Here is a 229,429-nt window from a genome sequence, read left to right as displayed (position 1 = left end):
AGTCAGCAAAGAATGTTTCCTTCTCCAAGCTACTCCAAGGTAGTAAAGATCAGCAGCAAAATAGATTAAAGACAGTTTAAAAGAGACTAAACACAAAGATGATGTTATTTTCATTACATTAGATATCAGTGTCTGCCATAGCAGCTTATTTTGTATGTTAACAAAAATAGAATACAAATCAACAACTCCAGTTCCTCAAGAAAGTAACATGGAGTGTACAGTTTATGTAATGTTTTTCTTACTGCCTGTTCTGGTTTAGAAAACAAGTGATAAAATTCTTCTGATATTAGAGCAGCCATTGCAACATTAGTCACAAAACCAAACTTCCCTCTACCAGTTTTTGCAGAGCAACACTGGCATCCAGTGGTCAATGAGTAAATGTAGCCTCAGTGACTATATTCTGGAGAGAAGGCTTGTTTTTAGACATAAGATAAGCTGAATCTACAACCTCAAAGTACATACAATGGAAACATTCCATTTCTCATAGCCACCTATCAATTCCATTGTTTGGTTACCAGAACTAGTTTTCAGCAGACTTTCAGGAAATCATTACATCGAATCACACATTTTGTATCTGTTGTACATTTACAAGAGGAATATATTCAGGCTTTTAAACATCAAGGAGGATAGCTTGCGCCTTTGGACTTCTTTTGGTTTTACTCCTTCACCTCTGGTACTTTCAACAGCTCGGTGCTTTCCCCATGTCCATCATTATCCCACTCCCAGCTGAAACAACATTAAGATGTATTCAAACAGTGTTGTATTGTATGGCTCCCACACCACTTCCATTTATATTAGCAATCATGAGACTTTGAAAGCAGTGTAAGAATGTTCTAGTTGTATGATTTAAATACTCAGAAAATTGCAAACCACAAGTTACCCAGGCAGCATTTGTTTCCTGAAGGACCAAAGAGGAAAAAGAAGCCCAACAGCCAGATGTGCCATGCCCATCCCTTACTTTGTAAACTGTCAGCTCAAGCTGGTGATCTGCAAACCAAGCTGAGCACCAACAGGCTCATCAGCTCAATAGCAAGAACAGCTGTGAGCAACTACCCATCTCCAAAGGCAGCTCATAACTAATTTCAGCAGCAGAAGCAACACAATTGGTTTCAGTAGCAAAGATCCCACTGGACCTGAGGAGGATTTCTTATATGAGAACTTTAGCCTCCCTCTAGCACTTCCCTGCCATGAGAGAAAAAAGGAGTGCATCAGGATGATCCCAGCAGACTGAAACCTTAGCCAAAGCAGAAACCAGGCAAGTGAACTCATCCCATCTCAGAGCTCTGGAAGCACTCATCAGATTGAGCGTGGCTCAATATCAGCAGCAACACCAGCCTTTCTAGCTAACGCTGCATTCACACTGTGAACCAATCCAACATACCATGAGTACGACAACAAAAAGAAGACAATGACTGTGCCTTCAAATGGGATACTGGCACTATGGAGTAACAGCAGGTAATAAAGAAGGAAAATTGTCTCACCCTTTCCAACAAGCAGTAGCAGCTCAAGAGGAGAGAAATAGCTATCCCAGACTGATGCTATTCCCTCAGCTGCCAATCCTTAAATGAGGGTGAGGAGGGGTGGATCCTGACTCTACCCTTTCTGGTCATTTAGGTACACTGCTTGCACCTGAGTTCCCTGGGTTAGCCATGTCTTCTCACCTGATGCTCAACCACTCGTTCAGGCTGTGATCTGGTGATTTCATTACACCAAGGATGAAGAAGCAGCAACCTTCAGCTTGTTCAGCAGAGTTCAGAAGAAATACAGAGAGGTCTATCAGCTCCATGCCCATTTCTGTGCTGGATGCCACAGCATCTGTATTACCTGGAGTATTCCCTTACCAGAAAATGTTTAAGCCCCACATGACTGTCAGCAATGAAGAGTCAATTATTAAATAAATAAATAAATAAAAAAGAAAAAGAAAAAAGAAAAAAAAAGCTTGTCAATAAGATGTGAAAGCAATGCCAAATCAAGAGAACAGAGATGAGCTAAATTTTACATGGCTGTAATGGGAGTCAGAGGAAAGAATCCCTGCCAACTCTGAGCTCACTGAACACAAATTTTTGAATTTAATGAAGATGACAGGAATTCCCAATGGCTGTAGAGGTGGTGAGACATCTCCAGCACAGGGAGAACCACCACTGACAGCTCCCACGTCATCTCACCAGAACATAACACAACAGTTTTTGAAACAAAGGCTAAAAAGCCTGAACAAATAAGTAGTTATACATTTATCCGTTTTCTAATGCTTACAGAATTTTCACACTTCTCCTCCACGTTCCACCAAAATTCAAAGATGGAAACCCAACACCAAATAAGTTCCAAAATTTACTAAGAAATTAGATATCTTTAAGGTCTTTTCTAATCCAAGCCATTCTAAGATCTTTGAAGTCTGTTTTTTTTCTCCACATACAGCGCTTTCTCACATGCTATTGCTATGTAAAGCACGGTGCATTTAAGGATTGATCTACTTATCTGACTCAGAAGTCAGACTTATGCTGTTATACAGAGGACAGAAATATACATAGAGAAGAACAAAAATACTGGTGACAAAAAAAAAAATATCGCTGGTGAATTCGGTATTGATTCTCTCAAGTCTCTCCAATTCAGACACACCCTGGATTCTCAGTCTCCTTAATGTCCATCTTATTTGATGATACCAGTGCAAGTCAGTATGATTTATCGTGAGTACTGTTTTCTCAAACACAAGTCTCAGCCATCAAAGTTAAGCAGTTTCTCAAAGAGTACAGCACATTTATGTTGCAGGAGAAAAACAACACAACAACACCTGATCTACCTAAATGGAAAAAAAAAAAAAAAATACTATATCTTCAATGTTAGTTTCACTCATGGAAGAAACAGGTCCTTAGGAAGACAAATGAAAACATCAGAAATCTGTGTTATGCTGAATAGTTGGACAAATTGCTTCTCACTACTAGAGGCTTGGACACCTCCTCTTGTTTTGAGTTGACAGTTCAATACAGCTCTGTTTGTTACTTCTATTGAATGCCTTCCCCACAACGTCTGCTGTTAATTAAGCCTAGGAAATACAACACCAGAAGAACAATAAACAGAAGCAGATGATTATATGCGTGAAAGAGGAAAGAGACACAGACTCAGGGAGATTTTCTACTGACAGTGAGAAGTACCATGCTAGACCACACCACAAGCATGCAGCCAAGTGGCTCCATTCAAGATAAGTATATCCCCTTCCTTTTTGTCCCAGACTTGAAGAGAATATGAGCACATCATTACACACACAATACTTTCAGAGAGCTTTCCTAGCATGTACACTGGTAGCAGTTTTGTCCGCTCAAAGCTTTGCTTCTTTATAAATTTTACTTCCAGTGCAGAACCCCTATATGCCATGCTGCAATCTTGTAAGTGCCTTGGCTAATTGTTTGCCAATGAACCACACACAGCTCCTGCTGGTTTGAGTTTGCAAGCAGACTGACTTCACATTTTCAGTTCATTATAATGTCATGGTATATTGATTGTTTGCTCCACGGCACACACCTTATTCACAGATTGAAGAGATGGACTGGATCACTTGGTGCAGATCAGGGCAGAAATACATCCCGTGCTCACAAAATGGTTTGTGTATTTTTAATTAAAACAAACAAAAACCTTTTACACTTATCGGCAAAGTACCTATAAGCTTGCCATTTTTCCTAAATCAATGCATCTTCATAACATAGTCTGACATATACCAACAGAATGATCAGCTAGTGATCGTTTAGCCACTTCATTTCTAAGGAAGGACTTCAGTAAACTGTAATGACAGCCAACAGTAACAAGATGTAGGTGTTCTTCTTGAAGCATTGAATTCCCTGCATTTTTCTGATACCTCTGAGAAGCAAATCCATTTGGAAGCCTTTCCAATTCTCAAGTTCTAATGAACAGACAATATATATTGCCTCTAGAAAAGCCAATTAGAATAACATACGATTAGCCATCAACTAAAACAACAGTTCATAGATGACTGTGACCTCTCTTCAAGCATCATTTCCAAAATAATAGCTTTATACCTTGACATTACAACTACAGAGCCTGTCTCTTTGTACCTTGTCTGGATCCATAGGAAGAGATACATACAACTAGTACATGCTATTGAAATTTTACAGAATATTAAGCTGCATCAGTAACCCTTCTGAACCAAATCATGTCAAGTCAGTGAACCTCAAGCACTTTGGGACCAGTTGAAATTCTCCCTACATATTGTTATTCCAGATGATAGGCCAGTGAATGATTTCCCCAATGACTGTTCTTCAAAAATCATCAAGAATATCTCAGCTTTGAGCCTTACTGCAAAAATACAGCGCTGACTTACTTGAACTGGTGGTGTTGTCCAAGCTGTGCAGTTGCAGAACATGAAAACAAACAAAATGGTTGGACTTGAACAAGGCTTCTTCCATCTACATTGTAATTCAGCTTCCAAGGAAGGAGACCTAGAAGAAAAGAGAGGCAAAGATTATTAGCCTACAGACAAGGTCAGATTCAATCTCTACTTGCTTTCATTGTTAGAGGAGGAATTTGCCAGCACTGCACAAAAGCATCTCAAAGCAGTCTACAAGTTGTATCACTCCAGCAAATGGCATTTTGCTTTTCTGTTTCAGAAATGCAGTAATGGGAAAGGAGCTAATATCCAACACCCATATAACTGAGCTGAAAGATTTCCAATATGCCACCAAGATGCACAGCAGCAAAAGTAATCAGACTGCTTGCTTTTGGAGAGTAGTGCCACCAGCTCCCATAACAGAACTTTAATTTTACCTCTAGAGTATGGTTTTCTTTTAAGAATAAAATAATGTTTAGCATAAAAGTAAATATCACATTACAAGTCCAGCTATGTAAAGCATACTCAGTCATATAAATTATGAAGCACCATAGCGCTGTTTCCCTTTAAATAAATGACCTCAACTCGTGACTGGGACTGTAATTAATTTTTTTTCTTCCAACAGTTTGAAAAATATATCCAGTGCTGGGCTCCCCCTGTGTAGTCTCAAACACAATTAGTAGAACTCTTACTTTAATTAAAGTCTTTCCTTCTTTACTTTTATTAGTACTTACCACACCCTGCCAGCTATTTGAATGTTGTGAAAGCCAGTTTTATGTAGACTGGCAGGGTCTCCTCCTTCAGCCCATCAGAAGAAAGAAAAAAGGTTTTTCAACGCAAGACTTGCAATTTTTTCCATACGCTGACTTCAGAAAACAGCTTGCAAATAGTTCAGTAGACTTATTAGGGGCATATTTTTGATCCAAGAAGGCTGAGGCACAAGATCTGCTAGCTAGGTGATACTGCACACTGCCACATTTACATTGTGACCTGTACCCAAGTGCTGTCCCTTCAGCAGGTAGATTATATTTTTGTTTAAAGATACTGTAATTTCCCAGTTTTACTTTTGATAGCATGCCCCATCAGTTCTTCCACACAAATAGAGAGAGGTATTTCTCCACACAGAATATACTGGTTGCCAGCTCTCCTCTTTACACATGTACAGTCCTGCTGGATGCATGTTTGTCGGTAAACCACACAAATGGGAAAGTATTATAGCTAGAAGTTGTGAGAACAGAGGAAGCTTGTAGTTCCAAGTGGTTTCAGTGTTTTATGATATAAATTAATACATTGGCTTTTTCACTACTTTTTTCAAAGAAGGGAAGGCATAAAAGTAACATTTTTCTTAGTGGTTATATGATCAAAATAAAGGTATAGTAATAAAAAGCTGTCAAGAAGTCAAAAGCTTACATTTTTATTTTAAAAACTACATGGAAAAACATGTAGTTTCCTGTTCATTGGTTCCTGCCACAGGCTACAGAAAGCTCAGTTCTGCTAATCAGCACCCATGAAGAATCTCCCATAGCCACCTCAGGGACTAAGAATCATAGAACCATTAAGGTTGGAAAAGATCTCTAAGATCACCTAGTCCCACCATCAACCCATCGTCACCACGCTCATTAAACCATGTCAACAGGTGCCACATCTACATGTTCCTTGAACACCTCCAAGCATGACGACTCCATCACTTCCCTGGTCAGCCTTTAATGTATTAATCTCCTTTTCTATCCATCCACGCTACTGATAGTTATAATTCCATTACAGGCAAATTATACTCACCACTTTGGAGATCGTGATATTACAGACCTCTGCTCTGTAGCAAGCCAATGAAGCAGACTTAAGAAAATAATTGGACACTCCAAGGTAGAACACAGACTCACCTTGTACTGGCATAACAAAAGGAGCTTGCACAAAGGGAGGGTCGGTGTGATTTCCTATTGGATAGAGTGTAGATAGAGTTATTAAGGAGTATTTCTACTGTACATTTGTATTTGCCAGAATGCACTAGCAGCAGTTGAGAAGAAGGAATTCTGGTTCTATCTTCTTTACCTAAATAAAAAGTTAACATTAAATAGAACCTGAAGCTAGCAACAGAATTTGTTATATGCCCTGAAAATTAGCAAATTGAAGTTATTTCGGAAAAATACAGTATCACAGAAAACCTGGCCTCCATCTTTCCAAATTTGAATTTGAGCAGTCAAGTGAGTATTCTGAACTGCTACCATGAGTGAGAATAACTCATATAACCTCTAGAATACAGTTCTCTTGTTGCAAAGACATACTTGTTAATTTAATTCTAAGAATGACAATTAAGGAAAATCTTCAGGAACTCCCTCCAGAACTCCAAAGAACTAAAGTAGTTTAGGAGTGGGACTCAAAGGAACTACCTAATTCAACAAAGTTTAGAGTTGAAACGACAACGCAAAACCACTAAGAATTATCCTGTTCCAAGGAACACTGAAGATCAATAACTTCCTTACCTGACTCATCTGTTATCTCATCATGGGTGTCAGGCTGTTAAAGCTTAACATGTGAATTCTAAGTTCTAGTCATAGTAGCTGATAAACAATTGCTAAATACTCCTAAGATGTGTATATCTTGCTTGCAGAGTTTTTGTTTGTTTGGGTTTTGTTTGTTCTTGTGTATGGTAAAGAGTTTCTTGAACAAAATAACCAGAGGGAGCGTTTCAGCTGTAACTCCAGCATGTATTTCCAAAATGGAGCTACTTCTCAGAAATAGGAAATAAAAGCCTTGTCCAGAGATGCATCCTCCCAGACATCATCAACAGAAGTTCCTCCTGGAGCCATCCAAGACCTCTAGAAATAGGCTCCATTAAAGGAAATTAAAAGTAGGAAAGTACCCCATTTTCTGTGTAAATTTTTCCTGTGGTTAAACTTTTAAGCCTAATTTAAACCTTGGTAAAAACAAGTGGGTTACCACTTCCTTCAGCCCTCCCACCACTTAGACTTATGTTGCAGGACTAAGAACTTCGTTCACAGTAATATTGGCTAATTCCTATTTTAATACATTTTTGTTATTACTATCTTCAAGAATATTTTATCTACACAAAGCTCTGTTTACCACTCCAGATCCCATACTTGGAAATACTCTGGAGCCTACAAAGTTTCGCTTTCCACCTGGAAAGCTCAGAGGCTGATTACAGAGAAGACAGAAAAACGGGTTTCACTGGAGCTGTCTGCATTGTCTCACTCTGCCAATTTGACTGTTACAAATGGTCACACTGGCTCAGGTGCAAAGGTATGATGTTGATCATAGCATAGACTGAGCTTCAGTATGTCAGTCCCACTTGCCTTCAAATTGCTACTGCTGGAAGCTGGGTGGAGTGAGCAACCACAGAGAAAGCTAAAGTTGTAAGCAACCAATATCATCAAGCCTTACAAATCATTATATCTAAGATTAGTAATCTTTTCCATATTATGGCCTTAAAAATGGCCAACTGTTCCACAGATCATTTTTTACTTGCTAAAACAGGTGTCATTACTTGGTGCTGGAACTGTTACAGCAGGTTGGGTGGCCTACTTGGTATTGCAAATCAGCAAATTGGAACTTTTTTTATTTTATTAATGCACACGTCATTTGGTTGCTGAGCAAGAAACAACCTTTTCTCCATTCTTCCAATTCAAATTTATGTCAGTGACATAAAGAAGCCACTGACCTCAAAGCTATCTTGCGAAGCACTCAGTGTGCTAAAAAGTTACTTCTGAAATTCAAATAAGATGTGAACATTTGTCCTGATAGCAGAAGTCCAGAGCATCTAAAACTCTACTGCAGGCAGTTTGTTTCTTTGAAGACTTTCTCTCTTCAAACACAAGATTTAAAGAGATGCTTAAGGTGACAGCTCTAAGACTAAATACAGCAAAATTTGTAAGACTAAATATAGCAAAGTTTGTAAAAATGGAGAATGCCACCCTCTTAAGAGCTGCAAGTGTGGTAGGATACATTGAAAGACCAAAGAAAACTGAGTTCTGAATCACATCAGCCTTCCCAACAGGAGGATTTGAAATGCTGACACATTATACAGGAACATAGTAAGTATAATATGCCTACAAGGAACACTTTAATAATATGAAAGTAGCTTATTACCAGGTAAACAAAGAAGCAAACGAGGGAGAAAATTCTATTTAAAAAGAGGAAAGCCACATTTCAGAGAAACGTAGGCAGTGCCTTTTGGGACTTCTCAAACACTCACAGAATGCTTTCATTAAAGGCATATAATTAGTTTCTTTCAAATTACTGTAGTTTTAAAAAGTGGAGGAATGACTACTGGAGGAGACAAAAATTATAGACCATTCTTTTCTTAAGTCTGAGATTTCTATTGTAAGTTTCATTCAGCTCAGTCATTAAGCATAAATCTTTACAACAGACAAAGATAATAGTCTGAATTGATTTATGCCTACCCAAGACACTTATTATGGTATTAATCCCAGTCATGTGCTCATTAATCAGATGTTCTAAGTAAACAGCTCTGATCAGATACAGTATTTGGATCACCTACACTCAGCCTTCCTCAGGAAACACAGTCACAAAAAAAAAATACAAGCAGAACAAAATGGATGAAAAGCAAAGAGCTGAACATGACAGTAAAGTCTTGTGAAACTGATATATAGTTTATGCTACTGTAGCAGAACTACCACTAATGCAAAGCAGGGGGAAAAAAAAATACATTTTTACATGGCAGGAGAGCACTTGTCTATCATCAAATTGAGCAAAAGAAAGCTCATCAGTCAGTTTCAGTTGTTAATAATATTTAAAAAGAACAACAACAACCTGTGTGGTCTAACTCCAAACTCCACAAATACAGAATGAATAAATCCCTTTAGAGGACTAGACCTTTTTTTTCTTTTTTCCCCCCCAACAAAAGAAAAATTACCTCTTCCCAAAAGACTAGAGCTAGAGCTCTTCTTCCTCAGTGGCCTTCACTGCTAGAAATCAGATCATATATGTAGAAATAAAGTAAATATTTGAATAACTCCAAAAATCATGTCACTGAGGAAGTCCTTTTACCAGCCTTTAAGGGATGAAATTATTAGGGCAATTAATTACATGATGCTCCTGAGAGCAAAGGGGTAAGACCTTGATCTGCTAACCCATGAGCAGTCTGACACACCCTTCCTGCAATATAATTCCACAGTCAAAATTATTTTGGAACAATTAATTGCATGATACAGGAGATGGTTCTTAACCTTAACAAGAATCAGTTCCTTCAAGGAGTTTATCTCTAAAAATATTTTCTCAAGAAAATATTATTATTATTTTAAAGAAGGGCTAGATCCTTGGACACCAGTAGTCTTTAATAACTGGCAGGAAAAAAAATTGTTAACAAGGTTTGGAGGTATGCATCTGCAGAATAAAACAAACTAAGAATTGTGGCCAGGAACTCTTGGCAACAGAACTGCTGAGACTATTAATTATAACTTTTGTTTTTATTGGCAGAAGCTGCTAAAATGTTAAAATGTATGTGCACTTTGATATCATGGGGAGCAAAGGGAATGATGCCAACTTCAACTCTGTCCAGTCTAAAATTATGTTTCAGAAGAAAGAAAAGCACTTATCCACAGATAGTGCAGGAACTGCATTCAGTTTAAGACTGATCATTGAAAAGAAATCACTAGTATTGCAAATTCAGCTATTCTAACTGGCAGGTTAGTATTGGTTTCCGCCACCTCTCCTTTCAAGTTCTAATATTTTTCAATGTTAAACAACTTCTAGATTTTCAGCCAAAAGTATCAAAACCCAGTGGTTTCAAGAGGACTGCTTCTACTTTTCCACTGCATAGTTTTTGAGAAATAGTGGAGAGTACTTAAGATAACCACTGTCATTTGTACATAATAAACATCCTTTTTTCTTTTGTTTAATAAAACATCTCAATCATTCCACCCTTTGTTATTATGACAGGGATGCCAGTTGGAATAGAGCAAGGCTGAATATACAATCTTTGGAATGCTCATGACATTACCCCTACCTTCAGTTACCTTCTGTAAGAAGTGCTTATGTGCAGTACAGGATAAACTAGCTATTGGATAAATGCCAGTAAAATTAAGAAGAGCCATGTGTGAGTTGGAAGACTGGGATGGAAATGGAAAAGAAGGTGAGATCTCAGATGGAGACAAAGAAACTGTCTCATCAGCTGTGAGAACCAACTGTTAACTCCTCACAGATTATCTTCCAGAGACAGCTTGTTTTTAATCACTGGCATCATTAGAACATTTCTTTTACCATTCAAGTTTCTTTTCTTTTTATACCATTTTTACCAGCAATTTTACTAGAGATTCTTTTTAAAAAAGATGATATCCTGACCCAACCCTGAAGACTGAGGTCTTTTTCCTCAACAAAAACATGACAAGGAAGCATGGGTTTCTATAATTTGCCTCCAGTTATGTTTGAAGCCAACAAATATAGAATCTGTTATAGAAAAAAAAATACACCTTTCCAAATTTTACTTTTGGAATGTCAAACATCACTTCAAAACTCAATCGGTGTCATAAATTTTGGAAGCAGCAGGCCAACTTTCTCCATCAGCACTGAGCTTAGGAGCCATAAGCAATATTAACAGAATCAAAAGCAGAACTGAAGCTGATGTACTGAGCAGACACTTTTCCTGAGGCACTAGCATTCATACATTACAACCAGAAAGGGCTGGTCCATTAAACAAAGTATGGGACATAGACTTTCTCTAGAAAATCAGAAAAGACCCATCTTTCAGACAGGCATCCACACTTGAACGGACAGTTCTGTCAGCACAGAAGCCACTACAAACCTTTCACAATCTCTTCCAACAGTTCATTTCTTCTACTACTAAATAAAACCCTTTCAATCTGCAATAGCATGGCTTCTGTTTTCAGCTGCTGCATCCTTACATGTATTTTCATATTATGAAACATCAATTACGAAATACCTTTCCATTATGTATTTGTTTCTTAGCTAGGATGTCACCTTTAACTCTTTTCAGGAGCATATGACACTGAAGACTTCCAAGACTTCCACTGCATTGTGATGTGTGTTTTGCTTGCTGTCAGCAGAGCAGGTCAATGCATCCCATCAGTCACTGTGCAGGAGCCAGCCAGAACACCACGCAACCTCCTGCTCTCTGTGGGCTTTTGTCAGATACTCAGCACTCACCAGCTGATAATTATTAGGATCTAATCCATCAAAAACAAACAACACAAACCTCTCTTCTTTCCCTCTTATAACAAACCAATCTACTAACTACTGGAAGTGATGATTACCTATCTCTCCAGGAAGGGCTGGCAGTGACTGCAGATTAATCACTGCAGTGCAGTGATTTAGCACTAAGATGTGTATGATTATTAGGACTGTTATAGAAATTCTGTAGCTTCAATGCTGCCACCAGTCAGAAAACAGTCCTTAAGCTGCATTTACACTGAGCCAAGTCAGAAATAAACCCCTGAATGGATTTGAACGCAATTGATTTTCTGTCATTTGATTCCTTTAGGAAACATAATACTACGTCAAGCCAATAAATGTGAAAAATGCACTACTTTAAAATAAATACATTTTATCAATTTACCAGGATTTACCTTCATGTTCCTACCAGCCTCCATTCTATTGATATTTTTAATTCTCATTAAATGCTGCTGTTCTAGTATTAAAAATACTAGCCTTTTAAAATACCTTTTAAAAGTATAACCTATTATAAATACCTATTAAACCTATTATTTATATTTATAACCTAGTATAAATACCTATTAAAAATACTAGCCTTTTAATACCTTTTAAAATTCACTGTCAGTCCCTTCACTCCTCTGAACACAGCTGACTATAGGCTCATAATTTCCTCTGCTCAGGACGATTCAAAAGGTTGAAAGGCTATTTTCTAAATCCAAGAGCTTCAAATGAAAATTTGTATGATGCAACTGAGTGAGCTTGGGTGAGGAAAGTTTCTAGACTGCTACAGAATGTGGTAACGAGGAGAAAGGAAGAAGAAGGTGGGAATTCATAGACAAACCACCTCTAAGAGACTTCCATGAACTTGGAGAGGATTACATGAAGCTTGATGTAGCTCAGAAAACCACATCACTTCAGTCCCAAAGCAACAAAAAGATACCTAAGAGGAAAGTTATGCTGACAGCACTGTCTCATCATTCTAAAGCACTGTCTCTCATCTATTCTCATTTGGTTTTTAAAACAACACCAAAAAAAAAAAAAAAAACCACTAGGGCAAAATACTCAGTGCCAGCTTGCACCAGCAAGCTGTCTGCACCAGCCAAGTGAGTGTGCTGTATTTTCAGTTTCAAGAGAAAAGGAGGAACTTTCCCATTAGAATATCCCTCTGTTCTCTTCCCAAATGCAAAGTCTAAAGTCACAGTTGAGTGCTCCTGCTGGTTCTGCTGTGTTGGCTGTCCTACTGCTTTTACCACTGGTGGTTTCTTCAATTTAGATCAGTCAGAATATTGCTTTTGCATGGAGCCAATAACTGTGCACTTCTATGCTTTCCTCAGCTTTTCTACGGTTTCTGTCTTGGGAGGAACCAGATTCCCTTTACTATAACATATGGACCTTAATTTTGAGGCAAGAAAAATTCTTTGTTCAGATACCTGTTAAGAATCTCAGCATAGTGCCCATTATTGCCTTCCTCCCATTCCTATAAAGTTATTCCCACAGTGCACTGGAGCATAGCTGAAAAGCAATGGGACAGCAGGCTTTGTAAGTGGCATCACTCAAACCTAGCTGCAAACACAACTTTTACTACTGTTGTCTTCCTACTGTTTACAGGTCGTTTCAGCCCGGTTCCGTGACTTCACTTAGGCTCATGCCTTCTCTTCTGGTCTGGTGGCTGAAAGCGGTTGCACGGGAATGGATCACACGTGCAATACATTAAGATAAGAGACAGAGCTACCTAAAGTCGCTCCGAGCTGCTTATTTTCAGTATGACCACTAAGGGAAGGAGCACATAGGGATTTCTTTTCATACCAAAAGCAAAGTAAAACAAAGAAAAGCCATGCATTTGACAGTCTCCAACATGTCCTCTACGGATTATACCATGTCATCACCCTGATGCGATGCTAATTACCCATTTCTTCATCATCTAAAATACTAGAAAGGTAACAAAGCAACTTAGATACTGGCATCACGACAGTAGCAGGCTTTAGACCTAACAAAGGACATCAGGAATGGAAACTGTTCCAATGAGGTGGACATGTGGAACTGGAGATGTTAATCAACTAAGCTGCAGGTCACTTCAAAGTGATGACCATTCAAAGACCATCATGCATACATGCAAAAAACTGAATAGACCTGTAGACATTTCTTTTGCTTTCTCACATTCACACATCTCTGTGGAAGAAGCTTTTATGAATCATACAGTACTGCCAGGCCTAAGAAGGGTCCTATCTTATCAAAACTTAATTTTGCAAACATTCAAGTAAGATAGATTCACAATGGGGAACACTATCATTTTTATTTGCCAGTTGAGAAATTCCACGCTCTATAGGACATCAAACTTTTTTTTTCTATGATTGCTAAGAAAAACAGAACAAAACAAAGACATAACCCTAACCTAAAGACCAAAACAAGACACTGTTATTATTAGCAAGACAGCATAAACACAGAATATTTGCCCCCCTTCTCCTTGTACAAAACTTCAGACGCCATTATTTACATCTCAGTGAAAATAAGCTCTTCTAGTTGAGTAACTCACAATAGCAGTGATATAAAAGAAGACAAGAAAGTTGTCAGAAAGCAGTTAAGACTGGGGCTGCTCCACAAGGGAGGACGAGCAGGATGTGACCACAGCAGAGACAGGAGGGTGCTTTTGTCTGTCTGCCTGTTAGGGCACAGTCCTTCAGCATGTGACCTAGGAGAGCTGGGGCTGATAGCAAGGTCTGCTTAAAATCCCAGGTGCACTGAGTTGATGACCAGATTTAAAGATTAGCAGGTAGCCAATCAGAAGTAGAATCACAGAAGTAGAATCACAGTTGGAAGGGACTCAAGTATCTTTGAATTTAACTCCTGGTTACACACAAGACCACTCAAAAATCAAACCATATTTCTTAAAGCATTGTCCAAATGCTTCCTGAAGTCCAGCAAGCCATGGCATCATGAACATCTCCACTTACTTAGTATGGATTTGAGACCGGCATTCAAGTCATCAAACATTAAGTATTTTTAACATTAAAGAGAACTGTCCCTAAAACGGAGCACTGTAGAACTCCATTAAAGACTAGCCACCAGTCTGATGTAACCTCATTTACCACAACCCTTTGAGCCTGACCCACCAGCAATTGTTCCCCCATCATGTTATGTTTTTGTCTATCTGTGCTGGACATTTTGTCTGGGAGAATACTGTGAGAAACAGAATTGAAAGCTTTGCTGAAATCCAAAACTATTTCCTCAACTCCTTTATCTTAGTCAACTAGATGAGGAACCTTCTCATAAAAGAGTGTAAATTTCACCAAACAGGACTTTCCCCTTGTGAATCTGTGTTGGCTGTGATCAGTGACTGCATTGACTTTCAGGAGTTCTTCTTGAAATTCCCAGAATAGTCTTTCTAATTTTATCAGTCACTGAAGTGAGACTGACAGCCCTGTTATAACCAGGATCTTCTTTCTCACCCTTCCTGAAAACTAGGACAATGTTTGCCAGATGAAGTAGAAAATCCTGCACCAGTTTGGGGTTGGCTGTGAGTTTATTATTAGTGTGAACATAGTCCTCTAGCTTGGGTCACTTGTGGTATCACAGCTTGTGTTAAAGATTGCAGTGAAGAAGTCATTAAATGTTTTGCTTTGTCTATGTTCCTATCAGTGAAGAGACTGTTCTCATCAACTAATGGATAAATGTTATTTCTGGTCCTCCTGTTGCTGTTAATATATTTTAATTTAAAAGTTCTTTTTGTTGTCCCTCACAGTAATTGCCAGCTTCAACTCTAATGAAGCTACATGAATCTTCTCCCTGCATTGGCAAACAGCATCTCTGTACTCCTCCTGTGTTACTCAACCTCCCTTCCAGTGGCCATATACTTTCTTTTACTGCCAGAGCTCTACAATAAGATTCCATACCTACCTTCTGCCTGCTTGTGTGACTTCCAACATTTTGGAATTGCCTATTGCTGTGTTCTTAAGAGATCTGCTTAAAAAGTGATCAGTACTAATGGCCCAACATCTTCAGAAGCAGTTTCTATAGGAATCTTTCTAAGTAGTTTTCTGAGAATCATGCAGTCTTCTCTCCCCATATTTAGTGTTTCAGTTTTGGTAGCAGCTTTCCTCCCATTACCAAAGATTTTAAGCCCAAGTACTTCATAGTCACTATGGCCAAGACAGTCACCAATTGCCACTTCCAATTAGGAAGAGATAGGGTCTGAGACAAGGCTACAATGTAGGTCCAGATATGGGCTTAAGGACAGGCTATGCTATGAACTTACAGAATAGAGCTGAAAATGAATGCCTGGGCCTGACCTTAAAAATAGATTTCCTAGACCCACAGGCAATGTGTGCTCAGGGCTATGACAATAATGACTTGCTTGTCACTGCAAGACATTCCCTGTCCTCTAAGAGTTATCTCCTGGGTAGGAATGCCGCATTTATGTTGCAGAGACAGCAGACATTCAGAAGTTCTCCTTATCCTTGTAACATATACAAAACAAAAAGGTTCACTGATAGTTTCGTCTTCATTCTACCTCACTGACATTAGCCATGTATAACCCTCTGATTCCAGTATCTGCTGACAAACAACATGCATGCAGATACATGACACTGAACAATCTGAGATTAACCAATTATTCCTTAAAAGAGAAAATAATTGAGTTAATTACAAAGCGTTCATCAGTTTGAGCAAGAATGTACTACACACTTGTAGTAAGAGTTGAAAAGGTGTTTGCCCAAGGCAATCTTTCACACATTTTTTGTTCTGACTTAAAATTTTGACACCGGAGTTTTAAAAAGAAGCCCTGACAAAGAAACCATGCAGCGAAACTGGCCTAAGCAGGGATTTATATAGTGATGAGACCACACTTGCTGGGTTTTCTAGAGTATTTGACAATAATTCTCCTCCTTTTCTGGGTCTGGCACTCATAGGGACCCTGTGGTGGGTCCAAAGAAATGGTCTCACACTGAGACCTCTGGTAGTTTACAATGAAAAAATGTCTTCAGCCTGGAGAGTGTCCAAAGATAACTGCATAGCCAGTAATATTTTATTTCCTTTATGCGCTCTTGGAACTTCTGCATTAGACTTTGGCAAGGTAACATCACACTTAATTTTGCATCATGCAGTCAAAAACTGCACCATTAAAAAAAATTATGAACAGTTTACAGGTTATGACTATTGTGCCCTACAGTCATCAAAATTTTTTGAAGTTTTACCCCAGCACTGAAAGCCAAGGCAGATTACATACAAACACTTAGACTGAGGAAAGAAAAAAGGGGTATTTAATTCAAAACTGAAGTCTAGTCACATTTGTGAAATATATACTGAACTGGATAAATAGAGTGGTTTGGTTTTTCATTTATTAAGCACATGCTTCATATTATGCTCTTATAAGGTACAGTTATTTCTGTAGAAGGGGTATTAAGTGAACCTGAAGTCATCATAGTACTACCTGACACGATGTACTAGATCAAAATCAGTAAAACATCATTTCTAGTTATTTAAAATTTAATTGAGGTAATAATAGATCTGAGCCTAACACATCCTGTCTTTGCCAAGGACAAAGGGCATCTCCATCAGCTTTTCCCTTTGCACAAGGCTGACAGCTGAAGTCAGCTCCTGTCTCATTAAGCACAGAAATCATATTGCCATCATGTGGTAGTCTAGAGACAGTACAAAACTGGGCAGCTCTCCACTGCTCAATTTCAAAATAGTCATTTCAGTGACAATAAACTATTATTTTATTTCAAGGAGATAGTGAGGCAGCCCTCCAATGGGTATACCTTAAGTATTCCCAAATATCAGAAATTTTGATTTTACTGAATGTAGGAGGAGACAGCTGAAAAGCATCTTAAATCTATTTTCATGAAGTTTGCTTTCTCTCTAGCTAGTTAAATGGGATGCAAAACCAGGAAAGCTAGTACGCCTGAGTCCACCTTAGTTGTTTCTGTTATTCACCTTTATTGTGACTCATTATTTAAGTCTGTGTCCTTGTAAGCAACAGCCTGAATTTCCTCTGTCTGTCCCTTCCTGGCACATTTGTGCAGCCGGGCCATCCTTCTCAGGGGAGAAGCTTTACGGTTGGACTAGATGATCTTGTAAGTCCTTTCCAATCTTGTGATTCTATAATTCTATGATTCTTAAGCTGCAGCATTAATTCATTTCCCAATCTGTACGACAAAAATAATTGTCCCTGCCATGACTCTTCACCACTCCCAGGAAGGATCTATTGGTCTTATCAGATTATCATAATTACAAAGACAAAAAAAAAATTAACTATTTGGATTCCTAAGTCCCTCAGTGTCTGAGTAAGCAGTTTTGTAACAAGTTTGCCTCTAAACAAGCATTCATGAGAACAGGTTGAAAGATAGGATCACATTATGGGGCGGTCTGCACTATAAACTATGCTCACATTTAGTGATACATATGCTTGCAATTACCATCGTACAGATGAAAACAGCTATGCGTTTCATTACCAATATTTATGTCCTGTAAAATAGAAGGTAAGCTCCAGTTGTGATATAATGGAAGTTATATAAATATGTGATATATAATGCAAATTACAGAGTTGCCAAGTATGAATACAATCAATGGTGAAGACTTGTTTATAGCTCACAACGTTCTGTTTAAGATAAATTGTGGATGGCAGTTATATGGCAACAATTTCAGCCTTCAATTTTTAAAATCACTTTATCATTACCCTAAGGAAACAGTCGTCATTTTTACAATGCTATTACCTCTTCACTGTAGGGTATTAAAACTTTTTAGCAGTTTTTTCCTCACATCTTTTGTGAAAGAACTTTCTTACAATATATTTGGAAGAATATTTGTGCCTCTTAAGAAATACTTAAAGAGGTCTGTGACTTATAGACAAACAAAATAATGGTTTTGCTCTTATATTAAAATGTTTTAGAAAAGCAGTTCTTCCGCTGTTAAAAATATTTCTGGGAAAGCCATAGGACAAAAAAACCTGAGTTTTTTTGTTTGCTGTTTTCTTAAGACTTTCCTAAAGTCTTTCCTAAATTTCCTTGTCATTTTTTTTCCTTGACCGGTAGCTTTTTCACCATAGTAACACAAGTATTAAGACAACCACTTCAGTTCCAGCGTGTGCAAAGTTGCAAATAAAACCATCCTTACAACTCTCGGATATCAGTATCCAACTGCAGTTCTCACTACATTAGGAATAATATACAAGAAAGGAGAAAAATCACTGTTTTGGATATTTAATATATATATATATATATATACACACACACTTAATTAGCACACTAAGCTCCTATTAATGAACTAGACTTCCAAGTCTTCATTCACTAAAATAATTCAGGCTAATTCCTTTCATTTAGGAAAGAGATTCAGAATATCTTTTACTACTACAAGGTACTTAGCAGGATAAAAAAAATCTGAGTACAGCTCTGAAGTTAAATAAGCATAAAATGATTGGAAGTATATAACAGCATGTCAACAAACATCTTCAAAATCTTACCCATGGTATCCCAAGAGAGCAACTTAATGTAAAATAATAATATAGCTTTTTTTGTTGGTGGTGTTGGAGATAATTTTTTGAATAGAAAATTCTGCAAAAGTGAGAACAACATACAAAGCAATCTGTAAAAGCAGAAAAGCTTATAGCTAAATTGCACAGCAGAAGTTGATGCTTTTGTCACATATTTACTGTTTATAAAGTATACTGATTTTCCATCTAGGTAAAAGTGCAAGTAAATAAACATATTATTCAGAGGTGTATTAAACTCAATGTTTTTTGGCAGAACTTTGGTTTTTTTTAATTTCATTGGAAATTCTTCAGCATCCCATGTCAGAATACTCTCCTAGATTTTTCCCAGAAGAATGTATTAAACTGCTTTATTTTTTCTACCTATATTACTAAGCTGAGGTCCTTTAAAAGTAAGTGAGGTTGAGTAGAACTAAATAGTAGGTCCAATTTCTACAACAAACCTCAGCCTTGAGAGACATGAAAATTACATCTTGTATAAGGCATTCTCATTCCAGTTGTCAGAGATTTGAGCAAGTGTTAAGCAAACTGAAATATGTATTTATTAGTATTAGATATTTTCTTTGCATTTTTACTTTTTGATTTGATGTCTGCACCTGCTAGACACTTTTGTTTTAATATTCCAGAAAGGAAGGTGTAGACACTACAAAACATTCTGCAAAGATCCCCTTTGCTTGGAAATCTCTATTTTCTAGAGAGGGAAGAAGAAAACAAATGCAGAGCAAGATGGCTGTTTGGCATTACGAATTTTATTCATTAAGAGCCAGATGTACTTACCAACACCAACTCACAGACCAGGTTCACCTACACTAATTCTGTAGTAATAAAAAGAGAGGAAGCAACTGAGAGATTTCCTATCCCATTTCACCTCATTCATTGCATTGGCAAGAGGACTTTGTTGGTCTCTCTCTTATTGAACAGAACATGTCTTAAGGTACACCCCTGAGGAACTCTACTTGTAATTTATGATTTCACTTGTTACCTTTGCCAGTGGCATTGTAGTATGTGTGCCCACTTACCTCCATCACCACAACATCAGTAAATCCTGCATCACAACAAATACAAATGCTTCTGTATAAGAAAATAGAAAGTTTCTTCGGAACAGTGTCTGAGAACATGACTTTTCTCTGCATCACAAAGCGATTTCTTGCTCCTTAAAGAAAGAAGAAAACTTTTTCACAAGACAAAAACAATATAGAAAACTTAGAAAACATATAACAATAAAATCTGGATTTAAGACCTCATCTATACTGTGCCAAAACTCCAAACTGGATGTTCCAAGTTCATATCTTGATAGTTGTAGACTTGATCCCATTTCATGTTTCAGAACCTGCAAATTGTGTCATCGTAAGTGTAAGGTCATTAAAGCATTACCATTTTGGTAGAGAGGTCAAATAACTGGATACATTTCCTCCTCCTCTATAGACGGGTCACTAACTGAAAAGATGTCAATCTAACAAAAATTAGATCCTTTTGCTGGATGACTACTGGTTTAGCATTAATCCAGTTTCAACCACTTTACCAGTATAAGAAGCAGTAGCCTGTACCTGGCACCACAATAATGAGAAAAAAAAAGCATCACAGATATGAAAAGAACTGCCTGCATGCTTAGACAAAAAAAAAAAAAAAAAAAAAAACTACAAGAAAGGATATATTTTTACATACATATGTATGAAGACCGTTCATATATCCTGGGTTGTTTTGTTTTGACCCTTTTCCTCAATAGGTGATTGACATCAGGATAATTTTCTTTTTGTTCCTATAAGGTAGTCTGTATCTGGTTTAAAGCATACCAGAAAGACATTAAGAACTTAATCAGCAAAAGCATTTTTGCCAAGATGATGGCTTGTACACAGACTTATTTAGAGTTTTGAATCTCACAATTTGCTCATGAGAGGCTCCCTCCCTATTCTGTCCACCTCTTTAGCATCTGCTAATACTTAACAGAGTATTTAATTTCACTTCTAGTCTCAAAAATTGCAGCAGCCAACATTTCCATGTTTAAGACACAAATCAAAAAACAGTCAGCATTGTTAACTTCCCATTTAGTCAGGAGTACCTCCCAAAAAAATCTCAGTAATTACTCTTGACAGGTAGAATTTTGAGTGCTCAACGAATTGGGGTTGCTTGTGCTTGACACTGCACCAGCAGAGCCAGGACTCCTGTAGTGTTCCTGCTTCCCAGAACCCAACGTTTAAATCTGCATGTCAGGCCAACGGTGCAGAAGTAAACAGAGCAGATGATGTGAATACTAACTTAATTGCTAAGCTGTCCCAGAGATGTAAGCAGCTTACAGAGGATAATCAGTTCTGAACACCGTAACGTTTGAAAGGATGCTTCAATCAGATATTATAGTTTATGCCCTAAAAAAATTGAAGAGCTAGAAGTAAAACAACGGCGGATACTGAGGCAAAAAGCAGTGAGATAATTAGGGACAGCAACAGGCAGTTGTATACATTTCTCTCATTTCTTGCCAAGCCACATTGCTATATAGCCCTTGTTTCCTTTCAGGAATATGATCACCCCTGGAAGTGGTAACAAAGTCATTCTCCAATTGCTCTTCTCTATCTAGTATCTAATTTCTAAACCAGATACCTCCTCCTGTCCATATAGGAACTGTAAGCTCTCCTCCAAACCACATTTTCAATGAGAAGACTCTCGAGCCAAATACTTCTGTCTAGAACCACAGAAATTCTCCCATTTAATTGAATTCCAACTCAGGAGATTCCAGTAGGATGTCTAGACAACTACCAGCAATTTAACTAAACAGCTTTCTCATAATTACATTAGAAAAAATGCATGGCTTTCTGAGATGGCTTAATTATGTGTTAAAAGAGCTGTAAAATAAACTTTCCTAAAGAAAATACTTGGCATGGTTTAGTTTCAACTACTGGTCTGGTGGCACACCATCCTTTTGCTAGAAGTACCACAACAGAATGCACAGCTCCCCACATTAACTGCATTCAGGGTGCAGATCTCTGTCTAGATGGTTTATATAGGGCATAGTAGCTTGAAACAATAACATGAAATAGGGTGTTCAGGAGGAAAAAAAAAAACCAAAAAAAAACAAAAAAAACCCAGCTGTGATTCACAAATAAATGGAACATTCCAAAGAAGTTTCAAGTGTCAGGCAGCAGCAAATACTAAAAGAAAAGTTTTTTAAGAGATATTTTCTTTTCTCCTTCAACCTACACTGCTTCTAAGAGATGTATCTTAAGGTAGGTCAGAAAAGAAATGTTTCTCAGTTTTTTTGGAAGAAATTTTAATTAAAAATAACATTTTAGCTAGTTTCTCTTCTTATTCACAGTATTTTTTGTGGCAAGTGTGCAATAAACTTATTTTATCAACTGAAATATAGAGTGTTTTCTAGTTAAATAATAAATATTTAATTAAAAAAAACAACTTACAGATCCTCCACCACAGACGTGCCAGTCACCAATAACAAAGGAGAGAAGCCAACTTATGGCCTAAGATCTTGGTTCTGCTGGAAAATTTTCTGCAAGTTAGATGCAGGTTTTTCCATCTGCATCAGAAAATCTCACCTGTAATCAAGCTGCCTCGAAATGCACACCTTGATTTCACATGTGAAGGAAGTGTAGACAAATGCATACGCCATCTACAGAGGTTTACTCTGATCTAGGATGTTTCAGAAAGACTGCCAAGGCTTGTGTAGCGCTCAGAGCTATTACCCCCTGCTATTCTACCAACTAGGCACCAAGGATGCTGCCGGGGGTGACCACAGAAGCAGCAGACATGACTAGAGGCTCTGGCAGTGATAGACAGCCACTCAGCATTCGGATGATGCTTTTGATTCTTTGGGTGAAAGGCCTGAAATGCATTACAAAGGCTTCCTTCAGAGAACTAAAAGAACCATTTGTAGGCCTTGATCCTCATGGGGGAATTTTATCACCCTGAAACATACTAAAGGGACCACACATCAGTCCCCAGGAAGATCATGCAGCAAATAAACCTGAAAGCCATTTTAAACATGTGAAGGAAAGGATGGATAAATAGACAAACAGGAAATTTGCAGTATGAACTACAAAGTCCTCCATCAGGGTAGGAATTATTCTATACACCAGTACAGGATGGGGGTCAACCAACAAGAAAGCAGCTTTGCAAAGAAGGCCCTGGGGGTCCTGGTGGACACGAAGCTGACCATGACCAAGCAATACACACCTGTGACAAAGAAGGCCAACAGTACCTTGGACTATGTTAGGACAAATGTTCCCAGTAGGTCTGGGAGACAGGTACTTCCCTTCTGCTCAGCATTGGTTTAAGGATGAATCTGGAGCATTGGACCCAGGTCTGGGTTCCTCACTGCAAGAAGTGAAGGTGCACATCCAATGAAGGGTTACAGAGATTAAGGGACTGGAGCATCTGACATATGAAAACAAAGGAGCTGGCACTGTTTAGCCTGAATAAGAAAATGCTTAAAGGAATCTTACCGATGTATGTCAAGTCAAGCATGTGGCAGTCAAGCAGCAGAACAGTGTTCACTCTTGGTGATTTTAAAGCTGCAATTAGACAATATCCTGAGCATCCTCATCTTATTGGCCTACTTTGAGTAGAAGGGTTGAACTAGATGGTTTCCAGAGATCACTCCAACCTCAACTATTCTTTCATTAAATTATGGGAGGTGTTAATGTCTAAGCTAGTAACTAACTTATAGCAGCTTTGTTTTTAAAATATTTTTACCTTATCTTGAAGATTAAATAAGGTTGAGTATAACACAAATGCCAACAGTATCATAGAATCATAGAATGACCAGGGTTGAAAAGGACCACAATGATCATCTAGTTTCAACCCCCTGCTATGTGCAGGGTCGCCAACCAGCAGACCAGGCTGCCCAGAGCCACATCCAACCTGGCCTTGAATGCCTCCAGGGATGGGGCATCCACAGCCTCCTTGGGCAACCTGTTCTGGCCTGTCACCAATCTCAGTGCAGAACTTCCTCCTAATATGTAACCTAAACTTCCCCTGTCTCAGTTTAAAACCATTCCCCCTTGTCCTATCACTATCCACCCTCTTAAACAGCTGTTCCCCCTCCAGTTTTTATGCTCCCTTCAAGTACTGGAAGGCCACGATGAGGTCTCCCCAGAGCCTTCTCTTCTCCAAGCTAAACAAGCCCAGTTCCCTCAACCTTTCTTCACAGGAGAGGTGCTCCAGCCCTCTGATCATCTTAGTGGCCCTCTTCTGGACCCATTCCAAGACTGCATCTTTCTTGTGCTGTGGGCCCCATGCCTGGATGCAGTACTCCAGATGGAGTATATACAACATATCCACAAGACTTCTTCAAGAACCATTCTTTTCACTGAACAGCTGACAAGTAAAATTGAGATTCAAGCCTGTACCTTCTGTTGTGCGCAATACTGCAATTTTTTTTCCTCAAAAAATGTTATATTTACATATATCTTAATGCCAGGAGCTTTTCTTATTCCAAAATATCCCCAGGATAGCCTTATTTCCTTCATGCACAAAAGCTCCCTTTCACTAACACAAGCATACATATTTACGAATATATAGAATATATTTTCATCACCTCTTTAAATTCTTAATCCTGCAGAGAATATTCATGTTCAACATTCATTAGTGTATCATATAAACAAGAAGGATGTCAATTCAGCTGCAATTAGCTTTTTAACTTTATCTCCTTAGGACTGTCCTTTCAGAAAGTCAACTAGCTGCAATCAGCTTAACGAACCATACACAGAAACAGCCTGTGCATGTCTCTTTTCCAAACATCTGCTTTGAGCCTGGCAGATAAAGTATTTGCACATACGGAAAATTTCAGACATGGGGTTACCATGTAGGCCAAGATCATGAACTTTTGTCTCTTGTTTCATAGATATAAATTACTGTATGATTCTATTTGCCACATTCTGGTGAACCTTAGCCAGGAGATATTTCGAAGCAGTGTACTTCACAGTCCCATTGTTTCCAATGTGCATGTCAATAATTACATTTAAAAAAAAAACCAACAACTTTCCAATCACTCTCATCATTTATTCCACTTCTTAATCAGACATCAGAATTTTACTGTCAGGAGCGTATCTAATACTACAGGCTTTCTTAGATTTCTTTCATTATCACCTGCAACGTCACAAGGTTTCCAAACTTGGGATCTCACTAAAAGGGTTTCCCTTGTGATCTCTTTTGCCTTTATTGCAAGTGAAAATAATTTATTACCTCCTCAACAGTATCCCAAAACAGCAGTGATGGTTAGCATATGAAAGGTGGTACAAAGGACCAAGGACATACCCATTTCAGCTTTCATTAGGAGCACCAACACATTGGTTATCTACTTGTTGTAACCAATGAGGTTGTGGATGCATTTTTTCTTTTTTTCCTCACCATCTGTTTCCACATTCATCAGAAAAAGCAGTAGTTTCACTTCAGTTCTACGATGCCGAGGGCTGAGTTTGGTACTACCTGGCGTCACAGAAGATGCTTCACTGTCACAAAGTAATCGCTCACAGCATCTGTCTCTGCAAAGTGACTACTACACCACCGCTGTCAGCAGGTTAAATCTGTGATTACTTTCAAAGTTAGTGATTCATCCCTTGCTTCAGCCTCCTTCCAATCTACTTCTTTATCTTAACTGAGAGTCAATCCTTTAAATCGTGAAGCAGAGTCATGAAATAGGTACAGGATTTTACATCAGCAGCAGGCTGCTCTCTCAAAGCAGCCAGGTTTCCCAGCACCACTGTCACATGTTCCCAAGCTTGCATACATGTTTTTGTATTCTTAGCCTGTGTAGTAGTTTCTCCCACAGGTCAGAACAGGCACAGAGTTCTTAGCTGTTCCCATCATCTTGCAGTATTTAAGCTCTTAGAAGTGGGGCTGGAAGAATATGAGATTCTTAAAAACACTAACACTTTGCAACCTGACCTAGCTGTAGATGATGCTGTTCACTGCAGGGGAGTTGGACTAGATTACCTTTAAAGGTCCCTTCCAATTCTAATGATTCTGTGATCCTATTAAAAAAAAACACAGCCTGACTGGCTGGTCAGTTCTGTCCAGGTTTTTTTTCCTTCACCCATCACCACCAGCTGCAGCATTACCTTACCTGCACCTCCCGTCTGAAGATAACTGTAATTCAGCACACCTTAAACAATTCTCAAACAAGCTATGGAAAATGACTCCCTGAAGTCAGCTTCCCCTTCTTTCAGGTGCTGAGGGAAGGCTTCCCCCTCTTCATGCCCAGAAGAAATCCTGTGGGGCTGCTCTACTTGTATGAAGACATCACCCACAGACTTTCCAATGGAAATCAGTGTCACCCTCTATTCTGCCAGAATCATCAGAATTTCCCAGGACTGTATGCAATCAGCTTTCCCAGAGCTGCTCCTGCAGTTTCTGTATTTGAAACACCACATGCAATCCTTACTGACGAAGCACAATTTGCAGAGGACAGTCCCACTTAGTGCTGAGTATGAGCAATGTTCTCTCAAGAAGTTTTTTTCTGTCCTCTCAGAACATATTTCAGACACAGTTAAAGTTATTGACTATTTCTTCTGGAGAGGAAATGCGGGATAAGGAGCTTATTAAGCATGTCAAGAGCACCTTAACTGGGGAGGATATTACCAATAATGTTGCTATTTCTGCATTTACTCATTTCTTATATCTGTTTCCAGGAGAGCTGGAACACTATGCAAAAAGCCCCAGTCCAAAAGTTGACTAATTAACCCTTCAAAAGAGAAAGAAATCCTTACATTAAGAAGACCAGCTGTAAAGTGACCCAGTGGACATATCCTTCTCTTAGTGACTGAATAAACTATTTTCTCCCTTGCTCTCAGGGAGTTCCTGCATCCACACATCCACTGAGGAGCCAGGAGGCAGAACACAGCTGCCTGCTGCAGGAAACACCAAACACGAGGAATGCAGACAGCAGTTTTATTAACATCCAAGTGACACTGAACTCATGAAAAGAAAAACCCTCTGCATTTCTGAAGTAGGTTATATTCCAAGTAACAACCTACAGCATGGCCCTTCCTGAATCCATAACCTGTTGAAAACAGGACGTGTTCTGGTGAAGTCTGTGTTCGCATGAGCCACAGCCCTTGGAGATCTCATTAATGTCACTTAAGCCTCAGTTTAACAACTGTTGCAGCACAGCTGTGTGCATGACAGTACAGCCTTCTCTCATGTCAGCACAAGATGTTCAGTTTTGTAAATCAGGCAGTAAAACAAGCACTCCAGATAAGCTCTTTCACTGTTTTGCTTGCCCTCTGTCAACTCAGCAACTCAGCCACTTGCCAGGAGCTAGATCTTGGGTACTTCAGTGCTTTCAAGATGGTTAAAAAGGGAACACATTCATAATCCTTACTATCAGAATAGTGACAAGTTTCACAGGAGACATCACATAGAAGACACGGAAATTACGGCTGAGTTTCTGAGAAAGCACAAGCCACTGATGCTTTGATAAGCATCTGTACTTCACTGTCTTCTTTCTCACTTTCATCTGAAAGTCTTTTAGCCATCTTCCACCACTGTTATTGTTACGCTGACTGTAATATCACAGACATAAACTTTAAAGCAGTCAGCTGCATGACATCAGCACAGCTGCACAGCCAGTCTGATTGCTCAGGGTGATGTCATCTGACAGTTCACAACCTGTCCTCCCAGACACTGTTTTCCCCTACAAGGTACCCCAGCCAGTAGTGAATTTATATCCAGGCTATAATGTGTTCCAGAGAAACCGTAAAGTCATTTCACTGAAAACATGCTTCAGGCTGTTGTTAAAGTCTGAAAAAGAAATAGGGCTTTTTTGCTTATTCACACCGATAGCTGTTTTTTGTGTGAGCCACATGATGAATCTTGACAAGAGCCAGGCACTGTGCCTACTGGACACAGACCACTGTGACTGCTTCCTACCTGTATAGCTCTTCTGCCTGATGCTTTCTTCCTACTCCCTCTGAAGTGCTTTCATCCAGCTTCTGTCTGCTTTCACAGCTAGCTAGTTAAAAAACTCACACTTTTGCCCAAGCAGTGCTTAAACTTTTGATAGCTCAATACTCAGTGTACTTACTGGGCTGCATTTCAGACAGTTTTTCAAAATAAATGAATAAATAAATAAGTAAACAGCCCAAATAAAAACCCAACTAAGAGATTTTCATAGCTGTAGAGAAAGAAGAGCTTATGATTTTTTACAGGAAGAAAAACACTACATAGCTATAATGTCCCATTTATTTAACACAATGTATCATTTATTCACAAAACTTCAAGTTTTTTAACCAACCTGGACTTCTGTAAAGCCTTCAACATGGTCTCTCATCACATCCTTCTCTCTAAATTGGAGATGCAAGGATTTGAAGGATGGACTGTTTGATGGATTAGGAATTGGTTGGCTGGACGCAGCCGAAGTGTTGTGATCAATGGTTCTGTGTCAGTGTAGAGGCTGGTCACAAGCGGTGTACCTCAGGAGTCGGTCTTGGGTCGGTGCTCTTCAGCATCTTCATCAATGACATAGATGATGGCATTGAGTTCACCCTCAGCAAGTTTGCAGATGACACCAAGCTGAGAGGTGTGGTCGATACACTGGAAGGACAAGAAGCCATCCAGAGGGACCCAGACAGGCTGGAGAAGTGGGTCAGTGAGAAACTAATGAGGTTCAAAAAGGCCAAATGCAAGGTGTTGTCCTTGGGCATTTCAACAAACTGAGGAAATAACTTGTTGAAAACAGCCCTGCAGAGAAGGACTTGGGAGTCCTGGTGAATGAGAAGCTGGACATGAGCCAGCAGTGTGTGCTTGCAGCCTGGAAGGCCAACTGTGTTCTGGGATGCATTAGAAGAGGAGTGGCCAGCAGGGAGCGAGAGGTGATTGTCCCCTCCACTCTGCTCTTGTGGAGCCCATCTGGAGTACTGTGTCCAGGCCTGGGGCCCCCAACAGAAGAAAGATGCAGAGATCTTGGAATGGGTCCAGAGGAGGGCTAATAAGACAATCTTTGAGGTCCTTTTCAACCCAGGCCATTCTATGATTTTAAGATTCCATGAAGTTTTTATTTGACACATTTATGCCAGGTTCAGTATTATCTAAAATTTAAAGCCTCATTATTTCAACACAATGTACTACTGAATAACAATAGGACTACATTTAGTAGTGTTGCAATTATTGATACTCTGTAACTAAGTATGCTTTAAGATCATTGTAATCTGCCACAGTTATCTCGTCATTTTTATGTTTAAATCAACAGCTTTGTTGGTATATCTTAAGACACTACACTGCTGTAGAACAAAACACAACCACAGAAGATTCAGGTGACTAAAATTATTAATAAAGACCAGAAATATTTTTTAGGTAGTCTGTGCTTCCACTTGCACTGTTCACCAAAGACTGCAGCACAACCATTTCTCAGACGAAGATGTCCAACAATAACAACAAAATGGCAAAAGAGAAAAAAAATCTTAGATTTTTGTTGGTGGTGGTGGTGGTTTTGTTGCTTGTTTGCTTTTTTGGTTTTTTTTTCCCCATCTTATATTGGACAATCTTTTTCTGCACAAGATATTCAGACAAATACTCTTGGCTGTCAACATATGAATGTTGGAATATAAACTGCTACCATTCACCATCGCTTCTCCCATCCAAGCTAAGCATTTTATAGGCATGTAGGGAGCAACACACTGAATGGACAGCTATAGGTCCTCAGAGAACTGTCAAGTAGCCAGGATGTCTCCAAAGAGTCTAGAACAACTTTTCAAACATGTTAGAACAGACTCTTATTTTCAGAAAAGGAACAAGAATTCAAATTCAGTTCACACAAGATTTCATAGTTATACAACTGCCTGCACTGTCAAATGCAAGCAGCACAGCACAAGATAGAGAAGCACAGCTAACAGTAATGACTACCAAAAACAAACAAACAAAAAAGTCTACATGGTAATTTCACCCTCTACACAATATTTCCTCTCGTCAATATGCCTGTCTCAAGAATAGAACACCAGCTCGAAGGGGAAGGACAGTACACAGTTAGAAGGAATGATAGCATTCCTCCCAAGAAAATGAACTGCTGGGAAAAACCCTCTTTCCTCCAAAAAGGCATCTGGATCTAATAGGCAGTAGTCAGGTAATTTTTATTAATACAAAACTTACACTGGTCCCTGCGTACACAAAGTTTACACTCTTTACACTTGCAATGAACCAAGATACTTTTTATGTTTGAATGTAAGCCAAGAGAACTTTGGCACCCATATTTGTATTCAGGAAGATGATTTCAGAAGCACAGGGACTGGAATTGAACTATAATGTCATACTTGAACAAGTAAAACCAAAAACAACCCATGAATAACCATTATCAGTGAAAGCAGCCCTACTGGACTATGCAGCCCGTCACTGTAAGAAAGCATTGCACAGACCAACTCTAAGGATTCTGTGATTTATGCAAAGTAGTACCTATTTCACTTGGAAAAAGAAAAGATGTTTTATCAGTTAGATACATTAAAAATAAGATTAAAATGTTGCTAAGTCCATCTCCACTGACAGATTTGATTACTCCTACAAACAACTCTAGTATTTATGTTCCCCCAACAACTGTGATGGAAGATTAAGCCAATACATAATCTGTGGGCCAACTATTTTTCTATCTCTGAAGCTTTCTTTAAGAGAGAGAAGACCCTTCGATTGTACCAGACTAAGAGGAAATAAAGCTATGATGGCCTACTTAATTTTAATTATTTTCATCATAAGACACAATCAAGTACTGAAGCAAGTGCTCAGCATTTACTTATGATTGTGTTAGAATCATTAACTTCTGTAAACCAAATACACATAATCATGCTCTGTAAACACTACAAACCATACTGTTGAAGTAGAACAGGTTGTCTTTCACGTCATTGTGTATTTTTAAAAAGGAAATTTTAAAGAAAGTCTTCCAGGCCTGGCACTACTTTCAGACATAATAAAGTTAACTATCTCTCCACTTCTCTCCACTGTATCTAAAAGATCTTTGCACAGCAGAGAGAAATCTGCTCAGCTGCTGAAGACCCAGGCTGTCCTCCAGAGCTACTGCTGAGTGCCCTGAGGTGACGCAGAGCCCTGCTGCGTCCTCACCAGCAGTCACTGAAGCAGCAATTGCTCAGGGACTGTCTAGACTGACTCACAGATTCCCATCAGCACACTCCGAAGAACACATTTGCTCTAGGGCACAAGTGTCTTTCTCATCCTATGGTCTTTTAAGCCAGTTTAACATCTACTTAAAGAAATCAAGTCCTGTTTTAATCATCATGAGTAGCACTACTAGCCCACAGATGGGACTCAGCATCACTGTTTAATACAGATCCTCACTCCCTTCCCCTCCCATCCCCAACAGAAAGAGGAGCTCAGAAGAACCACATATATCAATATTGCAATATAAAATCAGGTGAGAGAAGTGATACAAGGCGACTAATTTTGTTTTCTTTTTCTAAGTGGAGTTTGATTAAAGCCTACTGGGTGTCCGAACTTGATGCACCTGTCAGCTTCTACAGCTCCAGCTTGCATCAAACTGTCACTTAGGATCCCCACCCATTGATAAGAGAAAAAAATAAATAAATCTTCTAATTACATAGCATACACCATTCAACCTGCACCCAGGTAACAGAGAACTTAAGGTCAAAATACCCATCAATGAGTAATTACAGCTTGGTCAGCAATGCGTACCACAAGTCCCCTTGATAACATCCTGGCTATCATTTCAGGAATGGGGTGAAGGAAAAACGACATAGCCCTGAATGAGATGATGAGAGATCCTGAAAGTTCAGCATCTCTTAAACATTGGTTCATTAAAAATTAATTAAATAAATAAAAGGATACCTACTTTTATGCTAAGGCGCAATTTCAAGCTTATGAGTGAGCATGATTTCTTAAGGGAATACATGACTGCAAGTGGAAAAAGCACACCTGATACACACTTATTTGTGGTACACTACAAAACTTCACCCCTTTTCTGTTCTCAGCTGTGAGGACAGCCTAGTCTCAACACCCACTGAGTTAACTCATATCTTCTGATTTCTCTGCATGAAGGGCATTTCAGTATTTCATCTCTGTAAAAAGTTAGAAACACATTTACGCATCACATCCTCCATCTCCATGCAAAACGCAAAGGAAATCGCTCAGCCGCATGCTGAGCGGCTCTGGTTCAGGTGTCTCAGACTGAACCCGTCCTACAGAATGAAAGGGTTCATAACACCCCTGGTTTCCCAGACACAGGAAAAGTTTCAGTCAGCTTTGAAGTCAAAACAGCTGTCTAGTTTACCTTGGCTTGCCCTGCCACCAAAAAGCAGAAATTAACTCAGCCATACAGGAATCTCCTCACATGATTTTGCCGAGCATCTCAGCTGTTGCTATTAGAAGGAGTGTACTCAGGATCCTGTGCTCACCTGTATGGAACTGCAGGTATGGACCACAGAAGCTCAGTACAGTGCCTGGGCAATTTCTTACAGCAAGCACAGCACGCCTTTTGTTGTCCTCATGATCATTTCTGATTACATAACTGCGTCCAGGATATTATACAAAGAAAAGCAATGCAAACCAGTTACTTCCTCAGTCCGTCGTACAGCTGGTGCCCTCGATGTCCCTGCTGCTGCCACCGCAGCGGCCAGACCAGACCACGCGGCCCTGCGGCGCTTCTCCGCAGGCGCTCTCCTTCGAGTAAACACCAGAGGGCAACAGATGCCCTCTCAATAGGCAGAGGGAGCCTTAAAGGCTTAGTCCTTTCGCACCGCTAGGGAAAGCAAGTCTCTCTTTGGTTTCAGACTCCAATGTGACTCCTGTGCGAAGCACAGCCATGTAAAGCGAGCAGCAGGAGCAAGTGCCTGCTTCTTGCATGACAGCTGCTTTCCCTGTCCTTTATTCCTCCTGCCACTCCTCTGTCTCACTGAAGGGCCATACTTGTATTTTGAGGACATAAATGTAATCATAGAATCACAAAAACCAATACACCACACTAAGTTTATAATCTTTTCTCTACTAAATTACCAATCTATACCTGGAAACAATTGTTCTAGTAGAAGAGAGGATTAGGTATTAATGAGGTGCATTCTAACATTTTAACAACTGAGAGAGGAGAAAGAGGGACTTGGGCTAGCTTCCATGCAGCAGTCTTCCAATACTGGTGAATAACCTCACATATTCCCAATTTCTGAAAGACAAATTCATCCTGAGCCCTGATATGATCTTTTGAATTCTGCCCTGCAGCAGTCCCACAAGGAAGAAATGCAATGGTCTTCTGCTTATAAATGAACATACTGTTTTCCAAAAAGGTGGAAAAGAGAAGCTACTTGAGCTTATTAATTTGTACATAAAATTAGATAAAGAAGTAATATAATTAGACAAGTTATACACAACCTTTCCCTCTCAATGGTTAGGAAATTTGTACCAAGTTAATAAGGGGAATAGTTTTGCCATTTGAAATTTTTCATGCAAGTTGGAGAGGATAAATCCCATTCTGCTTGGGTGTTTGACAATTAAAGTTTAACAGGAGCACATTTCATTCATATTTTTAGGCACCATTACTGATTGCATGAAATAAGAATGAAGGAAAAGAGTTTGAAGTAGAATAAACTGTAGCCATGTTTTGAATGAACGGTTCATGTGAAACAACTGCCAGAGTTTAACAGGGAACAAAGGGGTGAGCACAGCCCCACACTGGATGGCATTGATTCAGATCAGAAGTACAACATCTGCTCCCTGAGACAAGTACAGGTATAATGACTTTCCATGAAGCAGATGCTGATGACTTTAAAACACACTGCTTGTATCAAACAAGACTGATACTATTCTGACCAAGTCCTTCCTAGCACTTTACTACAGGAAGCCCTCAAGCCTCCTACTTGCTACCGAGTACCTGCTGATAAAGTGACCCATGGAATCTTTCTCTGATCACAGAAGAGCTCTGTTACCATGTCAGCCACTTCATTCATTCAGCAATTATTTGCTTTTTGTAGGCACAGCAGTTTATGAAGTGATCTCAGATAACAGCATTACTATATGAGAGAGCTTGCCTCTCCCTTAAGAAAAGTTCATCAATAAATTCTATATACAGATATAGAGATATACAGATTCCAAAGATGTTTGCAAAACAAAACAAACAAAACAAACAAACAAACAAAAACAACTGGAAGTGCAATAAGAAAAGGGGAAAGATGAAATAAAACCATCATCTTTAATTACCCCATAGCATCATTTGTGCATCTTCTCTCTTCTCATCCAGAATATTCCTGTTTCAAAGCACAGAAGACTTGCCTTTGGTATGAATGAGAACAGCATAACTGAAGCAGGCTGCTTTATATAGGTTCCTTTACTTTTCTTATGAAGCAAGATGCTACAGGAGAAAGGCAATTAAAATAAAAGTCTGCCTGTCAGAGCAATTCAGCTCTGTGACACAAAACCAAACTTTCTGCTACTTGAGCTGCTGGTTAAATATGGCTGAGTAACAAGGCACACTTTTCAAAGCCAATAGCTAATTCAATATACCAGATTTTCTCAAGTGCCAGATATTGCCTGGATTAGAGTCATTAAAAAGTTGAAAGCCTACAGCTGATGAGAGATGAATGCTCAGTTTCTAATCATGGATATTTATAACACTTCATATTTCTTAAAAAAAAAAAATGAGGTCCTGTTTGAAATTAATTTTTCCTATCCTAAAATAAGTTGTAGGCACCTGTTCTGCCCACTTTCTTGGTCTCAATGCACAACTCCATTTCCCACACACCTTAACTAAACTCAGAAGTACCACAAGAAGAATTTATTTAAGGAACAGGAGAGACATGGACCTGTTGGAGCACATCCACAGGAGGACCACAGAAATTATCCAAGGAGTGGAACACATCCTTATAATGGACAGGCTGAGAGAGCTGAGCTGTTCAATCCGGAGAAGGCTCCAAGGTGACCTGATAGCGGCCTTTCAGTATCTAAAGGGAGGCTGTAAGAAAGAAGGGAACAGACTCTTTAGCAGGGTCTGTAGTTACAGGACAAGGGGAAATGGTTTCAAAATAAAAGAGGCAAGACTTAGGCTGGATATAAGGAAGAAGGTTTTACAGTAAAAGTGTGAGGCACTGAAACAGGTTGCCTAGAGAGGTATCTCCCATCACCTGAAGTTCTCTTTATAATTTTTTTCTTTCTCCTTCTCCTCTTAAGTAGGCTTGGGACGGAAAGCTGAAATGGTATCTTTGTAGTTCAGTTTCCTTCCTCTGGCTTCTCTAACCGCCATCATACTTGCTGATCTTGAACACAAAAGTTACTCGTAACCTGTGTGTCTATATTTCTTATGGCAAGACTATGGGGGCTCAGCTTCTAGAAGGACACATGTTATACATATTGTATGCATTCCAAATTATTTCTTATAATTAGCAAGTAACCATGTAGTTTATTTTGAAGACTTTGGTTTCAAGCACAAAGTATTGAAAATAAATATAACCTTACATTTTTCTTGCATAGGAGAGGAAGAAGCAGAAACAATGCTATACTTAAATGTAATTATAATTAATAATTACAGTAGTTAGCAATACATACTAGTGATAACTAGAAGTGATAAGTACTAACTAATAGATATTTATCTATTATTAATGTAACTAATACAATATAAATAATGTCTATATATGTACCTATCTCTATATAAACAGGGAGAGGTACATATAATTATATATTATTAATGTCTTACACACACCTTCATCCTGATCAGCCAGAGAGAACAGGATGAGGCCATTGGTACCATCTGTATGTTTGCCTGTGTTGATCCATGTGGCCAGGTGTGTGGTATATATATTCCCACTGGAAATACATGCTCAGCCTCCCTGCTGGGCGGCACATGGGGCACAGGGCTGCAGCAGTCTCCTTGTTATGTTACTGGATACAGCTGCCCCAACACACATGATATCACTGGAATTCATTATGTATTCTACATGTTCTTATAACCATCGATTCTGTAAATTACTAGTCACGATGACATCAAGAGGGCAGCCTAACCAACTTGGATGGCCACAATCAATGCAGTGATCAAGAAGGCTGACTTCAGTTGCCTTCAGTTTCAGCCAAATGACTGACTACTCCCTGCTTAACCGAGGGCAGTTTCTGCTACTCACATCATGCAAGAGGTTAAGACTCTCTAAAGGACTGTATTTCTTCCTGTGCCCTTTCCAAGAGTGTGAAGACAGACCTCAAAACTGTTTGACCAAAAGCAGAACAAAGTCTCATTAAGTTTTCAGACACACTTTCACACACTATGTTCATTCATTTTTTCTTCAACATCGGAGCAGAAATAGAATTTCCAATCTGCATGCCAGGAAAGTAATAAAACTCAGTTCTTTACCCATAGTTAGAGAAGGGTGAAAAACCATCGGTTATCCTAAGGATAGAGGGGAAATCTGACTAAGAAACATTTCAGCATATGAGAGAGGGAAGAAAATATTCCCTGCTGATATGTTTTCTTTCCAGGTAGCACATCATGATCATGACAAAATTCACCAGTGAGATTTTAGGGAATCAAATCCAGTTATTTTCCTTTCCCTTGATTTTGAAGAGATTAAAAAAATTTTTTGCTTATGCTTTCCTACTGCCACCTCTTCCCCAAGTGATGCAGCTGATATGGCACTTGCCAAGTCAGACACTACCATTCATGTACCAGGGCGCTGACAAGTTGAAATACTTCACAGCTTCTCAGAAATCCAACATCAAAATTAAGAAATGTGACTGACCATTTTTCACTTGTCCTCTGAAGATGATGTAAAGAAAACATACAAACTACATCCACCTAATGGGTGCCAGCGAGTCACCTGCATTTAATGGCTTCTCTTTCTTGAATGCAGACTCCCAAAGACAAACTCTGTGCTTACGGACTACAAACAGGACAAACTCACCAGTTGCCTTTTTAGGTAATAAATATTTATTCCCCTGGCTCTTTCATTTGCTGTCCAGATTTCTTCCTATCTTTCATCAGGAGCAAGAAACAGAGATTAGGGTAAACTTTCAGCAACTGTTAAAGGTTTTAAGGAGAACAATGGAATGGAAGATGCTGTCATAGGGGAAAAAAATCACCTTTAAACAGAAAAGAGAAAGTGGGATATTGTTTTTGTAGCAAAGAGATCTGATTCCAATGCAGACGCCATTAGCAACGTCTAGAGCTAGATTTCCTAGATACAGCTCCAAGTCTAAGAAAGAGGATGCTGTCCCAGCCCAACTGACCCTCCAGATCTGCAGAAAAAAAAGCATCAAGTGGCTGTTCTTGGTCTGTGTATTGTTTTACATGTTAAATAGCTGAGTTCTAAGTTTCTCTCTTCCCAGGAGTCAGGGAAAGCAGCTGCAGATTTACGTTGTAAGAAATGCCGTACAGGATGACAAACTTAAACATCACAATCTAAACTTGTAGGAAGCTTTCAGACAAATCGTGAACAATTTGCATGAAGGAATATACATTTCTTTAAGGAAATTTAAAAGATGGAAGCCACAGTGTAGACCAGACTGAGTAACAGTCATATGCCAAGGCAACACAATGCTTTGACATGAAGGGAAAAACAGAAAAAGCAGAAGACTGACATACCATGGAAGACACCAGTCAGCAGCATCTCAGACCAAGACAGACAAGGAGGTTGCAGGAAAATAATGAGAGAACAAAAATCATGTTGGGCTATAGAAATAACATCTCTTGACTCTGATTCAAGCTTCTCAGAGCTGAGCTCATGTAGACGAGTGACAGGTTCCTCCCCTCTTTGCTGTCTCAAAAAAAACCAGCACTATCCAGAATAAAAACTATTAAGACAGAATAAAGAGCTGAATTTGCTATAAAACTCAAGCCTTCAAATGTATAAAAAGAAAAATTACATTCTTATCCCCTGAAAGACGCATATACATATATATGTGTGTGTATACTAATATATTCAAGTCACACATACACACCTGCAACTACAAACAGACTCACAATTATTGTTTCGTTATTTTCATGCGTTACAGTGAATTTAAGAAGACAGGCAAAGAAGTGGGTTCACTTTAAAATGGAGACTGTTTCAAAAGTGCTCATTTAAGGCTGGGGACTTGCATGAGAGGCCACTAATACTCAGTCCAGAGCACATACTATAAAATTTTGAGCCATTGGAAGAACAGATTTTAGTTACAGGAAATAAGCCAGTAAAAAGATATGGCATCAAAGATTGCAAGAGGCATCAAAACATGACTGAAAAGCCCAATTTCCCAGAAGTCACAGAGTCTATTCTTATAAAAATCCAAAAGATCTAAGCAAATAATATTCAAATCTTCCACATCTGAAACAAACACTAAAGGAGTTTAACTACAGATGAGTGTAGAACAGGATGCTTAGCTTAAAATCTGTCCCTCGGGTTTCTTTCCAGAATGACTGCTTAGTGAAGATGCTGCCTGCTTCAACTTCTTACCTTCTTTCTCTCTCCCAGCTGAAAAGCACAACTACCCAGTCACAAGATCATTCCTGAATCCAGAGGGATCACTCTCCTACAAGTTCAAATGCAATGCGTCGGCATAGAGCAATATAGCCACACCTGCACAGGATCACTTGAGCACCACACAGTTGAGGTAGTTCAATTATTTTAGGTAGCTTTTCACCCCATGATACCTCAAATGTTACTGCTATGCCTCAGCAACGCCCGAGAAAATGGCACATGCATCTTTTGGCTAAATGAGAAATCAATTCATGCTAGTAGAATGTCTTCAAGGCCTAAAGAAACCAGATTAGTTGAATTTTATCACTGGGCTGCTACAAAAGTGAGGACACCTTCACAGAAGTGGAAGAAAAACAGTGTGAAGAGGAACCAAGAAGGACTAGCAGACACTTCATGCAGTTATCTTCATCCAGTTTCTGGCAGGTTCTCATAGCTGTAGAAAACCATGGCAGGAAGCACAGGCTGCATATAGTTCTGTGGAGAAGGATCCTTGTTCTGGTTGACTGTAGGGGCACAGCACTAAACTGAATGCATCCTAGAATTACCATAGAAAAACAGGCAGGCTTTGGGCACAAATTCTTGTATCTTTCTTGAACTGCTTAATGGTTACTCCAATAAAAACTCCCACAACAGCCTCTTGCAGCCCATTACTTCCAATGGCAAACAAAACGTCTGTAGGACTTGAGATTTCCCCAATGAGTTTAATTCTGAAGGAAAGGGCCTAAGCCCTTATGCTGCAGAGTCCTAGAGAGAGATCAGTCTGAAAAGGGACCCAACGCATGGCAAGAGCCCTTTAGGACATATACTGAAGCCAGCAAACATGCAGCAGTGGACAAGAACAACGCTTCTATAGGGCTCAAAGATACTGACTCCTAAGCTAATTTCAAAGGCTGGCACTCAGAGACATAAGACGCTAACTTCAAGCTTCCTTGCCATTCAAGTGAAGTATATATACTCAATAGACAAACAAATAAACAAACAAAAAACCCCAAACCCACAGATATTATTCCGGTGAGCAGCCATATCACTAATTTTCATCGCAAAAAAAAAGAAACTAAAAGGTTTTAACTTGCTTTTCACATGCTTCAAAAACACGTTATACAAAGTGCAAACAGCGCTTATTTTAAAATTCTGTATTTTAAAATTGTTGTTATGACGGTGAAACTTTTCACCACTAACTCTATCGTTCATTACGTGTAGTTACCACAATGGTAATTTCAGGGAGTTGTTTTTCAGGACAAGTAAGCAGGCATATTTATTGGCATTTCAGAAATAGCATATTTTTCACAATTATAACCAGAAGGAGCCCAAATGGAAGATGATCATCATCAGGTGGGAGGCTGACAGTACAGAATAGAAACATGAAAACTAGCATTAAATTTATCCTTCTTAACTACTAATATAAACTGTTTACAAGAAAACCTCATTGTCTTGCTGCATCTCACTGTCACTAAATGTTGACCTGTACATGCCCTCTTTATCTCCCTCTTATTCCAAGTTTTATTTCGAGCTATCCATGTGTACCAACCAGAAAAACATAGTACTAGGGGTATTTTTCCACAAGAAGGACACAAGCAGTATCCAGAATGTAGTGGCAGTTAAGATACAATGGAACAAGGTTGCTGATAGCCAGGCTTTACTTGGGCCTGAGGATGAAAGGCCCCCAAGAGACAGCAATGTATTCATGCTTAATTGATGCTAGTGTACCTCAAAACATACTTAACATCACAATTATTAACAGTCTTTACTAGACAGACATAAATCAGACTGAATTTCTGAGTCACCATAGTGACATACCACAGTGTAAGTTCTTCCAGAGCACTAGGTTCAAAACAGACTAAAAATGATGCCTTCAGTGTATGTATCTCCCTTATGGCAGACAAACCTCACATTTGCTCCCACACATGTATACAGGCTGGAAACTAAATATGCAATTATCTAGTTTGCAAGTGTGACACATGTGCACACATCTGAGGACACACCCTATCAAGTTCCACCTTGTATTTCCCCAACTTTAATTCATTTTCTTTCCTCCCACATATACTCATTCTGCTTGCCAAATAAAATTCTGGAAAAAAACAAGAAATGACTAGCATTGGTCACACTGGTTGTTTGCAAAGCAGAATGTTTTTTACTCAATTAGTGCTTTATGTAGGCTCATTAAAAAAAATGGCAACAGGATGAACAAAGTAAAAGTCAACCTTTTTTTCTGGAAGTCAATTACTCAAAGAAGGAAAAAATGGAAAACAGTATTTAAGAATAGGAAAAGTAATCCATGGAACTAGCCCATTCAATAGTGATATTTTACTATTACTGCTTATTTTAGATCATGACATTACTGCTGGAAAATAAAAAACTGAGGTGACTAAATTGTTTCATAAGTCATATTGGCGACACATGATAAAATATGAGGATGAAAATCACAAAAACAAAATTGAAGGGGGAGGGATGCTGCCTGCAGAGTAACATTAGAATAATATTACACACATGTACTATACCAGCATATTAGACATTTAGCTTTAAGCTACTCTAATCACTGCCAGAGTCAGTAACTGATATTCAACAGATTAATTTAAATGCTGAACTAATGCTAATTTGAAACAAGTTGTTTTCAACAAATTGGCAAAGTGGTTGGGCCAAAGAGAATTAAAAGAATGGAAGAAGGTAAATGCCAGTTAAGTTTCATGGAAGGGTTAGTACAACACAACAATAAAAACATCATAAGAACTTAAGCTTTTCTCCCCAAACAGTGATCATTACAAAGAGTAACAAAGAATTTTTCTTTCCAGTGCCTTGGCTAATCTTGAGAGTTCAGAGACTTCCACAATGCACTTCTGAGTAGCCATCGTATCTGAAAGCATGAACAAGGCCAAGCTATGAACATCCCAAACTGAGGTTACATTCTAACCCCTTAACCAAAGGGTTAACGTGGTTCTCTAAAAGAAGACTTCCCCCTGAAGTAGCTGTAAAATGCTCCTCACACTCATTTCAGTCATTCAGTAACTCGGCTAAACAAACCCCATCAAGTGAGTATTGTCGCACAAACTGCAAGGGGAAAAAGATGTGTCCTTCTCTTTTTACTCAGAAGTTGTAGCTCTGAGTCTTTAGAGGAGCAAGGGCATTAAACATCTTCACTTCAGTTCTAGATAGTGTCTGTTTTCAATATCTGCTTCACGGAACAAGATAACTGTCATATTTTTCCCCTGGATTTAAGTTCTTACAGAGTACTACCCAGCCTGACTTTGAATGTCTCCAGGACATCCGCCACCTCTCTGGGCAACCTGCACTACCCTTATTACAAAAAAAAATGTTTCTTATATCTGATCTAAATCTCCTCTCCTTTATTTTGAAACCATTTCCCCTTGTCCTCTCACAACAGACCCCACTAAAGAGTCTGTTCCCTTCTTCCTTACAGTCTCCCTTTAGATACAGAAAGACTGCTCTCAGGTCTCCCAAGAGCCTTCTCTTCTCCAGGCTGAACAGGCCCAGCTCTCTCAGCCTGTCCTCACAGAAGAGGTGTTCCATCCCTTAGATAATTTTTGTGGCCCTTCTCCAGATGCTCTCCAACATGTCTAAGATTCTCAAGGGCTCCTCATTTGGATGCAGTGCTCCAGGTGAGGCTTCATCAGTGCAGAGTAGAGAGCCAGGATCATCTTCCTTTGCCCTGCTGGCCATGCTTCTTTTGATGCAGGCTGGATTATTGTTGGCTTTCTGAGCTGTGATGGCACATTTCTGGTTCTGAGATTAGCATGGAAAGACTGGCACTATAGGCACTGGGATAAGTTGCTCAGGGAAGTAGCGGAGTCATCATCTGTGGAGGTAAGTAAAGAATAGATATAGAACTTAGGGACAAGGTTTAGTGGGCAGTATTGATGGTAGATAGACTGTTGAACTTGATGATCTTAGAGGTCTTTTCCAACCTTGATGATTGTATGATTCATGTTCAGCTTGCCATCCATAAGTACCCCCAAGTTCTTCTTTGGCAGTGCTGTCCTCTATCCTAATATCCTCCAGCTTGTACTAATAGTGGCAGTTGCCATGACCCAGGTACAAGAGAAGATGGAGAGAAGGATATTATAGGGGACCATGTCAAAGGCCTTACCGAAGTCCAGATAGATGACATCAGTGGCTTTTGCCTTGTCCACTGGTGCAGCTACACCATCATAAAAGGCCACAAGGTTGGTCGGGCAGGACCTGCCCTTGATGAAGCCATGCTGATTATCCCATGTCTCTTCCTTCTCTTCCATGTACCATAGCATGGCTTCCAGGAGTATTTGTTTTATACCTTCTCTGGTGCAGAGAAGGCTGAATCCACTATAAAACATGATGTCCAGTCACTTTTACTCAGAAACAAGAGAGAATGGATTGCTAGTTAGTGCTCTAGCAATTATAGCCATTGTCCATGACACTATTCCCTGCCTACCAGGCAAACTTGAATACTGCTTTTCAGATAGAGACTAGACTGCAGGTGCAATAGTAGGCTCTCCTTAGGGTCTCAAGAACTGGTATACCTTTACCAAATGATGGCAATGTAACACTAGATTCTGGTTTGCAGGGATTATTCCTGAAAGATGAGAAAAATAAACCTCAGGCTTCTTAAATTCCTAAATTCCAGGATGTCTGCCTTCTGAACAGAACTTTTGGACACCACCTCACAAAACCTGTGATCTTTACAGCTCAATGGTCCAGCACCTCTCACCAACAATCTAAAGAAGCTTAGAGCCTCAAATATCTATGAACTCCTTGGAGCTAACCATCTCTGGATTTTGCTTCTGTGAACTTTTCTATCTTAGTATACATACAACAAACACAGTGAGTCTAAGCTACTATTAACTTGCATTCTGTACATCAACTTTTTTTTTTTTTAATTTATTATACAGCTCATTATTTACTACACACATATCAACATGAGCAAAGGAATAATGTTAGCCATGCAGGATGTGAATTTTGACTCACTACCACCAAACATGTTTGCTATTGGAATGCTGGTAGTCTTCAACAAACATTTTCTTTGCTCACTTTTGAAGAAGTATTTTGAGGTGCTACAAGGCTGGCTGCTCAGGCCAGAGCAGTGGGCTCCCAAGGGCCATCCATTTATCCCAGTCAGGAAGCAGAGCAGGCTGGAGATAGCCCTAGCTCCAGGCACCAGGCACCTCTATAGGAACAGGCCAAAGCTAGGCAAGGACAGCAGTTCACTGGTCAGGATCAGTGGTCCCACAGCCAGGCACAGACACAACAGACTGATGCTGCTATGGAGTTTCTCAGGCAAGAAGTGAGGGCATAGGGCCAAGTTGCAGTGTGGCTCCTTGGCAATTGGCTGGAGGTTGCCCTGGGTGAGGCTGGCCTTTAGTGCCTTCAGGGCTCCAGCAAAAACTGTTCACGTGAACTAAATTCTTTTGGATAAGGGAACTATAGTCCTGCAGTGTGGGGCCTCTTTCAGAGGTCAAAGGCATTTTAAAGTAGTTGATATAAATGCCATTTTTCAAAGTTCCTTTTGAGTTTCTGAGAAGTTAGTAATACCCTTTTCTTCTCCCTCTTCCTGTGTTTTTATTTCAAGGTACTGAGGTTTATTACAAGGTACTTCTCTACTAAGCAAATAATGCTAAACTTATACAGCAATTTCTATAGGAGAAGGATTAATCTTTAGTTAAACATTACTCTGCCTACATTTCTAACACCTTAGTTTTCATTACATGGTATAAAGACTGTATGAACATCTGCTCTGCTTGCAGTGCTCACTAGTAACTCCTTTGCTCCTGAGAATTAATGCCTTTAGCCAAGATTCAGTGCTTTCCCATGAAGGTCTCAGAAACTTCACCCCAATTTTGGCAGTTCAAGTATATTTCATAGTTCCTTTTCATCACAATACTAAACCAAATCACTGGTTTTCCTTTTTGTCTATCAAATATATATTTAGGACCAGGGTTTTTTTTCAGCTAGGTTTGACTGGCCTATACTTATCTTTCCAAATAAAAGCCTCCTTCAGACAGTTCAAAATCTGGAAGTTTAGGATATGCCAGAGGAAGGCAGAAATCATAGCTTCTAAGTATTATGCCACAAGAGCAGTAAGAATCATTACAGATATCTCATACAGTCCAGCTGGAAAGGCAGCAGCCACAGTACTTTCTACCACATGGCTATTTCAAGACTGCAGATGCTTGGCTGTACCGGCCCCAAAAACCAGATGCAAAAAAGAGCACCTAGGAAAGCTTTTTCTTTTTTTCCTCCCAGTGATCAACCCTGCAACACAAAGGTTTAGGAGCATCCAGAAAGTTACCTGTGATGTCCTGTACAAACTTCAAGCAATTCTGGGTTTGTGATTATAGCAGAAATTGGATAGTACTACTTTTACAGTTTAGCATTTAAAAACAAACAAAGAAAAACACCTGACAGAGCAGATTTCCTGTAAGAAAAGATTAAAGAGCACCGCCGCAGCCGAAAGAGAGTGTGCTAAAAGGCCCAGGCGTGGTGATGAGTGCGGGCTATAAAAAGCTGCAAACAAGTGGCAGAGGGTAAAAGAAGGTTGTTTAAGAACTTAATTAGTTCTTTTCTGACTTCTGGAGAAGATCAAAGGAATTAGAGAAGTCTCCTCTGGATTATAAAAAACTACAATGTTGTTGCTTTAATATGCAGAAAACAAAGGTATGGAGATACTGGGAGAGAACAGAAAAACAACTATCTTTTTAAAAAAGAGGAGTTTGGTGGGTGGTGGAGGTATTTCTAAAGTTCTAGTGGGGTGGGAAAATTATAGAATGGCTTAGGTTGGAGGAGATCTTAATGATCATCAAGTCCCAACCCTGTGCCAAGGGCAGCTCTGCCACCCACCAGGTTAGGCTGCCCCGGGCCCCATCCAATCTGGCCTTTAGTGCCTCCAGGGATAGGACATCCACAACCTCTCTGGGAAGCTGTGCCAGGGCCTCACTGCTTTCTGAGTAAAGACATTTTTCCTGACACATAACCTAAGTTTTCTCTCATCTACTTGAAAGGCATTCTGCCTTGTCCTATCACTATCATACCATACAAAAAAATCAGTCCCCCTCCTGTTTATAAGTTCCCTTCAAGTACTGAAAAGCCTAAAGGAGGTTCCCTGGAGCCTTTTCCAGGCTGAACAAGCCCAACTGCCTCAGCCTTTCTTCATAGGAGAGGCGTTCCATCCACCTCTGATCATCCTCATGTCCTTCTTCTGGACTCATTCCAACAGCTCCTAGTCTTTCTTGTGCTTGTCCAGGCCCAGACACAGTACAAAATGAAGAAAATGAATGTAAAACTAAGGTCACAGTGAGTTTGTACTTAGAAGAGTCTGGAATGTGGGGAGGAGAGTAGGGCAGACAATTCTCTGGCATCTTGACTAGAAAAGAAATCTCCTAGTACACCTCTCTCCTTGAAGGACAGTACCATCACCCTAGTGGGGATGGCAGTCTTTTACTAAGACTAATGAAAAATATGCCTTTCAAAGCTTCAGCACTGCTTTTCACAGCTTATTACCTCAAAAATACAACCTGTACACGGATTATTTTTTTCACCAACAAAACTTGATCATTAAGGGCATTACTTTCTGGATTTGAAAATGGCAGTCCAGCAAGAAATCTAAGCCTAAAGAAAAGTGACCCATGGCTTTGTTTTGCCTGTGCTGGAATTTATTTTTGCATAGTAGCACAGAACTATCTTTTGTTAATTACAAACATTTTTCCATACTCAGGAACCATCAAAAATAACTTTTATTTTTATGACACAGAGTTTTTCCACTTGCTTCAAATTGCAAAGAAAAAATGAGTTAAACATATTTTTAAAGGTAAAAATCATAAAAACACTAACTTGATAGTTATGGTATTTAACTGGGGGATTCAAACTCATTCCACAGCAACTTATTAAGTATCTGCACTCACATTTACTTACTGTCCCCCCTCTGTGAGAAAACTGGCACATTTAACACCTCATCCTCTACTGTGGCCACGAAAGTCTTGGCAGAATGCATTTGTGAAATATCTACTTTACAGAAATGTCAGAGTTATTTTCATTCAGAGAAACACGTTAAGTTCCTTGACCATTTGATGAATACTGAGCCTTATTTTATGTGCATTGTTTTTATCTAATGCCAACCTAAAAAGATTAGTTTTCCCTATGTTGTTGAACCAGTGAGCTGTAGACTACATCTATTGCTGCATCCTCAGAGGAAGGTTGCTGCAGTAGTACACTTAGCTTTGAAGATAAATACTCTCTAGTCAGGAAACAGGTAGTCTGACATTTAAATTCAGAGTTGCTACTAAATATACCTAAATTCTTGGGAAAAGGAACAGATTTCACATATTCCTGTACAGCAGATTGCATAAATTTAACTTAGAACCTCACCAAACACGTTTATTTCTTGGTGAGATTGGCTACTCCAGTTAGACAAAGAGGCCGCAGTCAAAGATCTGAAGCTGTTTTCTTGACATACAGAAAAAAGTGAAGGTTTGGAAAGACTTCTTAATTAACACTGTGATTGGGTCCATTGGGCACTGGTGAAGAAAGCAATGCAACTTGCACATCTGCTAACTCAAGATATATGCTTATTGTTCATTTGTTCAATGGTTCAGTGCTGCCTGTTCTGGTCTCTTACCATTACTGAGCTGATAGTAACAAAGCTGACTATAACTACTTCCAAGGCTTATCCCTCAGAAGTGTAAGAAGATGCACAGTGTGGTGGGGATAAGATGGGAATTATTCCATTTACCCATCCCTTGAAATTGCTTTATACCTGCCTACATGGAATTTTAATAGTTTTTCAGTTCTGCAAGATTCTTTGGCAATTCTTCAGTCTCCTTTTCTTATTACACCCTGAACACGATCCTATGAGCAGCAAAACAATTAAAAATGTAGCTTTCCTGTAGAGCTGCTACTGGTCAATAGCCTGAGTATCAAACTACTTAATGTCAAGTATGCTCAAGCATTATTAAACAGCTGTGAACTCCTGACCACTTCTTAAGTATGTTGAAGGATAAGAAATACTGTGCTCTCTTCAGTTTGCCCTGGAAGTTGAATGTTTCTACATAAATAAAACAATAAAAAAGCTTTGACATAAGAGTTTAATTCCTGTTTCTTTCAGATAAAAAAAAAGGAAGACAGCATTTTAGAGGCTGATTTCTATTTTTCCTCTCTAATCAGAGCGCTCCTTTCTTGTATTTATCACCAAGGGATAAAGAAAGACATACAAAAAGATACCTCTAGTGCATATCTAGAGATGTTAATGAAATCTCCTCTATGTAATCTGTTGCAAGTAACTAACAATAGATGTTAGAACTGTGATGCTGGCTTTCAGTATATTGTTTAAAAGCATAATATAGCATCAAAGACATCTTCATGTGTACTCTGATGTAGTACTGGCAAAAGTGCAGTTGATATTGAAGGTAATAGTAAAACTGCAGAGTAAAAGTAAGCATAATTAATTGCAGTAGTCAGCGTTCACATTGCCATTGCATCACTTACTAGTTATTGTGCTGTGTTTTTCATTCCTTCGTTGTTTTTTTTTTTTCAATCTACTCTTGGGTTTGATTTTACTTCTCTGCATTGTTGAAAAAACAAGGGTCCAGCAGAGTTTCACACAGAAGATCTTGCAGAAAAAATAACTCTTCCTTGTATGCAGTAAGCATACAAGATACCCTAATAAAAACTATAATTAGAATTGAAGACAATAGTCTTTGACAATATGATTGCACGATTTTTTGAGTGGCAGTGTGGAAACCATTGTTTCTTGGATCCTAGCTATGCAGTCAGTCCAGATATGTTAAGATGTAGCAATATCTCAGCATCATTATTTTGGCCAACATAAGGAAAATCCTGCAACAGAAATACTGACTGAAGCAACTGCTGCACTGTACTGACTGCTGACCTCTGAAGAGAAATAAGCTCTGTCTTTCCAAGTAGAAGTGGTGGAGACAACATTTAGAATGTGATTCCACACTGCACTTTACTTGTAGCATGCAGGTCAAAGATAAGCTTGCCTAAAGAAATATGTTGAAGATACACACTCTCTACATTGCAACAGGACTAGCGCACATTACATGTCCTCCGAAAGACAGATAAGCCAAGCACTATCTTCCCCACAGCAGCTGTGATTTCATTGCTTGTGTCACAGTTACGCAGGCAGCTGCCTACAGTTCAGTCCATATGAGGAGATAGAGGAAAAGCACTGTTCCCTTATCTCCCTCAGACTCGACAACAAAGGGACTGCTGTAGAGAATTTATCAATTATTTATGCAGCTGCCATTTCCTCTCCCCCTCATTATTCCCCACATTCAAGCACCTCTCTCTGAACCTAACTCTGTCTTCAATTATTCATTGAATTGGCAGATTTTTTTCCTTGCTCACTTCGATTTTTTCGTTTGTTTGACTTGAACAACTGGAACAGAAGAGATCTGTAGATTAGATAATATGGAGTGCAGAAGTTAGTCAAGAGTTATTTATTGACCTGCAAGGTAAATCATCCAGACTTGGCAAGCAAGATGGAGCAAAGATTATTGCAATAACTGTGATAGGCTTTCAATCTGACGATAACTACAGTAGCCTAATCCATATGGATAGTGGCACTGGCAACCAGGAATGTTGCACAAAGGACTCGTGAAATCTGCAGATTTATAACTTACCTCTGAGTATCTGTTACAGCATATAAAATCCTGACTTCACAATCACAAAGTAAAATATGCAAATAAACATGCCAGTAAACTCCTTACGCTGAGACTCCAGGCAACACATTTAGAATAAACTCTTTATCTTGCTAAGAACTACAGTTAAAACAAAATTAGCTTTTTGAAAAGTAGCTCTACAATCACATCCCCTTTTCCAACCAGTTTTCAGCATACTCTAAATTACCACAGAAGTTAATTAGAAGGAGAGAGAGGTATTGTTCGTCCCCGTCAGCCCACAATACTCCACATCATCTCAGGAAGTCTCCCTGAAGTTACTGCATTTGGTGGTGAACCTCCCAGAACATTTGAGGAGTTCAGAACCCAGAAACAGCATTTGTCCCTCATTTTATAGGTTGTGCATGATGTCTTCAATGTAAAGGGTAAAATGGGTAAATTCAGAACTGAAAGTTCCGAAATAAGAAAAAAACACCAAGGAGCCGAATTACTGTTATTACACAAACAGTTGTAGTACAATGATTAACTACAGAAATAAGAATCATGACACTATGCCTAAGGTTGAATCAAGTATTCTGCTTCAAGTCTGTGGATTCCACATAGAATTCTCTAAGTACTTTAATATCTAATATATGTTTTAAAGGTGGAGAAGGATTGACAGTAAAGTTGAATCTGTGTGGGAACTCTCATCTTTCTCAGAAGTGTGTGTTTGTTGCTTTTTTTTTTTTAAATGGTAATTTTTTTCCTTTCCTATCACACAGGCAACAGCGTCCTATAATAATGTAAAGGAAGGTCTTAAAGTCTTCCTTATGATCATGAACTGTATCTCTAACTTTGAGACCCATGGCACCCTGTAAACATATTTTATAATTCTAAATACTCAGATTAGCCAGATATCACTTACTTAAGTAATACTTGGATGACACACAGCTCTTTGTTGACAGAGCATTACTGTTATACACAATGATTCAGTATGTGGAGAAGGCCAATTAAAAGATGATGGAAGGTTTGTTGAAATGAAATCTGAGCAAGGTAATACTTTAGTCACACTAGAGATCAGCCACATGATTTTAACAGACCATCTGCAGCTTCAGGCTGAAAGTTGGAGCAAATCATTCCTCCCTTCTGACTTTATGGCCATCTCTTGGGGAGAGGAATGAGGTAGTCAGGGAGGAAGAAATACTGTGTAGGAGATACATGTTTTGAAAAATCCAGCTCAAAATTCATGCCCACTTCTTTTCTTTGCCTCTTCTAAAAATCTGCATGCAATAAGGAAAAAGCCACCCACAGAGCAATCCACTGCATTTCTGCCCCCACAAGGTGGGAGGAAAAAATCACAACAGCTTTTTGGTGGCTTTATAGAAGAAGATGAACAGAACATAGAAACATGGGGAGTCTGCAATGGTGCAGAAAACGAGAGAACAAGGCAAGCTAATTGTAATGCTAAGTGATCCAAACTCAAATAAATCCATTATAATCATTACTCCTAAGACAAAGCAATGTAAGTCACTATAACTTGTATGTTTTCACTAAAGGACCTTAAAGCCCATGTTCATGCAACTAGTATCTTTTACCACTAAGCACTCCACTCAGCTACATATGTAAGCCTTTGGGAAAATACAATCAAATCTTATTTAATTACATGTCAAAAACTATGAGAGGGAAAAGACAGCAATAAGTACTGCAACTGAATGAAGTGCTTCTGTTTGGCCTCACTTCATTTGTGATTCTGCCCCTTTCGCTTTCACAGAAGAAGCAAGAGATCACAGAGTGATTACTTAGAGTCACTGAGCCCAAGGCAAGCAACAACAACAGCTCTGTGTGCTTGGTGTCTTGAGAACACCAGCCATACAATTTTGAGACCTCCTCCAGAAACAGCTCAAAATATGTTGTACAACTGGATCTGGGACTGTTAAGCCTGGAGAATCCTGAGAGGTGCTGTTATCAACACTTAAATGCATCTGAAGAGCAGATATCATGTGGATGGAATAAAGCTGTCTTCAGTGGTATCCAGCAACAGAAGGGGCAACAAGCACAAACAGGAACACAGGATGTTCCATACAAACACGAGGAAGAACTTTTTTACTGTGAAGGTGACAGAGCACTGGAACAGGCTGCCCAGATTGGTTGTGGAGTCTCCTTCCTTCTCTGGAGATATTCAAAACCCACCTGGATGCTTTCCTGTGCAACCTACTTTAGAAAACCTGCTTTCGCAGCGAATTGGCCCAGATGATCTCCAGAGGTCCCTTTCAACCTGTACAATTTGGTAACTTCACGCACTGTTGCCCATCTTCTGCTCACCTCCACACCACATTATCCCCTTCACTCCCCCGAAAAATAAAACTTTGAGCCAAATCAGTCCTATCAGAGCTCAGGAGCAAGTAATTATTTCAAGCCTGCTACTTATGACAACTTCACAACACCATTATGATGCAAATTAGGAAGAATATTCTCCCACACTTTCCCTATCTCATGTATTCTCCCCTTATAGAGAGTTGTGCCTCATGGAACTAACTTGCCTGTGAAATCTTATTGCAGGCATCATTTTAACTCCTGCATGTTTCAGAGATTATCAATGGGCCTTTGGCAACCCACACGGAACAGTCAGCACTATGTGTTAAATACACTGCCATCAATGAACCACTGCTATAACTTCAGTAGAATTATGCTCGGGACCTGTGAGGCCTTTCAGCATTGTGGCTTCAGCTGCCCATTAGAACAGCAGTCCTTTGGGAAACTCTCAAAAGACAGTCTCTTCCTCCACTTTTAATTTCATATCATAAATTTAATTCCAGGTATTACATGCATTAACAATAGCATTTCTGTCTTCTGTTTATAGAAAGTGACATCATTCCCTTTGGACAACACAGGAGGAAGAAATCTGGAAATAAATGCACTGTGGCAGGGGAGCACTTTGTAGCAGGGCTCATTCAGGGTGAGCAGCTGTACAGAGCTCACCGAGGGACCAAGTTCTTGCAACGGCAAACCACCAGCAGGAAGCAGGCTCTGTGTAAGGAAGTGATTAGGTATTTATATCCTTCCCTGTGGCCGGTAAACAGAATTAGTGTGACTTGGACCAAGTTTTAATTATACAGGAGCTTAATGAGCTAAGCTGTTGTGGGAGGAGAGTGTGGGGGAAGAGAATGAAGGGTCAACAAAGTGCATCTGTCTGTTTTCCCTCCTTCTCTCTCCCTTCAGAAATGGAGATTCACAGAGCTATTTTTACTGGGGTTTTTCAAGGTGGTTTTTTTTTTTTGTTTTTTTTTTTTTTTTTTTAGACTCCCTTTCATGCCTGGCTATTGCAGAACTGAAAAGTAAGGAGATGACGGGTAGCATTTCTGAGTACAACACTATAGTAGCATCTACAAAAGTAAGTTTAAAACACCAGAAACTTACTTTCTCAGAATACATCCCCAAAACTGCTAAGCAGGTGAGAAAGTTCTCTCTGAATGGCACTACCCACACTCCGTTAGCTGACAAAGTTGCTCTTCTGTCTTGATGAACTGATCAATGTGAGAGTCCTAGTGAAGATCCAGTACTGATGCTGTGGTACTGTAATTAAAAATCTCAGTGAAAGTGGGTGGATTCCTAACTATATGAAAAGAGACTAGCCTCCTGAATACTTCGCTTCAGGAACTGTAGTCAGATTTGCATTTCTCCTCATTTCTCCTACATCCTCCCAAGCTGGATTCCAACCTCAGAAAACTGCATTAAATATTCCTGCTTCATTCCAGCTATCAAAACAAGCCCTGGAAAACATACAGATTCAAACTGTTTTGAATATTTTGATCCTTCCTCATTTTCTTTTGGGGAGTTTGAGTACTCCTAAAAAATGTCCTGTTCTCAGCTTACCTGAAAATTCACCTGAGCCAACAAGCCCATTCTAGCTGAACACAGCTGTTGGAGCTAGCATGGCAAGGAAAGAACACAGGCCACAAGATTCACATTTCACATTTTTAACTGCACTTAAAGTCATAGTCAACATCTTGACTGGTGTTACAAGACAAACAGAGGTAGTAGTTTAGTATGGTCAGGTTCAGACCTTATCATAACCTACCTGCAAAGACTTCATTAGCTCTCACCATTAGCATTTAGGCTGAACATAGTTGTGGAAAAGCAATGTGCATAACTAATGTAAGTAAACTCAGAGACTTCTGTTTTTGTCACAAGTAACACTGATATTCTCCTTATTATTATTTTTTTTTTAATCTTTTAATTTTTTTAATTTTCTAGTGTTAATTCGTACACCAGCCTTCTAACATGATTCCAAATTGACAGCATATCTGTCCCAATCATAAACTGAAAGTAAGGCCATCACATGTGGCGTTCAATACTATTGTAACCTTCCAACAGGAAAATTTTTTAATTCTTATTGGAAATATTGGAAATGGAATCCAAAGAAAATAAAACTAAGTAGTTTAATACTGCTTTCAGAATGAATGATGAATGAATGAATAAATAAATAAATGAAGGACCCTTGGCCCCAGAGTTATGCTTCTTAGTAAATTGTCTCAAACCAACAACGCTCTCAGCTGGTGCCTGGGAGAAACCAATTTCATAATCACTAACATCAAGCCCATAACATTTGTTATGATGCTAACATTTGACAAAAAGTCAAAAACAAGATTCAGGCATATTCATGATCTCAGGGTCCCAAAAGCACTACCAGAGCTTCCTGACTCTACCTAGATTTCTCAGCAACAAGGGAAGCACAAGGCCTACAGCCAGGATTTGAAATAAGCCACAGGTAAGGGATGTGGTAGAGGCTAGTTATGACCATTAGTTTCTACTTGTGCCCACAGAAATCTGACACATAACACTTCCACGAAAATAGAAATGTTCTTATGCAAGTAGTTTACAATTCCCTGGAAAATTGGGAAACTTCAATCATCATCATTATCCCTTTAACAGTGCTTTTTTTACACCAGGGGTCAGTATTCAGATGATTCTAGACAGAAAAGAGTAGTACAAGGAATTGTGATTTACTGCCATGCCCTTCCTTTAGTAGAGTTCACCATTATTTTGATTAACAAGTCTCATGTCACCAAGGCTAAACCAATTGCTTTTCCAGCTCAATTACCACTCACCTTATCAGAGCACAATCCTGCACCAGGAGAAAGAAATTGAGTTAATGGGGTAGATGGGGATTTGGGTCCCATTGATTTGCCCCATTAACTCTCAATTAGATAAATTTCAATTCAAAGATTGACAACAGTATCCTGAAATATTCACCTGTGCCTGACACACTTTCCACTATTTGCAAGCAAATTAAGAGCACGGGTAATGTAGAAGAGGTATTGATGCATAGGTCATGTTAAGGCTACATAGATTTGATCAGCTGCAGATTGAACAAAGCAGCTGTTCAAGTAATGAAGTGCTCTTCAGCCTGTGCTGTGATTGCAGAACAGATCTCAAGATTCCTATACCACTATTTAAATCAATTTATAAAAGATTTGTTTTTCTTTTCAAAATAAGTGCTGTTTGTTTGTTTGTTTTCCCAGTTCAACCAGTGCTATCAGTCTATGTGGCTAAAGGAATTCCAATACTGAAGTCACCTTTTCTGGTGTAGAGGCTGATAAGCAGAAGGCAAAATAGACCAATAGTATCAAGTAGACAGTGATAAACAGATACTCCTGTGCTCTTGTCTGTGTGACAGTCAACTGTATTCCAGTACCAAGTAAAGAAAAACAAAGGTTACCACATTTGAAATCCCAGTCTGATACATCATCATCTGTGAATCAGCTATCATAGAATCCTGTGTCTTATTCAATGCGATAAAGTTTGGCTAAATAAAACCTGTTTCTCTGTGCTCAAAGATAAAAATATGAAATATCTCAAATGAATCAGAAAGACATTTATTCTACAGGAAGCTATTACATTGCACCAACCTTCTGCAATTTGTCATTCTGAGCTAGAAATCTATTGCAATTACATTGACTTTCCTTTAGGCTTCAGTGCTGATAAATGTAATTTGTGAATGTGCTAAGTACTGTTTCTGTAGATTCAAAATTTCTTCCCAAATAGCAACAGGAACTGAAGAAACCATCACATAGTCGAATAAATGCAATACAAATAAGTTATTCTTTAGTATCCCAAGGAAAAGAAATGTTTTTAAAAACACACAACTTACAGATTATCTCCTTTCATAAGAAGTAGAGATATACTTTCTCTAAAATTTTGTTTTATACATTTACACAGAAGCCCCAATACAGAAAAAAACATTGTTGATTCTCAATGTCAATTAAGTTGTCTTAACTGAAAAAAAAAAAAGATTTTCACCAAATCTTTGACTCGTTACTTGCATGTAAGCTAAGAGAAGAACACTTGCAGTCTTATACTTAGGGTTTATGCACTGCCTAACTCTACTATGCCTATCACATGCAACAAAGACTGCGTATTTAGAATTTTTATTCTTATAGGTAAAACAGCTCATTCTAATCTGGAGGGCAGTGTTTCAACACAAAGTAGTCAACAGTGTGTACATCTGGGATTTATTATACTTTATTTACCTTTAATGAATGACAACTTAAAAGGTTGCACTCGTATGGTAAACCATTATGATGACACAGCTAGAGTTCTACAAAATATATTGCTCTGTAAGATAGGAAGAGTTATTACAAAAAGAAAATCTAAAAGTGACTAATTTAACTTTTTAATAGTGAGTAGATGTTGACCAATATTTCCAGGACATAAATATGGAGTCAAGAGACAGGTTTTAAGATAAGATATTTGTAAAGTTCTATTCTTTCATTCAAATGTAAACAATGTGCATCTAATGTGTGTAAAACAAGAATACTTGTGTGTTCTGTGGCTTCTGGCTTGAATACTTCTACATGTATTTACTTCACAGTCCAGCAGCATGACTAGAATAAAGAAAGTTTTACTTATTTTAAAATCAATTTTTAAGAATCGTTAGAAGGAGTGGAGAAAGAGCTTATTGAGCAGAAAGCAGCATTGTAAGAAACTTTGTAACCATGAAAAGTTGTCCTAGAGGCTTAATAAAATAAGAGCTAAGTAGGAGGTTCACTCACCTCAGACTGTTGAATAAAGATGAAAAATCAAAGGCTATTTGAAGATTATTGCTGCCATTTCCCACTCCAGTCATAACATTTGCAATGAAGTGAAAAACTCTGTGGTACTTAATAAGATGGGAGAGTTTAAAAATGCAACTGTGCCTTTAGAATCATAATCAGAATAATCTTAGGCAGCATTTTCAAAACAAGAAATAGATATTAAAGTAGCTCAATGTAGAGATTACCAGTTGGGTAATCTTCGGATACCCTTGACTTCTCTCCTTTCCTGAAAATTCTCACTAAACTTAAATAGTCTGCTCCCCACTATAAAGAAGTTCCCTTCTCTCTATGCTAAGTTTGGATGGGTGCAGGACCAGGAATCCGGGAGACAGGGACAAAGGAACATGGCACAGGTTAAAGCGCAGATCAAAGAAAGAGGGTATCATGAGGAACAGGATATTACTAGAAGCAGAGCTGGGTCAGATAAACTAAAAATGACGATCAGTAAGACACAAGCTACCAAAAACTATGCACTGTCAATGCCAGTGCAAACTGCACAGCATTGTACAGCACTCAGAGGATCAAGAGGTGGCCCTGCACTTCAAGAGCTTTACAATGCAGGATTTTCCTTTAATTTTCCATTCAGTTGAGGGAGTTCTGGAAACAACTCAGGTCAAGTCAGAAGGATAGAAATCACCAGGAATGAGTACTATCCTTCTAGTGCTGGTCTGATGTCAATGGAACCATATTTTCCAGGAAAGAAGTTTCAGACAGTTAATCATGGGTGATGGTGCAGGATAATAGGCGAATTACAGCACTATTTCCGGACAGCAACTTTCCAGCTTCTCATATGATGCTATAATGAGACAGTTGGCATCATTTCTAAGGTTAACCAAAGTGACAGAAGCTGGCTGTTCTGTCCCCACAAGCACAGCTGCATGATATCATAGGAGCCTTGGTAACTGCAGTTAAGAACAGAATAGAGTGAATTTATTTTCAGAGGGTAAAAGGCAATCTTATAATATTTCTTAATGGCAATGACTGGCAATCTATGTTCTCAGCATGTATGCCTGCTTTTGACAATTATACTTCTGAGAATTTAACAATATAGGCAAGAAAAAACTGAAAGGTTGGAAAAACATTATAGGCTTTGCAACTCATTGCCAAGTCAGATACTTATCCAGCCGTAGAATCAACTGACAAAAAGTAAAAACCAGCAAAATTTTACAGCTAAAAAGATGAATCATTTCATTTTAACACTTACCAGCATGGAAATAGAGATAATTTGACTCCTGTTGTGTTAAAAAATTCAGCTATTTGTGTAAGTTCTTCATTAACTTCAAGCATGTAAATTCACAAAAGAAACGCTGTGAAGCATGTAGTTGAATCAGAAACCAAACCTTAACAAATTGCTAGGATGTGGTTCTCTCCCCCAGGAGCTACTCAGCATCCCTTGGAACTCTTCTTTTTGAACTCTGCACTGCACTTTTATCTTAGTTCTCCACCAACTGTTTGTTTGCATGTTTTCATCAGTTTTCAGTTTTTCAGTTTTTCAGTTTTCTTTACTGAAAACTGTTCCCAACTGTACAATATACTAAAGGTAGATTAGAAATTGGAGTGTATGTGTATCAGTCAAACAATAATGTAATTTTAAACTCATTGTACAGCTATTGAGACACAAAGATAAACAGGCCAGCAAGAGCAAGATAAGAAAATATCACAAGGCATCTCACATAAAGCTTCAAATTCAAGTACAGAAAATCCATGAAACTGCTTGGCCTACATCTGTTTTAAAAGTGCTTTGACCTGATTCATGGAAAGCATTTCTGCACCCTCATAAGCCCAGGTTTTTCTACTTCATCTGCTCATAACTCAAATTGATGTGTCTCATCAAGAGAAACAGGAGCTTCTCCCATTCCCTATGTGACATATTTCATCAGCAGCTCAAGTCCAGATTTGATGTCCTAGCTTAATAGAATAGAAAAGTCTCCTATTCAGTCTTCCCAGTATACCCTTAGATATGGAAGCCCAGTTATTTCTTTTCCTCCTTCCCTCTAGTTCACTGTAAAATGACAGCAATTCTGCTTTTATTTCTCCACACATACCTCCCTCATGAATTCTAAGAAGTCCTCATGACTTTTAAGAGGAAACAGGAATTATCCAAACTAAATGAAAAGTTTAGTGTTTACTTCACTGATGTCTGCAAACTGTAGAATTTGTCTTTCATAAGCTGTTTTCAATTCATAATGAAGCACCTTATCTGTGCCTTTTTTTTTTAATCTGCTACATTTAAGGAATAAAATAGCAGTACAGCAAAAGGAAGTTCTAATGAATACACATCAGAAACACAACAGAAACTATTAAAAATTTAGTACATTAAAATAAGAATATCTTATCTGCACTGTTTTCATATAGCATTGCTTCCAAGGACACCCAGGATAACAAAAGAATAATGCAAAGCATGCATCTTTCCTGCATACCAGGAATTACCTTCAAAATATTCTGGAGCAAGTTACAAAATAGTCTATGATGTCCCTAAGTGCACTAATGTGCCCTAATATCTGTGACCAGCCTAGCCTGAGGTTGCTTGCTCATCCTTGAGCCTAGGAGCTCTATTCAAGTTCAGCTCTGGGCTGTCACCAAGTTAAAAGACCTGGGCTATGATAAAGGAGTACTAGTTTCTTTGACCATATCCTGTCAAAGCAGTAAGTCATGCCAAGCAACAGAGCCCTTTAGCTCAGGCTCTGGGCTGCAGACTGACTTCCTGTCCTGACCTCAATCTAGCTTTATTGATATGAACCTTCTGGGCAATCACTGGACTTGATCCTAACCCTGACCTGCAGACTGATTTCCTTCATTTCCACATCGTCAAAGTAAGATTTTCATAATATAACAGGCCATCAGTAACTGTCTTACTCATACAAGTGTTAAAAGACCCTGGCTTGTACAGTGTGTTAGTATGGAAAATTTAAGTGAGGGACAAAAATCTGAAAACTCGTTTAATCCTAAAATAAGAGAAAGGACATTTAAATTGAGAGCCATAAGACTTCCTATATATCTATGTATATACAGAGAGAGAGAGAGAGAGAGAGAGACAGAGAGTTTGGAATGCCTACTTGTTTGGGTAGTTCATAGTGGGCCCTGTTAGACAACTATAGATAAGTGCTTCTCAACTCTTGCATGAGTTTTTGTGATATGCAATTTCAAAACAAAGGCTTTCCTTTCTGAAGAAACAAGCTTCTTTCCAGATGAAGGATGAGAACGTAAACCTATTCACAACATACTTGAACTACTCTGCAAGATACTGAACATTAATTAGTAAAAATACAGCTATGTGAAGCTAATCCACATAACAAATGATTGATGTTAAAGTAAAGCTACTTCAGTATTTTAAAGCAGTAGATTTTTTTACAGACTTCTTTTTAGATCAACAATATTTTTACACTCAGATTGTGAACTTAATTACTTACTTAATTGTTATTTTGTACAATATTTTTGTGCACTAATTTAGAGTTTATTTCACAATATGATGAAGTCACAGACCTGTTTTCCACAAGGAGACTATGATGACTGGTTTATGCAATGGCACTGACCACAGCAGAAAGAATCGTGGGATATAGGGGACAGAACAACCAATTAGTTAAATACTGCGTGAAAAACAGGGGCAGTGAAGAACCTGCAGAGTGACAGAAACAAGGCTCTGTTTACCGATGAAGGAGAGAGTCATCTTCTATTTATTGTGTAATCTGTCAAGTGGGAAATGTTTGATTTGGGAAAGAACCAACAGTAGTAGAAAATATAACAACACTGATCAGTGTCAAATTGCCTTTTAGACCTAGAATAAACTTTGAATAATAGTTCTTGCACAAAAATATCTGAAAACAAAGGACCATATATCCCTTAACATCAAAACACCAATGTTTTGTTCATCACAGCACAAGAGGGACTTAAATAAATAAGTCAACTGCAAGAGGAATATCTTTAGGGCACACTTTTAAATTTGATTTGTTCTTGCTATATACCTGGGGCTCTAATTCACACTTTTTAAAAAAAAAATTTTGACAGTTTCTTCCTCCTTCTGGTCTTCTACTAATTAATTGGTTTTGTTTTGTGGCTTTTTTTTTTTGTTTGTTTGTTTTTTTATTAAATTCTACTCCTGGGGCAGTATGAGAAATATCCTTCTGTGTTCTTGGTTTGACTCTACCATTTTCTAGATTTCAAATAGAGACAAGTATTGTCTAGCACTATAAGGCAAATGGCAGTGCTATACAGCTAATAAGTTAGCCAGCTTCTCTCGTTTAACCTTCTTTCCTTGGTTGCAAAAAAAAAAAAAAAAAAAAAAAAAAGCCACCTCTTCCATATTGGGTCTTTCCTCAATCTGCAGGCATTAGCACTTAGATAAAAAAATTTCTATAATTTCTAAGAAAAAGAGTCTTCCTGATTTAACTAGAAAAAGCAAACTGTTCCTTTTTGAAAATCCTACCCAGCATTTTTCAGCAAGATTTGCAGTTTGCTGGAATAGGACAGCAGTGACAGGGGTGAAAGGCGTGCACCTTTCATAATCTAGTCAAAATACAAGATGTTGTACTAGTCACAGTCTACACAGCCAAAGCACCCTGCTTAACTGTAAAACTCCTATTTTCCCAACAATTTTGTCTGTGCTGTGTTCAGTGAACTAATAATTCTACTTGTTCCCTAGAAATAAGACTGATGAGCAGTCAGAAGATGCAGTTGCAAGGAGAATCATACTGAGATTGAGTGGCTTTGCTTCAGGCAACTGAATACTGTGCTGGAAAAGTCAATGAGGTGCCCATCTCTGGCACAGTCCCCATAGGATTTGGGACATTCATTCAATCCAGTAATGTATAAATTCCTTGTATTCACAGGGGATTCTTGAGCTTTAGCTTAAGAATGTTCAAAGCACAAAGAGTTAGAAATGAAGTTGCAGTGGTGGAGCCATACTTTGAATATATCAAACAATAGTGCTCTTTCATATTCAGCTTATCGGCATCTCAAGGTACTGCAGATTGCCTAACAACTTCAATTTACTTTATGTTTTGATCATCACCATCAAAGTTAGAGCACTTTATACAGGGATGCATGAGAATTAATGTTCACAGAGGGCACACTGTTTAAAGTACACAACAGAAACATAAAGATTCTTCCAGCAGGTGTGGTACAGAGCTGTAAATGATGTGCAGCATTATAAACAGAGTGGAAATGAAGAACCTCAGACAGCTGCATGATCAACTAGTGATCACTGGGAGATGTCACCCCCCTGTGACAGCTTCTCACTCAGGCCACACAGAAGGGTTGGGGAAAGGAGGTTGCACAGTCTGTCAGTACATATCTTTCAAGATGCTATCTGGCCATTGAAGAACACCTTGTCTCAGTAAGAAGTGGGTTTTTGTTGGTGGGTGGTGGTTTTTTGGGGGGAGGCACTTGCTGGCATGCTGCTATGTGAAGTGTTTTACGATGGACATTATGTATATTTTCATCACTGACTCAAACACAATGGTCTTCAGTCATTTTGGTATCTTAGCAGTCTTGGGAACTTGATCCTCAGTCTTGACTCAGAATGAAAAATAGGATGTGGTGATCTAATCAAAGACTGCATTTGTGTGCATAATCAAGGAATTAAATTAGAAATGCAGACAAGAATGGAAAAAGCTGTCTGAACAGTCCCCACATCTTTGTTCCTATCCCACTGACTTCATTACCTGCAACATTTCAAACTCCATGTGCTCTCAGACACAAAAATAAAACACAAAAACAAAAAAGCCATAGTGAACAGAGGAACAGAAGGTTACAAATAATAGATTCTCCAGGATGTTTTCACTGTACCACCACAAAGGGTCAAGACTGACTTCTCTTACTGATAAATACTGCCATTAATATACGGGGTTTAATTTGATTGAAGATACATCTTCAGACAGTTTTAAACTATCATCTTATGCCATTCAAAATTTTTCTATCAGTGCCTGCCCCAGGTTGAGACTGCCAAAGGAGCAGTACCCTGCCACTTCTGTTCATAACTGGCTTACCACAGAGCCACTCCTCAGTACAACAGAGGGAAGCCAATCACTGCAATGCAGTAAGTATCTTCCAAAGGAATGAAAGTCTGGGCCAGAAAAGCTAACAGGTGGGAATTTGATCTAGTGCAGCTCCAGACTCAATCATGTGGGAAAAGGAGAAGGTCCCACTTTCAAGGAAGCAGTTTTCTCCTGGTAGGTGTCTCCAGCTTTAAGGACTCTGAGGTTGCTGATAAAACCTGCTCACCTGATTAAAAGCCAAACATTCACCTCACCTAGGTGGAACTGCAAGAAAAAAACCTGTTCCCAGATAGTGAACAACTTTTCACTGCCTATGATTTGATGCACATCATTTAGATAGAGTTTATAAAAATTCTTTCAGACAGTTGCAAATGTAACACAACAAAACTCTCAAAGTAAAAAAAAAAAGTCATTACATATTTCTAAAGCACAAAGAGCCCAGTATATTACGCTTCCACAAACTTTGTGAGAGTAGTCTTAAAATTTTCCCTTCATACAGGAGATTCCAGTCCCACACATTTACCACCACTGTTTGAACAGAAGCCCCAATCTTACTCAGCATGAGTTGTTTGGTTATGTTCAGAGGAATAAGTCTAACAGAATAACATGCTCTTTTGTAGATTCTAGTAACACTACTACAAATAAACATCTGGATTTCACATGTTTTATGCAAGGACACGTTTTCTTCCTCATTCATTAGATAGTAAAATAAAATAAAATAAAGCTCCAGAAGTAAGTAGCATTTTCTGTATTTATTATTATTATTATTACTATATGAAATATACCTCACTAACTGCTTTGTTATAGTAGTCATTTCTGCAGTGAATAAACCAAAGAATTCAATCTTTGTTACTTATACTAAAAAGAACTATCAGGCTGATAAATTTTAAGCCTGAAGTCCTCTGCTTATAAGCCACAGAAATTATTCTGATCTTTAAGGTATATTAGCTAAGTGCTTCAAGTCAGCAGTGAACAATCTATAGTATCTACTCTTCCTGCCCTGTAAATAAACACAATTCCACTGCAGGATGATATAAAGAAAACATGCAGTTGAGGTCTTAAGCTGCACTGTACCATAGAACCATGCTCCGATAGGGACTAATCAGCCAACAATAGAACAGAAAAAAACTGCAGAACTACATAAATAATTGTGAGCTGTTTTTGAGAGCAAACCATAAATCATGATACAGTTCACTCTTCAGCCTTTCTGGTACGCCAGGTGAATTGTTGCTTTTACATGTAAGCTATCTGTTCAATTGCAAGGAAACCAAGAGCAGCAGCTCATTTGATGTGCATTTCCAAACATTATTTCTCTTATAAATCAGCCTAGAACCAACCACACTGCAAAATTACTTGTGAAGACAGTTATTTTGTGAAATTCTGTACCCATGGGTACTCTGCTGTCCAGAAATCTACACAGCAATGTTTCTGGATAATGCCTGCAGGGCACTCAGCACATTGTTTCCTACATCTGTTATAACATGAGCCTTTCAATTTGTTCAAGTCTGTTTTCTTGCAGAGACACTTATGATTTGTTATTGTTAAAACAACTGAGGTTTTAAAGGCAGGAAAAGCCCTTATGGAAAGAGGTCTCTGAAAAGTGACCAAACCAAAGCCACCAAAAATAAGACCAGGCTGTTTGCAAAACAAAAGATCTTGAGCTGTCTCAGTCCATCCCCTGTGTTGCAGCTGTGCTTCTGACTGTACAAACTTCTCTTGGCACTTAATCACACAGGGGAAAAAAACCAAGCCAACCCTAGGTCAGCAGTTGAACACCCAGTCTCAATATCGTTCATACAGTACACTAGAAAACTTTAAAATAATAAGGTTTTCATCCCATTGTATTCCTCTTCAAAGCAAATATATGTGGAAGACAGGGAATAGAATCTGGACTGTACAAACATTCACTGACTTCAATGACTGATTTGTATTAGCCTTAATGCAGGAAATCATGTGTCCAGCTGACATTCTACCAATGTCCTTAGGGGATCAGAATACTGAGCTGGCAGTTCAAGATTTAGTGAAGGTTCATATTGTTGCAGTTTCTTTCAAACAGTTAACAGCAACCATTTTAGGAAAATTCCTCTTTGCTCAGTAGTCACTGGTTAAAGTCTAATCAGAAAACTGAGCAAACGGCACACATGAAGATAATTGTTAGGAAATTCAGAGGGACACCTCAAAGAAGCTCTGAACACAAGACATATCACTGTTCCCTTTCACTCTTACATCAAAACCACATAAAGCAACAATTATAGGGAAACCATGATAAAAAGAAAATGAAGAGAACTCGAACTTTTCTGTGAAGCATCCCACACAGGATATTTACTCAGCCAGTTGATTACTATGGAGAGAGAATTCCAGACATGTAGGTCTTAACTAGGAAAGCCTTTCCTTGCCTTACATACCCACACATATCCACTTCGTGTTACTCTTAAGAAAGTGTCAGGATAAAAAATAAGAATCATGGGTGAAATATTTGACATGAAGATAGCCTCCTTGGCCTATGCAGGCATCTTGATGGACTGTGTTGAGAGTAAATGTGCACCATGCAATTTTCCTTGAGTAGAAGGAAATGCCAGTAATTTACACAGTGATCTAGTTACCACTGAATTTTGCTGCCTCTGATAAATGGAGATGTGTCTACAACACTGTCCCTCTTGGACAGGTTTACTTGTAAAGTTTTTGACATTAGGTATATGACTGTACAATAGGAACTATTAAGAATTCAATATTTACCTAGCAGATCCTATCAGATATACTTCCCTTATTTCTTATTCTAAACATTGGGAACTACTAAAGTAGTGGCATATAAAAATACATCTTGATATCCATTTCCTACATGTATCAGTTTTGACTATGACTCTAAGGTGCTCTGTGCAGATACTCTATGCCTGTCATATCAGGCTTTCTCCGTTGTGTTCCATATAGATAGTCCCTTTGAACACACAAAAAGTAATTAACATAATGATTATAAATATAAATAACATAATAAAATAATAATTAACACATAACTAAAAATACTAAATAATTGTAATGAGTATAATAATAAGAGAAAAGAAAGTATCTTCATGGTATTTGAAGCTGATAAAATCTGTGTTCAAAACATTGAGAAGTTGTGAGGTATTCAGTTGTGCAAAGAGATCCAAGTGCAACATGGGCTGCATCAAAAGAAGCATGGTCAGCAGGTCAAGGGAGGCGATTCTGCCCCCTTACTCTGTACTGGTGAGACTTCACCTGGAGTACCATGTCCAGATGTGGAGTCCTTGGTACAGGAACAGTGTGAACCTGTTGGAGTGTATCCAGAGGAGGGACACAAAACTGACTAAAGAGATGGAACATTTCCCCTGTGAGGACAGGCTGAGAGAACTGGAGCTGGAGAAGAGACCTGATAGCAGACTTTCAATATCTGAAGGGGGACTATAAGAAGGAAGAGAACAAACTCCTTAACAGGGCCTGTTGTAATAGGACAAGACTAAATGGTTTCCATATAAAGGAGAGGAGATTTAGATTTGGGAATGGTTTTAAATTGAGACAGGGGAGGTTTAGATTAGATATTAGGAGGGAGTTTTTCACACAGAGGGTGGTGACACACTGGAACAGGTTGCCCAAGGAGGCTGTGGATGCCCCATCCCTGGAGGCATTCAAGGCCAGGCTGGATGTGGCTCTGGGCAGCCCGGTCTGGTGGTTGATGACCCTGCACATGGCAGGGGGGTTGAAACTAGATGATTACTGTGGTTCTTTTCAACCCTGGTCATTCTATGATTCCATGATTCTATGATTCTATAAGAAATTTTTTACAACAAAGGCAAGAAGGCACTGGAACAGATTGCCCAGAGAGGCGGTGGATGCCCCAACCCTGGAGTCATTCAAGGTCAGACTGGATGGGTCTCTGAGTAATCTTGTTTAGCTGTGGATGTCCATGTTCATTTCAAGGGAGTTGGACTAGATTACCTTCAAAGGTTCCCTCCATCTCAAACAATTCTCTGATTCTATGCTTTGTTGCTCCATACTGAACATAAGTGTCTTGTGCACATAATGGTCTATTATTTGTGGGGTAAGATGCTAATATTTCTAGCAAATGTTCAAGTAATATGACTTTCAAGTAAATAAAGAGATGATATTTGCACTTCATCATAAGTCAGGAAGGATGACTCCACTTCCTGATTGCTAAATTTACTGTAAATCTCAAAAACTGACTTTGAAAAAGAAGTTCCAGAAGCCTAGGCCTTCCCGAAAATTTATCACAATGGAAAAACAAAGTAGTTTACCCTTCTTCCATGCCTACACCACAAAGGAAAATAATATTTTACCTTCTGATCACAGGACTCTACCAGCTGCTCCTGCTATTTTATTGTTCAGGCCTGGTTAGGTTTCCTTGCTCTTTCTCGTTTTTTCTCTCAGGGAAAATTCATCACTTAAAAAATAAACCAACCCCACAAAAAAAACCTTTTACTGATTTTCAGAGAACACACATGCTTAGACTAACAGCAAATTTAGACCATGATTATATTTCAAAAAGCTGAAGAAAAACCCTTTGCAGATGCCAAGCTCAACCAAGACTACTCTGTTCCACCAGCACTCTGGTTATACACCTTAGACAATTATTTTTCTATTACTATTGCAAGTTATGGAGATGCTGGTTATGTAGCATGCATCCACTAGAAACAAAGAGATGATAATCTCCCAGACTTGCAAGCATGGATAGCATTACAAAGTGTTTTTAATTGGGAAGGGGAAAAAAAACAACTTGAGTATGTATCAAAAAGAAAAAAACATACTTCCTTATTTTGAAAATAACCAATCTAAAATACATGCTTTGTTTTTTCAGCTTAAATATGCCAAAACACTGAAAAGTCAGTCTTTGGGAACTGCTGGTTGTAGGCAATGTGGGGCAGAAAGTAAAGTACCATATTCAGAAATGTAATCTGTCACAAGATTTCTATAATTATATATATCTTGTCATAGACATAGTAATCCAGACTGTCCCCAGTTACACGGGTAAAGCTAGTGAAATCCACCCATCAGTTCTGGCTAAATGAACAACTAATTACAGGCCTATGTTGTTGAGTGACAGATCTGCAAAGGAAGTTTTTGTTAAAAAAAACTAGGGGAGAAATAAGTACCCCACAGAGAAAGCATTCGCTTTACCTGCAAGATGTTGACTTAGTATTTCAGTGCTGAACATTAATGGGACATGTAGATAACTACCATAAGTGAAGAAATTGACCTGCTAGGATCTAAAAGCATTTATTTGTTTATTTATTTTTTACTGATTGTACAAAATTTGCAGTTTGTTTTGGAGGAGCCCAATTATGACCACATCATGACAGTTACATCACTGCTTAGGAAAAGACAGGAGAATATAGCTGTATTGCATTCTGAAAGCTACTGGTACAGAATCTAAGCTTGTCATCACAGTAGCAACAGTCATCTATATTTTAATCCCTGTCTGTCTGTTTTCTCCCTAAAGAATGTAGGTAAGCAACAACATAAGGACTTCCTGTGTTTTAAAATTAGTATTTGCACAGTCTCATGGAAATGTAATGATAGGTTTTTGCTTCTGGTAATTGTGGGTTATGCTATCACAGCAGTTTTGCAAGGGAGGAAGGAGGTGGGGGGTAAATGGGGAGGATGTGGCTACCCCATTAAAAAAGAAAGCAGTGGGAAGTTGTCCACTTGATTGAGACTGCTTCCCAGAAGCTGTGACAAACTACTGAGATCCTCTGTAGATCTACACTCAGTCTATTTCCCTCACGGAATTGGCAGGTATGCCATACCTTCCCCTTCTCCCCCCAGTGAATTTTACTGCCGTGACATCCTGACAACTTGTCATTTAAAAACAGAAATAAAAAGCAAGTACAGATTTAGACTGTAGGTATAATGCCCCGCTAGAAATGGAAAGGTGTGACTACTACTTCAATAGTATGGTTAGACTCCTTAGATAATCATCAGAGTGAAGTATGAGTATCAGTCAGAAAGATGACTCAGTCCTTCTCAGCCATATCTTGGAAACACCTATCCATTTCCACTGTCTATGGAGAAGGGTGGAAAATATTCCATCTTCAGAAAGGCCTCTCAGTTCAGTGGAAGGAAGCTGATGTACCACATTGACAGAACAACCAGGAACTCTCCAGACTCTCTTCTCAATCACTTTTAAACATGTATGCCAGTGATATATAAGAAATTTTGGTACACATGCTTCCTGGAACAGTATTGGTTCAAAAAACGCCTTAATGATGAAGTTTTCTGACCAGATTATCTGAAGGTTTCTGAAAGAGCTAAGGGCTCAATTTTCAGACTCCTACTACTATATTATCAAGGAATTTTGTTGGCTAGGTATTTCCTGACACTGAAAAAAATAAAATGAAGTTAAAACATACAAAACCACCTAAAATCTGTTATTTAACATTAACTGCATCAATGTGATGTTATTTTGTCAAGGGTTTATTGGGTTTGCAATATTACAGAGTCTTTGTTGGCAGTCTACATGACATCCAGATTTCACAACTATAAAATGGCACAACTGATTTTACCTGCTCATAAAAGCACAACACAATTCATCAATTCAGTTGTTGATGATAATTAATATAAGCTACTTTTCAGATATCTAAAGAAAATGAACTAATTATCCTGCCCAAGTACCATAACTTGCACAGAAAAAAATGGAACTACTATGTTTTATTTTAATTTACTGAGATATAAATAACCTACACTGTAATCCTTACAATGCTTTGTAAGCAATACAATTGTTTTTGCAATTGCTGTCACGCATTTGCTGTCTTTTACACTGCTGTTGACTTTTTCAGTGAACCCTGTCCCCAGTCAGTATCTAGGGTAGAAAGTGAAAAAAACACCCTGCTTCTATTGTGAGAATTTTCCTATACACTTTATTTGCTTCATTTCTTACGATGTCAGGGTCCTTGTCTGTAGGAGGATAGCTCAAAATGTTGTGAATATGCAGGTGTTTGTCTTGAACCAGTTTGGCAGTTATGAAATAAATGGTCTGTGTGTTGTTTTTGTTAGAGATGGTATCAAGTAGGTAGAATCCTTATTCACAGATTATGAGATAAGATCTAAGGCATGTTTCACCAATTGTTTTGAAGAACAGTTTTTGTCCATACCATCACAAATGATATATATGGCAGCAATGCTCAGTCTTGTGGTAATCACAGTTCAAGCACAGTTCATAGGTTTCTTTGCGTGCATGGCATCACTGCAAGGGTGAGAGACATCTTCAAATGAAGACAGATGACAGATCCCTGAAATGTGCCAGAATGGTCAAAATTTCCAAAAGCTCTTAATCATTTATATTGTTGGCCACAACCAGGGAAGCAAAATCCAATATAACCTTCATATTTATTTTCCAGAAGTCTGTTTTCATGCGTACCTGATATTCAGTAAGTGATGTTTTTTTCTGAGCACTTTTCACTGTTGGCAGGTTGTCATCGTGGGGATGAATAGTAAAACAAAAAGTAACTAATTAACTTTGACAGCACATTTATTTGATAAAGTATCATCTTGCAAAGCTCAGAATCAGTTACAGACACCTGCTGCCAGACTGAAGAAAAGGAATCATCGTTAATCTGCTTAACTGCAAGGCTTGTCTAACTCCCAGATGCCTTCTGATGCAGGCTCGTGGGATTCCAGCAGCTTTATCCCTTTGAACAAAGCAGGCAGACAACAAATCTCTGTTTTCTTCTTAGATAAAACAGAAAACCAGCATACAGATTTGTAAGAACTGTTTCTGCTGAGAGTGTGGAAGTGTAAAGAGGATAGATTAATAGGCATCTGTAAAAGATTAAAAATAAGCATTGCATATAAATCTCTATTCTATCAATTAATTCTCATGAAACATATCCAGTGACTAGCCAATCTCAGATAATTTAACTTTGATAAATCTGTGTCAGGGGGATACTCCTTTGTTAGAGCCTTTCCTGGAGGGTTGGCTCCCTGGGCTCAGGGCCAGAGCAGCTGTATGCTGTCTCCTTCGTCCTGTGTCTGAGGATACTGGTGAGGTCGACCTCTGCCCACGCGGCCGCATTCCAGCTTAGCCTCTGTCCTGCGGCGTCCACCTGAGCTACAGCTTCTGCCATGTTGTAGGCCATGACCCATCTGTACCTGGCCATAGCCCCACTCAGATGGGCCCAGCCTCAAGCCCAAGTCATGTCCTGGACTCAGCCCAGCTGCAGGGGCAGGGACGTGCCCAGTGCCGGAGGCTGGGGCTGCCCTGGTGCCCCCAGTGCCTTGCTCCTGGTGAGGACAGGCAGGCAGGACCCATCACTACCCATCCCACCAGGGGAGCCCTTTGGTGCCCTGATACCCAATGGAAAGAAATCAACATTCATAACTTTCTAATGCTAATGAACACATTACATTTTACTCTGCAAGTGCATATTAATATTTTCACTTATTCTGCAATGTGAAGCAAATAAATGACTCTCTATAGAAGCTACGGAAGCTATGTTGCAGCAGATTTTTACTGAGTGAGAATAAGGTGCCTGCGTGCAGAGACAGAGAAGAAACAGGGCTCGGCAGCCCAAGCAGATGCTGTGCATTCACCAACCAGTGTCATCAGCAACAGCCCAGGAGCCATTTAACACTATGTGGTTACAGAGCAAGTCTCCAAATTATCATTATGTGTAATAGTGCTTAAGCAATTTTCAGTCAGAAGCCTGAATGGCTGCACATAATAAACAAACTAAGCTTATTTCTTTTTAGATTCCTCAAGTATCTTTTCCTAAGTGGGAAACCTCTTAGAGATGTTTTAGAAATCAACAGCAAAAAAATAGTTGCAAACCTCAGTTTTACCAATCGTCTATTAACCTATCACTTTTGGAGGCAACTATTGTAACCATGAAGGATCCAGAAACTGGAGAGGACCCTCTCTTGGGGAGCACCTTAGTTCCTATCCACTGGACACCACTACCTTTAAACAAAAGGCATTGCCTGCTTTACCTCAACAGCTGGCCAAAAAATGCAATGCAAAAATGTGTTTTGCAAAAAAAAAATGCAGCAAACACGACAGTAATGACAAAAACATTTAATCTATACTATTACTGAAGTCCCAGAGGCACCAGAAGGAATCCAGTTCAGTACATGTGTCATAATCAATATAAAATATCTGTGGTGGTTTTTTTTTTTCCAATCCTGTACTCCAAATGTGTCTAAATGTGCATGAAGAATAACAAAATGTTAGGAAGAAATATCAAGATTCATTCAATTATTTGTTATATGACTAGAACTGTCAGACCTACTATAAAATGTACAAAAAAATTTAATCAGATTTTACATGGAGCTTTAAAAATGATTCTTTCATGAAATCTGGTGTCCCTGGCTGACCTAACCATTTCTGCACTGACATTCGGCAGAAGAGGAAATCCCATTAGATGTAGTGGTTTAGTACATGTTAGTAAGTATCTTTGTATTTAAAACAAAACCGAAAATTTACAGTCAGTTAATGGAGAACTGAGTATCAGCTTGATTCACTCCTGAAAATATTCCTTTTTAAAATAAATAAATAAATAAATAAATAAATGAAATCCCAATTGATAGAATGAAAGAATAAAGATCAGTTTCTGAAGAATGACTTTGGTTGGTAAGGGGGACTAGACTTTCAAAAGTAAAAACTCAGACTCTTCTCAACTCTATCTCTCCAGGGCAATAATGCACCAATATCTCCAACGACCTAAGTGATAATGTGAACATGAGGATTTCAGGATTAATCATTTAAAAACTTATACATATTATCTATCCTCAGAAGGCAAATTCTGAAATGAAGTAGCAAGTCTGTCTCAGAATTACCTATGTCACAAAAAAACCAAGGCTTCATAATTTCCTCACAATAAGCAGTCTCTTCTGAATCACATCTCAGCAGCCAGAGTCCAAAAATAGATTCTGGACATCTGACCACTATGAGCAACAGATCAGCCCCAGATTTAACATTGCAAATAACTGCTTCTCATCAATCTAGCACAAAGCTACCAGAGGAATATTTCTGTCACGTTAGGGTTATCAAACACAGTAAGGATCTGCTGTTTCTCAGCGTGGAGCATGTCCTTGGCCAGTTTAGTTCCTATTTTCATGCTTAGGAGAAATGCTGAAAGCCTGGAAAATCTATGTTAAACTGCTACAGGAGGAACACTCACTCTGTTCACCCTGACTCCCATTGATGATGCCATAGAACTGATCAGCAGCAGGGCCCTAACAGCACAGAGCAGTCTAAAAGAAATGCACTTTCTTCACCCAGTCATCTTAATTAATACACACAAGGAAGTGATTGTAGCATGATAACTATTAAGTGAATAATTAAAATGTTGCATACGGATAAAAAAGGATTTTTCTATGCTAAAATATATAAAATCGGTACAGAAACAAAGATACCCCCCAGTGGAAACAAGCAGCCATTGCCAGCCTGTTGGTGACAGGTCTTAATTTGTCACAGTCTTACTAACAGCACTTGCTCTCATGCAGCAAAGGCAATTACTTTGTGCAGAAATTAATCACTTTACATTCTGGAGCTATATAAATAATTAAGATTCAACTAAACTTGTCAAAGTACATAACACAGTACTCCAAAACATTAAAGGCTGTGCTTTGTTCACATAGTTTCAGTTCAGTGCATATGACAGAGCCTTGTCACTTTACCCAATGGATATGTGAGCCCCCAGAGCTGTAAGATCACATGACAAGGATTGGGGATGGCAAATTAACTCACTGCATTTATAACATCTTTCACTACCAAAGCTCAAAGTTAAAAGAATTTGCCTAGAGAGTTGGCGTGCTGTGAATCAAACAATACTTAAACGTAACAGGAAGATTAATCTTCAGGCAAATGGTATTGATCCTTACACTGTATTCCCAGTGATTCATCTGAGCCAATCAATGACCATGGTTTCTTTTTGTATGTGCTTTTGTATATCATAATAGGCCTTAGTGAAATGTCTACATTTGTCTACATTAGTAAGTCTTATGAATCCATTCTGCTTTTATAGAAATATAACTTGAAAGTTAATAATTTGATATAAAATATCTGATAAAAATAAAGATTTTTTTTGTTATTCTATTTTATAGACCAATATGCAGGCTGAAGGCATAGTTGTTACAGGTCACAGTGAGCATGAATAAGTGTTTCCTAAACATATAAGGCAGTCTCCCACTCTGCCAGTCCATCCATTTGTCCTTGCCTGACACTTTTTAAATCATATGATCATCTTCAACAAATTTTTAACAGAGGAATAAAAATCAGAAAACCTTTCAAGTTCTGTAAGGATTAGCAGCTAGGCATTTGGGGAACATAAGAGCATCTGATAAACCAAATTGTATCTTATAGGCATTTAAGAATATTGAATAGCTTTCTGTTTGCAAGAAAACCAACTGGGAAAAAATTAACTTGGAAAAAACTGAAAAAAAATAACAGCATACTTCAGAGCAGACTGGCAAAAGACCTGACCTAGACTGCCTTCTTCAACACTTAGTAGCTAGAAAGATATTTCCCATCCTGGTGGACCAAAGTGATGAAGAATTAGACTCTGCAGATTTCAGCTAGAAGGGGGGTAACCCTGTTACCTTTGATGAATGTTTGGTTTTGACAACTCCAATATCTGCTCAGTCAGAGTGGTACAGTTCAGCACAATTCAATCACTAAAGTGCTGTTCTTGGTGCCCAAGTTGTCTGCTACTACTGGTTCATTAGCCATTCCTGCTAACTACATCACTACTGGCTGTTGCTTACAGCAACAACCATAGTGCCATGCAGCTGTTTCGTGGAGAGTCTGATAGAAGATATCAGCCTCACATGATCCACATTTAAAATATGGAATCTTTTTCTGTCCTTCAACTAACAAGGATAAAGACCTTTCCATGGCCACTCACAACAAAATTCTACCAGTTCAAGAAATTCACATCTTTTTCCCTCTGCAGGGCTGATCTTAATCAGCAAACTCTCAAGTCATAGAATCACAGAATCACAGAATGACTTGAGCTGGGAGGGACCTCAAGGATCATCAAGCTCCAACCCCCCTGCTGCAGGCAGGGCTGCCAACCTACATATCTAGTACTAAACCAGGTTGCTCAGAGCCCCATCCAACCTGGCCTTTAACATCTCCAGTGAACACCTCCAAGTCATTACCCATCACCAAAATGAGCCTCCCTCACTGCAGATTTTTTCCTATGGCTTTGAACGGTGTCCTGCTTTTGGCTAGGATGGAGTTAATTTTCTTACTAGTATCTGGCATGGTTATGCTTTTTGGATTTAGATTGAGAATAATGTTGATAACACAGCAATGCTTTGTTTGTTGCTGAGCAGTGCATACGCTAAGGATGCAAATCTCCAAGAGAATCATAGGCTCATACACTCATATCCATCAGGACCTCCAAGTTCTTTGCAGGGCTGCTCTCACTGAGTTCTTCTCCCATCCTGCACTCATATCAGGGATTGCCTTAACCTAAGTCCAACACCTTGCACTTGACCTTGTTAAACCTCATTAGACTCTTCTGTACCCCCTTTTTGAGCATGCCTAGGTCCTTCTGGATGGCATTCTTTCCTTCTATCATGTCAACTGCACTACTCTGCTTGGTGTCATCAGCAAAGTTGTTGAGGGTCCCAATGTGTATGTCATTGATAAGAATGCTGGGGGAATCTAAGAGAATCCAGCAGAACCTAAGGTACTTTGTACCCACACGCAAATGATGAGCAACACTTGGCCTAGTCTTCCCTGTCTCTCCATAATGCTGCTTTTAAACTACAGAAAAGAATGACAGCCAAAAATGCTGAGAGAAGGGATAATGCCAGTAGTTGTGTTATTAAGCATAGTTATATCTACATGTTTTTAACAAGCTTACAGGGCCTCTCGTACTGGATTTGAAAGAAAGTGCAGTAAGTACTGGAAATTTTTAAAATCTCAAATTTATTTTTATTTTGAAATGCCTTTGATCAAAATTACAGAATTTATCAGGGACATCTTCTACTGAAATCTGTCAACTACTAGACAGTGCCAGTAACGAGTGGTTATGCAAACTGAATTCTCTTTCATCAGTCATCACAGCTTCCTTTTACAGAGGACCTGACCATCCCGACTCTTTTGCGTATCTACAAATAGCATACTAAAGAGGAATTTTTATATTAGCTGAAGTTGAATTGCTTTTGGATTTTTATCATTTACACATTCACCTTTATCTACAACTACATTTGTTTGAATAGGACATATTGATTTGTCTCCCTGATCAGAGAAAAAAAACTGAACAGACATCGTTTAACTACCCAGTATCCACCCTCCCTTTATTTGAGGAGGAGGTGAACACCCTGCAAGGACAGAAGAGAGATGGCCAAGGGTCAATCCATTTTTCAGTAGTAAGCATCTTGAAAAGTAATTTAAGATACTAAGTAGACTGTGAGAGCAGCTTGCATTCTTCTATCAGTGACACATACTTCTATTTTATTTTCTCAAAGAATCCAAAATAACCAGGCTTTGGAGGAGACACTTCAAGTTTTCAGATGAAACTGGCTTTTGTTGGTTTTTTTTTCCCTTTTATTTCTTTGTGGGAGAAGCATATGATGCAAATAGATAAAAATCTATAAATGAAAAATAAACTTCTGAGACCTTGCATAAGAACATCATCCACACACAAATAGCTGACTATACTTAGTTTCAAAGTTCTTTTCTCTAAATACTTCTAAACTAATCGGTTGGAGTGAACATCCTGTCTGTGAGCAAATTCTTCTTTTTTTCTTTTTTCTTTTTTCTTTTTTTTTTCCATTTAGATTAAGCAAAAATATCCTACATCAGAATACATCAGAACAGCATCAGTTACAGATAAGTCCTCTGACTAAATCTACACAAGCCATTAGTTACACCACATTGTGCTCGTCCGTAAAAAAAAGGGCTCTATTGACACTGCTATTTCTGCTATTGCAGCACATATCACATGAGGACAGCCCCACGTTTGTGGAACATTCTGCGTCTGGCAGAAAGGCAATGAAAGAGCCAATAAGTGTTTTTGTATAGTTTCTTAATCAGCTACTTTGGCATTTTAACATTTTTACACATCCTCTTTAACAACATCCATATCTTAAAAGCAGGAAGTGCTCATTCAAAAAAGGAATTTATTTAAAACTCTCAGAGGGTAAAAGGAAAGTGAGAACAAAATAACATTTCTCTAAAATAAGCATATTTTATCAAATATCAGATGACTAGAGAGCAGTAATGTCTAAGATGCCAAAGAGCAGCACTGTATATTTTGAAGATACAAGTTACTGTTATTTTTAATTCCTAGAGTACTTTGGGAATACTGTCTCTAAGCACGCACACACTATAACATTTTAACATCACAGAAACAAACATTTTAAGTCACAGAAACACTAATAAATAATGCTTACGCTTTTGCACATTGCTATCTGTTCACAAATATATTAGATTATTCATTGTTTTACTACACATGCTGTACAGAGGCTATTTTTATGATTGCTGCAATAATACAGAACCTGTACTTGGCATGATGCCTATTTAGGATAAAATGACCTCCTCCTGCAGAAACTGGGGAGCATGATTTATTACAATCTCATAAGTGCACATTTCTGAAACATTTAAGTATATTCTCAACAATTAATCTCATTACTGAGCTCAACATCATAAAAGAACGTGGAACAGAAGAGTCTGGAACAGAAATTCAACACCTTCTCCTACAAGTTTTAGCTGAAGGTGTTCAACTACGCCTGTAATTTCCATAGACAGCTGAAGTATTGATTTTCAAGTATTGATTTTTCAAGCTGAATATTGATTTTCACTTTAAAGATATATGCAGTCATAAAGATTGACCTTTGCAAATCTTACTATAGTGGTAAGGTTATGTGCTTACTGTATAATAAAACAACCAATATTACATGTAGATGCTTTAGAGAAAAGTAAATAGCTTGAAAAAGACCTAATGCTTGGACCAAAGATCCCAAATACACATAAAAACGATTCTGAATTCCTGGTGAATCAAAGATAATTAAATGCACAAATACATTTTAAATTATTAACTAGAAATAACTTCCAGAAAAATATTTTTCAAATCATTATTTACATTTCTTTCAAGACATTTGAATGCACCAACCATAATCATTAAATAAACTGTATGATGTAAAATCCAAATGTCTTTATCTATTAGAAATAAAATTCAAATTTCACAATTTCAGATAAGCATAAAACCCCATTCACCTCTCTGTAGCACATCCACACTCCTAACTAACTGTAGAAATTACTGAAGAGAAACTCTGCACACAACAACAACAAAAACTCTCTGTTTAAAGGCTTAAATTCCCCTATGATGAGAAAACGCAACATTTGTATATGTTTGCTTTGATTATTAGAAAGCTAAAGAGGAGATCTCTCTCCTTCTTCCCTCACTCTGATCCTAAACAAAGCCAGAGCCTCAGGCACGATGTAAGGACAATGCAGTCCTTTCTGTAGTGTACAAGGTTCATAAGCACTGAAGTCCCTAAGGAATGCAGATGCCACTCACATACACTTAAAGAGAGAAATCTTTAATTCAGGCAGAGCCTGGTCCAGACAGCTTCCTGCAAGGCTGTATTAGCATTTATGCAATTCCAGTGCTGAGAAAGAAGACACTGGGATTAATTTTCTAAGACATGGCACAGCATTGCCCTAGTGGTGCTGCAGCTGGGCATGAGTCCCTGCTGACAGCCTCCAGCTTAACACCAGCTGCTCCTACCAGTTCCCTCATTTTGGAAATGCTGCAGAGTCATGTGCCTGGTGTCATTTTAGAATAAGATACAGTTTTGGACTCAGAACACAACCCCAAATAAAAATAAGGTTTTTTTTTTAAACTCCAGATCACACATCATACATGCAGCTGGGATTACCCTAGGTTGCAAGCCTCAGTGAACTGTGGAACACAGGCCAGAGTGTAGACAAGGTGTGCAGAACAAAAATTCCTTGATGTCCTGTGGTAGAAGGCACTTTCTGTGCTGGTCTCCTGCTGCAGGTGACGCAGAACAGCATTGTGATACTTACCTGCAAAATGAGTTAGGCACTTCTGACTGACCCAGATCTCCTGTGCCACTGAAAATTGCCATTCTTTTTATCTTGGTCTGCTAAGTATTAATAGGAAGATTCTCCCATATCATGAGCTGGGAAACATCTGCCTGGAGCTCCCAGTGCACTTATGTCAGCCAAAAAAGAAAGACATGGGCTTCCTGCAGGGCCATCATCTTTATCATCTAACTTGACAAGCCAGCTGAGGCCAGGCAGACTGGCCTTAGGGAGGGGACATAGGACAACAGGAAAGATCATTTTTATTCTTCACACTGAGCTTGTAGTTAATTAGAATTTGATTAGTTGGACATTTGTCTGCCTGGCAACCCTAATTCCTTTGGCTTTTTTCTGATCTTTTCTTTCAGCTCTATCTCTTTATGCAATAGAATGTTATATATACAGCCTTTTCTCACAGCATTTCTGTATTCTTTCTGGTTATGAACTGCAATAGCCTAGAAGGTACAGCCAGGCACACAGCCCAAGAACATGGTTCCCATAAGACAAGGTGAGTTCTACTAACCCCATGAGATGAAGCCTCTTCAGAAGAAGAACAAGCTCACAGTAACTGCAGTTATATAGACCTAGTTCACATGTAAGAAGAAAAGGTTTTGTGTATATGTGTTTCCTTGGCCCTGCAGGAAAAGAAGAGGCCAGGCATATTTCTTTCCATTCTGCAGAACTGGAGTTTGAGGAAAGAAAGGCTGCATTGTTTTTCAGCTGGGTCATGGAGATTCCTTAAAATCAGTCTTTGGGCCTGGCCAGTCCACTAAAAAAGTAAGTGAGTAGATGATTTTCACGTTTATTGCTCAATATTAAATATGAATCTGAATATAACCTTAAAGATTCTGTAAATAAATATAAATTCTGGGAATTTACACAGTCATAGTTTGACAACATTTTGAAATTAAAATCTTATTGTTTTAACTACTGTTGAAGAAACAGCTTGGAATATGCACCGGATTCCATTAAAAATTAAACTTCTGACTGCAAGCAGATGTTGCAAGGTGAAGAATAACTGAGGATAGAAGCAGAAGATGACCATAGGGATATCCTTCCAAATTCTCAGATAACGGGCAGTGAAGGACAGTTGCCATCTACTCTCTTCCGGCCCAAGGCCATTCAGAGATCAGAATCATTGGCCATTCTGTAGGCTGGGACACCAACTTTGTCTCTCCTTCATGGAGCAGTGGGCTCACAAATTTTGTTAACCACCAGTTTGAATTTCTTCTATGTTGAATGCTTCTCAATCACTGGACTGTACAGGGGGAAAAAAAATCTAGGTAGAATATAAGGTTTGGAAGGGAGCAAGTGACTCCACAAAGCATAGGTGACAGCTAAATAGCCAACTGGAGATGAGAAGATGAAGACCAGAAATTAAAAAACACAAGCCTTTTCTTTTTCTTATAGCTGGTTAGCTTCGTCTCAATGAAGAAATAGGGACATTTTTCTGAAGCAAGATGTATTACAGGATCCTCTCAGGATTCCCATCTTGTAATCTGAGGTGATGAACCTGCCTTAAACTCAGGAAAGGACTGTGAATTTTTAGGCATGTTAAAGCTCATGCACTGACCTGCACATTGCATTTCTGGCGGCATGAGTAAAGCTAAAGTGCATTGTCCTCATACAATCTGCTACAGAGACAACTCCAGACTTTGACCCTGTTATATAAACAGAAGTTAAAGGCACATATTGCTAAAGGCACATATTGCTACCAGGCACAAGGAAATTTTCTAATGATATGTTTCATCATTCATATTACAATCTTCTGCAGAGGGTTATAGTACACAACATAATATACATTACAGGATCATATATGATCCATATGGACTTCCATCTCCATAGACTGCCCTGCTTCAAGATATTCCTGGAGTAGATTATTCTTCTATCAAAAGTAGAGATATTGTGTCTAATTATTTCCTGCTGTCCTCTCTGTGTCTTATTATTCCATTAAACAAACAGACAGTGTTTGGTATATGAGTAAGTAATGTAGTGTAACAGAAAACATGCTAGAAAGGAAACGATTAGTAATCACTGTTTTTTGCCCAAGACAGCTAAAATGACCTATTTCCTCAGCTCATCAGCTGAGCAAACTACTGACTTCAAGATGTAAGAAACTGTTCTTGTTCTTAGGTTCCAAATACAATTTTGTTTCTGTAATGAATCCGAGGGTTTATGTTTTGTGACCGTAAATATGATCTGGACTGGAAAAGAAGCACACAAGAACCACGTTCATTCCATAAACAGAAGAGATGAATGAGAAGACAGACAGACAAACCTAAAAAATAGCCCAACTGTTTACTAAAAATGTTTAATACTTTTAATATCTAGAACTCAGAAAGAATCAGTTTTGTGAACATTTTCCCAGGACACCTCAGTACAGGTTATGAGCTAAATGGACACCATTATTAAACTATTTTATTTCTTTAGGCAGTAGGAAGATAAAAAGTTAAGCAGAGCTCTCAAGTGACCTAATCAGATAAAAACTAATAGCAGATTTAAGGGATCTGATCCACTATCTACTGGTGCGAAGAAGTATCAACTACCTTATGAACACAAAATAAATTCCCAAATGGACCTACTTCAGTCACACTCCATTAAAGTGCTCAGGTGTCTCAGAATTTCCAGCCCTGAGCATAATTTTGTGACAAAATAACTAATCACTATGGATGCTTTGTAATTAGCACTGTGAGGCACGTGTGCAATGCTGAAATGTTTTGATTTGGGAAGTTTTGATTTTGTGGTGGTTTGTTTTTGCTGGACATGAGAAGAGGCAGTTCTCAAACATCAGCTCACCTGAAAACTCCAGATGGCAAGTTAAAATCATGCATTTACAAGCAGTTTGGAGGCTTCTCTGCCACTTCTTTTCTGATTTAGGGAAAGCACTAAAGGTATCTTTCCCCTAAAAAAAATCCCTCTGAACCAAAATAAAACAGTAACTTTAACTAGAAAATATGTAAAAGTAGTGAGTTCTGAACAATGTTATTCTGCAGTTTCAGTTTTAAGTTTTTCTCAAACCTATGACAATGAGGAATATGACCTCACAGTAAAACCTAGTCCTATCAGAAATAGGAATTGTATTCCTGATATTCCTGATAGGAATACATTACTGGCAATACAGTCATCTAAAAACAAATGCAATCTCAGGAGAGAGAATCAAATATTGATTTAATGCTTTGATACATCTAATCTTGTCTTCAAAAGCCATGAGACTTCCTTCAAAGAAAGGGCCCTACTATCCAGGTCATCTGTAGCCTGGCACATAAGCATAAACACAGGCTGTGTCTAACCTGGCAGGCAGTTCAGTTCAGCTGACATGAGCAAGTGAAGAAAGGCAGCTAGCACTAGAAACCTTACCTCCACCTTGGAGTTTCTCCTTCAGCCTAACTTCACTCAAGTTGGTTGGACTCAATGTTCCCCATCATGCCTTTGGTTCAAAGTGGTCTTATGGACCAGCCACTGATTCAAAGCCTCATGATCTCCCGCAAGAACTCGAGGTGGTTAGATAGTACCTACTTAGAGCAGAGGTTAGATGGTACCTACCTAGAGCAGAGCTTACAGTTTACTTTCTTTGGAAAACAAACGAGTTTGTACTTTTCCCCACAACCTTGAAAAATGATCACAAAACATTCACATGGGTGCAGTTACAGGTCACGCTGATGCACTGAGCATGATTTATGCTTTAATGATTTACTCTTGTTTATGCTTCAGGAGCATAATATACACTCACCATAGGACAAAGAAGGAGACCTTCTTATCGAATATAATGCTGCTGTTAGTACAAAAATACATACACAATCTCTCAGTTTATTGTCCTCTCCTGCTTCACTGCTAAACAGCCTCATTCCTATGACACCATGCCTGTGGCATGTTAATTGATCCACAAGCGTGTTTGCATCCTCACAAGGATCATAAGCATTTTGAGTTGAATCCTGTGTGCCACAAGGAAGGCCGTGCCCTGTGCCGGCATGAAGGCTATGAGGTGAGACAGCTCCAACCATGGGAGGGACAAAACCTCTAGCAGCAGGCTGGCTTTGCCATGTCAGCTGTCACTCTACCCCATGGCCTCACATCTGCCTGCTCAGATCTTCTGAGCTCCTGTTGACTCTCCAAAACACATGGAAGGGATCTTTCTAATGTGAATGTTTCATATAAGCTTTTGGCTAGGACATCTGCCCACCACTCCTCTGCTGTGCTTTGCTCCTCTGAGGATCAGACACAGACATCAGTCATTGCATGACCTCGGCCTTCCTGAGCTCTTTGCCAGCCCCTCTTTTTGAACATTGTCTTCTTGAGATGTGAAAGGTGACATAATTGAGCTAAATGCTACCAGAAAACTCAATTGTAATGAGACCGCAAATCCCTCTGTGAGTTTCAAAATGCTGAGAAACTTCCGTAAAATTCTTAGCAGGCTTTGTGTCTTTCCTCCTATCCGCTGAATTGAAAGAGCCTCTCAGTTTTTCAGTGCTGTGGGTCGGAAAGCCATGTGTGCTCTCTGTCTACAAGGACCAGGGCTGGGCCTCAAACACATTCCTTTTGTCCAGAACTCAGGCAGAGACTTTGAAGAAAACAGAGTATACTGGCATACATTCTCCCTTTATACAAATAAGGGAGATAATGCACTTTATATCAGATGAAAAGCCATGGACTAGATTTCTCCTTGGTTGAGGACTACCTACAAAACCCACTCAGCTTTTCTCTTGCTGCATGAGTACCACAGAGTAAAAGGATCTGAGGATGTTAGCTCACAGCCAGGTGAACATCAGCCAGCAGTGTGTGCAGGTGGCAAAGAATTACTTGATACTCAAGTACTGTGTTCAGTTTTGGCCCCCTCACTACAAGAAAGACATCAAGGTCCTGGGGCACAGCCAGTGAAGAGCAAGGAAACCAGTGGATGATCTGAAGCACAATTCTTAACGGGAGCAGATGAAGGAGCTGGGATTGTTCAGTCTAGAGGAGAATCAGGGGAGACTTTATTGTTCTCTACGAGTCCCTGAAAGGTTGTGGTGAGGTACGGGTTGGCCTCTTCTCCCAGGTAACAGCAGTAGAATGAGAGGAAATGGCTTCAAGTTGCACCAGGGTTGGTTCAGGTTGGGTATTAGAAAAAAATTATTCTCAGAAGGAGTGACGAATTGCTGGAATAGGCTACTCAGGGAGGTGTTCAAGAAATGCAGAGATGTGGCACAGGTGGACGTGGTTGAGCAGTCATGGTGGTGGCAGGTTAATGATTGGACCAGATGGTCTTAGAGGTCTTTTCCAACCTTAATGATTCTGATTCCATCCCTGCACAGGGCACGAAGCAGCCAGCAGCCCTTCACCGCCACAGTTCTGTTTGCACCCAGTTGCATTAGGAAGGCTGGCATCAAAAACACAAGGCATCATGAGATTGCAGCAGGCCCTGCAGGGAGCTGGGGCTGCCCGGCACTCGCAGCTAGAGGACTCAGGAAACGCCGAGCGAAGCCAGGCTCCCACACAGTACTGCGGTGCTCTCGCTGGGGCCTTCTGCTTGCGGGAACTGAAAGACAACGGAAACCGGCCCGCACCCGACCCAAGGCGCGCCAGCTGCCACGCCGACGCCCACCGCCTCAAGATGGCCCCGGGCGGCGTAGAGCGGGCACAGCGCCCGCGGGCCCCCTCCGCGCCCTGCCGGCTGACAGGTGCCGGGGCCAGAAGCCCCGGCTGAGGCAGCCCGCCCGGCCGGGGGTACCACGCCGGCGCTCCGGCGTCAGGAGGAGCCGCTCGGTGCCGCTCTTTCTCCCTCCGCCGCCGCCAGGCAGACCGTGTGCGGTGCGTGTGTCAAACCCACGTGTTTCTGGCGCCCGGCGCGGAGAGCGGCGCCGAGCGGCCGGGCCCCAACGCACGTCCGCCCGCCTCGCCCCGCTGCCTCGGCCCGGGCCCCGGAGGCGTTCGGCCCCGCACCGCGGCCCCGCGGCCTGCGCCGGCCCCGCGGCGACGGCGGCGGCGGCGGGGAGGGGAGGACAGGGCGGTGTTTTCCTCCGCGGCGCCGCGGCCGTCGCCCTGCCGCCGGCGAGCGTCAGGCGGGGCGAGGGGGGGCCCGCTCCGCGCCCTTCCCCTTGCCCCCGCGCCCCGAGGATGGCAGCGCTGCCCGCAGAAGAGGCTGGCGGCCGCGTCCCTCCTCTTTTTTTTTCCGGCGGCGGCAGCGGCGGCGGCGGCGGATCATTGTTGTGTGGGAGGAGGGCAGCGGTGATGGACTTGATCTCCCGGGTCTCCTGCTGAGGCGGCAGCACAGCGCCCGCCGCCAGCCAGCACCCGGCAGGGCCGCGCCGCGCCGAGCAGCGAGCGACGGCCCCGGCGGCCGGGGGTCCCCGTCCGCCTCGCCGCTCCCGTCCTCCCGCACGCGGACACGCAGCGCCCTCCTCCTCCTCTGCCCTTTCATCCTTCGTCCCGGCGTCCTCCCTCGCGGTCTCCCGCGGCGGCAGATGTGCTTGGGGCCACCGCGCAGCTGGGACTATGGTGAAATTTCCAGCGCTCACTAACTACTGGCCCCTCATCCGCTTCCTGGTCCCTCTGGGCATCACCAACATCGCCATCGACTTCGGGGAGCAGGTAAGGCGCCGCCGCCCGCCCTCCCCCAGGGCCGCAGCGGGCAGGGACGCGACGCAAAGCGCAGCCGGGCCGGGCCCCGCCGTCTTCTGCCGCCAGCCCGGGAGCATCGGGGCTGCCCCGACCTCAGGCTGACGGGAAAGGACTTTTTAATTCCCCCGTGCGTTTCGGGATTATATAACGTGACATTACATAATGCGTTCAGGGGCTCTGCGCTTCTTTCCCCCGTCACCGCCCGGCGCTGCCGCAGCGGCGCGGTCCCCCCGCGGGGCTGTCCCGAAGGGAGGGCGTGCGGCGGCCGGCCCGGGGGTGGCCGCGGGGCTGCGGGCCGGTGATACCGTGCTGCTGGCCGCGGCCCTGCTTGAGACAGCTAGCGGGTACGTGCACCTCAGCCCTGCTCAGATACCCGAGTGCTGTGGGGAATCCCGGGATGTCCTGATCCCGGCTTACAACCTTTCGTACTTGTCCTCTGCTCTTTTGCTCTTCATTAAGGATGCTCATCTGCCATCGCATCATGCTGCAGAGAGCTCTGTGGTCTCTCCGTTTGGTGTTTATGACAGGTGAGGCCCCAGCCGTGTGTCTGGCTCTGATACAGGGGCTCACACCACCTTTTTATCAGGACGCTGTAAGCTCATGATGTTAAACTGGGCAACCACAATAAGTATTGCATTCTATACAGCTTTTCTCCTTGCTCCAGATCACTCAGTTTTCCAGATCACTCAGGAGCTCTTGGTTTGTCACTGGAGTAGGCACCTGCTCCCATACTTTATAAGCAAAGATACCAGAAAACTAATGCATACTTTCACCTGTTTATGAAGAGGAAAGCCAAAGGACACGTATTACAGTAGGAAAAAACAGTTATCATGTGTTTATCATGCTTATTTTAATCTCATTTTGCTTCCTAGTCCTTTAAATCTAAATAAGCTGTGATGTGAAAAAATTGCAGTTCCATCCTTGTCTAACAACTGAGTACCTTCCTACTGAATCAGTCTTTTGTAAATCATGCTTAGGGAAAAAAAGAAAAGGTAGAAGCAGCAAGGGAAATGGTGACTTAAATGCTAATAATTATGCCACATAAATACATACAACAGAAGTTAAATTGAAAATAGTTCGTTCAGCAAATGCCATGTGACAGGTGCATGTATTCAGTTAATTCATACAAGGTCATCTTCATTCAAAACCCACATCAATCTGTTAGGAACATCCTATCTTCGGTATGCTCTGAACTAGAATATGAAAAAATAGCAAACAAAAGACCTCAATTGTATAAGTGAGGGCTCTTCTGTGTGATCTGGAATGAGTTACACACCAGGGATGTTAATATGCAGATGATACTTATCTAGCTTATCTATCTTTTACAACAGCATGCAAAAACATCTCAGAAAGTGGATTTTGTTTGATAGCCATGGCATAGGTTGAGACTGGCCTTCTGGGGGTGTTAGGGTACCTATTTTTGAGTGACTGGACAGGTGTTTAATTAAAGAGGGAAAAATCTAACAAGTAGTGAGACTGCTGAAGAAAACCTGTGATCAGTAGTGGGAGCTGGAAAGAGGCATTTTGTACTGGCCTAGTGAGAACTTACCTACGTGGAAATCAGGAAACTGAGGCAGGGACCAAGCCACTCCAGGTCAGAAGAAATCCTCTTATTGTCAAAAGGACAGTAATTGCATCGAATTACATTGAAGTTTTATTTGTATTACATGCATTATTTTTAACACCCATAGGATATTAGGACGTGTGTTGCTGAAAATACAATGGCTTTCTGAGCCAGTCACCTTTCTGCTCTCCAAAACTGTAATAATCTTAATGACAGGCCTGAAAGGAAGCCACATGAATGGATGTGGCAACTGATAGCTCTGAAGGGGCTCCGGTATGTCCCTCAGTGAATGTACGCTTCGGATAAAAAAGATTTCTAGGAATGATAACGGCAGTCAAATTATCACGAAGTAAAGTGAACCCCTCTGGACAGTACTGTAAAAGAAACAGGAGAACTAGAGATCAGAAGTAAGAGATGACTGCAAAAAATGAGGCAGAGAATGTACATTGCGTGAGCAGGGAGGATAGGTGTTTAAAAATAGCTTAAGTCAGAAACTTTTTTGGTATGTTGTGTTCATACATTGCTTTGTCAAGCAGGAAGGGTATTTGGAAGAAGTATTCAAAGCACAGTCTTTGTAACAAAACCGAACAATATTAGCCTGGGTCTCAAGAGTGCAAAACAAAGTCAGTCTTTTATTACTGGAGGGACTTTTCTAGGTGTCGATTAGTTTTGTTCAACAGCCAACATCAGTAGGAAGCTGCCAGATAGTTGTTAATGTTGCTGTCTCTGGATTTCTCGCAACTTTAAGGTATACGGAGTACTTGCAGAATGTATTTTGTGACTGCCATCCTTGTCCTGTACCATATGTTTTCTTTGACAATTTTGTTTAGTTGGTAGGAAGTAAAAAACGCTGGAGCAGTGCTCATGAAAGCTGGCAGGCTCATCTCCTGCAGTTTGCTCAGCACCACTGTAGCCAGAGAGGAGTCTCCTGGTGACCCTGGAACCCTCGTCCAGCAGCACTTCATGCCAAGGCTGTATTACAGAGCTATTCCAGTTCGGTCATCTGACCTCGTCTGTTCACCTCGTGAAACCTTCTTAGACAAATACCTGGTATCTTTTTGTACTAAAAAAAGTAATCCTGATGTATGACAGGGTAGATTGCCAGCAGATTGGTGAAGTAAACCATTTTTGATCATTTCCATTACCTTCTGCAACCCATTTCTCTTACAGTTTATTCACATATCTTTTAGGAAATTTTCTTCTGAGAGAAAGGCCTTCAGGAAAATAACCATTTTCCCTTTTCTGCAGAAACAGTATGTTTGTGCTTATGCATACATGTGCAGGTATGTGTTTATTTACTTATCCTTATGTACACCCACAAATGCACAGGACAGAGCATTTATCCAAAGAGCTTGGCACCAGCAGAAGAGAGATTAGTGCCTTCGTTCTGCTGGCAAGAGCATTTCACTCTTAGAACCTTATCCCCGGATTCACTATTATCGGGTGCTTTAGATCAGGATTTGCACTACAATTCCTGACTTCTATGGAAAATGTTGTAAAGTGTACTTGGAAGGAAATAGATCAACTGCTCCCATGCGGGGAAGTAGAGCACAGCCTCAAACAACTCACCCAGCAAATAGCACTGCTGTAACCCCGTGCATTCGGAAATCTGTTGCTTTCCTCGTCGGTTTTCTATGTAACACACTTTCAGAGCTGCTCATGTATACCATGATGGGCTAATTTGTAGTTTATGTATTGTATTAGAACTATTACCAAGGGGCTGAGGTGAGGTGTAGTTTATTTAAATGGCTTCCTCAGAAGTGCACTGTTAGCCTTCAGCAGGATGAAATACAGTTTGCAAGTACAACTGGTGATGTCTGCTGCTCATGGGAGAGATCAGGCAGATGGCAATATTTTGCAGTATCTGGACCCTCAGTGACCTATCTGTAGTGGTCCCTTATTTTTTCTAGTTATCTACTGGAACAGGGGTGCTTTGTCCTTTTACGCTACAATGCAGCTGGGCCCTAAATCTTTAGTTTCAACTGATGTTGGCTAGGTAATTTTATTTTCAAACACTACTATTAGGCATGCAGACATAGTGTTCAGTGGCATGCAGCTACTTGGAAACTGAACCCAGGCAAGCAGAGTCCAACTGCCAATTTCTCCTGAAATCACAGGAGAGTTTGTGTCCTGCAGGGAACTGAGCACAGTTCAGTAGCTGGGATCAGGCAGGTGAACTATAAAGGAAGTGATAGAGATTTTGGATTCTAATATATATTTATTTTTTCCTAATAATTCTTCAAAAAACAAACCTTTTTTTCTTGTATTTAAATGCATTTCTCTTTGTTTTTCCTTAAAAAAAAAAAAAAAAAGTTGCCAGAAAAGCTGAACAAGTCATGAATAATGTATCAAAAAGAATTAGTGAGTTTATCTTCTGTCCATGCCATTTGCAAACTGGTAGGGGGTTAAACATTTTGATTAATACTTTATGAAGCTCATTTTTGGGGTAAGTGTTATTGTCTGGACTTTCAGAACAAGCATTTGGAGGGATTTGGGCCAGGTTTTGTAACCTCATTGTGCCACAGTTCATCTGGCTTTGAAGTGTATTTGTATGCCTGCTTCTGTGTCACAGGACCATAAGGAGTGCTCTAAGATGAAAGGTACTGAGCAAGTGCAAAGTACTCCTGTTACTGCTGCTGCCAGAGGTCAGTGACTCAATGAAATTTTGCAGGACTTTAATATCACACAAACAAGGAACCCAGCAAGGTCTTGTAATTAGTGTAGACGATGACTGTATGGTATTACCACTAGCAAAGTGTGAGTATGATGGAAATACTCAATTTGTTTTAAACTAATATGGACTACAAGAAATTTTAAATTAAATTAGTAAATTAAGTCTTATCTGAAGGCATTGTATAGAATCAGAAACTAAACCTGCACAAAGTTGTGATTTGCAGGATGTTGATCTGAACACTCATGCTTCAGAGACTTTCTGTTTCTAGGCAAAGCACATCTTCCATGCCAGCCTGAGTCCTACAGCCCTGGCTGCTTAACAGTTGTCTGCAAAGCACTTGGAGGTTTCAGACCAGTGCTAAATGTTCTGCAGACCCTGTGGACAGTTCTTGAGAAAACGTGAGTGATTAATTATGCTTATGTGGCTGCATGGTTACATGGTTAGTTGCAGTGGGCATTAAATGCCAGACACACCAGTCATACAGAGCATTTGCTAGAGTTTCACAGCAAGTGGCACATAGTGAGATCCAGGGAGAAGTCAAAGATCTAATAAAGTGCTAGCAGACAAAAGCTAAATCTCAGCAGTGCATTATTGTTCTTAACTGTAACAAAGATGCATTCTCTCAGCAGCTGAACTGGTATGTATTTTCATTTGGTAACAGGTATGACACAAACAGGTAATGTAGAGTTGTGGATCTGCTTGGATATTACTAGAAATTGTCAGAACGATCCTCAGAATGAGGAGCCCATTCCTTGCTGTGCTCTGTGCTGCTGTGCTGTAGAATATCTAATCTGGACGTAGGATCTGTAGCGTGCTCCATCAGTACCTTTTTTTTCATCCAGCCCTCTCCTTCCTTCACAAGATTGATCAGCTCCTTGCTTTCCACCCTCACTGTTTCTCCCCCTCCCCCCCCCCCCCCCACAATCAGAATTTGCCCAGTAGGTTGTTATAAAACTGCTTGGTCTGTGGGTTGGAAGCTATTCTCCCTAGCAGAAGATTAAGTGGTGTGCTGGGAGAGCAGGGGTATTTACTATATTACCCTAGTGATCCCCCTTGGGCAGAGGGCTCTTTCTGGACTTATCCCAGTCCCTCCCTGTGGAAGAATCATGTTGTGGCCAAGTACTCCAGCTGCATGCTGGGGGACAGGGCACTTGAGTCTTCCCCTTCCTTCAGTGAAGTCCAGTAGATGAAAACAGCATCAGTAAGAACAGATATACCCCAAGTCTAATTTTAAAGCATTGTTTCAAAACTTGAGTTTCGAAAGGGTTTTGAACCACCGTACTCTGCATCATAGAAGAAAAAGCAAAACTTCTTTTTCTGAGTCAAATAGTTTCAGGTCTTTCGTTCATTTCTTTCTCAAAAGCATTTCTGTTTACATTTAATTTGATCTGAACTCGTTTGTTTTTAATCTTTGCTCACTTTGCTGCTACATGGATAACTTGGATGTGTACAAAACCTTGAATGGCATGACCAGTCTTATGACTATTTGAAGATAAGTGACTGCTTCTATATGCAAAGAAGGCACAGATGCTAGGCTCCAGCTCTGAAAGTATAGATTCTAACTATTAATTGACTTGATCCTAGACAAGGCATTTATCCCTTTCTTTGTGTGAGTCTTGTCAGTTCCAAAATAGAGTTGTGTTTCACAAGGCAGTTACAAAGTTTATTCCTTCATGTTTGTAAAACATGGATGTAAGTTGCTATATAAATAGAAAATGTAAATATAGCTGCCAACTCATGCAGAAACCTCCATGCATAAAACTGAGCAATTCCAAACAGATTTTGCTTTGTAGCTACTTTGAGAAATCTGTGATGTTCTTAAATAGCATATATTACTGCTAAGCTCAATTCCAGTTTAAATGGCATGTCAGAACATGCATTTGTACAAAAGAGAAAAGGAAAATTTGTGATGACCTTAGATTTCAATGAATTAATCTAACTAGGTATTGATTCCTCGTCCTTTCAGTACATGGAATGCTTTGGATTTTGGGGAGGGAGAAGCAGGGACATTAATATGAAAGCACACTATCAGATTATATTTTTTTCTGCTTGCTTCATCTTCTACTGACATGTTCCTGTAGCTATGGTATAGGCTGCTGCTGCCTCTTCCAAGAACCATTCCATAACCATTAGCTTGAGAATTAAAAAGAATGGCCATAGGAACAAGAGACCTGAATGGCCCATGAACTTCTGCTCCTAAAACAGCAGAGCTCTGCAGTTCTCCACCTTCTGTTTGCTCTGTGGTATCACTGCTATGGAAGATTTTTCACAGAGCCTTGTTACCCTACATTAAAGTTTGTTTGCATGTGCAGTTTTTCTCGATTAGTTCCTTTCTGATATACAGTAAAATAAAAGTGCCTGCATAAAATGTTAACTACAAATTAATTCAAGGTGTAAACAAGCCTTTGGTTTCAAGGAATGCTGAAGTACAGCATTGCTATTTGTGAACGCAGTTTATTTCCATACCCATTTCAAGAGCATACTGGAAAAGACAAAGGACAAATACTGGAGAGTAAACAACAGTTTGCTAAAAATAAAACATAGTGTTAGAATGGAATGAAATAATATTTAATTATTTTCTCCAATATTCTGTGAGTAATTCACTGTTTCTTGTTTGGCAGGAGTATTACTGCTGGAGAAAGGGTGATGGCATGCCCAGTTTGCTTTGCTGATATGGCACCATTTCTTGTTGGTGGCTCGACAAGAGTCCAGCTTTTAGTGTGGGAAGTGTTTTGACTACATTGTTGGAACAGGCAAGAATAAACTGTAACGCACAACTTAATTTCAAATGACTCGCTCTAGAGAGCTCTTTTGCTTTGCGGCTGAATTGCTATGGCCGTTGTTTCCAACCTTTTTCAGTTTTAGTGCTCTGAAAAGCTTCCAGTGGAGATGCAGAAAGAACATCCATACAAGTTGGATGGCGCATTAATGTTTACATTTTTCTCAGTTACCTGCCTCTGATGTCTTGTACGTAGTTTTTTTTAGTGCAGTTTAGGTTTTGTGGGCCGTATGTCAAACACAACACCCTAACTGCGACCTTTTTTTTTTCCTGAATAAAGTCACATAAGTAGAGTATGTAGGCACAAGGGGCAAAATTTCACTCCATCCACTGTTGTTTTTAGTGACAGTATTTGACATTTACTTCCCCAAAAATATAGGATTTATGTTTGTATTTTATTAGATTATTTCCGTATGTGCATTGTAGTCTCACTGTGTTCACCCTTCTTTCATTCTGCTGCAAATCAGGGACCAGTGTCTTAATTTTATAACCTCTATGTCTGTGAATGGCAGCTGCTGCTCTCTAGCCATGGAAGGTAAGGTGAGCTGAACTGAGGCAGGCCTCAGGCAGCTCCCTGCCTGTTACGAAGATTTTCACTGCTGTGCCATACCAGTATGCTCCAAGAAGTTGGGAGCCTTTGATCTGAAACTGTAGTTCTGCAGATGCAAGACAGGCTTGCACAAGTCCAGCATTACCATTCCCTCTGTCACCAATTAAAAAGTGTTTAGTACATTTGAAGAGAAAATAAGTAGCTAACAATATTATAGTATTACAGGGCAGGAAGACACTTTACATTTTCAGTTCTGTTAACAGGGAATAAAATGTCAGTTACGTAAGGAGAAATATTATAGAAATGAAATATTTATAGCTTGGAAAAAAAAAAAAAGAACCTGATAGCTGTCTGCAGTTCTATGAACTGCAATGTGATTATGGTGGAGAAGAAACAGTGTTAGCTAGGTCAGTTCTTCAGAGGAGAACATGTCCCAGAGCAATAAGAGAGGTTGAAGCAATTAAACGTAATTTAGACCAGAAAGGTTTCCAGATAATTTTTCCAAGTAAAATGCAGTAGTTGTTCCAGCTCATACGTTATTTAGCTCTAAAATATGTTGGCATGAACAGTGCTAGGCTTTAGATGGCATTAGATGCTGGTGCCATTTTACATAGGCTCAAATTCAGTGAATTGCTGAAAGCAAATAATATTGTGATCGATGTAACATACTGCACATGATAAATCAAACCTGAAGACCACTCTCTCTGGTGAGAGAGTCAAGCAACTGGGAATCTATGAACTTCTCAAAAAAGATCAGTGCAATCTAGAAGGGCAGCGTAGTTAAGGACAGTTAACATGGACTTTGTACAAGGACTCAGAGGTTTGGTATTTCTGATATTAATTTCAATCACTTTGGCTTTTGTCATTATGATACGATTTTCTTACATGATAATATTCTGTTTTTAACACAACAATTCCCAAGTTCAGTGTACTGAGATGGCTTGTTAGGAAATCAGTTATGTACTTAATTAAGTATTGCGAAGTCCCTTTCATGTTCATTTTAGAAGTGTGCAGTGGAACAGCGTATTCTTTGCTACCTGAGCAAGCAGTATGCAACTCTAGAGTCTTGGGGGCAGAGCTGGGGAAAAGAATGCAAACAATTTGAGGTTCTCAGGATCCAAGGAGCCTTCTAGTGTGAAGGAAATTGAGTGTTGGAATTTCCTCAGTGTGGAAAAAGAGAGATCTTACCTCTCATTTTACAATGGAGGTTTGCAGAGTGTCTCTTAATAACAGCGTCTCTATCTCTTTAAAAGAGATAGCTGCCTTGAGAAGACACTCAGCAGACACAAAGGATGTTTTGGTTACTGTGATGACATAAAATACATGTCCTTTCCACACAGTAGTCTTTTCAGTTCACTACTGTGGTTCATTTGCTTTGCCTTGTTGTCTGTTGGGTACTGAAACAGTTTAGTTACACAGGCATCCTGTCTGCTCACAGGTAGCTACCAATATCTGACTTGGGCAGGGAAGAGCATCATACTAGGTCCTGTGCACATGGATTTCCCAGGTAATTTGCTGGCAGCAAAGGGAAGGCAGGGCTCAGATCCCTTGTTCCAGTCTCAGCCTCTGGAAGGGACGTGTGGGCAAGCACATCTCTCCTTGTTTTCATCCCATTCAAACTCTTGCCTTCCTTGAGGGATCACATCTTGATAGTCTCAGACAGTCATTTGGCCCTTGCCCTGTTATTAGCTTTTGTAATTTACTTCATCAAACCACCTCACTTCCTCATCCACTCTAGCATTCTGGAAATGACTTGGAACACTTGAGTTAATTGCAATCCACCGACCAAGAAGCTGCTTACGGAGAGGAGTTCAAACCTGCTGCCAGTGATAGCAGGAAGAACCTGCTAAACATGGGATGAGCTTGGGAAGACAGCTGGTTTCCCTCATTCCCTCACTCACTAGCACCCGTGCACTGTCTGTAGGCTGCCCCACATTTGGTAGGGAATAAATCTTCCCTTCTCAGTGTATGGATCATCTTCACTATCAAACTTTAATCTCTTATCTCTTGCTCATACTTTTTTTGAAGCCCATTAAAATAACCTCAGTTTTTTAGTCACAGAGATGTTTCTGTCAATTTTACTCTGCTCTTCAATAGTACAAAATGATTGATAACATGTAGCCACAAGTCTACTATGGCAGCATGATCAGCTTGCCCATGTTTATGTCGAGTCATGACGGTTTCACAGTCTGAAGCATTTGCTTTAGAAGAGAAAGGAAGTTTAAACCATAAAACATTTTTAAGATCCACAAAAACCTTTCTGTTTGCTCCAGGTAAATACATTTCTCAATTGCTTCTCTAATACAAAAGATAAATGTGCATAAACATGCACATAGAGTGAGCATGAAAAGAGAATACATTTACAGAAAAATGGTTCACTGAGTGGTACTAAGTATTGTGCTGATTACTCACTACTTTGCATGTGAGACAAGGTGGCTACAGAAAGGACAAAAGCTGCATGTGGAACTATCTAGGTATTTTCATGTGTGCATGACTGTCTCCTGTAGTTTGAGACACCTCTGGTTACATGCTACAGTTCTGGTTGCATGTGCAAATGTGGCTTTATTTTTGAATAATTGATTTTCTACATGAATCTCATCTTCTTGAAATATAACCTTGAAGCACTCCTGCTCATGGCACCACTGTTCTTTATATACTTGTGGGCAGACATTTTGCTTCAGAGCTTTTTATTTCAAAGCATGAAAGCATGACGACCTTTCAGCATTCGCCTGCTTGTTCTTATATGAGCTTTCTGAGATACAGTCAACGGTCTACTGGTTAGGACATGCTCCAGCATTGTAATCATCTTTGGAAGAGCTTTTTTCAGCAAGGCCTTCTGGATTTGTTATAAGAAGTGTTGTTGGTTGTTTTTTTTTCTTGCTGATACTGTTCAGAGGCCAACATTTCTCTCTTCAATAAATTTATGAGGAAACACGGCAGGTAGCCTGCTTGACACTTTCTTATTCTAGGGTTGACCTATTGGTGAGCTTTGAATCACTCTCCAGAAAGGCAGCTGTGAGCTAGCTTCTCCAATTCACAGCATCCCTTTTTTGTCACCTGCAATCTCCAGCCTCCTTATGAGCAGTTGTATTGCCAAAGACATCTTAGCTAGCAAAGGCACAATCCTTGCCTCTGAACTTAGTGAAGAGAATGTATGTTAAGCTGCATATTTGTCAGGGTTCACTCAGGCTTGTGGTAATCTGCAAATGTGGGTTCTTCTGTGTTGAATGTATCTACTGATTTAAAGGTGGAAATGGGGCAAGTGGTTAAAGAAAGTTCTAGATTAAGGAGGAATCTGCAGGAAAGGAAAAAGCCTGGCAACTTTTGCTTTAGCAGTACCAGGACATCCCAGAAGTGTGCAACTAATGCCTGTCTCAAGTCACAAGAGCTTTTCACCTCAGAAGAAAAACTAAGATATTTACATACCATGTGGCTGTGGGGCCATACTTTCATGACTGATGTCTTGCTGAATAACAGACATTTTTTCCTCCCTCATTCCGCTCTAAGTCTAAAGCGAACAAAACCAGTATAAACTTAGATTAACAAGAAGGCAGTTGGCTTCTCTATGACCACTACAGAGGAGAATGTTAAGCAATACAAGTCCAACTGGTGATAAAGGATAATCTGCTTTGAACTGTAGAAATATATGGAAAGAAAATCATGTCTCACTACTATCCCTGATCTTTTTTCAAGTGCAGATAATTATAGTAGCTTCACCCCAAAAGAAACCATTATGTATCAGTAGTGGTATCAGAAGAGTTTGCCTTACCTCTTGAGAACTCTTGAGTATGAGCTGTATAGCAAGAAATAAGTAAATCACCTATACATGTCTACAGCTGGAAGAATAAAGAGTGTTTTAAGGTTTTTTTAGTCTTAGCAGGCTCTTAGCATTAGGGACTCTAAACACTTTGCTGTTGACACAGGGTAGGGGGGAGTGATACACAAACAGCTTGAATGATTACGAAGAAAGAAAGATTAGTAGCCATTTTGCAAGAGGTTATTAGAGCAACTTCTAGGATTTAGTTTCAAAGACAACTCCAAGCTTTAGCATCTCTCATTTGCTCTCTGTAGTGCCTCTGTCTCATGACGTTTAGTATCAAATACACGTCTTTCTGTTTTGACTAGATAAGATTCTGTAAGCCTCAAGTCTACTGTGTCTGTCTCTTCTTCATGATTCCTTTGTGAAAGCAAGAAAACATCCCATTGAGAAAGAGAAACAGGATATAAAAATAAGGATCCCTGCATATCACTCAATCCTTTTTTTTCTCTTCCACTGCATGGCATCGCACCGATGAAGCACAAGCGGCCATCTGCAGCCTGACAAGTTGAATCCAGGAGGACCTACCATCATCAGTTTAAGCTTCTACTACACATTTTGGCCTCTTTACTTGCTTACATATGTTTATGTAAAAGTGACTGTGTGTCACATCGTTTGCCTTCAGCTGAGTCCACCATCAGGTCCTGTGCCTCGCTGGCTCCAACACTGGGCAGCTCCTGAGCTCCTCAGTCACCACTCCTTTCCGTAGCATCACTGACTAACGCTCTTGTCTCCAGAGCTGTCTGTAATCTTCAGGGATCTGCTAACTTGCTGTCATCTCATAAATCTAATTTTCTTTTGCTGTGCCTTTTCCAAGGGCTTTCCTCAGAATATTTTCTCTTAGCATTTGTAGGCAAACTGCCACCATGGTAATGACAGCAAGGTTCCCATTGCTAAGCCCCTCATAAATGAGAGGCCCAGCTCCAGAAGAGGAATGCTTACTTGACATCTTTTTGATATTTGTGTGCTTTGATTTTAGGCCCAAGCTAAGCACATGCACTGGTATGTATCTCATATGAGGCGGCAAGGCTTCAAGTTAAGAATGTGTGCTTTGCAAAGCTACAGGACTTTATGTAGCAATTAGTCCATGCTTGTCTCTTCTTACTCCTGCAAACATGCAGTTGTGGTGCCAGGAAACCTGCTGTCTGGCTAACTTTATTTCTCCTTCCCATCCCACTGTGCTTGAGTAAGCTCTGGGTCAGTGTTGTTCAGAGGCTTTCTCTCCTAGCTGGCAAGTTGCCTAGCTGCAGTGCTGGCAAGATGTAGATGTGACTGCTCTGCCACTGCCAGTGACCTGTGGCTCTCTCTTGTCCTCACCCTCAGTTGCTTGTTTTAGATTCCTGTTCAGCACGATGATGTGTAGGGGGAACAGTGACATTTTTCTTCCTGCACACTAGCATCTGATGGCACGTGGTGAATGCTTGCTCTCCTCACTGTTTTTTTAAGATGTTGCAGACAAAGGTCAAAGTGATTATTCTCTCACTAAGTCTTAAAGCCAATTTCTGGATCACAGACGAGAATATCATTGCCTGCATTCCTTACATGACTACTCATCCTGCTGTAGCTGACCGATGATGTTTTCTTACCTGCAAGGTCAGAGATAAAGATGTTGAAGTGCTGAGGGAATCTAATCTCACCAAAGCCTCTTTTGGATCACAGAATCATTCTGTTCTTTGGTGTATTCTTTTAAAAGCAATTCTTTTTGGAAGCCTTGGAGAAGCATGTCGAACTCAGTCATTTGTAAATGTCATGAATATATTGTGTGAGGCATTCCAGATGTTGTGAAGTAGGTGTTCAAGAGAAGGTTTCAGAAAGAGATGTATCCATTGTAAACTTGTGCAACAGAATTTCATCTTGACGGAATTTGGTGATGTTTATAACCATTCTTAACAATATAAATATTTTTAAAATTCTATATATAATTTGATTTCAGACATTTTCAGGTCATAAGTAAATTAGTAAGCTTGTTCCAAAGCGGAGATGAATGACACGAACAGCATGGTGTGAGTCAGACCCATTACCTGTTCTAAATTAAACTAGTCCTGAGCCAAGATTGATCTTAAGACAGTGAAAATATCCCCACTTCACAGAAACTGATGACATTTCTAGTTTTATAGTGAAGAAAAAGTAAAGCAGAAGAGCTGGGGACAGTAAAGAAGCAACAAGCTGACTAGCATGCAGGAAAGAACAGAAACTCAACAAGCAGTAAATACTCTGAATAAAAAAGTTACAGGAATAATAGCTTCAGGGGATAGGTTTTTTGGCTTGCCTAGCACTTCCAAGAATTCAGATTGTAGATTTCTATGTTTACCAAAGTAGGTCCATCTCCTAATGAAAATGAATGGGTGTTTCTCTACTGAGGCACTGCAAACTGTTTGAAATATCACTTGCAAAGGGCTTCTGTTCTCTGGAAAAAGAAAGAAGTATATGAAATACACAAGGATGACATAAAGGGGAGAAAATTGGAAAGGTTGGAGGATTTATCTGATGGTCTGCCTCCCAACAGAGATTAAAAAATATATATTAATATATGACTCAACTGAGATTTCATCTGGGGTTTCTTCGCACGTGCTTCTGGCTGGACATGCTTAAAGCAGGTCAATTGAAGCTTGTTCAAAAGATTAGGGGGAAAAAAAACAGCACAACAAAACCCTTCAAACAATTAGTTTCTTCACTTCTTATTATCTTATCTGGGAAGAAGAAGCTGAAAGAACTTGATTACTGTATTCCAGCGAAGATGATCAGAGCATAATTAAGGTTGTTCTTTGGAGGTAGATAAGGTAAGGTGTTTGCCTACTCACAGACAGGAGCAAGCTGAGTAGCAGTATTTGAGTATAAACAGACAGGGAGTACTTTAATGCTGGAAATGAAGAAGGTTTCAGGCTGCCAAAAGAATGAGGGCTCTGGACAGATCAGGGACAGGCAAACTGAACTATATGGTTTTAAGATTGAGTTAATGAAAGCCATTCTGTTGCACGTGTCCCAGGAGCACAGCAAAGAACTGAAGCCTATGTTCTTGGAAGAAGGAAGAAGAACTTGGTACAGACCACTATCATTTTATATATATCTATCTCTAATATGTGATCCATACAAAAGAAGAGAATCCTTTTTGGTGGAGTTTCAGGAAATCAGATGCTCTGACCTTAGCTTATGCTGTTGTAGTCATTATCTAAGAGAACCTGCCAGTTCAGTTTAAGTCCTAATTTTGAAGGCTTTTTTTACTTATAGCATATTTTGAAAATCTAACTGAATGTGCAGCAGTTCTAAAGTACTGTTTTTTAATATCTATTTTTTTTTCCAAAAGAAATCATTGCTTACAAGAGACCCACACAAAACCACTAGCTGTTCTCCTGGAGGTACAGCAGATAATTAGGATGCCTGGTTCCCGGAAACACGAGATGTCCCCTCACCCAGAGCTATGGAGGCAGGGCTGCTGCTTCTGCTGCACTGACATTACTGCTGGTGCTGGCACGGGTGAACAAATGAAGCTCTGTTCATTTTATGCTCCAGCAGAATGAGCGTGGGGGTGGGGGGGTGACAGGAGAGAGATGAGCTTGAGGATGGAGTCTGCTCAGTCACATGAGGAAAAATATAATGAGAGAAGACAACGGAGATTCAAGTTCATAAAGAAGGATTTTCAAAGATAACACGTTAAACAAAATTTGCAAGGGTTTAGCAATGCCCTTTTATCACTGCTCACAGGGTAGCTTATCTGTTCATTTCTTCTATTTTGCATGCTAATGATAAATCAGAGCCGAGCTTTAGTGTTTGCTTTGTCATTGCCATTGAGCCTGATTTAGGATAATCTTAATACATGAAATACCTTCCCATTTTCTCTTTGCTTATGTGTTCTCCCAGCATCCCAAATAGCAGGCAAGCATTCTGGTTTGAAAATCTTTTTAAACATTGCTGCTATAGCATATTCTTAGTAATATCAGAAGTGCCTAAAGAACATTGAAGGGGAAAGCATGCAGTCTACACTAAGAGAGAATTACTTAACTCCCTTAGGGCACTTTGAAAATCACAGTCTGTGTATTTCCATCCATTTGAATTACGCTGCTTTAGTCCTTCTGAAAGCATAGCAACCGCAATTACAGTAATGAGCCATTACAAGAAGAATATCTATCACAAGCTCTATATGATGCAGTATATTCACTTCGGAAGTGTGACATTTTAGAAACAAGGGTATTAAATATGCTGGTGTCTGCATAAATGCAGTGACCAAGAAGCTCTAGTTATGTTACTCTAGTTAATTAAAAATGAGCTTTTAAAATGATTTTATGATGTGAATGGTACAAGGTGTCTTGTAAGAAGAGCAAATGAGAGACAGTAGAGGCTTACTTCTGTGTCTCAGAAGCATAGCATCCTCATCTGGTTGAATCAAGATTGAGGTAAACGGGAACTGTGTGTGGTTAGGGTGTTTCTGTGTTCTTTTTAGCTGTGTCACGTGTTTCTGAGTGTCTGAGTGCTGACTGAGCACTCTGCTTACAGTGAAGAGAAGCAAACAGACAGAGCATCAGGAGCATAGTATCTGCTTCAGCCTGCTGGCCTCTCTGCCCCTGCTCAATGTTCAGCACTGCCAAAGAGGAACAGCCTGGGAGAGGACAAGGCAACGGTTTTGTCTGAGTCTGCCTTCCATGATACAAGCAGGGATGTGAATCCTTCTGCCACTCTTGTTCTCAAGGACTTTTTTCAGATCCCATGCTTTTATGATTATGAAGAAACGTTTGTATTGCAGGACTGGCAGTAGGCCCTGGCCTATGTGCAAGGGGACTGGATGTGTACAACTAAGAGAGGATTCCTGTCCCCAAAATACACTGGGATTAATTAGTGTTGGCACTTAGCAGGTTTTTACAAAGTAGTAGCCTTTGTCTCCAACCATCTCCAGCTCTGGATGTCTCAGAATGAGGCTGGAGTCCTTACAGTGCACTCAGTTGTGCATATTCTGTCCCACTGGGGACAATTCTTCCACAGATAGAGTGGCAGGTCTGTTTACTGCACTGTTTACACCCTAGACTCAGTGAGGTTTAAGTCTTTCTACAGTGTGGCTGTGCTCATCATCTCTAATGATCATTCTTCATTACTAGACTACACGTATGTGAAAAATGGTGCAGTTTGGGCATTTTCCTGAATATGTGCCCCTCATTGAGAGAGGCACAATGCTCCCAAAAGCTATTGGTACATAGAAAACTCGTTAGAATTTGGAGAAAATGTTTTTGGTTTTTTTTTTTCAGTCTTTAAAGATTGTGATCTTTTTAATTCACTGTTGGTAGAGAATTAGAAATTTGCTGTATCATTGTTAACTAAGCAGAATAAAGACCATTTGCAAACAGAAATTTATGCTGCCTGTGCAAAGAGGTTTCAGCCACTGAAACTATGGAATCATCAGAAATTATCTGCTCTATGAACATGAATATTGTCCACAGTGATGAACTTCCAGAGAAGCAGAGGTCTGGGAAAAAGGATGAAGGAGAATATCACATGACATAAAAGCAGCTCCAGTTCTTACAGGCTCACTGGAAAATTGTGGTTGTCTGTAATATCCGATACCCCCAGAAAAAATACAAGAGCCATGATAAATAAATGCAGTCTTAATCCAGAACGTTCTGTAGAGTTCCCATACGCTTGGTGGGAACTTCTTGCACATTAACATTGAAGCCATGCAAAAACATGACCTTGAAAGTGAACAGGAGGAGGAGATTTTAGAAAGGATAACTTATCTTCTTAATGACACTGAAGAATAAGACACTCAGGAGAAACCCAATAGCATCAGCTGTAAAGGTCTCGTTTCCACTGTCAAGGATGAAAAAGAAGGCCTTTAAGAAAGAGAGGCAGTAAATTTGCTTTCCAACTCCTTTATCACCCATTACATAGAAAGCCTGAGGGAGTGACATCTTACAATTGGAAAGAGCCTTAATGGCCCAAAACTCAGCCCAGATCTTGGAACAAAAGCTATAGTCATCACATTTCTTTGCTTTCAGGACAAAGAACTTATTATGTAAAAAGCAGAATAAAACTCAGCAGCTCGGGATATGCCAATAAGCAAATCTTTCTTTACTCAGACAAGAAAAAAGAAAAGATCAGGCGGGAGGAACAAATGCAAGTTTTCAAACAGCAGTCTGTTAGCCAGTCAGACCAGTGCGGATTTAGGATGAAGGTCCACTATTTTTCACCTGCAGGGAATTAGGTCATCTGTTCCCCTTACATTTTCACTTGTATAATCAAAGTCATTGGCTCTAACAGTTCTGCATCTTCTTGCGGAAGTTTGTGCTGTAGTAAGAGCCAGGGAACTGTAATTCTTCATATAATACGGTTCAACTTCATTTACTTCCGATAGTATAGAGTTGAAATCATTACGAAGTGCTTATTGCATATTAATAGTGTTTCAGAAAAAAGGGAGATGAAAGAATAGAGAAACTGGTAGTTGACATACCTGTATTTCAACTGTCTTACCTGTATTATATATAAATACCTGTATTACTGTCTTAAAAATACCTTTGTCTTGTACTAACGCTGTCACCATGTCCTTTTTTGCCATAGACAAAAGCAGGAGGTTAGCAACAATTATCACTATAATAAGACTCTCTCAGGAAACAATCTGCTGTCACTGGGTCTCCAAGATGTGCGGGCTGCTGAGTCTCCTTCCAAAGAAGTTGATTTTGCCTACCAGTGGAACTGGCTCATTTGTATTTATAATACTAATATCAGAAACAGAAAAGAGGATTAGTTCAGCCAAATTTAGTAACAGCTTGTGAACAAACCTTAGACATCTCAAAATCAGAAAGGCTGTGCAAGAGCTGTAGAGATCAAACAGTATCAGTTGCAGTACTGTGTTTCAGAAAAAAAAGATTTAATGGAAAAAGTTGCTGATGATGATAAGATATAGCCCCGAACAAATATACAGTCCTATTCAAAGAAAGAAAAATGCCTCTGCTGTGCAATTAAAGTGATTTACTCAATTCACCACATTTCACAAGTCTGTATTTCAGCTTTTTCCAGAGAGTTACAGTATCTGTTAAGTGGTGAGCATGCAGATTTATAGATACTAAAGCAAAGCTTAACGTAAAAATTATTAAGTGTTCTTGTGCATAGGAGAGGATTATTTCGTTATGATGTCTTGGTTGACTTACTGTATCTTGTATCTGGAGAATGCAGACTTTGAAAACAGTGCAGTTTATATTTTTAAATACACATTGCTATAGTTCAGTAACAGTATTCTGTATGCTTAAGCCATGTTTCATTCTAGATCATATAGGCTGTTGGTTTTTAGTATTTGAAAATCTAGCATCTTCTATTTAAAAAATACCACAGAATGTATAAATTGTTCTCTTTTTCTCTCTCTCTTTTTTTTTTTTTTTAAGATAGTTAGGCACCGGAACTTTAAAACTTTAATCCCGTATTTACTGTTACAGTCATAGTCAAAAAGGCCTTTTTCTGCAGTAAGCCCAAGACCCACCTTTTCAACTCAGTTCATTGCTTTGACAGTTTGTGCTTTGCCTGCTAGCAAACACCTGCCTCCAATTTCTATGCAAATGCTCTTGATCACATGTATCTGAGTCATGCTTCTTTTGGAAACATATGTAATGAATTCTCTAAATATCAAGCTGACTTGGTATTCCACTGAACTGCCAGCTATTCACTGCTTCCTTCAGTTGGATAGCATTCAGTGAGCTAGGGTGTTGTTGTAAAAGTATAGGTACTTATATATATATAGGTATATATATATATAAGGTATATATATATATACCTTATATATAGGTATAGGTATATATAGGTATACCTATAGTATAGGTATAGGTGTTAGCCCTCAGTAATTCGTAACTATGTCGTCAGTATAATTGAAAACAAAATGTGAATAAAATACATGTCAGAGTAGAGGTGATCCAGCCCTTGGATCATCTTCATATTGTTCCTCTGGACTCCCTTTGACAGTTCCGTGTGTCTTGTGCTGCGAGCCCCAGGCCTGGACTCAGTACTGCAGGTGGGGCCTCACAAGGGCAGAGCAGGAGACAATCACTTCATCTGCCATGTTTGGAACCTGGAATTGTACTGTGCCAGTCATTTGCCACTGTGCTCTATTTGTTCCTCCCCATTCAATGAGTATTTAAAAATGAATGACAATTGGTATGTAAATACTAAACTTGAGTTGCAGACTATAAGGTAGAAGCAAATGTAGCCAGTTGTGTATATGTAGTAAAGTGAAATATGTGTAAAGGTTTTTCCCACTTTGAACTCTAGGCCAGTTTTATGTTTCTGACAGAATAGAGATTATTGCTAGCAGAATGAGGATGTATCTGACAACAGAAGGGATTTTAAAAGTCAGATAGAATAAGATATTTTAAACATGCATTGTGAGCTAAGAATGTCATTCCCTCTTTTTCCCCCTTATGTTTCTCTTTATGATTTGTGACAGCCAGTCTCCCGCTTTTCACTGACATACTGAGAACTGTCCTTAGCCAAAATTCAAGTCATTAAGAAAATGTGCCACTTTGAAACAAGGTACTCTACTGTGGAATACTCTGGTTAAAGAACAGAGGCTGTGTCCTGAGCTGCAGCGGGCAGAGGCAGTGACCTACTGTGCCATGGCTCAGAGCCATGGGCTCAGTGATGCTCTGATGACCCTCAGAAGATGCGTTCATGTTGCAGCTGAGAGGCTCTTCCAGGCTAAAGAGAAAGCTCACCAAGTAACATGTGAGATAAAATGCCATCCTTCCACAGTAGCTTGTAGCATTCATATCAATAATATCCTTCACCCACTGCACCAAAAAATAAAGATAGGTCTTTGGAGTGCATAGTCTGATTATAGAAGGCTGATATGGTGGAACACAATTTCTGCTTCTGTTCCTTCCTCTTTATGAGCATGAATGCTGACTGCTGCAGACTGGAGAAAGAACTTCTCAATTCTGGCTGTTCATGGCATATGCAAATCATGAGTTCTACTTTGGAGGTTATAAGCTCTGTGTAAAGACCTTTATCATACAGTAAGCTCCATTTTATGTATAGGCCTCATCCCTCCTTCTGCTATCTTAACTACATTCACAGTCCAAATTTAGATGAAGTTCCAAGCATTGATGTTGCAAGGGTGCCCATGACAGGTCACTAAACTTTGATAGCCCATGGTTATCAGGGAGAACTTATCTTGCTAGCTGTTTTCGGAGAGGAGATTCAGGAGGCAAAGCTATGTCAGTGAAGGTTCCTAAATTCTGCAAGGGCTCCAAATTCCCTAGCAAACAGTGATGAAAAGGAAAATTTCCAAATCTGGAAAACACAAACAGCAGTTTTTCTTTTACCTAATTCTGTCTCTTTCTTGTGCAATCATAACTGAAACTTGCAAAATCTCTGTGCTGTATCTCAAGCTCTGTGTTTACAAACCAAGACGGAGCAAACACAAAGAAAATGGAAAGCCAAGTACCTTAACAAAGGTGAATAGTTTTGCTCTTGTAAGTCTGTAAAAGTGGGCATGCAGCATTGGGTGGGGTGAGGAATAGATCTGACTAGAAACGTGGTCCATGAAGTTCTACTTTGTTATGTGTTAACAGACTGAATTTACATGAAAGAAACGTTTCTTAAGGTTATCATGGAGAGTGAGAAAGATACACTTCTGGAGGTATCCTAGACCGAGGAAAAACATCCCTTGTCCCCATCCAAGCACTTTTCTGGCAAGCATAAAGCTCTGAAAATGTTCTATGTGATCATAATAAAAAAAAGTAATAAATGGAAGTTGACACACTGGACACAAAGGACCTCTGGGATGACAATGAGCAGATCAAAATGTGGAGGCCTGTTTTTATGTTTATTCTTTTTTTCACATGCTGATGTTATCAGTAATTGCTGAACTTCAGAGTCAGATTTTAGCTTAGTATTTGTTAATGTGTAAGCTGACATGTTCAGATAACAAATAATCCTCAACATTTAGTGAACCAATGATTAGCATGGCATGGCTTATGTCGTGGTGGCATCGGTTAAAGATGCCACCTCTCATGCCTCTTGTGAAATTTTGTCTTTATCTTTATTTTTATCTTTATTTTTATTTATCTTTATTTATCTATATTTTATCTTTATTTTCATTCCATTGTTTTTGTTTCTTTGGACAAATGGAGTTTGAAAGGGAAGGTTCTACAATTTTCCTTATTATCTTAGGGCTCTGAAAACTCAGTCATTCAGCAAAAAAAAAATTTTGAGCTCCAAGATTATGAAAGCATTCTTACTAGTGAAATGCTCTAATTCCTGCCTAAAGGCCACCAATGGTTTTGGTATCTTTGATTGTATCCATTCACGTGAGGAAAAACACTTGCAATAGCAGCAGCGTAACTGTGTTCAGATAGAAGCTCTTAATTTAGAGGACACGAAATTGTGATTATTGATAGTTTACCAAAAATATGTGTAGAGATGGTTTTGCAACTGGCGCACTTGAAAGAGTCCACTAGGATAAAAGTGGCTTCCTAGTCCTGACAAATATACTGTGTCTTTACAGTGATTTCAGTGGTGGATTAGGTAAATATGTTGAGTAACAGAGCAAGAGAAAGGCAAAGTTCTTTTGCTTATATGATTGCCAAACTGATTCTGAGTGACAGTGAAATGACTTAGACATATAGACTTTATTGTTTCTAAGCATGGATTTTTTAAAGCTAACCTTTTCACTTCAGGAAGAACATGTGAATAGTGTCACTCTTGCTCCAATAGTATTCTCATTTTTTGTGTGGAGGAAAAGAGGAAAACAAGGTTCATAATTTTGCAATAAGAATGAGCATTCTCTGCACATGTGGTCCTCTGCATTTTGATGCATGTAAGCAGATGTCTGTAGTGCTCCACTGACTTCTAAGCAGCTTTGTGCATGCCTCAGAATATTATTTCGTGGTCAGGCTGAAGACATTTAGTACCAGTCAAGTGCAGTTGAATGTGAGTCAGAGATGGAGTGGAAAAAGGCACAGGTATGGTTTATGGATTCACACTTGAGTGTGAGTGTTCCTTCATCACATCTTCGGCTGCTAAAATGCATATTTTGTCCAACATGATCTGTAGTAAGTTTTGCTAAGGTGATTTTGTATTTTTCTACGTGGCTTTTCCCTCAATACTTCCTACTCATCTATGCTTCCATTTTCCTTCCTCCAGCAGCTTCATCTACCTCTCTCCTGCTTTCCTAATTTCCTTGAGTAAAGGACTATTTTACAAGCTGCTAAAACAGCTGGTTTCACTACAGACATCCATTTCATTTGAGTGAAATTAATTTCATCATCTTCAGTGACTAGTCCCTAAAAAGTCAAATGGCCTTTGCTTTCCTCTTTCCTTTTTGCATTTCTTAATTGGCATTACAGGTCACCACTATTTTCATTTGTTAGCTTTCTTCTCCAGTTTTATTAGTTCATCTTCTGCTTAACCATCTGTTATCTTTGTCTCCTCTTTTTAGCATTTTCTTGTGTAATTATACCTCAGAATGCACAGGCACTCTTATTGGTACTTTTTGATGACAGCATCTGGTCTTAGCCTGCTATGCAATAAACCCAGCATCTGCTCATCCAAATCTACATCGATTCTGTGTTTATTACCTCCTCCAAGACATGAATTCCTTCCTTGAAATGAGGGAGAAAAGAGATGGAGTGAGACAGTCAGTAGGGAAAACACATCAAAATTAATGTTTTATTTTGCATCACGTCCCGTGTGTCATTTATATCTTTCTTTTTTGGCATATACAAAAACTGCCAAGGATACATCACTCTGCTACCTTACATTCTATCCAGCTGATTTCCTGTACAGTCCTGCTTGCTTTTCTTCTTTCCATAGCTACCGTATTTGTGTTGACATTGTAATGTAAGAGCGTGGTAACAGAATCCTTTATTTACATGTAGAGCAATACATGGCTCTTGCCCCTTCCCTGCTCTAGAAGTAAGGTTTCTTGTTGCATATGCAATTATTTATACATAAACTGCTCCAAAATTAATGCCTCCTCTTTATTTCCATGGAAACTACGAAGATAAAAAGAACACAATAATACTGTTTGATAGAGTGCACTTTCAGCTACAAAACACCGTTTTTCAATATAGTCACCACTATTAGCTTTGCATTTTTTGCCAGTGATGAACAAGAGCCTGTATCCCGCTCTCATAAAAATCTGCATGGCCATCTGGAGCATGGCCTGTCTTTCACGTTGCTGGAATGCACCACCCACCACCTCACTGTGTTCACATCCACTCTTTGGTCTCCACAGACATTCAGCAAGCGTTGATGAATGTCAACAGATGCCATTATTTCCACATGGAGGAATTCAGTGACTCGTTTGCTTTGTACACACTTCCATGTCAGACATCATTTTGCCAGACTGCCCCTCTGCTGCCATCTGTCACGTAGCAACAAAATGTAGCAGGATATAGGTGGGAAGGTTCAAGCTCTATTGCCATACCACCAACATCCGCCTCTGATGTCATGGGTCAACATAGTATAATCAGAGGCATTACTTTCAGAGCAGGTCTCGTACAATTGCTAAAGAGATGGAAAATCCTTTTGAAAATTGCAGGCCACTGTTCATTTGAATTTCATTAAGTTTCTTTTCTTCCGTGAAAGCCTTTCACTTCACTAGTCTGGGTAGAACTCATTGGGATAATCAGCAATTACAAGCAGATCACAATTACTAATTTACCACAACTTTCCTGGAACATGCTGTTTCCATTCCTGGATTTTTACATTGGCATTTAAATTATTAAAGCTGCATAAGAACAACATTCCCCCTGGAGGGAGGGGGGATCTGGAGGACCTGAAATATTCTTATATGTCAAATGACAGTATTTAAAAAGATAAAGAAAGTTTTATCAAAACGTTATAGTAGCGTACAACCATATTCATAGATTAACTGTGTATCTACTCAATTTAGAAACTGATTAGCAAATGTGGAGTAAAGAGTGCCTGTTAGGACACATTTGAGAATATTTTACATTTCTTCATTCAGATATGAACATATTTCTGTATTTCAAGCCAGATTTGGTCCTCGTAGAGTTACTGTGCTTAACGAGTGAATTAGGATTCATTTCGTGCAAATTCTTCACAGCATAATTCTGCAACATGTTTTTCCAGTCTTCTTGTTTTACAACCATACACATACATGGCCCCATTTGGACCAAAACCAAATACGATGTGCACATGGTGGTTTTTCCTCTCAGACCTCTTCCTTCTCTCCTCTGCATTGACTGCAGTTATTGCTTAGCCTTCTCTTACACCACTCAGAGAGGTACAGAGGGCTGGAGTCCCACTCCCACTTGATGCTGTTGCTGTGTGCCCTGACAGCATGGGAATGCTGAGTGGAGCTCTCTTATTTTCCACCTGGACTTAGGTTTATTGTGATCACGTTTTCAGATGTGAGTAACTACAGAAGTAAAAGAAAACAAACAAGTTTACTTAGCAGTAGAGAACATGGGCTCGTACCAATTTAAGGAAAAGAAGTGTTTTTGTTGATTAAACGGAGCTTGGGTTTGTCAGGGGAGAAGTGCTACTGGGACCAACCTGGCAGAGGCCCTCTGAGCAAGGCCTGCTGTCCCATGGTGCAACCAGAGAGATCACCACACTGGTGGGAACCTCCTTGTAGCCTCTTGATCTGTATTTTGAAGTGAAGAGCAACGGTTGTTCGTACATGGTATTGCAGTTTGTCAAAAAAAGTATTCAACATGACATACTACATTTATTTCAATCTGAAATTTCCCAATTTAATTGAGGGGTGATAATGCTGAGCTTCGGAAGGTAATGAATACCCAGCTCTGCATCAGCAGAGGGATTTAGGCCACTTCTGGCTGCTGAGACTCTGGAGCAGCTGGGTGCCTTAATTGTCTGGAGAGGTTTTGGAAAAAAATCCACTCTCTCCTAATTGCACTGGGGAAAAACACTGCTTGGAATGTCAGCTTGAGTGTACATTAAAAAACAAAAAAAAAAGGAGATCTATTAGTGCGATTTGCTTGATGTCAGTTTGTTGATTCCTATATGAATGTCATAGAAATTATTTGGTTGGTCACCTCAGAAGCAAGCATCTGAAAACAGCTGAAGGTTTACAGATGGAATAATATGTCAATGTCATTTTAACAAAAAATTTTAACCTGCAAATGCCAAATGGCCTGAGCTTGTCATAGTTTTAGTTGCTGGTGGTTTTAAGCAAACCAGCGTTCCATATGCATGTTGTCTTTTAAATACCTTAACTGAATATAAGACAGGTTACACCCCATAAATATGAATGTATACTTGGCGCACACAACTCTTCTTGAAAGCACACCAAATCATAATATTGGTGTAAGAGCTCTGGCTTTAGTGATACTGCTAATCAGCAGTTTACTTCTATTCTGTTAAAAAAAAAAAAAAAAAAAAAAAAAAAGTTAGAATTCAGATCTAAATTTTATATACTTCAATTTTGTTAACCTTGTATTATGCAGATGCTTGTGCAACCTTGCTTTTGTAAATTACACTCAGTAGTCCTTCCAGATTCAGGTGCTTTATTCCTCCTGACAGTGTGCAAGCTTCCTATCCTACTTAAATTAGATTTAAGAGAAGCAGGTATCACTTTCAGGTGGAGGACAGCCCTTGGAGGCAGAACTCTTCTTTCACACATGATTCCTAGTTCAGTTTATATGAACGTAGTTGCAATTCTTGGTGTTTGGATGAGGGACCCAGAGATACATCAACTTTAAAGCTTTTAGCTTGTGTCAGCCGCAGCTCAGGGATGGCTGCTGCTGCAGCAGCTCTTTCCGTTAGGACAGCTGTATCATGGTTGTTGTCGTTTATTGTATCTCCTTTGTCATCCCAAGTAAAAAATTGATTCTTATCTCTGCTATTGTCAGAGAATGTTCTTATTAAGCTGGGTATAATGTAATAAATTCCAGCAGTAGCTATTTGTAGACTGAGCTTCCTTTAGATACAAACTCTACAGTCTGAGCAGCTTACATTGAAGGTGCTGTTGTTTTTTTCCGTTGTAATTTGTATTTCAGCTGCTGGTGCAGGCAGATCAATTTTTTCTCCTTTTACCTTATACTTTGCAGTGTCACTGCACTCTGTTTTGCAGACATTGTGCCAAACTCATAATTAATCCGATGTCAGGGAAAAGCATAAAAATTACCAACAAAGGAAAAAAAATGCAAGGTACACTTTCTGAATACTGGCAGCAAAGGAAGGAAGCATCACTTTTTCTCACACTTTGGTCTGTCAGATCACCTAGTCAGATTATTCACGCAGTTTTCCCCCACCTGTATTGGAAAAGGTGTAGCAACACTGTAGCCTTGTTTGAGAGCATCCGCCTTCCTATAGCCTTTCACAGACACTCCAAGGAGTAACTTCTGAGGAACGAGCCCTCTTTAATGTTATAGCCTCCTTTTATGCAGCGCAGTCCCCATGATGGCAACCCAAATCCCCAGATCTGACAGAATTGCCACCATGGTAAATCTAGCTCTCTGTTATTGCGTATGGCATTTCTTTTTCTTCTTCTTCTTTTCTTTCTTTTTTTTTTCCTTCTTCTTTTCTTTCTTTTCAAGCAAACAAAACAAAACAAAACAAAACAAACAAACAAAAAAAACCTTATAAGCCTCATAAGGAAAGCAAATGACAAAGACCATCTGGGAAGACTCTCATCAATTCATGCCATTGGGGCTGGGCATAGTCAAAGGCCAAAGATGTTGCAGGGAAGTATTGCATTAATTCAGAAATCATATTTTCCTCCTACATTGCTGGTACTCCCTTTAAGTCCTTGTAAGTATTATTTGCCTTTTTAACATCCCTGTTTTCCTGGGTTGCTACTGCCAAGCACCAAAGGAATAAAAAGAACAAGGCTGAAAAACACAGATACACAGTAGTTTGAGGGTGAAACATCTCCTTGTTCAGCTTTAGAAGCAAACTCTGAAATGAAAACCCAACTCATCAACAGTTTCAATATATTTAGATTCAAACTATATCTTTTGAAGCCCATTCATTCCAGGTAATGCCAGCTCTACCTTTTAGTTGGGTCATTTTGTATCACTTTAATGAGGTATTTCTGAACACTCATTCATTGATAGAAGCAGCAATAAAAGGAGGAAAGTCTCTAACTGAATGAAGTACAATAATGTTAGGGCTCGGGAATGGCCAGTGGAATTAAAGTCAAGAATACTGCATGGATTTTAGTAATAATAGTATAAACTTTATAGAAATTTCTGCTTAAGAAGCCTGTACTGGTCAGCACACAGAAAATCTCTTAATTGCAATCCAATAGATGCAGAACAGCTGGAAGAGAGTCAGGCACTGTGAATTAGTTCTCAGTAAGTCATTTTTATGAATAAATTAATGAATGTACTTCTGAGCCACTATTCTAACTTAGGCAGGCTTTTTAGTTGTGATGCAAAGACTTACTGGCAACTTAAAAAAAAAATTACTAAAATGAATCAATGAACTAAAAAAAAAGTTACTAAAATGAAGCTCTACCTTTACAAAACCATACCTGTTGGTATCTCGTCACTTTTGGTCAATTCTCTGGAGGTACTAAAAATGAAATGTGACTGGGCTGTCGGTCAAGAAGCATGACCTGTTCAAAAGCACACTACTTAACTAAACATGGAGTCAAACTAGAAGCTACTGAGCTTTTTGAAGAACTGCACAAAGATGATTCCCATGCCAGATAAGTTACCAAAAAGGTACCAGAAAGGAATCTGTCTTTTCTTTAATTTTTTTTTTTAAAAGACAACTTCAACTCTCTCAACTAAAAGAAAAAAACAAACAAACAAAAAAACAAACCAACCCTATCTAAACTATCTAAAAAATCATTTTCTTTCAGTACTGGAGGCTGGGTATCCATTCCCCTGTTATCTAAGCTATTCTCTGCAAGCAATTTTCCTTCTTTGGTTTCCATCCTACTTTATTTGCACTTTGTGACTTGGCATAAGCAAAAGGCATTAAATAGCAGACCCCTCTGACTTCCCACTTTCATAATACTATCTGTCTTCTGGATTGAAAAGTACTAATGAGTACTTCAAAAGAAAGAAGATGGCAGCTCGTACCATAGCTCTTTGTAGAAAATCAAATTGGTTTTGCAACACAGGAAATATGTACATAGGTAATCTTTAGCTAGAGTCTGTTGTATTTTTGTTCTTATGAAATGATTCTCTGGCATTAGTTATTTACTAAATTAATTTTAATATTTTACTTTCTCTGAAAGTCTGAAATCTGTGACGTTTTTCATAGGAATTCAAGGTTGTGATATTTGTCTTCCTCTTCTTAGGACAGTCACAGATTTACAATAGAAACCAAGTTTATTTCAGCAACATTAGTATTTAAGTTCAATTTCTCCTTGCAGTTCAGTGTGTCACAAATTTGTATGCTGGAAGTTAAATTCTTTCTCTCCTTCGTTCCCATCTCTACTACACATTTTTGTTATTAAGGTGCTCCAGCGTTTAGTTAGTGCCAGCCCTATTTAGGTGACAGTTTGTGCAAGATGCAATTTTTATGCTGCTAGAAGACAGATTTTACTGTAGCTACAATATTAAAGGTGAGAATTCCCTAAAGAAATTCCAGCTTTATTCTCTTAAAAACTTTGCTGTGCTTCTTCACAAAGAATATGCACCATACGCCCTCATTCTTTTTCTGGGTAAACATGAATCAGCAAAGCCACATGTGCTTTCACTGCAGTGGAAAGTTGTTGACACATTTTTCTTTTTTATCAGAAAAAAGGCCTAAACCCAAGTTTTGGCAGGCACAACTAGGAGAGTTTTTTCAATTACTGTTTTGGGGCATCCTGCCATCTTTTTCAGCATATGCTGCCTTCCTGTTTATACCCTTCAGAGCCCATGGGAGAAAACAGAGCTACAATTTCAGGCTATCTGATGGAGAAAGGTAAGAGATGGAAAGAAGTTGCACTGTAGATAGACTTGTCCTGCTTAAAAGTAAAGAAATAATTGCCCTCAGCAGTGCCTTTATAGCTTCCAGAAAGGCGTTGAGGACTATTACAAGTTGGCATTGCTGCTGAGGTATCATAGCAACTCCAGCAAATCACAACGGCACCCTCCAACAATGAATCATTCATTTAGAAACCGTATCTCCTCTTGCCTTGATTTGTGGAAGATTTATTCCTTTAAGGAGGAAAATTTATATCCATGAGGCAAACTTCTGATACACAATACCTAATAAAGTGCATACAGTGGCTTTGAAGGGATTGCTTGGGTATTGCCTTTTACCAAGGCAGTAGTTTTAAAGAAATCTCAAAGCACTGGTAGCCACTTGGAGGGCTGCCACTTCTCAAAGCCGCTTCCCTTCAACCTCTGTATTTTGCCTGTTTCACTGAAGGGAATTAATGTCAAGAAATTATGTCCTTTGGTTTGTCTTCTTCTGGTAAGGCAAATCACCTAATGAACCACTGGCAGAAAGTAATGATACTGACAAGTGATTTATTAATGAACTGACTCTAATGAGCATCTAAGCTATAACCAGGGAAAAAAAAAAAAAAGAAAAAAAAAGATTAATTAATCTCTTCCTAGGAAATCCCAGCTGAGCACATTACTGAGAAGCACATGAAAAGAGTCAGCTTAAAACACACTAAATCAGATTTTCTAAACACTACTAGATACCTTTGAAATCAATTAAGTGGCTGTGAACCAATGTAAGAAGGCATTTGAAGCAGAAGGAAAGTGCCTTTCCAGATCCCATTTCCAGTTGATGAAGTTGGATCTGTAACAGCATCGGAGAATGTGCTTTCCTTTCCATTTGATGTGCAGACTGAAAGAGAGAACTTGGCTTAAGACAAAAAAACAAAACAAAACAAAACAAAATGATTCACTTAAATACAAATACAGAAGTGATAAGTCTTTGCATAGAAGGGTAGAATAAAGTTACCCTAGCACTAGAATTCAGCCTTTTGAGGAAGTAATATGGTGAAGTAATAGGATTAAATTGATCTAGAGATATGCTGTACATATGCTTCGGGGAAAATGTCAGCAATATAAAATTTGTTCAGGCATTCACTATAATCAAATTTTGTTATATTCGATATTTCCTTCTTGAGTTTTCTGATTTTACCAGCAGATCAGTTTTTTGACAGCAGTACAGTTTCAAGGAGTGAAAAAAAATCATTTCAGAGGCTTAAAACAATACCAACTTTAATTTTTTAAGCTGATTGACAGATATTTTCATAGTGGTTGTAGATCCATTTTCTTATTCCTTCAGTGCTTCTAAAGAAATAGGCCTGGATGTCAGGCATGTTATTTCTTTTCTTTGCCTCAAGTTTGGGTTCTTTTTAGAGAATACTGGTAGGAAGATATTACTAGATCTGAAAGAGAAAGTGAAAGAAAACTTGGTAAAGCCATTTCCTACATGCATAGCTGAGCTTATAAATAAATAAAATAAACTTATTTTCCCTTCTCTGCCTCCAGTTTTGCTCTTACCAGAGCTGCACAGGAGAAAAGTAATGGGTGAATTATAATGGTAGTATCCTTGGAAAATACCTTCTCTTTTTCATTGGACTCAGAATGCCCTTGTAATTTAGTTAATGCTTAAGAGCTACTTTGCATTGAAGACTATATATCTACCTCATTGCAGTGCATTACACTTTAAGTATAGCAATAATTTATGCCTTATTTTAACTGCGCAGTAGTGAGGAAATAAAATGAGCTCAATTGTGCATTGCTGCATTAAAAAACAGCCAGGTTATCTGTTACAATTCACTGTAGAATAGGATAGCAGATAAGTGACAGATAAGCATGTTTGAAAAAGCACATGGGGTTACCTTTGAAAGCTACGGTGTCCCAGTTTTTTTGTGTTTTTTTGTGTTTTTTTTTTAATGTGAGTGCTTTTTGTTCCTGTTTCAAGGTGAGGGGAATAACGCATGCTGAAAAAAGACATGGTAGACATTGAACTACAAATATTTGAAGCAATTGAGAAGGTCTTTTGATGCATGTGAAATGATTCACCTACATTTCTGCTTATAGAATCATTACTTCACAAAACTGTGTTTCAGTCAGTGCAAGTCAGCCCATAGTTTATTTTCTCCTCCTTCCATCAGCAAAAAAGACTGGGAATAGTATATTCAGTTATCATAATTTAGAGGAGGTATTCCCTGTCATTGCAGGTGTGGTGCTTAAGTGCACGAGTAGGTTAAAGGAAAACACTGCAGTATTTGTGAATAAGGCTGAGGTCTGGCATCCAGTATATTAGAGTTAAATGTATGCATTATTTTCTTTTCATCATCCTCAAAAAACTTACTAGCTTTCTAGAGAATTGCTCCTATCCTCACTGCTCTTGGCAAAAAATTGAGAGAGGGTTGAGAGGTTAACCTCTAACAGAAAGGTCTGTAGAAGTATGAGTGTTTGCCAGGGAAGGAGGCAAACAAGCCTATTTTCCATTTCAGATCGACTTGAAGTTCAGCAATGGCTCAAATTGCTCAAATAAGTTTCAACTTTAGTTAAACAAAACTTCAGAGCTGTGGTTTAATCTCCTCTGTTTGGTTTGACTCCCAGATAAGGACTTTTAAACTTTTGCTAGTATCTACAAGATAATTGTCTATGAATTTTTTGCTTATATATGAAATTTTTTAAATTAATGTCATCCTTTTGTCTTTTTCACCTTTGGCTGTTAGCATGTTACAGTGCCTGAGCATAGATAAAATATAACACTGAACTTGTCCAACCAGAGAGAATAAATTTCTTCAGAGCCCATGTGACTACTTAGATCTTTGTATCACCTTCACTTAAAAGAAGTGAATACTCTCTTCTCTGCATCACGTATCTTTTAAAGCTATTTAGGCTTTACATCTCTGGGGTATAGATAGTAAGTTTTCATTCATTCTTAGCCAAATTTCCTGTATCAGAGTTTCAAGTCTGACATTTGAAGTCATGCCTATCCTCGTGCCTATGAAAAACTGAAGATGCTTTCACAGGCTGAATGAAATCTTAGTCTCTCTGACCTTTTCCTTGTTACAGGAGATTTTTTTTTTTCCTATGGCCTCTGGTCTTCAAATGTATTATCAGATTTTTCCGTTTGTGTGCTGTGAATGCTTAGTCATCAGGAAGTGCACTGCCAGACAAATCATAGTTCTGCCTTTCCTGTTGTCACTTTTTAGTACAATTCTTTGAACTGTTTGTGTGCTGATGAGTTTTTTCAGCAGCACGTGCAGTGGAATAAAGTTCATAATACCCAATTGACTGTTCACCAATGATCATTTCAAAGGACTGTCACAAAGAATATAACAGTTTTTATTTACGTTAAAAGATGTCCAAGGTTGCTTCTGTTTCCTACACACATTTACAGGATTTCTATCCTCACTTCAGCAGTCATTCACTCTTTCAGACATACAGATAGGTGAACATCACTCACAAAATGACAAAGTGAACAAATTTAGGTTAATTAACTAGCCTGTAATAGGAAGAAGTGAAAGCTGTAAGAAACCTTTCCATGTCTATTTGCAAATAAAGAGAAAAAATAAAAAAGGAAAAGGAAAAAATACAGGGGTTGCTATCTTCAGGAATTCAAGACTTCTGCCCAGGAGTAAATTAAATTTAGAAAACATATTAACTTACCACAAAACCCACAGGACAGATTTCAATTGACTCCACCTAGATTTTGGTGGCAAAACATCCTGGCCACATAAACCCATGGAGCATTTTGTGTGGAAAGGTTGGCTTCAGCAGTTATTACTCACAAGTCAAAACAGAATGATTTATTTCATTTTCCATTTCAGTTCTCCTCCATCTTACACCTCATGAGGTAAGCTTCCTTTTTTCATTTTATATAGGTGTAAATATCTGTAGAAAATAGAAGGCAGTGAAGATTTGTCCTTGAAATTTCATACTGCTGTGTTCTTCATGCAGAACTTTGAAGGGATTTCTGGAATCACAAAGGACGCTTAGGATTCACCACTGAAGCCTGTGCAGCTGCTTTAGAACACAAACACAGCCACTTCTATAATCAGGCATTCTGGCTAAGTTTGTCCCAGCATATATGTTGCATCCAGAAGTGTTGAAAAGGACTGTGTTATCAGATGGCCAGGCTCTTCAGCCATTGAAGACCAAAAAGTATGATGTAAACAAAAAAAAGCAAAACCAAATCATGAAAGAAAAAATCAAAACAGCCCCCTCCTTGCCCTCTTCTCTCCCCCCCTAAAATCCAACAAAACAAAACCCAGAAACAGAAAATAAAAGGAAGGAACCTGGTAGGAAAAGGAAGTACTTATTTCGAATGGACTGAGATATCAAACTAACTGGGGGCTTTCAAGTTCCTTGCCTAGAGGCACAACAGAGTGCATTTCAAAGGAGACCTTGGCCTCCTGATACATGCCTCTCTTCCCTTGCATGCTTTCTTTGCTGACACCAAGCCATTTCTGTGTAAGGATAACGCAACTGATAAAGAGGACTATAAACTACAGTGTGTTGTCTCAAAGCTTCTATCATCCAGCTCTTTAAACGTGCACTGTATTTGCTGTTTAATTGTCAGTCTTTTGTATCTAAACATCTTGATGATTATCCTACTGAGGATGCCAGACGGATTCCTGATAGCTAAGTCTAAAGAAAGGCAGGCATGACACAAACTGAATAAAATTAGTTTTTTGCTGGCTTAGACAATAGGCACAGTCTAACAGTAGGTATTTTATGCCCTCCCCCACTTCTCCCACTTAAAATCTTTCTAAGATTTAAATGGGAAGATCACAGATCCTGTAACACTCTCCTACTAAAACGTGCTTCTGAGCCTGCACGCTTTTAAGCCTGAGCAACATAGTGAATGCAGAAACCTCGTTTAATATTTCACTTCTAAAAAATACAGCATGAAGTCCTTAATCAAATTTCTCATTGTCTTGGCTTGCAGTACACATATAGTAATCTCCTTTATATCTTTTAATATATATTCATATGTTTTGTTTGTACATGCACTCAAGCAAAAACAGCAATACTGATAAAATATTGGCTTTGTTGATGCTAGAGGAGATAGCTTTGGTCAAGGGTAATAAAAACTGAAACCAGCATGATTCAAGAAAATACAAAGTAATATCTCTAAGTGGTAGAGTGGTGAATGCTGCTAGTATCCTCCTGCAACATTAGCATAGTACATAGAGAAGGGAGAGCCAGGTGCTGTGAGAGGTGAGAGCACAGGAAAGAGAGTCAATGCAGATGTACTCATTCCTCCCTCACAAGCTTCTTGTAGATTTGTCCTGTTACGTGATGAAGAGTAGAAAGAGGAAGCTATAGCCACACTACGGAGTGAAAACAAAAAAACAACTTCTCAATATAAGAGCTGTTGCACATGTGCCTGCCTCTGAAACATGCTGCCTGAGAGGCTGGCCTTGCTTTTTGTGTTAGAAAACAGCTGGAGAATGAGAGGAAATGTGTCTGGTACTGGAGCCATTCTCAGCCAGAGCCTACTGCTGAGAATGTCCCTGGGACGTGGAGGAAAGTCCCCTTGGTTGAAAGCTGCCTACTGAGAGTGTTTTCTGATCCTAATTTTATGTGTTGTACATAGAAAGGATAAAAGGGGCAAGAGATCCATAGGACGCTTGTACCATGAAAATAAGAAAAAAATAAGATTGAGGCACCCAGCTGGGTTTCCAGATCATGTTTCCCTACCTTCGGGTGATCAAATTATATTTTGCTGAGAGAGATTATGCCACATAATCTTTTTGCTCTTGTTACCTATGGAGGAAGAACAGTTTTCTGTTTCAGTGGTGAGTCTTCTTCTAAATCACAGCCAAAATCTATCCAAGTCCTGTTTATACCAATTTGTCCTAATGCCAGCACCATCTTCTAAATTAAACTGCCCTTTTTTCCATGGTTGTATTGAAACAGAGCAGCCTCTCAGTCTTCGCTTTGCTATGGAAAACAAGCTCTTTGAGTTTCCTTTCGCTTGATCAGATTCTCTGCACCCCTGGATCAGCTCAGTAACCTTCCACTGCACTGGGGATGCTCTGGCAGTGTCCTTGATCTGGTGCAGTGCTCCTCCTACCGCAGTCTTAGCAAAGCCTTACAATGGCAACAGTATTTCTCAGTTTCTACCAGAAATGCCTCACCAGATTCATCCTCCAATTATGTTTGCTTTTTTTTCCATGGCTGCATCGCATTGCCAGTCAGACATTTGGCAACGCATTAATACACCCACTCTAACTGATGAACTCCTGGCTTGTGGCAGAAATTCTTGTTATTAGTCCCCAGTATTTGGTTTGGCATTTTATACTTTGTTTTCATCCCCTTTTTATTACACAAGTTTCAAAGTCATCTGTACTGATGGTGCTTGATACATTTGCATCCTTAACAGTTGTAAGTGCATATTCATACTCTTTGTGATGTGGTGAATAAAAATTAATGAAAATAGTAAAGAATATCAGCTTGATCTTAGGGAGCTCTGCCAGTAAATTCATTTGAGACCAGAGCATCCCCATCTGACATTGCTGATTGCGTTTCTCTTTGAGCCAGTCCCATAAGCAATTCAGAGGTCTGCTTCTAATCCATGTAATTATTCAGTCTGATGAATCCTCTCATATATGATACCATATCAGATGCTGTTACCTAATCAGTTTTTACAAACACTGGCATGACAAATTAATTAAACCCCCCGTAATTTCATGCACTGGTTCTTTCAAAGTTCTGAAATGTAGACTGTGTAGCTGTTGTTGTTGTTGTCTGAACTTGGCATTAAGCTTGCTGAGTGTAGCTTCTATCCTCAGTTCCTTTGTTCAACGTGGCTCTATTTGCTGAAAATGTAGTGAAGGATTCTTTTAATTTTCAGATGATGTTTGTTATTGTTTGAAACATTTGAAGTAATGAAAAGAAGAGGAGAATATTCTGCTTTGGTGACCGTTTTCTGAAGTGTTAGTCATGACTTTTTCTCTTGTGCTGTCACTGCTTGAAGATTTTCTCCTTTTTTTCCCTTTGTTTTCACTGTTGTGAAGGCAAGCTTGGTTGTTTACTTCATGTGGGCAAAGTATGTATGATGGTCAGAGTGCATGGGAGTATCAGTTCCAGGAATACTCCCACAGAGCCATCCAAAGGCATCTGCAGTAAACTGGGGTTTTCAAGAGCTGAAACCCGCAGTCCTGCTTCCCACTGATTTGGTGGCATTCCACCATGAGATCCAGTCACCTAGAAAATAAAATGTGTCTGTCCAACCCAATAGGGTTGTGTAAAGGACACTTGCAGTATGTATGCAGCTTTGTTTCCCCAGTTTGCTTCATGATCCTGTCATTACTGCTGTCAATAGAGATACAGAGGCATCGCTTCTGCAGAGGTAAGGGGAAAATGATGAATCTTTGGCTCTGCCAAAGCCTTGCCTTGTAACCAGTGTTTGTTGGGATGTCCTGAAGTCTATTCTTGTGTAAGCCTAATGAGCCTTTTCTCACAGCATCTTCCAAACCTCTCTCTGTTCCACATATCCCCCTTCCGCAAGACCAGACAAATATTTCTATATGTTTTGTTGCCTTCCAACTAGCAACAAATTGTGACTCTTTGCTTTCCTGTTGCAGGCATACTTGTGAGCTGGTGAGCTCAGTAAGCATGCTGAATTCATAGTGCTGGGTCAGCAGCAGTCAGAAGAGCTCACTCGCTTGTTAGCAAATCAATGAATGCTCTTACAAAAAATATTTTTAATGTCATGAAACATCGCGACTTAGACTCAAAATGGAATTGTAGATTCCAAATGGAATAACTATTCTTGCATTAACTACGTTTCTCTTCCTTCCTTGAAAACCTATTTATTTCAAACAACCCTGTCCTTAAAAGAAATCGTTATCTTTAGGGATGTGACATAATACTGTCACAAAAATAAATAGCAAAGGTTTAATGTAGTAATATCAGGTTCTCTTGGAGCAGGAAAAATAAAATTTCTGGTTAAAAACAAACTACTGAAATATTCTCTTGTACCGATGTTTTGTACAGTTATTCTGTCTGTTGTTCAGTTTATTCATTTGCTCTGGACAAAGAACAGACCTGGAGAGCTCACAGTTTGGGAGCTTGGCAAAGACTTGCCAAAGGCTCTCAGAATCAAAGTTCCTGTGCATTTGCCTGTGCAGCTGTAGCACCTCAGCTAGCACTCAGCATGCAGTAGTGCAGAACAAAGCCTGTTATGTTCCTGGATGCTTTAAGCCACTTTAGTTCTTCAAATCTCTGGAGAAAACCTGTAATCCTAATCTGAGCCAGTGTTTCAGATGAAATAAATAAATAAATGCCACTTAAACCATTCCTTCATCATTGAACTACCTAACTGAAATTCTCCAGATAAACATTGCTTTGAAATGTAAACTTGCCTGGAAGATTACGTCACCTTTATGAACATGAGAATTTGGGACAGAAAACAAAGACTGTTATTCAACTGAAACTTCAGGAATGTTTAGCTAGACAGCTGTAAGATAAACATGTTCTTAATACATCAATACTCAACAATGCCAAACTTATCAGCACTACTTTATGCAGAACTGTGCTGTTTCCCGCTTTCCATTCCTTATACCATTTTATCCACTTGAGTTTGTGAGGCTGGACAGGATCAGTGGGGGGGTCTCAAAGCTCAATACATCCTTCCATGTCTTCCAGCAGGATACCTGGGGAAGCAAAAGCACTCAAGAAAAATTCTTCCTCAAGGAAAAAGTGCTTCTTGAGCTGCTGTGAGTTCAGGAGCAACAGGATCAGGTCTTACCACATGCATAAAACAGCACTTTATATACATTTATGTTCCATTCATGAAGTGCAAGCTGGAAAAAAAGAGTTACTGCCGCTTTGTTTCCAGTTTGAGCCTCATCTCAGGAAGTCTGGGGAGACCTTATTTCAGCCTTTCAGTATTAAAGAAAGATTATAAGAAAGATTGTGAGACTTTTTACTAGGGCCTGCAGTAAGTGAGAGGACGAGAGAGAATGGTTTTAGACTGAAAAAAGAGAGATTTAGGTTAGATGTTAAAAGGAAATTCTTTACTCAGAGGGTGGTGAGGCACTGGATGAGGCTGCCCAGAGAAACTGTGGATGCCCAGTCTCTGGAGGTGTTCAAGGCCCTGGGCAGCCTAGTCTTTTAGGAGATTCCCCTGCCCAAGCAAGTCTGGATGATCTCTAAGGTCCCTTCCAACCCACACTATTCTATGATTTACTGATTCTGTAAGTCTGTGTTGCTATCATAAAATTTTAATTAGAAAGTATAATGGCCTTTAATCTTTATTCCCTGTGCTTAGTTTGTAGCATTTCTGATGCTTCTGCACTTCTGAGATTCTTCTGACAACCTGGCTTGATATTTAATGTTGCTTTCTGTCATGTCAGTTAGTACCTGCCCTTATGCTCACTGCAAGAGTGATTATTTTCCTGCCACAGGCAGTAAGGATGGTCCTTGCTAGGTTTGAGAACTGGCATAGGCTGAACATTGGCATTGAGAGTCATGTTACAAAAGCATGAAGCGTGAAGACAGTGCCAGTTCATCCCATCACAGCTGTCTGAGGTTTAGCAGAAAACTTTGGCTTTTAGCATCATTGATAGTACACATTGGTAGATCTTCCTCCAAAAGTATGAGAGCAAACACAACTGTGCTAGCCCAAATTGAGGCTCAGAATTTGATTCCCAAATAAATACCATGTCTGAAAAATTTAAAACAATTGTTCTTTGTAATATGCTTTTCAGGGTTACAAGATAAGTACACAGCTGAGCTTCAGAGCAGAATTGCCTTTTAATTTTACAGTGGCTATAATTCAAGGCTCTTCAGTTATAAAGCCCCCAACTTTCAAGAAGAAAAGGCTTAATCCACTAGATACCACTGTGACAAGCATCTGCTTCCTCGAAGGCATCTTTATTAAAGGAATCAAGATAGCCTCCTGAGGGAGAGACATCATAAAAGCCCTATAATAAAAAACAATACCTTATTTTCCTTAAACCCTTTTGACCAACATCAGCAGCTTTGTTAGTGGCTTCAATGTTCTTTTGTTTGGAATGAAATAAGTCATGTAGGTAAAGAAGTATTCACCCAGATTTTGACTGGATTTGTTTATGAGATTGTTTATTGACTCACAGAATTATTTCAGCTCAGTTCCTTTTATAAAATGAGATTTTGGCAGTCTTGTGTGGAGTTGAGAAGTCATGTTGGCAGCTTAAATTTGAAGTGACAACAGTCACTTCACTTCCTCCACTTCTACATCACCTATGTATTTCCCACAGTATGGTACACTAAAACTAGGTAGAAACAAAAAATGTCCTCCAATAATAAAGTCTCTTCCAAAAACAGAGCACAAGTGCTGAAGGAGTTGCCTTATAGATGAGGAGGCATGTATGAGTAGATAAAAGCACAAAGGAGAAGTTCTATTGAAATGATATCGCATACCTCTGAGTTTATGAAAATATAGTCCTTTTGTTGTATTTGAAGCACTTTGATCTTAGCCAATGGCAAGGCAAGGGGTAATTTGCAGTGCTTTTAAAGCTAATTAATCTGTCTCATGCAAGGTCTAAGACTTTAGGGTGGCCAGAATCCACAAAGGGCTGACTGGGCAGCTGCTGTGTGTGTGAGCAGCTGCTCCACTCTCGAATGCAGGCTGCAGAGAAAGGCAGTGGAGGATGGGAAGGGCAAGAGGAAGAAAGTGTGAAGGGCCAAGCATTGGAGAAGAGACAACAGTGAGCAGATTTTTTCTACCATCAACTGCACTTTGGTAGAGTGCATGATCACGTAAAGAAAACTGCATCTGTTGCTCTTGGGTTAACTCACAAGAAAGAAACCCATTAGGATTTCTGTGCTACCCACTAACAGCGGCTTCACAGGTGTACTTTCCTGTGTTTGGACTCTGGGGCTCAGTGGGGGTTAAGAACTCTACTGTACACTGTCAAGACAAAGTAACCAATTTCAGGAAATTCACCGCCTACAGTAAATCTAGGATGACCTGAGGGAAAATGCTCTTTTTGAGTCATCTAACCTGAAGCAAAAACCCAGGGTGATTATTTCAGATCCAGAGTCCCATCAAAAGAGCTGTCTTTCCTCTAAAGTTGAAGAGAAACAGGTAAGCTTTGTCAAGATTGTTTCAAATTAACCTCTTTCTGAAGAACACATTATTTTCTTCTGCTCTCACTTGAGAACCTTTATCTCTGTTTCAAAAGCCTATAACGAATGGCTTCAGAGTGCAGACCTCCCTGTCATGGACACCAGGTTGCAGGAGAGCCAGCACTGCTCCTAGGTGCTGGTGACTTTCAGTTGCACTGAAGAAAGTCAGGAGCCCTGGGCTCTGATTCAGAAACAGTGGCAGCACTTACCTGCTTTTGGAGGATCTATTAGGATTGATACCAGAGACTGCGAGAACTGTAAAACCATTTTGGAAACAGATCTAAGAGGAGATAACTTGCTTGATGTACCAAGCTCACAAGCATGCTGTTTCTTCATATCCAGCCACTTTACACCCTAATTAACCTACATTTTATGTGAGTACCAGGAACCTTAGTCTAGATTTTTGGCTCTTTGGAGCTAAGAGTTTCAAATAGATAGAAAAGATAAGTGCTAAGCAGCATCTCTGAAATTTCTTAAGTCTTGAAATAGAAAACTATGATTTTACACTTCTGGTAAGCTGGTTTTGAAATCTCTTTTTAGGATCATGACTTCCAAATGACAGTGCATTTGGAGGCACTGTGGAACCACCCCACCAAACTCCTACAGCTCTTAGAGAGCTCTACTTTCTAGACTAGAGTACTTTCACTCCAGTAGAATGTAAGCCGGTTTTACCTCATTTTCCTGAAGACCAAAAGCCTTTATTAGTCAAAACCAGCCCAGACTAATTTGTTCCTGATCTCCACCTTGAGACTCAACAGTCTCTCTGCGTTTCTGACACTTCCCAGAAGTGTTCTACAGTCACTGTGGTTATCCTCATTTCAGTTCTACCAGGTGAGTCAAAAAGGAGAGTCCTGCCAGGATCACCATGTTTTGTTGGCTTTGTGCTTGCTTCTGCAGTGTTTATATTCTAGTGCCTCACCCCTACAAGACCTTCATTATATTTACCCCAAGTTGGTAATACCCACTGTAGTCCAAGCTACTTCTCTTAGCATTATGACAATTAACAGGTTGTTTTGGGAGCATTCACACTTTGTCCCAACCACACTGTGTGGCTGAACAAAGCCCAGCAGCCAGGCAAAACGGACTTGGATTTCACCAGTGCAGAAGCTGGAGTCCATGAAAGCATGGTGAGAAGCAGGACAACTACCTTCTTATCAGTCTGTCTCATCTTATTTTAAAAGGTTGTATCCAGTGAGAATATTATTCCAGTTAGATACTCAGTGATTTTAAGTCATCCATTTCCTTACTTCTGGATTTGAAAATTGGTAACATATGTAATGAAGAAGACTACCTACTACTCTTTCATACGTCACGCAGAGGCCTGACCAGAAGAGCAGTCATCTGCCACATCCCCCCAACACCCAGGCCATTCTTATTTTGCTTTCTGAGTCATGTAGCACCCTGTTTCCATAAAGTTGGAGGAGTTGCAATCTCTTTTCTGTTTTTTTCATAACTGCTTTTTTTTTTTTTTTTTTTTGCCCTCTCACTGATGTGCAGCGAAGTGCACAGGATCTAAAAAATTAAATCAGCACAGCTAAAATTTATCTCTGAGCAGCTTTAATATGAAATATAAAATTGGCTTTGGATGGGCATCCTGCCATGATTCTTACTGAGGGGGAGAGAGTCGAGTTGAGCATCACACTACTGAAGAGCGGGGATTGAATAATTGAGCTGGCTTGCTTTTACAGTGTAATACAGACTATTAGCAAGTTTTAATCAGTGAATTCTTCAAAACACTGCTGTCTACAAAAACAATGGATTAAAACTTATCCTTTGCTGAAATCTTCAAAGCCAGAGGATAAAACACAATGTAAGGTACAAGGCTGGAAAAAAAGAAAAAAAAAAGGATAAAAAAAAGACTCCTTTGCAAAGCTTTGGGTACACAAATAATAAAGGAGGCAATGTTAGCACATACAATTGATAACCTGTAGCCAGCTGTATTTTGCCTAAACAAAACTTGAAAACTGAGGAAGGTGAGTGGGGTGGTGTACACAGATCCAACTGCGGCTTGTGTCTGTGAAAATCTGCCCAAATTGCCTGTGTTCTGCCTCACTGTACTGACAACTCAGGGCAATAACGCAGAAGTCAAATAGCATGCTTCGTCTTAGCTTTGCTTTCTGAAACTGTGCATGTTAACAGCTTACATCGTGTCATCAGAAAATGTATCAGAAGAAACTAATGGCTTCATTCTTGGGGTTTGACAATAGGGTTTTAATACCCTACTGCCTGCATAACTTGCACACGTATTCTGTCCTCGTTCATCTGTTTATTTATGAGCAATGAGGCAATGCCTAGAGTAATAGAATAATATTCTCACTGAATACGTCCATTTTAAAGCATGATGAGACAGACTGATAAGAAGCTGTGACTCAGAGAAAACTTACAAGGCAAAATTATCTGCTGTACTAGAATATTTCAGCATTACCTTTATTTAAGCTTCTGGAAATTTGTCGGTTCTTACTGAACTTAGCAAGTCAAGGTTTTGTGCCTGTGTGAGATAAGTGAAAATGAGCTGTAAGGTTTAACTGTCCAGTTCAAATAGAGAAGTGTAAGGGAAAGAGTTAGTAGAAGAACCTTCTTTGCTGTTGAAATAGTGTGTTTTAATAAAAAGGAATGATTACATTTCAAGGTCAAATGAAATGTAAGAATGAGAAAGGCGGTCAGTAAAGATAGATAGTTTTATGCTTAGAGTTAAGTTTGCAGTAAGCGCAGGGGTAAATGAGCATTGAGCTTATTTATTATGCATAAAATAACTCGTGACAAGTGGTGCACTCTGAAGGTGTCTGAAGAGATGCTGTTAGACAACAGAACCCATTTGAGAATTACTATGGCAACATTGACAGCTCCTCAGCAGAGAAGCCCATCCACTACATGTCTGATTGCCCCTTGAGCTGGAGGTGATTTATTGTATTTCTGAGTTTGGATTTTATGAACCCTGGGTAGACATCTCAGATTAGATTAAGCGCCAAATTGCACAACATACTTAGCATAATCAAGAAAGCTCTTGTGATTGCACTTATTGTTAAAATTCCCCTCTGCCAGATACAAAGAAATAGATTTGCAAGGCTTGCTACACCTCCCTGTGCATTTCCAAGTCTCTTTCCCTGAGGAAAACACTGACCAGTTACTAGATAAGGAATTCTTAGTGAAAGCATTAGCCAAGGCTTTGGTGAAGATATAGGAGTGTTAACGTTGCCTGTCTCTAAAGTTGTTCCATCCGAGTATATTAAGACAGAAATCTTTTTTGTATCTCTGTGTAACATACATGTTCTCAAGAGGTACAGAGGAAAAAACTGAAACACTGATAGGTTTTCCATTTCTCCCCTTTACTATTATCCTGTTAGGACAGAGCATATGTAGCTTGATTGCGTTTCAGTTTAATTAGTATTTTACCTTCATTTCCGTTACTGTGGAAGGTCATTTATAATAATAGCAGCAGTTGAGCTTGCAGCTGCCATAAGATCCCATAAGCAATAGCAGTCGTTCTCCCCTGGCTTCCTGCTGTCCTTTGTCAGAGAGGGTATTTTCTGCCTTGCTCACACAGAAATACTGCTGGGTTCCCCTTATGGAAGATAACTGTTTTCATAAAGGGTTCCCACTTTCTAGATGAACCTTGCAGTTATTTGTGCTCCACATACACTGGAAATGTCTGGAAAAAAACATGTGCAATAATTTCATTGTGAGTTAACTTGTTGACTTCATGTCATTGGATACTGAGAGAAATAGTCGAGCTATTTTTAAAAGGAATGTTAGCCAATCCTGTAAACACCACCTGCAAGAACCGGCAGAGAAGTTCAAGGTTCTCAGAATTTAGGCTGTGGGCATAGATGATTTTCTAAGAGAAGAAATTTGCTTCGCAGAAACTTTGCCAGTTTACCTTTCTGTCTTCCTGCACTCCCACATCTTTTTCACCCACTTTCCATTTATTTTAAGCAGGTACTTCGGGTCAGAGTCTAGAGGCAGAATCACTGGCATAGTGAGACTTTTGCTTTCAGCAGGTATCGGAAAATGCTGTAATAACTGGAAGTGCTTCAAAGCATGTTTTGCAATACATTCACCAGTCCTAGAGAAAGGAAATCATTGTCACTCTTCAGTTTGTTTCCAATTCAACTGAATAGCTTTAATCTCATCCTAAGCAAATAACTGGTATAAAAAATAAGAATGGAAGGGAAAGATGAACAGATACAAATGAAGGGTTTTCTTCCTGGTGTCACAGAGTTAATTTACAACAGATGTTTCCAACAGCGGAAACAATTTGCACTTAGGCTGGTAAACTGGGTGCCCTCTATTTCTCTGTCCTGAACAATTAAGACATGAGCTAATCTGGCAGCTCTACTCCCACCGTTACCAGTACTCACACCTAACAAACTGCTTTGTGCAGCTGGCAGCATGCTGGAGAGAACAGCTGGTTCATGACAGACCTTCACCAGCCCTGTTCTGTGCTCCTGACAGCAGCTGATGGGAATCACAGACCTCAGATCTGGTCTGCTCAGCTGAAGTTGAGAAAAGCCCTAGCACATAAGTAACAGCTTTGTGCTGGGCCACATGAGGAGATAAGTGCTTAAAGAGTGCATTTAAAGAGAGTGAATGATTGTGTAGTGCACTAAGTACACCTAACAGTACTGCTGTACTGTGTGCTTTGGGACAGCTGGACAAGTTCCCACCTCTCAAGTCAGGCACAGAAGTCTTGTTTGATTGTTATATATATTTTTGTAATTATGGCAGCTTTGACATGGGCTTTATAGATTGTTCTTTCCTTTTTTTTTTTTTTTTTTTTTTTTGGACATAATGCAGCACTGAGGACAATGAAAGACCCAATGACCCAGCTGCAGTTATTTGCCTTTCATTATAAGTTCTGCCGTATGCCAAGCCAAGAATTTTGTGTACTTGCTCAGCAGTCTCCTTACTTCTTCTGTCTCCAGTGGGAAAGAGAACATTTACCCAAGCTGAATGAACAAAGTCTGGAGACACTTGCTTCAGTTTGCTTTAGTCTTTCAGTGTGTACAAGTGATGCTCATTAAATAGCAGAGGCTTAATCACACATACATGATGAAGCTTACGAGGAGCTCTGAATGACTTGGGAAGTTTCATTGACAAAGGAAGGATTGGAGTTTGCAAGCTACGTTTACTTCAGTCTGTGGCTGCCTTCAGATGAGTTTGAACCACACTGTGGAAGGGAGAGACAGGCAGACAACTAAAGATGACCTCTTCATAATTCTGACATTATCAACTTTTGAGTGACTATCTTACGCTTAGTACAGCTATAAGAGGATTTAGGCAAAAAACCATTATGGTGCAGTGGGTATCTTCCTTTAAAGTCCCATAATTCTAAACCATTTTGGTCCCATTCCACACATTGTCACTGGGCCTGAACTTCACCCTCTTCTGCAATCAGAACATCCTGGCCGTGTACCACTTGAACTAAATTTTTCAAAGGATTATTTCTGAAAGAGATTGGCTGTTCATGTTACAGAAGGTTCCCCTAGCAGGAGATCCATTTTAGGGGGGTTCCACTTCTTAGTTGCACCAAACACCAAAACATCTGTTTGCAGAGCTATACTCCAGCAAAGTAACCCACCAAGTAACCCGCCCCTTCCAGCTAATTGCCAGTTCTGGCATGGTAAAATCAGTAAATCTAAACAGAAGCAGCAGTAGGTTAATCTCTAGAGCTGCTATGAAGTGGTAGAGAATTCCTTGTGGTGGTACTATAACATCTTGCTACAATATTGACAGCTTAGAATTCAGTTGCTGGCTGTCACAATTAACTGTGTGTAATTATTTCATCCCTTTGAAAAATGAGAGGAAATGCCAATTAGTTGTTTTCCAAGTAGGAGGCTGTGGCATCTTAATCACTAACAAAGCATGGGGAGTGTACAGAAATAGGGGAGCTGAAGCAATAAAAGTAAATTTTATGGTTCTGATGTCCCACATGCTTTTCACAAGAGCCAAGAAAGGAGAATAAATCGCTTCACAACTGCAGAGAGAAAGAAATCTCATAAGCTTCTTCAATCCATGAGAAGAGAAGTGCTTTCACTTTCGCTAAAGGTAGAGTTTCCTTGTTCTCCTGGCAGCTTAAGGACATGAACCTACCTGGTCTTTGCTATGGGGTGGTTGGCCTTCAGTGCTCCAAGCATAATGCTCAGGAGCACACGCAATACAGCTGGAAAAACTGACAAGATTTTTGTGCAGTTCAAAGTAGTCTAACAGGTTCTGCTAAACCAGGACAGCTGATAGATAGCAGATGGTTGGCCAGATTTTGGTCTGTTGAATTACCGACGAGATCCTTGGTGAAAGACAGCAGCAAAGTGGTACAAAGCAATGATACTGTGGAGCCTGCTGAAAAGAAGGGGTAAATATGAGAGAACATAAATTGACTGAAAGTAGGAGTATGGGCCATAGCTGCATGGCCATGGATGTTCTGATTCACTTCCAATTGCATGCTTAGATTCGGGTGCAGATGTCTTCTGCAACATCTCTCATTGCAGCCCTGGGCAGCCTGTCCTAAGTTGGCCCCTAAAGATCCCTTCCACCTGGACCAGTCTGTACACGATAAGAAGATGTGATCAGGGAAACAGTGGCAATATCCATTTCAGAAGCACAGAGTTGTGAGGAATTCATCAGCAGAGACAGAGAGAATACTAATAAAAAGGCAATATACTGGAGTTGCCAGACTGACAGGCGCAGGACCTGCGTAGATTAAATTTGCTGCATGCATACAAACAAGTGTTATAACAGTCTTTGCAGAGATTTAATTTATAAACATGAGAAAATATGATTTTATTAAATAAGCAGCTGATAGTAAATCAGCTTGTTTTTTACTTTGGGGATATAATGGAGGAAAAGAAAGATCCAGTAGCCACAGGGCTTTCTGTGGGAAATGAAGAACAGAAGGAGCGCTGCTGCAGATACTGTATCACTTGTGATTAAGGCAAATATTCTTTGTATCTATGTATGCGATATTATTTTGTATCATCCCTGGTGTTTTCTACCACTTAGAAGTAATCAAAATGGAATTTGGTGAAAAAATAATAGCAATTCCTCAGGGCATTTTGAAACAAGATGGAGCAGACCTCCCAGTGTTATATGTCTCAGTTTATGTTTCAGTTTTATTTGTCTCTGCTCGTAGGTTTAGAAATATAAATAGCTTTTGAGAGAAAGTGTGTCCCTGGCTACCACATGAAGAATATCTGAAGACAAATAAATGCAAACTGGAGCTAGCTGTACTCTGGTAGCAACCAGTTGCCTTTATGGTAAAACTGCATTTTGCTCTCAGGGAAACCTGAATGAAAAGCTTGCATGCCGTTTTGAGAGCAAAGGATCTCTCTTGTGAGTTTTACTTCAAATAGATTTTGTTCAGCTGATTAATTAACATCAGCCAGGGAGTACCAGGGAGGTCACAGTGAAGGGCAGCAGCTTGGGCATGTTGATTCTGCTTCTGCCCTGTGCTGCTGTGAGCACTCCTTATCTAAAAAAGGCCAGGACAATCAATGCCTGTAGTCCCCCTCAAGGAATGAGATCCTCTGCTGCAGTCAGTAGAAGCAGCAGTGGTTTAGGTCTGCTTCCTGCTTATGTCATTGACACACATTCAGTGGACACTTGCTGAGGAATGCATCCTGAAGAGCTTCCCACTACCATGGTTCATGGCTCTTTTGACTCCAGGATCAGTGTTCTCCACCTCTCTGGGATAAAGACCATCTCCAGCAACCCATTCACTCCTCCAGTGTTGTGAATGTTCTGGCACTTTGTCAAATGTTTTGAGTGAAGAACATTTTGGTTTCACCACTGTAGTTTATTTCCCGTGATTATCTTCTGATTTGTTGTTTGTTTGATTATTCTCTGCCTTATTCTGCTGGTTATTGTATCTATGTGCAGGCACTGAGCGCCCTCAGGTAGTGTGCCTTACCTAATTTCCCACCATTAGCTCTTGCAGTGAGAAGGGTTCCCTTTTTCACCGAGTGCAATGTGCCACAGCTGCCCTAGGTCTCCTGAATGCCTGTTAGAAAGTGCTGTTCCCTCATGTACCTCTGGTCAATGGAAACCAGTCAATGCTTGAAAATTATGTTATTTTGTGTTTAGAGTCTTTATTTAAACTTCTTCCAGGACACACTTTCTTACGGCTTTGACACGAAGTGAGTGGACAGTGTCAAAAAGTAAAATCATGAGCCTGGTGATGGTCACAGAGTACCCTGCATTCAGATAAGAGTAGAAGTCTTGCAAAAATGCTTGTTCTTGCTTTTCTTTTCTAGGCCAGTTTTTTTTTTGTTTGTTTGTTTGTTTGTTAGTGAGGTTTTTGTTGTTGTTGTTGTGTTTTGTTTTGAGGAGGGGTGTTAGGAAGCAGCAAGAGGTAAAAAACCCTTCAACCCACATTTTCAGGACAGCCCCAATGGTCTCCAGCAACCAGACACCACATCACTGGGCTGTGGAGTTGTCGATTGTAGCTTGCTGCTGGCAGTTCCATGGGCTGGGATGATCTGGCCACGTGCAGAAGTATGGGCAGGGACAGCCAAGTGATGGCATGGCTGCTCCCTGGTACAGGCCTCAGCACAGAAGCACGGAGGGTGTTCTGGTAAGGGGCCAAGAGGAGCTGGCCTTGGATGGCCCTTCAGTTATCTGGCATGTGATCAACAACAAAGGCACATAACACTGAACACTTATTAGTCATTGTTTCTAACTACAAGGTCAGACACTTCTACCTCCTCAGGGCTGTCTCTTTCAAATTGTTTGGAAAACCTTCTTGAGCCAGAATAAATGTCTGAGAGACAATTTTGCTCCAGTTTCTCCCACCTCAATGCCTACATGTGTGAAAGTTATAGACACAACACTTTGTTTCTGTCTAGTTACTTACCAATGGCTCCTGCCTTTATGAGCACAGTTACAGATATGCCAGTGCTCTGACAGCACTGATACAGTGGTCTGATTATTCCATGCCGATGGACTATTGGAACTGCCACATGATATTTTGGCAGTGTAGTTTGTGCAGGTGTGACTGGCAATGCTGAACTGCCAAAGACAACTGGTAAATTTGATACCAAAGACTTCAGCGTCAGGATTTACAAAATGAAAATGCTGCCAACAATTATAAAGAGAGGGATTACTAGACACTGGAGAAGGACTGTCCCTTAAGTTGGCTTGCTCTTTGACCAGGTATTTTGGCTCTTTTCCACTTTCAGAGGAGAGGGCAGGTTGGGAGAAAGACAGGGAGAGGGAGAACATCCTATAAATGTTTTCTGAACTATTTTGTGGGAGGATCGTGTGAGAAGCGATCAAACTCTTTAGAGCTCAGAAACAGAATTTTTAGCAACAGGATATGGAGCTGTTAACTGGAACCAAACTTTTTCTGCCAATATTAGTGAGTAGTGTTGAAAGCTCATGCAAAATAGGACAAGCCAGACCTCTGCCTTTTTTCTTAACAATTGTTGCTCTTTAAATCATTGTCTTCTCATGCAAAAATTGTTTTATTCATCCATTGTGCATTTCCTAGAAATCTGATAGAGGTCACATATGTTCCTTCTAAGAAAAGGAAGCCAGCAGCAGTACCAGTTCTGAAGATGTGGCCTAGTCCTTTCTGATCTTAGCGAACAGCAGCACACATTTTTTTCATTAAAAAGGGCTCAAGGTGTTTGTGTGTCCTCTAGCAAAGATCTCATCTTTCTAGTAATAACATCATATGTTATACAAGACATGGAATAGAAGTAGCTATAAATCTGGTTCCCTGCCTTGTGGTGGAGTGTTTGAGCAGTATGATTTACTTTGACCAGCTGGTCTGTGTACCTACAAGATAGTGATCAGCCTGGAAGTATTCTGTGTTTTATGATATTTCTAAAAGAGGAGTGAGAAGTGGCAGTGGCTGTTTTCGTTGTTTGGAGAAAAGCAGTTTACTGTGATATTTTCACCAGCTGACAAATTAGGTTAGCTGTTCATTAAAAACTGAGGAGATTGTGCCATCACCAACAGTCTTTCTTTCAACATATGGATTTCTTAGCTCTCCCTTCAAAACTGATGTGAATGAGCCAGCTGAAAGTAGAATGGCATCTGAAATATGTATAATTGAGCTAACTTCTTGTGCAAGTATTGTCATGATTGTTATCATCATCTAGTTCTGTGATTCTTTTGGCAAGCCGTATAAATCTTTGCAGAGATATGCTCTTTTGTGTGTGAAACAAATATGGAACACAGATGCTACTGATCAATTTTTATTAGCAATTTTGTGCATATAAAAAGTGTACAAAATGGAATCAGATGAAAAAAAATGGAAACCTTGCCCGGGTTTATGTTTGTTTTTTTCTTTTGTGAGAGACTTAACTGAAAATCTAACAGGAAATTAGACTGGAAGTTTAATCAGCTGCGTGTATCTTTCTTATAGCACCCCAAACTGACTTTTTCAACTATCTGGGATTTCTTGTGGATTTAAGGATATCAAATACGATAACTGAGCTTTAGTGGCCAAAAAAAAAGGCTAATTCTCTTAGAGTGCATGGAAGCAGAGGATAAAAAACATTTTGTACTGTTATCTTAAAGAAAAAAATGGAAAGTTACGGAAGCTAAACCATTTGTACACAGCTCCATTGACGGTTCATTTCTTAAGAATCTTTCCAAATAAACATTTAGAAGCATTGCTTTTTCAGAGGCAGCCTCTAGAGTATTTCATCATGTTAGCCAACTGTTCCACAGGAGTATAAATCAATGGCAGCAAACCTTTTACAAAGTCCCTTTTGGATTTTGCCAGCTTACGTTACCTGGTACACAGTCTGTGTCTGGGAAAAATTACTCAGAACTATCTGCTCAGCTATCGTTTGCTGGTTTGAAAGAGATCAGCCTGTATGTAAAATCAGAGAGGAGGAGAAGGAGAAGCATTGAGTCTTTGTGTCCATCCTAGTTAGAGTGGGACTCTGGGGTGCTAGGTCCAAGGTCACACACAGCTACTTCACTGACTTGAGCACTGTGCTCTGCAAAGGCTTGCGCCCATCTCTAAGGAGAGACCTTCATGCTGTGCCAGCTGATAATGTGGTTTCTTAAAACCACACTTCTTGCCCCAGAGACCTTGTCAGCAGTGGATTGTCTTCCTCCATGGACTGATATTCAGTAGTTGTCCAAATAAGGAAAGAAGTACTTGTACATTTGAAACTGTGCTGGAAAAGGTGCTTAGCTGTTTACTTGTGACAGGAAGCTTTTAAAGTGGACGACCTGAAACTGGTGAGCAGTTTCTCTTTAAGTTTAAACTGCTAGAAATGTTTCAGTGTGGACAGAAGAAAAAGCTACAAGGAAGGAATCCCATACAGGAAATAATTTAAGGCTATGTATGTATTACTGACAACAGCAACAGGGAGATATAGCATCTTAAAATTACATTTAAATGAACAGATTATAACTCTGTTTACCTTGATACCAAATGCAGTATCGTTACAACCACCATCACAAACGGCAGCTAAACTTAACTATTCATTTCACAGGCCACATTCTTTTCCACAGATTGTTTGAGTACAGTTTATTCACCCACTAGTGCAGTTGGCATCTGCAGATTTAATATAATTTGAAGTCTTATCAGTCCAATAGATGGAGACATCTGTATTGCAGAAAAGGTTCTGTATAGCAGCTGCAGATATTCAGTACCTAGCAGAGGGTATTTTCAAGAGGGGACAGATTTGAGCAGAACAGATGAAAACACTGGAATCATACGTCTTCAGGGCAGAGTACATTGCAAGAGAGATTTGGCAGATAAAATGGATGGAGAAATTGGTGTTTTCTACAGATTTTAGTATGCTAATGGTGCAACTTTTGTTTCAAAAATTAAGTATATTTTGCAGAAAGAGTGATAAGAACACTAGGAGAAATAGTAATTTCTGCTGTATGGATGTGGGGTTTTTGAAGTTGGTGCAAATTGCTTGCTTATAGGGTCTCTGCAAAAAGAAAAGAAATAGCAAAAGATTGCAAGAGAAAAAGCATGCTTGCATTAAAACTGGAAGGACTTCACCCTGATTACCTGATGATATTCTGTCTGTGCTTTGTTTGTTCAGAAAAAGCAGTGTTACAAGTGTTGTGGAAGTGGATAGACTGAGATTTGTGGCTTGGATTGGAGAGATGTTCCTGGCAAGACAAATTGTCACAACCCTGTCAGGACAGAGCAGTTGTAACCCATAGGAGCTAAATATTTGTGAAAACAGTTTCAACCTTCATGCTTTTCAAATCTAATCCTATTTTAACAGTTTTCTGAATGTATCAGATGATTGATATTGTCACACTGTATATAAAATGTAGCGTTCTGTCATTTGTATTCAGTATTTTACAGTCATTGTGTTGCAAGCCGAAATCTTAGACAATGCTACACTTTTTTGTGGTTCATTTTATGATATTGTATCACCTATGATTATTTGCATAATCATAAAATTACTTTAAAAGGGGAAAAAAATACTGACTTCTGGTACAGCAGGGATGCCATTGAACACTTTAAAAGTGGATATCTATCTTAGTTCCTAAAGGACAATCTATCTTCAAATCTGCATGACTTGAACTTACAGTCCGTATGAAATTATGAAGCTACCCATGTTACATATCACTTACTGCTGCTAAACCCAAAGAAATAAGAGTCAACTCGGGGGAAACAGCAAGAGCTGAACTTGTTCTTTCAGACACCAGCTGCAGAAGATTGTTTTGATATGCTTCCACATGTGCTGCATTATTTTCTCTGTCTTTTTCTGTTGCAACAGGCCTTGAATAGGGGCATCGCTGCTGTTAAGGAAGATGCTGTGGAAATGCTGGCCAGCTATGGGCTGGCGTACTCCCTGATGAAGTTCTTCACTGGTCCGATGAGTGACTTCAAAAATGTAGGTCTGGTGTTTGTGAACAGCAAGAGAGACAGGACCAAAGCAGTTTTGTGCATGGTTGTGGCTGGCGCTGTAGCTGCTGTATTCCATACCTTAATAGGTAAGGTCACTTCAAATCTAATTAACACATCTTTTAATTTACTTCCCTTGGCTAGTATTCAAACTAATTAATTTGTTCTTTTATGATTTTATGGTAAGTGCAAGGGAAAGTGCAAAAGAGATGAAAGCTTGGACTATTATCATGCCGAAGGCATGCGAATTTTCAGTAACATTTAAACAAGTTATTAAGTGTCAGATTTCATCTCCAGGGTTCACCTGCCTGGCTGCTCAATTTGCTCATCTTTTTCAGTCAAGTGTGTGAGCAGAACTCTGGGAAGTTTGACAGGCTGTGTGAAGCAGATAGCTCAGTGTTAATATAAGGTAGTGATGATCAACTTAGCAGTATCTGCCCACATTTGGCATATCGCTTTGTGACAGAACTGCAAAGTGTTTTAGGGAGATCTATTTGTCAGAACTTAGTGGCACTGTTGGTGTGTTCCCTCTGTACTGGTCCCTTTTCTACTTATGATACAGTACAAAATTGTAAGCTAGTAGGTGCCAGCAACCTCATTAAAATATCAGGTATTACGAGTGCTGATACATCATCCACTTCTGTCGGGAATTAATTTGTGAGAGATGAAGTAGTTGCTAGGAGTACTTTATGCCAAACTGAGGTCAATTCTTTGAGTGTACTCTGAAGCAAGAAAAATACATAAGTAACCCTAAACTGAACATAAAAAGTGAAGCAACTATGGGATTTTACTGTTCCTGAGAGCCTGGAGAAATATCATATCAACCCAAGCATCAAGCAGGATGTTGGCCAAAACAATGACATGGGACCATAACAATAAGAAGCCACGTGATGTGGAAGACTTAAAATCCATCATCTCCAAGAACTGCATCAGATCGTCTGCACCTTGTCGTTCGTTCCATGGAATTGAAACCTCTGTAGCTCAACAGTGAGGAAGAGAAGACATCGGAGGAAGAAGCAGAGAGTGCATTATGTTCCACAGGTACAGTTCTCAAAGCTGGGAGCTCTGTGGAGGGGGAGGAGGGAGTTAATGCAATAGCCTGTGTGGAGCAAGTGCGGAGGCACTTGTTGGTTGACCAGCAGTAACTTTGAACTGCTTGGCCAGCAGCAGAGGATCACTCTATTGCTTGTGAATGGAAAAGCAAGTTTGAGGGGAATTTTGAGAATTGCTGTGAAATTAGGAAGTGGTTTGGAAATGGGGCACCATTTGCTGTCAGACACTAACGCGTGTGAAGAACAGCACTTGCTCAGCATGTAGTTTCTGCCTGGATAGAGCAGGTAAACATGAATGCTCCATGCTCTTATCCTGTAACAGGTTGTCAGCTATCGTTAGTGGCTCTGTGTGCCTCCCAAGCATTCCAGTTTTCTCTATTACTTCACCACAGATACAGCAGTCGTATACAGTTTATTTTTATTCTATGTTACAGTCATAATAAATGCTTTCAATAATGGCTTACTAGACACGGCAAGTCCATGGCAGGGTTAAGCTGTTGCTAATTTTCTAACTTGAATCCATGCATTCAAGTCAATTTATTTCACCAGTATCTATTGATCACTTCCTCAGTATGTTTACAGTTGAATCTGTTTCAGTGAGCCACTGTTAAAAACTTGGGTCATTAGAAAGTTTGGCTTTCTGATTTCTTTGCTTAGAATGTTTCTTCAGCCCCCAGAGCTGCTATTCTAGTTGCACACTTGCTTTCCTGCCATTCCTGGTCAAAGTTTTTGGCTTAGCAAGCTGGAAAAATGAAATATTTTCTAGTCATTCAAAAATTCATTTTAAACTATTATAGATTTTAAGAATATTTGAAGTGTAACTATCAAGTTCCCAGGTAAAAGACATAGCTGGATTTTCCATGTGGGACTTTTTATTGAAGGGAACTGTTTGGGCAGCCACTTGAAAATATGCCAGCTAAGTCTTTTGGTTTTGCCTGGAAATAGAGCCCTGCTGAGTTCAGAACCTCTGAAATGCCCTCTGTGTAGGTACTGAAAAATAAATAAAAAACAATGGCTGTACTTTCCATGCCTTAAAGCTGTTAGTTAAAAAGCTTTCCGCAATCTTTCAGCTGCTTATGGTGGCAGACTGCAAAATATTTTTTAGTATTTTAACTTGTCTCTGCCTGAAAATACGCAAAGGCCACAGCAGGGACTGGCAGAGCGCCCAAGAGAATGGAGTTAGTCAGATTCTAGCACCAATTGCCAGGGTGCAGTGTTGCCAAGTTTTGTGTTTCAACTTTCCTTTGAACATGTTTCAAATCCTAATTATTCTTTTCTGAACCTCAGATGCACAGCTTTCCTAACAGAAGGAAGAGAAGGAGTCCAGTGGCAAACAAGCAACCTCTTAGGACTTGCAACTACTCCCCAACAGCTGCAAGCCTGTTACAGACTCCACAGGAGACAAAAATTCAGGTTGCTGTTCAGCAGATAAAAAACTGAAACGAACACCACTCTGGGGACTTAATTTCTTTTACGTGCCATATGTATGGGAGAAAAGAAGATGGCATGACTGCCTGCTGTGGATTGTGAAGCCCAGGAGATGGAAAAGGAAAGAAAAATCCCAGTGAAGCAAGAAGTACAGAAAGTCAGAAGGAGGAAAACAAGTGATGGTAGAAACACAGTGACCACAATGAATCAGCACATTTCTAACTGTGATTGAAACTATTTGCAGTTTGTACTCACAGCTACTCACAAATAGCAGTCTCTACTCCCTTAAACTATCAAAATGGACCATTTCACCCAACTAACTTCATTGCTTCAGCACCAGCTGCCCACTGCTGCTCCTCTTAGAGGCTAACCCATTCCTCTGTGGGTGCGACTGGCTGAGCCAAACCACCCAAACTCACAGTTGGAAAGTCCCTAAGTCATCACTGCACCACATTCTAATCTGCAACAACCTTACCAGTAGTTCCTATAATTCTCCTGTGCAGGTAGCAGTAAGAACCAAGAAACTGATTGACATGACCAAAAAGAACTGAAATGATATTCTCTTCCCACTTTAAGTGCTGCTGTAAACCTTGGTCAGTACATTATTCCTGCCTTTGCTTTTTCAGTTGTTATCTAGAAATAGAAGATAGTATGCTGCCTTCCTTCCCTTGTGCTATTTTAGGAGCAGCTACTGCCAGCAGTTTAGTTTCCTTGTAGGAAGGAATGTAAAGCATCTATTTATTTCAGAGATTGGCTTTTGAGTGGGAATATTGGGCTATAAGAGAAACGATTCGAGATGATAAGCCTTTGTGTGCCTATTTTTGGCATCTTAATAAATTACGAACTTGAGAGAGAATGGTGCTTTCATTTATAGAACATCATGTTCCATAATGCACTTCATAGGTGTTGTTCCTCCGTACTAAAGGAGGCCCTTTAGCGCTTGTGTCATATAGGATCTGCACATTTTCTTTGGCAAGAAAACAGCATTGTTCAGTGCTTCACTGATTTACTGAGAAAAGGTGTACTGCAAAAGTGTATCTCCTTTTGCTTGCTAATATTACTTTCTACACCTGTCTGAGGTTCTAGAAATGGCAAGAAGTTACTTTGGGGAAACGTCCTTTTTGCTTAAGTAGACACCGTTGACTGGTGTCTACTGCAGCTGATCAAAATTCTATAATGGATCATTTGGCATCACCAGAAAAAAAAAGGTGGGAACTTTAGTAACAAGGCAAACACATCAGACTGACTGTCCACTAAGTGTATGTAAGTGGCCCTGTTGTTTTGTTCCAGTTTATTACTGATGTGCTAACAGACACCAGCCCCTCATGCACAGATTGCACAGGTGTAAAAACTTTATCAGTTGTTAGCAGTTTTTTTGAACCTGCATGCATAGTCATTTCATATATGTGAAAGATCTTTCAGTGATTAGGTATCATAGTGGGGCTTGTGCCAAATGAGCAATTTTTTTCCAGTCAGTCTTGTTCTAACCTGGCCACCGTACTGGTTTGTACTAAACTTTTTGCCCAGGGAAAAGATGATAGCATAGGATCACAAACCAGAATATAAACCAGACTTGCTTTTTATTTTTGTCGTCAAAGAGATGATAAAATGTTATTTATTAAAAACAGTTTCCTGCTTCAGCATCTTCAAGTAGCTGTTGCTAAAGCAATGACTTCTTTCCCCAGCTGACCCACAACTTTCTTACAAAACAGGTGCAATTTCTTATCAGCAAAGTATTCAAGGGCAAAGGAAGAATGAAGAAAACCTATGACCACAGCATTTGTTGATTTTAGAATAGTAATTGTTTTTTAGTTAAAAGAGACTAATTTTGAAATTTGCAAGATGCTGGCCTACCCAAAGGTAACCCACGGGCCTTTTGACAGTGGCAGATTAGGAAAAAATAACTAACTCAATTTTGCTACTATGGCTGATCACAAAGGACAACAATTGCAGTTATCAGTATACACTGAGCTTTTCCCTGAGCTGGTTTTCTTATTTATTCATTGCTTTGAGCAAAAGAGAAATGTGGAGCTCAAGACACCCAGATCATCTGGCCTTCTGCATGTGGGACCCAAGCTTCTGCTTCTGCTATAAATCAAGCTAATCAAAGACATAAAGAAATCTATGTAACCTGTGCCATCTCCAAATGAAGACTTGCCATTAACATTTCTTATTTTTAGCAAATTGGTATTTGCCTACCTACCCAAATTACTTAGCCAGTTTTGGCCCTGTGAGACATCATTCTGAATAGCGGCAGAGTCAATTTTTATTTCTCAAGTGTCTAAATTCATTTTTAAAACTGGCACCAAAGTATGAATATGGAATACATCAACAACAACAAAAAAAGCAACACTTTAACCCCAAAACATAATTAGATTTTTTTTTTTTATTATTGTGAAAAGCAAATATTGACATTTGAGGTTTTGTGTCTGGAAATAAGTGGTATCACTTCCTGTGAGGGTTTCTTTTTGTTTTCCTATGATGTAAGTATAACATGCTGGAGTGTAGACAGCCCCAAGATGACTACAGTGCAGCTATTTGTTTGAGACTACTGGCATCATTAAGAGTGTGTTCGCTTGTTTCAAGGATGTCTGAAGTTTATGTGGTAATAATTGGCTCATTGCAGAAATCAGTGTACAGGAGATCCAGTTAGGTGCACAATATTTCAGTATCATTTTGTAAGCTTTTGGGTCTTAAGACAAAACTAAGAAAGACAAAAGTAAAAGTTCCTGCTTAAATGCTGTTGTATGAGAAGCAAAACCAATCCATGGACATCAAAATAAATGAGTTATTACAAGAGCAAACAGGCAGTTTATCTTGGAGTTGGACTCTGTTTTGGCTGAAATGATGCAAGGAATGGGAAGAGCCATCTGCTTTAGATTCGTGTAGTGTTCTTCAGCCCTGTTGTCTGTTATTAATTTTGTACCATGCTTCATAATAAGTATGTAAGGTTGCCCAAGGTTAAGTTCTAATTGCATCAGCAGTCGCTTTAATCACAGCTCAGAGACACACGCCTGTATATTTGTCAGTACATCTCAGCTTTTTGAGTCCTTCTTTCTGAAAATGGAAGCAATCACTGACATCAGCAAAAGCGATCGTGTGCTTTCACTGGCAGGTGGAAGAAAATAGTTAAGTATTTTAAAACTATCTTTTAAGCTCAGCTTAGTCACTCCACTATTATTTTAAAATTAAAGTCACAGTAGAGTTGATTTCTTTTGGATGGGGGAGAGGAGGACAAATCTTAAAGCTTACAAAGCCTGGCTCTGATATCCTTAGAAATCCTAAAAAATTGGTGCTGTGGGCTGTGGTTGTGTAAGTCCTTTGAGAGTGCCCTGCCAATAAACTACAACCATGTGGTGAACTGGGTGTTCCTAGACATGAGAGTAATTCAGCCTTTGACCCTGCTAATTCTGTGAAACTTAATGTTTGCTTAAACTCAAAATAAATAAATAAATAAACATACTAATAGCTTTTAGAGCCAAAAAAAAGTTTTTTGTTATTCATTTTCTAAACTCTTTAGAAGTCTCCTTTAAAGTAGGAAAGAAGACCAGAGGGTAAGTGTGTAGAAAACACAAATGTTGACTCCTGTGTCATGATGTCTTTCCATCATTGCACTGATGGTGACCCCTCCACAAAAGCAGGCTCCTCAGCACCTGGATGCAGATTCTCTTTGTTTCCTTGTGGGGAATAAGACTGGTGTGTTCCCTGCAATAGTTTTTAAGCTTTTGTGCAGGAGGAGTTTAACACAACTTCATCAGGACCTAAGAGAGAAGTCCATGAGCCTGGCCCTCATAGGTAGCTTGCCTCACATACTTTCCAAACTTGTTCTCATTCATTCAGGTAAGTCAGTTTAGAAACATTGATGTAACGTCCTGCCACAAAAAAGCAGCTTTTTACAAGGTTAGCATACAATAATCCATATATAACAGACAGTTTTCAAAGTACTGAGTGAAAATTAGAGTTTGGATTGTGCAAATATATTTGTGCCAAAATAAGAAGGGGATGTGGTTTTGTTTGTATCTAATGTGCTTAAGGAACTAAGCTGGACTCTCTGAACTCAGGAAAGTCTGAAGTTCTCTCCCAGTGCCTTTTGAAAGGAAATTAGTTCAATTGTTGTGGAGGGGCTCAGAAGGAAAGCTCAGCTCACCAACTTGAGGATTACTGGGTAAAATGAGAGTCTGTGAGCCCAACTTTAGTAGATAGGGACCAGCATAGGGAAATGGAGAGTTTTTATTATTTAAATATACTTGGGGTGGTGTGAGCCTCAATCCTGTCTGGACTGAGTCTGAGATTTGTTCTCAGTGCTATTGGACTACATCTTTCTTTTTGTTCCCTTGTCAGTCCTTTAAACCATTTAGCTGCTGTATGCCTAAGCCATCATGAAACAATGATGAGTTAAACTCCTTTTTAATTGCTTCCAAACACTGTTTATGAGAGTTATTTATGGGCTAAAATGATTGCACAACTAGTGCAAGTATTTGTGGATCCAAAGATGTGGCCTGCTTTCACGAAAAGGATGACTTTCCTAAAGTACTCTGTTCAGTTATACTAGAATTGCTATAAACTGAAAAACAGGAAAGTATTCACATTGGGAATCTTTATCTTAGGAGAGACACAGACAGAAGAGAAGTGAGGTGGGTCTACCCAGGTATAGGTTAATTTTCAGCTACTTGCTTTGGGAGTTTGTCTGTACAACTCAGTCATTCTTTTGACAACTATTACAAGGGTGTAGTTGAAGCTATGTGATAATAAGCAGATCTGTAATATGATTTATAGAAGTTGAAAGCTGTTTGGATTACTGAACTATGCATATTTACGCAAGTCCTGAAGTTCAGGCATGCTAGCCATAGCTAGTTCTTCCTTATTCCATATCATAGTTCTGTCTTCAACCCTGCACTTGAAAACTAAAATCTGGTGAGAAGTGTTTTACCCAGCACTAAAAACTCTCCCCAGACTGAAAATAGACAGCAAATAGAGTGATTCCCAGCAGTGCAGAAAATCGTTTTCTGACTTGTGGTTCCTGAGATGCCAGCTGTAAACAAGGAAGGAGAGTAACAACTGTTAGAGGCTATGTAGTGCCCTGACAGTCCCAGCAGAGGTGGTCATTAGGCAGTGAGGGAGAGGCACTCACAGGGCATAATGAGTGTGATTTATTGCGAGCCTCTGCAATTCATAGTACTCCTTTTATAGCTTTGGGCAGGTTTACAGGTAATGTCATGAGAATGCAGTGGCAATAGGGGGTTTCAGGATTTATAAGGCACTATAACCCATGAAATACACAGTGTGTGGTGATAACAGCTTTTCTAACAAAGAGCTCTGAGTTAATGAAAGAGTGGTAGATTTTCTGGAATAGCAGTGTGTTCATTTACCAAACAGATGTGGCATTTATTATACCCATCTCCCTACCCAGCCATTTGTTATCACTCCTCTGCCAAAGGTTACTTGGAAAAGGATTGTGAAAGCACTCCTTAGTGATAAACAGCAGCTGGTGAGGCTGTAACATCCTGAAGCCCCTGCAGCTGTTTACTGAGTGGATGCTCTCTGATCTCCTAGGCATCCTCCTCTTTCAGGTACTTTGGGGCATCTTACCCAGAATCCATATATAATCTTTATTATTCATTCCTATTCTTATATCTCTACAGCGTATAGCGATTTGGGGTATTACATAATTAATAAGCTACACCATGTGGATGAATCAGTGGGAAGTAAAACTCGGAGGGCCTTCCTTTATCTTGCTGCCTTCCCTTTTATGGATGCCATGGTGAGTGCATGATTCACAGCTGAATTTTAATATGAATGCTGTTTTTTTCTTTGGTGCCCTTAGTTTGCAAAGTCTGTTGTTTGATGGGAAAATGAAGGTCTGCAGGAGGAAGGCATGTCCTTTGCAAGCAGTAGTTCTGGATATACACTAACATGCCATCTTCTGCTACCTGGAAAAAGCATCTGGGTGGAATTTAAACATCCAGAGATCATGACAAATGTGAAAGTCCTTAGTTTCCTTGTCAGAGTTAGTGTATATGCATGCTGGAAAGCGCTGATCGTCTTGTGACGAGCCACACAGACTGTTTGTGTGTTTTTTCAATGCAATTAGCAGTGGAAGAGTTTGATTTACTGAACATTCTCAGATTACTTGCAGAGCTCACAAGGAATAAGCTCAATACTTTTTCTAAGCAAATGTATTGAAAAGATATATGTTGCCATCATTTTGTGCAAGCACAGCTAAGTCCAGCATATCTCAAGTGCGTGGGCTGCTGCTCTCTTCATCACCAGGCTTACTGCATGTGGTTGGCACGACGTAAACAGCAATATGGCAGCATTAATTCACTCCTATACTTCTATATAAAAGTAAAAATGATAACTTTTTTGTGGCATGCCTCCACTGCTTTCTCCTCTTAAAACAGTAGCTGACAATAAAAGGATGTTGATTCATTAGATTTTCTTTTCCAGATGGGACTCAGTTTAGCTAATTAATTTTATATTTTTGAGATGCATCCAATGTGAGAATGATAAAAACAACTCTTCTAATAGATTGTTTAGTGTGATAATCTGATAAATGCAGCATCTGTTTTATTAGGACAGTTTCTTACTGGCACTCCTCCTCAGAAATTTCTATGTAATTAGTAAGTTTATTTCCATTCTTCCTTCTAGCCCAGGCCTAGAGGAACTAAGAGTTGCAGTACTTTCTCTGCACTGCTGGCTTAACGTTTACCCAGGTTCGCACCAGATGCTACTGTTTTTTGTGTATAATATAGCATACTGAAAAGAGCATTCTGGGACCTGAAATCTGTAACAGATAGCGTGATAATTTCCCAAATTCTGTTCCGCCTTTTTTTTTTGTCAGGCATGGACCCATGCTGGAATTCTTCTGAAACACAAGTACAGTTTCCTGGTGGGATGTGCCTCCATCTCAGATGTCATAGCTCAGGTAATGGCTCCTCTTGGCAGTCACTGTTTCCATTGTGCTATGAATTAGATGCTTTCTTAAGCACTGGTGCTTTTGCACGGAGATTGGCTTCTGTCTCTACCACGGGCAGCACACCAGGATCACCTTTTGCATGCTGCTCTCCAGTAGTTTCCCCACTGTGTGGAAGCTCTTTGCAGACAGCTGTGGTGTAGGCTGGTCTCACTTGGCTGGATCAAGTTAATCTTGATGCATTGTCAGAAGAAAGGAACCAGGGCAGTTTGGCTTAGGGCACCTCCAAATACTGTGTTGGGATGGTTGAGAATCAAGTTATATATACTTGTACACCTGGGAAATAGAAAGGTCAGACTGAGAGACTGATGACTGCTACCAGTTCTGGGGCTGATGGGTGGCTTTGACAGAGACCTTTCTCCCCCATATACCTTGTCCCTCAAGCTTTGCACGGTTGTACTGTGTTCCTGAGTGGAGTATGTACGCAGGGAAGTGAAGTCTTGATGTCCACACGTCAGTTTTCACATGCTGTTTAATCTAGTGAAACACAGAGGTGTAAACTGTTTTCTGAGTGCCTCTGTAGCACTGCTCTTGCTGGTGGACCAAAAGACGAAAGCCTGGAACTGCAGCAGAAGCCTTCTGTGCTGATACCTCCTGGGTGGAGCAGTGAAGACCAAGCATTTGAACTTCCATTTGTGAAGGAGGTCTTAAATATCCTGTTTGCTTCGTACGAGACACGCTTACAAAACAATATTCATATGCATTGCTGATGTCCAGTGCTGTACCTTTTGAGAACCAATATAGAGCCCTCTTTTTAGAGTATTTATAAACATATTATTAAATGGAGGATCCCAGAGCCTGTAAACAGTTACCGTACTGTCCCATTACCAGCTGAGGGAGTGACTGGGTAAGGAAGAGTATAATAATAGTACAGCATCAAAGGAAATATGAGGTCATTAGCACTTAGTTCAATTTTCCATCACATTTTCTTCATACAAAATATGAGAAAACTATAAATCAGGTTAAGCTATTCAGTCAGCTGTTATTCTATGTTTGGCATGTCTGGTCCTCTGCAGTACTACATTAAATCCCTGAAGATAATACTAATTACGCTTAATGACCTTAACACCCAGGCTCTGCTTTTGTTCTGACATGACTGACCTTAGATACGTGTCAGGTCATTTACACCTAAATACAGAAACTGGAATTCCTATTTTGGCCGTGGTACGTGTGGCCTTTTCACAAGTGAGTGGGGTGCCAGGCTCATGAAGAATAAGACACCTGTCTCCAGTCTATAAAAAAGTATTGCACAGAGCAAGAGCAAATCCAGAAGACAAAATGTAGTGATTCTCCACACCCTAACTTTCCTTACACCTACATCTATGCCTTACGCAAGCAATAGGTGCACAGGCAGTAGATAATTCTCCCTAAATAGCTTTGTGTGCACAATTTGTGACTGACTTTGCATCAGTTTACTGAAGAATTCTTTTGTGGGGTTCAAAAAAGCTATTTTACAAATCCTTTCAAACATCATGGCCTGCTTAATAAATATGTGCACAATGTGATTTAAGCATTTCTTAAGCTCTAGCAATAAAAGACAGAACCTGCCCCTGAACAATGTGTTTTATATTTCTTGGAACTCATGGAACCTCTAGCAGAGTTATTCTTGATGCTGCTGTTCACAAAAGCAAATGCAGTTGGCTTCCCAGTTGTGCCCACCATGCAGAGACACTAGGAATTTAACAGGCATGCCGTCAGCTCTTACGGAAGAGAATATGGAAGAGACTATGGAAGAGAATAATATTGTATTAATCAATTCCTTTCATTTTCTGGATTGAGCATTTCATTTTGCATGTTTTAGTTATGAGCTGTTCATTAGGCCAATGGTTTCCGTTTTGGTAACAGTGTAACACTCAGCTCAAGAGCAAATGAGGGAATACTGAAATTGCATTCAGAAAAGTACAAAATTGAGATAACACAAGACTTCCTGCTTCTAAATTTTGAGTTGAATGCTTTAAGACATCTGACTTTTTAATTCTCACATGCTCCCCTCAAAAATATAGAAGGCAAGACTTAGAAGCTGACACTGAAGGCATGTCTTCAGCCTCAGTTGATATCAGGATACCTAATTCTCCTGTGAGAGTTGGCACCCTTACAACCGTACATGCTTGATGTCAGACTTTACCGGACTTGAATGCAAGCCTCCTATTTATAGCCTCTAGTCTGACATCTGCCCATGCCTCTAAGTACTTTTTATGCAGCTTCTGTATGATGATAATTTATTACTCTTGTTTGTGTGACCAAATGCAGGGAAGAATCCTGACAGAAGTTTCTGCATGCTGCAAGTTAGATAGCATAGTCACACATTGTTGTTGGCTCAGACAGGCTTGCTTGGAGTCAGACAGGAGATACGTTATTCCTGAAGAAACGGACAGACAAACTACACATCTTTTCTTTTGTGTGCTCTGCAGGTCGTTTTTGTAGCCATTTTGCTTCACAGTCACTTGGAGTGCAGGGAGCCTCTCCTGATCCCAATCTTGTCCCTATACATGGGAGCGCTTGTCCGATGTACCACATTATGCCTGGGATACTACAGGAACATACATGATGTCATTCCTGACAGAAGTGGGCCCGAAATGGGGGTATGTCTTAATATTTGGTGATGTTGTGGTTAAGTGACTTTAAACTTGCTTTTTGTGTTACAATACTCTATTAAACCACTATGTATGAAGGGCTTGCTTGCTCCATCCTGCAAGGAAAACCATATTTGTTTAAAAAGGGCTGATGGAATCTATTACAGAGCTATTAATGCTCATGAGACAGTGCATTAGGTGGTATTGATGTGCTGTCTGCTTAATATCTCAAGTGCTGAGCTCTCTCCTAATGCTGTAAGACAGCACCGAATGAAGCAGATGCTTTATTTCATGGGGAAGAATGTTTCAAAATTTCTTTTTCTTTGAATGTTGTATTGGAGTTCACATACCTTTTCCTAATTAATAATCAGAACAATTATTCAGGTACCTTATGCATTATTTTTTTACATCCTCAACACAACTTCTTTTGAATCATTATTGCTAAAATGAATGAATATATACTAGAGTCCTGCTATTTAAACTTAATGAAATGAATGCACCAAACTGACAGTGGGTAAGAGAAACAGAAATACTTTCTTTGTGCTTTTGATTCAGTTCAGTGTGCTTCTTGTCAAAGCCACTTATTTTTTGCTTGTTTTCTCCAGGGAGAGGCTACGATCAGGAAGATGCTGAGCTTCTGGTGGCCTTTGGCATTAATCTTGGCAACTCAGCGAATAAGCAGGCCCATTGTCAACCTTTTTGTCTCCCGAGACCTAGGTGGCAGTTCTTCAGCCACAGAGGTGAGAAAGTCAGTGTTCCCTGTTACTTCAAATGATCATTTATACCTACTTACCTCTGTGTTTCTCTTCTCAGCCACACTGTCAAGAAAAAGTCCTAAATACACGGGCATTTCTGCCAGGCCTACCAAATTCTCACCCTCAACAAGACCAGTGAATTTTTTTCATTGAACAGTTTCTACATCCCAGGTTGTCAAGCTCTGCTCTGGATTGTTCTGATCCCAGAGGTTTTAGTACAATTACCAGTAGTCCCATGTGGAACTGTTCTACGGCACAGGTTGCTCCAAAGGCAATACCTCCTATTCTACAGATACAAAGAGCACATTAACACTTGTTTGAAAAACAGAGGTTTTTTTCAAAACAGTACAGAGAACAAATTGTTGCATAGTCAGTTTCCTGCGTTTGGATAGATCTTTCACCAGACAAGGACAGCAATTATATTTATAACAGGAAAATGTGGTCAGATAACCAAGAAAATGTACTTTGAAAGTTTGGAAGTGAAACACACAGCAGTAGTTAAAAGTCTTTCTTAACTCTACCATAAGATAAGAAATGAATCTGAATTTAGGTGAATCATAACAGATCTGATCCGGTGAACAAAGTGCAATCAACTAGTTGGTTAGCACCAAAGTTGGGAGAGCACCTTCCTTTTGTTTCATAAGTGCCTCATGCCTCACAGTAGTTTGATACTCAACTTCAGTCAGCCACTGAGCGCTATTGCTTTGGAGTCAGTCTTGCTTAAAACTGTTCTACATATGAATAATAAAGGAAAATCTATCTAAATTCAGACCATGAGATATGATACAAGGCCCCAATTCATTCTGCTACTCAAGTATCTCTAGATAAAATAGTCTGGGAGAAATGTGGGAGGGTGGTGTTCATCTGAGCAAGGGAACACATCAGCTTAAGGTGTCAGTTATCCCCAAGTTATCAGCATGACAGTGAAAAGGCAAAGCTGAGTAATGTTAACAATATTGCATGATGGATTTCCTAAGCTCCGAATGCCTGACTGAGTGATGGCCATCCCCCCTGAAGCAAAGACCTTCCAGTTGCATGCCTATTTTTCTCATTGCATCAAGGTCAATGTGGCAGTATTTATGGAAGATGGCATGTTAGTCTAACTGTTGTGCTCAGAGATTTGTGGTCTATGTTTCCTTGTCTCATTTCATAGGCAGTGGCAATTCTGACAGCTACCTATCCTGTGGGACACATGCCGTATGGCTGGCTGACAGAAATTAGAGCAGTATACCCAGCTTTTGACAAGGTGAGTGCCTGTCATAGGAATGTAGTAAATACGTCTAGTGTGATTTCACATCCGTGGTCCTCCTTTCTTCTGCATTGCAACGTTTTGATTTGAGGGTAACTTCACTGATATCTGAGAAATTTCTTCAAACAGATACGAAGAAGCTTAGTTCATGGCTCCATGGAGTCGTAGAATCCTTAGAGCTGGAAAGGACCTCTATAAACAAGTGTAATAGAGTATTTTAAAAAATGGAGCAACCCTCCAGAGCTTGAATAGGGTGATATTAATGGCCATCTATCATTTTGTTTCTCTTTATTTTTTGCTTTTGATACCAATTGTTCTTTGTCTCACTGATAAGGTTTTCTTATAAACCTAGTTAAAATGAATTGTTTTTCAATGGCTTCAAGCTGTTGTCTAATTTATGATTTTAACCTTAACTGTGTTACAGGGTATTCAGCTATCTTTTGAATAGATAGATGCTGTTTTTTTAAGGATTAAAAAACGTCCTCACTAACTGTGCATTTCATTAGCTACATAACTAATGAAATGAGGTTTCATAAAGTATACAGCAGTGTAAGAGTTCATGTCTCTGTTCCAATCAGCTTGTTCTTTCTATTGTGAGGTATATGTGACATAGGCTTGGGTTCTTTGGTATATATTAATATTTAACAAAGATTGTCTCTTAATTTGGCAACAACACAGATAAACCATTATTTTAGTAGCAGTGACTTAGCTGACCAAGTCTATGAAGAATTTTGTTGGCAAATGATGTGATTACATAAGAATGCAAGGACTGCTCCTGGAACAGAGTGCACAGTGAAAATATAACCAAAGTTGATTTTCTTTAGGCTCTTTTTTACTGTTTTATAATTAGTACTCACTAACCCATAAGTTGTGTGAAGAACAGTCATGTTCTGTGATACTCTTTCAAATGCTAGCTCCTCTCCTCTTTATTTACCAAGAAATTATATCAGCTGAACTTTCTGGTTCCAAATAGTTCACTAGTGATAAACATGCTTGCTTGCTCAGGTATGTACTTAACTGAAGCAAGCCTCATTTGATTTGATCCATGATATTTCCAAGAAGAATTTAAAAAGAAAAAGAGAAAAATCAAATAGGTCCTAACTTGCCAGTATGCAGCTAAATTGACATATCAGGTGAAATACAACACACAGACTTTCTCAGAGGTTACACTGCTGAAAAGAACCTGTAGAATGCAAAATTGATGGATCACAAAATAAAAATGGTTTGGAACAGAAGCACAGGGGCTGCTAACCTTATGTCTTATGAGCTACAACCAAATGCATATCTCTTTCAAACTATTGCCTAGCAAAATTGACAGTAATTAAGAAGCGTAAATCCAGGTCTCACTTGCCTGCTAGAAGATGCATTCCTGGCTAAGATGGTGGCAGGATTAGATCATGATTTGTCAATTTATTTCAGTTAAAAGACCTCATGGAGCTCTTGAGGAGTAAATGTGAGGAAGAAAAGGTGAAGATAAGGCAGAAATTGGTACAAATGATCTATTTGCCAAAAACATAAGGAACAGGGATTTTAGTTGTATGTTTGAAGAGCACTTTGGCATAAAAGATGCTAAGTATCAACAGTATAAAAGATACCTCATCCTAGGAACCATATTTTCAAATGCCTCCACTGTGCCCTTCAGACAGTAACAAACCAGAAACCCATAGTGTTGTTTTATTTTTAAATCGCTGTGAGAATTGTTTTAACCTTGGTCACACATCATTCATGTGTCACCAGGCATTTCAAAAGCTAAGGCTTTCTTTCTCAGAAGAGTCCAAATAGAACCTGTTTTTATTTCTTTATAAAACTCCAGTTGTGATGTTTAATTGTTGAAATAGTTTGCATGCATGTAGATTCCATTTTCTTTTGCCAGTTACTCAACAGTCTGGTGATGCTGATGGCCACCAGAAACACACTGATTTGCCTTAACTGGCAGATGTGATTTGGGATCCAGAAAGTATGCTCCTCTTCAGTGCCTATACTGGAGAAGTCAGACTTTTGTCTTCAAAGGAAATTAGTTACTTCTTTTCATATATGTAAAAGATGCAGAGTCATACGTCTGTTTGCAGAGCATCCTCACGGCCTAGCAGTTGCCCTCAAGTTAAGGATTACTACTAATTTGCTAAAATGAAACAGGAATATACTGGTTCTGTGCTGTTTGTTGATTTAGAATAATAGAATTATAGAATTGTTTGAGTTGGAAGAGACCCTTTAAGGTCACCTGGTCCAACTCCCATGCAATGAACAGTGATATCTACACCTAGATCAGGTTGCTCAGAGCTCCATCCAGCCTGAAAATATATGGTGATAATGTCATTATCCTTAACAGATCTGATTCAGAGCAACCACAGTGACTATGAGATGATTTGTGAGTGCTATTTAACTGATAAGTAGATAGGAATGGATACTCTTTTTACTCTATATTATGTATGGTGCTTTGATTGAAGAGTTAAGCAGTGTGCAAGAGATGGGAATAAAGAGAGTGTGGGCAGGAGTTACAGCAAAGGGCAGAATAAAATAAGGGCAGTGTAAGCAGCCGTGAGATAGGAACAAATGTCATAAAGCTGAGCCATGCAGCAGTTTGTGTAAACTTTGATGAGTGATGTAAATAGGGCCCATCTTCACATATGTGGAAATCAATGATAACAAAATATTCTTCAAAAACACAAGAAATAAGGATATACTCATAAAGAAAATATTTACAGAAGGTTTTCGTAACCTATACCCCAAAAGGGCAAGCTTGAGGGTAGCTTCCTCCTTTAGAGATTGACATGCTTATATGAAAAGGTCAAGAATTTTCATGTGCTCAAGTTTCCAAGTAGATATTTAATTGAGAGAGTAAGGCTGTCAGCATGCCATCACTGCACTCATTGCTGCAAAATCTTTAAATCACAAAATTCTATTGACTTCTCAACTGTGTGTATAATGGTGTGCCCTTCACAGAGCTCATGTTCATTTTGTTCATTCCCAAGATGTGTCTGTGCTAGTTCCTATTTCTCATACAAGTAAGTTCAGTAAGGCAAGATGTGATAGATACTGGTATTCTATCTGAGATACACAAGGGTAAATAAGTGTGGCATTACATCTCCCCAGCACTCTTACCAGTTTGGTAACAGGTGAGTGTATTTCGAACAGCCCCAGGGTAAATGCAGTACATGATCCAACACCCGACTGCTGTAGAGCTCCTAATGGTGCCCTACTTTTGATATCTCTTCCTTTTCTTTCACAGATCATTTAGTTTGTTTCAACATGTTCCCTGAGGGCAATTTTAAATCTTCAGCTTCATTTGGTGCATTAGACATTTGGGGAAGGGTTTTCGTTGTTTTAAGCAAAACTTCACTGCTATGTGTACTGAGTGCAGAGCCCATGTTCAAGGTGGAACATCTAATCGTCCTAATTATGTTCTGTTCATTAATCTGCATTAGCAGAGCCAGCTGTTTGAGGAGCTTTGTTTATGTTATCTCCCTGGTTAATTGGATCAGTAAGGATACTTAGAAGCATATATGGATTTGGTATCACTCTGGAGTAAAAAGGAATGGAATCTCATTTCTCCTGTGAAAAACTGCTACAATTTTTAAACTAAGTAAAAAAAAAAAAATCACATGGAATTTTCTTAGAAAGAGTTACTGTTCTTTTTTAAAGCTGAATGTGTTAAATAGGATTTACTCTTTAGAAAAACAGGGATATTACTCAGTCCTCAGTAGCCATAGCAGCAGTTACTGTCACCTTCAGCAGAAAATATTCTGTGGTGCTACACAATACTCAGAAAGCTCTAGATTGAACAGCAAGCAAGCAAAAAAGATGTATATGCACACAGTCAGATGCAACACAAGGACTGTGAATGCCATCAGCTTCTCAGTAGTCTGGAGCCAAGCTAATGCTTGTTATCTCTTTCTCTTACCCTAGAATAACCCCAGCAATAAACTGGTGAACACCAATAGCACCGTCACAGCGACACATATCAAGAAGTTCACTTTTGTTTGCATGGCTTTGTCCTTAACGGTAAGAAACCTTTGTTCAACTGTCTGGCTTTCATCTAAACCAGAAACTTATCTCCTAGTGTTAAAAGCACCGTAGTTTGAAAAAAACATGTGACTTTTCTTATTGAGTGTGTTGCTTTTAACTGGAGGTGATCATAGTACTGGAGTACTAAGAAAATCAGCATTGATTATCTCAGAGTAGATATCTTAAGGGCTAGTTATTTTCTTTAATTCTTCTCATTACTTTTCATTTCAAGTCAGCTGCCACATTCAAGGCGATATCAGAGATTTGCTTTTCTTTTTTTCCCCTCTCCCTTTTTTCTTTTTTTTTTAATGAACAAAACTTCTGACAACTGGCTTATCAGCAAAATGAAAAAATGCATTTGTCTCATGCAGTATGGATTGACAGCCCATCCCCTGGCTTTCAAAATTGACCGTGAATAATGGGAAAGACAGCATATGTTGAAGCTGCCATAGCTATTCCCTGCTGCCTCACTGGGCCCTAGTCTTCCATGGTAGGGCTACTTGAATACAAGTTGACAAGCAAATAAGCTAACAAGGGGCACCTCAGAGATGGTGCTTACAATGATGAAAGAATCTGAACTCGTGTCTATGTTGGAAGAATTGCAAGGACTAATGCCTGAATTCTGTAGTTTGCTACGTTTGTGCAAGTGATTGTACTCCATCTAGAGAGATTGATTCTGATATTACAGTTAGAAGTATCTACCCTAGCATTAAAAAAGCATAAAGGGAGATGAAATCCATTGCAAAAGCTCAAGGCCTGAATACTATGTGGACTATTTATCAGCCTTTTCATTTAAATCCTCTTCAAACCTCCTTTAGATTTTTATGCTTTATAACAAAAATTACCAAACAATTGAAAGTTATTATCACAGATATATATATTTTTTTAATCTACTCAATTTTGCTCATGCTCTTAAAAATATCGACTTATCAGGTAGGCTAAAGTATGGTATTCTGTTAATTAAATCTGTAATGTGCTATATTGCCATATATTTGCAATATTAGAGGTAGGAAATCAGAGACTGACTGGGATTTTTTTTTACTTCATCTGTGAAGCTTGCAGTTGGGTGCAGGTAGAGCAGACTACTTAATGACTGCAGATGCTGTGAGAGTACTAGATGAAGTCCACTCCTGCTGCCAGTTTGTTGGAGACTGTTGGAAATTGAAATTTAAGAGATAGGAAAATCACATGAGATGACTGTTGAAATTTCCTCTGAATGATGACTGGTGGGGGACACTTCTTCATCTTAAATGAGAAGTAACACAGATTAAAGTATGTGTGGATCACAAGTCTGGGTTGTGTTTAGGCTTAAGGATGAAGTTTTGTTCAACCTGCAGGATTTTCAGATTGTGCACATTCACATATTACATCTTTAGGAAAAAATTTAGGAAAATAAAACAGCCCCAGCTCTCTTGGGAGAGAGCTCATAGTTCTGTCCTCATAGGAGAGCTCCAAGGGTCCCCTTGGATTATTTTTGTGGCCTCTCTCTGGATGCATTCCAATAGGTCTCAAGGGCAGTCCTTTCATAAACTCATCCCGAGAGATTTGTCCTCACTGACATTCCAGAAACACTTTTGAGGTCCATATCTTTTTCTGTCCTGTCTCTATTTTTGCCTACTAGCGAGAAGTTCTTAGGGTTGCTTGTCAGTAGACAGAGAAGAAAAATAGACACATGAGCTCTAATGACTCTTTTTGATTCAAGAGCCTGAAGTCACAAATGCTTCAGCACATCAAGCTCAGTGAAGCAACAAGCCAAGTTACCATGTACCATAGACTGTAAGGAACTAGATTTCAAATTTCCTTCTCTTGCATCTACATCAGGTGGCCACCGTTCCCATGATCATCAGTAATTTTGTATTCCTGGCAAGACTCTATTGTAATGGGTTGCAGTAAACTACTGGCATCACTGGTGGTAACATCCTGTTCTTTGGAATCAGCATGAAAATGGGAAACAGGCTTCTAGGTTCAGGAGATCAAAACAAGACACTTAGACATGTTACATGAATCCATTCTTCACTAGATAGAAGGTTTCCAGAAGATGGGAATATGAAAAAATTCCATTGTAGTAGTCAGACACTTAATATGAGCAGCAATCATGTAGGAAGGTATTCTCCTAGTGTAAAACCTTGTGAAACCTCCCAGTCATTGAAGACTGATTTCATAGACTTGGAAAAAAAATATCCCATCTCCTTCCACAGACCAGTCCTGCCTACACAAGACATACTCCAAACAAAGCAAATATGTTATGTCACCCTTGACAGTTGACAGTGTTGGGCTAGAATATAATAAAATGCATAGTTCTATTAAGAAACAGAACTTTGGTTTTGTTTTAAAAATGTTCATAGGATCTCAAAGGCTGCACTTGAGTCTTCTTGAGTTAACTGGGCAGCATACAGAAGTGTCTGTGATTGTCTCATGATTTTGAAGCTCAAGGCTGATGTTAAAGCTGCCTTTTCAACAGATGGAAATTAGGTAGTGTTGCTTGGTGAAAAAAAAGTCTAGATATGCCATTTTATTTAAAGGCTGGAAACAGAAGTCATTAGACTACCCGTATGTAAAAGAGCTGATATAATTAGTCATACTGATGTGGTTTTAGTTGAAAGCAAGCAGTGATTCCTTCCAACAGTCATAATTTGTGCAGCTGTGTAATTGAGTGTACAATCTATACAGCAGAGGGGAGGGACTCAGCTGGAGAGTCTTGCCCATAAAATTGAGTAGTTCTGATTTTAGAAAATAAGACATACTTGATAATTTTCTCTTGGCTTAAAGAGTGTGGATAATGCTGCTTTTACTTGTTTATTATTTCACTGTCATAAGACACTGTCATAAGACACAAAAAGGCTTTGGTCTATAAGTGAGATATTGTGCCAAATGCCGATCTTGCTGCCGTTGCTAGATAAGGCTGTCAAAGAGCCAAACATTTTGGTTCAATGCTAGACCTGTTTAGATTACCCTAGAAGTCAGCCATGTACAGTTGTAAACTAAGCGCAGACATGGGCCCCTGAGAATGAAAACTAGTGCATTTGTACTACGCATTGTGCAGTTGTGAGATGTGTCAGTCTACACACAGTGCAGAAATCTCCAAATGAAAGTGCTGAATTACTGCACTTTTCCATTGCAGAGAAGCTTGGTTCTGTTGAGGAGAGCATTCCCTTGTGAGATGTGCCTAAAGGCTATGTGACAAGTAAGCTATTTAAGGCAACTCTGGCCTACACAGCAGTAGTAACAGCAAATGGACTCATCTTCAGCAAGGATTCTTCTTAAAATAGTAGCAGTGTCTCTGAACTCAGACATGACAGTGCATAATTCAGGGGTTTTCCAGAGTAGCCTGACGCCTGAGCTGATGCCACATAATTTTCTCTCTTTTATTTTTTCTTTTAAATCCCATCCCCTTTTCACAGTCGAACTCTATTAAAGTAGGTCTTCTGTGATGACGCAGAAGTTTGTCAGTTTTACTGAACAGTATCTAGTTAACAGTATCAATCTGTTTGTTGTTTTGTTTAACACTGGAAAAGAGGAAATCATTTCTTAGAGTGTTTGTTAGTGAACTACGCTGTTCAGTTCAGCTTCCTCTTCAAGCAGCCTCAGCTGGGGCAGATCACGTGCTTTAAGGATGCATTTTCAAACAACAGCTCCAATTAGCTGCATGATTTCTATTAAATGAAGTGCATGCAAGAACATATTGCCAGTTGCATCTTCAGGTTTTCAAGCACTGTATGTATTACCAGTTTTTCCCTTACCAGTGCTGAAGGTGGCAGGCTGAATGTACCACGCCATGTTCATTGTCTGTCACCAAGTTAATGCACAGGAGAGCTGAGCAGTTGTAACGTTTGTTTTATTAGAAATGGCACAAAGGACTTTCCAGGTTAGGCTTAATAGCACCAATGCTATTGTAAAAGTGATGTCACTGCCGCTTTGCATCTTTTTTAATGGGCAAACAGTTACACTGGGGAATTGGGAAAGGTGTTGGGAAGGAAGATATGAGGGACATTATTTAATATTAGTGAGAGAGCCAAACACGTAGTCTTTGTGCAGTGAAGGTGCAAGAACGTCTAGCAGCTGAACAAGTAGTTCCAAGTGGATTGAAGTTCACAAAGCCTCTTTTTTATTTTGAGTTTATGACACAGCAACATCACAGTCTGGGTGAACCTCTTTAGGTGCACGGCGAAGTGCAAGGTGCTGGAATGGGCTGCTCAGAGAGGTTGTGGATGCCCCGTCCCTGGAGGTGTTCAAGGCTAGATTGGATGGGGCCCTGGGCAGCCTGGTCTAGTATTAAATGTGGAGATTGGTGGCCCTGCATGTGGCAGGGGGCTGGAGATTCATGATCCTTAAGGGCCCTTCCAACCCGAGACATTCTGCAATTCTGTGATTCTTGTGCTTTCTAAAGCTGAGCAAGAATATGTGAGCAGGAGTATTTTTCTGTTTATTAAGAAATGTGAGTTTGAATATAGATAGTTTGAAGGATAATTGAAATATTTAAATGCGTCACACAACACAAATCATGGTTTAATATCACCTATCCTCATTCCCCATGCACAGAATCTATAGCAACAGTACTTCATAGCACATCATCCTGTTTGTCCAGATTAAAGCAGTAGTTCATGTAAGTAAGCTCCTCTGCCATACTTACAACTCTCCTCAGCAGGAGATTTTCCTTAAATGTCTTCTTTTCTGCTTATGAGAGTTATTAATTTCCCCTTATATTGCTGAACAGCCACTACAGTGTTTCCATCCATTCTGATAGTTGTTCCCCTGTATTTTATTGCTTGCTTTCATGAGTATCATCTTGTAACAAAGCAAGGCTTAGTCATGGTTAGTGACTGGCTTTAAGAAACATTACAAACTCTATTTTCTTCTGATGTTCTGCGCAGTGTTATTTAACTTTCCACATAGTTTTTGTTTTGCTGCCACTACATATACCTGCAGTTTCCAGTAGGATAAAACCTCAGCCAAAAGTTTAAGCCAGTGCAGAAGCTGCAGTGTTCAGGGTTCGTTCATTTTTTCCTGTCTTTTATTGGCTGTCTTCATCTTATGTCTCTGCATTGCTTTATTACCAAAGGCTGCTACTGGGCCTTATTGAAGTCACAGGATAATAGAACCAGGGCAGTAAAAACCACAGGAAGAAATGTCACAGTAAGAAGCAGTTCCCTCTCAGGGGATGCAGCCCCAGCTGCTGACAGTGCCAGTGTCTGAATTTCTCTGGGTGACTGGGTTCGTTGTCATTATCTCTAATGAGTATACAACGAAGAGCAATAAAAAAAAAAAAAGAGGAATAGATTTCCTCCACATTCCTATGTCTTATTTTATCAATGGCTTCATTACAGCCTCATTATACTGAGAAGCTATCACACATCCGATCTAGGACTTTTACATTATAGGAAGAAAAAAAAAAAAGCATTAAATTTGAAGACTAAATCTACATTCTTTTTGATTTACTATCAGCTATTGTATGGGTGCCAAGGACAGCTTTTAAAATAATACATCTAGTGAATGACCTGGTTTTCACTGCTTTGATTTTTGCCCATCTTGGAACTCCCAGATATTTTTTTCATCTTCAGGCTGCTGGCACAAAAATAACCATTTGGAGATGAAGTATTGGCAGAAATATTGGCTGAAGACTTTTACCTTTTCAAGGTCAGGTTTACTTCCTGCTCCAGTGAAGATTATTTCAGATACGGATGGAAGTATTCCTGCCTGTTCAAGAAGATGTTGGACCACTAGAGGCTGACTTTATAAAATCCTCATGAGTGAGCACAGGGCCTTCTCCCATCTGTGGAACCGCACTGAGCCTTTGTTGCAGAACAAAGGATTTCTGTTTGGTGCAGTGAGGTGGAGACTGATGTCTCCTTCATGATTGTTCAGGTTTTGCACAAAGGGTCTATTCTCACGAATGGCTGGAGCAAGCAGAAAAGGAAGGGTCAAAAATCATCCCTGCAGCATGTTTCTGCTCAGGCACTGCAGTCACGATAGGAAACAGCAAGTGCTGCAGAAAACTTAAGGCAGAAGAAAAATGACTAAATTATGAAATTGAAAATACTACCCGAGTATTTTCAGTGGCAGCTGGGGGAGAAGTATCTGTGGCATTGTGCTAAATGCTATCAGAGAGTTGATTATCACGCAGCTGCTGGACCTATCTTTATTTCCAAAGAATGGCATGCTCCATCACTCTGAATTGCAAAGAAAGTTGGGGAAGGCAGGGAGAGACTTAAATCTGCAGAAACCAATTATGTCAGAAGATATGAAGTCATAGTTTTCCTGCAGGCAGGCTCTGGATTCTTTTGCTCCCCCTGCTGCTTGACAAATTTTATGACAACTGTTTTCAGCTTTATAGCACCCTTCACAGAACAGAAAGTTCACAGAAATCTGTACTGACTTGCAAGTGCCTGAGGGATAATATCTGTAAGAGAACGTCCTGGTAATTCATGTCAGTACTATTATGATAAACAGTTTTCAAATGCGACTGTGCCCTGACATTTTTACTACACGCAGATCTGGGGCTTTTTGCTTCGCAGGATCACAGGATTAGTCAGGTTGGAAGGTCCTCTAGAGTTCATCTGGCCCAGCCTCTGGCTTGGAGCAGAGTCAGATGTGAGGTGAGGTGAGAGCAGGTTTTCTGTGGAACTTCACCAAGTCTTGTCTTGAAAACTTTACACAAGAAAAGGACTGACTTTTAGTCCGTTTCCAAGTTACAAGAGCAGATCACAGTGCTAAACCTAAACAGCACACAGTGGAAAACCTAAATACTTCTCTTTGGGCTGACCAGACATTCCTCACCTTTTCTAGATTTCCTCGAAGCTTTTCTAAAATTCCTCAAAGTTGCTGAAATGGGGGTGGCTGGGTGGAAACTGCTTTCTGACATGATACACGAAAAAGATAGGAGAGGATTCTGTAAGTCCCTTCCAGTATGGGCCAGCATTTGGTATGCAGCAAGCTCCCAGAACAATATGACGATGCTGCCCTTTGCTCTCACACCATGCAACAGAAATTCCCACACAGTTTCCAGATAACTTTGGCAGTTAATAGTAGTTTGTTTTTAAATAAAAAAGAACAGAAAAATCTTAATCTCAAATGGCAAAAAGTTGTTTCTGTTGATTAATTTCATCTTATACTTGCATTTGATTTCCTATGAACAAGGAATAGTATGTCTGTGATAAGGCATTTTGTTGTTGTTTGGTCGGCAGTAAAACATGAAAACCTTTGTTTTTTCAATTGGTGTGTGGTTAGGCCTCCTTCCTCTGCAGGAGCCCTGTTGAACATTTTTCATGTTGTTTGGCTACCTGAGAGATTGCATAGTGGAATGAATGCTTCAGGAGGTATTGGGAAATTGTTTTTGCATTGAATAAAGCTATGCAACAGAATACACATTCCAAATGTAGTCTGAAAAGAAGCGTGACTAATTAATAGTAACTATTTCCATAGTTTCAGTACTAGCAGTTAACAATACACAACTTTGTATTTTTATAATGGAGAATAAAAGTAAGTGCTATTTTCTTTAACGTTAAGATGCTTGAGTAAGTTTAAGAAAAATCCTGGTACACAGTGATTTAGAAGACTCAATTTTCAAGGTCCTTCAATGAAGGTATGTATAAAATGGTCACAGAAACTCAGCAAAAATCAGGTGCAGTTTCCCTCCATCCCCAACATCTTGCAAAATATGAGGTTTACTCCTCTTTTGTCACGCTGATGCAAGTTAGAAGACATTCTTTCACCTTGCAAAGGTATCTACAAGAACAGCTCATCCTGGTTTATAAGCCTTGAAAGGAGACAGTTCTGCTTATGTGGGAATGACAGAGATCTCGGAGATGACTGGCAGTTCAGGAGATCAGACTGTGTAGAATACAGGATAAGTTTATTTCATACAATTCATTTATTGCACATTTTTAAATTGCACATTTTTAAAAGGCAAAAACCATGCAATGTTCTTCTGTATCAGTAGAAATGATTAACTTAACTGTCTCAAATATCTGAGGGGTAAATCAAAGCTGATATATGTAATGAAACCCTCACTAAGCATCAAATGCCATAAAAGGGCAGAGACATGCCATGAACAAGGCATTGGGTAAATTAGTTAAGATGCAGACTAATACACACACAAAACAATGGTTCAAGGGTGAAGACCTTTCTTGGACAGCCACACTTCTGAAAACATATTAAGTTCAAAAAGTGATAGGAAACATCTGTGCAGTTGTTTTGCAGTGGAAAATTATGAACTGCATTTCAACACAGAAGGTCCTTTTCCAGGTTCACTGTTCCACCCACTTGGTTAAATTCCCATGGTTAAATCTGTTATACCAGTCTGGAATGAGACAAGGTTACATCTAATGCATTCTTAAAAACATTCATTTTAGATTTCATAGCCTCTTCCTCAGGAACAGTCATGTCTTTGTCGTCAGTGTTTTTCTTACTGGAGGTTGCACTGAAGTCTGAGAGCTCTATACCATTGTTCATAGCTCACCAGGATACTCTTTAATCCTTATATTTATCAGTGAATGTCCCAAGAGATGCAGGGTTTTCAATAAATGCCTAAAAGCAAATCAATCCGGCACCCTGCAGATTATTCTACACACGACAATAGCCTTTGTTAGCATAATGTGTTCTGTAGTGGGTCTCTGAAGTCTAGCAATCCCTGTCAACAACCAGAATAAATGGAAATAGCTTCCAGAAGCTTTAGGGCCTTTGAAGAGACCAAATGGTGATAGTTCTGGAAAACCAGAGAACTCACGTGTGCAGCATCTGACATAAAGTTTCATGAACAGTCTTTTACAAGCCTTTGTGAAAGTCAGATGCACACAGTACACTTAATAAGAGATTAAGGAAAAGTTTGAGCACTACCAGTTGGATGCCTTCCCAGCTGCAATAACAGTTTGGTGTGTTCTGTCAGGCTTGTTGACAACAGTTTTCAAAGCATCTTCTTTCAGCGTGCCTGGACATTGAATTTGCTAGATGAGAAAAACAAGGTTTGGCATGAAAGTAAGCACAGGTACTTACTGAGAACATCTCAGTCACAAGTGAAGGGTTTGAGGTGACGTATTTTTAATGCACGATTGGTTTGCAAAAGACAAACACTAACATTAGATATTTTGTATGCACAGAATAGTGCTGCATGGGATAATGGTGCATGACTGCTATTGACAATGCTTCTACAAATGCCTTACCTAAGTGGGGAATGCCCAAATCTGTAGCTGCCAGCAGCTCAGACCATGCACTGGGGAAAGGGCATCTCTTACTCTGCCATTTTTCTTCTCTTTGTGCCCTTTCCTTAGGCATACCCAAGCAATACTGAGCAGGGCGACAGCACTAATCTAGTTGGAGCTTTGATCTGATCCAATACAGCTGTATTGGTTCTCACACAGCTGTAAGTTGACATATTTAATAATGTCTTTCAAATTTTACTACACCAGATCAGTTAAAGACACATTACCTAATTGCAGAACCCTTCAAATCACTTCAGGTGATTAAAACATCTTCAGAAGTACTCAGGCTAGTGTTCGTACAGAGATAACACCGTAATAAATACTATCTTATTTATTCAGACCTCCATATTCTCTGTAGTATTTCACTCTTCTGCCTCTATCTTCTTTTCCTGTGTTTTTGAAGTGATCACTTCTCAGCCGAAGTGCCGTTTGACAAATGACAAAAGGCTTTAATATCATCCTGCACTCATACTATATGAGAGAAAAATCAAGTTAGCTGAATTGCTAGAATTCTGCAAGAGAAATCCTTACTTTCAAAGCATTAAAATGCTCAACTGCAGAATTCTTAAGTACAATATTCTTTGCTGTTTGCAGGCATTGTAATCAACTGCAATCACAGCCTGAAGCTGCAGAGTGTAAGCATGCACGCATGGTGCTAGTCAGTGCTGAAGCTTTTACTGTATTGTCTTCAGCTCTTGATTAGATTAAATGAAGCTATAACTGTAACCCTACCCAAGCCTATTTACTCTATTTTTAACATTGCAGGCATATTCAGAGAGACATAGGGGAGAGAATGGGCAGAAGAAGGTAAACGATCTTTTACCTACAAAAAAGACAGGGGACATAGCGGGTGTAAATCTGTTCTCTAAGATCTTTTCTGGTCTGAGCCCCAAGGTGTTACCACTGCTTCCTCCAGTAGGTCCCATCTCCAAGTCAGTGTGCCACACTTTTTCGCTGGACTGCTTGCACTGCTTTGGATCTGTCTTCTCTGCTCTCCTTTCCAATTACTATTCACTCTCTACTAACATAATCACAACTCTTAGCATCAGAAAAAGCTGAGACTCGTCTCTTTTCTGTATACCTCAACCATAGCCAAGATAGCTTTCCTGCTTCATGTGTTTAACATTACTGTTTTCCTAAAGCAGGGCTTGGGGTTTTTTTGCACTATATTTTGAATTTATCCTTGGTGTAATCAAGAAACTTCTTAAACTGAAAGTAATCTAGAAATAAAACTACAGAGAGCTTGCATAATGCAAAGCATTCATTTATTTTTGTGCAGCTTTGTACCCTGTTAGCAATGAGAAAGTCATTGGTATGTAAAATGACGCAGAGGAATCTCTTAGCAAAATGAATGTTCAACCAACGTTACAAAACCAAAAAGGTGCCAAGTCAGAAATAGAAGGCCCTTCTACTACCTCATGGCCCAAAACTGCTTATCCTTAAGCTTAGCAATCACTGTGATCTTTATCCATCAGCTACTGTATAAGAAGTGCTCTTTAAAGCCATTTATCAGCACTGACTGCTGATTGGAGGTGGGTCTGTAGTTTGCAACAGCTGAGGAGGGATGCCTGCGTGCCAGCTGGGTAGAAGTTATCCCTAATTTGCAAGCTGGCCTTTCTCTTGTCTGAGTTGGCTGAAGATTGAGTCTGTTTCTATCAAGGCTAGAAATAAACTTTAACTTCAAAGAGAACATGGCTGAGAATAATTCTCTTAGTTGCTTTTTTATATGGAGTCTTTCAGTGGTAGTAACTATACTGCTCAGTAGGATGCTAATTGTATTGGGCAGTACCAGCAACATAAAGGTTGTTGTTTTCAGAAAACAGTAAGCTATAATTGAAGCGTGGACATGTTTGCATCTTACGTTATTCACTGGACTTTGAAGATAGATTTGAGGAAATACTCTCAATATGGTTGCTTTACAGTTAGCATGTATAAATCACTGCAGTCTGCCTTGTCTATGATACTGAAAGAATTTGCCCTGTCACTTTACAGTAACTTTTTAATAACCGGTTTCTCAGCCACACAACCTTCTCTGCTCTGGATTGTCCCCTCTGCTTCAGTTGTGTCCTATACAAGTAGCTTAGCAAGGGCAGAAATGCTGGCTAAACCAGAAAAACATATGATGCAAGTTTGCCTTCCACTCTTACCTTCTTCCATGTATTATTCTGGCACTGAGGGACGTGGTTTAGTGGGCATGGGTGATGGGTTGATGGTTGGACTAGATGATCTTAGTGGTCTTTTCCAATATTAATGATTCTATGAAATGCACTGCAAAATGGATTCAAAGTAATGGAGTAGAAGGTTCAATTGTTGGGGAAAAAAACTGTTTCCTACACTCAGAAATAGGGAAGAAAACTAGTTACTATTCCTCTGGCAGCAATACAAAAGGTTTTGCCACTGCTCAGGCTGACAGAATGTGAGACCTCCCACAGATCGCTTAGTGACAGACCTTTAGAAACTTCTATGTGCTGGATACATGTAGGCTCAATAGAAAGGACGATCTCTGGCACACAAGCAAAGAGCAGGAGTGAAATCTCAGCTGCTCTGGAGGCAGTAGAACTTCAAAGTCTGGCTTAGAAGCCATCTGAATGTGTATGGATGTGACACCTGGATAATAAGAGAGACAGCTACTATGATGTTAACTTATAGGTTAAAAAAATAAAAGCATGCTTTGAGAATCATGGAGAGCCATCAAATTTAACAGTGAATGTGCATATTTTACATGGCACACTGGTGTTTATGCTTCCAAGTTCTGCCCTCTTCGGTCAGCTTGCTTCCTTCTGGGAGAATAGCAGGAAGAAATCACTTTTTTTAATTGCAAAAACACTTATACTTGAAAGGAGCTCTGGTGTACCTTCTTACAGAACAAAGTCCTGCAGAGGCTGTTGGTACCACTCCTTGGGGAGTGCCTTGAACCAAAGCTGGAACCACCAGCTGCAAAGAGGCCCCTCAGTCCAGACTAAAGCACTGCCCCACTACTGACCAGAAGGTTAAATGGCATGTACTGCTGCTGTACCATTTGTTGTGGGCTTTTTATGGAAAGTTTCCTTTCATGTATAGTCTAAACAGCAATTCCTTAAATGGCATGACCCAGTAGATTTGTGGCCTGAAAGCACCATGTCTGCAGGGCTATGGCTGCTGAAGATCTTTACTTTACTGTCACAGGTATTGCATTCTAACAGCTCTATGAACAGCAATGTGTTTAGTCATCTGATCTTAGATCAAGTCTCTGGTTCTTGTTTATTTTGCTAAAACACTTGATAATCTGTTTTAGGGAGATGGATGTCTTAAACAGAGCAAGCACTGTAAATATCAAAGCTTCTTACTGTGTTTGTATGAATTAGACTATTCAAGTACATCCATTTGCAAGCACCATAAAAAAAAGTCCTTACATGTGTGTCAGCCTTCCTATGTGAGGAACCTGAAGACCAGGAATTGTTTTTAAAGTTAACATGCTTCTCATGTACATGTGCATAGTCTGTGTTTTTGAATGCAAGCTGAGTACAAATACACTATACCTTAGAGTCTTTCTGCATTTAAATTATTGAAAACTTCTTTAAATTGTGAAAATATTGCTTTGAATACACTTCTTAAAGCAAATCATTATCTTTAGGAGCTTTGCTTCTGATTGTTTATTTTCCAATGATTCTGATTAATTTAAGAGAGATGAGAATCTGTCTTCCACTTTCTTGAGAACAGTAAGGTTGCCCATAACTTCTGTAGGGTTCGTCATCATCAGCTGTTGTTGAAGACACATTGGTAATGGTCCAGGTGGCTCTCTGAAGAGCCTTTTAAAAAGCCTACCTCCAATATCTTCCTGGTTACGGTCAGATTGAACCATAACATTCCAATTGTTGGAAACCAAGCGCAGGAAACCAGTATTGTTAGGCTTGCACATGTATTATTTTTTCTATGACTGCTTCATAACCTGTTGAGTCAGAACTGTTGCTTAGCACTTAGGTTTTGTATTCTTTCATTGGTCTGTGTCCAAAGAGGCAGAAACCTCCAAGAATATTCAAAGAAAATGATTAAAGTTAATAATAAAATATGTTTGTCTTAGTGATGATGAAACCTTAATCCTTGCATGCTACAGATCTGTCAATGCTGTAGAAAGGCAAATTATTTTGTTTTCTTTTGTTTTTTTACTTTGTATGCATCTTCTTCCTTCATTTAATACCAAAAATGCCCAATGTTTTTGACCAGGAGATCCTATCTTTTATTGTGATTTGCTTCTGAAATATAAACATTTCTTAATTTTGTTCTTCTGTCTTTCCTTTCCAGCTCTGTTTTGTGATGTTTTGGACACCAAATGTGTCAGAGAAGATTTTAGTTGACATAATTGGAGTAGACTTTGCTTTTGCAGAGCTATGTGTTGTTCCTTTGCGCATCTTCTCCTTTTTCCCAGTTCCAGGTAAAAACAAGAAAACAAAAACTCAGCTTTGAGCTGTGTCCATAGATTCAGACTTGGCTGTACATGTAAGAATGGTTAAATGCCTAGCATGATAACACTGTTTTTATCAGAGTCAGTGTAGACCAAGGCTGTTTACATCAGTAGTCAAGATGCAAGGGTTGCAGTAAGAGCTGGGTGTCATTAGGCAGACTGCTGGCTGTCCAAAGCAAGACTGTTGTAGTTCAATGAGAACACACACAACTAGCATAAGTGATACATATATCCATGTATTGTTCTTCTACCAGGGCTGCAGTTACTTCAGTGTAGCATCTAGGAATAACTGCACCGTGACACTGCCTCCAGTAGTCTCCCTTTCAGCAGCCAGTCTGAATGACACTTTCAGATATCATCACATCATAAAAAACAGGATATTAGTTAATGTCTGTATTTCAGGAGAGAAGCTTAACAGCACTGCTCAAAATGTTTCCTCTCAAAAAATTTCTAACTTCTGTAAACAAATGCTATGTGATGTAGTGTAGCATATATCAGAACGGAGTATTTAATAAAATTACTGTAAGAGAACAGCTCCCGTGAAGGATTGTTGACTTTCCTAAATATATATCTTATCCTATCCTAAATATATATATATACTAAGTATATAAATAATATATAATATAATATATAATATAAATAAAATAATATAATATAATGTATATATTATATATATATATTAATTTATATATTTATATATATAATATAAAAATAATATATAATATAAATAATACTAAATAAAGTCATGTTGTTTAAGCAATTCTCACATTAAAGCTACTTCATTTCTAGTAGAGTTTCCCAGTGTGCAGAGCTACCAGAAAGAAGTTTCACCATGTGTTTTTCTGAACAGTGCTCTCTGCATGACAGAATCTTCATATGAAATGACTGATGTTCACTGCTTTTACCTCCTTTTCCCCTTGCCTTCCTCTGTTCATAAATAGTGACAGTCAGAGCACACCTGACTGGTTGGCTGATGACTCTAAAGAAGACATTTGTGCTGGCACCCAGCTCAGTGCTGCGGATTATCGTCCTCATCACTAGTCTCATTGTTCTGCCTTACTTGGGGTAAGTTTCTCTGCTCTTCCCAGAGATGATGGAATTGATTTATCTTCTGTCCTGTCTCCTGAGTTTGCTTAATCCAGAATGTTTTCCCCAAACACTAACTGTAATATAAACTCTAAATGGTTGCAATATCTAGGGAAAAAAAAAAAAAAAAAAAAAAAAAATTTACAGATTTACAAGTGTGACTTTGCTGTAGGCAATCAAGATACTGATGACCATTTTGAAAAAAATGCACAAATGCCAGAGAGGCAAAAACATGTCCTATGTGGAATTTATTTCCATCATGTTAAATGCATTGTTAAGAAAGATATTGAAATATTCTGTTTATAAAGTTAAAGAATCTATTCTACTTCACATGTCTTTAGATTCTGCATTCAGATTTTCTTAGTTGGGAATTGGGTTCAGAATGTGTTTTTTTACTGAACACTGAAGTAAGTTAAAAAACAAAAAAGTTCTTTAAAATACCAGTTATTCTCTTTGCTAGTGCCTTTCTTTGAAGGAAATAGTTCTAAAAACTGATTGGTTCTACATGCCAGTGGAAATGTAATTATGCATTATGCACTGTCACACAACCATGACTGATTTTTTGTCTGCTACCCACAGAGTTCATGGAGCCACCTTGGGAGTAGGATCCCTTCTAGCAGGGTTTGTGGGAGAATCCACTATGGTTGCAATAGCGGCCTGTTACGTCTATCGAAAACAGGTAAGAAGTAGGCTCTGCAGGATCTGGTGAAAGCAGATCTTAATTCAGACTTGGGCCTTGATCTCTGTCGTGATTAGTCTCTTATGTTTTTCCTGACCACAAGAGTAAGACCTATAGACTTTGAGGTGGCTATTGTTGGCCTGAGGTTTCACAATGTACATCTATCTGTTTTTGACTTACCTTTTGATTGTTTGTTGTTACAGTAGTAGCTTAAATAGTGCTTCTAGCCAGGGACATGGTACTTCTTTTTTTTGCAGGCAGTAATAGTAATTGCTGTGCCGAGCTAATTTATTCCCTTACCAGAATTGGCATGTAACTGACACCATCATCTCCACAGCCACTGTGACAGTGGCAGAGCCAACTAGTAGCTGTATGGATCAACTTGTTTTCACCTAAAGTGTTCAGTACTTGAGATCTGCAAATCAAGACTTGTGTAGACACCTCTGAAATACTGAAATTCTGATATGCCTAAACTCAGCTGAATCAGTAATACCTATGGGAGTATTTTTGTCAGCATTACAAGTGTTTTCAGTAAAGACCAGTCAGCCTGCTGAGAAATGGATAATAAGGAACAGATGCTTCAATTTGTTTTTAGTGGGGCTGAATACTTCTTAGCTTTACTAATCCAGGACATCCTGGATGAATCATAGGACTCTTGAATGCCCTCCCGCTCCTGCTGTCCAAAAATACTCAAATATTACTAGGCTTTGGTGGGGTGGGGGCTCACAGTCAATCAGCAATACCAAGAAAAGACAGAATGCTTACATCTTAAAAATTATTAAAGTTTGACATTTGAGAAATTCAGATTTCTCCCTAGAGCAACTTATCTTCATAAATATGTTATTTGCTTTTTTTTTTTTTTTTTTAAATAATAAAATGTCCATGATGTAAAAGATTCCAGATGCTTTCTTCCCTCCGGTCACAGTGACGCCCATCTTGGATGTCTGTTAGCATAAGAAATGCATTATTGCATTTATGTTAGAAAGGTGAAAGCTGAGTCCCAAAAGTTTATGAAAATCTTCTAAATTATGACAACTTGCTAGAGGCAAGCCGTGAATATGACACAAATATTGCAGCTCTTTTTTACATACCCTAACAAATGTATTATTTCTACCTTGCTTCTCCCAGTACCCAAAGTTTGTAGGGCTGAGTTCACAAACAACATATTTGCATATTTATGAGTGGTTGTTTTAATCCAGAAAAAGAAGCGGAATGAGAATGAAACATCTGCAGAAGGTGAAGACTCTGCCATGACCGACATACCCCACACGGAGGAAATGACAGACATCGTAGAAATGAGAGAAGAGAATGAATAAGAAATGGGATGCAATTGTTCTCTACAGGGACGATTGGAGTGACACTTCAGCATCTTGTCGTCTCTCATACTTTTTTGTTTGTTTGTTTTTATTTTTGTAATAAAGAGGCCTTGATTTAAAAGGTTTCAAATAAATTCTCTAGCATACTGAGTATGCTCACACTGATGAGGGACCTAAAAAGAGGTCTTTGCTTTTTCTTTTTCAATTGAATTTGTTTTCTCACTCCATGCAAACATAAAAGATACAATTGCATCACTGTAGAGTCTTCCTTACTTATGCATCCATCTTCTCTGGACAATCTGCATTTGTCAACCAAAGCCCTGCTGTGTGCGTGTGCCTGTGTGCACACACACGAGTGCCACTGGCTCAGTGCTACTGCCATAATCCTACTCCCTCCCCTCTTTCCTTTTCCTTCCTTTTCTGTATGAGAAATGTTAAGGAAAAGAAGTTTGGAATACAGAGCTTTATTTTACTTGCTTGAAAATGACTTTGCTACATAAACTAATATACTATGGTGAACTATATCTTTTTGTTTGGCCTCATCACTAGAGCTTATACTGCACAGGGTACAATACAGGGAGGAACGTGTAAGTCTCCATATGGGGAAAAACAGGTTCCTCTCTCCTGTTAAAAGTGTGTGGATGTGTATATACACACACAGAGACATACATGTATATATATTTATATATATATGCATACAATAAATAAAATACAGGACAAGAACTCTGTTTAGTTTTCATTCCATCTGATAGACAGAAATCTTTTGAAAAATGTAAGCATTTAATTCAGAATCTATTCGAGTAGCTAAGCATCACCTCACATAGTTTTCTTTAGGAAAAATAAAAAACATGCACTTTCCTCTTGTGAAGAGGGTGATAGCAACTGATATAATTTGACTGTATTTGAATAAAAAAAATAAAAATTGACAAGCTTTACCAAAGTTCTTGTCCACTGATTTAACCTTGATTTGCTCTACTTCTATTTCTGGTGTCTATATATTGAAAGAAAAAATATAGGTAATTTGTGCAGGATACCATGCTGTGTCACATTACTACACATAGCTCCATGAAATTCTTAATTTGGTGATGTACACATGCTCACACACAGATGTATATATATATAAGTATATATATATATATACATATATGTATGTTTTGCTATGATATATTTACCTATGCAGTAGATCAGAATCAGTATGGTGAAGCTCAAGTACTGGTAATCCTCCAAGTCCTCAATTAGGGACCATGATCACTTGTTAGCTCCTAACAGTGTCATGGAAGTGGAAAGCTGCTCAAACCAGCAAGTTGCACTTTGCAAACAAGGCAGGCACTGTGCAGTTTAATTGAGCCTTAAACAGTAGAGCGTGGGGTTGGATGGTCGGTCCTTGTCAAGTGGAAATGAAGCCTATGTAAGAGGTTACTGAACCAGAGATGGTTTTGGGTGCCACTGATGATGGCTGCGGGAGCAGCTTCTATTGCTGTGCTGTTCTGTGTTCGGCTGCGGGGCAGCGTTCCTGTGTCCAGTTTGTAGTAACTTGGGTTCTTTCATTTGTAGCTGTGCCAGATTCTGATTCTGGATACAGTTATCCTACATGGTATATCTGCAAACCAGTTAATTTAAACTTTGTTTAGTAAAAATATATTTTTGTAAGTTGTGGAAATTATTATTTAATTGTGGACAACTTCAGTTTCTAGATTATTTGCCAGGTAGTCCCAGCACTCAGAAAGTTGACCAGAATTAGCCATTACTTCAAAATGTTATATCAATATATGTGTGTATATACATACACATGTGTATAAATATATATATTGTATATTATGTACTTTTATTTTAAGCGACAATGCATTTTTTATTTTTCCAAGTTCAGCTAAAAATGGCTCTAAAACATTACCGAGTTGACTAGTAACCAGGTGTAGCTAGAATGAAAGGCATTGTATCAATGAATTTTATTTTAGACATTTGTACAAATTTGTTATATGTACAGATGCAGGAAGAGAAGACTTAGAAGTGATTTTGTTCAACGACAGACTTGAAAAATCAGTTTGTGGTTGCTTAGTGGTGGCAGTAAAGGATAAGATTAAACCTAGTAGCCACGCGTTTTCAGTGCCACCACAAGGTTGTTCTCATTGTTTACTATAGGAGATTTTTTAAAAAGACAAAAAGAAATGTCCTCAGACAAATGAACTTTGTGCAGCATGGAGACTGTACACATATGCATTCACGAATACTCTCAAACAGTCATATGTATGTAACATGTATATAGACTGTTACGGATCACAGCGGCCAGTTAAAGACTTCTCTGTTCCTGTAGTTTTGATTCTTCCTGTGCATTTGTATCCAAATCCACAACACGCAGTTTTTCAGGAACTGTGGGGATAAAACACTAAATTATTTGTGTGTAGTATTTCTTTTGATACTTGAATGAAATTCAAATAGCAGTATTTTTGAGGAATTTTGAGCATGGCAGATGTAGGGTTCAAGATAATCACTGCACCAAAAAGTAAGAATTTGGAAACAGATTAGTTGAAGCACTGAGTCTTTTGTTTTAGATAGAAAACTGAACAATCATCAAAGAGTAAATTATTGGTCATATAGAGTGAAACTAATGGTATTGTAAAAGTCAAAATTTCAGTTCTTCTGTGGGAAGTTATATTCCTTTGTTTCAGAAGAAAAAAAAAAAAAGAGCACAGGAGTGGCTGGAGGCAAATACTCACAAGGTTTTGTAAGGACTCATGCATAACACTGATACCCATTTCCTGTGCGTTGTGTATTTTTTACACTGCTGGGTTTACCTAATCTGCTGATGTATCTGCAACACGTAACTCCATATGGGAGCTTGGTGTCCCAGCAGATGCTCTCTCACATTAGCATGCTCAACCTGATGGCAGGTCCACAAGGAGCTCCACGTGCCACAGCAGCAGCCAGAACTCCATCTGGTGACATCTTCAAGGGCTTCAGTGACAATCTGAGCCCCATTTGATGGTGTGTCCAACTGGGCTGCCTTTGGACCAAGGGCGTGTGCCGCCACGTCCAGCTCGACCGAATCCCTCTGAATGGGTGCAATCATTACCCACCCAAGTGTCTCTGCTGAGCAGGCCCTCGTGAACATGTTGGCTTCTTCCCGCACAAAGGGATCTTGAATTTTGATGAATGCTGTCTCCTTTGTGGTGTTGCTCATGACATCTCTATCTGTGCGATACATTTTGAAGTAATAGAAATCTGTTAGTTGTCTCTTTTGAGAGGGAGAGACAGAGCACCATCATCTCACTGAGTTCATGGAAGTTTCAGCCTTCCGATACTTTCTTGAGAATAACTGAATGATATCAATGAAGTTGCAATAAAAAGAGGAAAAAAGTTGATCTGCCTCCTATATCTTACGTTTTAGACCATGAAGGAACATACCACACAGCAGGAAGTCGAAGGGACACTGGTAGATTCTGGATTAATGTTCCTAGGCTTTTAATACGTTTAAGGTTGTGTTAATTGTCTGAGTTTTCCTTTCACAGACCCAACAGGAGTTGGAAAACACCTATTTTTTATCTTCCCCACATGCTTACCAGGCCATGGCCCTGGTGAGGCAGGCTCTGCGTGTCCCATCCCTCTTACACAGTCACGCGGTCGAGAGTGAGAGTTATGCTGGGCAAGAGGATGGGTGAGTAACAGAGAAGTCTTTTGTTTCCTACTCATTTTGCTGCTAAATATTTCCTTTGAATGGGAGAGATTTATATCTGGCTCTCGGTCGGGTTGTACCGAACTGCTGCAGACAGATAGACAGTGGCTGGAGATGGAGGGTGAGCTGCTGAATGCAGTGTATTCAGGGCAGGCCACAGCGCACAGACAAGCCTTTTGAGGGAGAGAGTTCTTTTTTTGTGGGCTGGCGCCTCGTGCTTAAAGGGAAGGGTGAAAGGACGCCTCGGGTGCTTGGGGAGGCCACGAGGCGTAGGCAGCGTGGGATGGCGTGCGAGCAGGAGGGCAGCGACACGCCGTGGCCTCTCACTGTGGTGTGGGCACGGGGTGATCAGTGGGACAGTGGCTGGGGATACCTGAGTGTTGGTCCTGTAGCCATTGGTGTGTCTGAAAGCCATGCATAAATAGATGAATATATATATGTAAGGGTATGTATATACGAGTGTGTATGTAACAATTTTATGCATACATTTTTACTACTGGCTGTACGTAGTTTGCTGGAGCAAAGTATAAATAAGATCTTAAAGAGGGAATAGGTTGTGTGAAGAATTGCAGTTTAAAGCTACATAAACAAATAATTAGAACGACCTTTCGTCAGACGTGATACCAGTAAGAAAAAGTGGGATTTAGATCTGTAAGCTGGAGAGAAGTGAGGAACGTGGAAAAGCTTATGGATGTGGCATAGCCAGCCTAAAGACAGCATCATGGGGTGGAAGTCAGTTAACAGAGAGCAGAAATGGCTCTGCCGTTCTGTTAACTGCGCTGGAGTGGAACTGAAGGGTGAGAAGTGATGTGTAAATGAGACACAGCTTTGAGTATTTGGGTTTCTGAGGAGTCATCAGAGAGACGAGCATGAAAACATCTCAGAAAGGTATTCAAGCAGAAATGAACCGATATGTGGGCTCTGTGGTGTGCAAAGAGGAGACTTTACATCGCCTGCTGATTCTAACTGGCAGTAACTGGGCAAATGACACGAGCTTTAGTTGAACAAAGTTAAACAGAGTAACAAAGGGTGAATTACAGAGCTTTGATATCAAACTGGCATTTCCCAAGTACCAAGTTAGCCATATGCATGTGCAGACCGCCATGTTTGCAGGCCGCGGCGAGGGCCCACTGAAGGGCTGCATGTTCCCCAGGCAGCGCCAGCACCATGGGCACTTCTTGGCTTCACAGCAGCGTGCAGCATGCCTTGTTGTTGACTGCTGATGCACAGCGTGAAGTGAGGCACCTACATCAGATCAGCCGTGAGCTCAGGTGCAGTGAGCGGCAGAGCAGGGGGATGAAGCGGAGTGCTTAGGGAGTCGTGGCTCACGAGTGATTTTGGGGCAGCTTGTGTGGATTTGCTTTGGAAAGCAGTGCACAGTCATTGCCAGATTCCTCCTTGGCATTGTATGATTACTAGATATTATCACTCCTCATCAGACATTTCTTTATTTTCTTCTGAAGTCTCTTGCTAGGTTTATTTTGTCTGCTGGCATTTTGAGAAAGAAAATGTAGTCTTCATGCTGAATGTCAAGTAATGTAGTCTTTAAAAAGTAGCTTAAAACAAAACTTTTTTTGATGAACTGCTTTTTGCTTTTCATTTTTAAGCTGAAAAGGAGTCAAGAAATAGAAGGAACTGGGGGATGTTCTTTATTTAAAATCAAGAATTCAAAGAATTGATTCAAATTCACTACTTCACTCAAGCCATTTTTTTTTTACCTTCTGGTGATTTCTGAGCACCAGGCCCAACTCTTCCAGGGCCCTGCAGCCCTGCAGCAGTGCACTGTTTGAAGCACTGGGAAGCACAGGACTTTGTGTAGATGACAACTAAAATATAGCCTGAAGAGTTGGAGAGGCTGATTGATAGCAAGAATCTGTTAAGTTTAAAATTCAGTTGGACTTGTGCAACCTCATTGATGTCTAAACTGGCCCTGCTTTGGGATTACATAGATAAATACCTGCCATCTCCATCTGACCTAAATTGTTCTCTGCAACCTAGGATAGTCCTGTCATCTTAAGACTGTTTGGGCTTTTTTTAGGGTTTCAGGGCTGAGAGATGGTGCCTGCTAGGGCTCAACAATGCAGATATTTAAGCCAAAATCTGAGCTTCACAGATTCTTTTGCAGATGACAAAACTTTCATATTTCAGGGTCAGCTGTAAGCACCCTCCCACCCTGTGGGAGCCCTACAATGAGGGCAAAGCAAAAATCAGCTATTGTATATGCAGACAAAATATGTGAGAACTGCACTGCACTTTTACAGTTAACTCTCTAAGTACAAAAGCCTGCAACCAGCAAGAAACTCCCTCTTTTCATGTGCATCATTCATCACTATAAAAAAAAAGCTATCCTTTCTGATAACTGTAATCAACATAATGCAAAGTAATACTTAATTTATGTAATAAAACAGCTTGGCCTGTCTACAAATGAGAGCATATAAATACCCTCTTAGGAAAGGATGTATTTTAAAATTGAAGTGACAGCTATATCCTTAATTCCACCAAAACACAAACAAAAAAATTGGAAAAAAAAAAGCATCAGCTTTGAATGAATATCCTGCCTGGGTGGAAAGCAGAGTGTGAGTACACATGCAGAAAGCAGCAGAGCCTGAACTAGTGTGCTCAGCTTTGTAGTTTGCTCTAAGACAGCACGAATGCAACTCTGGCTTTGCGTCCTGTTACAGTAAACACAGTGTCCTTCCTAAGCTGTAATGAAACAATTAGGAGGCTACAGGCCATAAGGTTACTTATATCAACCGATTTTATCTACAAACCTTGCAAATGCTACAACGTTGCAAAAGCAAAACCTGTAAAAAAAATGAAGGTTCGTATGCATTTTTATAGAGGATGTCAACAAGCTTTTTAAAATTAATCACTCTTTCAGTAATGCAGTTCAAAGTGCACTTTGCTTACCTTGTTTTTAATAAAAATCTACCCATAAAACACCATACATTATTACAAAGCAAATGCACAAGATGCAGAACCTGTCTTTTTGTCAATGGGACAGAAGCTCCCACCACCACCATAAAGGCAGTTGAGCTCGGGTGGAGTCACTCATTCAGAACACTGGCCCCCACTACTACTGCAACTTTAGATCTGCTTTTGTTGCTTCTGCCTCCATTTTCTTCAAGCCAAGCACCCAGGGCACTGTTTGGTTGGGTACTCCAGCATGGCCATGGGTCCCCAGGGCTTGCCTGCCAAGTGGGAGGTGACTTGAAACACAGAGTCTCTTTAGGACAAAACCTGATGGTTTGTCATTCCACCAATATGAGCAAGCTGGGGGCAGCAATCTTCCCTAGAGCTGGCTCTTCTGAGAGAGGGAAAATAGACTTTGCCTTTTATTGATGGACTTGTGGCTGGGACTGCAGTCACCGTCAGGTCCTCTGATGCTGCATTTGGTGTTTCTTTATGCTGTGACACTGGCAGAGAATCTTAATACTACAAGCTTCAGAAATCCCAACTGGGGACCAGGAGTCTGTTCTTCTTGGTGGCATAGATGAAATGTGTTTAATGGTGCAACTCCCTCATTTGTCATCTTTAACGAGAGGTTCACTCACCTATGAAGGTTACCAGGCAGCACTGCTGACATCAGATAAACCTGAACTTTGCAGTGCTAGAAATACAAAAAACACCAAACTTTGTCACGCTTTTTGCAGTGGAGAAAGAAGGAAGCTTCACGCGTCCCACTCTCTCCATCTTCACATAGTTGAGCAATGGCCAGCCACAAGGTAGTTCTAGAAGGAACTCTAAGGCTGAGCAAAACCCAAAGGAAAAAGCAGCAGATGAGAACTGTTTTGTCTCCGCAGCAGGGATCATCATGGAGGAGGGCTAAATTGCATAGAAATGCCCTCCAGAAATTATTGGGTTTGGAGCAGAGGTTCAGGATGGCTTTGACCACACTGTACATCATCTGTAAAGTAGTAACAACAAGGATAGCAGGTTCTCCAATCTCCAAAAGGTGTTCTAAGGGTAGAATTCACTGATGCTGGTGAAAAATGCTTGGATACTGCAGGGAACAGCACCACAGAAATGCCTATAAATACTGAACTCATATTTGCATGTTCTAATTGTGCCTTTGGGTTCTCTAAAATTGACTTGTTTTTAGTTTAGTGGAAATACTTTTAAAAAATGAGAGTGGGGAATAGTGTCTTGAAGCAGCATCCTAAGAAAGGGCAGCACAGCATCTGAAGGCTTTCCTGGGAAGGAGCAGGAGGATGTTTGAAGGCCTCTGTCCAGAGAGCATTCTGCAGGACAAGGACTTGTTCTGTTCTCAGTAGGCTTGTAAGTAATAGCTGGGCACCTTTAGGGAATGCTGTGTTTGCACTGGTGTTAAGGTTACCTTTCCATAAGGAAAAAGCTGATTTTTTGTTCATTTCTGTTATTTTAGAACAAATGGTTATTTCACCTCAGAGGTATCACTTTGCTTTTCATTTGTTTCAGAGTATCTTTCACTATCAGATTCAGATTCTTTCAGTGTCTTTCAGGATAAAGCTATCTTTATGCAAAGCAGTATGCCTAATAGCAATCCTTGACTATTTAAACAAGTCAATTTTCCAAGGACTGTAGGTGTCAAGTCAGAGCCCTATTTGGAACTACAGTACAGGGATCCTAGATTTTAAAAGAAATGTTACCTCATGCATCATTTTCTGCCATACTTTTGTAGAATTCCAATTGATTTCTCTCGAAAGAAGTGTCGTTTTCTTGAAGTTGTACACCTAAAGCTACCCGTTAGTTTTTTAATGAATGTTTTGCTTTGCTTTGAACATGTGGGTTTTCTGTAACCTCTAAAGAAACCAATGAAGGTAAAACTTTGTACATTTTTTCAATGACTGCTGAGGTCGAAAGTATAAAAGTACATGTTGCATTAAAAATTGAGTGTTGTTTATGTATTTAACAGAGATGTATGTTTTTGCATTGTTAAAAAGAATGATCTATGCTTTCTTTTAGGAGGGGGGGAGATCTGTGCTCCAATATTGTCCAACAGCTTTCATATTCTAATTACTTTAAGTAAAGTTCTAACAAGTTTGCATATGATTCTGATTGCTTCCGTGTTATTAATTCTTGCAATCTGACATGGTCTAAAGCACTCTTCTCATGTGGAATAATCGGAATATGCCTCCTGGTGAGAAATTAATCCAACACTCAAATTGTTTTTGAATTATGAGCATGATGCTGCCAACTGTAAGATCTTGACTTGTGTTGTGGTTTAACCTGGCAGCAGCTCAGCACCACACAGCCATTTGCTCACTGCCCCTCCCAGAGGGTTTGGGGAAGAGAGTCAGGGGAAAAAACAACCATGTAGAACTCATGGGTTGAGCTGAGAACGATTTACTAAAACTGAAAATGAAGGGAAAAAAAATAATAATAGTAATGATAATTATATATATGTATATATAAATACATACACCCAAAACAAGGTATGCACAGCGCAATTGCTCGCCACCTGACGATCAGTGCCCAGCCAGATCCCACACAGCAGCTGCTCCCCTGGCCAACTCCCCGCCATTTTTCAAGCTTTTTTACATCACACCATTTGGTATGGGACATCTCTCTCGCCAGTTTGGGTCAGCTGTCCCGGTTCTGTCCCCTTACAGCTCCTCGTGCTCCCCCAGCCCCTCTCACTGGCAGGACAGCATGAGGAGCTGAAAACCAAAATGTCCTGGACTCTGTACAGCACTGCTCAGCAACAGCTAAATCATCAGTGTGTTATCAACATTGTTTTTCTCCTAATGCCAAAACATAACATCATACCAGACACTATAAAGAAAATAAAGTCTCTCCCAGCTGAAACTAGGACAACTTGAAGCTAATGAAATCCAAAGGTATCCATAAAATGATGCAGGACAGGCACTTTTTATTTCCGTGAAGCCTTCATAAGTTGCTAGCTATGTTCAGAGTACTTCTTCCACACTAACCCTAAAATTTTCATTATTCCTGTTAAAAAAGATACTTATTACTTAAAGTAGAGCATTCTTCTCATCATGAATAAACTCAAAAGTCATGAGAAGATCCTTCATCCACCCATCTGGCAAGCCCCCAAAGGCACTCTCAGAAAGCTGTGAAAACATTCCTTCACCAAAAATGTTCAGTGTTTGAACAATATTTCGGTCCCTTGGGCACTCCAGAGCAACCAAATCTGCACCACCCACTGCAGCAAGGAGGCCAAAGGTGGGATCGCAGTCTGAGTAGCCTCCTGATGTGACAGCAGATGCTGTATTTAAGGCTTAACAAAGGTCTGTGGGGTGTTGCTCACACCTGTGGCCAGCTTCATGGTCTCTGCTGTCTCTGTTGTCCTCTTATTGAGGCCAGATCAGATGTCGCTTTCTATTTTCAGCTTTAGGCTGGGCAGCAGCTCTCCTTACGGTTTGTTCTGTTCTATGGAGTCATTGGGAGCAGCCACCATGTTTTGCCCAGAGAGCCCTCGGAGACTCCTGCATTGGCTGGGGACGCTGTGGCTGCCACTGCTCTTCAGCCACTGACAGCTGTCCCTGTCCCTGAAGCAGGATCTGCTCATTCCTGGTCACCTCATAGCTGGCTCCTGCCCAAGGCCAAGAATGCAGAACATGGCCATAAATATAATTAGGCCCTTTAAATCAGCAAGAGATAACTCCCTGAAGCACTCATTAGCTGTTGGCACCCAGCACAGCCTCCCCATGGCCGCTTGCAGAGGGCACGGCCTGACCTTGCCCAGCTATCCCTGTGGAGATCACTGGCCTGGCAGGAGGCTGTGCTAGAAAAAATCCGCGTCGTTAAACAGGTGGGCTGGGATAGGGCACGGAAAAAGAGGTTGCTTTTGCACTCTGTGCAGCAGTAGAACACAGGTATTGGAGCCTTTTCTATTGACCTCGTCTCTACAGTGAACTCGTGGGTTTGGGGTTTCTGGTTTAACCTGGGTTGATGTTCCTTCCCCTCAACAGGGAGAAGGAAGGTAGCGCATTCTCAGTTTCCTCAGGCAGGGACTCAGCAGCCCCAGGCATATGGCCACAGCCGCAAGCCCTGAGGAGGCCTGCTGCATTCTCTGCTCAGCGCAGGGCTGGTGGGCAGCACCCACTGCTGGAGGGCTGGAGCCCAGCTGCAAAACCAGTCCTGGGATCACTGCTGCATGGTGGGTTTCAGCAGAAAGTGAAGAAACAGGCAGTCACATGCAGCAAGTCTGACTTTTTTTCAGACAATATAAGCTTTATTTCTCTCTCCCTAAGCAAGAAGTCAGGCTGTAAGCATGTGAGAAGTAAAAAATAGAATAGAGGGCAAATAACACTATTGATTCACCTTTGCTTGCAGTCTTGGAAGTCTCCTCTCCTTTCAGCAGAGCCTCCTCACTGCCTGCAGAGAGGTTGTTCCTCATTGCATTCTGACTGCTCCTTCACTGGTAATAAGGACAACTTGCCATTCCCTCAGTGAACTGAATCCGGGTTTAATCCAGGTTATTTCCTCAGAAGGCACAAAGAGACCTCAGACAAGGGTCCTCAAGCACGGGTCCAGAATTGCAGGCAGGCACAATACCAACACAGAACATTCTCCACCTGCTTGCTGTATCCTTTTACAACCAAAGCAGACGACGCTATGCCACACCCAATTACCACCATCATTCACACATCATCCATGCAGTGTTTCTTTAGAGAGCCTGGTGTTTCTGTGGCAAGGCACTGATGACAAGATAGTCCCTTCCACACAAGAGAGCTGCCTTCACAACAGCACTCTTAGCTCTTATATCATGGTTCCTCACAAGAAATCTTGCACCATTCTTTCCTTTGAATTTCCCATGAGCACAGACCTCTGTTGCTATTTTCCATCTTCCTGCAAAGGCAGACAGGTTGGCTGGGATAAAGCATGTATGGGATGGGATGGTGGTGACTGAGGGATTTAGGAATACCTGGACACTTCATTTGGCTGCCTGACCATCTGACTGATTTAAGAAGTTGTCAAAGCTTTCCTTTAAAGAGTCCTAAGCATTGCTCCAAGTTCACCAGCCCTTTCTTTCTAAAATAATGTTTCCCATTACCTACTACTTTTTGGAAAAGAATGGGTGTTTCGGTTAGTTTAAAAAGGTGTTGTTGTTTTGTTTTTTTTGGTTGTTGTTGTTTTGTTGTGGTGTTTTTTTTGTTTTGTTTTGTTTTGTTTTTTTTGTGGTGGTGGTAATTTTTTTTTTTATTATTTATTTCAGCATGATTTGATGAGACAAAAGCCTTAGTGAGGGTGAGGGGAGTGAATCAAGCAAACATAATGGAAGCACCTGACAGATTAAAAGCACCAAGCCAGCACCTCCTGCGGCAGTATATGAGGGTATGCAGGAGGCCAAGTGTTGCTGCTCCACTTGGGTGTTCTCTGGGCTGGGGAGAAGACCAGAACCTGAGACACAAAGCAAGAAACAATCTGACTACAGCCTGCCATTGTGCAAGTGCTACCCGATGCAAGGGAAATTAACTGTCAGATGCCTAAAGTGTTTTCTTGCCCTCGATGTTTTAATGATTCCCTTTCCCCTTTCTTTCCAGTTCTACTACCTAAGTAAATCAACAACAGTCCCAGAGGAGAGCCCTTATTAGTTCTGCCCCCCTCTCCTCTCCAACAGTATAAATACAGAAGACAGGCTCAGGTGGGAGAACAGAAGCTGCAATTAAGTCCTGCCTACTGACTTGCTGAAAGGACCACACTCTTCCAAGATGCAAGTCTTCCCTTGTTGTTCATTACACCCAGACACAGAAAACTAACTTTGCCAGCTGGAGGCAGAAAAGGTTACAAAGTGGACACGCCACTGAAGTGTCAGGGAGCAGGCTGTCACCCAAGTGGATACTCTCAGCTCTGCACAACTGCCCCAGAACCAAACACCCAGATCTGCTGCAGAAAAGCAAAACCCAGAATGTTGTTCAATATTAAAAAAAAAAAAAAAAAAAAAAAAAAAAAAAAAAGTCTTAAGTCATCCTTAAGTCTCAAGAAGTGTTTTACAGTTAACACATTCCTTTTAGCTAGAAGTATGTATATATATATATATATATATATTTAATTTCTGTAATTTAGGAACAGTGTAGGCAGTCATAAATAATTTTCATTTTTCTTTTCTTTTTCTAAGCACACCTCAATCTTTATAAAATATCTATGGCTGAAGTCAGACGGCATGTGGAGAATGACAGTGGATTACAGAGAACTAAATAAGATCACACTGCCCATTCATGTAGTGTATCCAATATTGCTTCCCTGATGGACACATTGAGTAGGGAGATACAAACCTACCACCGTGTCCTAGACTTGGCAAATGTATTGTTCAGCATTCCCATTCATGAAGAATTGCAGGGTCAGTTTGCATTTACACGAGGAGGCAGGCAGTGGACCTTTCAGTTTCCAGGCGTATGTACATTCACCAACACATTGTCATAGCTTAGTGGCGCGTGACCTAGCAGACCAGAATAATCTTAATAACATCAAACTGTACCATTATATTGATAATTTCATGTTGACATCTGACTCACTGGGGGCATTAGGAAAGGCAGTAGACTCACTAACTCGTTTACAAGAGAAAGGGTGGACTATAAATTCAAAAAAGGTGCAAGGACCAGGCTTTCCTGTGAAATCCCTGGGTAGTTTGGTTGGGAAAGACCAAAGTACTACACAGTGCAATAATAGACAAGGTTCAGGAGTTCCCGGTCCCTACGATGCACACCAAGGCAGCAGCAAGAATTTTGGGGTATACTGGGATACTGACGTTCCTTTATACCTCACTTAGTGCAGCTGCTAGGGCCTTTGTATTGACTCACAAAGAAAGGCCAAACGGGCCTCCCTGCTTAGAATCCAAATAGTGGGACTGAAGTGGTGTGGCCTACTTGCACCTTGGGGGACATTATTGGAGGTTGGAGATCAATAGTCCCCCTGGTAATAGCTACATGGCCTGCAGACGTCATGGTCAACACTCCGGTTTTCATTGCTGAGGGGACCTTAATCATGTCCCTATGGCAAATTAGGACTTCAGATATCGAACCAAAGGGTCTGGTGCAGAAGGCCAGGACCATTTTTGTATTCAGCAATAAGGTCAGCAAAAATAAAATATGGACTGCACAGCCCTAAATGTGGGTAGAAATTATTAGATTTACACATTCTAAAAGTGATTTGATCTGTTGTTGAACAATCTGAGAGTCCAACCTCACTATTTCTCCACCTACATCATTCTTGAACCTTGTTTAGCCTCATCTTTGCGTTAGGAAAGTAAACTACCCCCAAAACAATCACAGAATGGTTTGAGTTGGAAGGAACCTTAAAGCCCACTGTAGTGGAAAAATGCTAAGTCATGGCCCGAAACGGTGGTTGAGCACCTGGTGGGAAGGTAGGGTCAACCCAGGGGAGCTCAGCTGCATGCAATGCACCTGAGTGAACGGGTAGAGCCAGAATCCACTCCTTCCCAGACCTCATTTAGGGGTTGGTAGTAGAGGCAGGGGTATCTTGCTAGAGATCTCTGTGTACTTGAGGTCTTTTGAAGGTAAGCAGCATTTTTTTTTTTTCTTTTTTTTTTTTTTCTTCCCCCCCCCTCCTTTCCCCCTCCCCCTCCTTTGTTTTTGTATCCACAGCTGTCTGTGTTTGGGCTTGTCCTCATTTGCTGCAGGCAAAGACTTTGCCCCCCTGCTACTATCACTCTAGTTTTCATCACTATGCAGCATTTCACCCACCCAGCTTCAACTCCCTGCAGGGCTGCTACCCACTGGATCAGGCTGCCTAGGGCATCATCCAACACGCCTTGAACTGTCTTAAATTTGTGGCAAATAACTGTCTTCATTTTGAGACACTGGCTAAATATAGTTCTGCAAGTGGAGAAAAAAATGCAGCTGTGTTTTCTATCTTGATACAGGAATTTGAAAATAAGTAACAAGATTACTGATTTTGTGTGTGTGTGTGTAATTGTAACTCCCTCTTCATGGTTGAGTTTTTGTTGTTTTTGTTCTGGTTGTTGGTGGGTTTCTTGGTTTTTGGTTGTCGTTTGTTTTGGTTTTTTGCACCCCATCATCTTGAAGAGACGTCAGGATAAGGGTACCTCATCAGCTCCGATTCAGAAATGGAAACATTCCTCCAAGAAGCTGTGCTAACCAGCCCCTGCTCCACTTTTAGTTCACTGGAATTAATTAAGTTTCCTCTTCATTTCTCAGATTCTGATTCTCCTCAACAAATGTGTAAATGAAAATAACCTTTGTGTCCTTTGTGTCTGTCTGATTTAAAGCATATTAGTCGATGCCACAGTACAATGATTCATCTAGTGGAAAGCTTCCAGAATGTGCTCACCATGGGTTTCCACCATTACCAAAAAAGGGAGCATTCTTAAAGAACACTTGGCCATCTTAAAACATTTTCAGTCCTTTCCTGCCAACTAAAATACTGGTGGAACCAAGGCCAGTCATGGCCTGATGACAACAGGATGCACAACTGACCCGAGTATTAGGGATGAGAGCTATGCACCTGATATGCAATGCAAGAGCTCCCTCTCCCCACCTCCCTTAACAACTACATGGGGATGTTTTACTGTATCACCATCCCAGTTCAAAATGAGTTACATCTTCTCTGTGTGGTAGGGCTGTTGCTGTCCCGCAGAAACAAACTTGGCCTGGATTTTGTCTGTGTTGACTCGACGATCTGCATGCATTATGTTCCTGAACTGAACACACCTGCATTTCCCCAGGCAGCCCAGCTCTGGGTGAGCTCCCACAGGCACCGTGGGGCTGGTTTCAGCACCAGCTTCTCAGAGCTGCACCAAGCCCCAATACTCCACCCTGCTCGCTGCTCCACTTCTCTAAGCTCTATCCACAGGCAACCAACCATTACCACGTGTAACAACGCAAAGCCCAGCAAGTCCCAAGATCATCTGGGCCACTGTTTTCCTTCGTATGAAGAAATTCTGCTGTATGCTTTCACCGGGGCGGATGGGAGATAGGTATTAATTAACTCTTTAAACCTAGCCCTTAAAAAGCCTTCAGTATTACACAGCTCCAAATATATGGAAATTTTCACCACTCTTGTTTGGAGAATCATCCCTAGGTCATACTTCCACTGAGGTGAAGGCTTTCTTCGGTTGTGTTTAGGTATGCCAGCACTGCCCCCTTTAGTTTTTCTGTTTAAACAACTTTGAATATTCCTAAGCAGAAACACAGAGCCGCCTACATGCTCCCCCCAAGAGCAGAGGAGTCCCACCATAAATTTACTGTCATCTACTTGTGCTGTGTTCTCCACAGCAGTTACTGGCAAAGCTTAACGTTACAGAAACAGTAATGTTAACAGCCATGGAGTTTGCGTGCATGTGGTTATCTCATATCAGCTACTACAACTGAAGTTGATTTTGTGCAGGTTTTGAATTTGTGACTTGCTAACAAATGATTTGTACTCCTTTACTGCCAATGCCTTTTGTCATAATCTTTTCCAGAGGTCAGAAGGGGAAGAACTCTTAACTTTCGGTTTAACGGATGCCTGGCTTCTAAATTAGACACTCAGGTCTAGAGCAGTAGAAAACTTTTAAGTACCTCTCTCGCACCATTGAATACAAGGTAGACATTAAATTACTCAGACCTTGATTTACACAAATTGCTTGTGTGCAGGCAGACAAAGATCTATTAGGACACTTTTCTAGAAATTTGAATTCATTAGTATCTCATTATTTTAGAGGGCACAAGACAGCTCACATCTTACAGAAGATCATCACTTCTTAAAAGAATAGTATCTATAGTTTTTGAATTTCAGAGCAAGCTCTTAAAAGATTGAAAATGTTCCCACTTGTTATTTTACATCAGTAACAGAAGCCACAGTTGCAAAACTTTTGAATTATGCTTGAGACAGAACCTGTTTGATATTTTAGTCCAGATGCAAACTTCTAAAACAAGAATTTCAAGTCGTTGCAAGGTTAATAACACCTGTTTCATCATCATGCTGTTTCAAAATAGCACTGGAAACCTCCATAAGCACAGGTGTGTCTGTTCAAAATCCCCTTTATAGCACTGTTTCTTGGCACATTCTGACCAGAATGTTATAATGTCTGTCATCTTCAGTTACAAGAGACACCACAGGCCAGTCTTCATCAGGATCATTGGGATAAAATGTGATGAATTCATCAGTACTACACTTATACAGTCGATACACCTGGATGGTGTACTGCAGAGCATAAGCAAGGAGAAACATTTCCACCTATATTGGAACAAAGCAGAAATAGAACTTGTAAAATTTAATGTGCCTTCTACAAGGTATTTCTTATAGAAATACCAATTGGATGTTACTTTTAATAAAAAAACATGACTGATAAAATGTGAATGTATATACATGCAGTACCTTGATGCTTAAAACCATCCATGACTTGCTGCATAAATAGCTCGAAGATGCCATGCTCTTTGGTTGCAGAAATGGCATAGTAAGATACTGCTCCTTAAGAAATGGTGGTCTGTTCAGAGAGCCTCACTTCCCTACTGCCACAAGCAGGTAGGAAAGATGTACTTTCATATCAACATTCATCCCATTAAGTCACCAAACCAGACAAAGAGCAGTTTCAGGCAGTGATCCTTCCTCTTTCTGTGAGTACTCTGACCTTCTAACCAATCAGCTGCAGACAGAAAGCCCTTACAAAGCCTGTACATATCAAATGGACTTGAGAAGATTTTTCCAGTTTCTTCATTTTGTCTACTACAGTGACTAGCATGTTCTAAATAGCAATTTACAGCAAGCATCACCAAAAGAAATAAGTTTAGTCAGTATGAAAATATGTAACATCATTTATTGACCAAACTTGTCAGAAGAACGGTCGCTGCAAAGAAAAAACACTGCAGCTTCACCTTTACAACAAATCATCTAATTTAACAGTAGTCTGTCTCATCTATGCTAGTTACTAGCCAATAAACATGAGAATCACAGAATCACAGAATCACAGAACTGTAGGGGTTGGAAGGGACCTCCTGAGATCATCGAGTCCAACCCCCCTGCCAAAGCAGGTTCCCTACACCAGGTCGCACAGGTAGGCATCCAGGCAGGTCTTGAACATCTCCAGAGAAGGAGACTCCACCACCTCCCTGGGCAGCCTGTTCCAGTGCTCCGTCACCCTCACTGTAAAGAAGTTCTTGCGCATGTTTGTGCGGAACTTCCTATGCTCCAGTTTCTGGCCGTTTCCCCTTGTCCTGTCTCCACTCACCACTGAAAAGAGTCTGGCCTCGCCATTCTGCCCCCCACACCTTAGATATTTATAGACCTGGATCAGGTCCCCTCTCAGTCTCCTTTTCTCAAGGCTGAACAGACCCAGTTCACTCAGCCTTTCCTCATAGGGGAGATGCTCCAGGCCCTTCACCATCTTCGTGGCCCTCCACTGGACTCTTTCCAAGAGATCCCTGTCTTTTTTGTACTGGGGAGCCCAGAACTGGACGCAGTACTCCAGACTTCTGTGCTTTTAATGTCTTTAAACTACTGAGTTTAACTGCACTACCGTATCAATTTTTTAAACTGATGTTACCTGCAGTCTTTAGAACTATTCATCTCAACCTGCTAGGTTTTGTTTGGGATCTTTTATGTAAGTTTCTACAACATACAAGACAATCATTGTCAGAATTCAGCAAGTACATGTACTACACAGAATCACCTCATCTCTCTGAGTGGTAGAATTTATCATATTATTATAGTGTCTTAACTGTTAACACTAGGACAATTGCTACTATCCAAAGAATACCTTATTTCCAAAGAATGGTACCCAAATGTTATCCGCCACACAAAATTAGTGTTTATAAGGAAGATTTTTAGTACAAGTAGTTCTACTATAATTTTTCCCAATGAAAGACCAGGCTACATTAAGTTCTGACAGACTAACAAAAGCTGGATGATTTCTTAAGCCCCTTGAAACTGAGAACTCCAAGCAAAAAAACCCCAAGTGCTGTAGGAACAATCTCTCCTTACCTGCTCAAGGCCTCCACTGTGACCTATTTGATTCAGGTGATTATGCATTAACTGACAAGGGTTGCTAGATGTATCACGAGCAAACAGTAGCCACGAGAAGATGGGAACTCTCCTTCCATTTTTCTCATCATTGTATAACTGAATGGCAGTGTTAAGCATCAAGAATTTCAGAGCTTCATACAGACTGTACTCCTCCTCTTCATTTTTAAACAGTTCATCACAAGCTTCTTGTTTCTCAGCAGAACATTTGATGTCACTTACACACTTCCACTGTTAAACAAAAACAATGTACAACACATATCAATAGCCATCACTGTGCAGGAGTTGCAAAACTCATGAATTGTCAGATGTTCAGCACAGGTACTCTGAATTTAACTTGTGAAAGGCTTTGACATTATTAGAAACACTACAGTATACCCACAGCTGCCAAGGTCATGCTGGATTAGTCTGATTTTGCTTTAGCTAGTGCTCAACAAAAGCAAAATAGAGGGATGCTGGAAATAGTTACAAGGTGACAAAACACGCTGTCATAGGAGAAAGGTAACGGGCTTTGTTTCCTGTGTCCTTCATAGAATCATAGAATGGCTTGGGTTGGAAGGGACCTCAAGGATCATCAAGCTCCAACCTCCTGCTGCAGACAGGGCCACCCAAGCTCCATAAATAATACTAGACCAGTCTGCCCAGTCTCCCATCCAACTGGCCTTGAACACCTCCAGGGATGGGGCATCCACAACCTTCACATTCTTCATATTTCAGTTATTTAGAATGTCTGTCTGTATTGTGCTTATTTGGCCATGTTGTTTTGGTAGCTGGGGGTAGGCAGTACAGGTAGCCTCTGATTGCAGTTTCTCAGGAGCAAGGGAAGAGGGAATACAGCAAAGTAGATGTGTAATTCTCTGGAAAACTGTTATGCCCTGTTTTCATTCTAGGTTAAGGCACAAAAACAAACAAAAACTACTCCTTTGAAATTACTTCAGCATTATTCTGCAGGTTTTTTTCTTTCCATGAGCTGTTCAAAGCAGCAACAAGACTTAATGGTAACATACATCACTTCTTCATACAAACACAAAAAATAACAGAAGAAAAATGTTACTCTATTACACTGATTTCTTCATAGAATCTTTAACAATCTTCTGCACAGGTGCATATATATGAATTCCAGCATTGGGCCAAAGCAAACGGTGAAGACCAGTCTGTCTTTGATATTTTGCAGTATACATAGGTAAATGTTTTGCTTCACTAGTGACAGCATCCCTACTCAAAATTATTTGTCACTTTTCCCATTTGACAAAGACCAAAACCAAACAAATACTTTTCCAACCTTCTTCTTTAGTAGCAATAAATATTCTTTTATTTCATCACTTATTTCTCCTGTCTTTCTCCTTGGTCTCTGTTTTAGCTGCCACTGCTTGATCCAGTCATATTTGCTTAACAAGTTCTCAGGAAGCTGGAAGTTAACAGAGGAAGAAAAGTCAGCTGAATTAAGAAATCCTGAAAGAAAGAACTGCACGTTATTATTATTATATTTTTATTGTTCATCGTCTTAACATGATTCCTTGTGTTTTTCTGAACATATCATACTATGACCATAACTGAACACACCTGGCTGGGTAATATTTCATAGAATCGTATCATCCTATCATAGAATCACAGAATGGCCTAGGTTGAAAAGGACTTCAAAGATCATCTAGTTTCAACCCCCTGCTGTGTGCAGGGTCACCAACCACCAGACTATGCTGCCAGAGCCACATCCAGCCTGGCCTTGAATGCATCCAGGAATGGGGCATCCACAGCCTCTCTGGACACAGAGGTTTGCCATCTCACAGTCAGAGCACTGGTCTACTACTATCCCCTGATATAAAGCAAGAGAAAAAGAAGTTTAAATTACTCAAGACTTGTTTTTAAAGTCCAGCAGCAGACAGCAGTGACTGTGTCTGAAAGTTTCCTGGAACCAACAGAAGCAGCAATGAAAGACACCATATCCACCAGACCAAACACATTTCTTGGTGAAGCACTAACTACTTAGCCCAGAACACAAAAACTGTGTTTTCTTTCCAGAGAACTCCCTGAACTAGGGGACAGAGTTTCTTAGAAAGAAGAATACAACCTGAAGATCAGTTGATGCAGCAGATGACACTCTAGTATAAGACCCGCTCACATGCTACAGGTTTTCTACTGCTTCCATGCTACAGCTATGTCTGCTCACTTAAGAGCTTTCACATTCCTCTTGAAGGACACACCACCAATTGTATGTGCAGTTATTAACTCATTTTGCCATTAGAACTTGTGCAGTAGTTTGTGCTTCATATTAAGTAAACCATTTGACTAGAGCAGCATATGTACTGTCAGCCATCACCAACCAGTTTTCATTTTACAAGGACTCCGAATTAGCACTATGTTCTCTCTACTGGCAATGTTACAGTCAGTACAAGAACATTTACACATTATAAACTAGGAACTACAGAGATGTGGACTCAATTCCAAGCTGGAGCCATCACTGTAAACCTACAATGCAACAGAACACTACTGCTTCTCAATTCAAGAGATATTGATGTGTGAGCATGTAACAGAGAAGTGAGACCACAAAATCACCCAATAGGCTAGAGACAATGTCTACTGTCAGAAGACCTACTTGACACATACCGCAGTAAAATCCTCACTCTGCATCCAGCGCGGTAACTGAGTAGCTTGACTTAGTGCCTGGAACAGAGTCGCTCTGAGAGCACAGTAGTTATCACCTCGTACTTGCCTTATGGATGCAAACTTCTGTGCAACTGCTTCATATCCCTAGGAAAATAAAAAATCCAAATAACACAAAAGCATTAATAAATCATTTCAAAGGAGTGAGATGTTTCAAGGCACCAGTATCATAAAAGAATTGGAACATCAGCATCTAATGATAAAGCTCTCTCAAAAACAAAGAAAGGTTTGATCAATCAAATGATTTGGAAGTATGTATGACTTTATGTCATGAATTTTGCCTTACAAAAACAAAACTTCCATAGTTCTGCTAAATAACAAACAAGAAACCAATGAAACTGAAGTAGGTAACTGTCTGTGACTGTCTGACTACACAACAGAAATATCTTTGGAATGTAGGTAGCCAGCACACTTAGGTTTGAAACAAAACGCAAACACACCTAAAAGTACAGCATGATTACAACAAGAAGTTCTAGCAATAGTTTATGCCATTTACCCAATACTTGTCACATGCAGCTTATTTATGTCTCAGGGGAAATTTTGCATTTAAACATGAGCAAACTATCATGCAGTTACCAGCCACTTCAAAGACACGACACTGAAAAATATTGCTATTACCTTTGCTGTTTTAAAGATCTTTTGTGTAGAAAGCCACTTATGAAACACAGAAATAAAAAGCCCAGTGAAGTCAGAAAGTAGAAAATATACCTTTCTCATCCTTTTTGCTACTGGTGTATTTCCTCTCCATTCTTTTTCACAATACTCCAGGATATCCATTTCAGGCGCAACACTTAATTTATATTCTGTCAATATAGAATTTGCAAATTACACTGACAAAAAACATGAAACAGAACATACAACAGCATAGAAAAAAAACATTTTAACTTGCACTTCTGAACACATGCTATCACATTAAAGTCACTTTGGTGCGAAAAGAGACTGTGTACAACAACAGAGCTGCTACAGAGCTATTGGTGGGGAAGGAACTACATGCTTCAAAAATGGCAAACGAACAAAAATATACAATTAATTGTAATACCATTTTTGAAATACCACAAAGTTCAAACATACCTGAAGAGCTTGTCTTGCAAGTGTGTAGCATCTTCTCTCTCTTCTGCTTCACAACAAATGTCCTCCTCACTACACTGCACATTATGGAACAGTACAAATAATTGTCATTAATCTTTTCAGCTGTTTGATTTGATTTCCATCTTATACATTTTCATTAAACGCTTCACTATGACACCAATGTTAGTAATGAAGCTGCCTGGACTTCTGCCAGCAGTATGGGGTCTACAGAGCACTAGAGTCTCTTTGTAATTTTGAAAGGACAGATTTGTGAAAGATAAAAGCCACAATGCTCTGTCATATATACATAAATACTGTATCTGTGCACACAACTAAAAACACGTTACTCACCAAAGCTTTAAGTCTATATCCTACTGGTGTTGAGCAACAACCAGTGATCTCACTCATCTCATATGACTGAAAGGGGACAAGCAGTTAGGGAAACTGCAAGGCAGGGTTCTGTGCAGCCAGGTGGTAATTAAATTACACTCATCTACATCCAAATCTGCTTTCTTAAGAAGAAATAAGAAGTAACATTGCTAACCCATTTGCATATATTTCCCTTGAGAACAAGAAAAATCATAGAATCATAAAATCACCAAGGTTGAAAGAGACTTCCAAGATCATCCAGTCCAATCATCCATCTACCACCAGTATTCCCACTAAACCGTGTCCCTCAGTACAACATCTAACCATTTCTTGAACTCCAGGGATGGTGACCCCACAACCTCCCTGGGCAGCCCAGTCCAGCACTTGACCAAAAACGTTTAATATAAAGTCAATGACAGGCTAATACAAGGAAACTGTCATCTGTAGTGAAGTAGTAGGAAACCACAGTTTAGTAGTTACTCAAGTTTCAAGCAGATGATTGAGATTCAATTTCTAACAATACTAAAGTATGAATTAAAGAGAGAAACAACGTGGTAGATACTAAACACAGTTCCCCATAAGAGAATACAGCCTGCAGAAATGTTTCAGAGAAGCATATCCCAAGTCCTTGCCCTAATTATTGGGGCATTGGACAAATCTTAAGTTCCACACCTGATCGTATTTCACACCAGAAATTAAGACAGATCAGGGTTTGTGAAGAATTTCAAGAATATCTACTTTGAAGAATATATACCTTGAAAACACTATGATAAAATAAGAACTTGGTACCCAACAACAAGAGTGACTTCTAGCATAGTTTATACATATTGAAAGCACCTCTTTCCATAAGAAAAAGTTTCTCTATAAAAAAAATAAATCCTTACCTGTCCACAGGTGTCTCCATTGCTGAAGGATTATCAGACACAGACAAATATATTTCACAATCTCTAGGATCATCATCATGTGTCACAAGTGATTTAATCCTATTTCTCCCCTCAGGTCCCCCAATACTTCTGTATAGATTTTCTTCTCTCATTTCCTCTGCAGGTTGCTCTTTCAGCTCAGTGACTGTTTGCTGAGCCCAGCTCGTTAGAAGGAACACCAGCTTCCTTTTCATGCTTCATCACCTGCATTGCAATCCTTGCTTTCTTCTGTGTCTGTGCTGCACCCGCAGGAAGGCTGTGCAGTTCTCTCATCTGCTCCTGAAAGCTATCCTGGCTTTGAAGAATGCAGGAGTAGGTGACTCTGTGACTCTCTCACGGAAGAACAACATCACATTTTTAAGGAAGGCACAGTATTTCAATAGCTGCCCTCTGGGCATTCAGAGGTTCCTTTAATTACCCCAAAGCAGAAACAAGCCCTAGAAGCACTTGCTGAGGTAACACAGCAGCCCAGCTGTTGTCAAACACTCCTCGGCAGGACGGCTTCAGCTCCCGCTCTGCCTGTGCGAGAACAGCTTTGGCTGCACACATGCTTCCCTCGGGGATGCTATCAGCTACAAACCCGAGATCCTCCAGAAACCCCAATGAAGCAAGTGTCAGTCCCGCGACAGCGGCTTTTCTGCACTCACGCGGTGTTCAGTGAAACTGCTCTCCTTCCCCCTCTCCTTCCCATCCCGGCCGGGCCGGTCGCTCGGTGTCACATGGAATGGAAGAATAAATGACAATACCCCAGCGCACCGGCAGGGAGCATGTTTGGGTACGTAGAACCAATGGGAAACGATGACAGTGATTTTGCTTGTGAACGTTAATGTGTGGGTGCAAACTGACATCAGCATCACTCTGTGGATATGTAAAGGTGTGCTAGCTTTGTGGAACTACAAGCTAGCACCCCATCGTGGGCAAAATTAAATAACTATGTGTGTGAAGCTGGCTCACTGCAAAATGGATGGAAGAACCCATCTGTGGGACAGCAATGTCACGTATCAGAAAGAGCCAGTCACCTACGAGACTCCTGACAGCTTCAGCTCCGAAGCAAGTCTTTTCCTGCAACCAAGGGGATGAGAGAAAAAGAAATCACAGAACAGTTTGGGTTGGAAGGGACCACAAAGCCCACCTAGTCTCAACCCTGTGCTGTGGGCAGGGCTGCCACCCACCGGGACAGGCTGCCCCGGCCCCATCCAACCTGTCCTTGAGCACCTCCAGGGATGGGACCTCAACACTTCCTCATTGAAAAATTTCCCTAACATCAAATCCAAATATCTCCTCTCTTCATTTAAGATTGTTCCCCTTTGTCCTCTCTCTATCTATACATGTAAATAGTTGATTTCCCTCCTGCTGACAAATTCTCTTTAAGTATTGGAAGGCCAAATTACAAATGTTATATGCTAGTCACAGGCTGCCGGTACTGGTAGAAATGGAATAAAACATTAATGAGCAAGAGTTTTCTGCTCCAGAAATAATACTCCCCATGAATCATGTACCTTTGTTAAACTCCAAACAGGAATACCTCTACAGAGGTATAATGCTCTTTACAGAGAGCAAATTATAGACCTTTCAAAATTACTTGTTACTCAGACCTATGTATACTGAATAGTATTAAAAACAAGAGAACAATAAAGAGTAAGAAAAGCATATTCTTGTAGAACTTAATGTGAGTATTTTGGAAGGAGTTAAGCTTTAAATCAGGCCTAAAAACAGGACAAAAAATTATTCATCTTCTTTGAACAGTTAATTTTCCCTCATAAGGGAAATTAAACTCTTTCTGAATAATACAAGGAACGCTTAGGCAGGAAAAAATAACTTCAGATATTCTGATGGGAAAACAGTTTGAAGTAGGATTCTTTTAAAAAGTCAGTCAGAGCAGCAAACAGTATAGAAAGAACGTTTTAAGGTAAGGTCAGGTAGTAAGCCCTAAGAAAGACAAAATGACAGTGATAAGTGATCTCCAATGTTACGCATTTTTAAGTTAAATAAATTGGTGGGCATCCCTGTAACCATTTTTTTTTTCTCTCTTTCTTTTATTCTTGAGACACAAAGTAGTACCATGAATATTTGAGGGGGGAAAGGGAAACATAACTCTAATATTTTTGTATTACAGCTCTTTTCCTGAATTAAATCAGTGCTGGTTTGCTCTTCATGATATCTCCTTTGAAAAACACCTTTCATTGAAAAACTGCTTGTCTCAAAATATGTTATTTCAGATTGGCCATTTCAGAATTATTCCTCTTCCAAGCACACAGCTTCCTCCAATGTTTTCCATTTTGCACTGACATTTGAAAAGAATGTTAGTCATAATTACTTTAATCTAGAGCTTGAGTCATACATAATTTCTTATGTGCATAAGCTGTGTTTTCCAGCAGAAGAGAGATCTTTTGTAAAGTCTTCAGGACAGAGATACCATCTTGCTTTTTGTTATTGACAACTGATAAATACGTGTCTACAATTTACAAAAATACTGAAATTGCAGATGCTAAGAATCTCCACGGGATTCTGTTGAATTTCTGAAGCTAGTTAGAAGAGCTAATGCTCTTCTAATAATGTTATATTTGGAAAATACATATATATATTAAGATCAAGCATGATAAATGAATCTATGAAAAAAAAAAAGGAGCAGCTATTTACTTTTGTTGACGATATCAAAAGTAATTACGTTACTCTTCAAGTTTCGTTTCCTTGGTTGATTGATTGTTTTTTAGAGTGAGGCTTGAGCAAAATTTAGATGTATAAGGCCAAGATCTTTGGGCTCCCAAATAACTCATTGTATTTTCAGACCTCCATCTGCAAAGTAGGTAGACAACTAAGCCTCATCAAAATTTATAATAAAAGCAAAAGCTTTGTCTACTTTCCTGTCTTTATGTATGAATAGCTTAGAATATTGCACTCATAAATCCAACTCTTTTGTTACCATAACTCAAAGGGGAACGCCATGTAGCTCCTATGCTACACGAGATCTGTTTTTTGTTGTTGTTGTTTGTTTGTTTGTTTGTTTTTAATGAGAGTGGTAAGATTTGGCATCTTGGCTGAAAATAAGATTGAGATCTAAGTTTTCAACCCCAAAATATCAAAGTAAGAATATAAGTCTCCGGTAACAATTTTGAAATACAGGGCACAATAATTCAGCTTTGTCATTACTAGGAAGAACGTTTATCCCAACATATATTAAAAAAAACACAAGAACTCATGTGAACTGCAAAAAATAACTTAGTGGATACCAAGCTAAAGAAAATATACTAGTTTAACACACTTTTTCCCAAAGTGTTTATAATCTTTATGTTTTCCCCAGGCTCAGATAGTAAAGGGGTTACAAAGCACGCAGTGAAATAGCAATGGAAGATCATATTTTGGGACTCTGACTTCCTCAACTGTGACAGAGTTCTACATTAAAAAAAAAAAAAGATGGGAAATAGAGACATGAAAAAACCAGTGGTACTAAATGCAAAACTCTAGCAGTTTCATGAGACAACAATTTAAGAAATGTGAACATCTGGCTTCCTCCATCTTCTCCACCCCTAGCATCAGATACGTGTTTCTTTTACTGTTTGAATTTTCTTTGTGCTTGTGTAGCAGAAATGCTGAGTCATGGCCTGAACCAGTGATTGAGCACCTGGTGGGAAGGCAGGACCAGCTCAGGGGAGCTCAGCTGCATGCAGTGTACCTAAGTGACTGTAAGAGGTGGAGCCAGGATCCACCCCTTCCCAGACCTCATTTAAGGGTCGGCAGTGGAGTTGACAGTATCTTGTTGGAGATCCCTGTATACGTGAGGCCTTTTAAAGGTAAGCTAAGCTAAACCTTCTTCCTTCTTTTCTCTGTCCATGGTCTCTCTGTTTGGACTTATTCTTGCTTGCTGCAGCTTAGACTTTGTTATCCTGTGTTATCCTGCTGTCATTGCTGTAGTTTCCATCACATTATAGCTTGCAAAGGAAGTTCAGAATTGAAGTTTGTATTCATTTTCTTACATTAATTCTGCCAAATGCATGTGCGTATTTATTATATGATGAAACCAAATAGGTTGTCTTGTCTTCAGATAGTAGGGAAGAAAAAAGGAGGATTTTGTTTTTGTAAATTACTGTGGCTGTTTCTGCTAAGACTGACTTGACTTTCTGTTTATGTAAAACTAAATAAATCATTGTTTACTGACAAATTTCTGAAGCCACCTGAACGGAGTTGTGAAGTACCCTATGAGCTGGGATATGTAATAAATAGAAGTATGTGGGCAGTGCAGCAGTTTCTGGTCTGTGACCGCAAGCTATTTTTTTTCAAGCAGAAATTTCTGCTAGTGGCATTAGTTAAACACATGTTTCAGGTGAGAATGCAGATAACACAGTCACTGACTTCTTTGACCTGATGTGACCTTCTCTTTGGGAAAGTAGGCTGTGGATCTGCCTGAGGACCTGGGTGTAATGGGGGAGGTAGAAGTCAAAGAGTGAGAAACAAACCCACCATCTGGAATGGTGATCAGGATGAAGTCAAGGGGTGAATTGTAATGTTCTGCCTAGGGAATCTGATGTGTCTGTATCTGTTGTATTTGTTTGATAATGTGAGTGTGCAGATGACCCTTTCTCACAAAGGAGCAGTGAAGGACTCTCATCAACTGTACTGATGGCAAACTTGATTTTGGATGTAACAAGAGGGTAACAAGTGGATGCCTTTTTGTAGTCAAATCTGCTTTGTGTTATAGCGTGCTATTAAGATTAGGAGAAGTAGCATCAAGTTGGGTTACTGAAATAAAACATCACAAAGAAATCTCAGAGTATGTAACCTTAACCGGAGGACTTTGTTAGTACCAAAAATCAAGAAATTATACAGCTTTTATTATAGTACTCAAATTCATAGGTCCCTTTTATTCTTTCTGGGGGGGGGGGGGGGGGGGAAGCTCAATTTTATTTATGGACTTTTTTCCAGTTCACAAATCAAATGAACTAGATTCATTATTTGAAATAAATCCGTCTCAGCTGATGTCCTTAAGTCTACCTAATGAACACGCATGTGGAGTTGCACAGATGTGGCTGCCCTTATAAATACCTAATGGAAACAGTGGGTATATCTACACCTGTTCTACAACTACTCTCCAGCTGACCATCTCCCCAGCCTTGCACTTGATGATGCTAGCTCCTATTGTTTTGGCTTTCACTCCCTGACAGGACATAGCTGTCCCTTTCTGGCTAGAGCTTGCACCATCCTTCCTCAGCAAGGAAAATCAGAGCTACTGAAGTCCATGTTCCCCTCTGTTAGAACTAGCTCCAAGGATGGCACAAAGCTACTTCTGAGCAGAATGCAGCTGGCAGCACACACCTGGCTTCCTCTAAGAAGCAGGTTCTAAGTCTTAGCTACAGAATAAAGTCATTACTATGGTATTGCTCTTAAATCTTCTCAATACATATGGAAAACTTTCAGTTAAAAATTGATTTCATTAAAGTTGGGATGAACTGATAATTAAGATATACTAAACTAAAATGAGGATCCCTAATGTAGGGAGTTTTTTTGGAGTTTTTCTTGATATGATAAAGCAGCCCACTTCCTTGTACATAGAGGACAGATGAGGAATAGTGCAGGAAGAGGTGCAGCCTGAACACAGGGAATCACACTTTTAAAGTAGTCAGTAGTGACACTGACAACCAAAGGCAGCTGATAAAACAAAATGGACACTGTGGTAGGAGGGGGGGGGGGGGGAGAGGCGTGGAGAACAGAATAGGAGCTCTTGTTGCTGAATTATGTCCAAACCATCTCCACAGTATTAGCAGTGCTGGAAAGAGAAAGGAAGGAAAATAAGACACATTTGGTGTTTAGCATTATTGAAAGAGACAAGAGAACTAACAGGAAAATTGATGAAGAAAAATTGAATATTTTGCCTCATGTGCCTTTATATACCTCTTAATAGCTTGTCATTTCTCCAAGACTCTGACGGATTTAACTTTATTCTTTAAAAATTTTTTGAGGGTATAGATCTCTTTACTGGAGATGCCATGTGCATTTAGTTGATAAATAACCCAGCAGTGTTGTAAAAAGGCATTTACGTTACATTTATCTAATCTCTCTGGAGTACCTTCCTTTACTTGTACATGTAGTGAAGCAGCTACTACAGTTGTAAGAAAACTCAAAAATAGATACAGTCAATTTCTTCCTTGATAGTAGAATAGTTTGCTTTTAAAAGATGATTTAACAAACTGTAGCAACTAGCTGATAGCTTTGGTTTATTTGCACCTATCTCCCACCTGGGTTAATAACACCTACTTTCACACTTCCTAGTCAAGCCAGCTAAGTAGTTTTGCATCACATTCAAACAAAAGGTGTATAATTCTCACATTATTGAGTATGAAAAGGAAGCTTTTTTTTTTTTAAGCTTGTTTTTCCTATGCTCTTGCTTCTGAGCAGTCTTTCAGCTGCTTCCTTTGTTTCGACCCAGAATCAATCCACTGTGAAGCTGAGTTATGTATTTTGTTCACTGTCACCCTGATACAGGTCAGGGTAATTGTCCTTGGTAGAATGGTTTACTCCACTAATTCCTGAGAGTAAAGCAGCAGGGAAAGCTGTGAAGCCAACCTGTATGAGCCACCTAACAGCAGGTGTCAGACACATATGTATTTATATTTGTAATATATATACACACATATATATTATTTATATTTGAATGAAAAGGAGTAAACAAAGCAAAACTATTGCTAAACAGCATGGCTTCTGACAAAGTTTTCTGCAGCATGAGAACCTGCTAAAAGCTGAACTTTCTGACTACTGCTCAATGCCATTTGGTTTTCTACCTTTCAAAGAACCAACATGCTATTTTAAAGCTCCAGAGCTCCATTTCCATTTTCCATTAGGAAAATGGAGAGGACTACCGTAGAGGACAGGTGACATCACATGGAGAATTTTTGCCCTGGATTAAATGGCCTCAAAGCCTGCTCATGTCCACACCCCTTTTCTGGCCACGTCATTTTGCTGCTGCAGTGGGATGCAGTGCCAACTACTTCTTGCACCCAAAACGCGCTCAGTTGAAGCAGAACCCACACGTATTGCACATTACACTGGTGCCAATTGATGAGTAAAACAATGACTACCATTCATAATATTTCAATCCACTTATATGTGTGCAAACACATTTTTTTGATCAATGTCAAATATGCCACTGGTCCTTTTGGTGTTGTTCTCTCCTCGTTTTAATACACATTAACAATGTTGTTATATACATTAACTATATTATATATTTTATCTGTGGCCCAGGCAAGCCAAAAGGTTGGACATGTTGTAAGGAATACCTCAATTCCAAATAGCTGTGGCTGCTGCTTTCTGCACTTCTGCTCACAGCAGATGAGAAGGACTTTTGCCTTGTTGAGCATGCTCAACATTTAAAGTTAAACTCCTACTTTTCTCCTTCTATAATAAAAGTATAATCAAAACTAATCTGGAACATTCAGCAACATTACTCTGAGTACACCTTTGGTGACACTGCAGACAGGCCTTTGGCTCAATTTGATCTGCTGTACTTCTGAATAGATGAGCTTTTCACAACTAATTTAAACAAGAGCTTGTGGTTTCATTAATGTCTCATTCAAAGTTTTGACAGTAGCTGTTGTTGTTTGGCTGTATATTCTTGCTGCTGTACTGTAAATGATGGCTATGTGTGCACACATGCCTTGTGGAGGAGATAAAGTCTTTGTATGTTTGCACAGCTCAGGAGAATGTTCACAGCAGAGAAGTCTTCTGCTTCAAAAGGGTGGCTGAGAGATGCTTAAATGATAGCAGGCTTGATTTACTGATGTGTCATGGTTTAGGCAGCAGGATAAGACCTGCAAGTACGCTTGACCTGGATACTACACTGGGAAACTTTCCCATCTCCTTTAATCAGCAGGCAGCTCACACACAGGAGGTAGCTAAGGATTTGCTGAACTTCTCTCAGCCACTTCTCTTCCACACCCTCCTTCTTACACTGCTACCAACCTGTGTCTTCATCACCATTAACATGTCACTTCCCATGTATCTCCTGCAGTAAGTCCAAAATCACTCTTCAATCTCTATGCTACTACAGTCTTAAAAATGGCATTTGGAGAAAAAAATATTAGGGAAATACTTTAATTTTTATTTTTTTAAATTAAACACAACAAAGCTTGTTTTGGTTGACCCTGAAATTTCATGTTAATGACCTAATTGTTTCACAGACTTTACATAGATTCTGAATCACCCTGACCTGAGCTTATTGTTTATGTGCCTCTTAAACATTTCACAACTCCAGGGCTTGGACTTATAATACACGTTCATTTATTCCAATTATCACTAGATAAGACAAAAGCTACATGCAACACGTTATACAAAAATGAGCTGAAACACCAGTGCGCTGCACTGAGGGGTTTTCATACTAAAATCTCATTTCTATAAATTATAAAATTATAAGAAAGGATAGTAAGCTTAAAAAGCCAGCCCTTCCACAGTTCGAGAGCAGAAAGGCAGTAGTCAAAAATTCACAGGTTAGAAAGATAAGAGCAATGACACCAGCAGAGCTCTCTAGCACATGTTCAGGTTTCTGGATTCCTGCTGCAAACTTTGTCTGTAACCACTGTTCTGAAACGATGCTGCAGCACCTGTCTTTTCCCCAGTACTAGATTGTTCTAGTGCAGCTTATTCAGGATGTTTTGTTTTTTAACTCCTATATATGGATACGTATATTTTACACATACATGTATGTGTGTTCCTTTACACAAATATGTTTTGTACATAGCTGAAGTGTATTATCAGAAAGCCTGTTTACAATCAGTGCAGCTCCAAACCTGTCTCTGTGTTGCTTAAGATCCTGTGTGGAGCACTCAGAATTCATGACTTCATCACTTCAAACTTCTGAAGTTTCTCCTTCTTTACAGTCAGTGAGAAAAACCACACCCTTGCAGAAACTCCTCTAATTAACTGCCATTAACTCCTCCACCATTGCCCTTCACTAACCAGGCAGGGAGCCTAAGAGACCTAAACCAGATGTAAACATGTACTCATAGCAGTGCCATTTATCACTAAAATATCTTTTTTTCATTTATCTTTATTAATTTCCTTCTATTAGTATGCTCAAGATTACAAAAAACATACATTTTATCAATGTAACACTTCCACATGTCATGCTTTTGCATTGCTATTCATAAATAATACACAAACCATTAAAAAGCTCTCTATAAAAATACATCATTTTTTGGTATGCCTGCTTGTACCAAAACAAGAATAAAATATAGGCAACTTTATTGACAAGTGCAAGTGTTGCATATACCACTGATGCAAAACAGACAATACCCAACGCTGAGGCATTACAGCATTTCCCTATGTGGAACAGAATCAAAACTAAAGAGGGAAAATTACTTCATCCAGTGAATAAAGTTTGTGAGTTTGTTTTTAAAATAAATATTCAACATAGGCTTTGAAAAGATTAAATTATTATATGTATCAAGTCTTTTGCATTAATAGCTACAGATTATTGAACAAAACTGAACCCAGAGAAACTGCCAAGAAACAAACTTGCTATATAATACAGCATGCAGGTGTTTGTGTTTATAAATTATATATACATAAAAATAGAAAGACTAAAAGGATGAAATTGTTTTCCATTACACAGAGGAAGAGAGCAGTTTTTATGCTCTCCAATGTTATCATTTAGTTACTACACACAACTGCTTTAGCTCCTGCAGGCCCAGCTCGTGCTTTTGTTCCTTGTCCTGCAGCAGTTAAAACCAAACCTGCCTCCTTCTGTACTTCTAGGATAAAAAAAGGAAAGCCTTTGTTTCTTGATAAAACTCCACTTTTAAAATATAACCCATGCCTGTGGGATTGTATGCTTTTCACTTGCAAGATCTGCTGTATCATTTTAGCACTTGTTCAATTTAGGACCTCTCATTTTAGAAATTATCTAAACACAATCGAGTCTTTTAGAAGCTAGAACCAGGCAAAGCATAGCATATAATAAAGAAAATCTCATTTAGTTGTTCCAGACAGACTTCTTCAAACGTCCACGTCTTAACTTTCCTCAGTTATAAAGCAGATCTAACACTGATCAGCCTGATATCAAGAGTCTGAAGTAGCTGTGGTCTGCAGCTGCTTGCTTTCTTTCTGGAGGGAGGCACTGCAACACCAGGGGAAACTGGACGGGATTTCAACGAGTTGCGTAGTGGCCTCAGTTTACACACTTGCATGCAAGATAGCCTCAAATCCTTGTAACTTTAGTGTCCCAGAGTAAAAACTGTGGGACCCTAAGAGTTGTTTCCTGCATAGTTCATTCATTCTAACTCGAGAAATAGAAGAGAAAGGCAGGAATTACTTTAGGACTTAAGTTTAACCCACGCAGACATGTTAGAGTAAGCCATTAGCCTAGGAGTGGAAAACCAGCATTACTTTTCCCTTTGTCATGCTGTCTGATCTTTTATTTTCAATAACCCTTAGATATGATATTTTCCCCCAAACAGCATAGCAATATATTTTGCTATTTATGGCTGACTGGAACTAATTGAGCTGTAATGGGAAAGCAAAGCATTTACACAATAAACCCATAAATCATTTTGTAATCATCAACATGCATTTCTGCTGCCAGTTAGAAACCTAATTCACTGGAACTGGTTACTCACTACATTATACAAAGGTTAAAAAGAAGTTCTTTGTGCTTCACGTTCTGATAACTGGGATGTGATAGTAGTGGTCATCCTCAGTCAGGAGAGAAATCTCATTCCATTCCCTTCGGTATTCATCTGGACAGTTTACTTGAAATTCTTCAGTATTAAATCTATGCAGTCTGTAAACTTTGATCTTTACTTGAAGCAGGTATCCAAGAAGGAACAGTTCAACCTGAAAATGAAAGAAGTCATAAGACATTTATTTCTAGTCTTAGAAAACAAAAATGAAGACAAGGATAAGATAAGTCTCTTATCTTACTTCAAAACAGCAGACAAAGAATTGCAAAGGTTTTTTTGTAACAAAATCAAGAGTTTCAGGATATTCTTAATGTCCCAGTCATCTTCCTGCCACTCTTTTTCATATTGAGGATATTCTGGGTAATACTTGCAGCTTTGGAAACATCCCTCTTTCACTTGACTCCACACATAATCTGCTCCCACACTCAGCTCACCCAGCTTACCGGGGTGCAATAAGGAACTAATGTTTAATAGACTAATACCTTGAAAAATGGGAAGCCTGCCACCTTCTGATCGCTTGCTACAATGGGGATGCAACAGTAAAAGGAAGCACTTCATGCATTTTAAGCTTGAGAACTGGTTCTTCATTAACATGTCTTGCAAAGGATTGTTTAAACTGGAAAAATGCTTTGGAAAAGCAACTCGTATCCTTGGGCACAGCCAGACACAGATCAAAACAAAGGTGAACACATCATCTATTGACTGACTTTGTAACTGAAATAGATTATGAAAAATGATTTTGCCTATTGGAAAGACTACGTCTATTGATATCTCACAGCATTTACTTCCAGCCCAGCAAAAGAACTGTCCGCACTATTTTATTCTGCTATTTCTTTTTTTTCCTGGAAGTCGTCAGTTTACTTCCCTATATCTCAAAGGAAAAAAAAATGGGCCAAGTATCTCACAAACGATGTACAGTACATTCCCCCAGTCACATCAGAGATGGAATTACTTCTGTGATTTAGTTTTTCATTTGTATCATTACCTGGTCTAGGCAAATGGAGTCACCTATGGCATTCAGATGATTCATCATGAAACTCAAAGGGTCAGAGGAAGTATCCCGAGCAAAGAGGAGGCGAAAAAGGTGGGGTACAGGTTCATCCCTGTTCTTCATTTGCTCGTAGGCTTCAACAACTTCGTAGAGCATGATAAATTTTATAGCCTCATATAGCTTGTGTTCCTTGCTCTCGTCAGAAAAGAGTGCATTACACATGTTTCTTCTTTCTTCGTGATCTTTAGTACCACTCATTTCAGCCCACTAGAAAGCACACAGAAGAATGCTAGTCAACTTATTAACAATTTAGATGAATAACCAACTCATTAAGAATTCTACCTAATATGAAAGACATCAAAATAGGAGTAATTGCCACTTCATACTGCACTGTTCCTGTGGCCAAATGTAACTGCAGATTAGCCAGTGGTTTCGAGTAATTTGCAGTAAAATGTGAAGTCTTAGACACTTCGTTTTCCATTTATCTACTACAGGCTGCTCGAGGCATCTGGATACTTATTATAGGCTATGAGAAAGCAAATGCAATTCCTCTATAAAAAAGCCACCCACCACTACAACAGAAAATCCAGCTATGACTGACAGTAAAATGTGCAACCTCAAAGTCACAGGAAATCAGCATAGGTGCATCAAATATACACTATGCTATAAGCAAAGGTTAGATTAAGTGATGACTCCTGAGTTGTTTTTAACTTACACCATCCAAAATTCAGTAATTTTCCTCAAAGGAACCCTTTGTGTTAGAAGCTAGGCTTGCTTAAATTCCTTAGATGCTAAGTCTAATACAGAAGTAGATCAGTTAAAGAGAACTTATATAAATTGGACATGATATTATGAACTGTATGTATTTGTATGTCTTTAGTGTGTTCTGATTATGAGGTCAAGCTAAGTTTGTTGGCCAAGAATGGACAAGACAAAGACACATGTAGGACAACAGCAAATAGAAATTTCTTGTTCTGCTCAGCTTACAATTGGAGCTCCTCAGCTCTGTGTTGCTCTAGAGAGGTTGAAAGCTGGTGCTCATACTAAGCAAATGAATCAGCCAGGAGATGAACAACATTGGATTAGATACCAAATGAGAAAGATTAAGACATCCAGTCCTGATCACGGTGGATAGAAACAGTCTTCTGAAAGCAAGAAGTTTTTCAGGACCACAATAAGAGATGATGCTCAGGGACTAAGATTCAAATCAGTTGCAGTTAATTCTGTGATTGTATTTATGTGCTGAAACTGCCAAACACCAAGAACTGTAACTCAAAAAGTCTAATTTACTTTACTAATTGAGAAACAGATGCTGCAATCTCCTCACACATACTGAAGACCATTCTTACAGATGAAAAACAAAACCGAGTGGATGAAGCATTACTAATTACCCCTCTGCTAGAGTACTTCTACTACTAATGTGAAAAGTCTAGAGTACAAATTGCTGACTGACCTACACAACCTAGGCCCAAAGGCATCTGCAGAAAAGAGCCCTGAGGATGAGGATGGAACTGGGAAAGGCAGCAGAGCTGGCTGCCTCCTGCTTAGCAAACTGGCAGGCACTCTGCTGCACCTTGCTCACTTGAGGCAAGTCAGGCATGACGAGGCTCAGTCTCACGAGTCTGGGGTATGTAGCAAGCCTCTTGCAAAAGCATGCTAGTGTATAGCTAACATTCTTCAAAAGCCTCACAATACTAGTGCCCACTTTCATCTTCAAGTCATAGTTATAGTAGAATTGCATCTATAAGCTTTAGGCACTAAAAAACATTTACTGAATTTGGCTATTCAAGTTTCAAGAAAGTACAGAAGGTTTCTCACTGTACTTGCAGAGCAGTGAGGCAAGTAAGCAGTCAAATACAGGAGAAACCCAAGTCCCAGTGCTGACTCCCTTTGCACTACTAAATAAACCTTAAAAAAAAAGCATTCATGAAAATAGGCACAAGTCCACCTCACTGGCCAAACAGCATCTTTTTAACAACAGAATAAAGCTAGGAATTAGACCTCATAGAATCACAGAACCATAGAATTACTCAGGTTGGAAAAGGCCTTCAAGATCATCAAGTCCATACCCTAGCTCATGTTCAGCAACAGCATAATGCATAAAGAAGCTGCTCTGCAACAATTAGTCAACTGTATGGATTTGCTTACCATGCTGACTTGAAACTTCTTTCTGTACAAACATCCAGTTTGAATGCATCATCCTAAGGGACTAATATCAAGTGACAAGGAAAAGAAGATAAAAACCAAAAGCCAAACAACCCAACACTGACAAATACAGAGCAAGCAGGATAAAATGATATTTGCCCAACAGAAGCAGTTGCGATGCTGGGAAGGAGAGAGGTGGCATGCTGGGGATAGCTTGTGGCAAACAGAATGGAAGCAGTTCCAAGCTCACACAATGACAGACCAGCAGACATCCTAGAGGAGCTCAAGCAAAAATGCAGGTTCCTGCCAGTCTGAATTTTCATCTTTTTTCCAAGAGACCTTAATGCTACTAAACTCCCAGAGTGTTCAGATGCATAAATAAAATTAAACTCCTGGCTGGGAATACAAGCAATCTGGTTTTGCTGAACAGACAGGGCACTGAGGCTGTCAGATCTTTGCATTCAAGCACTTCAGCTTGCAGAGAGAAATTATTAGAAAAAAACTTAACAAAACATTAACTTAACAAAACATTAATTCCCTATTAAAACGGGGAAGAAAACAGAAGAAAATGCACCATTTGTTGGTTCCCTCCAGTTCTGGGAGGGCATCTAGGAGGATCTCATATAGCATGTAGTTATTTTCATTGAAATGATGAGATATTGTGGAAGATAACCATGCACTAACAGCTGTGGGGAGGGGGACCTCCCTAACTTGCAGGGAGATGGAGTACTTAACCTAGAACCCCAAACCTGAACTCCTCTGCAGAAGTGACAGCCTGCCCAGCAACTGAGTTCTCTAAATCCAAGAGGCAGTCAGACTGCCAGCCTGCCCAGCAACTGAGTTCTCTAAATCCAGGAGGCAGTCAGACTGCCATAGAAATATGTAACATGAGGATGATCCCTAATTCAGTCTCAACCCACTCAGAAGTGCTTTTATGTCAGCCAGCCACCTTCTAAATACTCACATTTGTCTTTAATGTTTCCATACATCTGCGTAATTTTCCAAAGGCATTAGGACCTGTGTAACTTTCTGGCCCAAAACTGTATTGCTGAATCCAGTTGCAACCTTGGGAATACAGAAGCTTTTCAGGAAGCTGGAAGGAAAGAAAGTCAATTAAGGAGAAATCATAACCACAAGAAGTAGACTATAAAATTATGTAAACCTGCCTACCAAGATGTAACACATTTTAATTTATGATGTGATTGTATCTTCTGGTTGTATAGATCAAACAAAAAAATAGAAATAGGCTTCAGAACACATCAAATGTTAAAAGGAAACTCAACTTGACTGCCAAGTCCTTAAGAAACTTTTTAACTAGTGCCAGCCAGAAAAGAAGAAAATATGTTCTCAGCAAAATACACAACCCATACTCTGGAAAAGCTGGATGCATCTGAACTCAGTAAGGCTTCTAGAATTCCAGGCACCTTCCAGCTGGCAGATGTGCCCCCACAGGCAGCAGTTACAGATCCCCTCCTCCTTGCTGCTGTCTCCTGACAAAGCTCCAGGGACTCAGGGCAGAACTCACTCTGCTCCAGCAACATGCTGAGGTCACCTGCTTGATGCCTTCCTTCAGCTATGCTCTTGAACAAGCCACTGGATTTTGCAAGGGTGTGAATGAGGAGAAGTCAAACATCCTTTTGGGTTAAGGGACCAACATATAGCAGAGTGGCAGCAATGTTTATCTTGCTGCCTTTTTTTTTTTTCCTGTAAGCCTCATGTTCATTTGATTATGTTTGGATCAGTGACACTTTTTCAGTGAAGCACAGTTCCAATCGGTTTTAAAAAGTTCTCTTTAAATTCTGATAATAATTTTTCTCTACTCCCACTCATGCAATATCACTTCTCTTGTTTAACAAAGACAGCTGTCTGTTCTGTGAATTCCTTCTGCAGCGCAAGGGCACCTGGCTCACATCCATTTAGGAACTGAATTTTACCTTTAATATATCTCTCTCCCTCATCCACGATGGAAAAGGAATGCCTTGGCTGAATATCTGAAAAATTACTGCTCTTAGGATGCAATAGTTGTCCTTCCTGACCTGCCGCAGATATTTGATATGATAGTTCTGAAATAATTCACTGTATGCCTAAAAAAAAGCAAATAGAAATTAGCAATAAGCAGTTAAAAACTTGGATCAAACTTGCATTACACTGGAGTCTGACTCCAACTACTCGTAACAGAGAACTAGGGAAAAGAGGGAGTATATTTATCAGCTTTATATACACAAAAATGATTTAACATGTTTATGTAAACAAAACTGGTACTGCTCCTTAAGAAGGACTCTTTGCTCTTTCTAAACTTGGCTACTTGCTCCAGACTTTGCACTGTTGCTATCATAAACATTTGCAGGATCAACCAAATCAGAAAAGATCAGTAAGAATTTTGCCATAACAGCTTTAACCCTCATCACTTCACAAGTTACACCAGTGCATGGGATGGAGCAGCAAGAGGGTAGGAAAAACACATCTGGAAAAAACTCTTTTTAGCAGAAACATCATCTTACACCTGAATCTACTATGCAACAATGACCTAAGACGGAGGAAGAGTGGGGACAACTGCAGCCAATACCTTCTTGGCTGTGTAGTTTCCCTGACTCTTCCTTTGCATCAGCTATGATAAGTGTAAGCCTACTGAATTCTTCCTGCTGTTTTGAGGAGTTCAGGAGGCTCAAAGGATTAGATGAATGTCAGGGCCAGCACAAGATGTGTCCTGGGAACATGCCAGGAGCAGATGAGAGCAGGGAGTCAAGGCCTCTTCTTTCAGGATGACCAGATATATCAGCAAACCACATCCAGCAGAACATGTAAGAACCAACAAAGTGAGGAAAACGAAGCAATGAAACAAGCAAAGGACTTCCTTTTTGGTGACAGCAAGCAGATGAGGCTGGTTTAGGTTCTTGTGAGACCTCACTCTAAATTGCTGTGATGACCTCAACCCATTATAACCATCTATTCACTAGACTCCCTTGAGCCTCCTTTTCAGCTCTAATCATCTAACACACTGGAGGACCTTCTGAAAGACCCACTGCTTGATACCTATTTGCAAATCTATTAGGGGTTGTGCTATCTTTAGTTAATTACTTGTTCCTCCAGATCACCTTCAGCCTTGCTCTGTGTTCTAGGCACTTCTGGCATTGTTGGTTTTCTGCATTTAATCTGGAAAAGTTGGCTCTTTTATCCATTTACCATTTGGACATGGCTCCAGGTTTTTGAAAGAGCTCTTCTTTTTTTGAATAACTCCTTTATGGAGCTATTTATCCCTACCAGCTTTCTTCTACACTTTAAGTCCTTTGTACACGTTTGCTCTGTGACTCCACTGCCATGACCTAAAACAATATGCCAAATACACTAACCATACTTAGTTTCTTAGCAGCCTTTTAGGTTCTTTTTAACAGGCTTCCTCATTTTTATGCTCTTTCCTTTCTGAAGGTGAATGCAATTGTAATGATTCTTTTGATTTGTTAGTCTTGTAAGGATGTTGAATACAAGTACACACTGTCCCCTGCTCTACAGAAATGAAATTAGAAAACAGTATTTTGAGGCAGATTCTGTACACTACTCAGGACCAAGGTAAGGGTTACTTCCTTTCTTAAAGGCTTCCTGGAAAACTTCTACAGTACAGCTGATGACAGCATCCTGAATTTCATCCCCACAGTTATTGTCCAGTGCAGATAGCCAGTCAATCTCATTACTACTGCACTCCCTGCCCTCTCTCTTTCTCTCTCTCTCAGCATTACATGTTCAATGTTCCCACTATGCTTAGATAATCAGAAATACAGACTGGTGTTGCATTTGTCCCATGTTAGTCTTAAATTTCACAGCAGGATACTAGGATGTAAAGTCACAGTCGATTAACTGGATTTGACACTAAACTTCAACAGATACTACTACTGTAGCACCAGGAAAGCTACTTTAGCTAGAAATTGTATAGGAAAAGTAGAGATCCAGCCCCTGGTTTCTGAGACTCCCTTGGTGACTAAAACTTCACATAGTTGAAACAGAGAGCTATAAAAAGAGATATTTGCTCTTCTTCATCACTTGAAGCCCAACCCCATCACAAATTAGAATAATGGCCAGCACCTGTCAGGCCCTTCAGAGCATTATGCCATACCTGCCAAGTCTTCTGCTGCACTACCTCTCTCAGCAGCTACCAAGACACAACTGCTAACAGCCCTCTGCACATGCAATAACTTAGGTATTTGTGAGAACTTGCAGCTGCCCTTTCTGCCTGCTAGGGGTATAAGCACATGCACACAACATACACAACTGAAAAACACATAAGCAGACAGAAGGCAGCTATCTAACATTACTGAACCGTGAACTGAATAGATCCCCAGCTCAGGAGTTCAGCCATCCAGAACTGAAAGCCTGACAGATGTATGATTATTAAGATGATTGCAGCTGGCAGCTTAAAGATACAAGAAACATTGCCTACAACCAGGCTATTTGGGCTGCAGTACTCAGAATGATATTTTTCCACTGTTGTAATGAAAGTCATCCAGAGCACTCAGAACTACTGCCTGGGTGGCTTGAACTATGGAGAAGAACTTAGAAAAGATGCAAGACTAAAATCTAATCTAGATTGCAACTGCAGTCTTAATACATGGTAATGCTGTCCGTTTCTCATTTAAGCAGCAAGCTCTGGGAGCTGTAGCAGCTGCTTGCACTGGAACTGCTCTTCTCAGGTAGTTCTCCCACATCCTCATGCAGAAATCAACTCTTACCTCTCTCATGTGTTTGGCCTGCTTTGTTTCTTCTCTCCATTCTCTTGCACTATAAGCAAGAAGGTCAACTTCTTCCAACACGCTGCAATTCTCTAAATCAAGATTAATTTGCAGATTAGTTACCTTCCACTGTTCTGCATTTAAAGGGCAGGGTGGGGATTAATGAACACAGAATGACAGCAAAAGATTACTTATGAGCTTTCTTTGAAGGTAGCTGCTCCACCTGAAATCCAAATGATAAAACAGGTATCAAAGAGAAGTTATCAAAGGAAAATATTTACCAAAATAAGCAACACTATTGAAAATTAAAAGTCTGCAAACTACCATTTGAATTGAAACCTACCGTGTCAGTAGCTGTGCTAAAAAGCTGTACAGCCTTCTGCAATACCAAAAGACAGCAGCGAGGAAAGACATGCTTAGCATTAGCTGTAGTTTCACTTTTTGCCACACGAGACACAAGGATTGCTTGGTAGCTCTTGTCCAGGACTGCACCTCATGACTTCCTGAAATAGTGATAAAAAGAAAAATCTTTTCACTCTTTTGCAATGCTTATTTGCACTTTTTTTTTCTTTTTCTTTTTTTTTTTTTTAAATCATCCAAGTGCAATACCACTGCAAATAAAACACACAACATGAAATGCAAAAGGAGCGCTATACTTAGTGACTCACTTGATTTTTGAACTGTCTGAGCTTTTGGCTGTATGTCACTTATGTTTCCAAGCTTTTTGTCCACACAATGAAGGCTACATACAGTCAATGGACGTCTTCACAAGAAGACTAATATCAAAGCAACTGTCCAGTGACAACAAGAATTGCTGCAGGATACGCTGGTCCATAGACCCATACAGCCATTACTTTGCCATTAAATCAAGGTTTTAAAGACAAGAAGTTGTTGGGAGTTTAGTCTGCAAATGCACCATATAAGGTAATAGCTAACTATAAGATCATAGCTAACTATACACCATGTGAATGCTACAGGAAATAAAGGAATGTTCCTGGCTCAACTTGGACAAGTTTAGGCTCAATGTGAGACTCAGGAGAAATCTGCTCCTCAAGAGATTTGGTATAAAGCCCAGGAGATAATCAACGAAGGGACTGTGTTCTTCGCAAACATAAGCCAGGACAAGCTTGCTTTGCTCTCCTGGTACTACTGGGAAGGTTAGAGATGGGTTTGGCAGTCTCCTACTAATCAGAAAATCTAGAATTGAGAGGTGTACAGAGGCTGAAGAGCTGATGACTGCAGTGTTTGCTCCCTAAGTGAGAAATGTATCCTCTGACTGAAATTTGAGAATATGAAATTCCCAGAGTTTACAACCAACAGCTGCTCTATTAACTTCTTAATTGACTTACTACAAAATTTTTAAAATAACTTCATTTTTTTTAAAAGGCATCTCCAGAGAAGATTAAAAGATCCCTCCCTAGAGAGTCCATGACGGGAGTAATTCATTCACCATAGATTTATGCCAGCTGAACTTTTGCCCCTTCTGACTCTAAAGGTTTTCCATGCCCTGTCAACAGCTATCCAGGCAGAGCTGCGCATGGATTCAAACCTTGGTAACGAGATAAACAGCCACGCATGCATTTTTATGAGCATTGTTGCATACATAGAAAGCACTGCTGATATTTAGTCTTTCCTGATATTCAGTTGTTTGAAGAAGTTTTATTACAGGATGTCCTATGTAAGCTGTCTGGAAGCAAGACTCGTAACTGGTCTCTCCCACGAACGAGGCAAGTTAATAGCTGTAAATGTAGGAGAGTTAATAAACTCTGAAGAGGTAAATAGGAGGAGTTTAGGGGTACTAGTTCCTCTTACACAAAATCTGTGCTGCTGTGAATGCCTGTCACGCAAGACAGACCAGTTACCTTCTGCTCATATGCTGCACTAACAGATGCTGAGCTGGCATGACCCAGGGTTACGCCAGCGTATGCTGAGTAGGAAAAGACACAACAAAGAAACCAAAATCTGATGGAAGAGTTTATTGCTGGTCCCAAGTAACAGACAGCAAAGCATCACCTGTGCAGTTCAAAAATGTCACAGATCTTGCGAACACTGGGACAATCCCACCTACATCACACTGCAGATGAAAAATCAATAGAAGCCTTCACAACAGTCACCTAAATTGCTACCAACAGAACAAAAATTAAGCATGAGTAGAAGACAACACACCTGTTGTGCACAGCAATCTACTCTTTCTTTTCTTTAGAATAAAAAGTCAGCACTGAAAAACCTCTTTCAATTGTAAATACCTGAACCTCTTGCTAACTAGAACAGAATTTATAGGCTTACAAATATCACTCAGCCTTCTCCATCAGTGGATGCTTTGGACTTGCGCTCACTGTTGTACAAAAACCTATGATTACTGGTTTGGCTAACAAACCAATGATGCCTGTGACAGGGAGACTTGAACTTGACGATCATTGACGTCCCTTCCAATCCAAGTCATTCTATGATCATTCAAACAGAATTTGTTAACAGCTGTTTAAACACAAGGTACCTAAAGAAAGGTACAATAACCTTCAATTCGATTACTGAAATGATCACACAGCTCCTTTTTTGAATAAACTGGTACTAAAAAGAAGTGAGAACTGGTCTGTCTATTCAACCGGCATATGTCATTTTATTGGATACCAAGAGATGGATGCGAACAGCTGGACAGTACTCAACTTTTCTTCCTTAACTTCTTTTACAGGCAGAAATCTGAGAGAATTGCATTAGCATGAGCTCTTCTGGTTAAATCAAACAACCTCTTGTAAAAGTTTTTGATGGCATTAATCTTGCAAAGAGAACACGCTGAAGTGTGAAAATCCATTTCAATGCTCAGGGTGAGCAGGAACATGAGCAACTATTCTCCAAGGAGTGCTGGGAAGCACTGGCTTACCCATTTCAATTAAAAAAAACATGAATTCACGTCAGAAAACAAGCAGTAATTAAATACTGTTCACACATTTTTATGTTCTTTGTGGATTTGTAAGTAGAAATTTCCCTAACATAAAGCCTAATAAGAGATGGGAAACCCTACAGACATGTGATTTTGACTATCTTCACTACACTTTTATTACAGCGTACTCTGGACTTCATAAACTTCCCCTCCTGTCATGGGAAAGCTGCTGTACAAACAGCACTTTGTGATCCAGATACTACTTTCAGTGCTTATGTCACTCTTAAAAATGTAATTACATTTTTTATTCAAGTAAGTGACATTTAGAAGTGGCAGCTGGATCACAAAGTACTGCTGATAAAAATACATCATGAACAAAATATGAATCAAAGAAGAGAGCAGTTTTAAATAGATCTTTCCTCCCCCCATCTGCCCCCTCCAAAATTCCTGAGAAAACGGAGAGCAATTAAATAATAACACACTGGTGGGGGAAGAGTAAAATAATCCCACGGATTTTTCAACTCAATTCATTCCCTAGGATACAGACACAATTCCTCCTCTTCCCTCTAGAGGCAGATACAGAGCTGCTGCCCTGCAACCCGACATCTTTTTGATGAGTGACTGCCACATCATCAACCTCCTGCTAGTGCCAAACCTTGAGGTTTTACCCTGCCAAAGACAGCAGGAGGGGACTCCGAAGAAAAAGAATGGCAGAAAAAGTGATGAATAACAGACATCTGCAACATACGCTTCTTTCACAAACAACTCTCCTAGCTCAAGAAAAGTCACTAGAAAAAGAAAAAAAAAGAAAAAAAAAGAAAAAAAAGAAAAAAAAGAAAAAAAAAGAAAAGAAAAGAAAAGAAAAGAAAAAAAAAGAAAAAAAAAGAAAAAAAAAGAAAAAAAAAGAAAAAAAAAGAAAAAAAAAGAAAAAAAAAGAAAAAAAAAGAAAAAAAAAGAAAAAAAAAGAAAAAAAAAGAAAAAAAAGAAAAAAAAAGAAAAAAAAAGAAAAAGAAAAAAAAAGAAAAAAAAAGAAAAAAAAAGAAAAAAAAGAAAAAAAAGAAAAAAAAGAAAAAAAGAAAAAAAAGAAAAAAAAGAAAAAAAAGAAAAAAAAGAAAAAAAAGAAAAAAAAGAAAAAAAAGAAAAAAAAGAAAAAAAAGAAAAAAAAGAAAAAAAAAGCCCCATATCTGACACCTTCTTATAAGTTTTTTTTTGAAGGCTACCATCTTCAAAACGTGTCTGATGAAACACAAGATGCGTGGGATCAGCCTGGGGACCAGTGCACACCACCTTATGCTGTGCTGGAGCACGTTCCAGTGTGCCCATGCCTGATGGCACCAGTCAGCTTCTTACTCCTCCCCTTGTAACAAGGCCATCACAAAGGTAACAGAACATCTTCCAAAATTAAAAGCTGACCATAAGACTCCTTTTAAAAATGTTCCTCTTCACAGTCCTGCTTTAAATTTGGTGTTGAAAGGAGGACTTAGTATGAAATTTGGCTACTTTGTACCAACAGCTATCACACAACACTCTGTGCCTAGTTCCTAAAAAGCAGGTATGCCCTTCTCCAAAGAGTGGAACAGAATGGGTTCCGTAGTTCTATCCTTCCTTCTCACTCCTCTCTTGGATACAGAGCTAGGAAGAGAGACTGAGAATTCCTGACCTTAATAAATGCTTAACTCACATACCTTGTATATCAGACCATTTTCCAACTTTCTTGAATCTCCATCTGAGGAACTTCAACTAACTGAGTACCTCAACTAACCCAAGCAAATCTTGGCACCAGGAGGCCCAAGCCTGTCTCTTCATTCTGTGTGTGCCTGTCTTTACTGCATGTAACATTTTTCGAAATTATGCAGAATAAGTTCCACGGTATGTTATAAAATTGGCTAACTCCATCTAGTAAGAGAAAATGATCAAACTTACACTTTTAAAACATGTGTCTGTTTTAAGTGATGCACAGATGTGTGTATACACATCAAAATAGGTAAAAAGCTATTAATTATACAGACTGAATAGCTACAGTAGATTCCATCCTGTAACACTGTATAAAGAGAAATACGCATTTTAAGTAGTGCCAAGTAATTATACACTTTCTTTGACTTCCCAGAGTTTAATATCAGCACCCTAGGAAAAAAAAAAAAGAGAAGAGAAACTATCAAAACCAGAAATGATTGAGCACAAGGTACTGAATCAATCACTGCTTCCCATATAACTGTTTCACTAAGAAACTCTGCCAAGCAAAGCAAAGCCAACTTGTTGAACAACTTTCTCCATCTGTTCTGGTATAACAACTAGAGGTGAGGATTTCTGGTTGGTATATGTAGGTTGTTAGAGGTAACAAGATAATAGAGATCATATCCAAACACTACTGGATTGCTTTCAGTTAGTTCAGTTCAGTTAGTTTCTGAGATCATGAAACAAAATCAAATTATGATCTATCCTTGCAGTGCTAATAGTTTGGAAGTACCTGAAGGCCTCATACCCAGAGAGTGGTGGTCAACGGCTCTATGTCCAGATAGAGATTGGTGAGTAATGGGACAGACGCTCTTTAACATCTTCATCAATAAAATCAGCAGTGGGATCAAGTGCACCATCAGCAAATTTGCAGATGACGCCAAGCTGTGCGGCGTGCTTAACATGCCGTTGGGATGGGATGCTGTTCACAGGGATCTAGACAGGCTCATGCACTGGACCCCTGTGAATTTCATGAGGTTCAACAAATCCAAGTGCAGGATTTTACATCTGGGTCGTGACAGCCTCCACTCGAGTCCAAACTAGCGGATGTAAGGATGGAGCACAGCCCTGGCAAAAAGGACTTGCAGTACTCATGGATAGGAACCTGAACATGAGCCAACAATGTGCCCCTGCAGCCCAGAAAGCCGACCGTATCCTGGGCTGCATCATAAGATGCATGACCAGCACAGTGAGGGAGGTGACTCTGCCCCTCTGCTTTGCTCAGATCTCACCTGGAGCACTGTGTCCAGATGTAAAGTTCTCAGGTGTACAGGAGAAACATGGACCCATCGGAGCACATCCAGAGAAGGGCTAAAAAATGATCCAAAGGATGCAAGATCTTTCCTATGAGGACAGGTGAGAGAGTTGGGGCTGTTCAGCCTGGAGAAAAGAATGTTCCAGGGAGACCTGAAAGTGGCCTTTCAGTATCTAAAGAGGAGGTGTAACAAAGAAGACAACAGAGTCTTTAGCAGGATCTGTTATAACAGGACAAGGGGAAATTGTTTCCATACTAAAAGGGGGAAATTTAGATTGGATATAAGGAAGAAGTTTTTTATGATGAGGGTGGTAAGGCACTGGAACACGTTGCTTAGACGTGGTGGGAGCCCCATCCCTGGAGATGTTCAAGGTCAGGTTGGGTGGGGCTCTGAGCAACCTGATCTAGCTGTATGTGTCCCTGTTCATTGCAGGGAAGTTTGACTAGATGACTTCTAAAAGTCCCTTCCAACTTGAATGATTCTATGAAAAGTGAGCCATTTACAGACAAAGACGGTAATTATCAGTGACAATTTACCAAAAGCTCAACCATGCCTACTGATGAGATCTCAACTTCTACCTAGTAACAAAAAAATCCCAGCTCCAAGCTGTTACTAGAATCATGTAGTTACCTAGAAAATGGAATTTTTCCTGTAGCACAGAGGTCCATCACTGGTAAGAAAGCCTTTATGTACCCAGCTGGTCTGCACAGGAGTCGCAAGTAACTCTCACCTCGACTTAATCTATTATTTTGAGGAAGCCCACTCCAAGCATTCCTTTTCTGCCTTCTGCCACACCGCATGTTGAGTCATTCCTAAAGTTTGTTTCTTTAACTTGCAGACACAACTCTTCAAAATGCCCTTTATAATCTTTTTTTTTTTGTGCTCAATCCAAACTAACAGTAAATATTTTCCTCCTGAACATCCTCTTTTGCTTATGTTTCGCTAAGAGGCCAGAGTAATATTAATACCTTGGGTTTTTCGGTTGACTGTTTAGATAACTGAAGCTTCAAGCAGGGAAAAAAACATTCAAGTTTCTTCTTTGCAGTAAGGAGTTCTGTTCTTTTCCTTGTTAAAATCCTGTTTGCAAGACAGCATGTAGAATTACAGAATGACCTCGGTTGGAAGAGATCTTAAAGCCTGCCAGCTCCAAATCTCTGTCATGGGCAGGGCTGCCACCCACCAGCCCAGGCTGCCCAGGGCCCCATCCAGCCTGGACTTGAGTGCCTCCAAGGATGGGGCACCACAGCTTCTATAGGCAGCTGTGCCAACGCCTCATGCTTTCTGAGTAAAGAAATTCTTCCTAACATCTAACCTAAATCTCCCCTCTTTAAGTTTAAAGCCATTCCTCCTTATCCTATAAAGTCGGTCCCTTTCCTGTTTGTAAGCTCCCTTCAAGTACTGGAAGGCCACAATGCAGTCTTCCCCCCAGAGCCAAGCTGAACAAGCCCAAATCCATCAAGCCTTTCTTCACAGGAGAGGAGCTCCAGTCCTTACAAGCTGTACCTGCAAGCCCATCCCTCCCTATACTCACTAGGGCCCAGCCAGGCCAGCCATCTGCACATCCCTACGGACGGCTGTACTGCTGGCACTCTCTCCTAGTGTCTCCAGACAGGGGTCTAGCAGGCTGTAGTGATGGTTGTGCACAGAATAGTGCTTGGATGTCCCTGGTGGCTTTCTGTGGTTCATTCCCAAACAGCAATGGGAGGCCCCATAGGGTCCTTTGCCAAAAGGCTGCAGCGCAGGGGAGAAGGCAGACAAATGTTTGTCCACCTGGCAGGCACTCACTGCAGAATAGCATTTAAACTTCCATTTGTCAATAAGCAGTTATCTCAAGTGACAGACAAGGAAAACAGTACATCAAGTAACTCATGACAAACAAAAAAATCAATTTGTCAGAGCACACTTACTGTCTTAGCATTATCAGTGACAACTGTTCAGTCTTACTGGCAGTGCATACATCTGGCTTCAGGGTCTCACTAAGCTCCCAATTCCAAAGCCTCCCCTGTCAATTAGGCTGCATCCATGCAGATCATCATTCCCACCACCATTTGTCAGATCCCAGATGATCTTGCTGCTGTACCCTCACGACTCCAATTTTACATCTGCCTGCACACCACAGCCTCTGAAAGTTCACCAGACCCTGCAGGTCATGCAGCACCACACAGAACTTTTTCACAAAGATACAAAACAACATCTGGCTGTGCATCAGATAGCAACATCTGTGCTTTCCACCTAGGAATGTGCAGAGGTTAATTCCACTGTGTCATCCCAGGCAGACAAGTTACAACTGCTTGTCTCCTTTCCTCTTTCCAAGAAGGATCAGAAACAGAAGGAAAAATATCAGTCATCACTCTTAATATAAATGACAGGAATCACTCTTACATCCCCTTTCCCCCCTCCTCTCCATGTCCAACCTGATGGAAGTCACACCCCCAGCTTCATTCTGCACAGCTAATGCCATCAGTGTGGAGGTAGATGGGGCTTTAAACTGTGCTCTCTCTTCATCTTTTAAGGGCACAAGTTTCAAGCTGACATATTTTAGTTAGCTTACACACGTGGGCACCCTCTTCCAACATTCTGAAGTGCAATAACATGCATTTCTGTCCTAAAACTTTAAGTAAGGTTTCAAGGTAAAACTTTCCAAGGTAAAACCATCTGCATCAAGATCACTTACACATTAGTTACCTAGGGCATTCAGTAACTTTGGAACATGGCAGCATCATTTTTAGACAATCCATGATGGCACAAAATTCTCTGTTTTTAAAATCCTCAGCCCGTGGCAAGTGTGGCACAGCTAAAATTCATGCACAGGAAGTGACACAAAGTGAAACCAGAACTGAAGAGCACGCAGGAGCTCAGCAGGATGCTCCAGCGGGCACACATACTGCTCAGAGCTCTGATCAAAACAAAGCTGGGAGAAACAGGCAAGACAGCTGTGTCACATGGACCTGAAGCAGGTACCAAAGTCTGCTGGATGACAAATTGTGACAGACTCTGCTGGGGCGGCATAGTCTCAGCTCACAGTGATGAAAATCATGCTGGCATCTCCCCTGCGGCAGCCGACCCAGCACCTTGCCCCAGTGCTATGGCCCTGGGCGATGGTCAAAGCCCCACATACATGACAATGTCACAACAATACTTCTTGGATTTTTAGTCCTCCACATTAATGCAACACAGCTGAACTAAGACAACACAACTGTCCTGGTCAGCCCACAGCCTTCTCACCTGACAAATGCTCACTGAAAGCAATCTTTGGGCATCACAAGTTGCCCTGAATCATATCCATTTGCACGGGCATGTGGTGCAAGCAGCATCTGTCCTTGCTGGTGACATGGAAATAGGAGCTAGAGATGCACCTCCTAACTTTGTCAGGAGCTTTCAGCACAAGCAATAGAGAAATCCCAATTGCTGGGCTCTGGTTCCTGAGGCTGCCAAAAGTGGATGGTATTGGTCCTCAGCAATGAAAAATGGGGAAGAAACTACAGAGTCAGAGTAAGGCTACAAAAAAAACTAGAAGTTGTTGACAAAAATTTTTCAGGAAATTCATGAAGTGACGTGGTGTAGCTCTGCAGTATCTGACAGCATGTTTGCCTTCACTGGAGCCTTCTCAAAAAAACAGACAGGAACACCTCTCTCTCTCCCCACTTCTTGTCACTCTGGGGTAAAACTTCGACTTTATATAGGTTCAGATGACAGATAACCCAACCACGTTACACTGTTAACTGGAAAAAAAATACACAACAACCTCTTCATCATATCTAATCTTGTAATAACTAACTAAACTGCCTAGCACTGGTGCTAGGCCCAGGAGTTGGATGGACTGTCAGAAACTCTCTCAAAGCAGAAAACAGATCCATAAGCAACTCAGGATCAGATGTTGGACAGCAACTCTTGACTTCACAGTATGACTCATTTAGAATGTCTGAACACAAACAAGATTATAATAGGACTAGTAAGGCCCACTAGTAATTTTTAAAGAACAATTTCCTAGCCTAAACCAAAAGGAAATTAAGAAGTTCCTTAAGGTGAGCTTTATGTAATTCTATAATCACTCTCACAAATTTACTGTGTCCTGACAGCAGCATAACTGACAACCTTTGGACACCTGCACACTGGTTAGTCACTCATGTTTTCAAAACATCTCAATGACAGCCACACTCACCTCCCCTCGTGTCATTCAATGGCACTGTGACTCCCACAGTTCAGCTGTGTGGGGGCAGGAGGTATGGGACAGAAGAGTTTCTGAAACCTCAAACTCACTTGCCTGGGTAATCATGTAAGGTCAATTGCTTTCAGACATAAAGCTCATGGAAAATTGCAGGCCTTACTGAAAAACCTGTCCATATTTGTTGTTGTTGTCGTCTTAAGAGATAAGACATGTGGGTTTAACCTAGAGACTGTATCTAAGAAACAAAGGTGGAAAGACAGTTGTGATGCTGAGTGGGAAAGCCATATCATTCATCAGGGAACCTGATCCAAAATGTTAAACAAAATGAAAAACAAACAAACAAGAAACAACTTCCATCCCAATGGCAAAAAGAAACTTGGAACTATGAAAATGAAGTATTTTTTTCAACGGCCCAAATCTAAAAAGCACCAGTAAGAAGCATTTTACTGCTGCTTTTGTCCTTGAAAATTGTATCTAACACCCTTCACTTTTTACATGACCCTTATACAAAACTGCCAGTATACCATATAAATAGGCACAGCTGCAGATTTTCCTCACGGTATCTCTTTCAATTCTTAATTAACTTATTTACCCAACAGTAACAACATACAAGGAACAAGCTTCAGTGATTATAAAACAATTTTCTGAAATTAAAATCCCAAATGGATCATTTATTTCTTCCTATGTCCTACATGTTTTAACTCCTTGTTTCAGCACTTGCAGACACCGGTGTGGGTCAAACAAGTGGGAGTAACTGCAATTTCACATAGCAAAGAGCAACACATAGCCTTAAAATACACTTACTAAATAGCACAGAAATCAGATTCTTTTTCCAGCAAAAGGTGGTATAAGCTGAATTAAGTTGGTGCAGCTCCTCCAAAGAGCAGACAATTGGTTCCTATGAAAAGCTGTGCAAAATGAGAGAGCTGGACCAGCAACCACTGAAGCAGAAACACAGCCTGAAGTGCATGGCTGGAAGGCAAATAGGCAGGGCATGGCATCCTCACATAACAAGACCTACTTGGCAGTGACTTCAGAGACACATGGACACATGGTACTCAGGACTATGGACAGTTGGGGAGCGGTTCAGAAACGATGCACGATCATCCTCCTGAGCCTTCCCAAACCACACGCTCATTTCTGGACTACTTTGCTCAACACCCTCACCTTTCCAGTGGAACAGAAGCCAGCTTGCAACATTTAAATTCAGATTCAACATGGTGAAAACTAAACAAAGAGCAAAAGCCCCAACACACACCCAACATGAAACAGCACACGGTGCTTTAAACCCAAGACGAACCATGTATTTTAAGGCAATCACACAGAGCATTCAGAACACCCAACTTCTCAAGGAAAAAACAAGAAACCGAACTCCCAACATATAAAATCCTATCAGGAAGAGCTGTCACACTCTGCTCCAACAAAACCCGACGGCGGTGCGCAGCCCTCCAGCCAGCCCCAGGCAGGTGCTCTCCGCCTTACACACCAGCGTTAGCCTTCCTCGGTTCACGGTGCCGCTCCCCTGGGGAACCCGCGGAGCAGCTTTTCGGATATTCTCATTTTTGAAAAACAGCCTCAAAGAATTCAGATGGAAAACAAAACAATGAAGAGGGAAAAAAAAAAAAAAAAAAAAAAAAAAAAAAAAAAAAAAGGAGAATCAGCGAATAAAAACTGCATACACATGCCCCCACCCCCAAATGCTCAGCCGGCCCCTCCGCAGCCCCCTCCACCCCCGCCTCACCGCACCCGCTGGAGGCCGGCTGGAAGCACCGATGGGCTCCGGCCCCCCCCCGTGCGGCCGAGGGGCGGGCAGCGCCGCGGGGCCGCCTCTGCCGAAAGGCGCGGTGCAGGGGGGCGGTGGCTTTTACCCGGCAGCCCTGCCGTGAGGGCCGGGCGGCGCCCTGCCGTGTGCTGTGTCTTGTGGCTGAGGTTGTGTCGGTGGAGGGTAGCGCCACTGGTGTCTATCTGAAGCTGAGCCCTGGAACGTAAACGCGATTTAAGAGTCGGATTTTGTGCTTTTTTTCTTTTTTTTTTCCCTTTTTTTCTTTTTTTTTTTTTGCCATCATTAAAATTTCATTTCCTTGTTATTTCATTCATTAACAAAATGAAGTGTTTTCTGTCCAGAAGGAAGTTTTCCTTTGCCAGATACCGATCCTTGAAGCAATCCTTTAGCTGTAATCTGTCCCTGTTTGAATAAAACGATGTAATTTATATTCTGGTTACACATTAAGGAACACTTTTCCTTCATGTCCCGAGGGACTCTGTGGGAAAAACAGAAGGGAATTTTAATGGCCTGAGCAAGTGACGCAGGCTTAAATCTTTTACAGAGTTATAAGCAGTTTGCACCAGCACAGGGCTAGGACAAACTTGCAAGGCTTTTCCTTTTTTCTTTTTTTTTTTTTCTTCCTAGAAGAGTGGAAGATATTAAAATGTTTGGAGATAAACCTTTTAAATAGCAGTGTGCCCAGCACTAAGCTGGGAGGCCACAGAAAGCTATGAGCAGATTTGCCTAAGAAAGTACATGTTTAAAGATCAGCTAGGAACAGCAAGGTCAAAAGCTTGGCTTAATCTAGCTACATGTGTCCTTGTTCATTGCAGGGGAGCTGGACTAGATGGCCTTTAAAGGTTCCTTCCAGCTCAAATGATTCTACGAAGGCCTGAAGCTGGCACTTGTCACTTGTGCAGCACTGTGTGCTGCTCCTCAGAAAAAAATTCATCTTGGAGGGAAAAAAAAAAAAAAAAAGGATGTCACCACTGGGCACCTTTATGCTGCGCTCAGTTAGTCCATGCTCCAGTTTGCCTCCAAGGTGAAGTGTAACATGCTGCTGGAAAGGGGACACCCAGCAGGAAGCAGTGTTGCCTGCATTGCACTGGGCTCGCAGTGTCAGGGCTCTGCTCCTGGACCTGTCCCACCTGCAGCAGCCACAGTCTTCGCTTCCCCGCCAGCTCCAGACACTTCCTCCTTGGCTCAGACACTCAGTGTCAGTATAGCTTCATGCTCCAGCCAAACCTACATTTGCCTCTTTCCACGCACTCTATATTGTGTTAATATCTTGGGATTTAACAGATGGTTTCTGTGTGCAGCCCGCCGTGAAAGTTAGTGTTGATCTGTCTGCTGACTCACTGGAGAAGTGGGTTGAAACACACATAGTACAAAAGCTGCAAATCAAGCCCCATGCAATGAGTCCCTCTCAACTGGCTCTCTGCTCTCCTCTCACAGCATTCACTCACTACATGGGTGCAATACCCAGAGAATATGCCTCTCTCTGGTGCTACAAAGGTTCAGAAAGCTTGTCCAGGTGAGAACTTTCCCAAAATGCCTTGGAAAACCATGCCAGAAACTAGAGAAGGTCCAAGTTTGAGTAGGTGCTTAAAGTGATGCTTGCAGAAGCAGTGCCTTGGAACAGGCCTGTATCTGTGGGGACAAGGAAAGTTCCAGGAGCTCAGATCAGAGCAGCCTGTGTCTGATTCTCTTCATCCAGACTTTCTGCTTGTGGCACTTTGCTGTGTGCCAGTAGCAAGCCTCCACTACTACAGGATATTTAAGATATTTCCTGCTTTTAGGGAGCGCTGTGAGCTTTCCCATAGCACAAACCACACCTTCCTCTGTTTCTCCAAGTGACAGCCTCTCCAAGCTGCAGGCCTGCCCTGGGACAACCTCACTCTGCTTGTACTCACACAAGACTGCAGAGCAATCACAACAAAAGCTTACACTGAAAGCTACACTAAGCAAATATGAAGATATTTTGTTTATCTCTGCTTAAACTAGTAAATCATCAGCAGAAGAAAATGCACATTTTTGCTCCCATCTGCAGGTGAGTGACAGGAGCATAAAGAACCTCAACAATTCAAAAGGAGTGCTAAAAATATTTGCTGAGACAAAGGCAAACATATCCAGCTGAGTAAAAGTGGGAAACTCAGTAGGGGGCTGACAAGAGCTTCAGTCTTCGGGTTTTCAAGTCCATTACTAACAATCAGGAACAATTTCCTCATTTGTTATAGCTTGCTACTACTGCTCAGGTCGTGTATAGTCTGGCACAAAGGTAAAAGCAGCGCCCATGCAGCTGTGATCTCCACAGGAGTGTCCTGTCTGGGACACCAGTCTGGGGGGATGCTGTAATTTAGAGCACAGCTCCAGGAACTTACCAGCACTTCTCTTTGAGTGGTTAATTCTGCTTCTCTTTTCTTGCTTAGTGAACTGGTCTCCACCTGTAATCGAGTTCTTGTCATGTCGCCTCTGCATCTCCTCTCTAGTGTATTCCCAGCTGGATCTCTCTCCCCTGCTTCTTGTCCTGGGACAGAAAATGAGTCCTCAGAGACTGAGTTTGTCTTTACAAATCAACAAACTGTGAAAGGATCTGACTTCCCGTTTCATTTCCGTTCAAGTTTTCAAAGTCACACAGGCTGTGTCTGCTTCTCTATATCCAAGCCACAAGAAGAATCATCAAGCATAACTCAGCTATTTATAAATGTCACGTTGTTACCTCACTGCATGCCTTCCATGTTGTTCCAGTGCTGGAGATGGCAGGGTGATTTTCAGGCTGTGATGTACCTGAGTGATCTGTATCATAGTAGTCCTCAGAGTTTGTCTCGGAGCTGCCATGTTTGATTACTAAAGATTTAACATGTGGTCGATGTACTTCTGCAGAAACATAGTGACTGTGAAGGTGTGGTCCACATG

At 39.9% G+C, this 229,429-nt stretch overlaps 3 protein-coding genes across 3 annotated transcripts; 1 reads left to right on the top strand and 2 right to left on the bottom strand.

Moving 5' to 3' along the window:
• Window positions 1-84,500: 84,500 nt before the first annotated feature.
• Window positions 84,501-172,575, top strand: ANKH (ANKH inorganic pyrophosphate transport regulator; the record flags this gene model as incomplete). Its single annotated transcript, XM_079533506.1, has 12 exons — window positions 84,501-84,626; window positions 137,697-137,913; window positions 145,947-146,065; window positions 147,146-147,229; window positions 149,689-149,859; window positions 150,456-150,590; window positions 151,759-151,851; window positions 155,761-155,856; window positions 169,335-169,464; window positions 170,436-170,559; window positions 171,160-171,259; window positions 172,459-172,575. The coding sequence occupies exons 1-12, from the start codon at window positions 84,531-84,533 to the stop codon at window positions 172,573-172,575; spliced, it is 1,482 nt and encodes a 493-aa protein (XP_079389632.1). The 5' UTR covers window positions 84,501-84,530.
• A 16,618-nt stretch (window positions 172,576-189,193) lies between these two features.
• On the bottom strand, window positions 189,194-196,385 carry OTULIN (OTU deubiquitinase with linear linkage specificity; the record flags this gene model as incomplete). The annotated part of the gene is given in 9 exon segments (XM_079533908.1): window positions 189,194-189,388; window positions 191,132-191,401; window positions 192,444-192,578; window positions 193,775-193,918; window positions 194,540-194,634; window positions 194,903-194,940; window positions 194,942-195,005; window positions 195,008-195,048; window positions 196,153-196,385. Coding segments are annotated over 9 exon segments (1,215 nt in total).
• Window positions 196,386-206,829: 10,444 nt separating this feature from the next.
• On the bottom strand, window positions 206,830-228,991 carry OTULINL (OTU deubiquitinase with linear linkage specificity like; the record flags this gene model as incomplete). Its single annotated transcript, XM_079534042.1, has 8 exons — window positions 206,830-207,009; window positions 207,841-208,113; window positions 210,956-211,084; window positions 211,926-212,075; window positions 214,713-214,804; window positions 214,904-214,935; window positions 215,056-215,215; window positions 228,895-228,991. The coding sequence occupies 8 exons, from the start codon at window positions 228,989-228,991 to the stop codon at window positions 206,830-206,832; spliced, it is 1,113 nt and encodes a 370-aa protein (XP_079390168.1).
• Window positions 228,992-229,429: the final 438 nt, after the last annotated feature.

This window comes from Tetrao urogallus, assembly GCF_951394365.1.
Source record: "Tetrao urogallus genome assembly, chromosome: 3".
Classification (NCBI taxonomy): domain Eukaryota; kingdom Metazoa; phylum Chordata; class Aves; order Galliformes; family Phasianidae; genus Tetrao; species Tetrao urogallus.
The sequence above is the reverse complement of the archived record's forward strand: the minus strand, read 5'-3'. Positions and strand labels throughout refer to the sequence as shown.